This window comes from Lynx canadensis, chromosome B3 (genome assembly GCF_007474595.2).
Source record: "Lynx canadensis isolate LIC74 chromosome B3, mLynCan4.pri.v2, whole genome shotgun sequence".
In the NCBI taxonomy this organism is placed as follows: domain Eukaryota; kingdom Metazoa; phylum Chordata; class Mammalia; order Carnivora; family Felidae; genus Lynx; species Lynx canadensis.
Window position 1 is genome coordinate 39,609,981 of NC_044308.2, and position 246,223 is coordinate 39,856,203.

Consider the following 246,223-nt stretch of genomic DNA (forward strand, 5'->3'; position numbering starts at 1 on the left):
TTCACCAGTTAGCCACAAAGTTCATTTTGTCTTTAGCATTCCAGGCTCCATAGGGAGTCACGGAGTTTCCAGGGGGCTTCTGATTCCAAAGTGTGAACCCATCTCTGATTGCAAATGTGGAGTTTGAGGGACTGGAACAATGTCATTGTTTATGATGTGGCTGGCAGTTCCATTCCTGGCCGCAATTTATACTGATATTTAATACAAGATATAACCTGAAAAAAAAAATACAAAACATAAAAACCATTAGTTGAATTGGGGGGTGAATGAAAAGAAATTGTTTATTTTCTTTTAATGTTTATTTTGAGAGAGACAGACAGATCACGAGCAGGGGAGGGGCATAGAGAGAGGGAGTCACAGAACCCAAAGCAGGCTCCAGGCTCTGAGCTGTCAGCACAGAGCCCGACATGGGGCTCGAACTCCCAAACCATGAGCTCATAACCTGAGCCGAAGTCAGACACTTAACCAGCTGAGCCACACAACACCCTTTTTTTTTTTTTTTTTTTTTTTTTTTTTTTAAGAGCGAGAGCTCAAGTGAGGGAGGGGCAGAGAGAATGGGAGGGACAGAATTCCAATCCTGAGCTCAGTGCACTCCACTTGGGCTCCATCTCATCCTGGTGAGATCATGACCTGAGCCGAAATCAATAGACGCTTAACAGGTCTGAGCCACCCAGGTGCCCTAATTGTAATTTTTCAATTGAAATTTTGATTTGTTCTTGCCTTCTTTCTGACTCTAAAGGGAAAGTTTACAACACTAGGTTACACGTGATGTAACATTAGGTTGATATTCTTCATTAGATTGGGCAGATTCCCTTCAATTTCTACTATGTTAAGATTAATATTTATGTTTATATGAATATATGTATAATGAATGAGTATTCAACTTTATAAAATACTTTTTCTGGATTCATGAGATTTTTATTAAACGGTTTTCTCTGATCTCTGCCAGTGGAGATCTGCGTTGAGACTGTTAATTCAGGAACACCTGAGTGGCTCAGTCAGTTAAGTGTTTTTGGCTCAGATCATGAGCTTGGGGCCTCCTTGGGATTCTCTCTCTCCCTCTATCTCTGCCCCCCCCCCGCCCCCCACATGAACTCTCTCTCAAATAAACTTTAAAATTAAAAAGAGATTGTTAAATCATCCTTACCTGTTCTTTATTTTATTTTATTTTTTTAAAGTTCATTTTGAGGAAAACAGTATGAGCAGGGACACAGAAGGAGAGAGAGAGAGAGAGAGAGAGAGAGAGAATCCCAGGCAGGCTCTGCACTGTCAACAACAGAACCTGACCTGGGGGTCAAAGTCACGAAATGCTGAGATCGTGATCTGAGCCAAAACCGAGAGACACTCAACCCACTGAGCCGCCCCCTTACCGCACCCCTCTACCTGTTCTTATGGATTGATTTTTGGTTCATATTTGTTGTGGCCGGATCCCAGGGGCCACAGCTACAAGTGGCAAGTGTGAGCACAGGAGCAACACCTCACGCTTACCGATCTTGCAGCGGAGAGACACTCTCCTGCGGAGGTGGACAAAGCCTCTAGAGTCTCAGCTCTTGTCCCCAAATTTACCTACTTTCTAGGACTGCTTGCTCATTCTGCTGCAGCCTCTCTATCGGCCACAAAGGGGCGCTGCTTCTCTTTAGTGTTCAGTTCCTGCCACAAGACCCATCAGCTAAAAGTCAGGGAGCCCAAACTTTTATGGTTCCTAAACGAATTTTGGAAATATTTATTCCTCGTGCACATTTTAAAGATCACATGTATAGCTTTCGTAAAGTAACTTACAACAGCATACATTTAAATAGATGCAAAGAAAAAATATTTTGTGCATTGTAAGTAGTGATGCTGTAAACTGTTATGTGACCGTAAAATGCAAGAAGTGTAAGGTAATACCCAAGAGATTTAATACTTAACTCTCTCCTCAAACTTGCTTTTCCCTCTTTCATTTCACCAAGAATTAAGTACAAACATTCCTTATAACTGGAAATGCTCTATTGAATACTGAACTATATTTTAGGACAAAATAAGCACAATAGCTGAAACGCGAAACACCCCACTAATTGCTAATGTTTCTACTAAAATTAGTAACCTTTATTTTTATTTATTTTTTTTTAATTTTTTTTCAACGTTTATTTATTTTTGGGACAGAGAGAGACAGAGCATGAACGGGGGAAGCGGCAGAGAGAGAGGGGGACACAGCATCGGAAACAGGCTCCAGGCTCTGAGCCATCAGCCCAGAGCCCGACGCAGGGCTCGAACTCACGGACGGCGAGACCGTGCCGTAGCTGAAGTCGGACGCTTAACCGACTGCGCCACCCAGGCGCCCCTAAATTTAGTAACCTTTAAATGTTATGGACACAAACCACACCTAGCAAACAATAACGGCTACGCAATACTCCTAAGGAGCTCAAAATGAATGCATAACACTTCTCAAAAAGCCTTCTTTTTAAACCACACATGTAGTCCTGTTAATTACAGGACCTCGAAAAATTGGTTTAAAACTCAGAGTTATTCCTCTCCACGGAAATCTTTAGTAAAAGGCGAAAGATTTATACGACTTGAAGAGAAACCAGAGTATACCAAACCGTTTTCCTAACTCATTTCCCGAGTAAATATAACCCCTAGTACGCAAAGGGTAGCTACTTATCACAAGCGTTAGTCATTGCAAAAATTTATTCAAGGAATTCTGAAAATAATAGGCTCACACTTAGAAAAGTTGCATAATGAATAAGTTTATTTTACTTGTAAACAATTATACTGTTTGCGGTGTATTATGGGTATGCAAATGAACCTGTGTAATCGCCCTTTAGACTCCGGAAATTTAAGTATTCAAATCGGTGCTCTGGGGCCACTTTTAAGGGGCAAAGCGGAGACTCAGCTGCCTGACGTCTCAATTTCGTCCTGGTCAACTGGAGACATTCTGATTTTCTCTATTCCTAAATTGGAGCTTTGCGTATGATTTGTTTCAAATAAAAGAATTTTCTGATAGCTGCGGAGAGGGGGCAAGCCTTGAGGACAGCAAAGTAATGGTTAATGCAAAATTCAGGGTAGTGTTCACCTGCTGTCGGAAGCGAGGGCTGTGACTGGGGAAAGGCCTATAGACGGTTTCAAAGGTGTCAGCAATATCCTTTTTCTTAAACTGGGAAGGAAGCATCAAAGTCTCATTTCATTATTTGTTTATGTTCATATATCGTGTAACATCATGTGTCATAGTCATGAACGTTATAAATCTTCCCCTTCAGTGAGACTTACTTTTATGTCTTTCAATATAGTTTTATAATTTTACTATAGAGATTTTGTTAGATTTGCTTTACTCTTTTTTTTTTTTTTTTTAAGTTTATTTATTTGTGTTGAGAGAGAGAGGAAAAGCAAAAGTGGTGGAGGGGCGAGAGAGAATCCTAAGCGCAGAACCTGCAGAGCCCTCTTGGGGCTTGAACTCAGGAACCTGGAGATCATGACCTGAGCCGAAATTGAGAGACCGAGGCTTAACGACTGAGCCACCCAGGTGCTCCAAGATTTACTTTACTCCTAATATCTTGTACGTTTTGTGATTAGTATAGATTTTTTAAGTTGCATTTTTTTTTTAATGTTTATTTATTTTTGAGACAGTGAAAGAGTGCATGAGCAGGGGAGGGGTGGGCAGAAGATCTGAAGCAGGCTCCACCTGGACAGCAGAGAGCTTGATGCAGGGCTCAAACTCCGGAACCTGTGAGACCTTGACTTGAGCTGAAGTTGGTTGCTTACTGACTGAGCCACCCAGGCGCCCCTTAAATCGCAATTTATAATTGTTTATTGTTGGTATATAGTAACGCAATTGACTTTTTTTTTTTTCAACGGGATAGAAGTTTATTGAATACTCCACAAAGGATGGGTGGACAGGACCGCAGAGAAGAGGCTGCGTGCCACAACTGACTTTTACTTATTGCTCTTGCATTCGGTGACCTTAAACTCTTGTTCTAATGATCGTAGATTCTAGTGGATGTTGTATGTAGACAAGTATATCATCTGAAAGTGACAACTTTGTTTTTCCCTCATAAATCTATACATTTTATTATTTCTTGTTCTTGTTTTATTTAACTGGGAACTCTAATAGAGGAGGCACTGAACCGAAGCAATGACAGTGAGTGTCTTTTTCCCATTCTGGTCATGGCTTTCATTGGACCACTATTAAATGCGAACTTTGATGTTAGACAGGTGGGGCTTCATGGGCAAGCAGTCTATACACTTGCTCTTTGCTCATAAAGCCCAGCTCTACGGTTGCCTTCATGAAATTCTTAGTAATTTTGAACAGGGTCTGTATTTTCATTTTGTACTGGGCCTCAAAAGGTTTCTGGTAGAAACTCTTCTAATTAAGCTAGTTCCATTCTATTCCTAGTTTGCTGTGATTTTTTTTTTCTTGTAGTATAGGTTAGTATTGAGATAATCATAACTTTTCTCTTTTAATCTATTAATGTGGAAAATTACATTCACAGATATTCTATGATAAATCATCCCTGCAGTCATAACCTAAACTCTATTTGACACTCATGTATTTTTAAATAGACTTTATTGTTTAGAAAAAATTTAAATTTACAGAAAAGATGGGAAGATATTGCAGAAAGTTCTGCATATCCCACACCCATTTGCCCCATCACTAATATGTTATTATTAGTATGGTCCACTTGTTACAATTAATGATCCTGCATTATATGTCGTTGTCATGTCTTCTTAGGTTCCTCTGGGCTTTAAGTTTCTTGGACTTTCCTTGTTTTGATTACCTTGATATTTTTGAGGCATACAGGTAAGATATTTTGTAGAATGTCCCTCTACTGGGACTGGTCTGATGGTTTTCTCACAATTAGACTGGGGTAATGTGTTTTTGAGAGGAAGACTACATAGATATGTTGCCATTTTCACCACCTCATTTCAAGGGTACATATATCAACATGACTTATCACTATTGATATGGTGATATTAATCACCTCCAGAGAGGAGAGGAAGCTGGAGGTTGAATCAATCACCAATGGCCAATGATTTAATTAATCATGCCTAAGTAATGAAGCCTTCATAAAAATTAAAAAAGGATGAGGTTCAGAGAGCTTTGGGTTGGTGAAAACATGGAGATACAGGGAAAGCAGTGTACCCAGAGAGAATACAGAAGCTTTGCATCCCTTCCCATATACCTTGACCTATGTATCTCTTCCATCTGACAGTTACTGAGTCATACGCTTTTATAATAAACAGTGATGTAGTAAGTAAACTGTTTTCCCGAATTCTGTGAGTCACTCTAGCAAATGAATTAAATCTGAGGAGGCGGGGTCATGAGAATCTCCAATTTGTAGCTGGTCTGTCAGAGGCACAGATGACAACCTGGATTTGCCATTGCAACAAAGAATTATGAGACAAGCAAAGAAAAAGCGAAAGTATGACCCATACACTGGGGAAAAAAGCAGTCAACAAAAAACTGCCTATGAAAGCAATCAGATGTTGAGTTTAACAGACAAAGCCTTGAAAGTAGCTATTATAAATATGTTTAAGGAAGTAGAGGAAGATATGAGGACAATGTCACATCAAATAGAGAATACCAATAAAGGGATAAAAATTATTTCAAAACAAACAAATGGAGGGGTACCTGGGTGGCTCATCAGTTGAGCATCTGATCTTGATTTTGGCTAAGGTCATGATCCCAGGGTCATGGGATGGAGCCCCATGTTGGGCTGCATGCTGAGTGTGGAGCCTGCTTGATATTCTCTCTCTCTCTTTCCCCCTCTGCCCCTCTCCCCTACTTGCACTCTCTCTCTCTCTCTCTCTCTCTCTCTCTCTCTCTTTAAAATGAAAAGTAAATTTAACTTAGTTTTAAAATTAAAAATAAATTAAAAATTAAAAAATTTTAAATTAAAAATTAAAATTAAAAAAATAAAAATTAATAAAAACAAATGGAAATGCTAGAGTTGAAAAGTATAGAAATTGGAATAAAAAATTCACCACAGGGATTAATAGTAGATGTTAACTAGCAGAAGAAAGAGCTAGCAAACCTGAAAATAGATCAATAGAGATTATGTAATCCAAAGAACATAGAAGAAAACAATGAAGAACAATTACAGAGCCTCAGAGAAATAGGGGACACCATTAAACACATCAATGTACATGTGATGGGAATACCAGAAGGAGAGAAGAGAGAAAGGAGCAGAAAAAATATTTGAAGAAATGATAGCTGAAAACTTCCCAAATAATAGAAAAACAATCATTTACATATACAGGAAGCCCAATGAATCCCATGTAGAATGCATTCAAAGAGATCCCCCAATAGACATATCATGGTAAAAATGCCAAAAGCCAGGGCTCCTGGGTGGCTCAGTTGCTTAAGCATCTGACTCTTGATTTTTGCTCAGGTCACAGTCTTGCAGTTTGTGAGCTCAAGCCCTGAGCTGGACTCTGTGCTAACAGCATGGAGCCTGCTTGGGATTCTCTCTCCCTCTCCCTAGAGTCTCAGTCTGTCTCTCAATCTCTCTCTCAAAATAAATTAATAAACATTTAAAAAAAGATTTAAAAAATGCCAAAAGCCAAAGACAAGGAAGAAATCTTGAAAGCAGCAAGAGAAAAATAAGTCCTCACTTACAACAGAACCCAAATAAAATTGACAGCTGACTTCTCATCAGCAGCAATAGAGGCCAGAAGGCAGTAGGATGACATGTTCAAAGTGCTCAAAGAAAAAAGCTGCCAACCAGAATCCTATATCCAACAAAACTATCTTTTAAAAATGAAAGCAGGGGCACTGTGTGGCTCAGTCGGTTAAGTAGCCAACCTCAGCTCAGGTCATGATCTTACAGTCCATGAGTTCAAGCCCCATTTTGGGTTCTGTGCTGACAGCTCAGAGCCCGGGGCCTGCTTCAGATTCTGTGTCTCCCTCTTTCTTTGCCGCTCCCCTCCTCATGCTCTCTCTCTCAAAAAAAAAAAAAAAAAAAAAAATTAATTAATTAATAAATAAACATTAAAAACGAAGGCAAATTTGCAGATGAACAAAAACTGAGAGAATTTGTTGCTAGCAAACCTGCCTTACAAGACATACTAAAGGAAGTTCATCAGGCTGAAAGCAAGTGACCTCAGATAGTAATGGGAGTCCACACAAGAAGCCAAAAAACACTCAAAATTATAAAAGACAGAACACATGCAGTTTTGTTGTCCTTCTTTCCCTTAACTAACTTAAAAGGCAATTATGTAAAACAATATGTATATGATGTATTGTTGGGCCTATAAAATGGAAATGTAAAATATTTGCCAATAAGAGCACATAGAGTTTGTGAGGGAGCAAAGCTGTATTGGACTAAAGAAATGTCTCCATACCACCCAAAGCAATCTACATATTCAATGCAATCCCTATCAAAGTAACACCAGCATTCTTCACAGAGCTAGAACAAATAATCCTAAAATTTGTATGGAACCAGAACAGACCCCAAATAGCCAAAGCAATCTTGAAAAAGAAAACCAAAGCAGGAGGCATCACAATCCCAGACTTCAAGCTATACTGCAAAGCTGTAATCATCAAGACAGTATGATACTGGCACAAGAGCAGACACTCAAATCAATGGAATAGACTAGAGAACCCAGAAATGGACCCACAAACATATGGCCAACTAATCTTTGACAAAGCAGGAAAGAATATCCAATGGAATCAAGACAGTCTCTTCAGCAAGTGGTGCTGGGAAAACTGGACAGCAACATGCAGAAGAATGAACCTGGACCACTTTCTTACACCGTACACAAAAATAAACGCAAAATGGATGAAAGACCTAAATGTAAAATAGGAAGCCATCAAAATTCTCGAGGAGAAAGCAGGCAAAAACCTCTTTGATCTTGCCTGCAGCAACTTCTTACTCAACACGTCTCTGGAGGTAAGGGAAACAAAAGCAAAAATGAACTACTGGGACCTCATCAAAATAAAAAGCTTCTGCACAGCGAAGGAAACAATCAGCAAAACTAAAAGGCAGCTGACAGAATGGGAGAAGATATTTGCAAACGACATATCAGATAAAGGGTTAGTATCCAAAATCTATAAAGAACTTATCAAACTCAACACCCAAAAAACAAATAATCCAGTGAAGAAATGGGCAAAAGACATGAATAGACACTTCTCCAAGGAAGACATCCAGATGGCCAACCGGCACATGAAAAAATGCTCAACATCACTCATCATCAGGGAAATACAAATCAAAAACACAATGAGATACTACCTTACACCTGTCAGAATGGCTAACATGAACAACTCAGGCAACAACAGATGTTGGCGAGGATGCAGAGAAAAAGGATCTCTTTTGTATTGTTGGTGGGAATGCAAGCTGGTGCAGTCACTCTGGAAAACAATATGGAGGTTCCTCAAAAAACTAAACATAGAACTACCCTATGACCCAGCAATTACACTACTAGGCATTTATCCACAGGATACAGGTGTGCTGTTTCAAAGGGACACATGCACCCCCATGTTTATAGCAGCACTATCAACAATAGCCAAAGTATGGAAAGAGCCCAAATGTCCATCGATGGATGAATGGATAAAGAAAATGTGGTATATATATACAATGGAGTATTACTCGGCAATCAAAAAGAATGAAACCTTGCCATTTGCAACTACATGGATGGAACTAGAGGGTATTGTGCTAAGTGAAATTAGTCAGAGAAAGACAAAAATTATATGACTTCACTCATATGAGGACTTTAAGAGACAAAACAGATGAACATAACGGAAGGGAAACAAAAATAATATAAAAACAGGGAGGGGGACAAAACAGAAGAGACTCATAAATATGGAGAACAAACTGAGGGTTACTGGAGGGGTTGTGGAAGGGGGGATGGGCTAAATGGGTAAGGGGCATTAAGGAATCTACTCCTGAAATCATTGTTTCACTATATGCTAACTAATTTGGATGTACATTTTAAAAAATAAAAAATAAAATTAAAAAAAAAAAGAAGAAATGTCTCCAGATGGTGACTCAAATCCAGAAGAATATATAAATACAACCAGAAATGATAAATAAGAGTGTTAATATAACAAAAGTTATACTTACTCTCTTTTCTTCTCTCCCCCTCTCTCTCTGCTCCTCCCCTGTTCATGCTCTGTCTCTCTGTCTCAAAAATAAATAAACGTTAAAAAAAAAATCACTAGAGGATTTAAAATGCTAAATCATAAAATATTCATTTAATGCAAAACAAGTCAGTAAAAGTATGAATAGAGGAACATAAAAGATCTGAGACATATAGAAAACAAAAAGTATAATATATGTTTAAGTATATCAATGAAAACATTAAATGTGAATGTATTAAAGAATTCAACCAAAAGGCAGAGATTGTCAGACTTGATTTAGAACAAACAAAGAAACAAACAAGATCCATATATATGCTGTCTACAGGAGACACACTAGATTCAAAGATACAAGTAGATTGGATATTAAAGGCTGGAAAAAGATATATCATTCAAACAGCAAACAAAAGAAAGCTGGAATGCTTATCCTAATATCAGACAAAATAGAGTTTAAAACAAAAAATGTTACTAGAGATAAAGAGAGACATTTTATAATTTTAAAGAGGCTGATCCATCAGGAAGATATAACAATTATGAACATATAGCACCCACCAATAAGAGAGCACCAAAATACATGTAGCAAAATTTAACAAAAATTAATGGACAATTCCACAATAATAGAGACCTAAATATTCCACTTTCAATATTAGATAGGACAACTAGATACACAATCAATAAGAAAATATAAGATTTGAAAATATTATAAACCACTGAGACCTCACAGACATCTATGGAACACTTGACCCAACAACAGCAGAATATACATTTTTTTTCTCAGGTGCTCATGGAACATTCTCCAGGATAGGCATATGGTAGGCCATAAGACAAAGCTCAATAACTTAAAAGGATAGAAGTAATACAAAATACGTTCTCTGACCACAATGAAATGAAATGTGGTTCCCTGACCACAAAGAAAGAAATTTGTGAAACTCAAAAACAGTCAGAAATTAAATGACACACTCCTAAATAACCAATGTGGCAAAAAAGAAATCAAAAGAGAAATTATAAAACACTTGAGATTAATGAAAATGAAGACACAACATATAAAAACTCATGGGATGCAGCTGTAGTGCTGTGCTTAGAGGAAATTTTATAAATTCATAACTTACAAATTTTCTCAAAGAGTGCTTAGAGGAAAATTTATAGGTGTAAATGCTTACATTAAGAAAGAAGAAAGTTCTCAAAACAATAAACTAAACTTTCACCTTAACACATTCAAAAAAAAAGAGTAAACTAAACCGAAACAAGCAGAGTGAAGGAAATAAAAAAGATTGGAGCAGAACTTAATGAAATACAGACTATTAAATGATAGAGCAAACAATGAAACCAAAAGCTGGTTGGCTGATAACACCAACAAAAGTAATAAACCTTAGTGCTTCTGGGTGGCTCAGTTAGTTAAGCATCTGACTCTTGATTTTGGCTCAGGTCATGATCTCAGGGTCATGAGGGGCCTTCTCTCTCTGCCCCTCCCCTGTTCTCTCTCTCTCTCTCTCTCTCTCTCTCTGTCAAAAAAAAAAAAAGTGACAAACCTCTAGCTAGATTGAGTAAGAAAAAAGAAGACTCAAATATTTAAAATCAGGGGCACCTGGGTGGCTCAGTGGGTTGAGCGCCCCACTTCAGTCATGATCTTGCCATGATCTCTCCGTTTGTGGCTTGGGGCCCCACATCGGGCTTGCTGCTGTCAGCCTGCCAGTGTAGAGTCCGCTTTGGATCCTCTGTCCCACTCTCTCTGCCCCTCCCCCAATTGCGCTCTCCCAAAAATAAATATATAAATAAAATAAAATCAGGGGCATCTGGGGGCTGCTGGGTGGTGCAGTCAGTTAAGCGTCCTACTCTTGTTATTGGCTCAGGTCATGATCTCACGGTTTGTGGTTTGTGAGTTCAAGCCTTATATCAGGCCCTGTGCTGATGGTGCAGAGCCTGCTTGGGATTCTGTCTCTCCTTCTCTTAGTCCCTCCCCTGGTTGTGCACACATGCGCATGCTCTCTCTCGCTCTCTCTCTCAACATAAATAAATAAACATTGAAAAAAAATTTTAAGAGTAGGTCAAATGAGAGACACTATGATTCTGTAGACAGATGCTAAAAAAGATTTAAAATAATTTTTTAATGAAAAAAAATCAGGGGCACCTGGCTGGCTCAGTTGGTGGAGCATGTGACTCTTTATCTTGGGGTCATAAGTTTGAGCCCCATATTGGGTGTAGTGATTACTTTAAAAAAATCTTTAAAAAAATCTAAAATCAGAAATGAATGAAAGGACATTACTACTTACCTTGCAGAAAGAAAAACAATTATAGAGGAATACTATGAGCAATTGTATTCCAATAAATTAGAAAACTTAGGTGAAATAGATAAGTTCTTAAAGACTATCAAAACTGATACAAGAAGAACAGATGTTTTGAATAGGCTGATCACAAGTGAAGAGATTGAATTGGTAAAAACAAAACAAAACAAGGACACCTGGGTGGGTTAATCAGTTAAACTTCTGACTCTTGGTTTCATCTCAGGTCTGATCTCACAGTTTGTGGGTTCCAGCCCTGCGTCAGGATTCTCTCTTTGCCTCTCTCTCTCTCTCTCTCTCTCTCTCTCTCAAAGTAAATAAATAAACGTTAAAAAACAAAACAAAACAAAAAAACTACCTACAAAAAAAAGCCCAGCCTCATCTGGCTTTACTGCTGAATTCTACCAAACATTTATTAATTAACAAGAATTAATACCAGTTCTTCACCATCTTCCAAAAAATAGGAGTGACTACTTCCCAACTCATTCTATGAGGCCAGATTTATCTTGATATCAAAACCAGAGACATCACAAGAAAACTACAGACCAATATTTTTATGAATATGGATGCAAGAGTCCTCAATAAAATACTAGCAAACCAAATCCAGCAACATATCAAAAGAATCATATACCATAAGTATGTGGGATTTAACCCCACAAATGCAAGGTTGGTTCAACCATCTGAAAATCACTGTAATACACTGTATCAATAGAATAAAAAACAAACATCACATGATCATCCCAGTAGAGGTGGAAAAAGTACCTGACAAAATTCAGCACTCTTACAGTGAGAAAAACACTCAACAACGTAGGAATAGAACTTCCTCAACCTGGCAAAGGACAGGTCTGAAAAACTCACAGCTAACATCATACTAAAAAAAAAAAAGCATGTATGCTTTTCTGGTAAGATCAAGAACAAGACAAGATATATGCTGTCACTACTTCCATTCAACACTGTATTGGAAGTTCTAGTCAGGGCAAGATAAATAAATAAAAAGTATCTGCATTGGAAAGAAAGAAGGAAAATTATCTCTATTCACAGATGACATGATCTTATATATAGATAACTTTAAAATGTACAAAAAAAAACCCTGTTAGAACTGGTGAACACATTCACTAAATTTGGAGGATACAGGATTGATATACAAAAAGCAATTATATTTCTATACACTGGTAATGAACAATCTAAAAATGAAATCAAGAGGGGCGCCTGGCTGGCTCAGTTGGTGGAGCATGCTACTCTTAATCTTAGGCTGATGAGTTTAAGTCCCATGTTGGGCATGGAGTCTACTTAAAAAAAAATGAAATTAAGAAATGATTCCATTCACAATGGCATGAAAAAGAATTAAATATGTAGGAATAAATTTAATTGAATTAAAGACTTCTAAGGTTTTTTTTTAATTTTTTTAAATGTTTTTATTTATTTTTGAGACAGAGAGAAACAGAGCATGAGCAGGGGAGGGGCAGAGAGAGAGGGAGACACAGAATCCAAAGCAGGCTCCAGGCTCTGAGCTGTCAGCACAGAGCCCGACGCAGGGCTCAAACTCACAGACTGTGAGATCATGACCTGAGCTGAAGTCGGACGCCCAACTGACTGAGCCACCCAGGTGCCCCAAGACTTCTAAGTTTTTAAAAATATTTTATTTATTTTGAGAGCAAGAGAGACAGAGCACAAGCAGGGTAGGGGTAGAGAGAGAGGGAGGCGCAGAATCTGAAGTAGGTTCCAGGCTCTGAGCTGTCGGCACAGAGCCAGATGCAGGGCTGGAGCCCATGAAATATGAGATCATGACCTGAGCTGAAGTTGGACGCTTAACCGACTGAGCCACCCAGGCATCCCAAGAAGCACAAGACTTCTATTAACAAAACTACAAAACATTGTTGAAAAAAAATTTTTTAAAGATCTAGATAAATGGAAAAACACCCCTAAGTACATAGGGTTTCCTTTGAATGTGACAAAAATGTTTTAAATTGATTGCAGTGATGGTTATACATATCTGTGACTATATTAAAAACTATTGAGTTTTACACTTTAAATGGGTGAATTGTGTGGGCTGTAGATTATATTTCAGTAAAGCTGTTTTTAAAAAACATGAAAAGGAAATAAACAGGGGTGCCTGGCTGGGTCAGTTGGAAGAACATGGGACTCTTGATCTCAGGGTCCTGAGTTTGAGCCCCATATTGGGGTAGAGATCACTAAAAATAAATCAACTTTAAAAAAAAAGGAAGCAAACACAATGGCATGGAACTAGATAGATCAACTTGCTCTGTAGAATGCCCAGATCCCGAGAATTGCATCTTCAGAGGGTTTCCCAAACCCTGTTGCGATGTGGGTGTTTTACTATGATTTTCATTTCATGTGAGAAAACATATCCAGAAAGCACATTTCATGTTTTTATTCAACAAACAATCCTTGAGGCCAAGGAGTTGGCCTTGTCTAAGGGGTCACAGTGAAGAAGAGGCGGAATGAAGGAGGGTTCCCAGGTCTCCTGCCCCACTGCTACCAGCTCTGCCTTTCTGGGCCTGAGCTTCAGCAGCCATGTTAATTCCTGGGTCCATAAGGTCCTGGGGGTACTAGGGGTCTTGTCTGAGGACATAAGGGTCTAAAACAGTTTTCCATGTGTCTGGACCAGTCCGGTCTTCGCAGCAACCAGAGGTTTGATATGGACTCCTGGGAGCAGCCAGCGCTCATTGCCTGACCTGGGAAGCCATGTGGTGTCTGGGAGTCCGGTATTGTTCTTCCTCCCGAAGTCATAGATACAGTGCAAAGTCATGGACCACCTCTTCCCTGAACCCAGAGTCCTGCTCATCCTGGACAGGGAAGGAGGGGAAGCGCTTCTCTCAGAGGATGCTGGCGTATGGGAGTTGGAGACCGGCTTTGTGGTCTAGGAATTAGCAATTACTTGTGCTTAGATTTCCACGTGACCATGAGGCCAAACTGGGGTTTTCTCTATTGGGGTTGTGAATCGGGAATCTAGTCCCTTCCTTCCTGCAGTTAGGTCAATTTCCCCTCTGGCTTCCCCCATTACTTTCTTTGCCAGGCTGTCTTTCTGACAAGACCCCAAAGGAAAATCTTGCCACACCTTATGGGAGAGGCCAGAGACAAGCAATGCAGTGAATTCTGGAGGCTGAAAAGCCGAGGAAAGGTCTTTTGGTTTTCAGACTTGGATGTGAATTCCAGATTCACCCCCATCTGGCTGTGCGTAAGCAGTGCAGCACTTTAAGACGTAGTAGCTCTGGGTGTTAAATGGCGCTGCCAGTTTTGGAGGGAAACGATTCAGGAGGCCTAGGTCGTTAGCAATTCCCCAGGCGAGACAAACAGGCTCAGTCCACGAAGCTTGAACAAAGGTAAATCCAAGGGCGGGTCAAAGGGCGCCCGGGCTAGTCCCCACCAAGGGCTTCTGTGAGGATAGCACGCAGGGGCGTAGGCGACTCCACCGGGGCCGCACACCTTGAGTCTGGGGACCCTTCGGGTCTCGCGGGGCTACACACCCGGCACCCGCGAGGAGGAGGGCGCGGGAAGGGGCGGGCCTTCGGCTGGGCTGGGAGGAGCGCGGAGCAGCGTGGGGAGCGTGGCAGCTAGGGGTTGTAGGCCGGGGCGCGCAGCCCAGCGTCCGCCCCGGAGTCCAACCCGCAGGCAGGGCACCACGAGCGGACGTGCACGGCAGGCGGAACGCAGGCGGCGCCGGGGGCAGCCGGGCGAGCGCCGGAGCTTCGGAGGCGCCGTACTGGAGGCGGAACAGGAAGGCACGGGCGGCACCGCAGCTTCGCCCGGAGCGGAGGGGGGGGGGGTCTTCCTCGGCTTCCCCCTGGGGGTGTTCCCCCTCCCCCCGCCCCAGGCTCCTGCAGAGGACACGTGTCAGCACGTTCCCGCCGTTGTCGTCTCATCCCGTGTCATAGCCCCTCCCCCAGGCCTGGGACACCCCCCTCCGGGCCGCATTATCCCCAGGCCCAGCCCCCTAGGCTGACCTGCGGGCCCAGCCGGTCCCTCTACTCGACTGGCGGGTCTCCTCGGGCAGCGAGCATCCCCGCCCGGCCCCCCGCCGAAGACACTCGTCAGCACGTTCTTACCCCGGTCATCTCTTCCCTCGGCCTAGCTCCACCCCGGGCCTGGGAACCCTGGTCTCCTCTGGCCCATTGTCCCTGGGCCCAGCTCCGCGCTGACCGCAGGCTCGGCCCTAGCCCGTGACCCGCGCGTCTCCCCCGGCAACGCGCCGCCACCCGGATGCAGCCAGCAGGCTGGGCGGCCGTCAGGGAGGCGGTGGGCCGCGACATGCTGGCCGCTGACCTCCGTTGCAGCCTCTTCGCCTCGGCGCTGCAGAGCTACAAGCGCGACTCGGTGCTGCGGCCCTTCCCTACGTCCTATGCCCGCCACGACTGCAAGGACTTTGAGGCCCTGGTGAGTGTGCTTCCCTCCACCCCTTCCCGTTCTGTCCTCTGCATTCCCAGGCCACGTGGCCTGGGGACCCGTATTAGTAAACATACCAGCCCCCAGACTTAACGTTCCTAGCCAGGCCTTAGGGAAGGTTTCCATGAACTCAGAATACTCACCCATACCCTAATATCGACACACTTGGTGTCTGCCTTGTTCATGACAAGTGACTCCCAGGAGTGAAGTGAAGAATTCAGTAGTTGCATAGGCCTCCACAAAATTTCCTAGCATGGCCAACAGCAGGGTGTTGATCTGAATCAGATGGTTCTGCTAAATCAGAACTTATCCATCCCTTTGCCAATAATCAGATACCAAAAATCACTAAAGATACCCAGACTTCAAATGAGGTTATATATGGGCAGTACTTTTATAAACTGTAACATACAGTACACATGTAAGCTGTTACTCTCCTATGAATCATAAGGCACTTAATTTCTTACAAAGTTCACTTAAAGGTCAGCATTCCAGATATCAGTTGTATTTGTAACTCAAATATTTGGAATTACCTAGAAAAATATAATTTACCAAAATTGATTCTATAAGAAAAAGAAAATCAAAATAACCTATAATCATTAAAGACATTGAATTAGTAAAGATTTTCCCTTAAAGAAAACTCCAGGCCTAGCTGGTTTCCTTGGTGCATTCTACCAAGCAATGAGGGACTGTTTCCAGTTTAACTTTGTGTAAAATTCTTCCAGAGTATTGAAAAAGAAGCTAGTATAACCTTGATTTAAATCTGATAGGGGCGCCTGGGTGGCGCAGTCGGTTAAGCGTCCGACTTCAGCCAGGTCACGATCTCGCGGTCCGTGAGTTCGAGCCCCGCGTCGGGCTCTGGGCTGATGGCTCAGAGCCTGGAGCCTGTTTCCGATTCTGTGTCTCCCTCTCTCTCTGCCCCTCCCCCATTCATGCTCTGTCTCTCGCTGTCCCAAAAATAAATAAACGTTGAAAAAAAAAAATTTAAATCTGATAAATACAAGAAAAGAAAATCATAGGCCAATGTCACTCAGGAGTATAAATGTAGAAATCCTCTATAAAGTATTATGATCCTGAATCTAGCAGTGTATAAAAAGAATTCTTCATTAACAGAGTGGATTTCTCCCAGAAATCAAAATTAGTTAAACATTAAAAAGAAATCAATGGGGGTGCCTCCGTGGCTCAGTTGGTTAAGCATCCGACTTCTGCTCAGGTCATGATCTCGCGGTTTGTCAGCTTGAGCCCTGCATCAGGCTCTCTGCTGTCAGTAGAGCCAACTTCAGATCCTCTGTCCCCTTTGCCCCCTGCCCCTCTCCCACTCTCACACACTCAAAAATAAACAAACTTTTAAAAAGTCAATGAATGTTATGAACTATGATAAAGATTAAGGGAGATGTTTAGAATTTTCTCTGATGAGGTGGTCAGGGTTGGGTTCCCTCTTTGCTATCACTCCCAGGAGGTCTAGGGACAAAGACCCAGCCTCTTGTCCATTGCAGCCCAGGCTGGGGATGTGTTAAGGACACCACAGTGCACAGGTATTTCAGAGTACAGGAGTAGGAGTTTGGAGAAAGATAAGCCAACTGACTTCCCCCATGGTTTATTCTGAAAATTCAGATATTCAATTTTGTGAGTTTCTGATACCAGAACCTTGGGGATGAAACTTCCTTCACTTTTGTCAGTAGATGATATGCCTTCTGTGGGCCAGGTGCTAAGGATGCAGAATTAAAGACTCAAGGAGAGGTTAACAAGGTGTTCAGCTGTACTGTGGGGTAAGCTCTCTATATATAATATGGGAGTCCAGAGCCAGAATCCCAGTCCTTGATAGTGGACTGGAGTCAGGCAGCATTAAGTAGAGGCAGTGGCTGATGGCATGATGAGTCCCTAGGGACATGGAGGATTTGAAGGAGCAGAGAAGAGGAAAGGGGTATTCTAGAAGGAGTATCAGGATGGGCAGAAAGCCAGGTGCTCATCGAGAAGGACAAGTCTGTACTTCAGTGTGGTTCTCGTGGGGGAACACAAAGAGATGAGGTAGACTGGAGTAAAGAGGACTGAGCATGTCTTACCAAGATGTGTTGATTTTATTCTTGGACAGGGGAGGGTATTGGTGAGATCCAGGATGCATTTCTGAAAGACCCCTGGGGTGGCAGGGTGAAAGGAGGATCTGTTCAGGATGGGTAGACAGAGGAGGAGAGATTGGGGTCAGAGGAACCAAACTCACTAGAGATGGTGCCCCACAATGCATCTTGTTAATTTTTACCAAGAAACATCCAAGTGGACTAGAATGTTCTGTGTGCTCTTTTCCTGTCTTCTTGGCAAAAAGAATAAGGTTTGTTTGATGAATATGGGATGAATGCAAAGGGAGCTTTGTAATTGTTTGGATTTCTTCACACTCTATAAAAATTTGTTTATTTAAAGAGTATTCGTTTATGTTTTTTTATTTTTTTTTTTAATTTTTTTTTTCAACGTTTATTTATTTTTGGGACAGAGAGAGACAGACCATGAACGGGGGAGGGGCAGAGAGAGAGGGAGACACAGAATCGGAAACAGGCTCCAGGCTCTGAGCCATCAGCCCAGAGCCTGACGCGGGGCTCAAACCCACGGACCGTGAGATCGTGATCTGGCTGAAGTCGGATGCTTAACCGACTGCGCCACCCAGGCGCCCCTATTTATGTTTTTTTAAAGTTTTTTTCATGTTTATTTATTTTTGAGAGAGTGAAAGAGAGAGACAGAGTGCAAGCAGGGGAGGGGCAGAGAAAGAGGGAGACACAGAATCCGAAGCAGGCTCCAGGCTCTGAGCTGTCAGCACAGAGCCCCATGCGCAGCTTGAACTCGTGGACGTGAGATCATGACCTGAGCCGAAGTTGGACTCAACCAACTGAGCTACCCAGGTGCCCCTACTTATGTGATTTCTACACCCACTGTGGGATTCAAACTCATGGCCCTAAGATCAAGAGTTGTACTCTTTGAGCCAGCCAGGGGCCCATAAAATTTAATTTTGCAAATAGTGGTTGGATATATTTTTGTTATAAAAAATACAAATGATACCAATAAAGGAAAAGTGCCCCTGATAGAGCCCACCCGATTTCACATCCCTCCCCATAGGTATCTGTGCCCTCAGTTTAAGGCACTTCCTTCCTTCTTCGCATACCTGTAAGTCCCTTGGGAGAGCATTGGCAATTCAGGTAGCCCCAAATAGCCACTCCTTTATAGTGACAGACTGTCCAGCCATGGGGCACACTGTGCCACTTCTAGACAGTGCACCCTTTCTCTTGAGGGCCACTGGAGAAACATGGACAGATTCTTACCACCTTGTTCTGTCGCCATATTTCTTATATGGGCACCATTGTTAGGGAAACTAGCCCAGGCTGAACAGCTTCTTGGCTGTCTGTAGGCATGGTTTTAATGAGCAGTTTCTCAGGAGAAAGCCACTCACCAGGCAGGGCCTGGCATGTCGATGGCTGGGGGCATGCACACCTTCTTAAATAAGTATACTTTAGGTTTCGTTTTGCCACGTGTTACATGAATTACAGGAAAGCTGCAGAGAACTTGGCATCTGGACCTGTATCTGACCCAAAGATTAGCTTTTTAAAATTATTAAGTAAACTCTACCCCCCCAACACGGGGCTGGAACTCACGATCCCGAGACCAAGAGCCACAGGCTCCACCGACCTGCTGAGCCAGCCAGGCACCCCTCAAAGGTTAGTTTTTAAAGAAAATGGAATCAGGTCCAGAGTTGTCCTTCTGGATTATATTGTGGTTAGCTGAAGAAGGAAGGTAGGGAGCTGTTAAAAAGTCTCTTATTGTTAGCTGAAGCACTTGGGAACATTTTCATTTCATTTCATTTTCATTGTATCATTTTCAGCCACTTTTAATTCATTTTCTCAGCACTATGAGGTGTCATTACACACCTATCACACATGTGTTGCAGTTTCCAAAATTTAGGACTCTGGCTGAATTACTTTATTGGCTGTTGCTTTCCTGGGAACATCCCTTGCTGAACCAAGCTTTGGCTTTAGGAATGGCTCTGGCCTTATTTCATCACAGCACCCAAATTGTCTCTTACCTCTCATGCCTTATTTGGAGGACATTTCTATTCTTTTTTTTTTTTTTTTTTAATGTTTATTTATTTTTGAGAGAGAGAGAGAGCACAAGCAGGGGAGGGGCAGAGAGAGAGAGAGAGACAGACAGACAGACAGATACACACACACACACACACAGGAATCCAAAGCAGGCTCCAGGCCCTGAGCTGTCAGTACAGAGCCTGACACAGGGCTTGAACCAACAAACCTGGGCTCGAACCCACAGTCTGTGAGATCATGCCCTTCAGCCACCCAGGTGCTCCAGGACATTTCTGTTCTGAGTCAGCTGTTTGATTTTGCACTGGGAGTTCTTTGTATTCCCAGGTCCTGGCCTGAGAGGTGCTTATCAGATATTTGAGGAATCAAATTAGGTATGTGCTGGTTGCCTCCGGCTGAGGGTTTCTGACTTTGTTCCTTGGGAAAAGGGTTGGCTAAGTTCTTATCAGGTCAGAGCATTTCTAAGATTCTTGGGATGTCCTGTAGCCATGACCATTGGCTCCCAAACTTCAGGTTGAGCTATCCTGGGCACAGTTCATGTTCCTGAGTCACTTGACACAGAATCTTGTCATTGGTGTCACAACTGGTTTTTGTTTTGTTTTTCCCCGGTAAATATCATGCCCTGGTTCACCATTAACCTGAAGACCCTTTCTGAGGGTAGGAGGTCAGGGGGAATGGCTCCTTTGTATCAATTCCAGACCCTTGCCACCCAATGTGTGCTTGAGGACCAGCAACATCAGCATCACTTGGAAGCTAGTTAGAAGTGCAGAATGTTGGGCCCCACCCCAGACCTACCCAATCAATACCTACATTTTAACAAGATTCTTGGTTCATTCCCTTTTAGCACCTCCACCCACATCTAGTAATTATGACCTCTGGCATCTTCCTAGACAAGGATCTTTTTTTTTTTTTTCCAGATGTTTTTCTTTCCTGCTGTCAGCCCTTCTGCTTAATAACTAAACCTGAGTATTCCCACCTTTTCCTAGTGATAAGAATCACCTACGGCAGCTTCTGTAAACACAGATTGTTAGGCCTCCTCATCAGGAGATTATGATATGGTTGCAGAGTGCCCACTGGGCTGCCCTGTCACTTCCTCACTCAAAGCAAAGACATGAGTTGTCTCTTTCCAGGGTCATTGGCCCTCCCTTTCCTCCACTCGTCTCCTCCTGGTTCCCTGCCCTTGTCCTCTCTGTTACCCAAACCACCTATTTCCTGAGACACTTCCTTTCTCAAACCCCTGCCACCACCCAGCACGGCCCACTGTTCAAGCCCTGCCCAGGCTCCTCAGCCCCTGCTCCAACTAAATACTTCTTTATTTGTCACAGCAGAGGCTGCAAAAGTGTGGTCTGTGGGATGACAGGCTTTATTTGTTCTTCCGACCTTTTAGAAATTGGGAAATTAAAAAAAAAAAGAAAAAGAACAAGCAGGAGTTTGGTGATTTCTTTTTAAAAGAAAAACATCTGAGGCTCCATAGCCTGGATAGAAGTCACCCTTCGGCAGAACCCAGCTGCAGCTGGGTGTTGGTGGCTGGGCCCCTTGTTAAGCCAGGGGGTTCCAGTTCAACACTGTCCTCACCTCTCTTTCCTAGACTCCCCCCATGCTCATTTGCATCATCCCTCTGGCTCTGGTGCTTTTAAGTCTGGGACTACCTTTTGCCTGTCTACCATGCTTTGTACCACTGGGAGTGCCCTCTGCTCTGTCTCTCGGAATCCTCCCCACCACTCCCATCCCAGCCACTCCGTAAACCCTCCCCTCTGCCTTCTCCCCTAAACCCCCAGAAATGCCTTCTTTCCTCGTGAACTCTCATTCTCCTCAGTCAAGGTTTTGTTAAGTGCCTTCTGCTGTCAAGCACTGTGGTTTGTCACTCTTGTCTGCATGGAGGGTTTTCCACCTCCTGACCCTGCTCCGTTCTACAAGTTACATACACCTTTCTCCGTCCCTTTGACAGGGCTTAGGCTCAGCCAGTAGCTGTCTTGGTTGTATTAGCTTCCCAAGCAGCCTCTTAAAGTTCTGCTGGAATTGCTCTTTTGGGCTAAAATAGTCCATTATAAATTTCTCCATTGAAGGGCGCCTGGCCGGCCCAGTCAGTGGAGCATGTGACTCTTGATCTCAGTGTTGTGGGTTTGAGCCCCATGCTGGGTATAGAGATTACTTAAAATCTTTAAAATACATACATACATACATTTATTTCTCCATTGATTTGGTAGGAGAGACTCCCAGAGAACAGGCTCTGGAGTCAGCCTGCCTGGCTCATGTCTCTGCCCTGCCGTTGAATGAATAGCTGTGCAACGCTGAGCATGGTGCTTACGTTCTCCAAACCTATTTCCTCCCTCCTTTAAAACAGGATGTCGTGATATAAAGAATTGGGGCACCTGGGTGGCTCAGTTGAGTGTCCAACCTTGGCTCGGGTCATGATCTCGCAGTTGGCGAGTTCAAGCCCTGCATCGGGTTCTCTGCTGTGAGCATGGAGCCTGCTTCGGATCCTCTGTCTCCCTCTCTTTCTCTGCCTTCCCCGCTCACTTTCTCTGTCTCTCTCAAAATAAATAAACTTAGGGGCGCCTGGGTGGCGCAGTCGGTTAAGCGTCCGACTTCAGCCAGGTCACGATCTCGCGGTCCGTGAGTTCGAGCCCCGCGTCGGGCTCTGGGCTGATGGCTCAGAGCCTGGAGCCTGTTTCCGATTCTGTGTCTCCCTCTCTCTCTGCCCCTCCCCCGTTCATGCTCTGTCTCTCTCTGTCCCAAAAATAAATAAACGTTGAAAAAAAATAAAAAGTTTAAAAAAATAAATAAACTTAAAAAAAAAAGCAGGCTGTTGTGAGGATAAAATGAGATGATGCATGCACAGCATCTAGCCCAATGCCTGGTTCATGATAAGACCTTAATACATAGCAGCTGTTACTCCCTTGTTCTGAACTTCATGCCAGCTTCTAGGCCAGTTGCAGGGGGTCCAGCAGGATACATAAGATGTGGCTGGCCCTCAGGAAGTGTTTGTCCCAACCAGATTTGAGGTGGCCCCAGAGAATCAAGTACCAGCATGGGATTCTGCATGGAGCGGTGGGGAGCACAGAAGTCGTGGGTGGTCAGGGACAGGGGAGGTGACTTTGAGCTGGCCTTGAAGATGTGAAATGTCACACTAGGCAGCTGCAGAAGCACAGAGGAAAGACATAGGGCAGTTGATGAACAGCATGGGGGCAGCAGGTGGGAAGTTTGTGGTGAGAGGTGTTAGGCAGAGAGGCTAGCCAGACCAGATGCAGAAGGGTCTTGTTAAGGGAAGTGTTGTTAGATTTATCAAACTAAGGATAAGCCACCTAGTTACATTTGAATTTCAGATAAGTAACAGATAATTTTGAAAGTGCAATTATGCCTTCAGTATTGTACACGTTATACTTTTACTAAAAAAATTGATTTTGTTGTTTATCTGAAATTCACATTTAACTGAGCAGACTGTATTTTATCGGGCAACTCTACTTATATGGCTCATTCCTCAAAGGCCCTGCTAAAATGCAGACAGGTTTTGGTCATAAGAGGAAGACTCCTGTTAACTTGTTGGAGCAGGTTTATTTTTCAGAGTAGCTTGAAAAGTGAAATGGGACATACGGGAGGTCAGTTGAGGGATTAAAGAGTGGACAAAGTGGGCAGGACACACAGGGGCCCTATCTGGGCAGGTAGCAGTGAGAGGGTGTGGGTTCTGGAAGAGATGTTGCTCCAGGGGGAGGCCAAGGTCCAGCTCAGAGCCAGGAGGGATGTCTCCCACTTTCCCAGACTGAACCCATAAAAGGGGCCTGGCTTAGCTGACTGTTCTTTTGCTGCTCCCTGTGTTCTGGACTATTGGCAAGGGCTGTGGCTCACAGGTGGGATTTGAGAACAGGAGTGATGGGGACAGTAATCGTGGGAAGGAGGGCTGAGCTCTGGCTCTGGGATAACAAGTGTGGATCAGGAGTAGAAAAGAAGGTCAGAGGAGGCCACAGGCTGCTGAGGGGTGTCCTCTGGATTGTGCAGGTAGCAGGCTGTGGGGATGGCCCCCGGAGGGTACTATCAGTGGCTCTCTATTGCCTATAGAACAAAGCCCCGAATCCGCAAGGTGGGTCAGGGCCAGACTGATGTTACCTTCTCACTCCTGTTCCTTCTGGAGACCCCTCCCCCATACTCTAGGCTCCAGCCACATGGAACTCCCTGCAGCTAACCAGGACAACAGTTCTCGCACTCCTACTAACACGAGAGCACTTAATACCCTCCTACTGCTCTAACGCCGTGTTTGTTTAACCTGGTTAACCTTCACAGGGATCTCGTGAAGAGGCTACTAATACAATCCAAATTGTACGTTTGAGAAAACTGAGACACACACAGGATTCAAGGTCTGACAGTTCATAGGAGAGGTCAAATGACTCACCCAGGTCACACACCAATAGGGGTTTAAGAGCCCAGGTTTAGACCCAGGCTGCCTGGGACAAGAGCCTGCACACTTCACCAAGTCACCATCCATCTCCCTGACTACACACCGTGCTTTCCTGCTTCTGCTCCTTTGCATTTGAAGCCCAGGTCACAGGGCACCTCCTCTGTGAAGCTTTCCTGACAACCCCTTATTCCTCCAGCCCTCACTTAGCAAAAGTCCTGCCTGGTCCCCTTAGTAGTTAGTATACATCTTTGTTATGACAATGAATAGATTTCAGTCATAATTCTTTACCTTTCTGACTCCCCCACTGTGGAGCATCAATACTCATGGAGCATTTACACACCCACACATCCACGGTTGTTAACTGGATCCTCACTGATGCTCCACAAGGCATATAGAGATTGTTGTATTAGAAGTCTGAGGGGCGCCTGAGTGGCGCAGTCGGTTAAGCGTCCGACTTCAGCCAGGTCACGATCTCGCGGTCCGTGAGTTCGAGCCCCGCGTCGGGCTCTGGGCTGATGGCTCAGAGCCTGGAGCCTGTTTCCGATGCTGTGTCTCCCTCTCTCTCTGCCCCTCCCCCGTTCATGCTCTGTCTCTCTCTGTCCCAAAAAATAAATAAACGTTGAAAAAAAAAATTAAAAAAAAAAATTAAAAAAAAAAAAGTCTGAGGCTAGTGATTGATTCTTTGGAAACAGAGACAGGAATAAAGCAATCCTGAAATGTTTCTGATTTTCTACAACAGATTAAGAAACAAAATCCTCAAGGTCAGCAACAGCCAGCTTTCTAGACAAATGGAGAAGAAAAGAAATGGACATGTTTAGATCTACTACTTTCTTTCATCTTCTTGGCAACCTGACATGGAAGCAGCGGGGATTCTGTGTTAGAGGAGATTGAGGTACAGCCTCAGGTCCTGAGGTCCAGTGCTTTGCCTACAGACCAGGAATTCAAACCCAGATCTGTCTGCTCTTTCCTCTACACCCAGGAAAGAGAATTAGAAAAACACAAGATAGGGGCACCTGGGTGGCTCAGTCAGTTGAGCGTCCAACTTTGGCTCATGTCATGATCTCACAGTTCTGAGTTCAAGCCCCATGTCAGGCTCTGTGCTGACAGCTCAGAGCCTGGAGCCTGCTTCCGATTCTATGTCTCCCTCTCTCTCTCTGCCCCTCCCCCACTTATGCTCTGTCTCTCTCTCTTTCTCTGTCAAAAATAAATAAATATTAAAAAAAAAAAAAGAAAGAAAGAACAAGGAAAACACAAGATAGTCATCGGCCTCCAGGAGTCTTAGCCATACAGGGGAGGGATTATTGGGACTGAGGAGTTTCGGGTTTAGAGGAGAGAGGGGTTCCCGGGTTAGTAGAGGTGGAGGAAGGAGCATCCCAGGGAACTGAATGAGCAAAGCTTGGAGGTGGTACAACCCAAGCTATGTTCACTCAACATTAGTCTGTAGTGTTTTAAATGCCATGCTGGAGAGATTTGGCTCCTAGTGAGCTGTTATTTCTGAGCAAAAGCCATAGAACTTTGTAGCTTTCTGTAAATCCAGGTCCCCTGTCCCTTATAAGAAATCCTGGCATCAGATGTGTTTCTCAATTGAGATTCTGCCCAATTTTACAAAGGTAATAATGTGTTGCACCCACACAACTAAACTTCCTGACTCTGTTCACATGGGGCACCAGCCTAAACAGGACGGTTGTTGGACACAATGACACTCGCTGCAGGGCAGCGTCGGCATTCTGTTCTTGCTTAAGTCCCCATAGCAGCCCACGCAGAGGTCCAGGAGCTTGTCTTTGCCTCCTGAGAGTGACAGCTGAGGTGTAAGGAGGGGGGTGGGGGAGTGCCTACCTAAATGAAGCTCCGTGTTCCACAGGGGCTGAGCTCTCTTGTAAGAACACCATAGACACAGCTGCCAGAGTCCTCACAAAAAGTCACCACACTCAGGGAAACCCAAAGCCGTGGATTGCCCACTCATAGTTTCTTCCAGTCCAGGTCCAGTTTACCATCCTGGGTCATTTTTACCATAAGGAGTGTTGCCTGGTTATGTATGTAGTTGACATACTACTTCCATCTGGTCTCCGGGAGACAGGTTGACGGGAGGTTAACTGATGCTGAAGGGAAGAGGCCTTGATAGCCCTTTATCCACACTTGTATATACCATGTATTTGGTGACTCCTCCAGCAAGGTGGTATTCCATAATCAGACATTGATATTCCTGCAGCAAAATGTATCACATCAATAGAAATAGGAAGTGGGATAAGTACAGATTAAGGGCACCTGGGTGGCTCAGTAGGTTAAGTGTTCGACTTCGGCTTAGGTCGTGATCTTGCGGTTCATTGGTTCGAGTCCTGCATCGGGCTCTGTGCTGACAGCTCAGAGCCTGGAGCCTGGAGCCTGCTTTGGATTCTGTGTCCTCTCTCTGCCCCTCCATGCTCACGCTCTGTCTATTAAAATAAATAAACTCGGGGCGCCTGGGTGGCGCAGTCGGTTAAGCGTCCGACTTCAGCCAGGTCACGATCTCGCGGTCCGTGAGTTCGAGCCCCGCGTCAGGCTCTGGGCTGATGGCTTGGAGCCTGGAGCCTGTTTCCGATTCTGTGTCTCCCTCTCTCTCTGCCCCTCCCCCGTTCATGCTCTGTCTCTCTCTGTCCCAAAAATAAATAAAAAACGTTGAAAAAAAAATTTAAAATAAATAAACTCTGTCTATTAAAACAAAGATTTTTAAAAAATCTTTAAAAAAAGATTTTAAAAATAAAGACTAGTGAACCTCACATCATCTCAGGTCAGGTTTTATAGCAAATGAGTTACAAAACAATGTTTCAGGGTTCAGAGCTTTTAGAGTTTGGTATTTGGAAAAGGAATCCACACCTGTACCTTTCTTCTTAAATTCCTTGAAACATGAAAGGAGTGCAATTCTATGCTTTACCACCAGAGGGCCCCCTAGTTATCATTTGGTTCCAGATCCTTGCTAATGGAGATTTTTCCTCTCTTCAGCTTGCAGATGCCAGCAAGCTACCCAACCTGAAAGAACTTCTCCAGTCCTCCGGAGACAAAGACAAACGTGCCAGGGATCTGGTGAGCTGGATTTTATCCTCAAAGGTCCTGACAATCCACAGTGCAGGGAAGTCAGAGGTGAGACTTTGGTCTGTAGGACAGCACATTCCTAGAGCTAAAGGGCTCTGGGACCTCCTTGTGCACCAGAATGGCCTGGGAAGCTTGTTGAAAATGCAGATTCCTGGACCTTGCCCTGAGAGATGCTGATTCTGTGTCTGCAGTGGTGTCAGGAACTTGCACACTGGCAGTGCAAACCTGTGTTCCCCCCTCTTACTGTGAACCTGGTGCAGGTTACTGGGTGCATTTCATTAACTCAGTTTCCTCATCTATAAAATGGGAACAATAATAGTATACTTCCACAGGGAACTAGCTGTGAGAATTGAATGACTTTTCACATTTAGAAGAATGCCTTAAGGCATTCTGCTAAGGGCTCAGTAAATGTTGGGTATCACAAGCACCCCAGGTAAATCCAGTAAGGGTGCACCCTTGACCACACCTTAAGAAACATTGGCCTCATCCAGTTGTTAGGAAACAGAGAGGCAGAACCAGAAGTAATGGAAAACTTTAGGCTCTGGGATCAAATCCCACTTCCATCCATTATTGAGTCTCCTTTTCCCTATTTATAAATTGTGAATATTAATAGCTAACTCAGAAGGGAGCTATGATAGAATGTATGCCACCCCCAGTACAGTTTCTGGCACAGATCAGACATTCTGTAATTCGGTTTCCCTTGCCTGGCCAGGATCTCCCAGGGACAGGCTGGGATGGCAGGGACCTGAGTGTAGGAAGGCAGATCCCTGATCTGGTGCTCTTTTCTCTGAGCAGCAGCAGGGGTTTATCTGTACTGGTCTTTACTTAATTTTATTTTAAGAACATTTAATTTTACAAGCTCCTGCTCAAGACAGAAATCCTCTTTAAGTGGCATAGAATTTGGTACCTTGGATTCTGGTGTCTAGGGATGTCCATCTCTGTTGGTAAATGGTAAATAACACACAGAGCCCCACAGTGGGAGTCAGGAGATCCCTATTCAAGTCCAGGCTGGGTTGCTAACTGCTAGATGATCCCTGGGTTTCACTTTTGTCATCTGCTAAATTTAGATTTATTCATTCTTCATGTGGGTATTAAGCACCTGCTAGATGTTGGCTGCTGTAGGTAAAGTAGATAAGGCAGTGTGACTCCTTCACTTTTCATTATGGACCAGTTAAGTTCCATTAAAATATGGAGTGTTGGCGCCATATGGAGTGAGGGTTTTCAGCCTTTTATCATGTCCAAGTAAGGACGTGAGGCTGCCATGTATCATCACTTTATAAAAGGATGTTTTAATATAAAAAAGGAGGATGTTCTCAAAAAAAGGACAATTCTTCCAAAGAAAGGATGGCAACCTTACAGCAGTATAAATGTATCTGTTACATTGTCCTTATTTTTCTCATTTAAACACAACCCAGAGAAAACTTTGCCACAGATTGGCTTTGGTCTATGACTTACTGTTTAGAAATCACTGAAAAGATGTCATCTCTGCCTTGAAAAGGATTATTGCCTTTTAGGAAGAGCTCACTCTTCTGTATCAATAGGTTTTGTGGCATGACAAATCTTTCCAAAAACCTTGATTAAAACAACCTTGATTGTTTCTCATGATTCTGTGAGTGAGTTGGATTGTTCTTCTGGGTGGGGCAGGATGATCTAGTGTCTCAGTCTTCAGTTGGTATCTTCCGCTGGGGTGGCTGCTGTGGTTGGGGCCCTCCTCTGCGAGACTGTCACCCTCCTGAAGGCTAGCAGGGCTCATTCACATGGCAGTGAAGCGTTCCCAGCAGCAGATGGTTAAGGGCGAGCCCTTTCAAAGTCTGTTTGCTATATATTTGCCAGGGTCCCATTGGTCAAAGCAAGTCACATGGCCAAGCCCAGATTCAAGGTGGCACAGAGGTGCCACATCTTGATGGAGTCCGGGAATTCTACCTGCAGACTCACATTACAGAGGGGTGATAGACAAGGATGAGTGGAAAGGTTGTGGCCATTTTTGCAACTGATCACACCTTTCTACCTCCTGAGACTATTGTAAAGACAGAGTGCAGGAAAGGGATGTGACAGTGTTATGAAAACTAGGGGTGGTGTCTAGTTCAAAGGAGCAGTTTGTGCTTCTTGGCCTAGTGTGGGGAAAAACATTATGATAGGAAAGTAATCTTGAACTAGAAGCTCTAAGCTTATTTATAAATTGTTGTCTTTATTCTCATGAAACTAGTTCTCATGAGCAGACCCCAAAGGAATTAAGCCCAAAGCTTTAGGAGGCCATTTTGGCAGCACAACTTAACAGCTTCCCCAATAAAATTGCGACTTCCTACATGTTTTCAAGTTCGAAAAGATCCAAAAGCTGACCGGTGCCCCTCACACGCCTGTCCCCGTGCCGGACTTCCTGTTTGAAATTGAGTACTCCAACCCAGCGAACGCCAAATTTTATGAGACCAAAGGAGAACGAGACCTAATCTACGCCTTCCACGGGAGTCGCCTCGAAAACTTCCATTCCATCATCCACAATGGGCTGCATTGCCACCTGAACAAGGTGGGGCCTAAGCCTAATGACATGAGGGTCAGAACCCTGGGGAGTTGCCTGGGGGAGGCTGGGGGGGATAGGTTCACTGAGGCCACACTCAGGTGTGGTCTGCAGACCAGCACCTGGGAGCCTGTGAAAATGCAGAATCTTGAGCCCACCCTAGACCTTCTGAATTAGAACCTGCATTTTAACAAGATCTCTGTGTGATTCCTGTACTGATTACAGTTTAAGAACTATGGATTTAAAGATGGTTCCCAACCTTGGCTGCCCATTTAGAATCACTTGGGAAGCTTTTAAAAATCCCAATGCTTGGCTGTATCCCAGAAGAATTCAGTCAGAATCTCTGGTGTGGGGCCCAGATAACAGTATGCTTTAAAAGCCAGGGGATCCCACGGGGCACCTGTGGCTCAGGCAGTGAAGCATCCAGCTCTTGATTTCAGCTCAGGTCATGATCTCACAGCTCATGAGATCAAGCCCTTCATCATGTTCTGTGCTGACAGCATGGACCCTGCTTGGGATTCTCTTTCCCTCTATGCCCTTCCCTTTCTCGTGCTCTGTCTCTCAAAATAAATAAATAAACATGAAGAAAATAAATAAAAGCCAGGTAATCCCAGTATGTCGCCAACCCTCCCTGTTCAGCATGGTCCCTCGCCCAGCTGCGCCACATCACCCAAGAGCTTGTTGGACATACACATCTCAGGCAGACCCCAGACCACCTGATCAGAGATGACTTTAACAAGCTCACCAGGTGATTTGTCTGAAGTTTGAGAAGCACTTGCCTAGGGGACAGTCCAACAGAATCAGTCCTTAGAAATATTGAGGGATGCTCCAAGGAGAGGTCCTTTCCTCCCTTTTTTTTGGAGTCAAAACAGTGTCACTCACCCTTCTCTGCTGGCATTTATTTTGGCTCTTAGTAAGGTATAGGAAGACAAGTACATTTAGGAGCCAGAAAGACCACCTTAGCCACTCTGTGTCCTGGGAAATTACTTAACCTCTCTGAGCCTCAGTGTCCTCATCTGTAAAATAGGACGTTATCACCCACAGTCTCGTGTGCTGAGAGGATTCAAATAGTTCATATATGCAAAGGGTTCTTCCCGTTACTAGACTCTAAGAAAGCAATGACTGCTTTTATAGGTGGATGGAGAGGGAATCTAGGCTAGTGGCAGGGCTGCAGCCTTTCCCTAGTCATGCCAACATCTGCCTCGTCTGAGGGGTTGGCTCCATGGCCATGGGCTCCGTTGTGGCTGATGCAGCCCTGAGGCTAGAGAGACTTCCAACACTGCTGTAGCTGATTAGTGTGCAGTTGGGTTTTTTGTACGATGACAGGCCTGTTTATACTGGCTCTCGGCCTATTATTATGGCCAGGCTACTGGAATCTGGGGGGGTCTCTGCTTCACAGCATAACTGGCCTTGGAGGAGTTGCCTGAAGATTACACCAGACCTTCTCTTCAGTGTCCAGGGAGTTTGCTGCTTAGAGACATCTTGTCGGAGTCCTTTGGTAAAGCGGATGCTCTTTTGGCTGCTTCTGTCTGGGTTTTCAGTGAGGGGCTTGCTTGAGGGAGCCTACTTGCCAGTTGAAGCTGTGAGATTGTTTTCTTGGTACAGATACCCCAGCTTTCCCACTCTGGTGCGCCTCTGCTTACAGCAGTCTCGCTCAAGGCTCTTGAGTCTATGGAGTCTAGTCTGTGTATATATGGCAGCTATAGCTTAGAATGGGTGTAGAGTCAGATCAGACAACACCCAGGGTCCTTGGAGAAGGTCTGTGTCAGCTTTTGAGACATGGGGACACTGCCTAACTTGGCAAGGGGCTTCCCAAAGGTAAAGCAAAGGCTTGTTTCATTTCCCCTAAGCTTCACCTAACCAGCTTAGAATTGTAGAAGCCCGGTGCCACTGAATAGGACATTTCTCAGTTCCCAAGCATAGGCTGTTCAGAGAGCAGTTTGAGTTCACTTAACAGATCCTAATACTGCAGCCAAAAGATAGCAATTGAATTTCAAGTTGAATTTCAAATTCCATCCATTGATAACAGCTACCTGAAATGTTGTGTTGAGAAGGATTCTGAGTCAGTATGAATGAGTGCCATGATTGATATTTTTATGCTGGCCATCATGGTTGATTATAGACCCTTGGCCATGGTCTACCGTGGGCAAAAGATGTGTCTGCTCTGCCTGCTGTAGTCTCAACTTGTAGGTATGTCTCCTGATATCATTCCCTCTCATCTGACATGCTCCTTCATGGAGGACATCAAGTTAGCACCTACCACTAGGGACCTGCCTCCTAGATTTTGGACATCTCCTTGGTTGACACCAACACAGAGTAAAACTTACCATGTCCCTAACATAGGCCTGCCCTATTTGGTTACAGTGTCTTGTCTGAGAGTTTCATTTCTTTTTCAAGTAGCGACTTAGATTACTTCCATCCTCAGGTGTGATCCCCCTCACTGTGCATAAGTGTGTGACTTTGCTTCCGCAAGGCCATTGGTGTAACCATGCTAAATGCATTCACGTAACAGGAATTGCTAATACATTATAATATAAACGCCCACCCCTCCGATGTGTCAGGTGTCCTGCTCAATGCTTTATGTACATTATCTCATTGAATCATCCTCAACCTCATAGAGGAGATACTAACATCACCATTTTACAGATGTAGAAACTGAGACCGAGAGAGTTTATGTAACTTGCCAGCTTGTTGGAGGTATAGTCAGGATTCAAACTCAGGTCTGTTTGGACTCTTATACCTATGTTTTTCTCACTCAACCTTGACCATAGGAACTGCTAGTTTTCTAGGCTAGGTGGGCACATCCACAGTTAGTTAAACTGTCATCAGATAGGAATGGGTTTACTAATAACTCTGTGATGATGTCATAGAATAATTTGATATTATATGCCTTTTACTGGGGATAAAGAGGCTTGAGAATTTTGTATTTACAACTCTGTTGAAGAATGACCTGTGTCAGCTTGCTGTGCCAATTTTACATTCACCCAGCCTTGTTTCTTTTCTGTTGACCTCTGCCATTCCAGACATCCTTGTTTGGGGAAGGGACCTACCTCACCAGTGACTTGAGCCTGGCCCTCATTTATAGCCCCCATGGCCTTGGATGGCAGCGCAGCCTCCTTGGCCCCATCCTCAGCTGTGTGGCTGTGTGTGAAGTCATTGATCATCCAGATGTCAAGTGCCAAATGAAGAAGAAGGGTGAGTGAGGACTTGGCCTGGACCTAGGCTGCAGGCCTCTGAGTGTGTAGGCTCTTGTCGTTGACCCATCTATTGGGTGGAGCACCCATTGCATGCAGAGGGATGGGCTGGGTCCAAAGCAATGTGGGACAGGGGCTTGCCTTCAAGGAGTGAACAGTCTCCTTGGGGATTGAGCACTTACTACAAGGTGGTGGGCACAGAGTGCCATGTGAGGAGGCTGATGAGGTCCACAAGGGCAGCTCACAGGAAGGTGCAATCAAACATAGTAGGTCCAAGTACTCAGGGGAAACTTTGGGGAGAGGTAAGATTTTTTTTAATGTTTATTTATTTTTGAGAGACAGGGGGGAAGGGCAGAGAGAGAGGGAGACACAGAATCTGAAGCAGGCTCTAGGCTCTGAGCTGTCAGCACAGAGCCTGACACAGGGCTGGAACCCACGAACGGCAAGATCATGACCTGAGCTAAAGTCAGACACTTAACCAACTGAGCCACCCAGGTGCCCCAGGAGGAAGTGAGATTTGACGGATAAAAGGGAGCGTGTGAGGCCAGAGTGTGGGCTCCTTGAAGGCGGAAAGTGAGTTTTAGTCACTCTTGGGCACCTGATACCTGCAGAGAGCCTGAAACCTACTTGACATTTCAGTAGGTATTCACTAAACTGAAGCTAAAGACGTGGATCCAGACCCTGTCCTCCAGGCTACTCTGGTATGTCCTGAGCCCCCAGAGGATGTGAGAGGCAACTGAGGCCACAGAGAGTAAATCCTGGACTCTCTGGGGGAGTGGATGACTCGCTAGAGCTCAGTCCACTCCTCCGATATGTCTCTTAGAGTCTGTGCCTTGTGCACCCTGCTGTTTTGCCCGCAAAGGCAGAAGAGTAGCAGAACTGTTATTCTAGTCTCCAGAACTGGCCTGTTGGTTCCACTGAGAAAAGGAGAATTGAGGAAACTGTCTGTTCCTGGCCTCTAATGTAAAACAACTGGAATCCTGAGGAATGGCCCATGTCTGACACTACCCTTCCACACCAGGCAGCATGAATATTTGCATTTATAATTCTTAGGAAGTTAGCAAACTGTGACATCAACATCAAAACAAAACCTTGAAGAGTCTACTGTTGCACACAGCTTTGGCTTTGTTTGTTTGTTTTTACAAAGCTTCATCATATTATTAAAAGGAAAGTTTTAGGGTTTTTTTGTTTTGTTTTGTTTTTTAAACAAATCTTGGTACAAAGGGTGGAACATAAGAGTTCTAAGAAGCTCAAAAATCCGGAATGATTAATTTAAAATGCCTAAGAGACTTGTTTTGGGTCAAGCCCTGTACCTAGGCCCAGATAATTTTTTTGTTATGGTCATCAGTCCGCTTCTTCCCTCTGCTTGTCCAATGCAGGTTTTCCCCCCCTTGTCTCCCTTTTATCTTCCTGTTCCTTTTTCCCCTCGTCCAGCTTGTCAGACTCTCCTGTATTTTAGTGCTGCTTCACATACAGCACATATACAGCTGAGGCCATTCCTCACCCTGCTGGGGCTTCCCCACCCTCATGACCAGGAGGCTTGACTTACTTCTATTTGTAATTTGCTTTTTTTATTATTGTATTTCCCCCCGGTGAAGTTGTACTTTATTCTCCTTATTCAGATTCTAAGGAGATAGATCGCAGGAGAGCAAGAATCAAACATAGTGAAGGTGGAGACATCCCTCCAAAGTACTTTGTGGTCACCAATAACCAGCTCCTGCGAGTGAAGTACCTGCTGGTGTACTCACAGAAGCAGCCCAAGAGGTAAGGAGGACGGGCCCTGCTAGAGGTCCAGGAGAACATCTAAATGCTGAGAGTATTGTGTCCCTAGTTATCAGCATCCCTTGCCCCCAGCCTTAGACCTCAGCTATGTGTAAAATATATAAAACACTGTGCTGCACACGGTGAGGGGTGAGGAAGACAGGTGGAATAAGATGTGGTCCTGGCCCTGAGAGGAGTGTGTTCTAGTGAAGAAGACAGAGAGATTTGTAAATACAAATAACATGAGGGACCGAACGAAGCCAAATTGGCTGCTCTAGACCATGAGGCCCCTTAGCCACCCAGGCTCCTGATTGTAGTCGGAAATGCACTGATTTAGGTTAAGCCAAGAGGCAGGGTGGTGCCTGGGTGCTGACTGGGAATATGTGCCACTCTGCTTGGTCACTTCCTGCGGTGACTGCTGCTCTCTGGACCTGAGATGCTTCATCTTTATGTCCAAGATGAGGGTGTTGGACTCAACAGCAGACAAGACCTGTCAGCTCCTCAGAACCGTGGTGGATTCCACATCCCATCTCAGCAGTGTGATGGTGGGTGGCAGGGTTCCCCGGGATCGAGGGTCACTTTGAGATCCTGTCACATTGTTGGGGTCTCTGGCAGAGCTTCTGATGGGGACGAGCAGCAGATGAGCAGCTAAGGGGGTCACTTGTAATCCTCCCCACTCCTGGCTGTATACACCAGTGTTTCCATGCTTCAAGATTTCATAAACCAGTAAAATCCTCACTCCATCCCCCACATTGGAGAGATTTGCATAGGGTTCCTGAGTCTGAGGAACATTATCCTCTGGTTTAAAGTCATCTGGCTTTTTCTACTTGAAAATTCCATTCCTTTCCCACTTCTCCCTGGAGTGTCTCTTCAGTACACACTTGGACGGTTTAGATCATCTCCCAGTAGGCCAGAGAGGATTTCCCCAGCTCGGACTGATATCTGTACATGTCTAAAAGTGAAAAGATTTCTGCTAAATTACCTGCCACCTGCTGCCATCTGGGCAGACACCCTGAGCACAGTCATTCTTCTAGATACCAAAGTCTTGCCTAAGAAAAGATGGGTCACAAAAGGCACCAGAGGAGCTATGAAAGAGAAGATCAGGATGAGCTCATTGCATAGCTGTCTTTGTACATTTAGAAGATGTTCTGGTGAAAGATGTGTCGGTGCCAGGGCAAATAGCCCCAGATTTTTTTGAGCGAAGGAGCATGCACGAAGCTTTGTTTCATGGCTCACCCAGAGGATGAGATTCATCATTTCATCATCTTTGAGCCAGAAGTTGTTGCATACACTTAAAAAAAAAATGTTTTTCTCTTCTTGCCAACATCACTTTTTCCCCCCCTTAAGCAGGGCTTCAAGCCAGCTGTCCTGGTTTTCCAGCCATTGGTTTACGGTCATGATATCCCTGTATCTGCTGCTGCTGCTCATTGTGAGTGCCATCAACTCCTCAGCTTTCCAACACTTCTGGAATCGTGCAAAGAGATAATCTCTCTGGTGTGGGGGCCACCTTGACCATGTGCCTTATGACAACCTGTTCTGTACCTCCCATGCGCCGCGTCCAACCAGGTGGAGTCTGGGGGCCAGTTGGGGACTACAGGACAATTTTCATATGCCATAAATGTATTGATTGCCTTTGATGATGCTCTGAGCCACACTCCGCTCAGTGGGGACCACGAATCTCTCGCTCTGGGGCTTCAGGGGAGTCCTCCTGTCTGCTCCTTCCTAAACAGTCCTAGGGAGTTGGTTTTTCTGCCAGGGCCAAAGGAAAAAGTCCTGCTGCATTTAAAAACACAGTGTCCAAGCTGTCAGTGGGGTGTTTACAGTCACTCCTGGCAGACGTTGGCCCTTTCTCTAATGCCTTCTGGAAGGCAGAATATGTGTAGTGGGGACTATAAATCACTAGGCGGTTGCCTTGTTTTGACCTGAGACACCCAAGAGGAACAGTCATGTTTCTCATAAAAATTGGTGGGATCGTTTTGAATTCCATCAGCCTTTGTATGTGAGTGCAAAACCTTTTCACAGTTTTCTCAGATCAACAAACAGCCTTCTGCTACAGCTGTAACCCCCCTGCTCCAACCATGGACGAGCAAGGAAGGAGCCAGAGACCTGATAAAAAAGACAAATTTAACAGCAACTCAAGTCTTTTTCTAAAAATTACCAACTGCTGATTGTAGTTGAAATGGAAACACATGTTTGTTTTCTGTTTTGTTTTGCTTTTTTAAGTAGCTCTTTGACAAATTCATCTTTGGGAGCTGAGTAAAAGGAGAAGATTTCGAGAGCACTCTTTGGTCAGTGCCCATAGTCTCTTTCCTGGCCATGTGTTAGAGAAAGGGATTTGAGTTGCAGGCCTGCCACCTGTTCTTGTTCTCACGAAGCTGCCTTGATTGTGGCCTCCCAGCCACAAGTGCCACGCTGCAGGACCTCAGGACACGGGCCTGCCTCAGTCTGCCGCCAGTGTGCATGGACTGAGCCTCCCTTGGAGGGCTCACAGGTCGTCGGGACCCAACCTGGGCTTTAAAAGTGGGGAGGAAGCCTCTGGCTGCTCAGGGAGCTGCAGATCTCCTTGCTGCGTTCTCTGTCCTTCCTTCCTGCCCTGTTTCAGCCATCATGGAGCCCCATCTGATTTGAGGGGTAGATCTCTGTAAAGAAGGTAGAAAGTCATTTTTCTATAATCTGTGAAGTTGTGAACAAGCCACTATCATGGTTTTTACATTGAATATTGGAAGATTTCAGAGATAATAAAGGTATTTTCCTAATTACCAAGTGGCCTTTGTGACTGCTTTCAGTCTCAGCGGGAGTCTGCCATGTATGCCTTGTTGCTAAAAATCTTATCCTCTCTTCCTTTGTTCAAGGTAGCAGTTTTCTGGACACCATATATCACCTGGATATCTAGTAGGTATTAGATTGCTAGTCATTGATTTAACAAATACGAGCACCTACCGTGTGCCAGGCACTAGAAATAGGAGCAGGATCAAGGTAAAAGTGTCCCTGCCCTCCTGGAGCTGCCAGTCTGGCAAGGTCGGGAGCTGGACAAGCATTCTCAGGAGTGGGGTTGGATTATAAAGGAGTTTTGGAAAATACTTGGCAAGAAGTCTTAACATAGTCTGGGGTCAGAAAATACGGAAGTGACACATGTACACCTGCAAAGCACCTACGTGTGCAAATTTCTTTTTTTCTTTTCTTTTTTTTTTTTTCTACCTTTCTCTGTTTTTTTTTTAGTAGGCTTCACACCCAGTGTGGAGCCCAACTCAAGACTTGAACTCACAACCCTGAGATCAAGACCTGAGCTGAGATCCAGAGTCAGACACTTAACTGACTGAGCCACCCAGGTGCCCCTGATCTATTTAATCCTGACAACAGATAAGAAACGGAAGTGCCAGAGAATTTTGTAGCTTGCTCAAAGCTATGTGGCTGGGAAGCAGCACAGAGCTGGGAGCTGCACATGGCAGGTTTCAGTGTTAATCTCACAACCACCATCCTCTGCAGCACCCCTGGGCTCCTAGAAAAGGTGATATTTAACTGAAGCCCGAAAGAACCACCAGTATCAGGCCAACAAGTGGAGGGAGAGTGTTTCAGGCACTGGGAAAAGCACATGTAAGGACCTAGAGTTCTTGCTGGAGGAGTTAAAAGCAGGAAGGTCATAAAGGAAGAGGCTGTGGTGAGAAATGGGGCGGAAGAGGTGGGCACGGGCCAGATCATGCAAGACCCTCAAAGCTGTGGGCCAGGGAGCGCCATTAGGTTTTAAGCATGGAAATGATATGATCAGATTTGGTTTCCAGGAAGCTCATTCTGGCTGGTGGTTGCAGAATAGATTTAGCATTATTTTGAGGATTAAAAGAACTGACACAGTCGGGCTCAGCACAGAGCAAATAGCTGACATGTTTCAGCTGCTATTATTAGTTTTTAGTGGCCCAGCAGAGGGAAATGAGCATGCACAGGACACCTAGCAGCAATGTCCAGGGAAATAGGAGGAAACCAAGACAGCAAAGTGTCATGGAAGCCAAAAAGGCAATCTTGATGAGCAGTGTCAAATGGTGCCGAGCAGTTGGGATTATACCTGGGAAGTATCCATTGGATTTACTGAGTTGGAGATCATTAGCGAACTTGCTGGGAGCAGTTTCAAGTAGCATTCAGCAACAGGGGATGCGGACAAAGTCCAACTGCACAGATGTGAAATGTGCAGTTTCCAGAAATTCTCGGGCAATATTTATTTAAAACCTAGTCCCCACTCTTTTTCCCTGAGGTTTCTGCCCCCACCCCACCCCCAAAGAGTCAATGCAATACCTGATGTGAGCATGGGGCAAACAATGAGCATGGTGGGAACTTGAGGATGGATGAAGAATGGTCCTATCCTCCAGGTGCTCCTAGGCTAATGGAGAGCCATTGGACAGGTACATTTTGATGTGACAAAATGAGTGAGCAGAGAGTAGGTCAGGACTACATTATGACTTTCATGGGCACTTTTGCCTTCCTGGACTCCTTAATAAATACTTAAAATTATATTTTATGATTGTGTTGGTATAAAGATGAATATATTACTATTAAATACTAAAATGTTTGCTTCCACTTACAAGCTTGTTTTTTCCTCCTGATTTTTAAAATTTTAGTTTTAATTAATTTTTAAATGTTTATTTTTGAGAGAGAGTGAGAGAGCACGAGCAGGAGAGGGGAAGAAAGAGGGAGGGACAGAGGATCCGAAGTGGGCTCTGTGCTGAGAGCAGAGAGGCTGATGCAGGGCTCGAACTCAGAAACTGTGAAATCATGACCTGAGCCAAAGTTGGATGCTTAACTGACTGAACCACCAAGGCACCCCTTTTTTTAATTAAAAAAAATTTTTTTAGAGAGAGAGTGCAAGTGGGGGAGAGGGGCAGAGGGAGAGAGAGACAGAATCTCAAGCAGACTCCACACTCAGCATGGAGCCCAACACAGGGCTTGATCCCATGACACTGGGATCATGACCTGAGCCCAAATCAAGAGTTAGATGCTCAACCAACTGAGCCACCCAGGCATGCTTCCTTCTGCTTTTAAAGGAAATTAAAACATTTTTGTAATGTGGATTCTATGCCCTGTGCCTATGATGCCTTATGGATGGGTCCACCCTGGACTAGGGTAATGGGCGATAGCGTGAGATCTCTGGGTAGCTAGGAATGGAGAGGCGGGAAGGAGACAAACTCTAAAGACTCACAGTTCTATTTAGCACCAACCTGACATCTGAAACAGACCCCAGAGGCCAGCCATCTCCAGGAAAGGGCAAATTTGAGTGCTGGAGTTTGGAGGCCCAAGGGGATCATGCTGCAGACATTTTTTCATGGAGAAAGAAGAAGCAGTCTCCTTGCTGACACACCCCCTCTGGGCCAAGAGCTTCCCCAGGCCACTGATGGCAGAGGAGACCAGACGGTTCAGTTGGAGCCACCTCACATCAGAGCTGCAGCTGCCTTGGTCTTGTGAAAGCAAACCCATCAACCCTCTATCACTAATGCTACTGTCAGTGAGGACAATTTGGGCAGGGGTGACAAGAAGACCTTCCACAAGTTAGGTCACTGCTTCTGCAAAGTGCCAAGAATCCAATGAGCTGTCAGTTTTCCCCACAAAGGGAAGGGGTTTTACTCTGTGGGCTTTTGGATAAATGTACCTGTGTATGTGAGAGAAACATGGAATAGGAATGTGATTCACTATTATTTCTGATTAATTCATTTCATTAAATACTGATTGCTTACAAAATCAGAGCTGGTAGGGAGTTTGTGACTTAAAGAGCCCAACTCAGATCTTTTTCTTTAGAACATGGCCCCATGCATCCGAGCCCAATCCTGCTGCTAAGCCTGGAGGTTGTGTTTGTGTTGGCCTGGAATCAGCTGCACTCACCCTCCCCATTGCCATGGTGATTCTTGGGATGGTGGGGGGAGCTGGGTTCAGCTCCTCTCTCTCTCTCTCTCTCTCTCTCTCTCTCTCTCTCTCTCTCTCTCTCTCTGTCACACACACACACACACACACACACACACACACACACACACACCCTCCTTAAGCCCCCTCCACAGCCTCCACCCATCTCTCCTCGCTCCCCTCCTTTCCACCCGGCCCCACCTCGTGAGTTTTCCATCTCTTGGCCTTTGTTTGTTTTTGCTTTTGTCAGTCTCCCTCCTCTGGATGGGTTTCTGTTTGTTTCCAAACTGTCTGGGGCTGTGTACCAGGGAGACAGTGTCCTGGGCTGCCTCTAGCCCTGATCTGGTTAGAATAAGCCCCTCTTCTTTGCATGATCTCCAACCTGACATTTGGAACATCCAAAACAAATCATGACATTGCGAGATAGAAACCACCATCTCCACCCACTTCTGTTGGCACTCCTGTCCACCTGGAAAAGGTTTTAGAAAATTTCCAGTGTTCTCCACATCGTGCAGCCCTGGGAAGGGGAAGCAGCACTTTTTGAATACCTATTGAATACCAGCCACTGGGCTAGGCTTTTTGCTTGTGTTAAAAATCTGGTGTGCAGGTGATGTTTCCAGCATTGAGATTCAACTGCAGGCTGTCAGAGGGAGCAGGGCCTGGGCTGTCTTGGCATACCCAGTATCTAAAAGATGATGGAGACTCAGGAAAAGTCTGCTGAGTGAATAAATGGATGAAAGGATTCAAGAAACTTCCCTGCCACAGCAGAGAGTAATGACTGAATGTCAGCAAAGGTGATCAAAATTATACTTGAAGAAAAAACACAGTGGCAAGGCTGTGCAGATGGGCGAGGGTTTCAGGGATGGTTGTGGACACTGGTTGCCTGATTTCAGAGTCCCATTTGCTCTGCACCTTTTGGGAACAGTAGGGGGTAGGCAGGACAAAGCCTTTTGTTTCACTGAAAAGGCTCAGAGTAAAAATGCACCTAGTCCTGAGAAAGGTTAAACTACTGATTTGATGCCGCTTCATACACACATATAAGTGACTGATGACAAAGTCTTTCCTAAGAAAATGGGATTTAGAAATGAGTTGGGAAGAGTGGTAGTAGAGAGAAAGCAACCAGGGGAGATTCAAAGGCCAGAGGAGACTTGTGGGGGTCAGGAGAGAAAGGGAAGGCTGAGGCCCCTGGAGTCAACCCTCTTTCAGTGCCCATTTAGCCAAGGGAAGTCCTTGGTGAAAATAGCTTACGGTGCTGATAGGGCCTTCCAGCCCTCACAGCATTGGTCAGTTCAGTCAAGCTGCCCACCAGTGTGGACAGGAAGGGAAAAGGCCAGTCCGAATTCCTGGGAAGTATGGATTACAGATTGGTTAAAGATGTAGGTTTACTGTTCTTGGGCAAGTATAGCCTATCCCAAATGGGCCCTATAACACATTGCCTGTCAGAGATCTGTAGGGATTTAAAACTAGCACATCAATTATATATTTTTTTAAACTTAAAAAAACTTTTTAATGTTTTATTTATTTTTGAGAGGCAGAGAGAGAGCGTGAGCTGGGGAGGGGCAGAGAGAGAGGGAGACACAGGATGGGAAGCAGCCTCCAGGCTCTGAGCTGTCAGCACAGAGGCCCTCATGAGGCTCGAACTCATGAACCACAAGATCATGACCTGAGCCGAAGTCGGACACTTAACCAACTGGGCCACCCAGGTGCTCCATCCATTACATTTTTAAAGGGCTTGGGAGTGCTTGAAAAGTATTTATCTGCTTAGTTCTTTGACCATTGATTTCCTTTGGAAGACACCTGTTCTTTTGTGGTCCATCGTTCACATCACCCTCCTGGTACCATGCCCCAGCTTCCTGCTGGGAAACCAACCTCTTTTCCATTTTCACTGGATCTGGGTAAAGGTGACTGCTCCTTCTACCCACACACCCTAGGCAGGGAGTAGTGGCACAGGCCTGAGCCAATCAGCAAGCTGCATTTCTCTGGCCTTAGTGATTGGTTCATATACCAACATGTGACCCCCAAGAAATCTATAAGAAGATTTTTGCAGGGGCTGCTGGGAAAGAGACATTTGCCTCCCACCCCCATTCTGTCAGTGTGAGAGGCTGGTCCTGGTGTTGCCCGGCCTTGAATCTTGCTGCCACGGGAAGCCTCCTACTGACACCAACACAGTGGAAGGCAGAGCCAAGAGAGGAAGAGAAACTAAATCCTGATGATGTTGTTTGGGTACTCAGTTTGGTTGTGCCTAAAGCCAGACTTTTCACTGTGTAACCAACCAATAGACTCCTTTTTATTTAAGAGTTTAAATTGGAACTTGTGGGAGATACAGTGAGGAGGGGTCCTTAACTGATACTCTTTGCCATCCTGGAATTTCATTATTTTTGGTATAAACTCTTTATTAAATATATAGAAAGATGAATTCCAAACAAATGAGTCAGGATTGATGAATTTTTCCTGACCTCCTTAGACAAGGCACTCAAACCTATGCAAAATGAGAGATGGGCAAAACACACCAAAAAACCCCACAAAAAACAAAAAACACCTAAAACAAAACAAAAAAAAAAACCCCACCATGTTCTGGGACCTTCTAGAGCCTTGGCATCAAAATGCCTCCTTGGGTCAACTTGGACTCTTCTACAGAGTGCTAGGGAACCCCAAAGCACTCTGAGATCTGGGAGCAGCAATAGGTAGAGATGTGACCGGGCACGTGTTATAAGCTACACCAGAGAGGCCTGGCCCTCAGGAATACCAGAGGTGAGGTCTGCACCAATAGAAAGAATGGGAGAGAAAGGCACTACCATTTATCAAGTGCCTCCTGCATGGTGGGCCTATTGAAAGAATTCTCTCATTTAATCTTCAAAATGTCCTTGTGAGATGGATACTGTAATCTTTATTTTACAGAAGAATCAGGCCTGGAGAGGTGACTTGCCCAAGGTGAGAAGGCCTGGAAGAGGCAGCGCCAAAGCTGACTCTGGAGCTGGAATAATAAGAAAGGCAGGCAAGTACAAGGCGGAAGCTAGAGGGACTGCCTGAGCAGAAAGGATCTGGGCTGGTAGCACAGGGAGGTTGGAACGGGTCTGGGGGATGCAAAATGACCTCCCTTCCTAGGCTAAGGCCGTTAGCTCTGCCAGGTCTCATAAGCAGGGGGCACCTGGGATCCTGGGAGTCGGACTGTAGGAAGTCTCTCCTGATGGCGGCACGATTAAAAGGCTGGGTTCAGCCCCATTCACCTTTCTGCCCTGTCACTGCAGATCCAGGAGGTGAGCTCAGAGGCACATGGCATGGAATGTGGGGCAGGGAGGAGTGGCCCCTCCCTTCCACCTCTGCTGGCTTCTCAGAGCTCAGGCCATCAGCCTGCTCTGATTAAGCTGACTTCTTGGAGTCCTCAAATCCAGGGGTTGCCAGCGGCCAAATCCCCCTGATTGTCTGGGATGTTCCCGACAGCAGAGAATAAACAGTCTCTCCTGTCCAGCCAGCTGTGCTGAGCAGCATTCCTGTCTCTTGGCCCACCCGACTGGGTGGGGCTGCAGCACTGTGTCCACCTCCAGCAGAGGCCTAGGGAACCTGGCGAGAGGGTGGAAAGGGAGAGGAGAGGTCACCGTTTCCAGGCCACACAGGACATTGACTCCTGCCTGAGTCCCCATTTTGCCTCAGCGTGAGGCACCTCTGTTTCAAGCCACTGCCTGGCACAAGCTCTGTGCATGTAATAATGACTCTGTGACTTAAGAGGAGGCCCACACCAGGCCACTGCCTCCTGGGATTGGAGCCCCTCACCCTTATCCAGAGACTGCCTGGGGAATTAGAGACTCCTATCTCATTCTGACTACATCTGAAGGCATCACACCCAAAGGGGTCATTTTATGGAGGTGGACACAGCGAGTCAGCAGAAGTGGGACTAGACGCTGGACCTTTCATTGCTGTCCATCACCTTGGAATGCTGTGGATGCTGGGGCTAAAAGTGACACAGGGGCTCTGAGTGAGAGGGGCGGCCCATGTTTTTGGAGAGGAGCAGAGGTGTTTTCATCCTACGCCTGTTTTGGAGATCAGGCTTGTGGCCGAGCCATTTCCTGAGGAAGTAAGTCCTCTGGAAAAGCGCTGTTCACCAGCCCCTCCTAAATCATGCTTTTGGAAGCAGAGCTGGGGCAGCAGGACCTGTGTGGGGCTCTGTCTCTGTCTAGAGGCCAGCACACAGCCTAGGCTTGGCAGGCTACGGGTGGTGGCTGGGGACGGGGGGCAGAGTCCTTGGCAAGGGGGAGCACCCCCCAGCACACACCATCTGCTTCTCTGCCACAGGACTCTGGCCTGGGATTGTGGAGGAGGAGAGAGTAGCCTTTCTCAGCCAGTCTGCAAAAGGAATTCCTCTAGGAGCCCCTTCTGGCCGCAGACAGAAGTGGGAGGGAGGCAGACAGTGTGGGAGCCCAGGGCAGCCAGGGGGTCTCTGTGGACAGGTGTCTCACTCCCAGACGTCTTAGGCCTACAGCGTTGTCTTTGTCTAGCTGCGTGTATCAGTGTGAGTTTATGTGACTGTTCTGTTGTTTACATGTCTGGGCAGCTGCATTTCTGGTTGGAGCTGGGTTCCTCAGTGGGAAAAGCATGTTTGCCAGCATATCGATGAGTCCCTATCTCTGTGTAAGCTCATGTGTGTGGGTATCTTCAAGGGAACATGTGGGCCTCTGAATAGTGAGTGGGTCTGCATGTGCCTGCAAGTTTCTGTGGGAGTGTGCATACGAATATTTAGGTTATTTTGTTATAAACACGTACCAGGCTTTCTAGATGTAAGTTTATTAGGTATGTGCATCTCTGGGAGTGGGGTGATATACTTGTCAATAATGTGTTGGTGAGTGCCTGAAAGTGTAATATGCCTGTTTGTTTATATCTGTGCAGAAGCATTCCGATCATTCAATTCATTCACTAATGATTTTCTCATTTACTAACAGACATCTTTAAAGTGCTTGTTCGGTGAGCACTGTGCACTGGGAACTAGGGAGGTATCCAGGGCAGCTCCTAATGTTTAAGACCAGGGCAAGATGTACATTTGTATGTCTAAATATATTTTATAGTTTGTTTTTTTTTTTTTTTTTTTTTTTTTTGAGAGACAGCGCAGAGGAGGGGCAGAGAGAGGGAGAGGGAAGAGAGAGAATCCCAGGCAGGCTCCGTGCTGTTAGCCTGGAGCCTGATGCAGGGCTCAGACTCATGAACCGTGAGATCATGACCTGAGCCAAAACCAAGAGTCGCACGCTTAACCCACTGAGCCACCCAGGCGCCCCAGTACATCTAAATATTTAAATGTTATAAGTCAAACACAAACAACTGCTAATAAAATACTTAATCCCAATAAGCAGAGGGCTGGGTTTGATTTTGGATTCTTGACTCCTCTGACTTCTGTGCTGGAATTCAGCAATGCAGAATAGTGGCCCCAGCCTCTTTTTCCCCATCCGGCTCCGTCCCCTATCTTGAGTGGCCTTGCAAGCATGTATTACTCCTAAAGTGTCCAAACTCCATGAATACACCCCACAAACAGCTGCCCTTTGGCCACCTTTTGGGCTCCGGGGTATGCACACTACTGACAAAGTCTGCCCAAATGGTTCTGAGCAGGAAATAAGGGGTCTCATGTACCTGATTTATAATCTAGAATGGGGGGAATGGGCTCCCATGGATCCATCCTCTTGGGCCCGGTTACTTCTCAGTGTGTGGAATGGAGTGTGGCCAGAGTAGAGCAAGAGCATGGCCATCTACAGGTGAGCCCAGGGTAAGGGCCCTTTCTGCCTGCTTCCTCATGGAACTTGGCAATCTGGAAAGGAACCACCGCAGACAGATGAGAACAATACAATACATGGATATAAGTACCCATGTGTGTATCTTTGCCTGTGTGTCTATGCCTCTTCATGTCTGCTTGTGTGGATGTCTATATGTCTGTTTGTTTCTCTGTTCATCTTTGTCTGTCTCCTAGAGGGCAGAGCCCACAGCTTTTCTACTACCCTTGTCTTGCCTGGTTGAACTTAGGACTATGAGACAGGCTAGGGTGGCTGGAGAGACACTGATCTGAGTTTGAGCCACTGTCCTATGGTCAATTAAGACTCACTCTGTAGGTTGCCTGGATGGCTCAGTCACTTAAGTGTGTGTCTGTCTGTCTCTCTCTTTTATAGCTATTTATTTTGAGAGAGAGAGAGAGAGTGCATATGAGCAGCAGAGGGACAGAGAGAGGGGGAGAGAGAATCCCAAGCAGGCTCCACACTGTCAGCACAGAGCATGATGCAGGGCTCAATCTCACGACCTGTGAGGTCATAATCTGAGCCAAATTAAGAGTCAGATGCTCAGCCAACTGAGCCACCCAGGCAACACTAACTCTTGATTTCAGCTCAGGTCTTTATTTCAGGGTCATGAGTTCAAGCCTTGGCGTTGGGCTCCACACTGGGCATGAAGCCTACTTAAAGAAAAATAAACAAGTAAACAAAATAAAAAGACTCACTCTGTGATCTGGCCTCATTTTCCTCATCTGCAGAACGGAGGGACTGTATTAGCACATCTTTAACTTACAGGTCTTGCTTGGTTTACAGAAGAAATGTGATTGATTTCCTAAGTTAATTACTTTCTAGAAGTCAAATGGAAGAATGCATAATTGTAGAATCTGTGGGATCAGACAGAACTGGGTTTGAATCCCAGCTCTGCTGTATACAAGCTGTGTCTCTTTAGACTTATTTAATCTCCCTCAGAGTTTTGAGGATTGAATAAGATATGTGTGTAAAGTGTTGAGTACCATGTCAGGCTTACAGTAGATATTCAATAAATATTAGCTTCTGTCCTCATCAAGGGTCTTTTCCAGCTTCCTTACTTTATAAATTCTGGTCACTAGACATGTTGACTAATTGAAATTATTGAACCGTATGTTTTAGGGAGTTTCTGGCCTGGTTGGGGGGCAGGGACAGTTGCGTAAGAAAATCAGTACCTTCCAGAAGCTGCCAATTCAGATCTGTGTGTTGAGACATTCCCTCTATCCCATTCTCCAATGTGGACCCTTGACATTTCCTCAGTCTTTGGTAAAGCACTATGAAATGCAGGTTCAATGCCCTCTTCTGACCTGATTCTGCCACTGAGCCCCTCCCTGGTGCCATAGGATGCTGAGCTAAGTAGGATCAAGCCACAGGGCAGAGCTGGGTCAGGTAAGGCCTCAGATTCCCTGACATGTCTGGGCCTGCCTGACCAGCCCCAATAGTGGGCAGATACCAGCTAGGCAGAGAGCACCTGTCTCTCATGATTGATACTCTTGGGAGGGCATCGCTCTGCTGCTGGCGCAGATAGATCCTGAAGCACTGGGGAGACTGAGGACCCCTTTCCTCTCAGGGCCCCCCGGAATGGCTAAGTTCCAGCAGGAACAACAGGAAGAGAATTGGGAGGGACAAGTGACAGTACCTCTCAGCCAGGGCTGGTGGGGGTGGGAATCCCCTCGATCCCGTCTTGGGAATCCCCTGGAGCCTGTGAAAACTGGCGGCTTTGGGGCTCTCCTGAAATATCCCTGACCCGAAGGGAATGAGGGAGAGGTCTAGGGCCTAGCCAGGGTTGCTGAGTTGAGAAATGCTTTGAGTATGAGCTCAGGGTGGCTGAGGCCATGAGGGAGGCCATGAAGGAGAGGGTCTGCTCTTGAGGTCATGCCGGCCATCCCTCTGATCCCCTGCACACATGAGTGACTGAGAATTGGTTTGATGATCTCACAGCTCCAGGGATTACTGGGGAGGTGGGAGAAACTTAACCTCTGAAAGGTCCTTAGGGGGTCATTGTGATCTCTCCCCACCACCTCTGGGCTGCTCCATTTGGGGCTAGAACTGGGAATTTTCCTCTTGAAAAAAACTGGAAGCAAGGGAGCAAATGGTGGGTTGAGGCCAAAATAATATGTTTAAGGAAATTTCTGCTTCATGCTGGCTAGGACAGGGAATGTCTGGTCAATGAGCTGCTGACAGCCAGGGTCCCTGTAAGTAAACATACCGCCTCTGATGGCGGCCCTGAGCTCATTTCCCTTAGCAGTGTGTGAGGAGGGTGATGTCACCAGAGCAGAGCCTCCTGGTCATGGAGCTGGTCGGTGAGCAGGAGTGAGTCTCAGTGATTGCTGGCGGCCTGGGTGCCACTGCCTAGTTATTGTAAGCAGCTGCTTCCCACACAAGCAGGTCTGATAGCGTCCTACACGTACTCATGCATGATGGGACTCGAGCCACACCCATAACTCATAGCCGGGACATTCTTCAAGAAACTTGGGATTAACTATGAAGTCTCTAGCTTCCATGCAAGGTCTCTTCCTCAACCAGAGAGCTGGGCCTTCTCTGGTCTATGAAGAGGGGTACCTAGGATGGGTTCGGTTGCAAGGAGTGGCCCCTAGAGGTACAGGCCCATGTCCTGCCCCTGTAGAGAGCAGGCAGTGACAACGTGCATCATAGCCTGTCTCCTGGGGCCAGGCAGCCAGGTCCAGTGGGGCAGTTTCCATGAGCAGAGGACCCAGGTCAGGGGAGGTTGGGAGGTAGGGTGGGGAAGAAGATACAAAGCCCTCTCTGTGTCTCTTGTACAGGCTCTTCCTGAGCATGTCAGTCACTAGGTGAGGTTTTTATGAGGTTTGGAAGGCCTGTAACAGAACTGCTGAGGAGCAGCTGCCAGAGGCTGGACCAGGCTCTGCAGCCTTCCCCTGTCTACCCTGTTCTATCCCATTTCACATCCTGGCTGGGCAGTAGGGAACAGTGAGTCTCCAAGTAGACAGGTGGGCCAAAAGCTTCTTGGGGATAGACCTCAGCTTTTCACTTCTTTGTGTCCCTCAGAATCCTGGGCTGACTTCCAGGGGGGGCTCATCAGTCACACAGACCCACTCCATAGGGCAACCAGCCCACTCAGTGCCTGCCTGACCTACTCCAGGCTGAGCAAAAACCTCAGACTGATAGGCAGGCTCACAGAAGACTTACTGCCTTCCTCATTGCCTGACTGACAATAGGCCAAACCACTAAGTAAGTCTACTTATTTAAAAAATAGTAATTGAACACCTCACTTGTGCCAGATCTTGTGTTGGGTGCTGAGGATGAGCAGTGAACAAGACAGACAAGATCCCTGCTCTTAGGGAGCTGACAATAAGCAAAGAAAACACTGACAGGATGTGATACATATATTATGGATGGAAACAAGATTCTGTGTGAGAGAGTATCCAGCAGGCCCTACCCTGAAAATAATATTCAGGGAAGACCTCCTTGACATGTAATCTGAGACCTGAGGGATGAGAATAAGGAGCCTATGGAAGAGCTTTCCAGATAGAGGGAACAGCAATGCCAAGGCCTTGAGCTAGGGAAGAGTTTGACATAATCTTGGAATTAACCAGAAGACCAATGTGACTGAAACATGGTGAGTGAGGGGAAGGTACCGTGTAGATGAGGTTGGGGAGGAGGGCAGGAACAGACCAGACAGGGCCTTGCAAGCCACAGCAAGGATGTAGATGTGAGGGGGAAACACTGAGGGCTTTTTATTTATTTATTTATTTATTTATTTATTTATTTATTTATTTATTTATTTATTATTGAGAGAGAGAATGGGAGGGGCAGAGAGAGAGAGAGAGAGAGAGAGAGAGAGAGAGAGAGAGAATATCCCAAGCAGGCTCTGCACTGTCAGCACAGAGCCCAATGTGGGGCTCAATCTCACAAACTACAAGATCATGACCTGAGCTGAAATCAAGAGTCAGATGCTTAACCAACTGAGCCATCCAGGTGCCCCAACACTGAGGGCTTTAAGCAAAAGTGTGACACAAGTTCAAGAAGAAATAGATAACCTGAATAACCGTATAACCAATAAAGAAATTAAATTTATCATTAAAATTTTTCCCATAAAGAAAACTTCAGGCCTGGATGCCTTCACTGGTGAATTCTACCAAACATTTAAGGCAGAAAAAAATACCAATTTTATATAAAATCTTCCAGAAAAGTGAAGAGGAATGAACACTTCCCAATTCATTCTATGAGGCCAGCATTACTCTGATACCAACATCAGACAAAACATTCCCAGAAAAGAAAACTACAGACTAATATCCTTTATGAACACAAGTGCAAAATAAATAAATAAATAAAAATTCTAGCAAAGTAAATCCACCAATGCATAAAAAGATAATTCATCAGTTAAGTGGGATTTATTGAGAAATGCCAGGTTGAAGAAATATTTGAAAATCAATTAATGTTGGGGTGCCTGGTGGCTTAGTCAGTTGAATGTCTGACTTGATTTTGGCTCAGGTCATGATCTCACAGTTTGTGAGACCGAGCCCTGCATGGGCCTCTGTGCTGACATCATGGAGCCTGCTTGGGATTCTCTCTCCCCCTCTCTCTCTTCCCCTCCCTCACAGAATTCTCTCTCTAAATAAACATGAAGAAAAGAAGAAGCTGGGAGTCCTTAGGAGCTGGGATAGTCATCTGGGTAAGAGATGCTAGTGGCTGTGGTGGCAGTGGAAATGGAGGAGAAGGGACAGATCTCATTTGAGATCTAAACAACAAGACTTGCTATCAGTTGTGTATAAGGCATGAGGGAAATGGAGAAATCCAGGATGGCTACCACATTTCTACCTAGAGCACTAAGTGGCTGAGGATGCTTGGCCAGGAGAATCTGTGGGTGGGGAAGTGGAAGGGTAGAGAACAAGAGTTATCTTTTCATCTACCTGTGAAGATGTTTTGGGCTCCACGAGAAGGGTCTGGGAGGAGATAAAATGTGGAGAGTTTTAGCAAATAAGTGGTATTTTGATGCCAAGTGAATGGATGAGGTCACAAAGAGAGAGAATAGTCAAAGAAAGCTCTAAGGACTGAGCCTGGGGCATTCCAGCATTTGGAAGTTCCCTGAAGGAGCCAGTAAATCCCATCAGGAAGGAACAACTAAAGAAGTACCCAACCATATTCATTTCCTATGGCTGCTGTAATGAATTACCACAAACTGTGGCTTTAAACTGGCAGAAATGTATTCTTCCACAGTTTTGGAGGCCAGAAGTTCAAAAACCAGATCCCTGGGCTGAAATCAAGGTGTCAGTAGGGCCACACTCCTTCTGGAGGCTCTAGGGGACAATCCGTTCCTTGACTCTTCCAGCTTCTGGCAGATGTTGGCATTCTTTGGCTTGTAGCCATACCACTCGAATCTCTGTCTCCATGGTCACATTACTTCCTCCTCTTCTGTCCATTTCAAATATCTCTTTGCCTCATTCTTATAAGGACATTGGTCATAGGATTTATGATCCACAGATAAGGATAATATCCTAATCTCAAGATCCTGAACTTAATTACATTCATAAAGACCCTTTTTCCAAGTAAGGTAATAGTCACAGGTTCTGGGGATTAGGATGCGGACATATCTTTTGGGGACTACTCTTCAATCTGCTATACCAACTAACTGACAGACTAAAGGAGTGACTAATTAAGAATGCAAAATGGCAGAACTTCCTGTACCTTAGAAGAGGGACTGAGGAAGCCAAGTATAGGGTATCGGAGCCCAGCCTAGAGGTATACGATGTAGGCCACTGCTGGCTTCAGCATGTGCATGGGAGTCTCATGGAGAGGGGAGGTATTGCAGACAAGAGTCTCGCAGCCCTCCCAGTCCTGACTCAGCATCTGGCGGGGCCATCCACACAGCAGCCAAAGTGAGCTTTAGGATGCAGATCTGCCCACATCACTCGCCAGTGAATGACCCCCAACAGCTTTCTGCACCTTTAAGGCCAAAGGCCGATATCCTCACCTAGCCTACAAAGTCCAGGCGCCTGGTCTCAGCCCACCTCTGCAGCCCTGTCTCATACCTCTCTCCTCTGCTATCTGCCTCCAGATATACTGGCTGCCTCTTAGGTCACCTTTCCTCCTGTCCCAGGGCCAGTGGCTGTTGGTCTCTTTGTCTGAAAGGCCCTTCTTTAACATGCTTCACAGAGTTAGCATCCACTAATGTTTCAGATTTCAACCCAGATGTCTTTTCCTTGGGGAAGTCTTCCTTGGGTCCCTGGTCCATGTCATACAATGTGTGATATAATTTCTCATAGTTCCCTCTGTTCATCTTTCATAGCACTATCAAAGTTTACAGTTTTTATACATATTTGTAATATTATTTTATTAGTGTGTATCTCTACCATTAGACTGTAAGTACCATAAAGTTAGGGTTTGTGACTTACCGTTATCCCAAGTGCCTTGTCTAGTGCTTGGCATACAGAAGGGGTATATAATAGTTTTAAAACATGTCTGCAAATTTTTTGACACTCTTCCACCAAGAGATAGAGCCTAATTGACCTTCCTTTAAATATGAGCTGGTCTAATGACTTGCATGTAATTAACAGAATGTGGCAGAAGTGATGCTGTGTGACATCTAAGGCTAGGCCATAAAAAGTAATATGGTTTCCTCCTGGACTGCTCTGCTTAGATATTCCCTTTTAGAACCTAGCTTCCATGCTATGAAGATACCCAGGCCACATAGAGAGGCCCAATGTAGGTGTTCAAGCCCCACTGAAAACCCTAGCCTACAGCCAGCATCAACTGTGAGATGTGTACCGAACAAGGTTTTGAGATGATTCTAGCCTTAGTCTCCATCAGACTGCAACCACATGAGAGACCCTGAGCAAGAGTTACCTAGTGATCCCAGTTAGTCCTGGAACCATGAGAGATAAAAATGAATGATTGTGGGGTGCCTGGATGGCTTAGTCGGTTAAGTGTCAGACATTGGCTCAGGTCATAATCTCACAGTTTGTGTGTTTGAGCCCTGTGTTGGGCCTGTGCTGACAGCTCAGAGCCTGGAGCCTGCTTCAGATTCTGTGTCTCCCTGTCTCTCTGCCCCTCCCTGGCTCACAGTCTGTCTCTCTCTCCCTCAAAAATAAATAAACATTTTTAAAAATTTTAAAAAGAACAAATTAAGATGTTGATTAACTTTAGGTCAGACAAATAAAATATGCATGTTAAAATGTCTAGTATAACCATTAAACCTAGCAAAAAGTATAATTTGCAAACTAGTAAAGAGAAAAATGGAATAAGGGAAAACAAGAAAAGAAAGAAAGAATAGAAAAGGAAACCTAGGGGCGCCTGGGTGGCACAGTCGGTTAAGCGTCCGACTTCAGCCAGGTCCCGATCTCACAGTCTGTGAGTTCGAGCCCGCGTCGGGCTCTGGGCTGATGGCCCAGAGCCTGGAGCCTGTTTCCGATTCTGTGTCTCCCTCTCTCTCTGCCCCTCCCCTGTTCATGCTCTGTCTCTCTCTGTCCCAAAAATAAATAAATGTTGAAAAAAAAAATTAAAAAAAAAAAGAAAAGGAAACCTAGAAAATAAAAAATAATAGGTTAGAATACATACATAATACCAATAAATAACACATAAATGTATATGTGTGTATGTATCAGTGTTTTTTTTTTTTAACTTCAAAATATTTTATTCTCTCTAGCTTTTAATTTGCTGGAGATAGGAATTTTTCTAACTATTTTCTTTTTTTTTTCAATATATGAAATTTATTGTCAAATTGTTTCCATACAACACCCAGTGCTCATCCCAAAAGGTGCCCTCCTCATACCCATCACCCACCCTCCTCTCCCTCCCACCCTCCATCAACCCTCAGTTTGTTCCTCAGTTTTAAGAGTCTCTTATGCTTTGGCTCTCTCCCACTCTAACCTCTTTTTTTTTTTTTTCTTCCCCTCCCCCATGGGTTTCTGTTAAGTTGTATCAGTGTTTTAATAAATGTAAATGGACTTTAGGCTTCAGTTAAAAGAAAAAATATTGCCAAACTAGACCAGGTAATGAGTCTAGTTATAAGCTATTCATAAAGTCACATTTAAAACATAAGAACACAGAAAGTTTAAAAGGATGGAAAAATCTTTCAATAGTAACCAAAGGAAGCTGATATATTTATTTAATCTTAGTCCAAGTAGACTTTAAGACAAAAAGCATTATGAGAAACAAAAGGGTCACTTCATAATGATAAAAGGTTCAATTCATCAAAAAGAATAATCTTAAATTTATATACATCTAGAGGTGCCTGACTGGCTCAGTGAGTAGAACGTGTGACTCTTGATCTTGGGGTTGTAAGTTTGAGCCCCATGTCGGGGGTAGAGATTACTTAAATAAATAAATAAACTTAAAAAATGCATATATACCTAATAACTTCAAAATAGATAAAGCAAAAGGAGAAAGCAAGGAAAGCAAAATAAAAACGGACAAATTCACAACACAGTGGAAGATGTTAATCCCTCTCAGTAACTGACAGATAAAGTCAGCAATTAGTAAGGATTAGGAAATTTAGGTCCATAGATGAGAAGTGACACACTTTCCTTCATCCTTCTACAGTCCTCGAGTGCCTGCCACATCCCACATACCACATTACATGCTTTGCCAGTAATCCTGAGAGACAAAAGGTGTTTTTACTTTTACTAGGTAGGAAATTTAGTTCCATTTCATAAATTAGGAGGCTGAGGCTCAGCGAGATTAAATAATTTGGTAATTAAATAATTTGGGGTAAGATACTCTTCCTCAGAAATCTTAAATGTCAAACCCACACCCAGCATAGCCTTCCTACTGGTGGACAACCTTAATCCCTCCACACTTCCTTCTTGGCTTCTTTAACTTCCTGGAGACCTCTTGTCCCAGTCTTTGTGTCCCCTCCCATCATACTTGCTTCTTCCCCCTCCTGGATCCCTGGAGGGTGATTTCAATCTCTGAAGCTTCTCTTTCTAAAACCACCAAGAACCTACTAATTACCAAGTCCAGGATCTATTTTTCAGATTTTTTACAATCTAGACTCCTCCATTTATATCCTAAGGCCTCAATATAAATGGAGCTACATGAATAAAAATGAAACAATAAGCACCCAAATTCTACCTGTTCTTTGCATCCACCTGCTGAGGTGAGGTGGATAAAGACCCCCCTGGAGTCCCTGAAAAACTACCCATCTATTTCTGAGAGTCCTCAGGCTTCACTCCTATGGGCTCACAACAAACTGTTCCAGTAGGGCTCCCCCTATCTTTCCCTGCTTTGATTGAGGCAAAGAGCACTTGAGAGGCCAAAGCTGTGAGGAATACCACTGTGGAGGGGGGAATGCTTCTCTCTGCTTTGAGAATCCTCCATAACAGCTTGCTACTTGAAATCTTTACTCCATAAAAGAGAGGTATATGCAAAATGATCTCCAAAGGCCAAAGGAGCCATTAGTTTGACAAGAAACAATTTATTAAAGAGACATATGGACAGAAGCCTATGTCTTGGGCAACCAAAAGATGAGTAGATGTCCACAACTCTGTCTCCCATAAGACCTGCTTTTAGCCTAGAGGCTGGGGAGTACATGCTCTGGGACCACCAGGAGGAGAATTTTTGAAAATAGGTGTCTGTCATATTCATATCTCCAGAGCATATTGAGGACATTATGCCCTGAGGGTGTACTTAAGGGTGTGGATAAACTAAAAGAAAGAATATGTTTGTGGGGTTGTGCTCAAGAAGGCTTCAGATCGTAGAGCGACCATCATGGTGGATTTGTCCAAGATGGTGTCAGTCTGGTTCGCACACCCTACATTTTTTTCATTATGCTGTGTTCCTCCACAGGACTCAGACATGAATGCAGACTTAGAAGTGAACTCAGATTCTTCACCCTCCCACACTCCCCTGCCTCTCCCAAGCTGTAAGGTATTTTCCTTGGGTCAAGTTCATAATACCAGAGTTCTTCCCTCAGTGAAGCAGACCCTGCTGCTTGGCTCCCTAATGGCCATTCCCTCTTCTGTCTTCCTAACAGCCCCCAACCTCTTTCAGGTATTCACTCTCCTCTAAGAACTATTTTAGGGAAAGTAGTTCAGGGCCTGGGCCTATAAGGAGGGTCACTGTTAGTTTATTGTCATTAAAGCAGTCCCAGTGTCTCTTGCTAGTGATTGTTTCAAGCATGGTCTTCTTTTTTTTAATTCTTTTTAATTGTTTATTTTAGAGAGAGAGAGAGAGAGAGAGAGAGAGAGAGAGAGAGAGAGAATCTCAAGCAGATTCTATGGCCAGCAAGGAGCTGGACATAGGGCTTGATCCTACGACCCTGGGATCAGGACCTGGGCCAAAATAAAGAATTGGATGCTCAACCGACTGAGCCATGCAGGTGCCACAAGCATGGACTTATTAAATGTTGTCCCATTTCCATGAGGCTGAAAAACTGAAGCTCAAGTTCACGAAGTTCAATGTATTCAAGGTAAAAGCTGATTTCATTACTTTTCATTCATTGCCCTCTGAATTCTAGCTTTTGTCTCTTTCTGGCCTGAACATTGCTTACTTTACCGTCAGTTCATAAGTGTGTTTAATAAGATTTTTTTCAAAAAGAAAAAAGATTTTTTTTTCCTTTATCTAGAATTTGGGGGTGTTTAGGAGGTTTATGAGGTTTAGTTGGGTACCTAGGCACTATACAATCAGAAGTGTTCCCCATTTCCTAGTCTATAAAATTATGTGGTTGTACTAGATCAGTGATTCCTGAATTTTTTGGAATATGAACTATACATGCCCAAATCCCCTCAAATTCCCTTTACCAGCCTTGTGCCTCCAACCCTTCATTAAGCGTTCAAGGATTGCCCTTGGGAGCTGGAGACTTCTTTTCCCTTAGGAGAGCTGAAAGTGCCCGGCAGTTTATGACCCACACAAAACTGCAGGGCACCTGGCCCATAGCCAATGACCCACTTCCATGAGAGTACAAAAGCCTAGCTACTTTGTCTTGAGTAGGAAAAAACTTGAAGGTGCAATTAATGCCCCCGAGTTCCCTAAGCATCAGGCTGAGTGTGGTTTCACACAAAATTACACTCTTCCCTGGTTTCGTCCCCTTTCCCTACTATCCTGCTTCCTTTTCTACCTTACTGGCTTCTCCTGGGAACATTTCTTTACTAAATCACTTACACATGAATCTTCACTTCAGGATTTGCTTCTGGGAGAATTTGACCTATAGTGTGGTTCCTTTGAGAATCTGATAAATGTCATGGACCTTGTCCCCAGAAAAATACATTTACACATACTCAAAATTCTATATATCTTTTTGCCCCATGGACTCAAGATTAGGAACTATAGACAAAAATGACCTCTAGGGTGCCTCCAGAGCTAACTTTGCCATGTTTCCTGCCCTGTGTGGGTTTGAGGAGTTTAGCTTTGAGATTCTAAACTGGGGCCTCGGGTACCTAACTAACTGGCTTGGTCAACCAAGCATGAAACTCTTGATCTCGGGGTCATGAGTTTGAGCCCATGTTGGGTGTAGAGATTACTTAAACAAACTTTAATAAATCAAAAAGGGCTTCCAGGAATGTGGGATCCAATATCCTTTTAGTAAATTCCTTTTCTGCTTAAACTAGCTAGCATTGGTTTCTGTTGCTCTCAACTAAGAATCTTGACAGAGACCCTGCCACGTGCTTCATCTCCCAGCAGCTCCTGACACACCATGCTGGTTTTGCTCATATTGTCTTCTCTGCCTGGAGTGCCCTTCCTCTTCCTTTTCATCCAACTGTATTCATATTTCAAGTCAACTCTGACAACACCTCCTCTAGGGAGCCTTCCCTGAGATCTGTTTATGGGTCCATCACTCCTTTTCTGGGTAAGTTCCTCAAAGATAGGGACTAGGCTTCGTTTTTGTTAGTAACCACAGCACATAGCTCAGGGCCTGCTACATAGTAGAAGCTGAAACTATTTTTAGGATGAATGCGTGAATACAGGTAATTTATGGTGGAGGCATGGTTTAATCCAGTTCTTTTGGCTTCAAAGTCTGTGTATTTTCTACCTTAGGTATCAGGAGGCAGGGCAGACTTGTTGAGACTGAAGTTTTTTCCAGCTCAGTCGTTCCCTGTTGCCCCTGACCTTGCTGAGGCTGTAGATGCTTCTCTGGATGCCATAGCATAGTCCAAAAGGCCTGGTGCCTCCCTGTGCCCACCCTTAATGTGCCCTCAGTTGGAAAACAAAAGTGGGCAGGATGACACTCCCTAAGGTGGTGGTTGTGGTTGCTGCTATTCCTGGACTCCCTGCTGGTGGGGCCCAGTCTGGCAGCTCTGCTGTCCCCTCCTCCTTCCTGCCTGCCATGCTGTGCCCCACCACACCCCCTTCATCTCCCTCCCTCTCCTTTCCTACCCTGGCCAGGAGCTGGGGACACAGGACAGCGAGTAAACCTCAGAAGAACCACTTCTCCAGCGAGTGCCTGAGGAAAACCAGCCACCTCTCCTGTGACCCCAGTCCCCAGGCCTGTTCACTGCCCTGTTGTAGAACCTCAGGCCTAGCTAGGCTGTGGGCTCTGGCCTCTGCTGGGGGCCTGGACTTTGGCTGAAGCTCCTCAGGCAGGGGCTGTGCTGCCCCCCTGGGGAGAACCTGTTCTCTCCTCCTGTGTCCAAGACCAGACTAACTCTGGGATATGCAGCTAAGGGGTGGCCTGGGGGGTGGGTCACTGTGAGAAGATGTGCTGCTCCCCACTTGCTTTCCCTGAGGGGCCCAGCTCTCCAGCTGTTTTCTTCCTCTGGGCTGTGGAACCTTCTGCGGGTGAAGAAAGCAGATGTCACTCTCCCCACCGGGCCCCTGAACATCCTCTCCTCCCCAGTATGGGGCACTGCCTCTCTCCCAGTTAATTCTGTAGTGACAGCTGCCCTTTACCCCAATATGCAGTGAGAGGTGACGGGAGCAGGGTCACCTCCACCTCACGGTCCCACTCTTGGGTTCAGGGCCTGTGTCTGGGAGGGAGCCACAGGCCTGAGTCCCTCTGGGGTGGACCTGGCCCACCCAGCAGAGGGGTCACTAGGGCAGGTCTGTGGGGCTCCAGCATGGGACCGGGCTGGTGGCTCAGAGGCATCTGTCTGTGGGCAGGGTGGACTTGGAAAGGCACAGAGTAAACCTGCAGGACTCCTCACCTGCCTTTTCAAAGTGCTTTTCCCTTTACTCTGTCAGGGGATTTCAGGCATCCATGGGATTGCATGTTCGAGAAAATGGGTGGTGTGGTGCCCTTGCTCATCAAAGTAGCAGTTGTACCTGTAACGAGTCCCCAGGACAGTGCTTTCCCATCCAAGCAAGTGGTTCCCAGCTGTGGCTGGAGTGAATCACCGAGAGCTTTTAAAAAATACTGATGTCCAGGCTGCACCCATATCCTTAAATCAGCATCTCTGATGGGCATGGGCCGGGTGTGTTTTAAAGCTCCCTGCATGACCCAAATGTGCAGCATTCAAGCCTCACAAGGACCCTGAAAGACGGGCACTGTCGTCATCCTCACTGTGCAGAGGCGCCAATAGGGCTCAGCAAGGTAAAGACAACTAGAAGGGATGGGGCTGGAGTCCCACATAGAACCAAGAAGGTGTCCCCCTGCTTGCTGTGGATCCAGGCTTCCTGTGGGACCATGAGGCCTCAGACTGGCCAGGGAGCTTGTCTCCTTTGGCTGGGAAGACATTTCTGCCACCTCTTTCTCAAAGCACTGGGCTGGGGCTCCCCCGAGCCCAGAATGCAGTGGGTCACCTCCACTCACCAGCCCTGGGTTCCTTTCACTGGAAAGGCGTGCCCTTTGGTGAGGGGAAGGATGCATTTTTGAGGTGAAATATTGTATAACAGCCAGGAACAGAAAATATTAAAAGCCCACTGGCGCCAACAAGGTTCACAGCAGGGCCAGAAAGTGCAGAAAAGAGGAGGAACGCTTCCTGTGGTGAGGGCCCTAAAACTGGTGGGATCAGCCGAGCACCCACACCCTGTATCCCAGGCTGTCTCCATTTTCACAGTTAGAGCAGGCCTCTCCTGGGCCAGAGGAAGGTCTTGGGGTGGTGACTCCAAGGGGAAAGCTCTATGGGTATATTAGGTTTGTTTTACCTCACACTCCAAAGCGGGTGGTAACATAGGGGTATGGGGCCACTGAGGACAGAATGTCCTACTGGGAGTCAGTGAGGTGAGGTCACCCCAGTCCACACACAGGTTCTGAACATTCCAGATGCTGGGATGCCAAGGGAATGAGACACGGTCCCTATCCTCTAGAGATTTCACTACAGAGATGGGGCAAGCAAGAAAACAGCATTGGTAGAATGTGATGAATGTTCTACTGGAAAAGTGCTCAGGGCACAGGTCTTGTAGAAAACAGCAGAAGGGCAGTTAGCTCAGTGTGGGGCTATGAGGAGAGGTTCTTGGAGGAAGTGGTACTTGACTGAGTCTTGCTATAAATAGATACTGTGAGAATGTGCACAAAGCTTGTGAGTGGGTACATGCCCTTAGGAGCCTATCTCTGGGAGCTTGGAAAAAGAGACACAGAGACACAAGCAAATGGATCACTGCCCCCTTGGAGACCCCTACCATCTCTCCCTTTCCCATGGCTGATCACAAACACACTTGTAGTCACAACTGCACATAAACACACACATGCACAAGGTAGTGGAGAAAGTTCCAGAATTCTTCTCAGTGAGAGAGTTCCTCCTGTAAAGAAAGGCCTCACTGGGAACTTGAGGTAGAAGATGAGGCCACTGGTGGCTGGACATCTGCAGTGATGGGCTTCAGAGGCTGGAGGAGCTGCTCTGCTGAAACCAGGGAGAAGAGTCTGGAGGGAGGTGGAAGGAACAGTGGTGGAAGGGGGAAGAGCTTTAGAGTTCTTCAGATCCTCTCATTTTACTGTGAAGGAAACTAAGGTCCAGAGAAGGAGATGAAATGCCTCAAGTTACACTGCACTTGGGGATCAGAGCTGACTACAAGCATATACACATCATGACATACCCAGTCAGCTTTGCACACTCCCATATGGCCACTCTCATTGCAGGCACACAGAGTTATGCACACAGCTATTCCATAGCAGGTGATGTCCCCTGAGTTGCTGCCATTTACATTTCAGGCAGCTCTGATCTCTCATTAAGCTAGAGCAGTTGGGTCATGTCTGCCTGCCCACTCTCCTCCACCAGCTCCAGCCCTCATGCATTATGAAGCCCATAGTGGGAAGCAGAGCATTCAGGAACCTGGGATCCTGCAGCCTATGGGTCTGCTGTGAGTATTCCCTGGAAGGTCCATCAAGCAGACAGGTTCATCCTATAACTGACTCAGAGCTGCCCAGGCATCAGGGTCACAGCTGGACCTGCATCCCCAAAAGGAGGAAGTCTCCAGTATCTCAAGGCAGAGCCAGAGGCCTCATCCTACCCAGAAGAGGGACTGAAGTCCCCTAGCCTTATTTTTAAAGTAACCTCTACGCACAACAGGGGGCTCAAACCCATGGCTCCCTGAGATCAAGAGTCTCATGCTCTAAACCGACTGAGCCAGCCAGGCACCCCAGCAGAAGCTTTATATATCTTGCACAGTGTAACTTTCTCCTTCGAACTGATTATGATCAAGCTAAAATGAAAATCAACAGCAACTTTGACAGGTAAAAGCAACCAGAAAGATAAAGGCAAGCTGATGCCTTCTCAGGGCATTCTCTTTCATGGAGGCTGATTAGTTGAGTGCAGATGATTCAAAACCTCTCTGATCAAGGAGCCTCCGGGGGTATATGAGTGTCATCGGAGAAGAGAGGCAGTTCTGGACCCAGATTGTGCTTGACAGTCATAGCAATTTCCTGGTGCAGGTCTCAGCAGACTCGTCTAAGTCCTCGGGAGAGTAGAGGGGCTGTAAGTTAAAGCTAAAAGAGCTGTTCATTGAAAAGTCTGTGTTTTATTCAGGCATAAGCAGTTCTCTTTTGGGATCAGGTAAGGCATTCATCCCTGCTATGCTACTGACTTTTGTGTAAGAAAGCTCTAGAGTGCTGGCATCAATGCCTCAAAGAGCCATAGCGTTTAAAAACCATATAGGGGCCTGGTCAAGAGAAGGAAAGTCTTTTTCAACAAACAGTGCTGGAATAATTGGACATTCACATACAAAAAAAAAAAAATGAAATTTGACCTATGTTTTGCACTATTTGCAAAAACTAGTTAAAAACGAACCATAGATAAAACCCCAAATGACAAAAACCCTAGAGAAAACATAGGAAAAATCTTGTGACTGTAGGTTAGGCAAAAATTTCTTAGATCCAACACCAAAAGCCACAGTCCATAAATTTAAAAAATTGATAAATTGAACTTCATCAAAATTGAGAACTTCTGCTTGTCAAAAGACTGTTAGAAAATGAAAGCAAGCTACAGATTTGGAAAAAATTTTTAAGGTAAGTATCTGATAAAGACTTAAGTCCAGAATATATACTCAGTATGGGGTTTCCCCTCCTATCTGAAAGAGGAGCATTCCCATTAAAACTGTCCATTCGCTGAAATGATGTGAAATGAATTTTACATTAATTTATATGGAAAAAAATTTGAGCCTTCCCAACCAAAAACTAACCTTTCTCAGGCTTTTCTGATACCCTTAGGACACATCTTGCTGGCAAAAGCACAAAATAAATTGAGATAAAGCACAGATGCTTACAGACACAGTTCAAAGCTGTGGCAGCTGGATGCTGAGTGTAGTTTCCCAGGGAAGGAGCTTGGCTGCATCACTCTCGCTGCTCATGTGCCCCCGCCTCTATGATGGCTCACTAACAGATGCTGAACACTGTTTTTGCTTTCACTGACATTTTTGGTAAAACTGAATATCATCTTCAGATTTCACTCGGTTAGTGAAAATAGGCACTAATGCAGGTCTTTTTTATAAATGTGAAGTGTAAGGTGAATTTTTGAGAGCTGGGGATATCTGTAATTAAGACAAACAATCAAATACAAAGCAGGAAAATATCTGAATGGGAACTTCACCAAAAAAGACCTATGCATGACAAATAAGAATATAAAAAGATGCTCAACATCATTGGTCACCCAGAAATGCAAATTAAAACTACAATGAAATCACACTACAACATCCTATTAGAAGGGCTAAAAGCAAACATGAAACTTTGATAGAATCAAGTGTGATGAGGAATACTGGGCAACTGAGACTCTCCTACATTGCTGGTAGGATCGTAAATGGTATAAATCACTCTGGAAAACAGTTTGAAAGTTTCTTGTAAGATTAAACATACACTTTCTTATAACCTGGCAATCCCACTCTTAGTATTTACCCAAAGAAATGAGAAATGTGTACACAAAAATCTGTACACCAGGGTGCCTAGATGGCTTAATCAGTTAAGCATGTCCAAGCCTTGATTTCATGATCTCATGGGTTCATGAGATTGAGCCCTGCATTGGGCTCTGTGCTCAGAGCCTGGAGCCTGCTTCGGAGTCTGTGCCTCCCTCTCTCTCTGCCTCCTACCCTGTTGATGCTCTGTCTCTCTCTGTCTCAAAAATGAATGAACCTTAAAAAAGAAGTGAATAAAATGTGAAAGAAAACTGTTTAAAAAATAAGTACACAAATATTATAGCTAAACTGTAACTGCTAACAAGTGAAACACAATCCACCCATTCTTCAAGTGGTGAATTGATAGATAAACCCATGTAGCCATACAATGGAATACTACTTGGCAATAAAAAGGAAGATGCTATTGGCACATTCAGCAACATGGATGAGTACACTAAAGAAAGAAAGAAACTTAAAAAGCTATATCAAGGATTCCACTTATGGACATTCTTGAAAAGACAAAACTACAGGGAAAAGAAAACAAACCAGTGATTGTCAGCAGCTGAAGATGGAGGGAGGCGTTCACTACAAAGGGAATTTCTGAGGTGATGGAAATATTTTATATCTTGATATGATGGTGGTTACCTGATTGCTTGCGTTTTGGCAAAAATCACAGAATGGTGTATTCAAAATGGTGAATTTTATAGTATAAATTATGTTTCAATCTTTTTAATTTCTTCTTTCCCTTTTTTTTGCCTTCCTTGTCACTGACCAGAACATCTATCCTCGAAGCTCTGGCTCTCCTGAGGGGAAAGTGTCCCAATTCAGCCACCCTGAATGCTGCTTGCCTTCTGGGAACAAAAGGTTAGCCCACAAAGAATGCTCTCTGGGGGCCCATGTGTCTGTCTCTCTCCCTCTGTCCCACCCTGTCTGGCTAAAACTGTTAACCAAAGCCTTTCTAACCTCCATTTCCCCTTCTTCCCTCCTGTTAACCCTGGCATCTGAGTCCCAAATCTTCACAGCCTAGGTGTTGTGTAGGCGAAAGAGTCTTCTTGGAAAGAGGGAGGCTCCTCACACTCAATTCTCCATACGCTACTAACCTGTACAACAGCTGTGTGTCCTGGAAACTTCCAGCCAGGGAGGGCTTCCACCTAGCATCCATCTCACCTCATCCCTGAGCAAGAACGCCCCCGTCTTTGCTGATGGCTCTTTGGACTGCTAGCATCTTGGTCAGAGCTGAGGTCATACCACACCAGAGCCACCAGGCCCCTCTTGAGGGAGTCAATGAAAAGAAGCCTTGGGTCATAGGTAGACCAATGGGCTGAGCTTCACAAACAACCAGGGCAAAACACATTATGATGAGTGTGACAAGTCAGGGGAGGGGTGTTGTAACACTTGTGAGAGGACTACCCTAGTAAGTTTGTGCACCCCCTAATCCTTCACAAAATCATGAATGTAGATGTTTCTGAGAAATCCTGGAGGCACTGTGGGGACACTATGATGTCCACATATAGAGTATGAACTCACTGCTTCAGGCAGTAAATGCTACAACATCACTGGATGTGAGCAAACGGACTCACCATGGCAAGCTTGGTGAACATCACGGGGACATAGTGGAAATCTCATAGTCAGTCATGAAAATGGGGCATGAACATATTGTGGTAAGCATGGTGAACACCAGAGGCACTGCTTGTGAACATAAGGCTGTGACTGGTGAATACTATGGGACAGTGAGCCGCCATGTTTGGAGCTGGAGGGCATTCTGTGGTGACTGCAGTAAACACATTATACAAGGTGGAGTCCTCTAATGGACATGTTCTGGGGTAATCTGCTGGGCCCATAGACCATTCTGAGGGAATCTGCTCCCCATCTAAAACCTGCACAAAGTAAAACAAGGTGCTGGACAGATTTCTTTCTTTCTTCTTCTTTTCTTTCTTTTTCTTTCTTTCTTTCTTTCTTTCTTTCTTTCTTAGCGTATTTATTTATTATGTGAGAGAAGAGAGAGTGAGTGAGTAGAGGAGGGGAGGGGGCAGAGATGGGGAAAAGACAGAATCCCCAAGCAGACCCACACCATCAGTGAGGAGCCTGACATGGGGCTTGAACTCACGAACTGTGAGGATCATGACCTGAGCCGCGATCAAGAGTCAGACGCTTAACAGCTGAGCCACCCAGGGGCCCCCTGGGTTTTTTCCTTTTTCTTCCATTTTCTAAGCTGGAGTTATTATGGTTGTTCAGTTTTGCTCAGCTCTTCTGGGGTGTGTTGATTGTGATTACCCAGGTGAGAAGGAGTCATACATGGGTAAGATTGTAACTAAACAAATGGAGGGTAAACTCTCCAGGTTGATAGCTGTGAAAGTGGTGTCTTGATATCAAGACTCAACTCCTGAGGTCTCCTGGGTGGCTCAGTTGGTTAAGCAACCAACTTCAGCTCAGGTCATAATCTCACGGTTTAGTGAGTTCAAGCCCCGTGTCGGGCTCTGTGCTGACAGCTTGGAGCCTGGAGCCTGCTTCAGATTCTGTGTCTCCCTGTCTCTCTCTGCCCTTCTTCCCCAACTTGCACTCTGTCTTTCTCTGTCTCTCAAAATGAATAAAAAACATTTTTAAGAATTAAAAAAAAAAAGACTCAACTCCTGATATCAAAGTTAATAGTTAGACATTTTTGATCATTCCTCCTAGGATAGGAATGCTTGTATTCATGTTGTGCTTTTAGTAGGTACATGTTATTTTTTTCTTCCCAGCATCCATTCTTCCTACTTCCAATGAAGCACCACACTTTTCCTTTGGGAAAAATCAGTCCATGTGATTCTAGTGTGGATGATATACCCCTGGCTCAAGAAGTGAGCTTATCAGAGCTTTCCATCCCATGGTTACAGGGTTTTGGGTCAGGAATGGGTCAAGGAGAGCCGTTCTGAGAGCTTCTGCTAGAACAATTCAGGAAGAGACATTTTCTTTCCACTGGAGATTGAGATGTGCTAAGAGGGAGCCTGAAGCTTCTGGAAGATATGACATGGAAACAGCTTCTATTCCAGTTACTACTGTTGTGTAACAAACTACCCCAAATCTTAGTGGCTTAAATGGCAATTAAGGATGAGAGACCACATCCTTAATGTGGTGTCTCATCCTTTTTTTTAATGTTTATTTATTTATTTCGAGAAAGAGAGAACACACTCATGAGCTAGGCAGGGGCAGAGAGAGAGAGGGAGAGAGAGAATCGCAATCAGGCTCTGAGCTGTCAGCAAGAAGCCCATTGCAGGGTTCAGTCTCATGAACCATGAGATCATGACCTGAGCTTAAATCAAGACCTGGGCACTCAACTGACTGAGAACCCAGGTACCCTGTTGTCTCTCATAGGACTTGAGTGCGTAATTGTGCTTTTTGTGACATCAGTTGAGGACACTCATGACACTCACCTGTAATGAGCTGGTCTGGTCTGTCCAAGATAGCTATACTCACGTTTAGTGCCTTGGTGGGACTACTGACTAGGACACTACAGCGAGGCCTCTCCAAGATGGTGTCTCAGGGTAGTTAGACTTCTTACATGGCAGCTGGCTTTCCCCAGAGTGAGTTGTCCCAAGAGTTCCAAGTGGAAGCTGCATGAACTTTTGTGACTGGCCTTAGAAGTCCACTTCATTTGGGGAGCCTGGGTGGCTCAGTTCGTTGACCGTGCTGACTTCTGCTCAGGTCATGATCTCAAGGTTCATCAGTTCAAGCCCTACATCAGTTTGCTGCTATCAGTGCAGAGCCCACTTCAGATTCTCTGTTCCCTTCTCTCTCTGCCCCTCCCCCACTCACACCTCTCTCTGTCTCAAAATAATAAACATTTTAAAAAAGAAAAAAAAAAAAGAAGTCAACTTCATTCTTGGTTAGAAGCAAGTCATAGACCAGCTTAGATTCAAGGGATGGAAACAGGATTTTATCTCACTCTCTTTTTACGTTTACTTATTTATTTTGAGAGAGAGAGAGAGCATGTGTGCAAGTTGGGGAGGGGCAAGAGAGAGTGGGAAAAGAGAGAAGCCCAAACAGGCCCTGTGCTGACAGCACAGGGTTTGATCCCACAAACTGTGAGATCATGACCTGAGCTGAAATTGAGTCAGATGCTTAACCAACTGAGCCACTCAGGCACCCCATGATTCTATCTCTTAATGGTAGATAGCACAGTCATACTGTACAAGAACATGTGCAATGGAAGCTATTGTTGTAGCCATCTTTGGAAAGTACAGACTGCCACACCCTCCTTGAGAATAAATCCATCTCAGAGGAAGCTGTTGAGATATGAAAAGAGAACAGCCCGGATGTTGTCTGAGTACCTGGATCCAATTTGCCCTAGGACTTCAGTTAGAGAGCCATCAGATTCCTTTTCTCCTTAAACCAATCTGAGTTGTGCTTTCGTCTCTTGCAATGGAAAGAACTTTACTCTTAGTGTACCAGTTATCTGTTGCAGTGTAACAGACCCAACCCAAAACTCAGTGGTTTATTTAATATTTTGTTATTTCTCATGATTCTGTGGGTTGGCTGCCCCATTCCTCTTCTAGTCCTATTTGGGCTCACTCATGCAACTGCTGGGGTGGAAAGTTCAAGATGGCCTCATTCACATATATAGCTGTTGGCTAGGAGCCTCAGTTCTCCTTCCATGTGCTATCTCATCCTCCCATAGGATAGACTGACTTCCTTACAGGGTGATCTCAGGACAATGTTCCAAGGGAGTGAAGGTAGCAAGGTCTCTTGAGGCCTAACCTCCAGAATTTGTACAGGCATCAGTTTCTCAAAGTCCTTTGCTCAAGCAAGTTACAAAAGCCAGTCCAGGTCAAAGGAAGAGAAAATAGAATCCACCTCATAATGGGGGAATTACAGGACTTTGTGGCCATGGTGTGATAGACAGCTGTATCATGTTAGATGGGAAACATTAGAATTAGTGTATGTATAGGAACTAGGGTGTGTGTGCCAGGCAGGCAGAGTCAGACTATTCTAGGCATGTTCTCATTGAGGAGACATAGTTTGGAATGTGATTTCCATGGTGGCTGCTCTGAGCTGAGGGCCTCTCACTGGTTTCCAGGGGCAACTTGAGTTAAGACCTACTGTGTCTGGGTGACTTCACCTTTCAGAGCCTCGGTTTTTCCTCTGTAAAATGGGTGTGATTGTCACAGATCTGCTGTGAGGCTGAGGATGACGACAGTGAATGTGCTTTATAAATTACAGTGCCAACCCCCTGTGACTGAACATTATCCTGAGAAGGAATAATCAAGGTGGGCCTGGGTGGCCAAAGATGGCAGGAGGGAAGAGATTGAGATGGGGCTTTGAAAGATGGGGATGTTCACACGGGTAGGGAGGAAGGGCTGGATTTCAAGATGGGACGCGGAGGAATAAAAGTATAAAGGCACAGAGGTAGAACAGTGACAGACTGAACACAGGATAGGGAGGACAACAATGAGGTCAGAGAGTGAGCTCTTCCACTGCCCTGGACTCTGGGTTTTTGGGCTCCCAAGTATTGGATGAGCAGCCCCTGGTGGTCACTCAGAGCTGAAGTCCTCTGGTCCCCAGGAATGAGCAGCAGCCTATCCCTACCCAGGTCTGCACAGCCTCCTCAGGCCACAGGTGGACAATAACAGGAACATGGGAGAGGAGGTCAGAAAGAATGTTAGAGGCAGAGCACCTTTTTCTGGAGCCATGAGGATCACATCAGACCCCCCCCCCCACACACACACACACAAGTGTTCCCAAGCTCCTTTACCCTCAGCAGGGTGGGAACTGTGGCCATAGGCTTAGGTCACAGGTGGCCTGGCTACACTGGGCCACCTTGATCCCCTGGACAGCGGTTGGAGTGGTTGATGGGTTTCCAGTGTGTTCCAGGGAGGGGCTTGGAGCTGCTGCAGACTAGCCTGGCCTGCAGAAGCCCCAGGTGGCCACTTGTGGCTGGGGCTAACCTATCCAGGCCAGGCCTTGACTGTCCAGACCTGTGGCCACCTCCCAAGCGCTGCCTATCCTAGGGTCCTGACTGAGGAGAACAGACTCTTCTTCCTCAAAGGAATCCTGGGAGGGGTGGTAGGGGTAGACTCACATTCCCTCCAGTCTATCCCTGCACAGCTCACAGCTCAGTCCCACTTGTGACAGGAAAGGATCCTTTGATGGGGGGCGGGGGTAGGAGGTTGCAAGGCAGGGAGGGAGGAGATGGGTTGAAGGAACACAAATGGCAGGGTTGGAATTGGAACCCAGGGACTCTAGCTCACAGTCCCTCAGTCCTGTGCCAACCATGGCAACACCCATGGCCATTTGGGGCTAGGGAAGTGGGGGCCCCACTATGAGCTCTGGCCCAAGCAAGGAGACCCAGGCAGGATTTGTGGCCTAAAGGGCTCCTCTTTGCCAAACCCTTACCCCATAGGGTACCCTGCCTCCTACTACAGAAAAAGAAGAGAGGGGTGCAGTTGGGAGGCTGGGGAAGTCCCTTTCACACACCCTTGGGTCCATAAAGTGGAGGCCTTGGAAAACAACTGATTATCCTGCCCTTGACCTCTGGTCCTCTGGTTTACCCCCACCTCCTGGATCCTTGCTGGATCCTGGTATCCTCCTGGATACCTTGCTCTCTTTATCCAGCCTCAGTGGTCAGTTTGCTTCTCTGGCCTCCCTCCTGATCTCTGGCCAGACTTCTTACAGCTGTCTTGCCTTCCTTTTCTCCTCCATACAATGTTTGTTGTCAACATCTTATCAAACCTTGCCAGCACTGGCGGGGGCCTCAGAGCTTGCTCTGTCCAAATTTTTGTGGCACAGGTGGAGACACCGAGGCCCAGGGTCACTTGGGTCATTGCTTGTCCAAGGTCACACATCAGAATTAGCAACAAGCCAGTACTAAGGCTTTTGACTCCTAAGTTCCTATTTTCTCTTATCCTTTGATCTGGCTATTATGGTTCAGTCTTTGTCTGTCCTCAGACTAGTAGAGCTCTTACGAGATTTACTCAGTTCAGATTTTGCCTTCAAGTCATGCATGAAGCTGCTTCATGGTTTGGCTCTGATAACAAATTGGACGAGACTGCGACTGGCTACAGAATCTATGAGCCAACGGCTAGGAGCTGGGAGGGAGACCAGGCTCCAGGAGACAAAGCAAACCAGATCTGGGCCTTAGATCAGCTTTGGGGCCATTGCTGCTCAACGTCTTTCCTCTATACCCGCCCTCCCCCTCAACAGTCCATGTCCAGGGTGATGATCAGAGAGGCATAGTTCCTAAATCCCTGCTTACACACATACACACACACTCAAAGAGAAAGACACAGACACATACAAGCACAGCTCTCTGGATGAGGGTCTGACTGCTCACTGTGGGATCATTACCACATGAGGCTTCTTCCTCTGAGTGCAGGAACATGTCTCCTCCCTTGTGTTCTCCCAGTGCCCAACCTAAAGCCTCCCATGAATAGGAACTTAAAGAGGGTGTATGGGAAGAGTGAGCTGACACTGGTACTGGAGGCCATGAGGCCAGGCCTCCATCTCTAGGCCCTGGAATGGGGCAGGAAGCCCAGCCCAGGCTGGATGAGCCCGGCACACAAAGTGGGTCCTAGCAGGTCTTGCTGTGGTTCCTAGTATACCCCTCCCCATCTTCTGCCTCCAACTGGGACTCTGATGTGGTCCATGGACCAGCAGCATCACTATCACCTGGGAGGTTTTAGAAATACACTCACAGGCCTCACCTCAGATCACAAACTCGGTGTGGGGCCCAGCAATTAGCCCTCCAGGGAATTCTAAGGCATGATAAAGCTGTAGAACCGCTGCCTGTGACAATAGGCAGACTCCTGCTGGCAGGGAGGCTGCTGAAGTCCAGAAACACGGGCAGCTGCTTACGCCACCTACAGGTAAGTCTGGTCATGTGCTGGAGGGCCCCATAACTGAAGGCAGACACATGCACACGCGCACAAACATGAGCATCTGGCAAGGTCTCAGAGTCTATCTGCAGTGGCTCTGGGGTCCAGTGGACATAGACAGGCACCCAGGTGGAAGTAGGTAGGGGCAGGGAAGAACTGTTCTCACCAGGTGACATCCTATGTCCCATAATTCCTTTGTCCTTTTCCCTTGAGGGGGTCAGAGAAGCTGAGTAGTCACCCAGCTCAGACCAGGCACCCTCAGTTGAGAGAGCAGATGATCTGTATGCCTAAGAGAGTTTGGAGTATGTGCTAACACCAGCAAAGTTCTTTCTCTGCATGCGGGCCAGGGCCAGGGGAATGTGGGGATCAGCAAGCAAAGCTTAGGCAAAAGCACACCCCCCTGAGCTATGAAATGCTGTCCAGATGTAGAACAGCCCTTGGCCCCTTCCCAGGGTTGCTCCCAGTGCCCACCTTACCTCCTCTTGCGTCTTTCTGCTCTGGCCTGTGGAGCCCCAAGCAGCTCCCCACCTGGCCCCTCCCCAGGCCCTGCAAGTGAAATCCCAGCCTCTGGGGAGCTCCTCCGGGGGATGTGGGGAGGGGATGGGGAGGCTGAGCTTCCCCATGCTCAGATCTGGTTTCTTTGCGCTTCCTCTGGCGCACTGCCACAGGCTGAGCCACCAGCTGTGCTATATAAGGCCTGGCGGCTAGACGCTGGAGAGAGGAAGACTTGAACCCCCCAGCTGAGGAGTTCTGCTCAGGCCCCGGTAAGCTCCACTCCCATTTTCCTCACGCTATGCTTGCACCCCACAGCCCCACTCAGCTCTTCCCGCCCTCCCCCGACCACCCTGCATCTCCCCCAGGGAAGGTCCCCCCACTTCCCCCCACCCGTTTCTGCCTTGAAGTTCTCTCTTTTCTCCCATTGGTCCAAAGTCGTCCCCCTCCTTCACCTGAGGTCGGGGGCTCTCAAATGGTCCCAGTCAGGGTCTGTTCCTCTGGGTGCCTGCTTTTTCTTGTGGTCAGCCAGTCTGCTTTGTCCGAGAGTTCTGAGGAGCATGGAATGAGGAGCCTAACTAACAGAGTATGCTGAGGAAACTTCTGAGGGCTGCCAGATGGGAAATGATTTTTCCACAAGGTGCCTCAGCCACCTTGGCCTCCCAGACAGTCCTAGAACAGTCTTCAACTGAATGCTGAGCAGCATTCAACTCCCTGCTCAGAGCCTAGGAGCCTGGGGTAAGACACACAGTGGGGATCTTGGGGACCCCATGCCTCTGTCTCTTGGCTGAGAAACAGGTGGGAGAGGGGGTTAGCAGGCTTAGAGCTAGAGGATCCGCAATGTGGGACAGCCAAGTGCTTTTGGATCTTTTGTTCTGGAAAGCAGGAATCTCCCCTTTCCCACCACACCCTGGACTTTGGTCATTAAAGGGAGCCACTTCTGAATCTCCAGGAACTGGTCAGATTCTGGGTTGGCCAGAACTCTGGGGAGAGATAAAATGAGTTGGAAGGAGCCTGGGCCACACCCCGTGGATATTTGCCCTTATTGCAGTGCCTGCTTTCTTCTCCCCGCTCCTAGAGCCCCTAACCCATCCTTAGCAGTTATTGGGGAGCCCTGGCTTCTCACAGTGTGTTCCCCTCTGCTCTCCTTCGGTGAGCTCCTGGCTGTGTAACTCCCAGCCAGGCCCAACAAGCAGGCCAGAAATGTGTTTCAGCTGCAGCCTGTGCACATCTGGGAATGTGTTCATGGAGGTCGTGTGTCTGAAGCATCTGCGCCCTCCAGCTTGCCTGTCCTGTGAGGGGTCACTGTAGTCAGGGCTGGGCTGCACAGTCTTAACGTACTCCCTTTGTGCAAGAGTGTGAGCCCCACCAAAGGTAGCAAAACATGCCCCCAAGCCCAGGTCTTGGAAGTGATGAATGAGTCACCCAGAGGCTGCTGGGAGCAAGCCTGGGGCCCTCGTCATTGGCAAGGCACCTCCTCACCCCTGCTCTCCCTCATGCCCCATCTTGATACAGGGTCCTGGCGCCTGGTCCCAGGATCTGAATCCAGGTCTGCCATATTTGAACTCAAATTCTGAGCCTCTGCACCTCTCAAGCTGCCCAGATTCACAACTTGGGCAGGTGTTACCTCCCACAAGACTATTCTGTCTACCTTCCACCCTGGATAGGTCAAGAAATAGTTCTGTTCTAGCCGTAAGAGATGACACAGAAATGTGGAGCTTGATAAGCATTTTTTTTCTTTGCAGGTGACTGTATCTGAGAAACTTCCCAGGGGACTACGTTCCAAGGAGGACCTAACTTTGAAGCACTCTCACCCATCTCCTCACCCATATTCCCCACAGGGCCTGAGGGAAAGATGGTGGGGACCAAGGCCTGGGTGTTCTTCTTCCTGCTCCTGGAAGTTACCTCCGTGTTGGGTACGGGCTAAGTATCTGCTCTCTCCCAAGCCTCTGCTTCCCATTGTGAAGTCATATCTGGTCTGGGACATAACTGTTTATCTGCCATAAGCCTCAGCAAGGGCCTTAAGACCTCAGGCTGGTTTATAGACTTATTAATAATTTATACATGCTTGTTTCCCCCAAAGAATTTGAGATAGTTCCCAATATTAAAACTCACAGAACAGAATCTTTTAAATGAGGAGAGGGATTAGCTGTCACTCAAAGGGAGGGAAAAAGATAAAAGGGTTATCACTGCTGAGTGCTAAATTTAGCTCTGAGATTCCTGGCAGTCAAAGCAAAAGGGAATCAAATAGGGATCACTGGGGCCTCAGAAGCAGGTTTTGGGAGTTGGTCTGGTTTTAGTTTCATAAAAATTCTTCTGGCATGAAGCTCAATTTCATTTAGACCCCTGCAGCCAAACTTTCACAGACACCAGCAACCCCACCCTCTGGTGACATGGAGTTCTTTTTTTTGATTTATTTATTTTTTTACTGTTATTTAGTTTTGAGGACGAGGAGAGGGAGAGGACAGAGCGCAAGCAGGAGAGGGGCAGCAGAGAGAGAATCCAAAGCAGGCTCCAGGCTCTGAGCTGTCATCACAGAGCCAACGCAGGGCTCAGACTCACGAACTGTGAGATCATGACCTGGGCCAAAGTCAGATGCTTAACCCACTGAGCCAACCAGGCACCCTGACACTGAGTTCTTGAAGGGACAGATAGAGGGAATTTGCCTGGTGCATCTAGCATCAGGGCTCCCAGCACTGCCCTGTGTGTTCTCTCCCATCTCCCCCTTCCTCTCTTGATTTCTAGCCACATACTCAAGTAAGGCAAAAAATGTTCAAAACCCTCTTGTAAAGCTGCATGCACTGCAGCCTTTGTGAGTACCTGTGTGGGAACAAAGGCTGTCTCCGCATCTTGCCGAAACTGTGTGTACTACCTCCCACCTTGCTCTTTCCACCCTGACGGCTTCTGTTTGTGAAGATGATTAACATTCAGCCATCTGAGGGGAAATCAGATTAGTTTGATTAAAAGTGCTCCTATCACCCCAATTAAGCAGCATAGAGAATTCTGATTTGGCTCCTCACATGAGAAGTTAATTGCCTTTTTTTTTTTTTTTAATTTTTTTTTTTTAACGTTTTTTTTATTTATTTTTGAGACAGGGAGAGACAGAGCATGAGCAGGGGAGGGGCAGAGAGAGAGCGAGACACAGAATCTGAAACGGGCTCCAGGCTCTGAGCTGTCAGCACAGAGCCCGACGCGGGGCTCGAACTCACGGACCACGAGATCGTGACCTGAGCCGGAAGTCAGCCGCTCAACCGACTGAGCCACCCAGGCGCCCCGTTAATTGCCTTTTAAAGCTGGTGCTTGCCTTCTGTTTCTCCTCCTTCCCCTTCTGGAGACCCCAGATGGGGTGGAACTGGAAGTTGCTCATGGCCTGAAGACCCTCGACCCATCCTTAAGAGTTTGCTAACACTATTTGGGCAAACCCTTGCTAAGCATTGTCCTAAGTGGATTTTATGAATGAGTCTTATTTAATCTCCACAATCCTCTGAGGCAAGAACTATTATTATCTTCATTTTATGATGAGGGAACAGGGGTTCAAATGAGTTAAGCATCTGGCTCAAGGTCAAGCAGGAAGTGGCAGAGCCTCTGGAGCTCACACTTCTCAAGCTCTGTATAGTTCAGAGATGTTTACTCGTCTTACCTCATGAAATTCTCATGCCAGCTGGACCATCACTCTCCGAGATGGGAACTAATATCTCCATTTTACAGATGAGGAAAATAAGGCTCCATTCTGCCAAAAAGGACAGGTCCAGATCGTAATGGTAGGAGTCCCTTGCCCCGCTGGCTGCTTAGCAGCATCCCAATGATCCACTTCTAGAACAAGAGCAAAAAGACAGCCATCATTTGCTGAGCATACACTATCGTGCCAGGTCTCTTTATATTCATTATCACCCCGAATATGCATCAGAACCCTATGATGTAGCAGCTGTTAATGCAGCCCTGTGTTATGGGAAACACAACTAGAAGACTAAAGCTTTTGTGAGGTTGCATAGCAGTTAGTGGCAGGGTGGAGATTTGAACCCATGTCAGCATTCATGCTCCATCCACCACATCACTTGCTTCTCTGCATCTTGTAGCAGGACCCTGCTGGGCCCTTGTAACTAACAGTCCTGGCCTCTTCTTTCCCTCAGGGAGGCAGATGATGCTCACTCAGTCGGTAAGAAGAGTCCAGCCTGGGAAGAGGATCTCCAGCCTCTTTGCCAAGCCTGGCGACTCCTTGGAAAGTGAGTTGTGGCTGGAGCAGGGAGGATCAAGAGAGGGGGTCTTTACTGAGCTTGCTGGGAAGATCTTTGAAGCCAGGGCACAATGTCATGGTTTCCATGGAACCCACTTTATAAGATGTTTGGCCTACATCTCTGTTCAGGCAGAGAGACCTAGTATATAGGAGGATAGCTTAAAATGTGAAGCTGCCTGACATATTCAGGAATGCTATAGAGCTTGCTGGGGCCAGAGCATAGGCTGGAGGGGAGACAGGGGGGAGATGAGGATGGAGAGATAAGAGCTGGGAGGGCCAGTTCACCAGCACCCTGAATGCCTGGCTAAGGGAATTTAAGCCTGGGGAGTGGTGTGATCCAAGCCACCTGGAGAAAGCTCACCCTGACTGCAGTGTTGGGGAGGGGTGGGGATGAGTGGAGGGGGAACTTGGAGGTAGAGAGACCAGGTTGGGAGTTGCTAACATGGTATAGCCAGGCTGCTGGAGATGTTAATGGAGTGGCAGGTGCAGAAGGTTAAAAGACTGGAGAGATAGATACAATAGGGCCTGAGGACTTATTGGGGGTGGATGAGAGATATCATGAGTGCATTTCCAGGAGTTAAGCAGGAAGTAGGATGGAGCTCACCTGGGCCTCTGGGGCCTGGCTCCTCTCTGACCTGCCTCTCTCTCTCAGGTCCTGGTGAGTGGACAACGTGGTTCAACATTGACCACCCAGGCGGGCAGGGTGACTATGAGCGGCTGGATGCCATTCGCTTCTACTATGGGGACCGTGTGTGTGCTCGGCCCCTGCGGCTAGAGGCTCGGACCACTGACTGGATGCCTGCAGGCAGCACTGGCCAGGTGGTCCATGGCAGTCCCCGTGAGGGCTTCTGGTGTCTCAACAGGGAGCAGAGGCCCGGCCAGAATTGCTCCAATTATACCGTGCGCTTCCTCTGCCCCCCAGGTGAGCCTGGACAGTCCCCCACCCACAACCTCCCAGCAGCCTCGGCACAGGGAGAGGCCACGACTGGCATGTGGCCATGGGAACTGGATATCACACACACGCACAGGCTTCAGCTCCCTCAGAATACGCATTAGGGTCAGAGAGCCATAATCTTCCCTAGAGTGTTCTGTGGTAATGGATACTTCCCATTCAGCCCACTTATTGAATGTGTGTGGCAAGGTGGTGAAGACCACAGGCTCTGGAGTTGCGTTTCATGGGTTAGAATCTTGGGTCTACCATCTGAACTGTGTTCCTTAGGCAAATTTTCTGAAGCTCTCTGAGACTCAGGTTTTCCACCAATAGAACAGGGGTAATATTAGTAATTATTAGTAAATCTTGATGTGGGATTTTATGAGGATTAAATAAGATAATGAATGTAGAGGGTTTAACCCAGGTGAACGTTCACTAAGTGTTAGTTCTATTATAACTCCTATTGTGCCAGACACTGGGCTGGTTATCTACTAGTGACAACTGACCTGTGAGGAATCTCCATTTTTGGCAAGTTTACCCGGATTCAGAGAGGTAGGTAGCTTCTCACGATTACACAGCTAATAGGTAGAGAGCTGGGATTTGAACCCATGTCTGTGTTTGCAGAGTCCAAGAGTTCATGCTCCACATCCTCCCTCTCCACACAGGATTATACAGAGCCATCTGCAAGGTGCCCACTTCTCAGATAGCCCACCTCCCTTCCTGGGACTCTGCCAGTGCACACAGCCTAACCCTGCAGGCCTAAGTGGGAGTGATGGTCATCCAGAGTGGAAGCCCAGGATGGGCAAGGTCTCCTAGACAAGGTCTGAGGTCCCCATTCTTGCACACAGGCCTCAGAGCAGAAGTGAGGAGGGAACTTGATATCTGAGTCACTGAGGTCCCAGGCCCTGGCTTCCAGGGACTTCACAGGGAGTGCGTCCATAGGAACATATGGCTGTTTCCACACTGGTGGAGAGGGAAAATGGTGGTGCTATCCCTGTACATCCTAGGACTGCATACTTCAAGTCCAGTGCTTGGCCAAAAGTCCCTCTCAGAGCCATGCCTAGTCATATGTACCTTTGTGCAAATTAGAGACACCATTTCCTCAAGACTCTTGACTTCCATCTGTTGGAAAAGTCACTGCAGTAAATATAAATATCAATGACATGTATGATATAAGCAGAGCCGCTGTCTCTCTGAGAAAAACAGCCTCAGGGTCAGACTTCCTGACAGAGTCCCTTGGGAGGTAAGTCAGACCGTCTGCTGATCCTGCTTTGCAGGGTCCCTGCGCAGAGACACAGAGCGCATCTGGAGCCCATGGTCTCCCTGGAGCAAGTGTTCTGCTGCTTGTGGTCACACTGGAGTCCAGACCCGAATACGCACCTGCCTGGCGGAGACAGTGTCATTGTGCACTGAGGCCTCTGAGGAGGGCCGGCTCTGCATGGACCAGGCCTGTACAGGTACTGCTCTAGCTCCTGGTACTAGAAAGACATGCCACTGAGGCTAAAGTAGTCTAGGAGGACAGGTCAGAGGGTCAGACTGAAACAGATTCATTCATTCACTCAAGTATTAAATGAGTATCTATATAATGTACTCTGTAGGGGGATGCAGGGGATAATGTGGGAGCACAGCACAGGGTCAATTATAGCTTAGGAAAACCAAGGATGGCTTCCTGGAGGAGGTGTCCTGGGCTAAGTCTTGAAGGATGAGTAGAAATTAGTCACTCAGGCTGATACGGAAAGGTAACAAAGACCGAAGGAGAAGGGGAAGCATATGTGAGTCCACAGGCTGATATGTGCCTGAAGGAGGGCCAGAGTCCATATAAGCCCTCCTGATGTGGCCCCTTCTTTTATAGCCTGTGATATGACCTGCCCCATGGGCCAGGTGAATGCCGACTGCGATGCCTGCATGTGCCAGGACTTCATGCTACACGGAACTGTCTCCCTACCTGGGGGTGCCCCAGCATCAGGGGCCACTGTCTACCTGCTGACCAAGACACCTAAGCCACTGACCAAGACAGACAGCAGTGGGAGGTTCCGAGTCCCTGGCGTGTGCCCTGATGGCAAAAGCATTCTGAAGATCACAAAGGCCAAGTTTGCCCCCATCATGCTCACGATGCCCAAGACCAGCCTAAAGGCAGCCACTGTCAATGCAGAGTTCATGAGGGCAGGTACTGTTCTCCAGGGAAGGGCTGGACGGGAAGACTGGACTTTTTTTTTTTTTTAACATTTATTTATTTTTGAGAGACAGAGAGAGACAGAGCATGAGTGGGGGAGGGGCAGAGAGGGAGACACAGAATCTGAAGCAGGCTCCAGGCTCCAAGCTGTCAGCACAGAGCCTGATGCGAGACTTGAACTCACAAAATGTGAGATCATGACCTGAGCCGAAGTCAGATGCTTAACCGACTGAGCCACCCAGGCACCCTGGACTTTTAAATAAAGGGATCGTAGTGCTAAGATCTGGCTTCCCAGCGTACAGAGTAAAATTCCAAATCCTTACCATGACCCACAAGGATCTACATCATCTGGCTCCCCCACTACTTCTCTGCTCTTCTTCCATTATTCTCCCTTCCACCCCCACAGAGTTATTCTACTCCAGCCCTGCCTCAGGGCCTTTGCACTTGCTATATACTCTGCTTGGAGAATTGTTCCCACAGATGTTGACATGGCTTGCTCCCTCAAATGTATGAGTTCTTCCCTGGCCACGTTATCTAAAGATGGCCAGAATATTCTGCTGGAGGCAGCAGAATGGGAGTATTGCACTATTCAAAACAGCCAGCTCTGTCCCAACAGAAGTGCTTGGGAAGCTTGGTTCACACGAGGTCCCCTTGATTCTTTACTGCCCCACCCAAATGCTGCTTGAAAGGCCACAGAAGCTGGTCCTAGGCCAAGGGGGTGGACTCCATTCTGGACCAGTTCCCTTAAGAGGAGCTGGGGGGTGGGAGTAGGGATAAAGTCATACAATTTTAACACATGACAAAGAACTTGAGGGGCGAGGCTCTAGACAGTCAGCCACAAAGAAAAAAACCAAATCACCATGTCTTGTCTTCTCTCCAGAGACTCCATACATCGTGATGAACCCGAGACAAAGGCACGGAGAGCTGGGCAGAGCGTGTCCTTGTGCTGTAAGGCCACAGGGAAGCCCAGTCCAGACAAGTATTTCTGGTGAGTGTTTCTGCCAGCTACCTTACCCAGTTTTTTCTTGGAAACCAGATCTTTCTTGCATTGGGTCTGGACTTATTAATTGTAATAATAATGAATAGAATAGAGTTATTAGTAAGGCCCTGGCACAGAGCCCATAAATCGGCATTTGCAAGTGGGAGCCAGCAAGGTTGAGGCCTCCCGGACAACCAGGAAGCCCTGTCGTTACCCTCTTGAAGCTGGGATCCCCACAGAGCAGCTCTGGACTCAGGGTTCTGACTTGCATATCCTTGGGACACAGAACAAAGTTCCCCAGCCTTGCTTCCCTTGACCAAAGCACACAAGGTCAGAGTCCCCAGTGGCTGTGAGTCCCTTATACCCTTCACAGATATTTTACAGCCATTATCTTGTCTGATGCTCCCAACAGTTGTGTGAAGTCAGCTAGGGATCACCATCCCCATTTTAAGACCAGGAGGTTGAAGCTCTGAGAGATGAGATGAATTGTCCAAGGATCCACAGCCAGTTAGTAGTGAGGCTGGGACTCAGAATCAAGTCTCTTGGCTCCCAGGTCAGTCAGTACTCTTGGATGAGCTGAGTCATCTACAGAGCCCCATCCATCATCTGTCTCCCTGACTGCTTGCTCCTGGCACTCTCCCCAGGGATACATGCCCTCCCACTGTCCCCTCAGGCTTCCCCTCTCCATTCCTTGCAGGTACCACAATGACACGCTGCTGGACCCATCCCTCTACAAGCATGAGAGCAAGCTGGTGCTGAGGAACCTGCGGCAAGACCAGGCTGGCGAGTACTTTTGCAAGGCCCAGAGTGATGCTGGGGCTATGAAGTCCCAGATTGCCCAGCTGATTGTCATAGGTAAGCCTGTCAGCATCCCTGAGTCTGGCATGGGGCGGGGGAGCACCCCAGTGGGCATATCTGGGCAGTAATAGCCTGGGCTTTTCTGCGTTGAGCACAGTGCTCTGTCCTCAAGGACATAAAGATGTCACAGGCCTGAATCCTACCTTCATAGAGCTGCCAGTTCAGGAAGGGTGAAGAAATATAAATAAGACACAAGTAAGTAAAGATAGAAAAATGCCCTGAAACAGGAGATAAAAGGCCATGGATTCTAGAGATGAGACACAGAGATATTCCAGTGTGAGTGATCATGGGTGACTGCTTGAGGGGGCAGCTTTACGTGAGCTAAGGTTTACAGGAAAGGGTGACCTGACTAGAGCCAGCTTTAAGAAGTGATCTTGAGGGGGAGAGACTCCAGGCCAAGGCCAATTGAGAACCTGTACTTGCAAAGTGGAAGCAGGGTGGGGAGGAAGATATCTTAATAATTAGCCTAAACAAGACCAAACAAAAGGCAGAAAAGAGAAAGTTATTGGAAGGACTCTGCAATATATCACAGACTCCAAGAAGGTTGAGCAACAGACCTCAGGCAGACAGGACACAGGGCATTTGGACCTCTGCAGAGGAAGTGTGGAGCCCCCTCTGCAGTGGTTCCCGATCCATAATATCAATGCTCCCACTTATTACAATTAACTTTAACACTGCTTTACCATTCTGAAGTTAAATTGATAATAACTATACATAATTTCCAAATATATATGTACATGGCCCTAACTATAACATAAGGGTGAAATAAAATAACTTTATAGAAAAAAGTATGTATTTCATTGTGTAAATGTTTTGGCATAAGGACATGAGAAGGCTAACCAAGTGGTCAGACACTTGCACTTCAATCCAGTCACCATGAATGTGACAGCTACAAATCCTGATGGAGCCAGAGGTATCATTTTGGTGCTTCACATTCCTTGGCTAATGTCGCTGCAGGTACATGGTTTTTCTGAACCAAGGAAAAGTTCTTGGTATTGTTCCAAGCTAAACAAGGTATGATCTTAGCTTGATTTATATGGTAGTTACAGTTTTTAAAAATTCAACATATAGTTAAAGCCACATACAAAATTGTAGGCTCTGATCATTTTAAACAGGCTTTCTACCTACATGAATGTCTGCTGGGATATGTGAACATCATGCAGGATGCAGAAAAATTCTTTTTTTTTTTAATGTTTTTATTTATTTTTGAGAGAAAAAGAGAAAGAGAGTGAGAACAAGCGAGGGAGGGGCAGAGACAGAGGTAGACACGGAACTTCAGAGGAACTGAAGCAGTTCCAGGCTCTGAGCTGTCAGCACAGAGTCCAACACAGGGCTCGAACTCATGAACCGGGAGATCATGACTTGAGCTGAAGTCAGAGGCTTAACCAACTGAGCCACCCAGGTGCCAGAAAAATTCTTAATGCAGAACAGTGCCAAGCATTACAGGACACAGAGCAACAATGCCCCCCACCCCTGACGAAATGCCAGTAGCACTCCCAATTTTAGTCGTAACTCAAAACAATCTCACAAATTTTCAAGACCCCTTATTGAGAACCATGACTCTGATGGTCTCAGCAACCAGCTCTGTTTCCCCATGTATAAAATGGGATTATAATAGCGATTCCAGGGTGGTTGGGTTGCTCAGTCTGTTAAGCGTCCAACTTCAGCTCAGGTCATGATCTCATGGTCCCTGAATTTTAGCCCCTCATCAGGCTCTGTGCTGACAGCTCAGAGTCTGGAGCCTGCTTTGGATTCCGTGTCTCCCTCTCTGCCCCTCCCCTGCTCACGCTCTGTCTTTCTCTCTCTCTCAAAAATAAACATTGAAAAAAATAATAGCTATTCCATCTCCCTCAGAAAAATTCAGGAGAATCGGGAGCATGGATATGCAAGCCAAACCATATGGTTTGAAAACCATAAGGCACTGCAGAGAGGTGAGGTAAGGATACCCTTTGTGTAGGACGTGAACTTACTTTTAATATTCATACCATTTCCCTCCACAGCCCCTTATGAGACTCCTTGCAACCCCACTCCTGAGAGCTACCTTATCCGGCTGCCCCATGATTGCTTCCAGAATGCCACAAACTCCTTCTATTATGACGTGGGCCATTGTCCTATCAAGACCTGTGCAGGGCAGCAGGATAATGGGATCAGGTGCCGGGATGCTGTGGAGAACTGCTGTGGCATCTCCAAAACACAGGAGAGGGAGATCCAGTGCAGTGGGTACACGCTGCCCACCAAGGTGGCCACGGAGTGCAGCTGCCAGCGGTGTACAGAGACTCGGAGTATCGTGCGTGGCCGTGTCAGTGCTGCTGACAATGGGGAACCCATGCGCTTTGGCCATGTGTACATAGGGAGCAACCGTGTGAGCATGACTGGCTACAAGGGCACTTTTACCCTCCATGTCCCCCAGGACACTGAGAGGCTGGTGCTCACATTTGTGGACAGGTTCCAGAAATTTGTCAACACCACTAAAGTGCTGCCCTTCAACAAGAAGGGGAGTACGGTATTCCATGAGATCAAGGTGCTTCGGAAGAAAGAGCCCATCACCTTGGAGGCCATGGACACCAACATTATCCCCCTAGGGGAGGTGGCTGGTGAAGACCCTATGGGAGAGTTGGAGATCCCATCCAAGAGTTTCTACAGGAAGAACGGGGAGCCCTACACAGGGAAAGTAAAGGCCAGTGTGACCTTCCTGGATCCCCGGAATATTTCCACAGCCACAACTGCCCAGAGTGATCTGAACTTCATCAATGATGAAGGAGACACCTTCCCCCTTCGGACATATGGTATGTTCTCTGTGGACTTCACGGATGAGGCCACCTCAGAGTCACTTAATGTTGGCAAGGTGAAGGTCCACCTTGACTCAACCCAGATCAAGATGCCAGAGCACGTGCCCACAATGAAACTCTGGTCGCTCAATCCAGATACAGGGTTGTGGGAGGAGGAAGGTGACTTCAAATTTGAAAGTCAAAAGCGGAGCAAAAGGGAAGAGAGAACCTTCCTGGTGGGAAACATGGAGATCCGTGAAAGGAGACTCTTTAATCTGGATGTCCCAGAAAGCAGGAGGTGCTTTATCAAGGTTAGGGCCTACCGGAGTGAGCGGTTCTTGCCCAGTGAGCAGATCCAGGGGGTTGTCGTCTCTGTGATCAACCTGGAGCCCAGGGCTGGCTTCTCATCCAACCCCAGGGCCTGGGGCCGCTTTGACAGTGTCATCACAGGCCCCAACGGGGCCTGTGTGCCTGCCTTCTGTGATGACCAGTCCCCCGATGCCTATTCCGCCTATGTCTTGGCAAGCCTGGCTGGGGAAGAACTGGAAGCAGTGCAATCTTCTCCTAAATTCAACCCCAATGCTATTGGTGTCCCTCAGCCCTATCTCAATAAGCTCAAGTACCGTCGGACAGACCATGAGGACCCACGGGTTAAGAAGACAGCTTTTCAGATCAGCATGGCCAAGCCAAGGCCCAACTCAGCTGAGGAGAGCAATGGGCCCATCTATGCTTTTGAGAACCTCCGGGCATGTGAGGAGGCACCACCCAGTGCACCCCACTTCCGGTTCTATCAGATTGAGGGGGATCGGTATGACTACAACACTGTCCCCTTCAACGAGGATGACCCTATGAGCTGGACTGAAGACTACCTGGCATGGTGGCCCAAGCCAATGGAGTTCAGGGCCTGCTACATCAAGGTGAAGATTGTGGGGCCAGTGGAAGTGAATGTGCGCTCCCGCAACATGGGGGGCACTCACCGGCAGACAGTGGGAAAGTTGTACGGAATCCGGGATGTGAAGAGCACACGGGACAGGGACCAACCCAATGTCTCATCTGCCTGTTTAGAGTTCAAGTGCAGTGGCATGCTCTATGACCAGGACCGTGTGGACCGTACACTGGTGAAGGTCATCCCTCAGGGCAGTTGCCATCGAGCCAGCGTAAACTCCATGCTTCATGAGTACCTGGTCAACCACCTACCACTAGCAGTCAACAATGACACCAGTGAATACACCATGCTGGCACCCCTAGATCCACTGGGCCACAACTATGGCATCTATACCGTCACTGATCAGGACCCTCGCACTGCCAAGGAGATTGCACTTGGCCGGTGCTTTGATGGCACATCCGATGGCTCCTCCAGAGTCATGAAGAGCAATGTGGGAGTGGCCCTCACTTTTAACTGTGCAGAGAGGCAGGTGGGCCGCCAGAGTGCCTTCCAGTACCTCCAAAGCACCCCCGTCCGCACCCCTGCCGCAAACACTGTCAGAGGAAGAGTGCCCTCAAGGAGACAGCAACGGGCAAGTAGGGGTAGCCAGAGCTGGCGTGAAGGGGCCGCCTCTCTGAGGTTTCTTGGGGTTGCTCAGTAGCCTTTGAGCAACTAAGTTTTATGGTACTTCTCTTCCCCCACCCCATGCAACAGCCATTGTGAGACTGATGCATAAACTGTCACTTGGTTAATTTAAGCACATCTGTTCTGGTGCAGTTTGCTTGTTTTGGTTTCTTCATGCCTTTATTTACTGTCTTTATTCCATGATACTGATTTGCACAGAGCCCCAAAAATGGCAAAATAAAGTCCTTTTGTCCTGTTCTTTAAAAGAAACACAAGAAAATGACCAGTGGTAAAGTCTGTGCCCATCAATGAAAATGTACTTCCTTTTCTTTTTGCGGGGTTTTGCTCACTTCTACAATAATGATAATCTGATGTTAAAGATCAACTAACCAATATAAGGCATATTTCTTGGCCTTGGTCTATAGGATGTAAGCAAGGCCTCCATCACAGTTCATGCATATAAACGGTGGTGAAATAAAGAAATAAACTACAATATTTTTACTTGAATTTGGAACTCTGCATTTCCCTTTACATCTACTTTTGTTCTTGCTAGAAGCCCAGAGTACCCCAGAGCAACTGTCAATAAATGCACATTTTGTACTTGTTTTTCAGGCCCCTGTCCTGTCTCTTAACTATTAAAGTGAGCCAGCTGCTCAGAGGGACAGAGGAGACTCTGGAAAGTGGTCACAAGGTGGCATGAGGCACAGCTCACCCCCCACCCCCACCTCCTGTTACAGGGTTGAGTAACTAGGCATACGCTCCAGCGGTCAAGTTTGTTCTCATGGATCATATTTTCCACTTGCAGAGAAGAACAAAGATTCCTGGAGTTGTGAGTATGTTCTGGGCTCCTGAGCAAAGCTAAAAATATGTCCCATTTTTTTTTTTCTTTCTTTCTTTCCAATACTGGGGAGCTTATACAATGGCTTGGCCCAGGGTCTGGCAAGCTGGCCGAGTGCTCCTTCAGCAACCCCCCATAGCCTGCTGCCTTCTCCAGCTGTGCTGGCTGATCTCACTCAGAAATGATGGGCTTTTTTTTTTTTTTTTTTTTTTAATTCCAAGCTCTTCTAAAGACGCCCACCTTTTCCAGATACCACATCTCTGTTGTGTCCCTTGAGTAAAACAACTAGTCCAAATGGACAGGGCTTTGTTATTGGAAAAAGTATTTGGTTTAAAATAGTAAACCAGAGGCCAGTGGGTGGCACCAGAGTAATCTTGGAGGCATCTAGAGTCAGGGCGGTGGAACATGGGATTGGGTAAGATGTAGACTGCCCCTCTCCCAACCCCTCCAGAATCTGTCCAGAGGACAGAAAAGAGGCCCTGGAGCCTGGGGGAAGAGAGGGCATCATTTATAATCAAGATAAAAAGCTTTCTTTGATTTCCTGGAGTTGCAGCTCCTCTTGGTCACCTCTGGCCTGGACTGGACGTTTATACTCTTGGAAGAGTATCTGCCCAGCTCCCAAGGGTTTGCTTCATAATCAATTAGAAATTTCTCTGGCTGAGGACCCCATTCTCATGAACTCCAAGAAAGTGAGTGAATGCAGGTCTGGGGCCTAGTGGCCTTGTGATTATTCCTTGACCTGCTTCCAGACTACACTTCCCAGGGAGCAGCCATCATTGACTATTTGGGAAGCTTGACTGTCCTTGCTGAGGGGTCACTCTTTAGCTAACTGCAGAACAGATGCCTCCCTGCTTCAGGAGTGAGTGCATGGTGCTTCAACCTGACAACCCAGGTCCCTTCAAACTCACAAAGAGGAGGTGCTAGGAAAAGTGAGCTGATTGGGCTCTCACCCCATGCCCTTCCTTTTCTGTTTTCCACTGAGGTGCTGAATAAATGGACTTCAACAGGTGGTAAGTGGTACCTGATGTTTTTCTTCACTCACCAAATATTTACTGAGTGCCTACTGTATGCCAAACCATGTGTGCAAGCAGAGAGGCTTTCGTGTGTATATAAAATATGCTACACATGGTGGCACCAGACTTGGAGGTCTTGTGGTCAGACTTGGTGGTCAGAGGAGGTTTCTTGGAGGAGGTGACATCTAATTTGAATGATAGCTAGGAGCTGGTTTGCTGAAGATATGGCTGTCAGGCTCAATGGCACAAGCAGAAACAGCTTATGCAAAAACGGGTAGAGGCTGAGAAGGGATGGCAGATAACTCTCTTTCAGACAAGGAAACACTATCAAGTTGAACTCATGTTACCTAATTTCTAAGCATCTTGCTTCTAAAGACAGATGTGCTCCCTGCTAGCAGTGTGACTTTGGTTTCCCCAAGACTTCATTTTCCTCATCTATAAATGAAAGAGTTGGTTGTATACTTAAAATATGATGTTATATGTCAACTATATCTCAAAAATGAATGAATGAATGAATGAATGAACGAATGAATTTTTTTAATGAAGGAGTTGATCTAGATTAGAAACTAAACCATCTCTAAAGTCTTTTCCATGATTTTCAGTGAGACTAAGAGAACAGTTTCTTGGATGCCTCTGCTTCATCAAACTGCTGATGATTCATCGGGTGTTTCCTTCCCCTGTGGAGACTCTACACACTGGGTGGACAGAACATTCGTTTTAGAAAAGCCCTGGGGTTTCACTCTCAGCCTGCTGTACACAGGCTGATCAGCCAGTTACCAAGAATGAACTGTATAAGGATGCATACCAGATGGCAAGGAGAAAGGGCATAATCAGATAGGCTGCTTTTGTTTCCAAGCATGGACATTTTCCAGGCAGAGTGCTCTCTAGAGTTTAGACAGCTTTAGCAGCTGAGGTGATAGAGGAAAATATCACCAAGATGTCAGGACAAGAACGGTTTGGAAAGATTGAGAGGACTTAAGCCAATTTGGAGGAGGAACAGGGAAGGTGGGAGTTTCAGGCAAAGGGACAGCTAGAGCTGAGGAGCAGAGGTGGGACTGCACGCTGAAGGCTTTTGTTACAAGTAACAGGGGGTGCCATGTTAGCAGACATCATGAAGGATGGAATCGGGCACTGCAAAGCCATCAGAATCCAGGTCATCACTCTCTCTGGCTTTGATTCTCTTTTATTCTCTCAGTGGTTTTTGCTCTCTCTCAATCTCTAACTCAGTCTTGTTGTACATGCTTTTTGTCTCAGATTTTCTTTGTTTCTAGCTCTCTGTCTTAGCTTTCCAGGTCCCTCTGGCCAGTCTATTTCTCAGCCTTTCCCTGTCATAGTGTGGTCTCTACTCTGCAGGATCCCTTAGTTTCTCTTTGCAGATCAGGTTTCTCTGCTCCCCAGGGTTCATAGGAGAGGTGGTCATCTCCTCAAGCCAAAGAAGAGCTCTGCTCTAAGCCCGGATTCCTTGAAGAGAGCAACTGATTGGCCCAGTTTGAATCAGCACTCCATCTCTGGTCCAATCAACGTGGCCATAATGGGGGGTGGGGGCATTAAAGGGCAGTCCTATTATACAGTGATGGTTGCTGGGGGAGGTGGCAGAAATTCAAGAAAAGGAATCCTGATGAGTTGTGGAGACACCCCAAAAGGTGAATACTTCAGCGGGATAGTGAGCAGATAGTGGGTTTACTGGGAGCTTAGGATTTTTCATTTCCAAACATCAGGGGATTTTAAATACATTGAATAAGATCTGTGTGGTACCTGTTTTTTGAAATCTGTAGAATCTTTTCTCGTGACCTAGTACTTGGTCAGTTTTGGTAGTTTCTTTGTGCAGCTGGGAGAAAACAAAGTGTATTCTCTAATCATTGGGTGCCGGGCTCTACATAGAACCATTAACTCAAACTTGTTAATTGTTCAGTTCAGTTAATAAGGCATGTGTTGAAATCTTCTACTAGATGGTGCATGTAATTTGTCCTTGTGATTAAATTTCAGCTTTATATATTTTGAAGCTCTTTTAATGGATGCATATTAAGTATTGAATCTTTGTGCTTTCTTGCAAGTTTAATTTTTATCATTATGTAGTTACGTTCTTTGTTCCTATCATGCTTTTTTGTCTTAAAGCCTGTTTTGTCTAATAATATAGCTCCCAACTTTCTTTGGATTAGTAGTTGCTCATATCTTTTACTTTTAACCTTCTGTATCCTTTTATTTATTTTTATTTTTTAATGCTTATTTATTTTTGAGAGAGACAGACAGGTGCAAGCGGGGAGGGACAGACAGAGAGGGAGACACAGAATCTGAAGTAGGCTCCAGGCTCTGAGCTGTCAGCACAGTCAGACACCAGGCTCGAACTCAAGAGCTGCAAGATCATGACTTGAGCTGAACTGACTGAGCCACCCAGGCACCCCTCTGTATCCTTTAAAAGATGTGTTTCTTGTAAGCAGCATTATAGCTGGATTTTAGTTTGTTTTAGTAAATCTAAAAATCTGTATATAACTGGTGAGTTTATTAAATACATATGGTGATTATAGTTATGTTTAGATATGATTTTACCATCTTACTTGATGGTTTCTTTCTAAATCACTTTTTCTCTTATTGTTAGCTTTTGGATTGAGTAATATTTTTCTTATTCTATTTCTTTTCCTTACACTAATTTAGAAGTTTTACACTTTTGTTATTCTTTTAGTGCTTTCTCTTGAATTTTTATTATATATGGTGATTGTAACAAAGTCAAAGTTAGTTGTATCTTCAGCCCTTAAACTATTTTAGTATTTTTGCTGCTCAAAATAAGCATTTATTATTTTGTACAATGTTTGTTTAGGTTTATCTGTTTATCACCTCAGACCTTGTTTTAAGGCCATTTTTCTTCTTCCTGAAGAATACCTTTTAGAAATAATTTTAGGGAAGGCCTATTGTTGGTAGAACAATAAGGTTTTTAAAATTAAAATAGAATCCACATACAATAAATTCACAGTTCAATGGATTTTAGTGTATTCACAAAGTTGTTTTGTTTTAATGTTTGAGAGAGAGAGCACGCATGAGTGGGGGAGAGGCACAGAGAGAGGAAGAGAGAATCCCAAGCAAGTTCCGCGCTATCAGTCTAGAGCCCAGCGTGAGGCTCAGTCACACATTACCTGAGCCAAAACCAAGAGTTGGACACTCAACAGAGTCACCCAGGTGCCCCTACTGTATTTACAAAGTTGTAAAACCACCATCACTTTCTAATTCCAGAACATTTTTATCCCAGAAAGAAACCCCATACCTATTAGCAATCATTCCCTATCCCGCCTCCACTGAGCACCTGGCAAACCACGTTGTCTTTGTGAATTAGCCTATTCTGGACATTTCATATAAATGCAACCATACAGTATGTGGTCTTTTATGTCTGCCTTCTTTCACTTAGCATAATGTTTTCAAGTGTCATCCATGTCCCAGCATGTATTGATATTTTGTTACTTTTTATGGTGGAATAGTATTCCATTGTATGGACATACCACATTTATCTATCAGTTGATGAGTGTGTCTACTTTTTGCCTATTTTAAATAATGTTGGCATGAACATTCATATACAAATTTTTGTGTGAAAATATCTTTTCAGTTCTCACAGGTATATACCCAGGAGGGGAATTGTTAGGTCATGTAGTAACTATGTTTAACTTTTGTCAAATTATTTTCCATGGCAGCTGCCTCATTTTATAGTCTGACCAGCAAGGGTATTCTCATTTCTCCACATCCCTGCTAGCGTTTGGTATTTTCTGTTCTTTTAATTTTTTAATTCTTATTTATTTCTGAGAGAGATAGAGTGTGAGTGGGGGAGGGGGAGAGAAGGAGACACAGAATCTGAAGCAGGCTCCAGACTCCAAGCTGACAGCACAGAGCCCAATGTGGGGCTCAAACCCACGAACTGCAAGATCATGACCTGAGGCAAGTTGCTCAACCAACTGAGCCACCCAGGTCCCCCTTTTTCTACTTTTTTAAGTGATAGTCATCTAGTGAGTATGAAATATATCATTATGATTTTGATTTGTTATTTCCCTAATGGCTAGTGATGTTGAGAATCTTTTCATATACTTACTGGTCATTTCTATATCTTTGAAGAAATGTCTGTTCAAATCCTTTGCCTATTTTCTTAATCTGTTTGGGTTGCTATAACAAAAATACCAAAGACTGGGAGGCCTATAAGTAACAGAGATGTATTTCTTATTGTTCTGGCAGCTGTGAAGTTCAAAATTAAGGTGCCAACAGATTTGGTATCTGGTCAAAGTCTGCTTCCTGGTTCACAAATGTGTGGTGCTAGGGACAAATTTATATAAGGGTCCTAATTCCATTAATGAGGTCCCTACCCTCATGTCCTAATCACCTCCCAAAGACCCTATCTCTTACTGTCATCATATTGGGGATTAGGTTTCAACATACAAATTTTGGGGGCACACATTCAGTCTATAGCACCTATTTTTAAAATTTGGTTATCTTTTTATTGTTGAGTACTAAATACTAGACCCTTATCAATACTTGATTTGCAAATATTTTTTCCCATTCTGTGGCTTGTTCAGTTTCTTAACAGGGTCCTTTGAAGCACAGAAGTTTTTAATTGTGTTGAAGTCTTATTTACTTATTTTTGGTTGCTTATGCTTTTGGTGTCATATCTAAGAAATTGTGGCCTAACCCAAGGTCATGAAGTTACATCTATATTTTCTTCTAAAAGTTTTATAGTTTTAGTATTTACATTTAGGTCTTTGAATCATTTTGAGTTAATTTATGAATAGATATTTAGATATAGATCTAGACAGAGATGATATATAGATCCGACTTCATTTGTATATAGATATCCAGTTGACCCAGCACCATTTGGTGAAAAGATTCTTCTTTCCCACTGAATGGGTTTGGCACTCTTGTTGAAAATAAATTAACTGTAAATGTGAGAGTTTATTTCTAGACCCTTAATTCTATTCTATTGCTGTGTATATCTACTCTTATGACAGTACAAATCTGTCTTGGTTACTGCAGCTTTGTAGAAAGTATTTAATCCAGGAAGTATGAGTCCAACTTTGTTCTACCAAGTTTTTATTATCTGAAATGTCATTTTGTCCTAATGCTTGAAGATATTTTGCCACTGTACAAATACTAATTTAATTGATCCATATTATTTTATTTTATTTTTTAATGTTTTTTTTTTTACTTTTTGAGACAGAGACAGAGCACAAGCTGGGGAGGGGCAGAGAGAGAGGGAGACACAGAATCTGAAGCAGGCTCCAGGCTCCGAACTGTCAGCACAGAGCCTGATGCGGGGCTCAAACCCACCAACTGCAAGATCATGACCCGAGCCGAAGTCGGACACTTAACCGAAAGAGTCACCCAGGCGCCCCTCCTGAACTTATTATTGATTCTTTAAAATACTCATATAAATTTTCATTCTATGCAGTAACATAAGAGTTGGCATATATGTTCTTAGAGAATTTTCTTTTTGTAAGCCCACCAATGCAATAAAAAATGTGTTTCATCTAAGACAATCTAATAGTGAGTCCTGCAGAGCATAGGGCAGTGGTTAAATGCATGGCGCTAGAACCAGGCCATCTGTGTTCAAATATTGCTTCTTTTATTAGCAATGCAATATTGGAAATTTATTTAACCTCTGTATGTTTTAGCTTCCTCAACTATAAACTTGAGGAAATAATACATACCTTATGTAGCTATTATGAGGATTAGTTGAACATATACATGAACATAGTATATATTAGTTACTGGCATATATAGTAACCACTATATAAATGTTTGCTGTTACTACTATGCACCCACAGCTCGAAATGAAAAAGACTGAAAATGTGTTCAGATTTAACAAGGTGATGCTTCATTTTTGTGGTATTGGAGGAGATTCATTTGTTCTACAGAAGTAGTTTTCCAGAAAATTCAATTTTATTACCTCTCTTTAAGCTCCAAATTTTAACATTTTGATATATTTTGAGTAGAAATCTTCAAAAAAAATGTTTAATGTTTATTTACTTTTGAGAGAGAGAGAGAGAGAGAGTACAAGCGGGGGAGGGCAGAGAGAGGGAGACACAGAATCTGAAGCAGGCTCCAGACTCCGAGCTGTCAGCACAGAACCCAAGGCAGGTCTCAAACCCACGAACCATGAGATCATGACCTGAGCTGAAGCCAGACCCTTAACCGACTGAGCCACCCAGGCACCCCTTGAGCAGAGATCTTTGTAAGAAAGCATATATTCTATCTTTTTAAAAACAGAAATAACACAATTGAATCTTTCTTGATGTATCAGGAGTGTAATTATGAATGCCAATTATTATGGTAGTACAATAAAATGGCATCCAGGGCTGATATGATATATAAGAAATTTGACCAATACCAGATAAATTCAGACTATATACTCTTCTTGTTAAGTTCTTGCTTCCATTTTTCTGTTTCCTTCTTTTTTGTCAGACTCTTAGAAAACTCTTTGGTTGTGATTAATTCACTTGCTTCAAGTGCCTCTCCCCTTTGTAACGTACTCACTTGTGGGACAGAGATACATATGACCAAGTCAATATTTAAAATGAATAAAACAGACTCAGGCTCCTGGGTGGCTCAGTCGGTTGAGTGTCCGACTCCGGCTCAGGTCATGATCTCGCGGTCTGCGAGTTTGAGCCCTGTGTTGGGCTCTGTGCTGACAGCTCAGAGCCTGGAACCTGTTTCGGATGCTGTCTCCATCTTCTCTCTGCCCCTCCCCTGCTCATGCTCTGTCTCTCTCTCTCTCTCTCAAAAATAAACAAACAAAAACAAATGTTAAAAAAAAAAAGAATAAACAGACTCAAAGTGAAATCCTGAATGCCTGGGTATGAGCAAAGCACGTGAACTTTGATGTGCCAGCTTTGCAACATTTATTTTGGTGACTCAAAGCCTTTTTTCCTCATTTCCTCAGTATTGACTAATTTACCAATTACTAATTTACTACTTTACACACAAAGCCTAGTGGTTGCTTGTGTATAAATAAATACTGCTTGAAAATAATAAATGATTACAATTGTTACTGAAGTAAATATCACTTTTATTATCTAATATTATGCCTAATGTATGTTAATTGCAAACTGAAAAGGACTTATAAACCAAGGGTCTACTTCCTCTTTCACCTCTCTCTTTCAGTTTTTCCTTTTTTCCCCCAAGTCTTTATTTAAATTGTCTTTGATTTTTCATTTGAAATCAAGCAAGCTCCTTACAACACTGAGGTATAATGGAGTAGGGTGAGGTCATCAACAAACTGGCTAAGAAACACAACTAAAAGGTTTTTTACAGTCATAAAAGGAAAGCCCTAAATTACAGTATTGCACAGTAAAAAAGATCTTTATTATTTATTAAGTACCTACTGTGTACTACAGGTCAAAGAATCATTTATTCCTCACATTTAACCCAGGAAGTCAAGAGCATCCAATTTATAGTTGAAAAAACAAAACAAAACAAAAAAAAAAACAGGCTTATAAAGCTCAGTAACTTGCCAGAAGTCACACAGCTGGTAAGTAACCCAGCTGGAATCACCAGTCCTTCTCCCTCTGACATCTTTGCCCTTTAGAAAATACTAAACAAGGATTTCTTGGCACTGTCTTCACGATTTGGTACACCAAAAGTTCCAAAAGATTAGCTTTAAGAACACTCCCCTCACCCTCACCCCTTCTACCCTATAGATTCAGAGGGAAACTTTGGTGAGTTAGTGCCACCTGCTGACCATCTTCCTGAACATCAGGATAAAGGACTGTCCTCTAATCAAGGACAAAAGGGGCCTTGTGCTATCTGAAGTCATTACCGGCCGGCCCCCAAGGGCAGGCCCAGGAGAATGGTGAGCACCCTCCTATAGACCCCTGGGTCTCCCTACAATATCAAGGCTGGGCAGCTGCTCCCTGAGGGGAAAAATGGTAGCAACTGGAGAGAACCTAAAAAAGAGACAATATGAAATAAAGGCACAGGTTTCTACCACCACAGTGCAAGTACACTTTATTCATTTCTGCAAATAAACCTTAGCATCTCATGATTCTAGCAATAAAAATAGATTTCTGAGGGGTGCCTGGGTGGCTCAGTCAGTTAAGCGTCCAACTTCAGCTTAGGTCATGATCTCACAATTTATTAGTTCAAGCCCCGCATTGGGCTCTCTGCTGTCAGCACGGAGCTCACTTTGGATCCTCAGTGACTCTCTCTCTCTGCCCCTCCTCCACTCATTTTCTCTCAAAATAAATAAATAAACTTAAAAAAATCTTGAAAAAAGATAGATTCCTGAGCCCCACTACAGACTATTTTATCAAAACCTTTAGGGGAGGAGCCTACATATATTTTAACAAATACCCAGGTCATTCTTAAGAGAAGGAAGGATGGGGGATCACTGCCTTCATGGAATGGCGGCTTTTTAGTCCCTGATGTGAGATATCTCTGGGTAGGGAGGGGAGACTCTGCAGACCCCTTAAATCTTATCAGATTTTGTAAGAGGATACAGGCAAGTAATGGAAATACTCGTGGAGATTAGGGTGAGAGTCCTGGTTCTGCTGTGACCTTGGACAAGTGTTTTTAAACCCTCTATGTCTTAATTTTCTCAGCTGCCAAGACCAGAATGCAGATAATAACAATACCTTACTGTGTTGCTATGAAAATCAGATGAGAAAGTAGGTGGGAAGTAACTTTGTAGAGTTCTACACAATGTTGTTAGTATTATTTTGAGTCTCAAACTACCTACAAGCATAAACCCCACTTTATTTTTTGTCCTTATTTTTTTTAATATAATTGTTGAGTTCTTGTTACCTGCCTGGTAGTATCAATGTCTGCTAATCTGAAGGATCAGTGTCCAGCCACGTAAAAGAAATGTCTTTATTCAGGGGCACCTTGGTGGCTCAGTCGGTTAAGCATCCAACTTCAACTCACATCATGATCTCACAGTTCATGAGTTCGAACCCCGCATCAGGCTCTGTGCTGACAGCCTGGAGTCTGCTTGGATTCTATGTCTCCCTTTCTCTCTGCCCCTCCCCTGCTCGTGCTCTCTCTCTCTCTCTAAAATAAACATTAGCCAAAGTATGGAAAGAGCCCAAATGTCCATTGATGGATGAATGGATAAAGAAGATGTGGTATATATATACAATGGAGTATTACTTGGCAATCAAAAAGAATGAAATCTTGCCATTTGCAACTACGTGGATGGAATTAGAGTATTACGCTAAGCGAAATTAGTCAGAGAAAGACAGATATCATAGGGCTTCACTCATATGACGACTTTAAGACACAGAACAGATGAACACAAGGTAAGGGAAGCAAAAGTAATATAAAAACAGGGAGGGGAACAAAACATAAGAGACTCTTTAATATTAAGAACAAACAGAGGGTTACTGGAAGGGTTGTGGGAGGGGAGATGGGCTAAATGAGTAAGGGGCATTAAGGAATCTACTCCTGAAATCATTGTTGCACTATATGCTAACGAATTTGGATGTATATTTAAAAAATAAAAATAAAATAAACATTAAAAAAATTAAAAAGAAATGTCTTTATTCGGAAGATACAGTGATTCCCAAAAGGATCACGGCTCTCTCAGAGGCTGTACCAGAATCTCTGGTGGAGAAGGTGAGATTTTGATGTTTATCAAAAAGAGTCTTTGGTTTAAGAAGCGATGACTGAGGAACACAGTTTTAAAATCAGAAGACTTGGGGCACCTGGGTGGCTTGGTGGGTTAGGCAACTCTGGATTTCTGCTCGGGTCACGGTTCATAGGATCAGACCATGCGTCAGGCTTGGGTTCTACAGAGCCTGCTTGGGAGTTTTCTCTCCCTGCCTCTCTCAGCCCCTCCACCCACTCATGCTTGCTTTCTCTCCCTTTCTCTGAAAATAAACTTAAAAATAAAATGAAATCAGGAGACTTGGACTCTATTTCTCTCTCTGTTTAGACTCATTATGTGACGTCGGATGAGTCCCTGACTTTTTATAGGCCTGTTTCCTCATCTGAAAAATCCAGTGCTAAATTGGATGACTCCTGACTCTAACCTATAAAAATCTTTTTCACTTAGCAACTCATAATGTTCAAAGTCCTGGCAGGTAGGATCAAATATAAAAGAGAAAAAAAGAATTTTATATAAAATGCAGACATAAAAAGTTATGTGCTTTCAGCTATGTAGGTTATAAAAGGTAAATAACTCAGGATAAGGAGTCAGCTACTTGAATGAAACTATTTGAGCTGGAAAATTGCACTTTCTTTTTTAAGTATCATTAACCTGTCAGAAAAGAGTTGAAAGTAGATGTGATATGGAAGTATTTTGTTCCAAAAAGCTGGTAAGATGTGACTATGCAATATCACATTCCTAGTTGAGGATCCATTTTATCACAGGGAAAGTCTCACTCTGTGCTTCCAAATCCAGAATGTGGAGGAATGACCTGAGAGTAACCTGAGCAGGGGTTGTCCACATAGTGCCAAGTGAGAGAGGAGGTCTTAATGTGCCTCTGGAGCCTCATTGCTCTTTGCCCAGACAGCTATGTCCACTCCATCTTTTAGCTACCTGGCCACACCTTGGAGCAAGAACACTGTCCCAACATGTGAATTTCAGGTCAGGGAATGTACACTTATAAAATGGAATACGCTCCTTTATCAAACAGCAAAGTAGTTCCTAAAGAATGGTCCTTTACGTTTGAACCCTTTCCCAAATAGATGTTATTTTATTTAAATTTGACAACCTTCTGTGCTCCAATACCAAATGGGAAGTTTTGGTGTATCCCCATGGTACAAGTTCCTCAATCTAAACACTGCTGTAAGACTTACACCATTAAAGAGCCTAGCACAAATTTAGTGTCCCAATCCATGCTTGTTGGGAGCTGTTCCTAATAATCCAGGTATGTTCTATCCCACTGAGCACCGAATTGGGATGATGCACCAAAACTACCAAATTCATGTTGTCCGTGTGATGAAAATATCACCAGTCTGGTGCCAAAGCCATATGACCCTTGTTCACATTGCTGAGAAAAAGTTAAACTGAGTTGGGTACAGCTCTCTTTGTTTTGCACTTTCTAGGGCAAAGTCTATGTGCTGCTAATCAGGCATCTCCTAGGAATTCCTTCTGGGACACTCATCAGTTGGATTAACCATTGTATAAATTTGCATTTGTATCCATTAACACCTCTTTGTCAACTATAATTTGCTCTGATTATATGTAGGATTTTCTAAAAACACCACCCCAGGTTTCTGCCAAGCAAAAGCACTGTTGGAAGAGGAGTATTTAGTCAAGTACTTACTGATTTTCTACTGTGTATTTAGCCCAAGTATATAATGAAATACCTGCCTTCAAAGAGCTCCAAGTCCAGTTGGGAATACAGGCTAAACACAAAACATCAATCCATAAATAAAATTAAATGCTTCATCATTCTGGTAATAATATAAGGATATATGACACAACAACGTAAGGATATTCCTGTCATACCAGTAGCATATGTTTTTGATTTACATGCTTACTGTCTATCTTATCTTTCCCCCACTAGAATGGAAGCTCCATGAGAGAAACATTTTCTTTGATTCAATGCTATTTCCTCAGTGCCTGGCATATAATTGGTGTTCAATAAATATTTGTTGAATTCAAATTTCTCAAGAGTCAGAGAAAGGAAAGCCTCAGGTAAACCTGAGCTATGCTTTTATTCAGCTTGCAATCTATAGGCTTTAACTTTTTTCCCCCCATTTATTTATTTATTTTTACATATTTTTTTAATTTGAGAGAGAGAGAGCACGAGTAGGTGAGAGGGGCAGAGGGAGAGAATCTTGAGCAGGCTGCATGTTCAGCACGGAGCCTGAAGCAGGGCTTGATCCCACAACCCTGGGATCATGACCTGAGCCAAAATCAAGAGTAGGATGCTCAACTGAGTCACCTAGGTGCCCCTTGCAATCTATAGGTTTTTTTTATTAAAAGCTTATTTATTTATTTGGAGAAAGAGCATGTGCAAGTGGGTGAGGGGCAGAGAGAGAGAAAAAGAGAATCCCAAGCAGGCTCTGCACTGTCAGTGTGGAGCCTGATGCAGGGCTCGAACTCAGGAACCATGAGATCAAGACCTAAGCTGAAATTGGATGCTTAACCAACTGAGCCACCTGGGCACCCAACCTATGGGTTTTAGGAACAACTTCTTTATTTGTATAAGAAGGAAATTGCATATAATTGAAATATAAGTGGGGTGGGATGAAAGGAATTTAAATTGGGTGTTAGGGTCAATGTGACCTAGTTAGCTCCTTGCTAAAAGAGCTTTGTACTAGAATCAATGGTTTTTGAACACTGTTATTTATTTATTTATTTATTTATTTATTTATTTAATATGAAATTTATTGTCAAATTGGTTTCCCGAACACGGTTTTAAAGCAGAACAATTCTGGGGGCGCCTGAGTGGCTCAGTCGGTTAAGCGTCTGACTTCGCTCAGGTCAGGATCTCACAGTTCGTGGGTTTAAGCCCCGCGACGGGCTTTGCTGATGGCCTGCTTCGGGTTCTGTGTGTATTCTCTCTCTGCCCCTCCCCTGTTCACACTCTGTCTCTCAAAAATGAATAAATGTAAAAAAAAAAAAAAAAATTAAGCATAATAATTCTGTCTTCGAACAAAACCCCAATAAATGAAATAGATAAAAACAGAGCCGCTCTGATTGATGTAGGGGTAGCATGGAGAAGGAGACAAAAGAGGTCCACCCTTTTAAAAGTCACCTCACCCCCACCACAGAGCTATGGCTTCTGAGGGATTTTAGGAACACAGTTTGAAAATACTGGATTGAGGAAATTTTAGAGTCTCTCCTCTCTTGAAATTCTATTAATAGAGGCAGCTAAGGAATACCTGCGCTACCATCTGGTCTCTACCACTTTAAGTTGAAAAGATAACAGGAGTCAACTCCCTGCGAGAGAAAAACACAGAACACGTGTGGCCTGGGCCAAGGCCAACGCCCCTCCTCATGGCCAGACCCAGGGAACCAGATGCTACATTTCTCTGATCCAAGAATAATGAGGGCTAGATAACTTGTGTGACTGGACTTGTCCCTTTTCTCCCTGCCCCCCACCCCCCTCCCTTCACCTAAGCTCAGAACTAAAGGCATCCAAGCGCACATGGCAATTTTCCTGAGCTTTGGAGTTACCAAAAATCTTAGCAAATATTCACAAAATCTTACAAAGTAAATAGTCTGGTGCCAACCAAAATGTAGAGTCAGATTCATTTGTCACCATCCTCCACCTTGTACACCTGCTTCAGCTGTCCGGAGAGGAATCAGCCCTGCAGACGCTCAAAGGTTAACAGAAAACTATTTACTAGGGTGTGATCAGCTTAAGTCCTTAAGGGAACCGACAAAGGATCACTAAGCATCCAGGGACTAATAACAGCTGGAAGAGTTACCACTTGGTTTGAGAGAACAAGGAAAGAGAGCTGTCTGCCAACAGCTCTTGTTCGGGGAACTAAGTAAAAATACCTCTTCCACGTTGTAAGTGAGGAAACTAAGAAGATAAGGTAGAGAAGATGTGGAATCGCCGGTGGAAGAAACTTTTTCAATTTGAAGCGTCCAGCAGCAGCCAAAGGATTTTAAGGAGTCCGGCGGCCAACTAAGCCACCAACAGGTCTCATTATGACCTTCCCCGCCACAAACCGAAAGTTGCCAGGAGTTGGGACTACAACTCCCGGCACGCATCTCCCGCATCTGTAGCACTTTTCGATGATAGGATAAGGGGCTTCCGGAAGCATTGCATGTCGGGAATTGTAGTTATCCCAGTGGGGGTCGGCCGTACGCCGTAGCGTGCTCATTGGCGCCCAGGTTACCGCCCCCCTCCCCTCTCCGCTCTTCGGCGTATCACCCACGTATACGCAGAGCGCGCCCACACCCCCTCCCTAGGCCTAGGACGCAGGCGCGCGCACGCTCCCCGGGCTCGGTAGGCGGAGGGGGTGAGGGTAAGAGAAGGCGGGGGAGGGAGGGAGGGGGGTTAAGTGTCTACAGAGTAGACGGCAGTCGGGAACCGAGAGCGCGAAGGCCTGGCTCCCAGGCGGTGAACTCTGCACTGAGTCTGGGGGCCGGCGGGAGGGTCCGGAGCCAAGTCAGCGCGCCCTGCGAATAGGAGTCGGGCCGCTGAGACCGGAGGGCAGCAGGGGGCAAAGCCCCAGCCTAGGCCCAGCGGAGATGTCCGGCTGCGGCGCTTGTAGTTGCGGCGCCGCCGCCGCGCGGCTCATCACCTCCTCGCTCGCCTCCGCGCAGAGAGGTAACGAAGTAGTCCCTCACGTGAGCCAATGGCCCAGGAGTGTACCGGCCGGGGGTGGGGATCTCGGGGAGGGCAAGAGGTGTACCCTGCCTTGAGGGTGTGATGGGATGCGCGGCGTTTCTCCTGGCACCCCCCCCCCCCACTTTAGGATGGGGTTCTGCCAACCTCTGGAGCATCTGTTTCTTCAAATTTGAAGTAGACCCCTTCTGCTCGCCCGCCCGCGCGCGTTCAGGCCTCTTGACTTTGGAGCCGGAATGTGGCCACTTAGCAGAAAGCCTGGAAGAGGCACAAAATGCTCCTTTCGTTAAAAAGTGCCCCACACCCTACTCAGGTCCGCCGGGCACTGCCGCCTTCCCTACCTTCGGCTTTTCCTCCCGAGCCGGGTCGGGTTCCTTTCCGGCCTGTCGGGGGCTCCCGGAAGGGCCCGGGAGAGGGGCTGCTACTGTTGAAGCCCCCCTTCAGGGCGCCGAGCCAGCTGTCCCAGACGCAGGCCGCGAGAGACCCACGGTGTCACTGTCATTGTGCGGCCGCTTCCACCGGGGCATAAGCGGGGCTCATGGCCCTCCTGGAGCCGGGAAAACCTCGCGGCCCGCAGGGAAGCGGCCGGGGTGGAGAAATTCTCGTAGAAGTTGTTTTTGAAGTACTTCAATGTCTCGGTTGGTCGTTTGCCGGTTTTCCCAACTTGACTGAGATAGTTTTAAGGATGGCGCTTGTTTACCTTTGCTTTGTTTATCAGGAGCTGTGAAAGAGTGTCATACCAGTCAAGGGATTCCGGAACAGAAACCATTTTCCTCTTCCCCCAAATCTATGAGTGTCAGACTACAGGCTGGATTCTGTTATTTTATTTTGACTTGTCAACTAAATAAATAAAAAAAGCCCCCCTTTTCCTGTATTTTAGGTTAATTATAAAAGCTCCTACCGTATACTTAAGGTATCTCTTTCGACAGTTTATTTCACAAAGAGGGATGAAATGAAGTAATGTGGGCAGAAGCATTTATAAAGTGATACTTAAATGTAAAGGAGTGAATTTAATCTCAAGACATTGTTAAACCTGAACTCCAGGAATTTGAGTTGGAAACATGTGAAAGTGACATTGAAATTCACTTATTTGACGTCTTTTTTTGAGGGCCTAATGTGTGCTGGGCCCTGTTTTGGTGCTGGAGATAGAGTGAGTAAGTCCTCAACTGCAAGTGTAAATCTACTGGAGCACACAAAGAATAATATCATTTCTAGGAGTTGGGTAAAAGGTGTGTGTTCTCTTTGGGCAGAGAAGGCTTCTTTGACACAGTTCTTCATCTGTTTCAATCAATTTTCCGGTAAAACTATGAATCATAGGCGGTGTGTGGTGATTTAAAATTTTAATGAATCATTAGGTGAAGCAACAGAAATTAATGGCTTATTTAGGTATTATTATTTGTTACTATAAGTTTGCCATAAGTTTTCAGAAGTGATCAAACCATTTTTACTGTAAAGGAGTAAATTAAGCTTAAAATACGGGACATAACCTCATATCATTATAGAAGTTAATATTTTTACATGACAGTGAAACAGCTTGGTTTTCACATCAATTTAAGACTGTCTTAAGGCTTCATTACACAAAATGTTTCTTTTCCGTAGTAGAAACTCTAAGATTATACACTAGTCTTCAATATAGAGATTTTTTTAAGGACTTAAAAAACTCCGGAAAGGTTATTTTTATTTAGGATTCTTGAAAAGAGGAAAAGGGGCAAAAGAGAAAAATCAGAATTGAACTTCAGTTAGTTTATTATTCTTATAAACATAAAGTTAAGAATTTCAAAAATATCCATAAACAAAAAATTTAATCAAAATAGTCTCAACAAGAAATTATACAATGAAGTAAGAATAAAAAGATTTCAGAGCTCTCTTGAAATATAATGCTGTTCTCTATCTCTGTTTGTCATGTTAGACTTTAACATTTTTAAATGGATGGCCCCTGGGTGGCTCAGTCCCTTAAGTGTACAACTCTTGATTTTGGCTTAGGTCATGATCTTGAGATGGAGCCCTGAGTTGGACTCTGTGCTGAAGCCCTGACAGCTTGGAACCTGCTTGGGATTCTCTCTTTACCTCTCTCTCTGCCCCTTCCCCGCTTGCTCATGTGCAGTCTCTCTCAAAAATAAACATTTTTTAAAAAAGTAAAATTTTTATTTTTTCTTTTTTAAAATACAGAATCTTTTTTTTAATGTTTATTTATTTTGAGAGAGAGGGAGCATGAGCACGCGCAGGGGAGGGGCAGAGAGGGAGAGAAACAGGATCCTAAGTGGGCTCTGCTCTGACAGCGGAGAGCCTGATGCGGGGCTTGAACTCACGAACCAAGAGAGCATGACCTTAGCCAAAGTCAGACACTTAACTGACTGAGCCACCTAGGCCCCCATAAATAAAAATTTTAAATGGTAGTTTGAAGAAAAATTTGGTAAATTGTCATACTAGATACTGGATCTGTTTTCTTTTCCTGGTGGGCTATGTGTATCCTATTTAATGTGTTTTTTCACACTATGCTCTTTGAATGAAACTTGTAGTAAAGGAGAAATTTTAAATATTTTTTTTCTACCCAAATTGCTGGTATTTTTCAATTTGTTATCTATTTTTGTACATATGTACATACGTATTTTAAATGTGCTTTGCATACAGAACAATTAACATTCTAAATATGTGCATTCAGGAATGCTTGATTCCATTAACTAAACTCAGAATGACAGTACTTGGTCTGAATTTGGCTGTGAGAATTGTGGAATCACCTGTAATTTCCTTGATTTTTGGCTCCTTTAAGTTCATGTCCAGTGAAAGGGTGTCACCTCATGAGGGTGTAAATGTGAAGATGCTCAAACATGTTGGTGCCCATCATAATTTTCATGATAGTTGCATAATGTGCCTATCTTAACAGGTTTTAGCTAGATTTTAAGTCTCGTTATTTAAATACAATACAAATTAGAATAAATGTTAGAGAATCTTTATTTCTGGAATCGCAAACTATTTCTTGATAAACATTTCTCTTTTCTTGGCATATTCCTCTTCAGACCAGCAGACTAGCCTTGCTGAAAACCCATGAAACATTTTTAAACTTGAGGAAAGCTATTATAGGAGTGATGGTATTTTTCTTTATTAAGAAGTATTCAGAATTCAGGAAACAATAACGGGCATAAATTGAATTTTTAAGACTAATAAAAGCAGTAAGCATCTACTAAGTTGATTGGCATTGTTTGTTTTTGTTGAAATTTTTTTCCAAATTTTGTTAGAGGTCTTTAGAGGCTAGGTGGTTAAGCAAGGATTTAACTTGATTTGCCATTTCATCAATTGTTATACACTTAAATATTGTCACTAGAGAGAGATGATAATTTAAAATTTTTCATTAATTTCTAAAATTTAAAGATTAGTTTATCTTTTAAGCTGAATCATTTATGTTTTTAGAGAAAGCTTGGTTTAAGATTGAATATAGAAATTCAAATATTTAAAAGTTGAATAAATTACTCTGCTAGTTCTTAATAGCTCTAAAATCAAGGTACCTTATTCTGCTGTTTCTTTTTAAAGCAGATCTAAAACTCAAAGTTTTATCCGTATGACAAAAGCTTTGTAAATGGTTTAGCTTTTAACTGTCTTCTCTTGTTGCTGCCAAGTATTCTTTCGAAATATACTTTTGAGAAATACTTCCCTTTTTGGCTTTTGTAGGGGTTCTTCACCTGAAGTTCACAGGCCTCCAGAGTGTCCAGGGATAGAATTCAGAAGTTCTTGTAACTTTATTTTCACTAATCACTAACTGAAATGTAGCATTTCCTTCAATTTTGAACGTAGGCAACAACCCACAGTAGTATTAGCAGTATCTATGAATTTGTTACCAATCAAAATCACAAATATTTTTGTGTCATGCTACAGTTGTTCATATCTCAAAAAATCGTTTATACTTTTTACTACTTTGAAATCATGGTAGTTATTTAAAAAGCTTTTAAATCTTATTTAATTATGTTAATTAAAAAGCATATTTTATTTTATTTTTTATTTTATTATTATTTTTTTCCATCATAAGTGTACTCTTTAACCCCCAACACCTATTTCACCAATCCTCTCACCCACCTCCCCTCTAGTAACCATCAGTTTTGTTCTCTATATTTAAGAGTCTGTTTCTTTGTTTCTCTCTCTCTCTTTCTTTTTCCTTTGCTCATTTGTTTCTTAAATTCCACTTGAGTGAAATCATATGGTGTGATCTGACTGACTTATTTTGCTTAGCTTAATACTCTCTAGGTTTTTTTTTATTTGTTTGTTTTGTTTTTAACATTTATTTTGAGAGAGAGAGCGAGTGAGTGAGCAAGAGGGCAAGGGACAGGGAGAGAAGGAGAGAGAATCCCAAGCAGGCTCTGTGCTGTCAACACAGAGCCCAATACAGGGCTCAAGCCATGAGATCATGACCTGAGCCAAAATCTAGAGTCAGATGCTTAACCCACTGAGCCACCTGGTGCCCTAATACTTTCTAGTTCTATCCATGTCTTTGCAAATGGCAAGATTTCATTCTTCTTTATGGTTGAATGAGTGGTGTGTGTGTGTGTATCATCTCTTCTTTATCCATTCATCTATCAATAAACACTTGGACTGCTCCCATAGTTTGGTAAATAATATTGCAATAAACATAGGGGTGTATCCTTTTGAATTAGTGACTTTGTATTATTTGGGTAAATACCCAGTAGTACTGGGTACTGGATCATAGGGTAGTTCTATTTTTAATGTTGTGAGGAACATCATACTGTTTTCCACAGTAGCTGCACTTGCTTGCATTCCCACGAACAATGCAATAGGGTTCCTTTTGTTCCACATCCTTGCCAATGCTTGTTGTTTTTTATGTTGTTGATTTTAGCTAATCTGACAGGTGTGAGGTGATATCTCATTGTAGTTTTGATCTGTATTTTCCTAAAGATGACTGATGTTGAACATCTTAGCATTTGCCTGTTGGTCATCTGGATGTCTTCTTTGGAGAAATGTCTGTCCAAGTCTTCTGCCCATTTTTTAATTGGATTGGTTTTGGGGTGTTTAGTTGTATTAGTTCTTTATATATTTTGGATACTAACCCTTTATTGGATATATCATTTGCAAATGTTGTCTCCCATTCAGTGGGTTGCCATTGACTGTTTCCTTTGCTGTGCAGAAACTTTTTATTTTGTTGTAGACCCAATAGTTTATTTTTTGCTTTTGTTTTCCTTGCCTCAGGAGACCTATCTAGAAAAATATTGCTATGGCTGATGTCTGAGAAATTACTGCTTGTGCTGTCTTCAAGGATTTTTTTATGATTTCAGGTTTCACATTTAGGTCTTTAATCCATTTTGAGTTTATTTTTGTGTGTGGTGAAAGAAAGTGATCCAGTTTCATTCTTTTGCATGTGGCTGTCCAGTTTTCCCAACACCCTTTGGGATGTTGACAGTTGAAGAGACTTTTTCCCATTGTGTATTCATTCCTGCTTTGTTGAAGATTAATCAACCATGTAATTTTGGGTTTATTTCTAGGTTTTTCTTTCTGTTTTATTGACCTATGTGTCTATTTTTATGCCCATACCATACTGTTTTAATTACTGCGGCTTTGTAATATAACTTGAAGTCTGGAATTGTGATCTTTCCAGTTTTCTTTTTAAAGATTGCTTTAGGTATTTGAGGTCTTTGGTGGTTTCATACAAATTTTAGGATTATTTGTTCTAGTTACTTGAAAAATGCTGTTGGTATTTTGATAGGGATTGCATTAAATCTGTAGATTGCTTTGGATAGTATGGACATTTTAACAATATTTGTCTTCCAGCCCATGAACATGGAATGTCTTTCCATATCTTTGCATCGTCTTGAATTTCTTTCTTTCGTTTTATAGTTTTCAGCATACAGGTCTTTCTTTCACCTCTTTAGTTAAGTTTATTCCTAGATATTTTATTGTTTATGGTGCAATTGTAAATGAGATTGTTTCCTTAATTTCTCTTCCTGTTGTTTCATTTTTTTGGTGTATATGGAATGCAACAGATTTCTGTACATTGCTTTGTATCCTGTGACTTTACTGAATTCATTTATCAGTTCTGGTAGTTTTACGGTGGAATCTTTAGGGTTTTCTACATGTACTATACATGTCATCTACAAGTAGAGTTTTACTTCTTTTTTACCAACATGGATGCCTTTTTTTCTTTATTTTGTCTAATCGCTGTGGCTAGGACTTCCAGTACTATGTTAAATAAAAGTGGTGACAGTGGACATCCTTATCTTCCCCCTGACCTCAGAGGAAAAGCTCTCCGTTTTCCACCAATTAAGTATGATGTTGGCAAGAAGCATATTTTAAAAATATTTTGATAACTACTTCAATACAGTTGGTTTCCTTTGTTATGTATTTTATTCTATACATTTATAAACATTCTGAGAAGGGGTCCATCCGTACCCTTCACCAGACTCCCAAAGGGGTTCATGGCATAAAAAGGATTTAAAAATCCTGGTTAGGTTGTTACAGTGATTTCTGTGAAGATTTTATAGGATTGGTGAGTGACTAATCATTTACACTGCTCAATACAGTAGTTTAAAAAGTGTGGTCCCAGACCAACATCATCAGTATAACCTGGCATTTTGTTAGAAATGCATTCTTGGTGGGGGTGGGGGGCACCTGGGTGGCTCGGTGGATGGAGCTTCTGACTCTTGATTTTGCCTCAAGTCATGCTCCTAGGGTCATGGGATTGAGCCCTGTGTCAGACTCTTCACTGAGCATGGAGCCTGCTTAAGATTCTCTCTCTCTCTTTTTCTCTCTCTCTGTCTCTTTTTCTCTTTGTTTTCCCCTCCCTCTCCCTTAGCTGCTTCCCTGCCCCCACTAAAAGAAAATAATTTATCCTGCTTTAAAAAAAAAGAAAAGAAATGCATTCTTGGGGGCAACCTGGATGGCTCAGTCAGTTAGTTAAGTGTCCAACTTTGTCTCAGTTCATGATCTCACAGTTTGTGAGTTTGAGCCTGGCATTAAACTCTGCTTAGAGCTCGGAGCCTGGAGCCTGTTTTGGATTCTGGCTCTCTGGCTCTGTCTCTCTGTCTCTCTCTCTGTCCCTCCCCTGCTTGTGCACAGTGCACTCTGTCTCTCACTCTTGCTCTCGCTCTCTCAAAAATAAACAAAACAAAAAAAGAAATGCTTTATTGGATCCCACCTGCAACCTTCTGAGTCAGAACCAGGGAATACCCCTTGCAATCCGTGCTATGCATAGAATGTTAAAACTGCATCACAGCCAGCCAAAAAATTCTCAAATTTAGAAATTTAAATGACATGAACATGTTTTTCAGACAGTATTTTTTTATGGTAACTGTATGATTGCATTGGTTTTATATGTTACTTGGTAAGTTATTTAAGTGAAGGACTTATTTTTCTTTCTATTCAGAATAAGTAGACTTTGAAAGGTTCTTGTTCGTAATTTTTATTTCTCTTAAATTTTTGAAGATAATTTATTTTCAGCTTATTTTCTAATAATATTAGCTATGATAAATTGTTAAACACAATTTTAAAAGATGTATTTTAATTTTTTTTTTAACGTTTATTTATTTTTGAGACAGAGAGAGACAGAGCATGAACGGGGGAGGGGCAGAGAGAGAGGGAGACACAGAATCGGAAGCAGGCTCCAGGCTCTGAGCCATCAGCCCAGAGCCCGACGCGGGGCTCAAACCCATGGACCAGGAGATCGTGACCTGAGCTGAAGTCAGACGCTTAACCGACTGAGCCACCCAGGCGCCCCAAAAGATGTATTTTATTGTAAATGGGAATTAATACACTGTGTGTGATACTTGAAGGTTAAGTTTTATTCTAAACATCCAAGTACATAGTCTGATATAAAGCTTGTTGTAACTGTAGTTTTTTTTGTGAATACGTTGTAATGGTTTGATTAAAAAGTTATACTTGTTACATAGATTATAGTAAATTATTTTATTATGCTACCATTCATTTTAATTTATGGATGTTTTAAAACGTATGCAAAATGGAACAAGGGACACCCAAATACCCATCACCTAGTCTTAACATCCATTAAATTTCGTATTTTTTTATTTAGAGAAAGACAGAAATGGTGTGAGTGGGGATGGGCAGAGAGAGAGAGGGAGACAGAGAATCTCACAAACTGTGAGATCACGACCAAAGAGTTGGATGCTTAACTGACTGAGGTCACCCAGGCACCTCAAGTTTCTCTATTCTTCATTTCATCTATCACTTTCCCCCATTACTTTTCTAGATTTGCTTTTTAGGTTGACTTATTAAACCATATTATGTTTAATCACATTATGTCCTTTGAAAATCATTAATGTTTGGCTTAAAATTCATGAACTACTTTAAATCTCATTCTAATGAGAGTAATAGCTATCATTTACTGCAAAAAAATGGCAAATGTTATGCTTGAGAAAGTTTGAAATGTCTTGAAAACATCACTTAGAAGAAAAACATCAAATGTATTTTAATATTGATATTCATTAATTAAGCATTAATTGATCAGCACTAATTAGCTTAATTAGCATTCAGCAGCATTTTACAGTCTATGGATTAGGGACTAGATTCCTTTTTTAGTGTTTGTGAATTTGTGTAGAGATGAGAAACTTTGTATCTTTCTTGTTAAGTTTGATGTTTTTATTTTTGTTAGAAACTAGTTCTAACAGTGTACACAAATGTTTTGGAAAACTGGAGTTAATAAAGTCAGTCAGTTATATAACTAAACAATTGCTTTTGAGTTGTTAAAAGGATGTAATTTTAAGCCAATTTTTGTGTTTGGATATAGTACATGCATATGTGCATGATCTCTTAAAAGCCCTAACTTGTAAAGAAATAAGAATTTAAAGCCTGGGTTGAGAATTTTGCAGGGAACAAAATGAGGGAGATAAAATCAGTTTCTTAAATTTATTTAAGTATTAACTTAATCCCCTTCCCCCTTTTTGTTATCACCTCCTAATGGCTGTGATAAACTGCTGGGAAACTTCCTTCTTTGGCGATTCATTATAATTCACTAATGTATGTTAACTTACGCAGGGTTCTGAGTAGCCCTACAATATTCAGTACTGAATCTGTGGAATTTTGTTTGATCTAAGATCATTTGATTTTCTTGTGTAGGGAACACTCTTTTAAAGACCAACTTGGGAAATGCTGCCTTACATTATGGCTCTTTTGCCATTGACTATAGTTTATTTAGGAGTTTATTTTGTATTTATATGAGAAAAAAAAAACAGGGTTCAGCCAACAGTGATCTTTTGATGGACCAAGTCTGGCCACACCCATTTGTTTACATATTGTTTGTTTGTTTTCATGTTACAGACAGAGTAGTTGGAACTGAGACTAGATGGCCCAGAAAGCTGAAAATATTTACCATCCCGGTGCTTTACAGAAAAAGTTTGCCACATAAGTCAGGGGTTAACCTATATCCTTTTTAATAATCTTAACTTCAAATATGGTAAGGGGCGCCTGGGTGGCTCATTCAGTTGAGCATCCAACTCTTGATTTCAGTTCAGGTCATGATCTCACACTTTGTGAGTTCAAGCCCCACATCAGGCTTTGCACTGACAGTGTGGAGCCTGCTTGGGATTCTCTCTCCTCTCTCTGTCCCTCCCCTGCTCACGCTCTTTCTCCCTCAAAATAAATAAATAAATAAACATTAAAAATTTAAAAAAATATATGGTAAAGGTTAAAATGTTTGAAAGCAAGATAGTGGTTATAGTGTTTACTAAAATTTTTTATAGGATTGAAATGTTTCATTAAAACACATGTGTTTATGTCAATTGCTTATTCTCATTGATAGAAATAATAAAAGAAGAATTAGAATATAGGGTGTAAATGGCCTTTTTCCCCTACAGATTAGGCAGATGTTGAACTGCTCATCTCTCACACTTTCAAAGAGCCACTCATTGCAATAACCCAAATGGTCTTTCCTCACTATCAAAGGACAGGCCCAGAAAGAAACATCTTTATTTACCAGAGGCCCAGGTCTGGCCTATTTTTTTTTTTTTTAATGTTTTTTTCAATGTTTATTTTTGGGACAGAGAGAGACAGAGCATGAACGGGGGAGGGGCAGAGAGAGAGGGAGACACAGAATTGGAAACAGGCTCCAGGCTCTGAGCCATCAGCCCAGAGCCTGATGCGGGGCTCGAACCCACGGACCGCGAGATCGTGACCTGGCTGAAGCCGGACGCCTAACCGACTGCACCACCCAGGCGCCCCAGGTCTGGCCTATTTTTAAAGGGGCTTTGCCTCTGATGGTGTCAACATTTACCATTTTGTTACTACCTCTGTGAAAACTAGTTTTTTCAACCTCCTTTATACTTAAGGAATTTTTGTTTTCAGGGGATTTACTGAAGGCATGTTAATGTTTGATATGTAGACTAATAAATCTCATTGTATTTCTAGGTATATCTTGTGGTCGCATTCATATACCTGTTTTAGGAAGGCTCGGGACCTTTGAAACTCAGATTCTACGAAGAGCTCCCTTTAGAACCTTTACGGAAACACCAGCATACTTTGCATCAAAAGACGGGATAAGTAAAGATGGCTCTGGAGATGGAAATAAGGTATCTTATCTTTATTGGAATATATATATATATTTTTTGAGTTCCTTCCTTCAAACAATTAAATGTAATAATAGTTTTCTCTATTCCATTGGTTTATATGTTTTCTGTAGGAAATGTGAAATATATAAAATCAGGTGAAGAATTTTATGTAATTTTATTTTGTGTTTTAGTTTCAACCATAAATTAGTTATATAAGTATTGCACTTAGCATTAACTAAAATTTCTAACACTCCAAAGTATTAAGAAGCTTCATTAAATCTATTCAGTCTGTAGGATTAAATTGGAATAGCCGTCTTTTTTCACAACTCTAAACAATTCATGATAGTATAAACCCCACCTCATTCTCTACCTAAAAATTTTGGATATCTCTACAACTTAATGTTGGGCTACTCTGTAGCTAGCAAGTAGATGATCAGTGATTGTATTGGATCAAGGAATTATTATCAATTTTTTTCATTATGTGAATTTCACTAACACTTGAGCTAATGTTATATATAAGACAAAATGCTAGGTGCTTTGATATCCACACTTAATCCTAACAATGACTCTCCATAGTAGGTGAAATTATCCCCATTTTAGAGATTGAAGAAAGTTATGAATCACTACTTGTCATGATAGTAGCTCCTGATACAGTTTCACTGAAATGTATTTTACCTGTAGTAACTTTTTTTCCTAGTGTTGATTCAGTCATGGAAAGAAAGTTGTTTATTATATATGCTGGCTCATACCATGTAAAGCAGGACTACAGATAAATACATGTGTTTACCAGTACTGGTTTTGTTTTTGTGGTAAATGGATCTTTTGATACCAGTAGTAGTAGAGTTATAAATAATACTAATAATTCCACTTTAGAAATTATAAAAATTATAAGATTAATTACAAGCTAACATGCTTATATTTAACTTACCTATAAATTGGTTGCCTGAAAGTAATAATTGACGCTCTTTTTTTCTCCTGTATGAACATTAGAAATCAGCGAGTGAGGGAAACAGTAAAAAATCAGGCTCTGGGAGTTCAGGGAAAGGTGGAAACCAGCTGCGTTGTCCTAAATGTGGCGACTTGTGCACTCATGTAGAGACCTTCGTGTGTAAGTATTACTTCCTCTGTTGTTTTTCTTCCTTACCTTTTCTACAAATCACAAATTGCATAGAAATGTGTAAATTACGTAAACCAGAGTTATGTTCTACCTGAACTTAACATGATTCTCCCTTATGTTCACCAGATACTAAAAATCCCCATAACTGGTAATACTTTGCAATGTGGTATAAGAAATAATTTAAGAAAACTATTTATTTCTTTATTTTCCATGTGTGTGTTTATTTCAAATTTGGATTTTGTGAGTGTTCAAATTTGAGCTATAGGAGAACCAAGGCGTATTTATTCTGTTATTACTCTATTCTTCAAATACCTGTTGAGCATCTCATATAGCTGGAGAGGTCGGTCATTCAAATATTAAGGTGTTTTCCCTCGCTGAGGAACCAGAGGAACTAAACCCTTAATTCTATAAAGTGTGTGATAATTATTAATGATTCAGACACTGAGAGAAGGAAGAAATCAACAGTCCCACTTTTGCTGTTAGTGTCAGCAGTAACTCTCTGAAATACAAAGATGCTACTACAGATCTTTTGTTTCATGAATCAAACAACTCATTTCCTACATGATTAGAGGTAATGGTAATTCAAGAGTAAATTATGTTACACTATCATGTCAGCCTTTCTGTATAGTCAAACTGAAAAGGTCATTGGTGAGGTTTGTCAGAAGTTTCAGTTTCTGATGATTAGCTGCAGAGGATTCTCTATATGCTATCCCAAATATTGAGATCTCAGTTACAGTTTTATGTTTATTATTAATACTAATTGGCCACTGTATGAGAAAGTACTATATGTAGCATGTTTTTACAATTTTTGGAAAGACTTTTAAAGTCGTTCCATTCTATAGGTGGAATGTTTGAGATTCTCTTCGTGGTTTTGTCTCATAAGAGATCAAAGAGAGGAATCGGTCTGAATGAATACTAATTTGGTTGCAACATAAAATGAAAGTGGTAGAACTAGATGATAAAACTTCTAAATAACATTTGCTATTAACAAATCTGGTATGAAGCGATAAAATTCTTTTAGAGAGTCTGAGAATTGCTCAGTTCATAATGGCAATGTCCTATTGGCATACATTTTTAATCAAGAATTTTCTTTTTTTTTCCAGAGAGAGATTTCAATCTTTGTAGACTTAAAGAATAATTTCTTAGAGTAGAAAAGGAAAGAAACTAATATTTAATAAATGCCAGTATATATAATTTTATTCTCACAATCTTACTTTTGTCAGGAGAGAGCATATCCTCATTTTCTTAGCTTAATGAAGAAGCTAAGATTTTGGCAAGTGTAAGTAACTCATCCAGGGTCACAGAGCAGTGAAGATTTGCTATTCAGAAGTTCCTATTCCATACATTTTTACCAACTGGAATTCTCTAAGGATAGATGAAATTTATTTTTCTTCTACACAGTGTTTTCAAAACTTGCCAGGTTGTATTAATCATTGAGGGTGGTTGGTTGTGGTTTTTTTGAGAGAAAGAATCCTAAGTAGGCTCCTCACTGTCAATGCAAAGCCCAATGTGAGGCTTAATCTCACAAACCTGAGATCATGACCTGAGCTGAAATCAAGAGTCAGATGCTTAGCTTAACTGAGCCAGCTGGGCACTGAGCCCCCCAGGCACCCCAAGGTGGTTCTTGAACATACAGATTCTCTCCTTCCCTGGAGATAAGATTCTGTAGATGTTGGGTGGTATCCTAGAATATGTATGTTTAACAATGAGACCAAGTGTGGAAAACACAATTTTTAATATTATCTAATCAACTTAGGGCTGAAGTGGTTTCCTTTGAGAATTCTAATTGGGGAGAGGGGACGTGGAAGTAGAGAATAGGGAAGAAAAGAGTAAAAGAAGAGTAGATCCTTATAAATAATTTAGTAAGCAAATATCTGTTGAGACTGACACTGCCAGGCTCAGAAAATAAACAGAGATGAACATGACACTCTTATCCTCTGGAACTTTACTCCATAGGAGTGGTAGGCCCTCAACAGTGAGATGAGGCCCTCCTCTCTTGGTTTTATTCACCCATAGTACAAGTCTCTTCAGAATGCATCTCTTTTGGATGCTGAGGATCTTCTGTGTCTACTCACTGAAAATTGGAGAGTTTTGTTGAATCTTGGGCCATTCATTTTGTTTGCATCTGCATTTATTTAGTTATTGGTTCATAAACATCTTTTTATGTGCTTTTTGGTCACTTGTAGTTCTTTTGTGAATGGCCTGTTTAGATTTTTTTTTTTTTGAAGTTTATTTATTATTGAGAGTCAGAGCATGAGCATGGGAGGGGCAGAGAGAGGAGGAGACACAGAATCTGAAGCAGGCCCCAGGCTCTGAGCTGTCAGCACAGAGCCCGACACAAGCACTCAAACCCACAAACCGTGAGATCATGACCCGAGCCCAAGTTGGACGCTCAACCGACTGAGCCACCCAGGCACCCCATGAATGGCATGTTTAGATAACTATCTACTTTTTTTGGTCATTTTTAATTATTTTTAATTACCTGAGGAATGTATGTGTGTATCCCCCTTTATAAGAAAAAAGGTAGAACTTTGTAGGTAAAAGTTAAAGATACATTTCTGTAATATATCTTCATCAAACATGTAACTTTTAAAAAGCATAAATGGTATCAAATTGTTCATATTTTTACCAATTTTTTTTCGCCTCAGCAATTTAAAAAAAATTTTTTTTAATGTTTATTTCTGAGACAGAGATAGAGCTTGAGTGGGGGAGGGGCAGAGAGAGAGGGAGACACAGAATCCGAAGCAGGCTCCAGGCTCTAAGCTGTCAGCGCAAAGCCCGACACGGGGCTCGAACTCACAAACCGTGAGATCATGACCTGAGCTGAAGTCGGTCACTCAACTGACTGAGCCACCCAGGTGCCCCTCGCCTCAGCAATTTTTTTAGAGTTGTATGCTGATATATACAGGTCTAGTCCTTTCCTTTTAAGGTGTACATTTCAGGGGTTTTTAGTATATTCATCAAGTTTTAGATCTGTCACTACTATCTAATTCCAGAACGTTTTTGTCACCCCAAAGAGAAGCCCCATCCCCCTTAAGTAGTCACTTTCTACCCCTTTCCCTCCCCTCCCTGGCAACCATAAACCTACTTGCTGTCTTTATGGATTTGTCTATTCCAGGTATTTCATATAAATAGAATTATACAATATGTGGCATTTTATGTCTGGCTTCTTTTGCCTTCATCTTTCAGGTTTCCAGGGTTCATCTGTGTTCTATTATATATCAGTATTTCATTGCTTTTTGTGGCTGATAGTATTCCTTGTATATCCACTCATCATTGATGGACATTTGAACTGTTGCTGCTTGTTGACTACTATGAATAATGCTACTGTGAACATTTGTATACCAGTTTTTGTGTGTACATGTTTTTACTTTTCTTGGGTATATGCTTAGGAGTAGAATTGCTGAGTGAAATGGTAAGTTTGTGTTTAATTTTTTAAGAAACTACCAAACTTTACATCAGCTATAGAATAACCTATGTTATTCTGTCCATTTGACAACCTGACTAGCAATGTATGAGGGTTCTGATTTCTCAACATGTTCTTTAACACTGCTCTTTTTTATTGTAACCATCATAGAGATATGAAGTGGCATCTCATTGTGGTTTCGATTTGCATTTCTCTAATGATGTTAAGCATTTTTTTCATGGGCTTATTGGCCATTTGTGTATCTTCTTGTAGAAAAGACTGTTTAAATCCTTTGTCCATTTTTAAATTGGGTTATCTTTTTTGTTGTTAAGTTACAAAGAGTTCTTTATATATTCTGAATACTAGACCTTTATCCAGATGTATGATTTGTGAACATATTCTTTCATTCTATGGGTAGTTCTTTCCTATAAATACCGTATAGCAGGAGTCAACAAACTTTTACTATGAAAGGCCAAATAGTAAATATTTTAGGCTTTGTGGGCCCTGTAGTCAGTGTTGCAACTCTTCTCCTTTGCTGTTATGGGGAGAAAGCAATCATAGACAATGTAAACAAATGAGGATCGCTGTGTTCCTATAAAACTTTGTATGAAGACACTGAAATTTGAATTTGATATAACTTTTATTGTCATTTTTTCCCAAAGTGTAAGAACTATTAGCTCATGGACCTGTCTGTATATATTCCATCTCACATGTATATGTAGGGATTTTTATGTTCTCTTACTGTGGTATTATTCTTGTTTGACTTTGTGGAAATAAAATACCATTTTTATAGATAGCATTATGAATGCATAGAAAGTCATCAGGAATTGAAGTAAGAATAATATCTAAGAAATATTTTATTATAAGGACAAATGTATATTGTTCTTCAGTTTTCTTTTGCCTATTTAAATAATAACTTGTCAAATGTGAATAGTCTCCCCACTTTTTTTTATTTTAGTTGTTTTTATTTTTATGTATATAATACGTTTTGAAGGCTTACTGTACTTACATGTCTTAATACAGTAGGAATTAAACTTTTCTGTTTGGTTTGGAGATTTAATGTTGGGCCCTGAAACATGTTCGAAATCATGAAGAACTTTCATTTCAACAAATACGAGAGAGTTTTTACTGAGGTAATCTATTGTTGGCATATAATACAAGCATGTTTACTGGGATTAGTATTCTGTATGTAAAAGAATATAGTATACTTGTAGTAATCATTTAAAGGAAAGTTTATTCCCTGACAATTCAACAAAATTAGATTTTGCCACTTGTCTGTATGAGTAAAAAATAAGCATTGCAGTGCTTGTATTTTTTTTTCTGAGACAGCATTTTAATAAATAAAATTAACCTGGGTATACATTAAACATGTTCCATCGTCAAATTGGTATTGTGATATTCAAATAGAATGTAAATAACTCATCTGTGGTAAGCAAAGAGGAATGAGATTTGTTGGTGTTTAGTCTCTTTCCCTTTGACCTAATTTCTTTAGAGAAATATTTTGTTCTTATGTTCTCAGGCCAGATTTTCCTGTCAAACAGCCTGAACTAGATCAGAGGATTCTCTGCCCTTTAATCCTTGCCCTGTTTACCATCAGTAACAATTGTAAGATGAAGCTTCATTTTAGAGTAAAGGCCATTGACTATCTTTCCCAGTGGTGGGGAATGGTGATAATGTATTGGGGCTTGTGTAAACCAAAGGTACTTGGAATAGTTTGGTCTTTTTCTTGAGGTAAGCATTTATAGGTATAGGTGATTAATACAAAGAAAACATGGATGATCTCTTTTCTAGTTTAAAATTTGCTGCTAGAGTTTATCCAGACGTATTTTTGATTGGCCTTGTGTTTAAGAATAGACAAATAAGCATTAGATTGAATTAATAATTAGATTTATTTTTGAAATATGGAATTGTCTGGGGTTTTTTTAATATAGATTATTTTGTGAGATTTAGGTGTGCTTACCAGTACAGTTTTTCTTGTAATCTATGAATAGGTAGTTACACTATTCCCATAAGAGAGATTCTCATAGATTTAAATATTCTTCTTTGCAGTTTTTCTAGTTAGATTACACAAAGGTTAATACAAAAATGTATTACCCAGACCTACCAACCTGTAACTAATTCCTGTGTATCTTTTGTTCTGTATCTGTTAGTAATCTGTGTGAGTGTCTCTTCTGTGCTGCTTTCCAGGTACCTTTACCATTAGTAGGGGTAGGCTTAGAGAAGGTTAAGAGTTTATGTCCATATACATATATCCTACAGCTGTGTTTTAAAAGGAGATAAAAAAAATCCACTTTGGTTTAACATAGGTTATTCTATAGCTGATGCATTGGAATTGAGACACTTTTTTTACCCTCATTTTTAATTGTTATTTTATTGTTTTCAAAAGCTGTATGATTATCTATAAGTCAATATGAGTGAGAATGTTATTTTGTTAGTTTCTTAGTGGTTTTTAGGCTAAAGAAATAAGAACTAGTGGAGTTGTTAAAGATAAAAATTAGGAAGGCATGAAACAATTTTATGTTTACCAAATCATGGTTTTAAAAATGCTCATAGGTTTGAAAGGAACCTAAAGAATATACTTTTTTTTTCCCTTTTTCTAGGTGATTGGAGTTGATTTCTTTTATTATTATTTTTTAAATATTTATTTATGAGAGAGAGAGCACAAGGGGGTGGGCAGAGAGAGGGAGGGAGACAGAATCCAAAGCGGGTTCCAGGCTCTGAGCTGTCAGCACAGAGCCCGACTTGGGGCTCGAACTCACAAACTGCGAGATCATGACCTGAGCCAAAGTTGGATGCTTAACTGACTGAACCACCCAGGCACTCCTGATTTCTCTCTTTTAACTTCTGTGTATATTTGAAGTTTTTCATAAGGAAATGTTGAAAAAATAGAATAATTTACTTGTGCTTTACTTTTTTTTTCACAGTTTTTCATTCAAGTATTTCAATAAAATAAGTGATTAATATTTTTATAGTGGTTGTTTTTAAAATTAAATTTAATGAATGGGAAGTTGAAAGAATGTCAACCAATCTTTTCTCTTAATGAAGTATATCACAAAATGAAAGAACCTAGTGGAAATGAACAAAATGTGGTTTAATGAACTCATTTATCTGTATCATCTATCTTAGATGTAAACTAGGTTGTTTGTTGTGTCTAGTGAAGGAACTACAAACCTACTTTTTGTCAAGTGTATAGTTTTCATTTACAGTGAGTTTTTAATGTTAAATGCTATTTGAATTATTTATTTTTCTCTGCTGACCTTTCCTTTTACAGCATCCACCCGCTTTGTGAAGTGTGAAAAATGTCATCATTTTTTTGTTGTGCTATCTGAAGCAGACTCCAAGAAAAGCATAATTAAAGAACCTGAATCAGCAGCAGAAGCTGTAAAATTGGCTTTCCAACAGAAACCACCTCCTCCCCCCAAGAAGGTATAGGTCTTAGCTCAGTCCTATAAGCACTTTGTCTTGAAAACATTTCATTGCTCCCCTCTCCCAGTTGACATTGGATCTTAATGCTAGTACCTAAACAAGTATTAAGTTCTTAATATAGACTATATGTGGCTAAATTCTTATTGATATTTGGTACTTGGAATTTATGTTTGGAGTCCCAATGCTATTTTCCCATGTTATGATTACTGCATTCAGTAGCAATGAAATAGAGTTGGATGATTGTTAAAATGGTGTTCATACTAAATTAATCTAAAATGATACCCAGGGGTGTCTGGATGGCTCAGTTGGTTAAGCGTCCCACTCTAGATCTCAGCTCAAGTCTTGATCTCAGGGTCATGAGTTCAAGCTCTGCATTGGGCTCTGCACTGGGCATGAAGCCTACTTAGAAAAATAAAAAAATAATATCCATAAAATTGAGCAGCTATGGATTTCTTTTTCTTAGTTGGGGCCCCTTATTAACACCAGGCTGCAATTTCTCCCCATAAATTAGTCTATTGTCTGGTAAAACAGCCTCAGTGTAACAATGGAAGCAAAATTTTCTCACAACTAGTGTATCAGGGCTGTCCTATATAGCACTGTGGCTTTTGTGGTGTGGGCTCCTTCCAGGAGTCTCAGACAGACTGTGATCTGGCCATATGAAACATGGCAGAATGTATTACCAGCTACATTGGGTACTTGGTCTGTTCTTTCTGAGAACAGGGAGCCCGGCCCTGGGGCTATGTGCCCTCTGTTCTGCATGTCTCAAATGTTTGCACACTTAGATTATTTCTCACCCCCTGCTTCATTGTAGCTTTCTTATGCTGTTAAGACACCAGTCCATTTATTTCCATTGTGCTGTGGCAGATTTAATAATTCATAGATATAATTTGTGAGGAATCAAGATTTTTTTAAGTTTATTTGTTTAGAGAGAGAGAGAAACAGAGCTAGGGAGGGGCAGATATAGAGGGATAGAGAATCCCCAAGCAGGCTCTGCACTAACAGTGCACGGGGCTTGAAGTCTTGAACAGCGAGATCATGACCTGAGCTGAAACCAAGAGTCAGATGCTTAACCGACTGAACCACCCACGAGCCCCAGAAATCAAGAAGATTTTAAAAAAACATAATAAAAAGCATATGGTCAACAACTAAAGAATTTATCATGTAAATATAGTGTAATGGTAAATATAGCTATTAACCTTTGTATATATACTCCATTAGGTTGTCTAGACTTTAGACATTAAAGTTCTAGAAAATAGGTAACTTAACTATTTTCAGGAGTTAGTGAATATTAACAGTTATTATTATTTTTTTTTAAGTTTATTTTTTGAGAGAAAGAGCAAGCAGGGGAGGGAGAGAGGATCTGAAGTGGGCTCCATGCTGACAGCAGAGAGCCTGATGCAGGGCTCGAACTTACTAACGCGAGATCATGACCTGAGCTGAAGTTGGACACTTAACCAGCTGAGCCAGCCAGGCACCCTAACAGTTAATTTCTGTTTAGTAAAAGCTGAAGGAATTTACCCCAGGTTCCATGCTGTTAGCAATATCCAAGTCTCAAACAGAGCTTTAGTTTCTAAGAATAAGGTTTTTTAGATTACCATGTAGATAAATGAGTAGCTTTAAAGTTAATGTCTGAGAAAAAACCTAAATATTTGTGAATATTCGAACATATAGCTGCTGGTAATGGCTTTAATTATATAATGCCTAGTTTTTAAAAGAGTAGATTTATAATATGTTATCTTTCTGAAGAATATCATTCATGTGATTGAGGGAGGTATAGAAAGGATTTATTTTGGGGCACCTGAGTGGCTCAGTTGGTTAAGCGCCTGGCTTTTGATTTCAGCTCAGGTCATGATCTCATGGGTTGATGGAATTGAGCTCCACCTCAGGCTCTGCGCTGACAGTGCGGAGCCTGTTTGGGATTCTCTGTCTCCCTCCCTCTCTGCCCTTCCCCTGCTCACACACACACACACACACACACACACACACTCTGTCTCTTTCAAAATAAATAAATAAATAAATAAATAAATAAATAAATAAATAAATAAATAAATTTGTTTAATGATTTACATTAATGATGATATCTTTAAACTCCTGGTGGCATATGTAGGTATTCCAAGTGACTTTAATAATTAACTTTTAAAAATTAGGATTAATGACATTATATATAGAACAGAAACCAGCAGAGCATTATATGAGTACAGTGATACTTTGTTAAGCTAAAGAACAAATGAATTGTGTTTTTGTCCACATAGGTTTGGGGCTTCTGAATCATTGCTGCATAAGTATCATACCCTTGGCATTTTGTTTTTGATGGGTCTTTGTTCAGATTTAAAACTGTGAGCAAATATGCTCACTGTATAACTTCTTAATGTGTGTATGTGTTTATTTTTATGATAGCTCATATTAAATTATTCATAACCAATCATTTTTCAGATTTATAACTACCTCGACAAGTATGTTGTTGGCCAATCATTTGCTAAGAAGGTGCTTTCAGTTGCTGTGTACAATCATTATAAGAGAATATATAACAATATCCCAGCTAATCTGAGACAGCAAGCAGAGGTTGAGAAGCAGACATCATTAACACCTAGAGGTTAGTGTTTTGATAACTGACTAAAATAGAGTGTACATACTTAGAGGTAATCTTTATTTGCAACTCCTTGCTTTTGTCCTAAAATTCTTTTAGTATTTCATAAAACTTTGTTTTCAGTTATATGTGCATGGGTTCTGAGTCACAGAGTGAAATGTATTTCTTATCAAGGGTCTCAGTGAAAAATGTTTGAAAGTAACTGGAGTAGAGATTGAGACATAATCTTTGAATTATAGACTTCACCACAATTGGTTCCCTATTACCAGATCATGTGCCTCAGTCAGAGATGTATGAAGATAGATGATAACTGTCACACAACATATCCAGCATTCTTTCCTGTTTAGACCCCAGCTACAGAGTATATGTAAGATTAAGGGCAAATTTGTATAATGCCTATTAATGATAGATTCTAATATTACTGATATACTATATAATTTAAATTTACTGTAGACAATAATGTGTGTTATATTAATAGGATGATATTATTTAAAAAACTATGAATAGAGTAAAATGCAAGTTTTTTAAAGTTTTTTTTTTGTTTTTAATTGTCCAGGTAGCCCTGATTTCTTATTTAGGCCTATAATATACCGTTTTACATTCTTTTAGTCATCATTTTACAATTTGAGGGAGTTCTAAATACTTATATTTAAAAAACTATATAATATCCTTTGATTACTTTTGGTAGCTATTAAATATATAACTTACTGGCTCATTGAAGACAACTTGTTCACTTGTTGAATTTACTGTAAATAGTTGTGTGGTAGTATCAGTTACTTTATTTTTAGAAAGTATAAGTCATAATAACTAATGGAAGACCCAGAGCCTTCATTTTTATAAAGTCCAAATAGCATTATCTAGTCATGACACAAAACGATTTTTTCTGGTTCTTTCAGTCAGCAAATCAGTAGTTAAGGTGTTCGAAGTATAGGGAAAACAGATGGTTATATGGTATTTATGATATGAGCAGTTTAAACTTTTGTTGAAGATTTAAATTATTGCTTCTGTTTTCTTAAATACCAAGTTAGTACTTGACAAATGTGGATATTAGCAACTGGACAGCCATCGTTAACATGTTTGGGTTTTTAATGTTTTTAATATAGACAGGATGTAACATAGATTTTTTCATAATGTGAAAAGCTACAAAGCATTAATGAACACATTCTTTATGTATATTTAGAAGAGGGCAAGAAGGGAGATATCCCTCATTTGTTCCTCCAAACTAAACAAATATACATTTTCATGTTGTCATTTTATCCTCTTTCTTAGAATTAGAAATAAGAAGACGGGAGGATGAGTACAGATTTACAAGTAAGTGACCTCTCCTCAGGTCCTCCTCTGTAATCATTCTTCCTTTTGAGATTTATCTCAGTGAAGGATGTCAGCAGTAGTGATGGTAGATATATATTAGCTTGTGTATTACCAAGAAAGATATTGTATATTATCTAAACATGCTTATCATACATGGTATATATAACTTTGGAACAGTTTTTCATAGCTAGCATGTGTACTTTATATATGTTGGGTTACTTCACATATTCAATTTTTATCTTTTCTGTTGTGATATTTCTTAAAGTATAATGTTAGAGAAATAAAAAATATATAGTTCTTCTCTATAAATATATACCTATATGCATATTACCAGGAGTTGTGTTTTTTATTTTTTTTTTTTAATTTTTTTTTTTAAATTTTTTTAAATGTTTATTTATTTTGGGGACAGAGAGAGACAGAGCATGAATGGGGGAGGGGCAGAGAGAGAGGGAGATACAGAATCGGAAGCAGGCCCCAGACTCCGAGCCATCAGCCCAGAGCCTGACGCGGGGCTCGAACTCATGGACCGCGAGATCGTGACCTGAGCTGAAGTCGGACGCTTAACCGACTGAGCCACCCAGGCGCCCCAGGAGTTGTGTTTTTTAAAATCTGTAGCTTGCTATTTTATATCTTTCCCCCCCCATACAAGCAGAGTTGGCCTGCTTACGTGTGACAGAAATTTTGGGGGAGACAGATTATCTTCCAGATTCCCTTTGCCAGAAACCACACTTTTTATTTTTGGTGTTTATGAAACTTGGTATAGCCTTGCAAATTATGACTAAGCCCCAACTCAGTGTTTCCAGCCCTGAATTGTCCCTGTAAGCATCAGATAGTCTGATGGAGGGTGCGGAAGGACCTGATATTCTAAGGATAGTGGCCATTCTGTTGTCTTGCACGTATTTTTTTGGATGTGGATATGTAGTGCTGCACAGATGGTAAAGGCTCACAAAAAGAGAGGCACCTAGCTGGCTCAGTTGGAGGAGCATGCGACTCTTGGTCTCGGGGTCATGAGTTCGAGCCCCATATTGGATGGAGTGATTGCTTAAGTAAATAAAATATTTTAAAAATTCACGTTGCATTTTGTTTCAGTAATTAAAATAACAAAATAAAACAGATAAGCCACTATGAACACATTTTACCTATAAGTTTGGTACTTTTATATTTGCCTTTGAACCAAGCTATATTATGTATCTACTGTTTGAAGTATACTGTATATACTGGATGAACCATGAGGATATAACTAGTTTACCAATTCTGGCATGAGATCTAGTGCGTGTAATAAAATTGTACTATTTCTAGTTATTCTTAAATTGTATGGAAATAATAAGTATATCATGCATGGTAAGATTAAATACAATGCAGTAGAATTAGATTATATATAAGAATGTAAGATCTAAATAATAAACTTTAAGTCCATGTATAATTTTTATTTTCTAAACCAAAAATATAATCAAATATGCTGTCAGTGCTATATTCATAAATTTGGACAGATAATTTGTGAAGCTAGTATGAATTAAATTAGTAAAAGAAAGTCTATAATGAATATTTTGAAAGAAATACATTGTAGTGATTTAATGAAATTTAAATGTTAACAAGTAACACTATCTAAGAACCTAGGTAAAAGCAATTCATAATTATAATGACAGATTGACTTGGAAAGTAATATTTTGAAAACTTAAATAGAATTTATTTTCATGTATAGTTTCCACTTGTTATATGTGGGGTTATAGGTTCTAAAGTTAGGACATTAGACCTAAAATGACACATAATCAAAATATTCTTTAAAGTTTCTTTTGGAAATCACATGTCAGATATACTACTCTCAATAAGACTGATAGATTTTGTCTCCATCATTGGAACATAATGTTTTTCTTAAGTTGAGCACCAGATGAAACAGTTGGCTTTCATTAAGGGCTATGTTATACAAGTAACTTAAACACTAGGAAAATAGCAATACTGATAGCAAATTCTCTTATAACATTTATAAAACTCTGCCAGGTACAGTTCTAAGTGTTTTACATATTTTAACTGATTTAATCTTCCTAACACCTATGAGACAGAAACTATTATTTTCACCTCCATTTTATAGATAAGAAAAGTGAACTACGGAAATTTTAAGGAATTTGCCCAGGGCCATATGGCTAATGAACTCCATGCAACTAACCATACACTAGTCTGCTCACTGATTGTAGAGAGCTGCTTCATGCATTGAGAGAGATGCAGAAAAACAAACTAAATGAAAGGAGAGTTATTTCAAGTTTACTCTGGAGCATAATTTCATGAAATGGAATGACAAACATCATGTACTATTTAAATTATTCCTCTCTTTTAAATTTAACTTAAATCATGTGTAAATCAAATATATTTATCCTGAAGTGCCTGGGTGGCTTGATTTCAGCTCAGGTCATGATTTCGCAGTTTTGAAAGCCCCATGTCGGGCTCTGTGCACTGACCGCACAGAGTCTGCTTGGGATTCTCTCTCTCCCTCTCTCTCTGCCCCTCTCCTGCTCCCACTGTCTCTCTCAAAATAAATAATTTTTTTAAAAACTTAAACACATTTACTCTGTGACTCTACTGTAGTTAATATGCTTCTTGCACTTCTGTTCAAATTTTTGTTCACCTAATAATTTTTACCCCATTGGGCCAACCTACACTCGAGCAAAAGCCTCTTCCTATATTGTGACAATTCCTAACTAGATTTTGCTGAAATAAAAAGAGAAATTTTCTTTTACTGGGGACAACTAGCTAACTAACTAAACTCATGTAAGAGACAGCATTTTTTTTCCTGATATGGATTATAATGAGGCACAGCATTGTGAATTATTCGCTAATAACCATCAAATGTAGCACAATTTAAAATGTTTATTGAAAGCCTATTTTTTTTAAACTTTATCTTTATTTATTTTGAGGAAGATATAGAGAACAGGCGAGGGAAGGGCGGAGAGATAAGTAGACAGAATCCCAAGCCGGCTCTATGCTGTTAGTGCAGAGTCGGGTGTCGGGCTTGAATTCACGAACCATGAGATCGTGACCTGAGCTGAAATCAAGACTCAGATGCGTAACTGACTGGGCCACTCAGGCACCCCTTGAATGCCTATTTTTGATGATTAGAATAAGCATTTATTATTTTTTTTAATGTTTATTTATTTTTGAGAGAGGGAGAGTGTGAGTGGGGGAGGGGCAGAGAGAGAGGGAGACCAAGGATCTGAAGCTGTCTGTGCTGACAGCAGAGAGCCCAATGTGGGGCTCAAACTCACGAACCATGAGATCATGACCTGAGTTGAAGTTGGACGCTTAACCAACTGAGCCACCCAGGTGCCCCAGGATAACCATTTACTTTAAGTGTGACCCTAAGATAATTTGAAAGTGCCAGCCAGATGGAATAGGACCATAATAATAGTTATGTTAACTGAACATCTATATATTGGTTTGATTAAAACAGTAATGCATTGGAAAGTACTGATATTCTTAATCCATTTATTAGAAACAACCTAAAAACAAATCCAGAAAATATAAACAAGTAGGATATGAGCACAGATTCCTCAAATGCTGATGATGAGGAGCAGTATGGATATTTACAAATCTGGATAACTGAAAAGACTATTGGAATTCTTTCCTTCAGCCCAGAGAGTAAGAACAAAGTTGTTCTGTTTTTAGGCACCCAATTGATAAACTGATAGTTCACCAGCCATACCATTCCCATTTAGTTAAGCATTGTGTGTCTTATAAAGGGACTGGAAAGATCCATTCAAGATCCTATAAAATCAAAATTCAGATAGAACCAGGGATAGTGAGTCTTACTGTATTTGGTTCCTCTGGTAGACTCACAGAATCATTTTTTAGATGTGAAAGAGACTATAGAAGTCATATATCTTGATAATTTCATTTAATAGGTAAGGAAGCAGGCCCAGTAAAGTTAAGTTATTTGCCATGGACCTAAAGCCACACAGTGATAGAAAAGGACTAGAACCCAGGTTCCCTATTTCTCTGTTTTAATCTTGGTTGTCTTACTGTGTTCACTGTGTTCAATGTGTCTTGCTTTTTCTATAGTCCTTCATTTGTAATGAAAAAATCTATATATATTTGTCTTTTAAAGTGCCTCCAAATGAATTGCATTTTATTCTTATACCTTCCAACCATGTGTTTGAAATTGATAGGGCAGGTATTATTGCCATTTTCTAGGTTAGGAAACAAAAACACAAAGTTTATATGACTAGCCTAGGATCACAGATCTTTTTAGACACAATGGAAAGACCAAAGCTAAAGCTTTGTGATTGTCAGCACTGTTCTCCTTCCTTTACACTGCCTTCCCTTAAGTTAAAGGGATTTACATAAATAAGGAGGGTAAAAAGAATCCATTTATTTTACTTAAGGTTCCCTGAATAATCATATGTTTTACATTTGTGACTAGATAATTTGAGGTTTTCTTCCTTTTTAGGTAAGACAGAATATCAGAATATTTGTTTTTCTAAATATGTGATTGGTCTTAGATTTAGGGTTTTATTGGGTATTTTTTCAAGTAAGATCAAATGAAGCTCTAATAATTTCTTTGTCATTCTTTCAGAATTGCTTCAGATTGCTGGAATTAGTCCACATGGTAATGCTCTAGGAGCATCAATGCAGCAACAGGTAAATCAACAAATACCTCAGGAAAAACGAGGAGGTGAAGTATTGGATTCTTCCCATGATGACATAAAACTTGAAAAGAGTAATATTTTGCTGCTTGGACCAACCGGGTCAGGTAAATAACTTCCTGAAAAAATTACTCATTAAAAAAAAAAAAGAATATAAATGATTCTGCAAGCTGTGTCTTATGATTGGGGGATTCTGGCTCTTGGGAAGAAATCTAAGGGCCAGTCCTTTGGATACATTATCAGTATCTGTGCATAGACTTCAGGCTGAATTTGAGGAATTGGCAATGCCCTTTAGCCCAATCCCTAACATCTTAATAGGAGTAATAAAAATAACATACCATTAAATCTGAACAATAGTAGAGAAAAGATGTATAAGTAATTTTTTATTATATACTATTTAGATTTAATACATTTTACATTTTTGTAGAGAAATTGTATATCAACATATTTTTCGTAAACTTTTAGTTGCTATTTCTATTTGTAGGTAAAACTCTGCTGGCACAAACTCTAGCTAAATGCCTTGATGTTCCTTTTGCTATCTGTGACTGTACAACTTTGACTCAAGCTGGATATGTAGGCGAAGACATTGAATCTGTGATTGCCAAGCTGCTCCAAGATGCCAATTATAATGTAGAAAAAGCACAGCAAGGTATGTTTTCAGTATAGTTTGTCTATCCCCAGATGTAGACTATTGGGAAAGCATTAAGAGATCCTATAATTCTTGTTTTGAGTTGAGGAATAAAACTTTGTAATTGTGTAAAGGTAGCTATGTTAAACATTTTCTAGCATACTAAGGGCCACAAAGTTTGCTTTTGCCTTATTGTCATAAGATGGCTACTAGGGTGAAAACAGGCCAGATTATTATTCCATTAGATCCTTAATGCTATCATTATTTTTCCTGTTCTGACTTCGCTCTAGACTCCTGATCCTGGGGTGGGTTAGGAGGACAAGGACAAGGGCAAGAGAGTGTAGGATGAATCTAGAAACAGATTAGCTTGTTGACCTACAGGATGTCCTAGATGCTGCATTTCTCCTTTCCCCATCTATCATCTGTCCTTATTTACATGAAGAGCTTGACAAGTTCTTGTCCAAATTCCTTTAAGACAAGAGTATAGGTGGGAAAGAGTAAAAAGTTTTGCTAGTACCAGCACTGTATATACCTCCTGCTTCAAGACTATACCTTTATCTCAGCCTCGTAGAATAAAGAACCTGAAAACATTAGTGGGGTAGATAAATAATGTCAGAATTGTTATCATACCCTAGTGATGCTCTATGAAATAAATTATAAAACATTTACACAATGATGAATGGGAGATCAGGCAGTGTATTTTTATAAAATTAAGCTTTGTATATATTTGCTCTCTAGCTACTTAGTCTTTTAAAACTGAGGTTATCTTGTGTATATCATTTTCATATTATAAATAGAATCCTCCTTAAATTATAGGAATTGTCTTTCTGGATGAAGTAGATAAGATTGGCAGTGTGCCAGGCATTCATCAGTTACGGGATGTAGGTGGAGAAGGCGTTCAGCAAGTAAGCAGTTGAATATTTTGTTCAAGCCCACTAAAAGGAAGGGAATACATCAACCTCCCAAATATTGTACGTTTGGTTTCGCATTCAATTAGATTCTGTTTTGTTTATTTCTTCCACCCCAAACTCCACATACCATTTTAAAGTAGTTCAGAAAGCTGTTGGTGATTTTAAGTACCAAATTACCTTTCTTAGGAAATTAAAATTATTTTAAAGAATAGAAAAAAATGACATTTGATTTTTGTTGGTTTTATTCTTTAGAGGCCCAGTTAAACATTTCTAGATGACTCTTGAAAGTTCTGGTTCTAATTAGACATAAATGAAGTATGTACGTGTATCTTACTCTTTTCACTTGACAATAGGATAAAATAGATAAAATAGTGTTTCATTTCATGGAGAGTCATAAGTGAAGTCTTAATGATCTATTTGCAACTTGACTTTTTATTGGTAACTAATTATGACATAAACTGTAGGGTAAGGAAAATTGCTTTCATTTTTATTTTGACCAAGACAAAAAGGTCACACTTACAAAATGTGCTAGATAATTTTTTTATAAAAGCCTCCCAAAATATAGGTAGTCTCAAAGTTTAATACTAGGAGTAGAAAAGAATTTTAATTTCTATGAAAGACAAATCAACTATTTTCAAATTTTCAATGTTCCTACCATGGTTGCCTACCATCTTACAGAGTCATAATCCTGTATTTAGGTCAGAATTCTATCTTTACCATCAAAAGCAGCTTTTTAAGTTGACTATTTCCTGAGTGCATCAGGAGTCTGTAACTATTCCAAATAAATTTACAAATTGTTAGTGTGATAGTGCATTTGATTTTCATGTTAGTTGTAGCAATGTGGGAGTTTTCTTTAATTATGCTCATTGACCATAACCACATTATTTTCCCCTTTAAATCTCATTATCTAAAGTACAATAAATAATACACTTACACAATGATGTTATAAATCATTTATTCTTTATTTAGGGGTTATTAAAACTACTAGAAGGCACGATAGTTAATGTTCCAGAAAAGAATTCCCGCAAATTACGTGGAGAAACAGTACAAGTTGATACAACAAACATCCTGTTTGTTGCATCTGGTGCTTTCAATGGCTTAGACAGAATCATCAGCAGGAGGAAAAATGAAAAGGTAAGTTTTTCTGAAGGGTTATTAGGATGGAGCACTTCTTCATATCTGCAAGGTACATGCCTAGTAACTATTTGTTGATTGATTACCATAAAATGTAATGTCAACATAGTGTCAAGCAGCCCAAAACACACCAGTATTTTCCATGTTTTTGTGTTTTACATAATTGGTAACCACAAATGATTTCTTTTATATAACATAATGTTCTACCTAAATGAATATATCATAGATCAACTGTGCTACATTGCTTGCTTTAAGTCTCCTTGGCTTTGTACCCACTAGTGTAAGTAGTAGTTTAGTAGCAGTAAAAAAATAATGCTGCTGATGGGATGGTTGCCTGTGGTGGCTCTTTGGATAGCCTAGATAAGAAAAAACTCACATACGATACTAACCGAACCATGTAATGCTGTTATTCCTCAGTATCAGGCCTTATTCAACATGGATAAGGTTAGATTTTAATTTTTCATGTTAATTTGTTTTTGCTTTTGAAATTCTGCTTAGACTGACAAATTGGAAGAAATCATTTCGTTGTGTGTACATGAGAGAGAAAGAGGGAGGGAAATAACTTTATATTTAAAATTCTGGGGGTGCCTGTCTGGCTCAGTCACTAGAGCATGAGACTTTTGATCTTCGAGACGTGAGTTTATGCTCCATGTTGGGTGTAGAGTGTACTTTAAAAAAACAAAGAACATGTTCTGATAATTATAATTAGCTATTCCAAAAAGAATTTGAAACTTGGAACATGTAGAAAAGAACAGTTAAAAGTAATGTCCAAAAAGAGATCAGAAACATGTAGAAGGAAGGTTTAGGTTGTAGGTCATTTGAACTTCTTAACAAAAAGTAGGGAGACATCCTGGGCTCTAGTTCTTATTATCTGAAAGAGGAAGTGTATGAGGTCTTCAGGAGAGACCGAGATTGAAAACGAGTTTGTCAGGGTGCCTGAGAGGCTCACTCAGTTGAGTTTCCAACTCTTGATCTCAGCTCAGGTGTTGACCTCGGGGGTGTGGGGGGGAAAAAAAAGAGTTTGTCACATAGATCTTTATGAAAAAGAGAGAGATGTAAGACAGTCATCAGTAGTGATTTTACAGAGGATTAAATACATCCATGTGGCTATTTTTATCAACTCTTACTGAAAGCCAGGGGTACAATATTAAATACTGCACCTATATTCCAACCATATCAGACTGCTTGCATTCCTAACTTTTATTCCTCTTGCCTTTGTTCATGCCTTCCCCTACCTCAATCAAGTTGGCAAATATATGTTCATCTTTTAAGACTCAGTCTGTTAAGATGATCTTGATAACAGATGATCAGTCTGTTATCAAGTCTGATAAACTGGTCAGGCAGTTTATCTGTGAAGGCTTTCTTGATCATCTTCTACCCTCCCTCCCTGCTATGTGCCTCTTTTCCTACTTCCACTGCTACAGTCCTGTACAGTTCTGTGATACTTTTAACGCCTTCATGTGTTCTCATTCTGAATAAGCCCCTTTAGGATAATGGCTGTCTTCAGGTTTGTATTTCCAGTGTTTTATAATGTTTTGTAAATTATATATATGTAACTGTAAATTATATATATTATATAATATATAAATTATAAATATTAATATTTATACTTAATATATTAAATTTAATATATTTAATATTTATTTAATAAGTTAAAATTAATACTTAATATTAAATAAATTTAATATATATTAAAATATATATTTATATAAATTATAAATTATATATTATATAATTAAACATATAACATAAAATATTATATATATAATAACATAACATAAAATAAATGTGTGTATGTGTTTTTATATATGTTTATATATATATAATAAAACTTATATATATAGTATTGAATGGAAGGTGTTTTGTTTTTTTTTTTTTTCTGATACACTACTGTCCATTTGGAGAGTCAGAGGAGTGGATTTTTTTTTTTTTAAGTTTATTTATTTTGAAAGAGCGAGTGACTGAGGGAGGCACAGAAAGAAGGAACAAGAGAGAATCCCAAGCGGGCTCCACACTGCCAGGGCAGAGCCCAGTGTAGGGCTCAGACTCACAAACAGTGAGATCACGACCTGAGGTGAAACCAAGAGTCAGTCGGACATTTAACTGACTGAGCCACTCAGGAGCCCCAAGGAATAGATTTTTAACTTAGGCTGACCATGTGCTTCTCTTATACTTCTGACAAAAGCTGTATGAAATACCAAAATGTCAAAACATTCTGACGGTTGCCTGGAGTATAGTTCTTTTTTTAAATTTTTTTTTTTTCTTTTAAATGTTTTTATTTATTTTTGGGACAGAGAGAGACAGAGCATGAACGGGGGAGGGGCAGAGAGAGAGGGAGACACAGAATCGGAAACAGGCTCCAGGCTCCGAGCCATCAGCCCAGAGCCTGACGCGGGGCTCGAACTCACGGACCGCGAGATCGTGACCTGGCTGAAGTCGGACGCTTAACCGACTGCGCCACCCAGGCGCCCCTTTTTTTTTTTTAATTTTTTTTTCAATGTTTTTATTTATTTTTGGGACAGAGAGAGACAGAGCATGAACGGGGGAGGGGCAGAGAGAGAGGGAGACACAGAATCGGAAACAGGAGTTCTTTTATACTGACTGAAGCAAGATCCATACACCTTAGATACCCAGCTTTTTTTTTTTTTTTTAAACAATGGGTGTTTTTTATTTTTGTTTTTAGATTTTATTTTTATAAGTAATCACTATAGCCAGTGTGGGGTTTGAACTCACAGTCTGAGATCAAGTCACATGCTCCACCAACTGAGCCAGCGAGGTACCCCGATACCCAGCTTTTTGCAGCAAAGTAGTATTCTTGTTTGATGTCATTCTTATATGTTTTTTATAAAATCAGAGTTATTCTCATAGGTTGATGTATGCTGCAACCTCAGATCATGATTTTAATAGAATGCTTAGCAGTGACTTAAGACACTTGTGCATAATTTCCTCATAAGGCTGCTTGTTCCTTAGTCACTACTACTACTTGTTTACGCTATTACAAAATTAACTTTGGTTACAAAGTAATTACTATCTCCGTTTTTATAGTTCTTACACATTTTATTACTTTTTAATTAAAATTTTTTTACATTTATTAATTTTTGAGAGAGAGAGAGTGAGCAGGGGAGGGGCAGAGAGAGAGGGAGACACAGAATCTGAATCAGGCTCCAGGCTCTGAGCTGCCAGCAGAGAGCCCGACCTGAGGCTCAAACTCATGAACCGTGAGATCATGACCTGAGCTAAAGTCAGACGCTTAAGCCACCCAGGCATCCCTTAATCTTTTATTTTTTAGGGAGAGCATATAAGCAGCAGGGAGGGGGCGGGGGGGGGGAGAGAGAGAGAGTGCAAGCAAACGGGAGGAACAGAGAGAGAGAGAGAGAGGGAGACAAAGAATCCAAAGCAGGCTCCAGGCTCTGAGCTGTCATCACAGAGCCCGACACGGGGCTCAAACTCATGAACTGCGAGATCATGACCTGAGCAGAAGTCGAACGCTTAATCAACTGAGCCACCAGGCACCCCTAGAATTCATTCTTTGAGAGTTGGTTATTAAATGGTGGTTTAGTTCTCAATTCTGAAGACAGATAGGCCTGAGTTCAAATCCTGGATTTACCACTTACCGCAAGGAGAGCTTGGTCAAGGTACTTAACCTCTCCAAGCTCATTTTCTTTACTTATAAAATGTGAATGATAATAGAACTTTCTTCTATTACAAAGGTCATGTGAGAAATATATGTAGAGTACTTAGTACAATGCAATTTCATTCTACTATTTATAATACCTGTCTTTTCTTGGCAGTATCTTGGATTTGGAACGCCATCTAATTTGGGAAAAGGCAGAAGGGCTGCAGCTGCTGCAGACCTTGCCAATCGAAGTGGAGAATCAAATACTCACCAAGACATTGAAGAAAAAGATCGATTATTACGTCATGTTGAAGCCAGAGATCTCATTGAATTTGGCATGATTCCCGAGTTTGTGGGACGGTTGCCTGTGGTAGTTCCTTTGCATAGCCTGGATGAGAAAACACTTGTACAAATACTAACTGAGCCACGTAATGCTGTTATTCCTCAGTACCAGGCCTTATTCAGCATGGATAAGGTTAGATTTTTATTTTTCATACTTAGTTAATTTATGGGTTTTTGCTGTTGGAACTCTGCATAAATTAGCTCAACAAAAAGCAAAAGCAGTCCTCCTTATCCAGAATACCAGCCTATACCTGGTATTTCTATACCTCACTAAATGTGGATCTAAGTATTGGGAAAGGCAGCGTGTTACATTAAACATTTAGGAGTTGGCTTTATTTTTTTTTCTTAATTAAAATTGTTAATGAAGCTTAAAGCCTAAGTATACATATATAGAGAGAGAATTTATACCAGTAGCCTACCCCCTACCCCTCAAGCCATACACACAGGATTGTCCTTTCAGCCTTAAAATTCTAAATGCTTTTTTTACAACATACTGTGTATATTTTTATATACTTTTGTCTAAAGTTCTATCACCTTCCACATCTACTTCTGTGTAACCAGACATCCAATCCCACATCCCCACAATTCCGATCACATAGCTTATGTTTTGGGTTTTATGAATTTAGGGTCTTTAAATATCAGTTTCTTTCTCTTCATTCCACTGCCATTACCTCATGTCAAGCTCCTTTATCATTCTTTACATTGACCTATGCATTTGGCTCCTAATTGGCCTCCCTGTCTCAAGTCTTTTTCTGACCACCACCACCACCAAAATATCATTATCTTCCTTTTTTTACTTCCAGAATGCATCATTTTTATATTATTGAACATAGTGCCCAGCAAATAGATATTCTTAATAAATATCTAGTGAATGAATAAATACAACGCTAGTTATTTTAGTCCTCTCCTTAAATCCTTCAGTGGTCCCCTTGCCTCATTTTAACGTTCCCACACTGGTGCTCCCTTAGCACCATTTGCATATGCTGTGCTATAAATGCTAGTTTGCTTATTTGTCACCACCCAGTAGAACTTAAGTTCCTTGATGGCAAAAATGGTAATTCATCATTTAGTCTCTAATATGTAGACACATAGGCGTCCAATAAATGTTGAATAAAGTCCTAGAAAGTCCATGTTAATCTAGAAAACATCTTCAAAGACTAATGACAAATTTGTGATTCAGAATACTATTGCCTTCTCATAGGTTAATTGAGAGAAACAAGTGCTTGAAGGTGAGGTTCTAAGGCACTATGAGAGAGAATTGCCTTGCTTAAATATTGCATTTTCTGGAAGTAGAAATTAGTAACCAAAATTTGTTTAATACCAAAATTTTGTGAAGTCTGATGTTCCAAAAGGATTTTGATTTATGTTTTTTGGGTATGTTAATAAATTTAGTATCAGTAATTTGAACTCTGTTTTGAAATTTGTGGTAATTTAGACAGACTTGTCTAAAGTTTTGCCTTTGTGTTCTGTAGGATGAGAGGGTGGTTAGTAACACTCTATAAAATGAATGATGAGTAGAATATTTTCTAAGAAGAAAGTGATAGTCAAAAAATGCTTTAGTCTGAAAAGGGATAGGGTCAGTCTTTATCTGTAAAGTTAGGGCACTAGTCCCTTTTTGTTCTACAAAGACTAGGAATGATGGTAGGTAGTAATAGTTAATAGATCAAATGCTCTATAGCTATCTTAGGAAAATATCATCAAGTATTATCTAAGTTCTGATTTCTTTTTATGTATTTGTAGTGTGAATTGAATGTTACTGAGGATGCTTTGAAAGCTATTGCCAGATTGGCACTAGAACGAAAAACAGGTGCACGAGGCCTTCGGTCCATAATGGTAAGTTGGCATTATTATACAAAACGAGATTATTTCTTGGTCTGGGTTTTGCAAATATTAAGCCTCCATGTTACTTCTTTGGAAGCATATCCAGAGAATTGGCCTGATGTTGTTTCTTATGGGTTTTTTTTTTTTTTGTCTCAGTAGATTATATTTTTTGTTATTATAAAAAAGGAACTTTAAAGCATTTGCAATAAAGGATGCACACATAGTACCATTAATGAAATAGAGAAAATCTAGGAAGGAGAATTTAGAAAATTTTACTCTGGCCTTTTGACTAAATTCCCCAGAGTACCTTCTCAGACCCACTGAAATCCTCATTCTTTTCTGTTTATTTATTTGAAATTAAATTGCAGATATCATGATATTTTACCCCTAAATTCTGTCATATGATAGCAACTCACTATTTTTTATTTTGTTACAAATTCTAGTGACCCAGCCTATTTTCTGCCATCATCCACTTTATTATTTTAAGAATTTCACTCCTAATTACTTCTCTCATCTCAATAGGACTTTTTTATTGGAGCTACACATGTATCACAGACAGTCTGAGATTATATTCTCTAATGAAGGCCTGGACTTCAGGTGTTACTGATTAAGGACAGATTTATAAACATGCAAACTAGAAGAGTAGGTGATATAGTTAACATTTTTAAAGAAATTTTATGGGGACACCTGGGTGGCTTAGTCGGTTAAACATCCGACTTTGGCTCAGGTAATCATCTCATGGTTTGTGGGTTCGAGCCCTGCATTGGGCTGTGCATGGACAGTGCATTGCCTACTTGGGATTCCCTCTGTCTGCCCCTGCCCTGCTCTCTGTCTCTCTTTCTCGATCTCAAAAAAAAGAAAGAAAGAAACCTTATATACTTTTTTAAAGATCTACTGTATTTTCCTTAAATCTACTGCAACCCTTAAAACAAGTGGTTATTTGAAGTCATAGTTCAAAATTGAAAAGTTTGATAGAGATGGTTTAGGATTAAATCATTTTCATAGTAAGGATTACCAGTTGACTTCTTTGGTAATGCCAGGAATGCTGAGGAACATCTGAATCCAGAAGTGTAGTCTTTTTATATGTGCGTGGTGACCTAAATAGGCAGAACTACAGATAAATAGCTTTCCCTTATAAAATGAATTCTCTCTGAATTTAGTCAGCAGCTGCTTTAATATGAAGAATGTGAAAGCTTTTACAGTGATAATTTTTCAACATTCAGTTCCTGGTGCATAATAGGGATTCAGTAATATTTGTTGAGTTAATGAATTTGATTGGTGGTCTATGGAATATAAGTATTTTCTGTGTAACCTCAGTTTTCCATGTAATTTATCACTTTTTATCTCTTTAGGAAAAGCTGTTACTAGAACCAATGTTTGAAGTTCCTAATTCTGATATCGTATGTGTGGAGGTTGATAAAGAAGTAGTAGAAGGGAAAAAGGAACCAGGATATATCCGGTAAAGTGTATTGTCAAGCTAGACCAAATCTAAAAGTTAAAATCAGCTCTTCATTGCTATGGTTTATTGGTCTGTCACAAAAATTGTATACTTATATTCATAAGGGAAGTAATAATCTCAAATTTTCTATAGAAAAAATGTTCTAATTTTGGTTTATAGAATAATAGTATTTTGTGAGTCTTAAATTTGATCTTTTTTTTTTTTTTTAATTTTATTTTTAACGTTTATTTATTTTTGAGACAGAGAGAGACAGAGCATGAACGGGGAAGGGGCAGAGAGAGAGGGAGACACAGAATCGGAAGCAGGCTCCAGGCTCTGAGCCATCAGCCTAGAGCCCAACGCGGGGCTCGAACTCACGGACCGTGAGATCGTGACCTGAGCTGAAGTTGGAGGCTTAACCGACTGAGCTACCCAGGCGCCCCATGAAATTTGATCTTTAAAATTAGCCTGTACTTTATGTGGCATCTGGGTGGCTCAGTCAGTTGAGCGTCCGACTTCAGCTAAGGTCATGATCTCGCGGTCTGTGAGTTCAAGCCCCGCGTCAGGCTCTGTGCTGACAGCTCAGAGCCTAGAACCTGCTTCGGATTCTGTGTCTCCCTCTCTCTCTGCCCCTCCCCCACTCATGCTCTGTCTCTCTCTATCTCAGAAATAAATAAACATTAAAAAAAATTTTTTTTAAATTAGCCTGCACTTTTTTCCTGTAAGTAACAAGTATAAGAGACATAAAAGTCATCCAAATGAAGAGATTTAAATGAACTTTGCTGCTAATTCTGCCATTTATGAGTGACTTGTTTCATGTCTTTCACAAATTTTTCTGTTGTATCACGTCAGTTGACAGATTTGACACATTTTTCGCTGCTTCATTTATTTATCCCAGGGGTCAGCAGAGTTTCTTATAGAGGGCTAGATGAATACCACAGGGATGTACAAGTCTGTATTGCAGTTACTCACCACTGCCTTCATAGCATAATCATAAATGAATGAGCATGTCTGTGTTCCATTAAACCTTTATTTACAAAAACAGCTGATGAGCTTTATTTGGCCTGCAGGCTGTACTTTACTGACCTGACCTATTCAATAAATATTTCTTGTACAGTGCTTGACAGTAATGTTACATACCAAAAATTAGATCTCTGTTTTAACTAAGTCACAAGGTATGTTATGTTTTATGTTTGCATATCTTCTAAGATAATTTAGGAGGAAATTGTTAGTTATTCAGAGACAGTCTTTTATTGGTTGATAACAATATAGAAAGAAGTTGTGGTGGTCTGATCATAATTTTAAATTGAGGCAAATCAGATTTGGTCAGAAGCTGTAGCTTTCTTTCCTATAGATATATGCTAAATGTCAAGCATTTGAGTTGAAATACTAGATTCTACTTTTTTTTCTGGAGAAATGGATTTTTTAAGACTTCACAGTTAAAGCCTTGTCAACTTATTTCAGGAATAAATTTGTTAGGGAAAATATTGGGAAATTACTTGCAACTCTTGGCTATGTGATCTAAATGTTTCCCAAATTTCACCACTAAGCAATCTGAATATTAAAAGTGCTCTTGGGGGGCGCCTGGGTGGCGCAGTCGGTTAAGCGTCCGACTTCAGCCAGGTCACGATCTCGCGGTCCGGGAGTTCAAGCCCCGCGTCAGGCTCTGGGCTGATGGCTCAGAGCCTGGAGCCTGTTTCCGATTCTGTGTCTCCCTCTCTCTCTGCCCCTCCCCCGTTCATGCTCTGTCTCTCTCTGTCCCAAAAATAAATAAACGTTGAAAAAAAAATTTAAAAAAAATAAAATAAAAAAATAAAAGTGCTCTTAATATCTTACTTTTTTTGTGTGTTGTTTTTAGCTAGGTGGGTTAATACATTATTTTGAGTCTAGAAATCATGTTTATTTAAATCCTAATTTAAATTTAATTTTATTTTAATTTAAATAAATTTGTTTTAAACAATTTATTTAAAAATTTTTTAAAAACCTAATTTTTATTTTTAAAAAACCTGATGACTTTTTATTATAGGGCTCCAACAAAGGAATCCTCTGAAGAAGAATATGACTCTGGAGTTGAAGAAGAAGGATGGCCTCGCCAAGCAGATGCAGCAAACAGCTAAACTGTCAGACTTCCGTCCTGTATATAAAACTTTTCCTTCTTTTGTTTAGGATCGTAAATGTCTCTACAGTCTGACATTAAAAGCATTGGATCTATCTTGGATATCATACATGGTCAGAAGCCTTTAGGATAAAAATGAGATCATGTACATTATGTAACATCACATTGATTTAATACAAAGGACATTGTGTGGACTTTAATGATACAACGTTCAGAGATAAAATGTACATTATTTTGGTTCAGTTTTTTAAAAATATGCTTTAACAAAATTCTTAGGAGTCCTTTTAAGCAATGCAGGTGTTGCAATAACTGTGGATTTTACAATAATGTTACTCTACAAATGGGAAAATAAATTCTTTAAAATTGAAGATCAAGATACCATTTTTTAGTTTATCCTTTTTCTACCCATATTTGTTTCCTGAAAATATTGGAATTTTATTCATCTTGAAAATTGGAACAGGTAGTTTCCAAGTAGTTAAAAATTTCATGGAAAAAGTACCCTAAAGAACTATATTTTGCTGATTTGTTTTGCTATGTTCTTGGTCTTATCTGCTAATGCATGATACCAACTTTCCAATTGGTACTATAAAAAGGGCCATTATTCCCTTGCTGACTTGTCTGATTTATTTACCATCTTTGATCCATTTTAGTACTATGAGTGTGCAGATAGAATTGAAGTCTGCCTTAAATCTTCAGGAAAAGACCATCTAATTCTAAAAGTAGCATGCAGCATCAGTCATAGTAACAGCCATGTGTTAAACTAAATAAAATACCCTAATATTGTGCACTTACCAAATTACTCAGCTAGTTTTGTTTTGTTTTGTTCTTTGATCCTAGGTATCTAATTCCTTGTCTTCATAGAACATTAAAGAAAATCTATGCTTTGCTGTCAGAAATGAATGTGTTCACATTAAAATATAAGTTCTTAACCTTCTTTATATAACAAAACTAAACAGTGGGGAAAATTTGGAGGGACTTAACAATGGAAGTTACTTCATTTGATTCTATAAATATTAAAATATTTGGGTATCTTTTAAGGTTGATGATGCAAATTTCTATGCTATTCATTCAGTTCAACCTCATTTGAAAGTATTTAAATCAGAGTACGTTTAAATATTTGTCTTCATTATTTGGTTTATAGACACTTGAGTTTTCCTCTTACCCCCTTTTTCTTAGGAAAAGAACCTCAGCAGATTCTAAATCCTGTTGATGAAAAGTTGGGCTTTCTATGATGTAATAAGAGATGTGAGATATCTATTTATGGCTGGGTAGGACCAGAAATGCACTTTTGCAGAATGTTTAAACCTGTTTGCTATAATATGGAACAGAAACAGGTATCCTTCTTAGTCTCTCTAGCAATGGTTAAAGTTTTTCTCAGGAAGTCTTTCATATTATAACTGTTCACTATCTTTTTCTTATAGCATCATCATTTTCCTTTTTGTAGAGTGAAAATTGGAGTAGCTACTAAATATATTAAGGGTAATCCTCCAGAAATGGACTGGGAGACATTTTAGTCACAACAACTTAGATTTGGTTTTGGAAGTTGTTAACAAAGCATAATTGATGTTTTTAAATCAAACAAACTGAGTATAACTACGATTTGTACTTGAAACTTATGTTTTGGCATTTGAATAAAACAGAAGTACTAAATGAAAGCGAGTGTGGTGGTGGTATGTCCACATGTAGTGCCATGTTTTATTATTTTTTAAATGTTTATATATTTTGAGAGAGAGTAAGTGAGCACAAGCAGGGGAGGAGCAGAGAGAGAGGCAGAGAGAGAATCCCAAGGGGCTCTGCACTATCAGCGCAGAGCCCAATGTGGGGCTCTAACTCACTGTCCATGAGGTCATGACCTGATCCAGCTTAACTGACTGAGTTACCCAGGTGCCCTGTAGTGCCATTTTTAAAAGGACACAGATAAGAGCTGCATTATTCTAGTGATTGGTTAATCATTGGCACCTTCATATCCCTCTAATAAATTCCACAAAGTTGCAGATTTCACAAAGTCTGTTATTAAAGTTTATATTAAGCATTTATTCAAAATCCTCCCTTGAATGTCCTGCCTAGGCCCCACATTAGACTAGACCAAGTTTTTCAAGAAGATTACTAGTCTACTAGGGGATGCAAACAAAAACATCAGGGCATCATAATAGAAATGAGGTAGGTCTGGGTGTGGTGACACAAAAGGTGGTGATGGCCCAGACGGATCTGGACCATCAAGTAGGAATTTGCCAGAAAGAAATAATGAAAATTAAATCAAAATCTCAATAAATGTGAAACAACTAGGGAGCTTTAGGAGTTGAGAAATCCCAAGCTTATTTTTCACATGTCTTTTCAAGTATACCGTTAAGTTCCACTAAGGTGAAGACTGCATATTTTGTTAACTATAATCAGCACCAACCATAATGTCCCATATATTTGGTGCTCCATACACTTTAAAACAATAGAATATCTTGTATGCCAGGGGCACCTGGCTGGCTCAGTCGGTTGAGCATCTGACTTCGGTTCAGGTCATGATCTTGCGGTTTGTGAGTTCGAGCCCCGCATCAGGTTCTGTGCTGACATCTCAGAGCCTAGAGACTGCTTCCAATTCTGTGTCTCCAAATTTTTTTTAGAAGAATATCTTGTATGCCAGGTTAAGTTGTAATTTTATACAGAAAGTAGTAGGCATTATTAAAAGAGTATTAACCAGGAGAATTAGGCATTGTTAGATGTGTGTTTTATAGATTGTTGGGAAGGGAAGGCTCTGAGGAAAATGGAGGGAAACAGGACCAGAGGCCTAGTTGTGGACATTCCTCCAGCACTTGCCCCTCTATTTCTAACCTCATCACTTTCCTCCTGTTTTTCAGATCAGCTCTCATCATAATAAACAGAACTCCTATGAATTCACATCCACTCCACAATAAAAATTGGTCTTGCTGTTTCTAGTTCCCTTTCAGGCTTTGGTTCTGGGCAAGATGACCAGCTTTTGGAAGGTTTTGCACAGACAAATGACATAACCTGACTTAAGTTTTAAAAGACCACTCAGGTTGCAGTATAAGTGAACAGACTATAGAGGAACAAGGATGAAATCAGACACACTCAGGCCTATTTAAAGAAGATAATGGGGCGCCTGGGTGGCTCAGTTGGTTGGGTATCTGACTTTGGCTCAGGTCATGATCTCAACATTCCGTGAGTTCGAGCCCCACGTCGGGCTCTGTGCTGACAGCTTGGAGCCTGCTTCAGATTCTGTGTCTCCCTCTCTCTCTGCCCCTACCCTGCTCATGTTCTGTCTCTCTCTTTCTTAAAAATAAATAAACATAAAAATATTAAAAATATGTATATATATAATGGGTTGGACTAAGGTGATAGCAGTGGAAATGGAAGAACAGATTGGGTAGGTGTTTGCAAATCTGTCTGATAAAAAGTGGTAATCCTATGTTCTTCAATGGGAGAACTCATTATAAAGATGTCTATTAACCCTATATTTATAAATTTAATATTGCAATAAAATGCCAAAAATGTTTTAAATTTCTAAAATTTATGGAAAAGTAAACAAGAATGATAAGCAAAATGATAGTGTGCACTCATATAGTGCTTACTCTGTGTTACTCTGCATGCATTTAATGCAACAGCTCTATGAAGTAGATGCTATTATCAACCCTTCTTATAAACTGAAGCCCTGACTGGGTAAGTAGCTTTTCCAAGGTGACATAACTAGTAAATAACAGGATTTAACCTCAGGTAAACTGGTTCCAGAACCTCTCCATTTAACCACACTGAAAGAAGAATGAAGAGGGGCTGCCTCTTCTATTAAAAAAAATTATATATATATATAGAGAGAGAGAGAGAGAATACAAATATGTATATTACATAGACACATATATATACCTTATGCTATACATATATTATAAAGTTTTAAAAGCTTAAGTGTGTAACAGTGCATGAATGAACGGACCAATGGAAAAACCAGAAATATATATGCAAATTTAGAATTCGAAAAGAATGAAGCCAAATACATATGGGAATTTAGTACTGGAAAAGGTGATACTTCAAATTAATGAGAAAAAGAATATTTAGTAAATGATATTGACAACTGAGTATCTAGAAAATATAAGTTATAACTTACCTAATACAGTTTTAGATAAAAATAGGAGTCTTTAGGGGCGCCTAGGTGGCTCAGTTGGTTAAGCATCCGACTCTTGATCTCAACTCAGGTCTTGATCTTGGGGTCATGAGTTCAAGCCTCACATTGGGCTCTGCACTAGGTGTGAAGTCCACTTAAAAAAAATTGAAGCGTTTAAGTATTTTGTACAGTATTACAAAAAATGATACAAGTAAAATATAGAACATTATAAAAAAATCTCAGAAATATAAGAAGTCTCTTAGAAGGTGGGGTTAGGCATTGATCTGTTCTCATGGTATAGATCTGGACTCTTACCCAACGGGTCATCTATTATTGCTTTGAATAGTGAAGATCTAATCATGTGATGCTGGAGCAATTGGACATCCAAAGGGGTGGAGGTGGAGAACCTCAACTTAAGTTTCACACCTTATACAAAAATTAACTCAGGGGGTGCCTGGGTGGCTCAGTCAGTTAAGCATCTGACTCCTGATTTCGGCTCCAGTCATGATCCCAAGGTTGTGGGATCGAGCCTTACATCCGTACTCAGTGTGGAACCTGCTTAAGATTCTCTCTCTCTCTCCCTCTGCTCCTCTCCTCAATATATATATATTAGAAATATTGTTTAATTAACTCAAAACGGATCACAGACTTACATACTTACATGTAAACCTATAAAACTTTTAGAAAAAGCACACGAGAAAAATTTCAGGATGTAGAGCTAAGAATTCTTTATCTGACTCCAAAAGAATGATCCATAAAAGAAAAAAACTGGTAAGTTGGACTTCATTAAAATTAAGGACTAAGTTCTATTTTAAAAAAAAAGCAAATCCTGTTAAGGGGATTAAAAGACAAGCTGTAAACTGGGAGAAAATATTTGTAAGCCACATATCAAAGGACTTGTATCTAGAACACATACATAAAGAACTCTTAAATATCAACAGTAAGAAAAACAATCCAATTAGAAAGTGGACAAAAGATATGATCAGACATTTCAATGAAAACGATATACAGATGGCAAATAAGCATATGAAAAGATGTCCAACACTAGCCATTAAGGAAGTACAAAAATAAAAACTAGTAACACAAATGGTAGTGAGAATGCAAAGAAACTGGATCACCCCATATTGCTGGTGGACTGTAAAATGGTGCAGCCATTCTGGAAATAATTTGTCAATTTCTTTAAAAACTAAACATGCAACTGGGGCACCTGGATGGCTCAAGTCAGTTAAGTGTCTGAGTCTTGATTTCAGCTCAGGTCATCATCTCACTGTTCATGAGATGGAGCTCTGAGTTGAGCTCTGTGCCTACTGCGCAGAGCCTGCTTAGGCTTCTCTCTCTCCTCTCTCTGTCCCTCCCCTGGCTGGCGCGCGCGCGCGCTCTCTCTCTCTCTCTCTCTCTCTCACACACACACACACACACACACACACACACACACACACTGTCTCCCAAAATAAATAAACTTTTAAAACAATAATAATAAAAAAACTAAACATGCAATTGCCGTATGACCCCGCAGTTGCACTCCTGGGCACTTATCCCAAGATTTTCATTTAACATAAAAACCTGTATACAAATGTTTATAGCAGCTTTATTCATGATAACTCCAAAGTGGAAACAACCCAGGTATCCTTCAATAGGTGAATGATTTTTTTTTAAATTTTTTTTTTCAACGTTTATTTATTTTTTGGGGGACAGAGAGAGACAGCATGAACGGGGGAGGGGCAGAGAGAGAGGGAGACACAGAATCGGAAACAAGCTCCAGGCTCTGAGCCATCAGCCCAGAGCCTGACACGGGGCTCGAACTCACGGGCCGCGAGATCGTGACCTGGCTGAAGTCGGACGCTTAACTGACTGCGCCACCCAGGCGCCCCAGGTGAATGATTTTAAAAGTGGTTTCATTTTAGCACCTGGCCGACTCAGTTGGGAGGAGCTTGTGACGCTTGATCTTGGGCACATGAGTTAGAACCCCACATTAGGCATAGAGATTACTTAAATACATAAAAACTAAAAAAAAAGTGATTTCATTTTATTCATACCTTTTTTGTACACTTTTATTAAAAAGGAACACTATTGATACAACACCCTGAATAAATCTCCAGAAAATTATGCTGAGTGAAAGCAGAGAATTCCAAAAGGTTGTGTAATGCATGATTCCATTTACATGACATTCTTGAAAGGACAAAGTTATATGAACAGGTTAGTGGTTGCCAGGGGGTGTGGTTATAAAAGGGGAAATGAAGGATCCTGGAAGCTATGGAAAGGAAATGTTCTGTATCTTGACTATATCAATATCAATATCTGGGTTGTAATATTGTACTACAGTTTTGGAAGGTATTACCATTGGTAGGAACTGGGATGAAGAGTACACATGATCTCCCTCTATTATTTCTTACAACTGCACACGAATCTACAATTATCTCAAAATAGTTTAATTTTAAATATCTAATTGATGGGGTTTTGGGGTGATGGTGGGATTCTGAGCCAACAGCCAAGAAGGAATTCTTGAAGACATCTTTGGTGCAAAAAGGTGTTTTTACTAAACACGGGACAGGACCTGTGGACAGAAAGAGCTGCACTGGGATTGTGACGGGTAACTGATTATATACCCTCATGTTGGGAGTGGGGTTAGGGGCAGCGTAAGTCTCTAAGAAATTTTGGAGACAAGGATTCCAGGACCTTGAGGGGCTAGCTGTTGTTAGGAAAATGGCATTTATTACCGTTTAGTAAAAACGGTATTTATCTGTTATGAGACCCTTCAGATGTATATCAGGGGACCACAAGCTTGGAATATGATTCCCAGCATATACCTTGGGGGAGTTGAGATAAAGGAAGTTTCCAAAGGTAAGGGAATTTTTCATTTGCCTTAGTTTCCCACATCACCATGGCAAGCACTTAAACCCCTTTCCACCTTGGGCAGGGCAAGTAGGTGGTGGTGGTGCTAGTTTGTATTTTGCCCTCAGCTGTGTTATGTTCCCTCATCATTAATCATGTGGCATGGTCTTTCCTTCCCCTCCAGTGGTTTTCCATTGTTCTTAAGATATGAGATCCTAGAATGCTAAAATCTGTCCTCCTCCCAGGACTGCCAGCTCCCTTCAGGCTTTCTGTGTTCCATCTGAGAAGGAGAACAAAGGAAAAAGGAAATGTAGATAAAATTAAATTTCCTTACAACTTGCAGCCCTTTGACATAGTTGAGACACGCAGATTATGACATTCCTCCAGGAACTCTCAACTGTCTTAATACTTTACTAGAGGCAAAAAGCAACCTTAGCTTAACAATAACCAGACCTGCAGGACACTGCAAGTCCTCGTTAACATATGAAAGTCCTTTTGGAGGGGCACCTGGCTGGTTCAGTTGGTTGAGCCTCCGACGTCAGCTCAGGCCACGATCTTGCATTGGGCTCACTGCTGTCACTCCTGAAGGACTGTCTCTACCCCACCCTCCAACTTAAAAGTATATAACCAATTGCTCTTCACAATTCCAGTATAGATCTTTCAGCCCACGGTCCTGTCCCATGCTTTAATGAAACCACCTTTTTTGCACTGAAAACATCTGAAGAATTCTTTCTTGATCGTTCGCTCTGGGACGCCAACATCACATCACATCCATAACTGGCATTCTTTCAGTTCCCCGGCTTGACCTTCTGGGGAGTTTTTGCAAATGCTGTTCCTGATGGGGTTTTGGAGTGATGGTGGGGTCTGAAGCCCACAGCCAAGAAAGAATTCTTGAGATGTCTTTGATACAAAAAGGTGATTTTTTTAAAGCACGGGGACAGGACCCATGCGCAGAAAGAGCTGCCTGGACCGTGAGGCAAGAGTGGTTATATACTTAGGAGTTGGTGGAGGTAAAGTCAATGGGAAGTTTCCAAAGTTATATGCTAAAGGCTCACAGGATTCTGGAGGCTTAACTACTGTCAAGCTAAGGTTGTTTTCCTCTCTAACAAAAAACATTAATCAGACAGTTGGGAGTTCCTGGAGAAATGTTACACTCTGCCTGCCTCAAGTATTTGTCAATGGGATGCAGATTATAAAGGAAATTTAATTTTATCTACCATTTCCTTCTGCCTTTATTTCCCAAGTCACGATAAAGGCTCAAATCCTAGGACAACCTCCCTAACTTCTTTGACTAAGTCAAAACCTCTTTTAAGTTCTTCTTACCCAGTGTTTTCCTCTTTGGTTGTACTTCCGTTTACTGCTGCACCTTTGCATTTGTTTGCACGATTACTTGATTAACGTGTTTTTGTTACTAGGCAGGTAGTTCTACGAGGAGAAGACCTGTAGCTGTTAAATTGTTCGCAAAACAGCTAGCTCGGCAAGACGAACGCTTACTCATATTTAGGAATTGACGAACTGAAGGAATGCCAACCTACTGGCGAGGCTCTCTGGGCCGGAAGCGTTCTATAGGCGTCGCGCGCGTAGTACGTCACTTCCCCCTACCCCCTCTACAGGAACCACTCAAATTCCTGTCACTTCTGTGACTCCCTTCGTCGTGGACATGGCTCTGCCGCCCTTTTTCGCCCCAGGTCGCCCAGGCCCGCCGCCCCCGCAGCCGCCGCCTCCCGCTCCCTTCGGCTGTCCGCCACCGCCGCTGCCCTCCCCAGCTTTCCCGCCGCCTCTTCCCCAGCGGCCCGGCCCCTTTCCGGGGGCCTCCGCCCCCTTCCTCCAGCCCCCGCTGGCTCTGCAGCCCCGGGCCCCCGGGGAAGCCTCTCGCGGCGGTGGCGGCGGCGGCGTCTACTACCCGGTGCCGCCACCGCCGCTGCCTCCGCCGCCGCCCCAGTGCCGGCCCTTCCCGGGGACTGACGCTGGTGAGCGGCCACGGCCGCCGCCGCCAGGCCCGGGGCCGCCGTGGAGCCCCCGTTGGCCTGAGGCGCCGCCGCCGTCCGACGTACTCGGGGACGCGGCCTTGCAGCGCCTGCGCGACCGGCAGTGGCTAGAGGCGGTGTTCGGAACCCCGCGGCGGGCGGGCTGCCCACTCCCTCCACGCGCGCCCGCCGGGCCCAGCCTGGGAGAAGTGCGCGCGCGGTTGCGCGGGGCTCTGCGCCTGGTGCGACGGCTGCGCGACCTGGGCCAGGCCCTGCGCGAGGCCGAGGCTGACGGCGCGGCCTGGGTACTGTTGCATGCCCAGGCTGCGCCGTTGCGCGCCGAACTGGCCGAGAGACTACAGCTGCTGACCCAGGCCGCCTATGTGGGTGAGGCGCGGCGGAGGCTGGAGAGGGTCCGGCGCCGCCGGCTTCGGCTTCGCGAGAGGGCTCGGGAACGCGAGGCCGAGCGGGAGGCGGAGGCCGCGCGAGCAGCGGAGCGCGAGCAGGAGATTGACCTCTGGAGGGTCAAGTGCGTGCAGGAGGTGGAGGAGAAGAAGCGGGTAAGAGCGACAGATGTGCGGAGGCTGGGGGTAGTTCGAGTCTGGAACCTGAAGGGCCGTGAGGTTTTGCGCTGTCGTTTCCTACAGCTAAGCCTTTTTACTCAGCCGTAAATTAAAAAGATAGCCAGCATTTCCGACATCGTATCTCTATACTGATTGCCTGTTAATGTTGTATAATACAAAACACAAATGCTCCAGGTGCACCGCGAGTTCTGTAAACACAAAGTATAGGATTACACAATGGCGTTGCAGGGATGACGGACGCCCTGCCTCCAATTACAACGTTCTGTCCGCTTACTAACATTAAAGGCAAACAAGAATCTGTGTCCTTGCTTCTTGTACTGGTCTGGCTGATTTTAAGAATACAAAATCTAGAACACGTGGGGCCTTGACGCAAGGAACATATACTCTAATTGACTGATGGGGCTATAGTGATGACTTCTGCAGGATCCCTTTGTTTAGGAGTTTTAAACCAGGTATTTCCAACCCCCGCCCTCCCCCCCCCCTTAAACAATGGTGTTTTTGAGCACTTGCCAAATACTAGATGCTGCTCTAAATTCCTTGCATATACCAGATCTTTAATCCTTGTAACAACCCTGAAAGGTAAGCCATTTTACAGATTAGGAAATTGAGGCCTAGAGAAGTTAACTTGCCAACAATCACACAACTGGTTCCTAGCTGTTTTGCTCCTGATTTGAGCCCAGATTGGCTGATTCCAAAGCCTCTTGATCTTAAGCTCTTAAGTAGGGGCCAGAGTGAAACTGGAAATTGGTCAGATAGTTGTTTAAGGCATTCTCATTACTTCTGAGTGCCTGTAGGTGCTTCCCCTGTCCCTTCACTCTACAACTAGTTAGTATTTTCTCCTTCTCATACTCCTTGTGTCTGTTACTGCCTAGATTCTGATATAACTTCTTCCAGAAATGTAGTGATGGCAAACTTTGTCTTCACACCTCCAGGAATATCAGTACTTTTAAGGAGAATACTTGGAGGCAACACTGTAATTTAAGGAGTTTGTATCAGTTTCACAGACATTTAATAAGAACCCATTATGTGCCAGACCCACTGCTGGGTGCTGGTGATAGAGACGATTAGGATATAGTGCTTGTCCTTGAGGGGCTTAGAGCCTCATGGGGACCATGTCTATACAGATGGTATGTGTTAGGGTTTCAACTGTAAGTGCTATTGGAACCCAGAGAAGGAATATCCAATCTGTTGGGAAACAGGGTAAGGGAAGGCTTTGTGGATGAGATAGGGGACCTCTGACCTGAGTCTTGAAGGAAATGTCAAAGCCAAGTGAAAGCAACAGGTGCAGTTCCAGGCAGAGAGAGTAGTACAAGCAGAAGAAGGAAACTGTATGATGTGGTGGTATTGGTGGAATTACAGGCACTTACTTGATATACGGGTTGAGAGCTTTAGGCAAAAGGATCTTTCTTACCACCCACAATGTGCGGGTTGGAGACAGGGTCCTGTGAGTGGTGGTTTAAAGAACCAGAGTTATTTCGTCTACTTGTGAACCAACTTAAGAGTAGGATAGGGTCTTATGAAATCTTGCCGTTTGCAACTACGTAGATGGAACTGGAGGGTATTATGCTAAGTGAAATTAGAGAAAGACAAAAATCATATGACTTCACTCATATGAGGACTTTAAGAAACAAAACAGATGAACATAAGGGAAGGGAAACAAAAATAATATAAAAACAGGGAGGGGGACAAAACAGAAGAGACTCATAAATATGGAGAACAAACTGAGGGTTGCTGGAGGGGTTGAGGGAGAGGGGATGGGCTAAATGGATAAGGGGTACTAAGGAATCTACTCCTGAAATCATTGTTGCACTATATGCTAACTAATTTGGATGTAAATTAAAAAAAATAAAAAACAAAATTAAAATAAATAAAGATGGTAATGGTGTATATTTAAAAAAAAAAAACAAAACAAAAACGAGTAGGATCGGGTCTTCCGTGTTGGAAAGGCTGTCGTGTCACAAGATCCTTGGCACTTTAGAACACTGGAGTGCAACTTATGTGTGTTGTGGGTCACTGACAGAATTGTAGAGTCCTGGGCCTTTCCGACCCCATTCCTTATCTTCCATTCTAATCTAAGTCTTTGGGTCCAGGAATCTGCACTTCTAACAAGAGAGCCCCCACTTAAAGCAAGTTGGATGCAGATGTTCCTTGGACTGTACTTGGAGAAATTCTGAGGAAAAAACAAAGATGAGCTCCCACATGGAAGCTGCAGAGAAGATTAACCCCTTGGCTGGACCAGTGTGGAGAGCCGTTGTGTATAGCCCAGGAAATTGGGATGTAGATCCTATAGAAATTCTTATCCCTGAGACTGCCTAATCCTCTGAAATCTCACTGCTGGGCAGCTGTTCTCTGCTTTGAGGTTGTTCCTAATACTAGGTTTCATAGACTCTCTTTCTTTTCCAGGAGCAGGAACTTAAAGCTGCTGCTGATGGTGTCTTATCTGAAGTGAGGAAAAAACAAGCAGACACCAAAAGAATGGTGGACATTCTTCGGGCCTTGGAGAAATTGAGGAAACTCAGGAAAGAGGCAGCAGCAAGGAAGGGTAACCATGGCTTTGCATCTCTACTTGGATTTATTCATCTCATGCCCCACTCCTTCCCTTTCTTTATCCTAGTGCCCTCCCTCCCCCAAATTTTTGAAGGAAAATGTTTGATATTTAATTATTTTCACCCAGTAAGGTAACAAAGTTTGTCAGTAGTACCTCAGAACCTTTGAAGCAGGAAGCCTCAGAAATTGTTCATATCTTGATTGACAGGGTTGAAAAGACAGGCAGGTGTGGGAACCCACTGCACTACCTTTCCCTTGATTCATCATCCCCTCCTCCCCCGCCCCCAGGCATTCCTGGCCACTTTTCTGAGTGAGGTTGGCATGGCTAGTCACCTTTGCCCATGTGCCAAGGCAGAAGCTGTCCTATATTTACTGTTTACTTTACTTTGCTTTAGAAGGTGTTGAAAACTTGGCATGCTCCTTTGGATATATTTCAAACCTGAAACATTGATATTTTTAAAGTTATGAATGGTTGGATAGGGCAGGGAGCACCTTGCAGAGTGTACATGAATGTTTTCAGCTTACATGACTGTCACTTTTGGATCAGAAAATCTCATTGGTTTCCTCTTGCCTCTAGAGGGAGCACTGGTTTTCTAGAAGTTCCCTAGTTGTGCTTTGAACATTTGCCTATCTTGATCTTTGCTTTTGCCAGTCTATTTGTGTGGAGGGCGTTTAGTCCCATCTTTGCCATTTTAAGTTCTCACTGTTCTTCAAAACTAAATACAGATGCAGCATCCTCCATCCTTACCAGAAATGGGCTGAGGTGACCTGCTCCTTCTCACTTGTACCTGGTTTGGACCACATACTGCCTTATTTAGTAGGCTATAGGCCGTTAATATTCACCAAGGATATTTGAGAGTACGCAAATTAGCAAGTACCATGGTAGCAAATTATTTCCCCTGTGTGGCTTAAAATATAAATGAAAACTGTGAGTCAGACCCTTCGTAATTAAGTTTCATTGGGTTGTGATCATTATGTATTCAGCCAAGCTCATTTACTAGCTAAGTGATAAGTTTCTGCATGCCAGCCTTTAGAGCGGTTGATTCAGATTCAGGCCTCAGATGACCCTCATAGCACATTCATGAGTCAAAGGGGAGTTTGCATCTACTGTGTCTAGCCTTACCTCTTTTTTACGAGAATGAAAACCTGAGGGCTATTATTTAATATTCCCCTACCCTATGTCCTCTGTGAGGTGAGTGGTCAGTAAACTTTTGCCAAGTGAATTTACTAGCATAATTTCTCACTTTTAGTCTTCCTCACTTTCATCCAAAAGAAGGAGGAAATTTTAGAGGAATTGTGATGTATAAAAATAAGCAGCCTCTGTGGAGTTAATGGGCTTGGGCGTAAAATGATTTGGTAACAAGCAGCTAGTTGCGTTATATACTTAATACTTCTCTCTCAAGGTGCATATACCTCCAACTAAGTACTGAGAGAATGAGGTTGGATATGTAAGTAAGCAGGGCTACATTGCAAAATGTCTTATGGGCCAGACTAGACTTCTCACCTATGCTTAAAGGTGAGAGGAACCATGAAAGGTTTTAAGCAGAAAGTGAAATGACAACAATGATTGGTGGGCAGAGCAGAGAAACGTTTGCAGCATCTAGGAAGGAGGGAGGAAAGGAGAGAGACTAAGAAGGCTGTTATAGTCTGGGCACAGATAATATGGGAGTGTGAACTATGGGTCATTAAGAAATGAATAAAGTTTCGAGGGAGAATACACGTGTATAAATAAATAACTTGGGGAACTCAGCAGTAGTAGGAGGAATATACTTGGTGTTGACAAGTTCAGTTTGGGACCTGTTGAGTTTGAGGTGCCTGTTCATCAGCATGTAGCCACAAGTAGGAATAACCTTAAAAGAGTTGTGTGGCCTGAGATGAGGCCAAAAAGACAAAATCCTAGGGAATGTAAAAATCAAGATGGATAAACAGGTGGCCACAAGAGAGGTCAGAGAGATAGGAGAAAAAGGTAGGTCCTCTGCCTCCTTCTGGAAAGTGGCAAATACTCAGAAAGATTGTGTAATCTCAGGCAGGTTACTTAAACTTCTCTTTGCCTTGATTTCTTCATCTGTAAGAAGGACGTTTCTAAAGATTAAGAGACATCCATGGGAGGGGTGCCTGAGTGGCTCAGTAGGTTAAGCGTCCCACTTCGGGTCAGGTCGTGATCTCACAGTTTGTGAGTTTGAGCCCCGCATCGGGGCTCCGTGCTGACAGCTTAGAGCCTGGAGCCTGCTTCGGATTCTGTGTCTCCCTCTCTCTCTGCTCCTCCCCTGCTCATGCTCTGTCTCTCTGTCTCTCTCCTTCAAAAATAAATAAAAACGTTAAAAAAAAAAAAAAAAAAGAAAAGAAACATCCATGGGAATTAGTACCCAATAGATGATCAGTGACTTATGCTAGGTGCATTTTTTCAGTGAAATGGTATGGGTTGAAGCCAGACTAGACTACATTAAAGAGGGAATAAGAGATTAAGAAAAGCAAACAGTGACTTCAACTTATTAAAAGTTTGCCTGTGGTGCTCACTTGGTTCAGTTGGTTGAGCATCCTACTCTTGATTTTGGCTCAGGTCATGATTCCAGGGTTATTGGATCAAGCCCCGAGTCAGGCTCTGTGCTGACAGCTTGGAGCCTGGATCCTGCTTCAGATCTGTGTCTCCCTCTCTCTCTGCCCCTAACCCACTCGCGTTCTGTTTCTGTCTCTCTCAAAAGTAAATAAACATTAAAATAAAGTTTAAAAAAAGAAAAAAAGGTTTGCCTCTGAAGAAAGGAGTGAGCAGTTGCCTGGTTGGCTCAGTCAGTTAAGCATCTGACTTGAGCTTTAGGTCATGATCTCATGGTTAGTGAGCCCGAGCCCCACCATGGGTGAGCCCTGCTTCTTTCTCTTTCTCTCTCTCTCTCTCTCTCTCTCTCTCTCTTCCTCTCTCTCTGCCCCTCATGGGATTCTTTCTCTCTCTCGCTCCTCCCTTGCTCATTTGCACTTTCAAAAAAAAAAATGAAGAAAGGAGTGAGCAAGATCAATATATGTGGAGTGGTAGTGTGGAGGGGCGGGGTGGTACCCTTAGGGTTGTGGGGAAAATTTGAACATGTATAATTGCGGAATGAGTAGAGGGAGAGGGTCAGAGAGACGCAGGAAGGATAGTTGATGGCTCAACGTCCTGTAGAAGGTAGGAAGACTCCAATCCCAGGTGGAGGGATTAACTTAAGTGTAGAAGGATCTGTCTCCACTGGAATGAAAATGAAGGAGGGGGCGCCTGGGTGGCTCAGTCGGTTAAGCGTCCGACTTCAGCTCAGGTCATGGTCTCGTGGTTTGTGAGTTCGAGCCCTGCATTGGGCTCTGTGCTGACAGCTCAGAGCCTGGAGCCTGCTTCAGATTCTGTGTCTCTCCATCTGTCCGCCCCTCCCATACTCATGCTCTGTTTCTCTGTCAATAATAAATAAACGTTAAAAAAAAAAAAGAAAATGAAGGAGACAAGGAGGGGTAGTAATGCAGATGAGTGAAATCGGGGGCCGAAAGTTAAGAGATGTCCTGCCTGCTAGCCTGTGTTCTCTAAGATAGGCTGGATGGTTTGCTGAGAGGCAATAGAAGAGAAAGGCTTTAGGAGAGCAGTGAAGGTTTGAAATAACTGCTGTGAAGAATGAGTGGGAGCCAACTAGAAACCCATGGGAGTTTGGTTGTAGGCAGGTGCTGTGGGCCCAGCTGATGTAGTTCTATACTGGCACTAGGCCACAATATCAGTACTCACAGGAGTATTCTGCAGCTGGCAGGTGAGCACAGAGCACAGGGTTGTTAGGGTTTTGCTTTATGGGTGACCACAAGTTTTGATGAAGACCAGTAGAAAAGCGAGTAGATTTGGATACGTTCATTTGGAACTTTTAGTGAGGCTGACAAGAGTCTCTGGGAAGGTAGAAAGTCCTCGTTTGGGAAGAAAAGAATTGTGCTTAAGACAGAGGTAGCAGGGTTTTTTGATCATTCCAAGGCTCAAAGACTGGACAAAGCCCTAAGGTGTGGGTGGCTGAAGGGGAAAAAAGGAGAAGGTGCTGGTATGTAGGAACTGCAGGAACTGGATGAGTGAGTGGTGGAGGTGGAAGGAACTAACTAGACTGTGTCAGTACATGGGGCCAAGAGGAAGACTGGGTGAGGATTGCCGTTTCTGAGGGAGTAAGTCATGGTGATCAGAAGTAATCAGTGAAAGGGTGAGGGATGTGTGGGTTCGTGGTTCAGGCCTAGCAGCCTGAGATGGGAACAGGCCACTGCTCCTCATGGGATCTGTAGGCACTTTGGGGCTGATGCAGTGTCTGTAATTTCACCATACTGGCAGATTTTAGTACTGTCTGGCCCTTTACAGAAAAATTTGCCAGTTCCTGGTTTAGGTAAAGAAATTAAACAAAATCATGAAATTATTATGAAACAACGTAGTGACAGCTTGAACTTCTCCATGCGTAAGAATTTTGTGTGTATTTGGAAAATATTTGGCAACTTAGTAAAAGATGGATTTGAGTTGTAGAGTTTCCTTAGTTGGGAATGAGTGCCAGCCATGAGAAAATGATCTGGAGAAATGTTAGCCATGGAGGTGAGGCTAGGAGAGCTAATTCCATAACCACTTAGTTGCAGTGGTTGAGGGAGAAAAGAAGCAGACCTCCAAAGGCCTTGATCAACTCTTTTAGGAAGCAGTTTATTACCACATTTAGGCAGTCTTGAAAGTACTCATGAACATTTCTTCTCTTGAGAATTTATCATATAGAAATAATCGATAGAAGGAAAAAAGTAACGTGCCCAGGAGTATTGATTGTAACAGTATATGCTGACAGGACATTTGGAACAGCCTAAGTGTCCAGAAGTAGGGAGCTTGTTAAGTAAATTATGGTACATTGAATTGATGAAACAGGATAGAGCCATTAAACAAATAATTATAAAGATTGGAAAAGAATGTAGAGAATTGACCTGGAGCTGTAGAAGTTACACATACTATGTTGAACTATGTGAAGTTGATAATGTATGGACAAAAATGACTGCAGAATCAATGGGGGAAATAAAAATGGTTTATTATGTTAGTGGGATTTGAATTTTTTTCTTCCTGGTATCCGGTATTGTTAAAATGCTCCCATAATAAATACATTTGCAAGGACTAACAGGATGGACTGCACCCATGTCACTCTAGGATGAATCACCTAGCAGCTCCAGCAGCTTTTATGTCACAGAGCCAAGTGGCTAGTGAGTGCACAACTGCAGTCTACTCAAGTATTCATTAAATTTTAAGGTATTTTCCTTAAAAAATAAATATAAATATAAAAAATATTTTACCTTATGGAATTTTATGAAAAATTTCACACATGCACAAAAATAGAACACCTAAATAAAATACCCATAATCAACTATGATGCCCCTGTCACACATAACGAAATTAGTAGTAATTCTTTGGTATCACCTACTAACTAGTCTATAATCAAATTTTCACAGTTGTGGTTCTAGCTGTGTTGGCCATCCTTTTAGCTGACTTCACAGTTAAATCAGGGCGACTAACCATCCCAGGTTTCCCAGGACACTGGGCTCTCAGTACTAAAACTGGGCAAACTGAAATATTTGGTCATCCTACACTAAGCAGCAGACTGTGAGGTTAGTAGGTTGGTTACATGTATTTCTTCCTCACTATCCAAGTGTCTTCTCCTAGAACTTCAGATTCAGTCAGAAGGTAAATTGTTTATTACTTGCTCTGGGAGCCTGTGCTGTGAGAATATCACAATGAAGAAGTGTAAGAGTTTCTCTATAGTGAGCTCTCTGTCCAACCAAAGGATCAAAACCATTAGAAATAAAATCAAAGGTTAAGTGGTATGATCCAAAGAGAGGACTTAGAGAAAGTCAGGGTGAGGTCAGATTAATTGGAGACTCAAGATCAAATTGAGCCTTGAAGATTGGTTAGAATTTATAAACTAAGCAAATTCATAACGTAAGTAGGACTTTGTGTCTGCTCAGTAGAACACATGTTGGGGGTAAAAAGTTGTATCTAAAATGCTGTTTGGATCTCTTCCTAGGGGTCTGTCCTCCAGCCTCAGCAGATGAGACTTTTGAGCATCATCTTCAGCGACTAAGAAAACTCATTAAAAAACGCTCTGAATTATACGAAGCTGAAGAGAGAGCCCTCAGGGTTATGTTGGAAGGAGAACAAGAAGAAGAGAGGAAAAGAGAATTTGAAAAGAAACAGAGGAAAGAAAAAGAGAAAATTTTACTTCAGAAGCGTGAAATTGAGTCCAAGTTATTTGGGGATCCACGTAAGTTCTTTTGTAACCAGTGGAGAAAAGGAAGATGCTAGATTGGCAGCTCTTTCCCTAATGGATGATCTCAAACTAAGGTGGTAGGCAGCAAATGAAACCTTTGAGACTTAAAATTCTGAACTGTGTACTGGAAATCATGGATAAAGATGAAACATTTGATCGCATTGTTGTACTGTCATAGTCATAGGTTCAGTCAGCTTGCCTCTAGGTATGAGACATGATGATGTGGTAATGTGCCTTTTCTTTTTCAGATGAGTTCCCACTTGCACACCTCCTGCAACCCTTCCGACAGTATTACCTCCAAGCTGAGCACTCCCTGCCAGCACTCATCCAGATAAGGTCAGAGGGGCACTCTCCATGCCACCTTCCCCTTAGATAGCAAGAAGCACTTACAGTGTTTATTTTGTTGAGGTGTATTGCTTTTTCTTTTTTTAGGTTCCGTACAGGTTTATATAAAGTTTTTAATTCTAAGGATGCCACATAAATCTTGTTTAGTCCTCAGTCCTTGAGAAATAAATGACTCTTTTAACAGGTGAAGAAACTGAAACTCAGGTTGTGACTTGCCCTTTGTATTATCTCATGCTGTAGTTGTTACATTGACTTAAAGCATCGGCTTCCTTTTCCTAATTCTCTTCTGCTGCTAAATAGACCAAGGGAGAGAAACCCTCCCTATCTACTTGCCTGTGGAGACTGATTAAGTCCCAAACTGACTTGTGAGTTCTTACAGGTCGAAGCCAAGAGAGCTAGGAACAGGGGGTCTCATCTTAACCTGCAGTTATTAATGAGCTGGGTAGAGTTTTCAACTCTTCTGGGTCTCACTTTCCTCACCTATAAAATGAAAATGGTAGACTGGAATGTGGCCTTCAAACTTCAGCAGTAGTGCTCTTCCCAAAGGTAGTCTTTTGAGAAATCCATTTGTAAAACAGTTTGAATGAATGGGTTGCGTAGGTGTAGACAGTTTAAATCTGTTATTGATTGGAAGCACTTTGTTGTTTCTAGATTCCCCAGAACATCTGCTTGGGGCCTAGTGGTCCTCAAAGCCTGGTTTGACAATCACTGAACTAAGTGATCTATCAGGTTCCTTCCAAACCTCTAATGATGGTTATTAGCGTACCAAGTTTGTGTTCTGGGAAAAGTATATTTCTGGTTAATATAGAAGTTTTAGCTTTTATTTATTTATTGAGAGCAGGGGAGGGGCAGACTGGGGTTGGGGGCCAGTGGGGGAGAGGTGTACGGGGAGAGAGAATCCCTAGCAGGATCTGCACTGTCAGTGCAGAGACCGACGTGGAGCTCTATCCCACAGACTGTGAGATCATGACCTGAGCTGATATCAAGAGTCAGACGCTTAACTGACTGAGCCACCTAGGCACCCCCAAGTTGTAGCTTTTAAATATAAGTACAGTTGATTCTCATTATTCACAGTAGTTATGTTCTATAAAAGCTGCAGTGTTGAATTAGGGAATGCCAAATTCTGTTCCTAAAGGAAATACAGGGTTTGGTTCCTGTGAGCCTCGGACCACAACATTTTCATGAACCAATCAATATATAACATTGTTTTATGTGTATTTCTTTTAAAAAACACTTTGTTTAATATATATTGTCGATTCATTAACACTGAACTCATACTTAACAGCATTATAACTCCTGCCTCAACATAGCTTTTCTAATATACATGTACTCTCTGTAAGGCATATTCCAGCCTTCTCATTCTAGCTAGTACTGCAACAGTATACTTAGGGGCCATCTTAAATAGCAAAATAACCAATAAAAGCACATATATGTGAAAAATGCAGTACTAAATACACTGCAAAAAGGACACTTTACAATATGAGGCTGAAAACAGTGTCACCTTATTTGACTTCAGTGAAGACAGTGTCATCTTATTTGACTTCAGTGGGAATGTACCTGTCAGTGACTTAGATTTTTCATGGCTCTGCATGTTGGCAAGTGACCATGAAAGCACCACAAGTAACGATTATGAAGTTACACATAAATTTTAGTGAATAGGCAAATTTGCGATTATGGAACCTGCAAATAATGAGGATCAACTGTATATTTATTATTGGGTTACCCATAAGATCATAAGTTGTTTGCAGTTTTTTCCCCCTTTATGTGTACATTTAAGAAATACTGTCCTTTGCATAATGCCTAGAAATCAAATTCTTGAGTGGACTGGTACATCAGTCATTTGAAAGCTAAGTCCTGAAATAGAGTATTTAGTTGCTGAACATCTTGCTTGGAATAAAACAAATAAACAGTTGTTCTACAATGTTCTTATTAAGGCATGATTGGGATCAGTACCTGGTGCCATCTGATCATCCCAAAGGCAACTCCGTTCCCCAAGGATGGGTCCTTCCCCCGCTCCCCAGCAACGACATCTGGGCAACAGCCATTAAGCTGCATTAGTAAAGATGCTCCAGAAGTGTGGTCCGGCCAAGGCTCTTTCCAGCTCTAAATACTAGTGATGCCACCATCTTCTCGTGCTGTAGACTAAACCACAACCTCTAAACTCCATGTGGCATTGTTCCACCCAGAAGTTACGTTTTCCTTGAGTGCTCTGTCCTGGCCAGAGATGCCTCTTGAATCAGGAGATTAATATGTTTCTTCAGGAAAGGACCTAGGTGAACTGGGGTTATTACCACAGAAAGTGACCTTGGTTCACCGAATTTGCCTCTGTTTTGAAGGGGCTTGGTTCAGAGTGACTTGTTAATTTACTCTTTAACTTCTTGTGTGGTGATGGGTAAGTACACTGCATACACTCAACACAAATGTGCATTGGGTAGACTTAGTCCTTCCCCCAGTACTGAGTGTGAAGGCAAGCTTTGATGTAAAACCTCTTTACCCTCCTTACCCAAAGAACCCTCTCACTTCTAGGAGGAAAGGTCAGAAATGCTTTATCTATGGTTTTATGAATCCCACTTTTGGTGCAGCTTGAGAGGCTCCAGACTGGGCTGCCAGAAAAGCTCATGGCCTAGTCTGGTAGTCACGTGGAGAACTTGGAAAACCTGTATCCATATTGGATCGTGTTTTAATGGATAATGGCTGCATCTTCCCATGTTAGAAGGATCCTAACAAAAACACCTGTTATTTAAGTTCCTGAAGATCTAGTTGTTCAGAATCCCCAATGATAGAAATTTATCTTAACCTCCCTCAGTCACATTGTAGGGGCCGGTATGTATAGCTGTGGAATTTTCTTAGGAACTCAAACTTTCAAAAACAGCCATGTAGTTAAAGCTGGGAGGAAAGCAGATAAAAATAATAAAATTTATTTTTTTATATTCATTAATAAATGCTATTGTGCCTGGGAATGATCAATCATAACATGTCAGGGTTTTTGTTTTGTTTTGTTTTACTCTTTGTCATTTATTGTGTTATTTATATTTCCGAAAAGCTAAATAAATATCATTTTTATTTTTTAGTTTGAGCCTTTGCCCCCAAATTTGTTGCCTACCAAATCACTACACACACTTTAACATGAATGAAACACATTTTCACTCCAAAATGCAAACTTGTCAAATAGACATTTGCTAGGAGAAGGTGAATCTCCAGCACCAAACTTTGTGGAATCCAACTCTGGATAAGCAGGAAAGGACAACAACCTTGGAAATGATTGCATGTAGTTGGAAATTCTGGGGTGCAAGATGCTAACACCTTTGTTCTTTTTCTGTTTAATCTGCATTGTTAAATTTATATATTATGCGCTTCAGAGTTAACAGATAGGATATGAAGGCCAGCGCTCCAAAGTGTGTGTCTAAGCTCATATACCTTAAAATCTGTTGTGATTAGCCTCACATAACCCCCATAGGCCTGTGTGCCCTTTTATAAATCCCCACCATTTGCTGTCTGATGAGATGTAGGAAGAGTAGAAATAAAAGATGAATTGTATGATGTGTTCAGTGTGCAGGCAGCCTTGTCACTAAGACATCTGCATTGATGGGGGCATGAGTGTGAAGCAGGGATTCAGGAAAATAGGCAGCAGAACCCAAGAGGAAGGGATTTAACCTCAGGTGGAAAAAAGCCTTCCCTCTTTCATTCAGCTTCTGCAAAGTTTTAATAAAGTAAACATTATTTTTATTGTTTGGCTTTGTTTTGTAAGTTTTTCCTCGTTTATCACCTTGCATGGTGGTGGTGGCAACAGCCACTGGTACTTGATGGGTTTAGAAAGACATAGAGTAGTGCCTGATGAATTGTACTTCTGAGAATATGGACAGTGTCATTGTAATCTTTTCCCCCCAAAAATCTTCTTTTATTGTAGAAATTTTCAAGCATCCGAAAGTAAAGAGAATAGTATAATTTTTTCCGTATATCCATCATCTGGCTTCAGATAATTGTCAACTTACAGCAAATCTTGTTTCATCTGCAACCCACTACTCTATAGACTATTTTGAAGCAAATCTCAGACATCATATTAATTATTTCAGTATGTAGGGCTCCACTCTGGGCATAGAGTCTACTTAAAAAAATTTTTTTCAGTATGTGGCTCTAAAAGATATTTTTAAAATGTAACCATAGTGGCATTATTGCACTGAAAGAAATGAATGACTTTTTTTTTTCTTTTTTTTTTTTTTAAATTTTTTTTTTTTTTCAACGTTTTTTATTTATTTTTGGGACAGAGAGAGACAGAGCATGAACGGGGGAGGGGCAGAGAGAGAGGGAGACACAGAATCGGAAACAGGCTCCAGGCTCTGAGCCATCAGCCCAGAGCCTGATGCGGGGCTCGAACTCACGGACCGCGAGATCATGACCTGGCTGAAGTCGGACGCTTAGCCGACTGCGCCACCCAGGCGCCCCATGACTTCTTGATATCATCAAATTCCCAGTGTTCAGATTTCCTTATCTCATAAATGTGTATTTTACACTTGGCTCAAATTAAGATCTAGATGCAGTCTATACACTGTTGTTGGTTGATATGTTTCTTAAGTTTCTGATAATCCATAGGTCTTTCTTGCTTCCTCCTGTATACTCTTGTACTCTATCTCCCTTGAGATTTATTACTTGAAGAAATTTTTTTCCTGAAGTTTCCAGTCTGAATTTTGCTTATTGCATCCTTGTGATAGCATGTTCCTCTGTTTCCATATCTCCTATAATTTAGTGGTTAGAGCTGCATTGCCCAGTGTGGTAGATATGTATCGCTATTGGGCACTTGAAAGAGTTTGAAATGGAGTTTGAATTGAGTTGAATAATTACACCTATGGATCACGTTTCTATTGGACAGCACTGATTAAGAGTGCACACATTTTTTGACCACATACAGATTGGAGTTTTCTGAAGAATATATTATACACCTGGTGTGTACTCCATTCAGGACTAAAGTCTAGTTGTCTATTTTTGTGATCTCAGCAGCCACTGGTAATCAAGACCTAAAGTCATTCCTTTGGAGTTGCAAAATAGTGATAGTTTAATTCTGCCTTTCTTTCTTTAGTTATTAGCGGGAATACTTCTAAAAGGGGAAACATCCCCTCATCAACCATTTGGTTACTGCAGGGTACAATTGGTACAGGAAAGGCAAATACGTATTTTTTTTATTTACTAGTTTTCAAATTAATGAGCTGGTTCCCTAGAATCCTCCAAAGGTAACAAGTGAGTTTTATTTTGAAGTATCATTATGAACTCAGATCTAACCATAATTGTCTTTCAAGCCATTGTTATTATTTATCAATTGTCTCATCTTTGGCCACTGGGAGCCTTTTTTTTTTTCAATTTTTTTTTTTTTAATGTTTGTTTATTTTTGAGACAGAGACAGAGCATGAACGAGGGAGGGTCAGAGAGAGAGGGAGACACAGAATCTGAAGCAGGCTCCAGGCTCTGAGCTGTCAGCACAGAGCCTGACGCGGGGCTCGAACTCACAGACTGTGAGATCATGACCTGAGCCGAAGTCGGCCGCCCAACCGACTGAGCCACCCAGGCGCTCCTGCTGGGAGCCTTTTTAACTCAGTTTCTGAATTCCCTTTCAATTCCAATATTCCATTACAAATTTGTTTTACATATTGCCTATTCCAAACCTGGAAACAGTCATTTATCTAATGATAAATTAGTGGAAAAGGTATTTATAGGCCATAATCTGCATGATAGGGGTGGTCATTGTTATTGCTGCTTGTTTGTTGGTTTTTATGCTTTTCAGTCAGAACTAGAAATTACAGTTCCCTTGAGCCATCAGCCTTTTTCTAAATCATGCCTTTTTTATACCTATATTCTTTTTTTTAAATGTTTATTTAATTTTGAGAGAAAGAGAGAAAGAATCCTAAGCAGGCTCCAAGCTGCCAGTGTAGAGCCTGATGCAGGGCTTGAACCCACGAACCACGAGGTAATGACCTAGGCCGAAACCAAGAGTCGACGCTTAACCCACTGAGCCACCCAGGCACCCCTGTACCTATGTTCTTTTTATATTGAACATAAATTAATGAAAATAGAGAAATAAACTCATTCAAAGATGAACCAGAAATGTGTTGATTCATCATGTCCTGTATATACAAGAATATTGTTTATCTTATTTCCCAAAAGAGGAGACCCTGGGTTGGGAGATACTCTAACAAAAAGCATTTATTTTAAGAAATTAGGTAAATACAAGAAAGATTAAAAAATGAAATAGATTAGTTGTATGTTAAATACTAAGTGTTCTTAGTGGCTGAGTTTATGACGTCAACGAATTTGCTACAAGCCAATGAACTTAATCACTCTAAACCCATTCATGTTCCTATGTCCATGTGACTTGGGCAAGAGTGTATCAAGAAGCTTAGACAGCATTATACCATCTGCTGTAGCAATTCACTTCTACATATTTTGTCCACAGGGGAGCTATCCTGGGAATCACAAGGTATGTACAAAGTATGTCTTGTTCCATTCAAATAATATAGAATATATAGAAGGAATGTGAGTGCTGTGAAGTATTAGCAGTGATTATTTTAGGGACTAGTGACTACATGAGGCATTTCCAACTAAATCTGTTTTTTTTCTTTTAATGCTATAACCAATAAACTATTCCTGTATAATTGTTAACTTTTTTTTTTGTAAAGTGTAATTACTACATGCAACGGGCTCAAACTCATGACCCCAAGATCAAGAGTCATGTGCTCTTCCGACGAGTCAGGTGCCCCTGTTAACTTTTGGGTGTACCCATACAGTAGTTCCTGACTTAGCACGTCTGGCTATCTATGAAGATTTTGTTTCCAATGCAGGTTCTGTTTGCCTTTTGGAATAAACTGAGTTTCTCACAGTCTCTGAAGCAAGGATCGAAGTCTTTGAGGCAGTTGGTGCTAGAGCACATAACTATACAGAGCAGTAGGCACCTCTCAACTTAATTAACTCATGCTTGCCAGAATATGGATTCTAGGACTTGAACTGTGTTCTTAGAAAATGGTTTTTACCATTTGCCAGGAATGATACTAAGTGCTAGAGATGTGAAAGGGAGCAAAAAGACAGGATTCTTGCCCTCCTGGAATTAGATCTAGAGTAGAAAAGCTTAAGAATACAGATAATTAGTTGTGATATGTGCTACAAAGAAAAAGTGATTAGTCATCATTTATATTTTCCATTGTTCAAATATTTATTAAATGCCTGTTGAAACTCAGATTAATTTGCTAATTATAAGGGCTATAATGGTGAGGGGGATAGGTTAATATCCAATTAATGGATCCAGCAATCAAAAAATGTACTGAGTGCTTTGAAGGAAAGGTAAATGGTTCTATGAAATTAGGCCCTTTTTTTTTTCCTTTTTAATGTTCATCTATTTTGAGAGACAGAGTGCAAGTGGGGGAGGGGCAGAAAGAGGGAGACACGGAATCCAAAGGAGGCTCCAGGCTCCAGGCTCCTAGCTGTCCGCACAGAACCCCCCGACACAGGGCTCAAACCCACAAACTGCAAGATCATGACCTGAGCCAAGGTAGGATGCTTAACTAACTGAGCCACCCAGGCGCCCCCAGGCCCTTTAAAGTCTTAAAAGCCACTGTACTGGGTAGATCTACCCAAGTTTGGGGGGGGGGTGGATCAGGAAAAGCTTTTTTTTTTTTTTTTAATTTAAATTTTAATTAGTTAACATACTGGCTTCAAGAGTAGAATTCAGTGATCACTTACAACACCCAGTGTTCATCACAAATGCCCTCCTTAGTGTCCATCACCCATCTAGCCCATTTCTCACCCACCTCCCTCCATCAACCCAGAGTTTGTTCCCTATCATTATGAGGGTCTTGTGGTTTGTTTCCCTCTCTTCTCTTTTTCCTCCCCTTCCCAAATGTTCATCTGGGTTTTTTTCTTAAATCCCATATATGAGTGAAATTATGTGGTATTTGTCTTTCTCTGATTGACTTGTTTAGCTTAACATAATAACATTCTAGCCTCATCCACATCATTGCAAATGGCAAGATTTCTTTCTTTTTGATGGCTGAGTAATATTCCAGTGTGTGTGTGTGTGTGTGTGTGTGTGTGTGTGTGTGTGCGCGCGCGCGCGTGCGCGTACCACTTCTTTTTTATCCGTTCATCAGTTGATGGACATTTGAGCTCTCTCCATAGTTTGGCTATTGATGTTACTATAAGCATCAGGGTACATGTACCCCTTCAAATCAGTATTTTTGTATCCTTTGGGTAAATACCTAGTAGTGCAATTGCTGAATTATAGTGTACTTCTATTTTTAGTTTTTGGAGGAACCTCCATGCTCTTCTCCAGAGTAGCTGCACCAGTTTGCCTTCCTACCAACAGTGCAAGACAGTTCCCCTTTTTCTGCATCCTTGCCAACAACTGTTGTTTCTTGTGTTGTTAATTTTAGCCATTTTGACAGGTGTGGTGGTGGTATCTCATTGTGGTTTTTATTTGTATTTCCTTGATGATGGGTGATGTTGAGCATCTTTCCATGTTTCTGTTAGCCATCTGAATGACTTCTTTGGAAAAGTGTCTATTCATGTCTTCTGCCCATTTCTTAATTGGGTTATTTGTTTTTTGGGTGTTGAGTTTGATAAGTTCTTTATAGATTTTGGATACTAACCCTTTATCAGATATGTCGTTTGCAAATATCTTCTCCCATTCTGTAGGCTGCCTTTTGTTGATTGTTTCCTTCACTATGCAAAAGTTTTAATCCTGATGAAGTCCTAATAGTTCATGTTTACTTCTGTCTCCCTTGCCTTCAGCGACAAGGTAAGGGAGACAAAACTTCTAGTAAGAAGTTGCTCTGGCTGAGGTCAAAAAGATTGCTGCCAGTGTTCTCTAGGATTTTGATGGTTTCCAGTCTCACATTTAGGTCTTTGATCCATTTTGAATTGATTTTTGTGTATGGTGTAAGAAAGTGGTCCAGTTTCATTCTTCTACATGTAGCTGTCCAGTTTCACAACAGCATTTGTTGAAGAGTCTAGGAAAAGCTTTTCTGAGGAGATGATGTTTCAGCTAAGCTATGAGGCATAAACAGCTATTCACTAGTGCAGAGGAGACACGGAAGAAGAATGTGGCAAGAATTTGGAATAGAATATGCAAAGGCCCTGTGTTGGGCTAAGAGACCAAGGCAATTGAAAACTAGCATGGCTAGAGTAAGACAAGAGGGAAGGGGGTAGGGGCCAGACACTGCAAAGCTTTGGAAGCCCTTGTCAGGAGTTTGATTTTTATTCTGAGAGAGCTGGGAACCATTTGGGGCTTCTAAGCAGGGGATTGGCTTAGTTTGCTGTTTTGAAATGATCACTTTTGTCCCAGTGTGTGAAACAATTACAATGATAGGGCATAAGAGGATATGTTGGACACAGTTGTCCAAGTGAGAGATAATGGGGGCTTGGACTCCCATGTGAGCAGTGGAGGTAGCGTGAAATGGGTGGATTTCAGAGATTTAAGAGAGGAAACTTGGCAGGGATATGAGATGAGTGGTCGTGAGGGAGAAGAGAGTGTCAGGCATGAGTCCTCAGTTTGTATATCTTAGACATTCCTTGAGACAAGAAATTCTGGGGAGGAGGAAAAGTTTGGGGGAGGGGAAATCAGGAGTTCACTTTAGATATGTAGAGTTTGAGGCACCCTTGAGAAATCTTGGAGGAGATGCCTTGTAGGCAGTGGTATTTATGAATTTGATCTCTGAGAAGAAGTGCAGAATTTAATATGAGTCGTTGGCACATAGATTATTGATGCTGTGGGCAAGGATGAAGTCATTTAGAGTATAGTGGAGACCTTTATAAAAAATAATACTTACGTCAGTGCCTGGGCTCCAGGTAGACCAATTACTACAACCCCCACTTGCCCTGCCTCTCACCCCTAGGCTCAGATGCAGCCAGACAGGCACAGACCCATGGAGAGGTCCTGGATTATAGCCTGCTGAAGCATGCACAGACTGGCCTTCCCAATATCCCCACTTCCCCATCCTCACCCCACCCCACCCCTTCAGATTCATCAAAGCTTTCTCCACTGCCTACTGAATGGAGTCAGTATTCCGTTTTCAGGGCCCTCGCCAGCTCTACCCTAATCTACCCCTTCAGTCTTAATGCAGGCTGCTTCCCAGCACAAACTATCTGAGTCATATGCTTTGTCCCCGCCCCCTCCTCCCCCCACCTCTCTCTGCCCTGCCTCTGCTCCCTGACTCAAGCTGTTCCCTCCCTGGAGTTATGCTCTCCACTCTACCTTTAACCTGCTCACAGGCTGTTCCCATACTCTTCAGGATCCAGGTCAGGGTCCTGTCAGGGTCCTTCCTAAAGCTTGCCCAACTCGCATAAGGACTAGAATACTTTCTTTCCATTGAAGAATATCATCATTTAATGATCTGTACTGTTTATTTTATACTTAGCAGGGATGACTGTCATTCTAGAGTGTGCTCTAACTAGATCATGTCTTATACTGTAGCCCTTCCTATTCCTATTTCCAGAATTCTCAAATTCTTAAATTATTCCAGAAACAAGTGTAGAACTGAGTAGAGAATATCTATTAGGATGCAGATGCTGGGTCAGAAGTGAGAGAGGAGGAGGGTGGCCCTGTACCTGCTCAGTAGACAGGCGGTTCACACGTGGGTCTCAACAAAGCTGTGGCCTTTACCCACAGCTCAGAATTCTAATGAAAGCTGAAAATGTGGATGATAAATCAGAGAATGCCAAAACTTGCTAACTTTCTTATGTCCCTTACAACTCCTTACGCCTCAGAGGTCCCCTGATGGAACAGGCTGATGGGGCAGATAACTTACTGATCACAATGGGACTTGTCTGATCCTGTAGCATGAAGAGCCGCTCCCAGTGCGCTGGGAGACTGTCTCCTGGCATGGGGTGGAGAAACATTTGGAGTCTTACATACAGTAGACAGAGACTAGAGTGGGCAGGCAGTGGAGATGAGGGAATTAAAGGATTTGCCCATCTGGCCTCATTTGACCTCTCTGCACTCAGATTACTTACTCTGTCTCTTCTCATGATCTCCTGTGGGCATGGGGATGACCCCAGTGACCCCTCGCAACAGGGGTTTGCAACATCCTAGTAGGGATGACATTGTAGTAAGCCAGAGATACTCCCTGGTGCAGTCCCTGGTAAACCCTGATTGTTTGCAAAATGCCAGACTGTGGTCAGGAGTCTAGATTTAAGTATATATTATAGGCAGTCTCAAGAGCTTGAATTCTTTGTGAGTTTCATTTTGTTAAGAGAACAGAATCTTTAGTTTAAAATACGTAACAAATAAAATCCCTTGCTGTTGTGAATATTATTAAACTAACAGATACTATACTTGATCTCAGCCAAAAGGAACAGAAGCTATGTATGAATTAATTTTTCTTAGATTTCAGCTTTAGTAGTAGATACTGTTGACTAATACTAATTTAACTTTCTCAATAGTGCATGAGAGTTCATTCTCATCAACACTTGATATTGTCAGGCTTTTTAAATTTTAACCATTTGTGTGTGTGTGTGTGTGTGTGTGTGTGTGTGTGTGTGTGTGTGTTGGTATCTCATTGTTTTGTTTTGCATTTTCCCAATGGCTAATGAGGTTAGACAACTTTGATGTTTATTTGGATATACTCTTTTATGAAGTACCTGTTAACATCTCTTGCCCATTTTTGAATTAGGTCTTTTTCTTACTGCTTTGTAGTTCTTTGTACTTACTGGATACAAGTCCTTGGTCAGATACATGTGCTGCAAATATCTTCTCCCACTTTGATTTGTGTTTTTTATTTTTTGTTTGTGTGGTTCTGTTTTGTTGTTTTACTGTCTTAATGGTATCTTCCAATGAATGGAAGCCAGTTTGTCAGTGTTTTCCTTTATGGTTAGTTTTTTGCAACCTGCCTAAGAAATGTTTACCTATTCTAAAGTCATGAATACATTCTCCTATTTTATCTTCAAGCTTCATTTTACCTTTCTCATTTAGATCTGTAGTCTACCTGGAATTGATTTGTGTGTGTGATGTGAGGTAGAGGCCAGGATTTTTTTCTAGGTGGACATCCAATTGATCCAGAACCATTTACTGAAAAGACTTTTATTTTCCTTATGCTCTCTGCAGGGCCAATTTTGTCGTAAGTTAAGGATCCATATAAATATGGATCTGTTTCTGGACTTTCTGTTCTGTTTTATTGGACTCTTTGTAAGTCCTCATGTTAGTACCACACTGTCTTAATTCCTGTAACTTTAAAGTAAGTGTTGATATAGTATAAATCTTCCAACAGTGCTGTTTCTTCTTCAAGATTGTCTTGGCTTTTCTTAGTCTTTTGCCTTTCATTTAAATTTCAGAGTTAGTTTGCCAATTTATCCCGCAAAAACAAGATGGAATTTGACATGTGGGGTCGACAAATCAATTCAGGGAGAATTAATATGTTTATGACATTGAGTCTACATGAACATGGCATGTTCCTCCAATAAATATTTTATAGTTTTTCACATAGAGGTCTTATATATCTTGTGTTAGGTTGAGTCCTAGAAGGTTGGTTGATAATATTACATGATATCTTATTTAAAATCTCACTCTCTAATGACATTTTTAAAAGACAATATTTTCATGGTTTGTTGTTTGTATAGAGAGATATAGTTGATTTTCATATATTGACCTTGTATCCAATGACCTTGCTAAATTAACTTACTAATTCTAAGAGTTTTATTTATAGATTCCTTTGGATTTTCTACATATAATTATATCATCTACAAATAATGGTAGTTTAATTTCTTTTTTTCCAATCCTTATACTTTTATTTTTTTCTTTTCTCTTTTTACACAGGCTAGTATCTCCAGTGCAATGCTGAACAGAAGAGATAATGGGGACATCCTTGTCTCAATCTTGGGGATATCTTTCAGTATTTCACTATTAAGTGGCCTGTTTGCTTTAGATGTTTTAGTGATATTCTTGATTATGCTAAGGGAATTACTTTCTATTCCTAAGTTATTAAATGGGCTTGTTTTTTCCTAAAATCATGAACGGGCATTGATTTTATCAAGTGCTTTTTCTGCATCTACAGATATAGATAATCTAGATAGAACTTAAAATTTTTATTCTATTGACATTTATTTTTACTCCCAGTGATTGATTTTGGAATATTAAGACAATCTCTCATTCCTGAAATAAACTCAACCCAGCAATGTTGTATTTTTCTATCCAAAATTATTTTTATTGAGATTTTTGCAGTTATGTTCATGAGAGATTGACCTTAATTTTGTCAGATTTGGTATCAGGATGGTGCGGAAATAAAAATGAGTCAGGAAGTATTTCTTTTCTGGAAGTGTTTGTAATTTGACATTTTCCTTAAATGTTTGGATGAAAACTCTTGATAACATGCTTCAGCACTAGTGTCATAGGCCACATTTTGGGAAACAATTGTCTAGGGCAAGACTTAAACATGAAATAGTCAATTCTTGTCAGTTTGAATGCTCTTGTTTTTGTTCATTTCCTCCCAATGCAGCACCAGCCACTTTACTTTTTCCTTCCCAGCTGTGTGGGGCTCAGCTAAGTCACCACACGGGAGAGTGGTAAGGCCATTTGAGACCAAGCCTGGTTCTCAGGACTACACTCTCTCCCTGCCACCAGGCAGCCTGCCCCAGTCCTGCTCAGCCATCTCTACACTCCTCTGACAGAATGAATGCCCTTGATGATGTCCCCTTCAAAGTGCCCAATGGCTTTGTGATAGGCACAGAGCCCCTTCCTGGGCCAGAGCTCAGCGTCCCAGCTTGCAGGGAGCTTCTGCTGGGTTCTATGGTAAGTATATCTCTCTGTCCATCTATCTCCTTGTCTCTGGGTCTATAGATCTGATGCTGAGACTTGGGCTTGGTTTCTTGATTTTATTTTATTTTAATTTTTTTAAGAAAGGAGCTACAAAGCCTTTAAAAAATTTTTTTTATGTTTTCTTATTTTATATTTGAGAGAAAGAGAGACAGAGCACTAGCAGGGGAGGGGCAGAGAGATGGAGACAGAATCTGAAGCAGGCTCCAGGCTCTGAGTCATCAGCACAGAGCCCAACACAGGACTTGAACTCACGAACCATACATGAGATCACGACCTGAGCTGAAGTTGGATGCTCAATCGACTGAGTCACTCAGGTGTCCCAAAGCCTTTTTTTTTTTTTTAATATTTATTTATTTTTGAGAGAGAGAGAGACAGACAGAGTGTGAGCAGGGTAGAGGCAGAGTGAGAGGGAGACACAGAATCTGAAGATGGCTCCAGGCTCTGAACTGTCAGCATAGGGCCTGATGGGGGCTTGAACTCACAAACCGTGAGACCATGACCTGAGCTGAAATCAGGAGTCGGACTCTTAACCGACTGAGCCACCCAGGTGCGCCTTGTTCCTTGATTTTAAAGGGCAACAAGGCCATTTCTGTTATATTCTAGAGAGTTTTGGAAATAACCCAAGAGGAAAGGTGTTTCATCATGAAGTCTGGTGGCTTGTGATGGGGATTATTCAGTGAGTCTTATTTTAAGCTTAGGATAACTGGAAGCCTGCCTATATGAAGCAACTGAGAGTCATTGCGAGGATACTCCAATTGCTCCCTTCTCCGTCAGCCTCCTGGCACGTCTAAAATTCTACCATTTAGGATCACTCTTATGAGCTAAGACACTATCTCCAGAATCCCCTGTTAAAATGCAGACAGTTACAGGGAACCAATTAGAAGGGATTACTATTCCATAGCCCCAAAACACATCAGCCCTGGAGGCACCCTCGAAACACCCCATGCCCCACAGCTTACACACTGGGATGTGTACCCAGTGTATGTGGTGGTATCACATACCCTCAAGATAAACATGATTATTTAACTTCTGGGAGAGTCAAGTTTACTTGAAGATTTAGGGGGAGATCTATTGCATTTGTATTATAACACAGGTGTATCATGAGCTAGAACACAAAATTCACATGAATTTATAAAATGAAAAACAAGATTGCAAAGAACTGTGGAACTGATGTGGAGCCTCTCAGACTCTTGTATGTTCGTTCTCCACTGTCTGCAGAGGGCTTTGTAAAAAATTCTGAGGATCCCGGGGCGCCTGGGTGGCGCAGTCGGTTAAGCGTCCGACTTCAGCCAGGTCACGATCTTGCGGTCCGTGAGTTCGAGCCCTGCGTCAGGCTCTGGGCTGATGGCTCAGAGCCTGGAGCCTGTTTCCGATTCTGTGTCTCCGTCTCTCTCTGCCCCTCCCCCGTTCATGCTCTGTCTCTCTCTGTCCCCCCAAAAATAAATAAACGTTGAAAAAAAATTAAAAAAAAAATTCTGAGTATCTGGGTCATCCCTCACTCATTTTGCACATGGGAAACCTGAGGTCCAAAGAAGGGAAATGACTCGTCTGAAGTTAGTGGCCATGGCAAGACTAAAACTCAGGTCTTGATTCCAAATCATTTCATATTAGCTAAGAGCAGGATTGTAATGTAAGAGACACTGGACATGGATTGTTCCAAGGTTAAAAAAAAAAAAAAAACAGGTTGTAGGAAGTCAGGTGCAGAGAGTCCAGTCCACAAAAGAGAAAGGGGCTCTAGTGGCCTGGGGGCACAGGAGCAAGAGACTCAGTGTGGTTTTTGTTTTATCTGCAGAACCTGAGGTCACACTGAGGCTCCTTAGGACCAAGGTCTCCAGAATGGAAAGAAGCTCTGTAGAGCCCAGAGCACATGTCCAGGGGCCCATCCTCTGTAGGGCAGGAGCTCTCGCTTTCTCCAGGCAGCTTGTGCTATGGGTTCTTGCCCTGAGTCAAAGTCGGCCTCTATGGTTGGGAGTAGAAATTTGTTTTACTGGAGGTGGATCATCACAGCTTTTCCTTACATGCTGAGCTCAGGCCAAGCTGGGAAGAGGCTTTTCTGAAAGCTACTTCTCTTAGAAGCAGAACTGGCACCTTTCTGCCAAGTCCACATCTGGTGTCCTAGCCAAGGTGCTGACCCTGGCTCTGCCCCCCTCCTCTCAGCAAGGGTATCTGCACTCCCTTGAGCCATTTCCCTTCCTGGGCCTCCATTTCTTTTACTGCTGGGCCAATCTAACAGAGAAGCATGAGACTCCAAGTATGATTTACAGCTTCTCCTGGTAAGTCCTCTGAGTTCACTGGGCTGTATTCCCAGTATTTGGAACTTGGAATACATTTTCCCATAACAATAATGTTATAGATAGAGGTTAGATTACTTGTGAAAAAATAATAACCACAGCTACTATAACTGAGCACCTGCTGTACACTGGGCCTGTGCTTAGGTGCTCTTTATACATTCACTCTTTTTTCTTTCTCATATTTATGATAACCCTTTTAGCAGGTATGTGTTCCCACCCCATAGCACAGGAAGCCAAAGCTCCCATCCAAGTGATGCACAGGGTTATGTTGCCTGTGTGTGACACACCCAGACTCCAACATGTGTCTGTCAGACCCCAAAAGCCCATGTCCACTCATCCATCTGGCTGCCCTCTCCCTTCCTTCTACATTCAGAGCCTTGGCAAGTCTGTGTTTTGTTGTTTCAGAGTTTCCCTTTAATGAGAGTTCATCACTGTTAAAAAATTTTTTAGAGAAAAAGTACATTCACATAGTTTAAAAATGAAAAAAAAATCTATAAAATGGTAGAGAGCAAGTGTTGACAAACATTTTCTGTAAAAGGCCAGATAGTAAAAAACTGGGGCAATTAAACTCTGTTGTAGGGAAAGAGTTATAGTTTTGGAAAGGGGTGGGTGGGAATGGTTGTGTTCCAATCACACTTTATTTATAAAAGCTAGGTGAGGGGTCAGTTTGGCCCACAGGCCGCTAGAATATCTTGGGAGAGTGAAAAGCCTCCCACTGACACCTCATCCACCCAGTTTCCCAGCTCCACCCCCTCACTGGAGAGAGCTGTTACTCATTTTCTATGTATTCTTCCAGGGATTCTTTCTGTGTATATGCACAAATAAGTACAGCTATTGCCTCCCTTTTTACACCAAAGGTACCATTTTTTTTAATGTTTATTTGTTTTTGAGAGAGAGCGAGCGAGCACGCAGAGCAGGGGAGGGGCAGAGAGAGAGAGAGAGAGAGGGACAGAGGATCTGAAGCAGGCCCTGTGCTGACAGCAGAGAGCTCCATGTGGGGTTCGAACTCACGAGATTATGACCTGAGTCAAAGTTGGACATTTAACTGACTAAGCCACCCAGGCGCCCCACAAAGGTAGCATTTTATACATACACTGCTCTTCTTGACTTTTTTTTAACGTAATATGTTTTAAGATCTTTCTATATCAGTACACGGAAAGCTTCTTCAGTTTTATTTTTTGCTGTATAGCATTGTGCATTATATGGATACATCCTACTTTATTGAATGGGTGCCCTCTTGATGATCACTTGGGTTCTTCCCAGTCTTTTCCAATTATAAACAATGTTACATGGAATGACTATATGCAAATGTCCTTTTGAATTTTTGTAAGTATTTTTCCAAATTGCCCTCCATAGGGGTCACTGATTTACATCCCAGGCAGCATTCTACAAGAGGCCTGTACCTCCCACACTCTCCCACAGAATGTCCTCAGACTTTGGATCTTTGCTGAGGGCTAGGCGGATGGTATCTCAGGGTAGTTTTAATTTGCCTTTCTCTTGTCAAGAGTGAGGTTGAGCAACTGCTCGGGTGTTTAAAAGCCATCTGTATGGCTCTTTTCTGTGGACCATCCATATCTTTTGTTCATGTTAAGCTGTTGGTCTTTTTCCAGTCTATATCTAGCACTCACTATATTAGTAAATGTAGCCCTTTGTCTGTGATGTGAGTGCTGTTTTCCCCTAGTTTGTCATTCGTTTTTGACTTCGCCTATTGTATCTTTGCCATGCAGATTTTGCACATGTGTGTATCTGTACTTTTATGGCTTTTGGATTTTGATTTACAGTGAGAAAGGTTCCCCCACTTGATCTTATCAAGGATTTCTTTCCTGTTTTCTCCTAGTATTTTTATGGTTTCATACATATATTTAATGTTTGATCCTTTTGGAAATCATCCTTGTATAAGAGTGAGAATTTCTTCCAGCTAGCTAACACCATTTATGTTTGTTTTTTGTTTTTGTTTTTAGCTAACACCATTTATTAGTTCGTCCCTCTATTTCCCATTGCTTGAGATGCCACCTTTATTATTTACTAAAGCCCCACAGATATCAAAGTCTCTTTCTGGACTTCCTATTCTTTACCTGCATCCGTGGAGGCCGAATTTGCTATTCACTTGTCGTTGATACTCATCCACCCCATTGCTAGCTAAAACTGAGGGTGAGAGTCGGGTGGTGATGGATGCCTGGGATTAAGAATCGGAAGCTGCCCAGACCTGGCAAGTTTTTGGCTGAATAGGTTCCCGGAAGGCCAGGGAGTAGGAGTGCGCCCTCTGGCCCCGGTTTGGGTCCCAGAGCCTCACGTCGCCGTCTACTTGCAGCACGACTTCAGCCTGGAGAGGAGGGCGCTCTTCTGGGTGGAGGCTGTCCTCCGGGGACCCTGCCCGTTCCAATGCGACGCCCCGGGAACGGCGTCAGCGCCTCCCGCCTGGCTGTTGCTGGTCAGTCCCGACCGCGAGCCGGTGCCGATGCCTGCCGCAGACACGGGCCCTGAGGCTGGACCCCAGCAGCGGCTTGAGGAGGAGGTGGAGGAGGAAGAAAACCAGGACGAGGACCACGACGAAGAAGAAGCCGCCTCCGCCAGCGAGGAAGAGCCACGTCCCTGCAGCCCCCAGCCCGGCTCCCCTGCGAGCCCCGCCCCCCCTGCGAGTCCCGGCCCGGGCCATCCACGGTGCTCGCTGGACGTGCTGCGCGGCATGAGGTCGGAGCTGGCCGGAGCGCGGCGGCGGCTCTCCGAGGGCAGGCTGGCTGCCCGCCCCCGCGCCCTCCTGCACCGCATCCGCCACCGGGCGCTGAGCCTCTGCCCCAGCCCGGCACCGAGTCAGTGCCCCGTGCCGCCCCCGGGCCCCGCGCCCCCACTCTCCAGCACCCCCGCGCCGCCCCCGCGGCCCTCCACGGCCGGCGCCATGCCCCCGCTGCGGAGTCACAAGCCCACGGTCGCGGTAAGGAACCTTCTAGCTCCGCCAAGCCCGCAGGCCAATAGTCTGGGTTCCTAGCCTGATTCGCAGCCCTAGTCTCCTCCTCTCTGCTCTCCTCCTCCTTACCTTTAACTGTTCTCATCTGGCCACGTACTATGCTGTCCTTCCTGTGGCCCTGGGCCTAGAATATTCCCTGCTCAGAGGTCCCCATTCCCTATTTCCCGCTGTTTTGCTTCTATTAGGGCACATGCCACAATAATTGTAATCATCCAGTACCTGTCCATCTCTTAGGGCAGTGATTGGATGGCATCCATTTTTGTTGCCAGGGCACCAAGCTGCAGACTTGGCCAGTAGGGGGTGCTCAGTGAACGTCTGTTGAAGTAATGAATGTGACTCAAATCTAGGGCTTCCCACAGAGCAAGGGCTTCCTGTAGGATGGATGAGCTGGCGACTCAAAGAATACTCACTGAGCAGTTATTTGCTGCTGGGCCCCGAGTTTAAAGAGAGAAGGTCAAAACCACAGGACAAGGAGAGTTGGCCAAAGGGGTGTGGGACAAGACAGCACTGAATAGTGAGAGGGATCAGGTGTTGAGAGGAAGTGACAGTTTTTGCAGACTGGGAGGCTTTGGGACAGAGGATGTGCACCTGCAAGAAAGGGGAGCAGAAGTGAATTTAAAGTAAAACCCAGGTGACTGGGTGGCTCAGTCATTTAAGCATCTGACTTCAGCTCAGGTCATGATCTCGTCGTTTGTGAGTTCAAGCCCAAATTGGGCTCTGCACTGACAGTGTGAAGCCTGCTTGGGATTTTTTCTCTCCCTCTCTGTCTGCTTCTGTCGCACTTGATCTTTCTTTCTCTCTCTCAAAATAAGTACACTTAAAAAAAAAAAAAGTAAAATCAGTGAAACTTAAGCCTCAGACCCCTCACTTTGCCTCTCCCAAGGCCTTATACCTAATTTTATCTTCACAATTGTGTGCCTTGAGAGATCCAAATTATGTAAGTACCAAACTCCATAAAACGTGGATCTGGAGCAGATGGAATGGGTCAGGACTGATAGCCAAAGGTGGCAGTTGGGCACAGCTTTCTGCCCCCCAGCTGCCCTGCAGTCAGGCCAGGAGATGCAACAGAATAAGGCCCAGCTGAAGTTTAAATCCAAAAGACAGACTAGAGGTCTGGCTTTTCCCACTCACTGGTGTGTGACCTTTGGTAAGTCACTGAACTGCTCTGAGCTATCCCTGTTCTACCTGTGAAGTGGGCCACTTGACCCCGCACAGTTGCGTAGAACAAACTCAGAGAAGAGGCTCTGTAAATTGGACAGATCACACCACATCAAGGGCCAGATGGTGATGCCAGGATGGCTCTTCCTGGTGCACATTAAACTTAACTCTAGCAACAACCCTGTTGGGTGGGGGAGGATTGGGGCACATGTTCTGTACAGGAGAAAATTGAGGCAGAGAGCAGCTAAGAATTATTTTTTTAAATATTTTACTTATTTTTGAGAGAAAGAAAGACAGTGTGAGTGGGGGAGAGGCAGAGAGAGAGGGAGACACAGAATCTGAAGCAGGCTCCAGGCTCTGAGCTGTCAGCACAGAGCCTGGCATGGGGCTTGAACTCACGGACCACGAGATCATGACCTGAGCTGAAGTCAGACACTTAACTGACTGAGCCACCCAGGTGCCCCACTAAGAATCTTTTTTAAGGTCAAAAGAATAGACTCAGATCCTAAGATTTTGATGTTTTCCAGTTAAAACTGGGGGTAAAGCAGACCCTAGAGTAAGTTTCCCTGGCAGGGAACCCCTTGAAAAGATAGGAATGGGTGGGGAATTCATGTCACACATACACACTCTGCCCCAAGAGCCAGGGCAGCAGCTAGGCTTCACTTGGGGAGAAGGGATCAAGGTAGTTTGTTCAGAGTTGGCAGACGGGTGCTTCTTGACAGGGAATGGGTAAGGGGTGATGCTGGCCAAACTGACTGATATGCCTTCCAGCCACTCTCCTTACTCTAGGGTCTGTGTGGGTCCTCTCAGCACAGCTGTGCCCAGTCCCTGCCCTGTTCCATGCCCTGCCAAGCCCCAGTCCAGCTACACTGAAGAAGGAGGAGGATCCACCTCTGCTCCCCACTCACTAAGGCGTGGAGTAAAGAATCCTGAATTTGATTTTGAGTAGGGCTCAGCTCCCAAATGTGTGTTGCTTACTCAGTCATTAACTTCTCTGAACCTTGATTTCAGTATCTGTAAAATGGGATAATAGGATGGACCTATGATATTTCTCTTGTGGAAATATTATCATTTACTGGCCTGTCAGTAAAAATGTCCTGCCCAGCCAGGTGTCACTTCCAGTAACTGACACATCCAACCTGTCTGTATTTCAGTCTCTCAGCCCGTATACCTGCCTGCCACCTCTTGGGGGGGTGTCTCAGAGTCTCAGCACCTGTAGAGCACACCCTGCTTCTGCTGACCTGCTGTCTGCCCTGAGCCAGGAGGAGCAAGATCTCATCGGGCCAGTGGTTGCCCTGGGGTATCCCCTGCACAGGGCTATCGGGGCTCTGCAGAAGACAGGGCGACAGAGCCTGAGCCAGGTAGGTGCACGGGGCCCAGAGCTGGGGGAGCTGGGGGTCTGGAGCCAGGGGAGGGGCCAAGTGGTTTTTATCTTTAACATGAAAAAGTTTTTTCTCCTCTTTAGAAGCAGAACTTTAGCCTGGCATTAATTGTTGAGGGTTATGAGCAAGTTTCTAGACCCTAAGGCTATTTTCTCCATAAGAGTTTATCAGGAATCCCTGTGCCCAGAGAGTTTTAATATTCTATTCCTGTCCCAGTCTCTGCCCCAAGCACAGGGGGCTGGAGCTCTGGGCAACCAATAATCTTTCCAGAGATCCCCAAGAGAACTTTCTGCAGAGAGAGATGTTTTATATCTGTGTTGTCTAATACAGTAGACACTAGCTGTATGTGGCTATTTGAAATATGGACAGTGTGACTAAAAAACGAATTTTTTTACTTAATTATAATTAATTTAAATTTAAATACCCACATGTAGCTGCTGGCTACCATATTGGAAGGCACAGCTCTAACCACTTCCTTCAATGAACAGTTTATCTGTATTCATATCCATCTCTTTCTCTTTTGATCTACCCATCCATCCATCTAATCAACAGCATTTACTGGGAACTTCCTAGGTGTTTAGATGCAGTGGGGAGCTATGGGGAAAACTCCCTCTTGATGGAAGGGCCTGCAAAGAATTTATGGCCATTCTTAATCGACCACAGGAGGTTCTAGTGATCAGGAAAGTCTTCATGGAGGTGGCACGTCTTCAGCTAGACTTCAAGGATGAATAAGCTCTGAATTTGAAGGAAAGAGAAGGGATGATATTCCAAGCAGGAGAAACAGTACGAGCAAAGGGGTGGAGAGACAGCAAGGAAGGGTTTGGGAGGCCCTGATCCCACCAGTCTTGCTGGAGTGCAGGGTACATGATGCAGGCTGGTAGGAGATAAGACAGGGAAAGGGAGGGGCGCCTGGGTGGCTCAGTTGGTTAAGCAACCAACTTCGGCTCAGGTCGTGATCTCACGGTTTGTGAGTTCCAGCCCTGAGTCAGGCGCTGTGCTGGCAGCTCAGAGCCTGGAGCCTGCTTCTGATTCTGTGTGTCTCTCTCTGCCCCTCCCCTGCTCATGCTCTGTCTCTCTCTGTCTCAGAAATAAATAAACATTAAAAAAGATTTTAAAAAAAAAAGACAGGGAAAGGGAGTTGAGGGCAGATTGAGGGTGCCTTGAAGACTGGGCTGAGAAGTTTATAAATGACCCACTAACAATAGGAAGGCATGGAAGGATTGTGAGTTGGGGCAGGAGGTAGCATTGAATGCCACTGCCCGAACCTCCCTTCTCCCACCTGAATGTAACATCCTACTTCACGTTGTTTCTGACACATGGGAACTCTTTTGATTGGAAAGCTGAGCTGAAGGTATCAAAAGGTCCCATGGCAGTTGGCACTTAGTTGTCTCTGTGCCCCCCCACCATCAGAGGGCTTGGGCACTCTCTCCACAGTCATGTAGATGACTGCTATGTGCTGGGTCCCTGAGGTCTGGAGCTGCCTGCTCTTGGATAAGAAGTGACAAAAGGAGAGTAACTCTCAGACTGGAGCTGAAGCAGGATGTGCTGCTGCCAGGTTGAGGAGGTGGGCGAATGCCCCTGGCCCCCTTCCCTGCCCATTCCTGCTTCCGCTCTCCTCTGGCTTCATTGGTCTGTGCCTTGTCCTGGAGGAAGACTTGCAACATGGTGACCCCCGTGTGGTTAACATGGAGGCTGCTGACATTTCTTGAACACCTTCTTTGTGCCAGTCCCTCAATCAGAGAATATTCAATTAGGCCTTCTCAATTCCGCACAGTTGCCACCACTGTCCCCACTTTGCAGATGAGGAAATTGAGGCCAGGGAGGTTCATATAAACAATCAGTGGCAGAACTGGCATTGAGGCCAGGCTGGTTTGACTCTGAATCTTTGCTGCATGCTTCTTTTCTCTCATTTCTTGTGGGAGAACCTTCCAGGGAAGCATCCCAGGCTGATATGAAATTTAAAAGTAGATCTAAAGTTGCCCCCACCTTCAGCTGCTGCTGAAAGCCAGGACCTTGGCCAAGAAACTGGCCAGGAGGACTATGAAGGACCAGGCCCATGGTGCGGGTCTGCACATTAGTTGGAGCCAGCACAGGGCACTGGCCTCCCTGTGGGTGGGCTGGAAGAATCACACTATATCAGGAACATTGTGTTTCCAGATATGTACTGACCACCTGCCTGGCCAGCCGGATCTCTGGGTGGTCTTCTTCCCTGGTGGTCAGTCAGGAGCCAAGCCCTGAGGTGTGGGCCTGAAGGACTACTGGATGACTTCATCTGTCCTCCCGCACCAAGTTAATATTCCCCGCTGTTCTGTGAAGTTCCGCCATTAACTGAGCAGCTCCTTTGGGTTCAGATTCCTTCTCACCTTAAAGGATATATACTATAGTAAACCTCTTTGGCCAGAAATTAATGACAGATGGTCCAGGAGGGACGTTATGGAGACAGAGCTCTTAGAAGAGCCAGGGAGAAAAGAGGAGATACAAAAGATAAGCTTTGTCCATGATTGCTTCGTTCCTTCCACAAGGATGGATGTGCCCACTGACTGCTTATAGGACAGCATGGGCAGTGTGTGTGAGCATCCATAGGCCAGGCACCTTGCTATGGGACTCCAGGCACCTAAGGGCCCCTCTTTGAGTCTCACTTTCCCTATTCACAGAAGGGAGGGACTTACAGTCCCGTCCTGGGGTGTGAAAGTGACATCCTTACCCACCCTGGGTCCTGAGGCAGACCTGGTGGCTTCTACAGTCTTATAGGCCCAAAAGCTGACCAACCAGCAGAATCTTTACAAATGTAGATCTACAGGACCTACTCTGGAGGATCCCAGTCAGTGAATCCAGAGTGGGGCCAATGGCCTATCATTTTAAAGATCTGAAGGTGGTTCTGATATGCAGCCTGGCAAGGAGTCTACTGGTATGGATTGAGGTCAGCCGTCCCTTGAGTCAGTGGTTCTCAGCCTTGGCTGTACATTAGAATTACCTGGAAAGCTATAAAGATCCCAGGGCCCTGAAGTGCCTGGGTAGCTCAATCAGTTTAGTGTCGGACTTTGGCTCAGATCACGATCTCACGGTTTGTGGGTTCAAGCCCCATGTCAGGCTCTACACTGATAGTGTGGAGCCTGCTTGGGATTCTCTCCCCTACCCCCTCTCTCTGTCCCTCCCCTCCTCACACTCTCTGTCTCAAAATAAATAAACTTAAAAAAAAAATCCCAGTGCCCAGACTGCCCCCTAGACTGGTTATATCAGAGCCTCTGGAGGCAAGCATCAGTGGTTTATGGGTAAAGTTCCCAGGCAGCTACAGTCAGCACCAAGGCCAAGAACCTTTGCTGTGGGTGAACCAAGAGGCAAAGGGCACATCCATCACCTGCTCTTGACATACTCCTGTTTCCACCTTTGGAAATCCTGTCTACTTTTCAATGCAGCTCAAAGCCCCTCCTCTAGCAGTTGAAGCCCCTCTGCTAGCAGCTGGGCCCCTGATGGACAAGGCTGAGAGGTCAGGTGATCTAGGCTGTAGTCCTGGGTCCCTGGGCAAGCTGTCCACCCTGCTTGGACCTGTTTCTTCAATTGTGCTAGGAAGGCTTGGCTCGGTGGTTTACAAAACATGCTCAGAGCAAGGTCTAGGTGTCCTGAGGCAGGAGCATTGGACTCCTGACTCCCCTGCTCCTGCCCCCAGTTCTCCCAGAGCAGCTCCAACCTTCCTATTATTGTTGAAGCCTCCTGATGCTTGGACAGTTCAGAAGCTAAAACAGTTTGAAAACCATTAATCTGTATGATCCATGCTTTCTGCCCAGATCTGAAGGTCTGCAGAAACCCAACCTGTTTCTTTTCCACTTATACCTGTAATTCTTGTGGTCTGCGGCCTTCACTTGGCATCAACTCTCTATAAATCTTGCTTTGATTTGCCTGGCACTCATGATTTCCCGTATCTGGTTCATCTCCCCCACTAAGCTGTGAGCTCCCTGGAGGTGGTTCTTAGTTCATTTTATAAACACAGCATACATTTATTTAGCTCCTTCTGCCTGCCATGCTGGGTGCTCTGGGAACGCAGCAGTGAACAAGACTGATACAACCCTTCCCTCATGGAGCGAGAAGTCAGCAGATGAGAATGTTGAGGAAGATAGTAGAACAGCTACAGAGCTGTATGTGCTCGGATAGGGGAAGCATGGGTGCTGTGGGAGCAGCAGGCAAGGCACCCAGTGGAGACTGGGGGCAGAGGCTTCCCAGGGAAGAGGAGTGAGACTGACCTTGGCGGAGGGAGTTAGATATGCAGAGGCCTGAGGGTGCTGAGGGAGTCCAGGCCACTGATGGGCAGGGACAGGCCTTTGAGCTCTGGTAAGGAGGCAGTACTTCATCCTGAGGGCAAAAGCAACTTGTGGTGACTGAACACGGAGTGACTTGAACAGGTTTTCAGGCCTGTGGGATCTTCCTCTGTCCTCCCTTTCCCGGCACTGGGGCTCACATGGTCCTGGATGGCAGACACATATGTATCCAGGGACGGGGGTGCTCACAGGTGTGGAGGGTGAGGAGGCTGCTTTCACATGGGTGGGTGCTTACCAGGGAGGGTGAACAGACCGGGATGGGTGTTGGGGAGACGCCTGTGTTTCAGGCCAGTCCCACTCCCTGCTTAGGTTCTGGGAACCCTCTAGCTCATCCTGATAGCCCTTTCCCTGGATTACAGCCCCCAGTTTGGGACAGTTGGTCAGAACTTGCTGCCCACCCGTCCCTAGGTCCCCAGAGGAGGCCTTTGTCCCTCTTTTATTGGCTCACAGGGTCTCTGGGGCCATTTCATGTATGGTGGGTCGACTGGTCAGCCTGGTCTGAGCTCAGGCCTCACCGAGGTCCCCAAGGTTCCTCTTAATCTGTTCCATCGGCTGACTGTGCCACTCCTCTAACCACACCCCTTTCCTCTTTCTGGCCCAGTTTCTCAGCTACCTTAGCGCCTGTGATCGGCTGCTGCGGCAAGGCTATGAGGAGGGCCTGGTGGAGGAGGCCATGGAGATGTTCCAGTTCTCCGAGAGCCAGGTCAGCAGGGCCACCTGCCCAGGCCCAGGGGAAGGGGAGGGGAAGGATGTGGGTGTACACACGAGCCTAGCATACAGGGGCACACCAGTACCAGAGGCACAGCCTGGGGGCCATCAGGAGCTAGCCTGCTTGCTCAGCCCTGGGGAGAGGGAGACAGCCCAGGGAGGCAGAGGGAGGCAGGAAGGGAGGGAAACAGGAGGCACGGCTTTTGTGTCATGTAGCTGAATCAATACACAAATATTATAGAGTGCCTGGTCTGTCAGATACCCAGAGGAGCCAAGCGCAGCACAAAGATGCTTAAACTCTGCTTGGGGAGTTTGCTGCCTACCTGGAAACCCAGAATGCAGGCACCCGGGGGCCCAGTAGTACATTCTGAGTGGCCAATGTATATGAACTGTCCACAGTGTGCTGTTGGCCTAGGCTCTGCCGGGCAGCTCTTCACAGGGGCTGAGGGAAGGACAGAGGGATGGGAGAAATGCTGAGGAGGAGGGAGGGAGGATAAGCAGAGACTTTTCAAGCATTGGGATGAGAGGAGGAAGGAAGGCAGAGGCTGCACTGTGTGAAACCTCGGCAGGGTTTGGGGCCTGGGCAGAGACCCCAAGCTGTGCATCCTCTGGGCACCCGTATGCAGCCTCCTTCTTTCTGTCCGAGTACCAGAGCACAGAGAGTCAGGAATGGGCCATAGTGAGGGAGTAAAGCCAGGATGGAGCCAGTGGCCAAGCCAGGGCCTCCTTCCTTGGCACAGGAACGGAGGTCCACGCCCATGTCAGCCAGAGGTACAGGCAAAATGTAGGTGCTGCCCAGGATCAGGCTTACCTGGCTTGGGGAGTCCTTAGCTTTCTGGGAGTAGATACAGTGGGCACCAGGAAGGGGGCTCCACAGGGAGATGGCTGGCCTGGCAGAGTCCCCAGCACTCTCTCTGCTTCCACTTCCTCAGGCAGGGGAATTCCTGCGCCTCTGGGAACAGTTCAGTGACATGGGCTTCCAGCAGGACCGGATCAAGGAAGTACTGCTGGTCCATGGCAACCGCCGTGAGCAAGCCCTGGAGGAGCTGGTGGCCTGTGCCCAGTGACCTCGGCGCTTTCCACAATGCCTGTGCATCCCTCAACCTGTGCCAGACCTGGCAATCCATTCCAGCTCTGTTATTAAGACTATATAAGAGGGGCGCCTGGCTGGCTTAGTTGGAGCATGTGTCTCTTGGTCTCAGGGTTGTAAGTTCAAGCCCCACTTTGGATATAGAGATTACTAAAAAAAAAAAAAAAAGTAAGTAAACTTACAAAAAAAAAAAAAAAGACTACATAAGAATAACAGTGAGGTGTGCTCATTGTAAAAATGTAAATAATGCCAAAGGTGGAGGTAAATATTGTAGGGGAGGCCAAACTTTACCCATTTAGGTTTTCAGCTGGGGCTCTTGAACAAAAAGATTAAGAAGAGAAAAACAGTTTATTAATGCATGTGGCACACATCATGTGGGAGAAACCTCAGTAAAAAAGTAACTCAAAGCAGCAGTTACAGCTCTGGCTTCTATAGCGTTTTCAACAAAGACAGTAAATTTGTAGAGAAATACAGGACAAAGGAAACCGGTTTTAGGCTTCCAGGGATGGCATGCTGTGGGGAGGGTAAATATGTGGAAATAAACTAAGGAGTAGGAGTATTTGCAGATCCCTCTGGAGCATCACTGGGCTGATAAAAATCTATTTCCAGAAAAGGGGAACTTATACCTTAGAATTAGGCAAAATTGGGGGGTGGGGAGGCGAGGAAGGGTAGGGAGGGCCTTTTTCCTGCATTTGTTGCTCTTTTTTTTAATGTTTATTTTTGAGAGAGAGAGAGAAAGAGCATGCGAGCGTGAGCAGGGGAGGGGGAGGGGCAGAGAGAGAGGGAGACAGAATCCAAAGCAGGCTCCAGTCTCTGAGCTGTCAGCACAGAGCCCGACATAGGTTCGAACTCACGAACCCTGAGATCATGACCTGAGCCGGAGTCAGACGCTTAACTGACTGAGCCCCCACAAGCGCTCCTGCATTTGCTGCTTCTTAATTACCTTCAACTCAAAATAATTTTTATGTCAAAGAGGCATATTTTGGGGTGATATTCTGGTCTCCTTCAATACTAAAACAATCAGCTGAGAGTTGAAAGTGTTTGCTTCTGGGGAGGGATAGAGGGCGGAGCATGGACAAGGAACTGTGTTTTTTCATACAAGCCTTGTAAAACTACCTGTTTTGGACTCTCTGTGTGCATTAGTAATTTTGATTTTAAGAATACTAAAACAGGGGCACCTGGGTGGCTCAGTTGGTTGAGCATCCGACTTTCGATCTCAGCTCAGGTCTTGATCTCAGAGTTGTGAGTTTGGATCCTGCACTGGGCTCCATGCTGGGTGTGGAGCCTACTTAAATAAATAAATAAATAAATAAATAAATAAATAAATAAATATAAATAAATACATGGTGAGCAGTTCTTTTTGGTCCTGTGGGCTCCTGGTCATAGTGTGGAAAGAACATCTAACTGGTTCAGAAGACCTAATTCTTATTTTGTTTCTGCTAATGACTGGCTCAAGGCCTCTTTGGGCCTTAGTTTCCCTGGGAAAAGTGGAGAGGCTGGACATGGCTACTATCCATAAAAATCCCCTGGAGAGTGTGTTAAAGAGTCACAGGCCCTACTCCTGGGTGATTTGATTTAAAAAGTCCAGTTTGGCAGCCCCAGGAATCTGTTTTGTTTTTGTAAGAAACTCTCCAGGGTTGTTTTTTGGGTTTTTTTTTTTATCTTTTTTTTTTTTTTTTAATTGCTTTTGTTGTTGTTGACCTCCTGCACCCATTTCTTCCAGCCACTAATCTGTTCTCTGTATCTCCAAGCTTGGTTTTTGTTCTTATGGTTTTCTTTTTCAGATTCCATATATAAGAGAAATCATTGTGGTATTTGTCTTTCTCTGTCTGACTTATTTCACTTAGCATAACACCCTTGAGGTCCATCCATGTTGTCTCAAATGGCAAGATTTCATTCCATTTATGGCTGGATAATATTCCATTGTATATATACACCACAGTTCCTTTATCCGTTCATCCATGTATGGACAGTTAGGTTGTTTCCATATCTTGGTTATTGTAAATAATGCTGCAGTGAACATGGGGTGCATCTATCGTTTTGAGTTAGTGTTTTTGTTTTCTTTAAATAAATACCCAGAAGTAGAACTTCTGCATCATATGGTAGATCTATTTTTAATTTTTTGAGGAGCCTCCCTAGTGTTTCCCATAGTGACTACACCAGTTGCGTTCCCATGAATAGCGCACAAGGGTTCCTTTTTTTCCACATCCTCACCAACACTTGTTATTTCGTATCATTTTGTAAATAACCATCCTAACTGTTGTGAGATGACATCTCATTGTGGTTTTGATTTGCATTTCCCTGATAATTAGTGATGTTGAGCATCTTTTCATGTACCTGTTAGCCATCTGTATGTCTTCTTTGAAAAGATGTCTATTCAGATCTTCTGCCCATTTTTAAATAGAAAAAAAAATTGTTGTTGTTGAGTTATAGGAGTTCTTTACATGGTTTGGACATTAGCCCATTATCACATATATGATTCACAAATATTTCTCCCATTCATTAGTTGCCTTTTCATTTTGTTGATGGTTTCTTTTGCTGTGCAGAATCGTTTTCTTTTCCACTTGTTCATTTTTGCTTTTATTGCTTTTGCTTTTGATGTCAGATTAAAAAAATCATCACCAAGACCTATGTCAAGGAACTTACTGCCTATGTTGTCTTCTAGGAGTTTTATGGTTTCAGGTCTTACATTCTAGTCTTTAACCCATTTTCATTTAATTTTTATGTATGGTATAAGATGATGGCTGAGTTTTATTCTTTTGCATGTGTCTGTCCTGTTTCCCCAGCCCCATTTATTGAAGAGACTATCCTTTCCCCATTGTATATTCTTGCCTCCCTTGTTGTAAATTAATTAGCCATATATGTATGGATTTATTTCTGGGTTCTCTGCTCTGTTGCATTGATCCATGTGTCTGTTTTTACACCAGTACCTCTGAGGATTCTTATTCAATATAATGGGCCCATGGGCAGTGTGTGTGACCCTCAGGGCCAGCAGATCTAGGCCTTCTTCTGCTCTGACAATCTGGCAGTCTTTCCTCATTTGTGGAGCAGACAGGTTGGGACCAGAATTATCTCCAGTCACCCAGGCCTACCCTCTGGAGGACCCCAGGCATTGAGGGGACCAGTTGTGGGAACTGTTCCATGATGAGGCAGCAGAGGTCAGAAGCCAAGACACTAGCGCCCCCGCCCTTCCCAACTGGCCCTGTGCAAAGACCTGCAGCAGTTACCAGAGAATCAAGACCTCTCAGACATCTCCACCCAGCAAGCAGGACTGGACCTGGAGCAGAGGTCCGTAAAAAAACAAAATCTTCCATGCTTCTCATGGCTTCAACCCAGACACCTTGTTGGAATGTGTAGTGAGGACTTCTGCAGTCCTATACAGGCCTAAACAACGTCTGGGACCAGAACCCAGGACTCCTCAGGTCTATCCAGCCCCTGGGTGCTTTCCACTAAGCCTCAATGCCTGCCAACTTGAAATCACATTAAAAATATTCTTTGGCCTTAAAACTTGCTTTGAGTAACTTGCGGGCAATGCAAAACTATTTGAGAACGTTGGCAAGACGGCATAAAGTTGGTCAAAAACAAAACTGCACTTGAAAAGAATAAAATTCAAGTTCAATTTCTAAAAAAGCAGTGTTAAATCCAAACCCATTTGTATTCTGTTTGTTCTTAAAGATTTTTTAAGTAATCTCTACATCTAGCATAGGGCTCAAACCCACAACCCTGAGACTGAGAGTCACATGCTCCATTGACTGAGCCAGCTAGGTGCCCCTCAAAGCTATGTGTGTTTTGATTAAGGTAGTCTGGCCTCGGCCTGCCACCTTATTAAGTGCCCTTGATTAGAAGCGGCCAATTGGTAGGCTCCTCACTCATGTTGCACGTCCTTCGGCCATGCCACTCCTCCCATCCTTCGCCCACCTGCACAAAACTTCCCACTCCTAGGAAACTACTGCCTGATTTAAAATGGGGCATCAATCTGACCCCTGATTTCAGCTCAGGTCATGATCTCTCAGTTAGTGAGTTTGAACCCTATATCAGGCTCTGTGCTGATGGTGTGAGGCCTGCTTGGGATTTTCTCTCTCTCCCTCCCTCTCTTCCCCTCTCTGCTCACACCCTGTCTCTCAAAATAAATAAATAAACTTAAAAAAACAAAACTACTTTGTTAAAAAAATAAATAAAATGGGGGCATCAATCGGCACATTATAAATTTAAAATGTTTTTAGGAGGTGGGATAGTGTAGTAGTTAAAGGCATGGGTTCTGAAGCTGAAGGCATAGATCTGAGCTGAAACTGTAGCCTTATCACTAACTAGCTGTGTCACCTCTAGAAAGTCCCATATCCTCTCTGTACCTCAGTTCCTTATCTATCAAATATGGATTCTGAAACTTCCCAGTTGGGATGACTGAATGAGACAGCACACAGGCAGCTTGTGGCATGGTATCTAGTAGCTATTTACTGGTTTATACATATTTATACCCTGCCGTGGTTCTGTAATCACTGCTACCTTTACTCTGATCATCCTCCTCATCACTGTTATGGTCAACAAATCTCTAGCATTTATAATAGAACTCAGAAAACCTGGGAGAACGCCTCCAACCCCACCCATGACTCAGCCTCTCTGGTCAGCAGGGTGTAAGGAAGCCACAGCAGAGGATTCTGGGAGTACCACCTGAGAGGGTAATCTCTACAGCTAATACTAAGGGTCAGGTGACTGTATTGGTGGCCCCTTGAAACAGCAGCAGATGACACACTTTGCTACCTGAAGGCAGGATCTTAACAAGATGACTCTTGGAGAGGGGGCCAGGAGGATGGCGGAGCCAGGGCACTGGGTGGCAACCAAGGTCTGGCCTGGAGAAGCAGAATGAAGCAAATTCTACCTTATTTCTTGCTGTCACTTCTTTCCCCTCTACTCTGCCTCCTGTGTTCCCACCATGTTCCCTCAGAGCTCAGTGCCAGCAGATTGAAGAAGGCCTCCTGACTCTGGGAGTTTGGGGGTGGGGGGAGGTAGTGTCTCATAGACTATTTCTGGCTGAACTCTCAAGTTCTTTGCTCCCTTTCCGGGGGAGGGGGGGGGGAGGTGTGCGTATACTGCCCTCTAGCTGACCCTTCTGCCTCCTTCTTATAAGGACCTTTTGTGATTACATCGGACCCACCTGGATAATCTAGGATAATCTCCCATCCTGAACCCTTAACTTAATCACATCTCCAAAGTCCTTTTTACCATGTAAGGTAACATAATTCCAAGGATTAGGACATGGATGTCTTCAGGGGACCATTATTCAATGTACCACAGAGGGGCAATGCTTAACCCAAAATAATATGTGACTAATGGTGGAATTTCAAGCAGTCACATAAAGGAGTTTTGTTGTGTTTTGCATTACTCTTCATACAAGGGACGTTTCTATTTTGGAACAGAACGACTACAGAGCAGGCCTTACCCAGAGGCCAGGGTCTCAGGCAAGGCTGGGTGCTCACCAGGCTCAAGCTGACAGCTGGCTCCACTCTTCTCCCACCTCTGGTAGGAGCCTCTGGGGGCTCTTGCTTCAACTTGAGTCAGCCTTCTGCAGCTGACAACAGTCTCCTGCCTGGCACCAGGAACAGCACCAGCTGAGGGGCTGCCAGAGCCTCCTCTCAGCCCCTGACCTTTCCACTCTGGGGACGGTGGAGGGGGTACACCCTCAGGTGAGAGCTGGCCTCCAACGATCAAGTGGAGAAGTCAGGATCCTCCCCTTCCTGGACCCTCCTTCTCTCTCAGCCCCCTTCCCTCCACACTTCCTCCCAGTCCCTCCCCAGGCTGACCTCTAGCTGCCCTGTCCTCTTATCTGGTGATTAGAGAATTCCTTTGGTGGCCCCTGCAGGGAGCACTCAGCCTGTTAAAAGAGGATTTAGGGAGAGATCAATGCTTAACTCATGAGTAGTGGCTCTTAAGTGATGGTTTTTAGGCCCAGTAAAAGCTGGCAACTGGAAGGGGTGACCCTCCCGTCTCTTCATCTCATTTGACTATCAATTCTGTCTGTTGTAAAACTCACTGCAAGGAGCATCTGAGGCTCTAGGGAGCTCTGGAAATGAGCTAATGGGGGATGGGGAGAGGTTTCCAGAGCACCCCCCTCCTCCCCAGCATGGGACCTCCCAGTACATACCTCTCCTCACTCTCCATTCTCAGGGCCAGGGCTTTGTTCCCAGACATGCTGGGGTCAGAGGAAAGCTTTAAGAATCAGGACTCTCCCAGAAACTCTCTCTGGTACGCACACACCCACTGGCCTCAGGGAGGAGTTGTGGGACATATATGGCTGCGTGCTAGGGACAAGGGTAGTCCTGAGTGGGGCAAGAACTGATCACTCAGTCCTATTCCAGAGAGGACCCATTCAACTACCAAATCTTTTAAGCGTCTCCCATGAATTCAGCCCTGCACTAGTCCCTCTAAGAAGACACAGCCCCTGTTTCTAGGTGCTACACTCAGCTGGTATAGCCAAAACTACCACCAAAGAACCATTCACTTACTAATTCTTCCACCCAACAAACCTTTATTGCATACCAGCTGGGTGTCAGGCCTTGCTGGACCCACAATTAGGAAAAGGTGGGAAGAAGAATGAGAAATGGCCCGGCCTGGGGCAGGCAGGTCACCAGTGCTAGGTTGGCCAGCGTGGGTCAGCATGGCAGCTGGCTGAGAGCAGGTCTGCGCCTGTGCTGGTGACGATGGCAGTGGAGGCAGAAGCACAGGCAGGCTTTGGGCCAATGAGGGCGCTGGAGGTCGCACTTTGCCAGCTCCCCCTGTAGACCTGGGTCCTAGCCAGCACCCCTGCTGGCTCTGCTCCCAACTCAGCAGTGGGGCACTCACCCCTGTCCCTGCCTCTCTCCCTCTCCTGGCGAGTGGCCCTGCCTCCTGCCCATTCTCTTCCTGAACCTGTCCTTATAAGGCCACCCACTCAGGAGACGTGTGTGTTGTCTGTCCTCTGGGAAGTTGCCCACACAGCGTCATCGGCTGTTTTACTGTTCAAGATTTTTAATCTATGATTTTATTTATTTATTTATTTATTTATTTATTTATTGTCATTAAAGGAATGTTTTAAGGCTTTGCAGAGACATTAACTGGGTGTTGGGTGAAGGCAGAAGGATGGAAGCCTGGGGCCCAGGACCCAGGATAGACTGGCCCCAGGGCATGGCTTAATCACAGATTCTGAATACCCTCAGCAGTCAAATAATCCCATGAACCTCAGCAGGCCCTGTGCTGAGCACAAGGAAGAGAGGGAGGATGGCGATCAGAGGGGGACATCAGGGACTCCACCATGAGGACAGAAAATCCATAAGCCACCAATTCTGGTGCAGCGAGGGCAGCCTCCAGGCAGAGGTGAGACCCCATGCTGCAGGAGCTTTGTGCCTGGCTGGGAGATCTAGGAAGGGGGCACAATTGAGCCAGGCCTGGCAGGTTGGGCAGGAGTTCTTCACGTAGAGAAGCAGAGGAAGGACATTCCAGTCTGCAGTCACCCAAGCGCAGGACAACCTGGGGCCGGAGGGGAATGGTGAACTCGTCAGTGTGCCTGGACCATTGTGGCTGGCCCTTAAGGAGTCTGGGCTTGGTGCTGCCGCCAGGGAGCAACAGTCAACACAGTGGAGCCAACAAGGATGATGGAAGAGAGACCTTAGCAGTCACTACAGTTTTCTGGACACCCACCTACTCCGTTCCCTTCTACCTATTCCATTCTATTCCAAGGTCACTCCCAATTTTAAGTGACACCAGTGAACATGGAGGAATTTCCTCCCCCAGCTGTGGGCCATCTTAGTGTGTCATCAGTCAAGATGCCCTGTCCTCCCCTGACCAGGGCATGGGCATGTGCCACCCACACAGCACCAGGCTGACTCTTCTGTGTAACCTTGGTATCTTGAGCATACTCATTCTGGCTGCAGCCTCGGAGGGCTGTAGACAGTTCCTGCTGCAGTGGACCCTTGCCACTGCTCGGCTCCTATCCTTTCCCAGACAGGTACTCTGGCCTTCCCGGGAAGCCTGGAGCTGCCCCAAGTCCTTCCAACAGAATCCTGTTCTCCTTAACTTAGCCAAAGATGATTGCTCTTGCTGACAGCCACAGCACCCTGATGGATGCAGTGAGAGAACACGAGTAAAGGCAACAGCCAAATGGGGTAGGGAGTGTGTCCTATCACTTCTGGAACCTAGAGAAAGGTCTAAGACTGTAAAGTGGGATGAGGGAAAGGTGGTTGGAGGCTTGCAAGCCCTGGTTCTCACTGAAGGGACTTCTCTCCATCAGGGAGCCTACCTTGTGGTCCTATAACTGCCAAAGGGGCTGCCTCCTTCATTCCTCTGTGAAGCCCTGGGCGCAGGGACTAAACCTGGTTTGTCTCTCTGACCCTGGTGCCTGCCACAACCGGTGGTTAGAGAATGTGCTCCGAAGTGTTTGCTGAATGAAGAGGAAGGAAGGAAGGGAAGGAGGAAAACCCACGAAAGTTAGCCCACTGAAGGGTGGCCCATACTCAAAGGTAACTGACTTCCACAGAGGTTTCACCAAATTGCCAGGTGAAAGACTCACCAGAAAGTATTAAGGAAAGCTGTGGGTACCTGGGATAACACCATCAGTGAAGTGATTTCAAGGGACAAAGGCAGCCAGTCCCCATTTCTTAAGTGCCCTGCCTCTCAGAGCCTGGAGGGACCACATGCGGGGCCTGGTGGCTACTGGGAGGGGCCTGGTGTTAATTGGCACAAGGCCTCCTAGTACCTCAGGGAAGGGATAGAGGGCCCAGTTGACTCATGACCCCTGGATGTGCTCTTTTGGAGAGAATGTGGCCCCTTTTAGATTGGCAGCAGAGCTGAGCAGAGACAAGCATGGGTCACCGTCCCACAGGCCAGAAGCAGCGACCACACTCTGTGTGGTGGACCAGGCTGAGCTCTGAGGAGAAGGGCAGGTGCTGCAGGTCGAGGAAGGACCACCTCTGTCTCTATGATGAGGGCCTCTGCTCTCTCCATCCCAACCCCAGGCTAGGTGGAGACAGGTGACCAAGGAGATGGCCTAGCAGCGGTTCAGGGCTGTTTTCCAGGTTTCTAGGTCACTACTTCTGAAGCTAAATGTTGGGCGTTCCCCCAAGGACTCAGGGCTTTCAGTTACTGGGACCAAGAATATAGGGCTGATACTTTTCAGTATGTGGTGAGAGGACTCACATGCCTGCCCCTCCACCTTACCTGGGCCTATGTCCCTAAGACAGTGCAGGGTCAAGGGGTTATATTCTGGAGACAATGCCTAATCAAGAGGAATGGTGGCAGATACCTTCAAGGCCAAAGCCCCACTCTGGCAATCTCAACCACACCATATAGTCATTAATTACCTTCTCCATCTGGAGTCAGAGCGACTACTACTGGCAGGACAACCCACTGCCCTCGCCTAAGGGCACAGGGCTTTCTGGTTTACCGGCACTTGCTGTGGGCCTCACACTGTCCTAAGCTCCTTCTGTGTACTATCTCACTCACCTCCCAACAGCCCTCACTGACAGATGCCACCTGAGGCTCCAAGAGGTTAACAGCTGCCCTAGGTCATGTGGTCAGAAAGTGCTAGAGTTAGAATCCAGAAGGTCTGAGCTAGCTGCTGGAGTATTCTGGCTCCCCTCACCATGGGCCTGGCACACACATGCCCTCACCTGACCACACGACAAACATGTTCACAGATAGGCTATCATCTTCAGTGACAGATAGAATGGAGGGCTCAGAAAGGTAATGCAACCAGGCCAACATTACTCAGCAAAATGGATGGCAGCGAAGGTCTCCAGGGCCCCCCCTTATGTGTCCTGTAGGATCCCTTCGTTAAACCTGGTAAAGGTCAGGTCTGTCCAGGGCTGCAGGGAACCAGGCCTTACCTAGAGGCCGGGGCTGCAGAACTGCCTGGTCCCTGGCTTGGGGCAGGACAGCAGAAGCTGTGCTCCCTGAAGCTCATGCATCTGGTCCTGTTTCCGTTCCCAGCCACTCCTCAGAGAGCCTCTAAAGGTCACTTTTTTCCCCTCAAATTCAAGTGGCTCGGGAGGCAAAGGCCCTAGCTTCCGGACACAGAGGCACCACCCCTTCTGGTAAGATGTTCTTCTGGTTCCCATCACTGTGTAATCAGGCCAAGGCACTGAGATGGACATTTTCCAGTATCCTTTGCTGTGCCCAAACCTAGCCACTCAGTGATAGATGCCTGGAGAGACCAGGGCCAGAGGGGACAGGGCATGTATCTCAGCAGGAAAGGATGGCACACTCAAATTGGGTCATCAGAGGCTCTTTGCAAGGGCTGGAAGGCTACTACAGGAACAGTGCAAGACTAATGACAGAGAGGCCCTCACCACTCCTGGGCCTGGAAAGTGAGTGGGAGAGGAGCTGTAACTTAGGCCACTGAAGGGAGATCAGTGTGAGGCAGCCCTGCAGGGAGGGGGCTGAGAACAAAGTCCCCTGACTTCCCATCTTCCCCACCCCTCACCTTCTGCTGGTGCCTCTCTTCTGAACTGGAGTCAAGGGAGTCCAGTGATTTACCCCCCAAGGGCAGCCTCCTGGGGTGAGGAGCAGGAGAAGAGGAGAGTGGACCTGGAAGGGCAGATGGGATCCGTGCAGCAGAGGGCAGGGTGAGGGGCTTGGCACTGGAACTCAGGAAACATGTTATCTAGTTTCCATATTTACCACCTCAAACACCTGCTGTGTCTCCCCACTTCCTACAGAATAAGGACCAAGTTAGCCTGGCATTCAAGGCTGTTTACACTCAGATTCCAACCTACCTCCCTAATGGGAAGGCTAGTGGTGCCTCACATAAATTATCTGTACAACGACTCTGTATACGGTTAAGTCTTTTTTTTTTTTTAATTTTTTTCAACGTTTTTTATTTATTTTTGGGACAGAGAGAGACAGAGAATGAACGGGGGAGGAGCATAGAGAGAGGGAGACACAGAATCGGAAACAGGCTCCAGGCTCTGAGCCATCAGCCCAGAGCCCGACGCGGGGCTCGAACTCACAGACCGCGAGATCGTGACCTGGCTGAAGTCAGACGCTTAACCGACTGCGTCACCCAGGCGCCCCAGTATACGGTTAAGTCTTATAATCACAAACATTTCATAAAGAAACCAAGTTTGCCCAGGTGACACAGCTGGCAAGTGATGGAGCTGGAGTATGAACCCAGGTCCCCTGATGCCAAAGCTGATGCTTACTGATCATGCCATCCTGTCTCCTCACTGAGTGATAAATGCACAGACTACAGGACAGTACTTGGCTCGTCCAAAGCCTGCCTGCCTCATGAAGAGAGTCCTGATAAAGGGAGGGGGTGGAGAAAGGGATGTGGAAGGTGAGCATAACACATGGTGGCCTGTAGGTTCTCACATCACTCTTACCAACCCTCCGGGGCAGGAACTGTCCTCCCTGTTTGGAGCTGAGACACATTCATTTTAGCAACATGAAGGTACTTAGCTGTGGTCACAGGGCAGTTACTGTCAGAGCGGGGTTGACTCCAAGATGAGCTGGCTGCCTGGCAGACACAGCTGGCCCTCTGCTGAGCCTGCAAGATCCTCAGTCCCTTCTTTCCACCCCCACCCCACTAGCAAGCTCCCTTTCTGAGCACCTGCACTTCCTTCTGCTAATCAGGACTGGGGGTGGGGGGGTTAGGTGCATCTACAGAAAGCCCCTGTTAGAATGAAAATGTTACTGAAAAGCAAAGCACACTGGGCCACGCTCAGGATTATCAAAATTAGTGTGTGTGTGTGAGAGATTTGAAGGGCACAGGTGCCCAGATGCCACATTAGAGTTCAATTCTTTCGTCTCTGTCCACTGAATGAAAGCGGAGGGCTGAAAGAATGGGACGCCGGAAGGGCGAGACTTAACTAGAAAAATAAGGATGGAGGTTTGGAATCAGGGAGGGCAGGCCTTTTCGGTCATTTGGGGGGACCTCCCACAGGTGTCCTGCAGGCAGCACAGAGATGCAGCATAGTGTGATGGGAAGAGGATTCTGGAGATGTGGGTTTTAGCTCAGGGTGGTCCCCTGCGTTGCTGTATGTCTCCGGGCTGGTTACTTCCCCCCAACCCTGACTTCCCTTTCCTCCCTGTAAAAAGAGACAGAATACCCTTGCACGAGATGTTTATACCCTGGCCCAAGACCCTGCAGCCCCACGGTAAAGAAGGCTCCCTTTACCTTGTGTTAGTTGCTGAGAAACCAGAGAGAGGGGTTCCACCTTTCCATGCTTCCCACTCCAGCTGGGGCTGAATCATGTGGGTTGCAGAGGACACCACGTGGATGATTCCTTAAAGACCCCTCCACGGGGGTCCCATGTTCTGTGCCCAGGATCAGGTGCTCAGAGGAGGACTCTGAGCTGACATCTGTTTCTCCCATCAGCACAGTTAGCTTGCCCCTATTCCTGGCAAATGACAGCAACCTGAAGCAAAGCAATTAGGGTGAAAATGAGACCCAGCTGCTTGGGGCCAAAGGAAAATAAATGGGCAGCCCTGTGCGTATTCCAGGATTCCACTGCCGAGAGGAGCGATTCCTCACAGGATGATTAGCACTTCCAACTCCAGTCTCCTCCCCTCTACTGAAGGCAGAGAAGTGAAGGCAGAGCTGCTGTTGTTCTCAGATCCCACTCTCCCCTGGAAGTACAGTGAACCCCACAGCGCATCACCTCCCCATGAAAGCCTCCCCTGGTCGCCTGCCCTGCCCCTGCCAGAAATGAGACTCCTCTCCTCTGAAATCTGACAGCCTCTATGAATTTTTCCTCTGATTGATCAGTTCATTCATTCATTCTTTTGACATTCATTGAGCACCATTCATTCATTAAATAATTAAGCCCCTACTATGTTCTAGTCACTGTTCTGGGTCCTGGTGATAGAGCAGTGAAAATCTCTGCCTTTGTGGAGCTCAAGTTTTAGTAGGAGGAAACAGACACTAAAGAAGTAAGTTTAGCATGGTAGACGATGCTAGATGCTATGGAGGAAAATAGGAGAAGGGAGTAGAACAGCAGAGAAGGGGGAAGTAGATTTATGGCGGGGGGGGGGCAGGGGGCGCTCAGGAAAGTCCTCAGAATGAAAGTGATATCTGAGCAAAGGCCTGTAGGAGGTAAGCAGTCATTCAGGGGCTAAGTGGGGGAGGTATGACTGACACAGGTACCTGTGCAAAGGCCCTGAGGTTGGAATGTGCTCAATGTGTTTGAAGCAATGTGGCCTGGGGGAGAGTGGTAAGAGATGAAGTGAGGGAGGAAATGGGGCAGGGGATTCTGAAAGGACTTGGGCTTTCACTCGAGTGAAATGAAGAACCACCCAAGGGACTGAATGGAGAAATAACAAGGTCTGGCTGGCATTTCATTAGTATGGCTCAGGCTGACACATGAGCAGACTGAAGGGAAGCAGGCCCTGGGTGGAGGGTGGGAAGTTCCGGCTTCTCCTTCTGCCTCTGTGAGGCAGGCTATATAACCAAAACAGGATAGTTTCCAGGGAAAGGAAAGCTTGGGGTGCAAGGCTTCCAGAGTCTGGGTCAAGGAGAAAGTGTGTGGCGGATTGGAGAAAGATCCAAAGAATTGGGCTGCAGGGCTGTCATGGAGGCTCAGGAAAATGTTCCTTACTGCATTAAACTGTGTGTGTGTGTGTGTGTGTGTGTGTGTGTGTGTGTGCGCGCGCGCGCGCGCCCACAGATCTCTCTGGGAGGACAGACTTCTCAAGAGTGGGTTTCCAAGCTGGGACAGAGAGATTTTTTTAAACCCTGCCATCTGGGTTTAGTAACCCCTAGGTGTCTATGTATATTTGCCCACCTGTACCTGGTTTGGCCTCCCAAACACCTTCACATGTGGTCAAGTCTAGGTGCCAGGGTATAAGAGGCTGAGAATCCCAAGTCCTTGCTCTTCCACTTGACTGGCTGTGTGACTTTGGGTGACTCATTTGAGCTTTCAGGCGGTTTGCTCACCTGCACACAGACATGGTGAGTACCCTTGCAGTGGGTGGTGGGAGGAATGACAGAGCCTGACCTATAAGGTCAGAGAAGGGGGGCTGCATTATGAAAACCTCTCCACACCTTGTGAAAGGGAGGGACAATCTGTGAAAGTGCAAACAGCCCTCAGAGCCTTAACAAGTCATTAGTACCCTCAGGAAGCAGGCTCTTAGAATACCAGCTAGATCCTAAGGCAAGATAACCCAGGAAAGTTAATTTTCCTATGACAGGCAGAGGGAAAGGGCATTTAGAGGAGCAGGTAAATCCCAATAAGAGGTGGTGCAGAGAGAAGGGTAACAGGGAGAAGAGTGCTAAGGAGACTGGCAGAAACACTTTGTCCATCTCAGAATGTCCATGAAGGAGGGAAGCAGCTACAGACAACAAACATGTGACCTTGGGTTCAAAGCTGGGCTCTGCTACTTCCTAGTTGTGCCTCTTCTAATCACGTGACCTTTGAGTGTTTGGATTTTTTTTTTTTTAATCTTCAAGAGTAGGGGTTTTGCCAAGCTGTGTACCACTTAAAATTCTTACAGAGCTTAAATAAACCAACTGTAGGAAAGCTCACAGTGAACACTGCCATTATCATGCACAAAAGACATCTCAGAAAGGGCTGTTCTGAACCAAGGAATACCACCACCCCAGGAATACCACCCCACCCTGTGGACAGGTTCACACAGCGAGCTGCAAAAGCTGACAAACACAAAGCTCTGTGGTTTGAGAGGACAGGTGAGGTGTTCAGCACTGGTCGGGAGGAGTAAGGAGAGTGCTCTAAACTGTTAAGAGAAATTATCCATAACTTAGGAATAGGTAGGGGCACCTGGATGGCTCAGCCAGTTAAGCATCCTACTCTTGATTTCAATTCAGGTCATGATCTCATGGTTTGTGGGTTTGAGCCCGCATTGGGCTCTGTGCTGACAGGGTGGAGCCTGCTTGCAATTTTCTCTCCCTCTCTCTCTCCTCACCCCTGCTCATGCTTTCTCAAAAAATAAACATTAAAAAAAGAGAGAAATAGGCAAAAGGACTATATATCTTTTCAATGTCATTGTGGGGCAGAGTTGAACAGTTAAGCATTATTTAATTCTCTCGGGAAAAATTAAATACCTCTGTTTTACAATTTACTATTGATTAGAGTCCTGATTTTGCAAAGCTACGTGCTAACTAGTAGCTGCATGTATAAATAGGTATATGCGTGTATATGAAGTCCAGTACAGAACCACCAAAGTTACAGTTTTATTGCCCTGGAAGACACTAACCAGCTTCACCTCTTATTGTAGCAAAAGTACTTCAATATGTCTTTTCCAACTAAAGACACAAATCTCAAGTGGTCCTCTGAACCACTCTTTTGGTTCTCTTGTTAATGGGTTAAATAAACCTTTGACATGTGATAAAAATTATACTTTGACAGAATCAAAAAGTGAGAGAAGGTATCCAACTCCCACAATGAGGTAGGACTGGAGAGGGAAGACGGATGTGAAAGTACTTTGCGCGTTATTCACAGGATGCAAAAATCAGGATTTATTGTTGTGATTCATCAGATTAGGCTATTCCAGGGCAAGCAGGTCCTGGGCTTCTGAGGGCAGCATTCTCCAGGGCCTGGGACATAGGTCAGGGAAAAAGGCAGCTAGAGCAGCCCTAATGCTAGGCTCCATGCTGACACTGCATTCTAGGCTTGTGATGAGGTTAGGATCTCCTATCGGTCTCAGGTCCAAGAGGATGGAGACCGTTCGGGACACCCAGAGAAGTCTGCCCAAGGGCATGGAGAAGCTGGAGGACATCTGACCAGAAATCAGGGTAGGAATATTCTAAAGAAGGCACAAGAGTCCTCATCCAACACCAGGTTCCTAAGGAGTACAGCCTCTACAGCCTGAGGTTCTTTCAGGACCTCATTATTTGATTCTGTAGGTGGGAAAGTGCTCAGGTCAGTTGACAGCACAATAGGATCTCTGCACTTGCCATCTGCACACGTGCATGGCTTCACACATAGAATGATGTCAGTCAGGGGTCCAATGAGCAATGCAGGTAGCCAAGGTCAGGAACAGCCAACCCTGCACAGAGGAGGTGGGAACAGAGCCAAAAGAAGGGTGAGGGGTGGAGAGGAAAGGCATTCCAGGCCCAGAGAATGGCAGGAGCAGAGGCTAGAGGAGAATGAACCTGCAGCAGGTGGAGGAGGGATACAACTGAGGGAGATGTGACAGTGAGACCCGGCCAGGACTGGGCTCCTACCTTGAGTAACCTACAGTCATGGAAGTTAATAATCCACTGCCCGAAGGGTGATGGTAAATAAGTAAGTGGGCAAGGGGCTTGCAAATGAGCTCTCCCCTGCCAGTCCACATCCTGTAAGGGGGTGTGGGGAACCCTACCACCCCTCCACATCTCACTCCAGGTTTAACTCAGTTATTGTCTCTGCAAGCCATCCCAGCCTCGCCTCCTCCCCAAATGCCTCCATCCACAGCTGTTCCACCTTAAAGGCTGGGCTCTCAGAGCCTCTTGCCACCTGCCCCAGCTTTCCCCCATCTCCTCTTCTGAGCTCTGTCTGCACCTTCTGAGCCTCCCCTGCAGCAGCTAATTATCCTGCCTGTCTTCTCCATACACTTTGTATACGATCCTCCTTCCTGCAGTTACCTATCTTTCCTCTCCTTATTTTCCCTTTGCCCGGATTTCTTCAATATTTTGTTTTATTCCATTGTGAAGGTTTTTGTTTTGCCTGTTGCCTTTAGCCCTCGTGGATCAAGACAAGTGTGTGTAAACCTTTTGTTGTCTTGGATTAGACTCTAGGGCTTTGTGGACCCCTCTGGCAACTACAGCTACATTAAGCCTAACACTGCTGGGCACACAGTAGGTGCCTAATTTTTGCCTACTGACTGGCAGTTCGATTAACATCATCTAACTCACTCCTAGCCATTCTCAATTATTGGCCCATTCACATACAAGCCTGAATTACTGAAATCCTACCCCCTCACTGGCATTGTGACCCACCATCTCTCAGCAGAACCCAAGTAATTTGAGGGCTCAGACCCTGGCGTCGCCCTAACTCTTTGAATTTCTTGGACATGTTCATATCACCAGAATGCCCAAGACCTGGATATCTCAACCAGGGAGACAGAAGTTCCACACAGCTCCAAAGGCCGGCTTTATAGACTCTGCCATGGCTCAGCGAAGACTCCGGGATATCCCCTCCTAAGACCAGCCCAGGGTCACAGTTCTGGTGTCGTTGAGGCCACAGGCCCCGGGGCTCCAGGAGGCAGCCTAAGAAGAAAGGTCTGCAAGGAGCCGGGCCTTGGGAAACCGGCCTTCTCCCTGAGCAACCTCCAGGTGCCACCCTCGATGGCATAGAGCAGCGTAAACATGCGGTTGACCGTATAGACTGTATCGCCGCGCACCACCGCTGTGAAGAGAGCTCCCTTGCTGTTGACAAACTGGCCAGGCAGCGCCGTCCACTGGCCCGTGGCCAAGTTGAAGCAGTCGATGGCGCAGTGTAGGAAGTCGTCGGAAGGTCCATTGCGCACCACATAGAGGCTGTCGCGGTGGGCCACCATGCAGTGGCCGTAGCTCTGCGGGCGCCGCAGCTCGGCCACCGGCAGCCACGTGTCGGCCCGCACAGTGTACTCCACTATGGCCGTGGTGTCAGCCGGCCTCCATAGACACACGAAGAGGCGGCCACACGCCTGGGCGCAGGGCACGCCGGCAGCCGGCTGCGGCAGGTCGGCTACGAAGCTCCAGCAACCCGCAGCGGGGTCGTAGCGCTCCACAGAGCTCATGGGCATCCTCTGGAACTCGCCGCCTATGGCGTAGAGGCGGCCATCGAAGCCAGCCAGCGCCGTGTCGTAGCGCGGCTGGTGCGGGCTGGGGAATTCGCGCCACGTGCCGCTGGCCGGGTCATAGCAGAAGCCCAGTTCCACCACCTCCTTGCTGGCGCCCCTCACGCCACCCACGATATACAGCTTGTTGCCCAGCGTGGCTACACCCGCCAGCAACGTGCTGGCCTCCAGGGGCAGCGCGGCCAGCGTGCGCCACGCGTCTTCCTCCTCGTCTAGGTAGCACAGCGTGCGCGACGCGTCCTCCAGGAAGCCGGGCGCCGGCGTGTGCGTGCTCACGGCCACGTAGCTGCTGGGCCGCAGCGCCGCTACGTAGGCGCGCGCCTCGGGCAGCGCCAGCTCGGCCGCCAGGTCGTGCGCGCCGTCGCGGATGAAGAGCGCGGCGCTGTGGAATACGTCGTGCAGGCCGAAGACGGCGGCCGCGTCGCACAGCAGCGCGCAGTTGTCCGACGTGAGGCTGTGCTCCAGAAAGCGCGCCAGCGCGGGCGCCTGCAGGAAGGCGGCGCACTCCACGGCCTGCAGCAGCTCGTCGGCGGCCGCCAGCGCCGGCCGCTCGCCGCGCAGCACCTGCAGCATGGTGTGGAAGCCGCCAGCGCTCAGCGCGCCCAGGCGCACTTCGGCCGCGCGCGTCTCCCGCATGCCGGAGCGGAAAAGGCCACGGAAGAAGCCGCAGTGCTCCACCAGCAGGGCCCGCTCGGCCTGGAAGAGCTGGCCGCCCACCCACACTTGCACCGGGGGGGCCTCTGGGGCCCGCGGCATGGCGAGCCGGTCGGGCGGGGGGCCGCCGCGGGGGCCTGGATTCAGCGGCCACCGACTCTGGGGCTCCCCCAGAGCGGAAAAAAACTTCCCGGGGGATATAAATATCTCCCTGGCTAAAGATAGTATGGCTCATGTGATGTGGTGGCCGGCAGGCTGGATGGCTGCGGGCCGGAGGGCATCTGGGAGTCCTGCAGGGTCACTCACTTCCGTGTGGGAAATAGAAACAATAGTGACTACATATGGAGCACCTAATGCATGCGGGGCACTGTGAGAGCTGCTTACAAAGATACCCCCTTTTAACCTGTACTAAAGCGACTGTATGCTCCTGTGCAAGTACCCCAACTCGGCCTTGTTTCCTCAGAGTGTGACCAATAAGAACATCTACCAATTGGGATAATATCTGTAAGATGTTTAAAATGAGGCTGAGAGAATTTACATGACTTGTTCAAGGTCATTCAGCTGGGAAGAAGCAAGGACAGGATTAACATCTAGCCCACCCCACTGGGTTGGTGGGTAGCTAAGTTTCTTGGACGCTGGAGGGAGAGGCAGCAGAGATAAAGCAAATAGAGTGGACCGGACTGGGGTCGGGAGCAGGTTCTAATTTAGCCTGAACCTCTGCCCCTGGCTCTGGGCTGGTTCAGTCTCCTTTTCAGCCTTGATTTCATTCTTTGTAAAAAATGGGAGGGTAGCAGTTGAGCGTCCTTCAAACCTCTGAATGTGGAAGTACTCCTTGACTTGACTAGGAATAGGGAGCTGATGTCTGCTCCCCACTCGTCCCTCTGTTGCTGTGTAGCTCTGGACCTTGGGAAAAGGTAAGTGGGGCTGATGAGAGGATCGTAAGTATATAGATGGGAAGGGGAAGGGTTCTTGAAATAATATTAGTTAACAATTTGCATAGTATGTCAGGCACTTTGGTAAGCCATTCGACTCCTGTCATTCCTGCAGTAATCCTATGAATAGATACTCTCATTTTTCCTCATTTGATAGATGTTATCCATGTATTGCTCACAGAAACACTATGAGTCTCTATTTCATGGATGAAGAGACTATGGCACCAAGAGTTTAGTCACATGCCCAAGGTCACATGGCAAGAGAGTGGCAGAGCTAGGACTGGCTTGCAAACAATCTGACCATAGAGAGTGTTCCCCTGACTACTGTGCTCTGCTGCCCTTCTGTGCTACAAATGCTGGGTATTCACCTCTTGACAGGAGGTCACAATTGGAAGAAACTTCAGGCTCCTATGGTTTAACCCCTTCATTTACAGTGGAGGACCAAAAAGGGAATTGGCCTGGGTCCTGTAGCTTGGAACGGACAGCCCTAAGCCTCCTGCTGCTCACTGCAGGGCATTTTCCCCACTGCAAGAAACTTCCTTGAGTGACCAGCTAAGACTTTGGGTTCCAAAATGTCAGGTGGAAGAGAGCTTAGAGACTATTTTCTTCTGCCACCTTACTTTACAGGTGGGGAAACTGAGGCCCAGACCTGTGTAGGATGGTATCTGCCATTCAGGACATGTTCAACTCCAGGCTTTCTTTAGGAAGATGGAGTGGCTCACAGTGACAAAGCCAGAGTTGGGAGGGGGCAGGGGAACTTCTCTCACCGCTAGGACACACACACATGCACAGATCCTCACGTATGAATCTGCAGGCCAATACAAATGTGCCTCTTCTGCCAGGGAACTCCCACCCAGTTCAGTCAATCAAAGCAGGGCAGGGATACGGGGACCACTTGTGTGAGCCTGGGAAGCCAAAGGCCTGGAGGAGGCAGCCAGAAATATCCAGGACGCTCTGCCCCAGGGACCAGACAGGAAGAGTAGGAGGAGATAGAGGGGGTGGGCAGGAGTCCTCACAAATACTATCCCAGGCCCTCTGCCAGCCTCCCTCCTTCCCTGAAGCCAGACATTGGCTGAAAGCCTGACAGTCGCCCTCCTGGAGGAAAGTGGACTCGGCAGTGCCCAGTCCTGATTCTGTCCTTGCTGGTGGCCTCAGGGGTGGGGAGAAGGTATCCAGCTGTTCCCATTTCACAGATGAGGAGAGGAAGGCCTATAGATGGCTTGGGCTTTTCCTTGTTATGAACGAAGATGTGGGACAGGGTTGAACCCTGTCCACTGACCCCAGGCCCCAGCCCAGTACTAGCCTTTTCTTAGAGGAGGGAAACAGCTGCCTCCTGCCAGGCCCAACCTAAGGGACAGGGGGACACAGTTCTCCCAAATGGCCTATTCCAGGCACCTGGTAACTGGCAGATAGAGACACTGGCTGGCCTTCCTCCTGAGAGGAGTGGAAGGAGAGCAACTCTTCCTGGCTGAAGCTGGCTCCCAGTCCCAGTTTTTCACTAGTCCTGCTCTGGCTTCAGTGGGTTGGGGCACTGTGTACACACCCAGCTCTGGCTTCAGCAGCCAGGCAGTGGGGAGGGGGTCACCCAAGGGGGGGTTCATGGCTCTAAGACTGGCCTGAGGATAGCCATTTGGCCCTCCTCCCAAGGCCCCAGTGGGGTGTTGTCTGCAGCTGGTGAGAGTTTCCTCTACCAGACAGTGAGCATCCCTCTGGGACTCGGAGAGGACGAGGAACTATCCTGGCTGTAGGCAGCCCACAGAGTTCCCAGGCCCTGCCCGACCTCACACCAACCTCTCTCTCCACTTTGCACCCCCATACTGTGTGAGGTTCAGGGTGGGGGCAAGGAAAGGGGGAATCTGTCTGTGTCAGACTCTGAGCCTTTCTAGAGCACTCACCTAGCCTTGTTCATCTCTCTATCCACAATACCTGGCACCAGGTCTGTTAAGTGGACTCCTGGGCCCTAAACCAAGTGGGAGTCCCCAGTGTGATGGAAGAGACACAACCCCATTCCCCAAAGTGCCTGCAGTCTCATAAAGGAGACATAGCCACAAGACGCCCTGAGCCTGATGGTGGACCCCTGGCCTTGCCACCCATGGCAGTGTTTCTGCACACAGGGTAGCGAAGCACTTGCCTGGGCCTGAGGAAGAGCAGTGGACTAGGAGGCAGGATTCTTGCCAGGTTCTAATGCCAGTACCACCACTGACTTGCAAAAGCTACCCAATCTCTCTGGGCCTTAGTTCTTCATCTGTGAAATGGAGCTTGGATCTGACTTCTAAGGTTCTGTTTAGCTTTGACATCTGAATTTATCACTGAACGACCACAGAAGTGTTTGTCATATTGTGCTTCCAGGGAATACAGTGACGTCACAAAGGGGTCCCAAAAGCTTAGTTTTATGTGGAATGGCTCCTGGGAGGTGAGTGGCAAGGGTAGGACCTGGCATCTGGAAATCTTCACAGGCCCTACCTGTCTAGACCTGTACATGTCCTACTCATTCTCTCCAGAAACATTTATCGAACACATGCTCCAGGTCCACTGCTGGGCAGGGTCATTTTGAGCACTTGAGGGCCCCTTATAGGAGCCTCAAAGATTGGGTGTAGGGGATAAGGAGGGTCGGGCTACTTTGTCCTGGCAGAATAACCTGTCTCTTGACTTTCAGTGTCTGAACTTCTGTTTGCTAAACAGTTGTGGCTTCTTGGTAGATGGGTGAGAAGAATGTGCTATTAATGTCAGGGGAGTGGAGAAAACTATCTTTTGCTTTTGTGGGCCATGGGCCAAGCTCTGGGTTGGGACACTTTCATGTTATCTCATCTAATCCTTAATATTATCCCTATTTTAAAGATGAGAAACTGAAGCCTGGGAGGGCAAAGTAGTTGATTCCATGGTCTGACAGTAAATGGCTCATTCCAAAGGCCTTTCCAGTCCAGAAGTGCAACTGGCACTTCTGGGTGGACAAGCAGCCTACAGATGAGGAGACTGAGGATGGGGAAAGGGGCTGGTTGCAGTTGTGAGGCTGGCACTTTTATTCCCAAGCCTCATACCAGAGGCAGACTTTGGGCACTTAGCAGTCACAGCTGAGGGCTGAGTAACCAGCTGGCAACTTGTTCAAATAGTCTCTGACCTAGATGAGAGTTAAGGGTCATCTCATCCCATCTTGCAAGTCATGATGGAGTCTCCTTACCACACCTCCTGGAAGTGGTCACCCCCTTGGTTGCCTTCAATATTGGGGGGCTCACTTCCTCTAAAGACAGCCCCTTCTAACTACAGCTCAGATGGTTAGCGTTCACACACCAACCTGGAACCTGCCTCCTTACAGTGCCCATCTACTGGTTGGTCTGCATTTTAAAGGAAAGTAACTTGCCCAGCATCACAGGCAGGGACCTAACAGAACCCAGGTTTACACCTAGTTGGATCTGCAGGGGTCCACAGCTTACCCTCCAGCAGTTCGCCAATGAGATTGGTTCTCTTCCCATAGACCCCTCCAGAACCAGTCTGTCCTCTCAAGACTGGGGCCAGCCCAGGGAAGTGGCTGGAACTTGGCTCCCACTTTTTCTCCACCTACAACTCAAAGGAAAACCCTTGGGCATTAGCTCTGTGAGTGATTTTGGCCCGAGGGTGTAATCTAAACAAATTTTTCCCAACACCTTTCAGTCTTAACACAGCTGGTTTACCATTATCTCCTACAAATACAATTAGGCTGAGTCAGTATTCATGTCCTATTCTGGGAAAGAATTTTCCTTCCTGGTTGAGAAGTTATTACCATCAGGCTCTGACCCCAGACTGCCTTCTGATCTGGCTTTCCATGATTTCTTTTCACATGGGTGGGTAGATTAACTGGGGGAAAGAGAGGGAATTGGGGATGTGGGGTTGGAGGGAGAAGGGCTGCAGTGAGAGGTCTCGGACTCCTATGCCCTTTCCCCACTCTAGCCTGGGGTATATTTCTAAAGAGAGGCTCCACCTGGTTCTAGAAAGTACTCAGACCTAGAACGGAGGGCTGATGCTGTCACTCTCAGGCTTGAATCACATAATGGGATTTTGGATTTATTTTCCCCATTCTTTAGTATATAGATGGGAACACCAATGCTCATAGAAGTGAGGTGACTTGCCCAAGGTCACCTAGTGAAAGAGCTGGCATTAGATTCCCTATGTAGGCCCTTTGCTCTGTCTCCATCATGATCAGATTTATCCTGGGTCCCAAAAGAAATGTCAGGTGACCCCTACCAGGCTCATCCATCAATCCTAGAATCATTATAGGCATGAGAGGGTACCAGGTTTTAGGATAAGTAAAATGCTCCGTTTACACACTAGGCCACAAACACATGCAACTCATTAACTCCCATCAGGAGTTAATGTAATCCATCGTAATCCAGGATGGGTTAGGTTTCTTGAAGCTGGATACATATTGACCATGAAATGTTAGTAAAGAAGTCTCTTCCCCTTCTCAGGAGTCAGGGTTCTGCCTGGAGTTTGCAGTGATGCCTGAGAGTCCCCACACCGAAAGGCAGGGTAATGTAGTTGGGGAAGTTGTGTGCCAAAGGCTGAGCTGGCTGTGACTGTGACCTAGAGAAAGGGCAAGGCTGGGAATTGAACCGGGCAGGCTTCCCGGAGGAGGAGGCGGGGCCAGCTGCGTAGAACAAAGGAAGGAGTGGATTTTTTTGCAGGTGGAACGAGATTGCACGGAGGTTCAGACTAGGCTGGAAACATCCTTCCCCTCACTCCGCCTACCCCAGCCTCTCTCTCTCCGGTCCTGGACCTTGCCTGCAGGGTCCCGGGGAGCTCCAAGTGGCGACAGCGCTGTCTTCCGGGCGAAGCCTTGCTGTGGGCTGTACGGCCGGCCAGAGCTCCCTCCCAGCGGGGGGCTCCCGCAGCCCTTACAAGGAGTTTGGCGGCTCTCCGGGCGGCCCCGCCCGCCAGCCTCCACGGGCCCCTCCTCCCGCCCGGCTGGGCCGGGCCGCGGGAACGCAGCCCTCTCCGCTCTCGACGCCGGGCCCGGCGCGGACATCGACGGGCCCGAGCCCGCGAGTGTGAAAGGAGCCGGCGACTAGCTCCCAAGGGCCCCAACAGGCGGGCACGCGGCTCGGGGCCCTTCGGCAGAGGACTCGTGACCTTCTCAGCAGGGTCGCCATGTCCTCGGTGTTCGGGAAACCCCGCGTGGGCAGCGGGTCGCAGAGCGCGCCTCTCGAGGTCAACCTGGCCATCCTGGGACGCCGCGGCGCTGGCAAGTCCGGTGAGTTGGGTAGCGGGACGGAAGATAAGGAGTTAGGGGAAGATCCGAGAGACGGGGAGCAGGTGTGGACGCTGTGGACTTGGTTGCAGGCAGGCTCTCCCACTGGCTTTGGGGCTTCCTGCGCCCAGGTGGGTTGAGTGAGACACCGCGATTTTCTTCTTTGCCTCAGTTTTTCTGTTGCTTGTTTCTCTACTATGTTCTCAGCTCCTCCATCTCTCATCTGTCTTCTGTTCCTTGCCTGTCCTTTCCCTTTGTGTCTCGGACACCAGTTGTCTTTCCTCTCTGCTTGTATCTGTGTCTCACGGTCCTCTGCTGATCTCTCCCTTGCTGTTCACTGCTTTCCATCTCCTCTCCCTGGGGCGAGCAGTCGGCCCTGGTGACTAGCACTGCAAGGACATGTTAGGGGCTGATCTCTAGCTCAGGCCCCTAGGAGCTTAGTTACAGCCTTGCTATTCTTCAATTTAGTCTGGGGATGAAGGGAGGTGGTAGAGGTCACTGGCTATTGGGATTTTCCAGGGAGGGGCCACCCCAATTCAATGGATTCTGGAACAAAGTGTGCATTCTTATCAAACGTAATTTTCAAGTTAGACCCCTCTCTTGACTTTCTGGAAACCCCTTAGACTACTATCCCAGGTGTCTGGGCCTTGTTCTTGATGAACCTAGATTTTGGGTTGCCACTGAGATCATTTCTGCCAACACCGAACTCTGGCTTAAACACTCCTGGCAGCTCTCACCCAAGTGAAGCCCAGGTGGGTGGGTGTCCCTGTAGGCAGAGACCCAGAAAAAGGTTTCGTTCCTCTGTCCTGCCACTTCACAGTCCCAGGCAGCTAAAGGTGGGAGGGCTGTTTTCCAGTTACAGCCATTAGTGACTGGCCAACAAGGGCTCAGTTCGCTATGTTTCTTTCCCCAGAGTGTTCTTTGAGACTCGCTGGGATCCTACTCTCCACTTTTGAAACCAGCCCCCCAACTCAGAGAGGGGACTCTGAATCATGTTTTCCTACAGAAAAGATTTGCCCTTTTCCCTTTGAAAATCAAATTGTAGTTCTGTCTTTGGTATAGTTTAGCCAGTGACTACATGAATGAAGGAATTTAAATTTTAAAGTATGTGTATTCCCTGGGTATTAGTTTGCAGAATGACACTGTAAGGAATCTTGGGAAAGAATTTTAAGGATTTTCTTTAAAATCTCACATTTCTTTTTAAGAGTCCGGCACAATAGTTGGCTGGCCCTGGGGCTTTATGTCACTAAATTCTGAACAAAATCAAAGTTCTATTAATGAAGTACACTTGGGGAGAACTTCATTTTAGGTTTTCCATTCTTTGGGACATCCATGATGAGTGTGGAGGCCCTAGTTGGAGCCAAGACTTGAGATACAGAGGACCAAGGGCTAGAATGTGTTTACTTGAGACATGGGTGTTCATACTCACCCTGGGGATCACAGACTGATCAACTCAGCTCTTAGTCTTTGGTGTATAGCCAAAACTGGAATAAAAGCCCCATATTTCAGAATTTTCATGACTTGACCAGGGTGGGGGATGTCTAGATAACTGGTTGAGTGGGTCCTGGACCCCTCAGTTTGAGTCTTTAAAAACACCTGTTAGGCTTGCCTCTCGTGGTTTTTCTTGCCATAAAAAAAAAAAAAAAAAAAAGCCAGGATGCAACTAGGGGGACATGGTTCCTTATATTTCTGGTTTCTTCTGAGCTTCTTGAACCAACTCCCCAGCTTCTAGACCCATTCCCCCAAAGAGCTGAGCTTAGTGTCAGCCAGGAGTCACAGAGGCTAGATAAGTCCTCCCTAAAATGAGAGGGGCAACCTCTGGGAACCAGCAGCCAAAGACAGCAGGGGATGACTGAGCCAGCTTCTTTCTGTTTCCTGCAGCTCTGACCGTGAAGTTTCTGACCAGGAGGTTTATCAGCGAATATGACCCCAATTTGGGTAAGGAACCACTCCTCCCCATCCTCCTACTGTGTCCCACTTGGATCCCCCCTACCCCTGCCCCCATGCACCCACCTACACTGTGGTGGGCCCAGACCTGACCGGGATTGAACATCTGGGGGCAGAGGGGAGGAACCACCCAGGATGACTCAGCCCGTGGGACAAAATGTTTTACATGCCAGAAATACATCCTTCCACAGCCCACCCCAGACAGTTTGGGGGTTGGCTTAATTAGGAAAACTGAGATAGGCTGATTTGTCCTAAATTATGAGGTATGTTGAGACTTAAAAAAAATCAAACATAACAGGACGTCTGCAACCATTAAGTGTTGGTCTTCAAGATGGCCACTCAGTATACTTTTCCAGAAAAGCTGGACAAAGCATTTGAGAAACTATCTAGTGCTACTGGTTGCTGACCCATTTTTGAACCACACAAGAAAACTCATCTTGTTTTATAGCCATATCATGGTATATTGGAAAAAAGGATGCTCTGGTATCAGTCAGAGCTAAGTTTGAACCCTAGCTCTGCCATTTACTGGCTGTACAGCCTTGAAGCAGTCACCTAATCTCTCTGAGCTTCTGTTTCCTCATCTGAAAAGTGGGCATAGGGGCGCCTGGGTGGCGCAGTCGGTTAAGCGTCCGACTTCAGCCAGGTCACGATCTCGCGGTCCGTGAGTTCGAGCCCCGCGTCAGGCTCTGGGCTGATGGCTCGGAGCCTGGAGCCTGTTTCCGATTCTGTGTCTCCCTCTCTCTCTGCCCCTCCCCCGTTCATGCTCTGTCTCTCTCTGTCGCCAAAAAAAAAAAAAAAAAAAACGTTGAAAAGTGGGCATAAACATGCCTATCTCAGAAAATAACTGTGAGGATTGAAGAAATGACACGTTAGCCTAGTATTTGACTCACAGTAGGCACAATGCATATTCGTTTTTCCTGCCCTTTTCCTTAACGTTTACATTAATTTTTTTAATTTTTTTTTTTAACGTTTATTTTTGAGACAGAGAGAGACAGAGCACGAACAGGGGAGGGGCAGAGAGAGAGGGAGACACAGAATCTGAAACAGGCTCCAGGCTCTGAGCTGTCAGCACAGAGCCCGACGCGGGGCTCAAACTCACGGACCGTGAGATCATGACCTGAGCCCAAGTCGGACGCTTAACCGACCAAGCCACCCAGGCGCCCCATTAACGTTTACATTTATAACATTTGTTTTTTGTAAACTGTTCACTGAAAAAAATGGTGTGTCTGGATACTCTTAGCCTTTTGAAAATGGGGGGTTGCAGTCTTGGATTCTTTTTCACTCATTCCACTGATAAGAATGAAATGAAGCATTTGTGGGACCCTGAGGGCTCTCCAGGGAATCCCAGGGCTGTTGGGCATAGGCTGGAAACCGCAGTACAGCAGGGCGTGCAGCAGGGCCCTGAGGGAATGTGCTGTAACACCTGAAGGAAAGAGCCCCTTAGCCCCTTGGTGCCCTCAGTTCACAATGGAATATTGAATCCCAGTGTCGGAGCAGGAAGGGACCCCAGGGCTATTTAGTCTATTGGTTTCTAGAATTTTTCCCCTAAGTAGCAGAATCCCTTCTTCCAAGGTGATCTTAAATAGAACCCCAAGATGTCAAAGAGAAAGCAGAGGGGGTCCCCTGGTTAAGTCAAGAGTACAGGGCAGGCGACTCACTGATAGTCCCTAAGGGATTTGTTTTCTCAAAGCTTGGTTTGACTACCTGCGCTATGACACAGCCCCTCAGTGGAACAGTGGAAGAATTAGGCCCAGGGAGCTGAGGCTTCTGGGCCAAGGTCACACAGCAGGTCTGAGGGGTCTTTTTCTTTTAATGTTTATTTATTTTGGGAGAGAGGGCAAGCAGGGGAGGAGCAGAGAGAGAAGGAGAGAGAGAATCCCAAGCAGGCTCCATGCTGTCAGCGCAAAGCTGGACACAGAGCTTGAACTCACAAACCGTGAGATCATGACCTGAGCTGAAATCAAGAGTTGGAAGCTTAGCCAGCTGAGCCACCCAGGCGCCTCTTGAGGGGAGCCTTCTTGATTAGCAGAGGTCAATGCCCATGGGGGTGGGAAACAGGATGTAATTGTGTGATGGTCAGGGGAGTGTTGAGAGAGGCCAGAACATGGAAGCAGAAGCAGTGGGGGAATTGAAGACAGGGAGGAGGTGGGAAGGAAAGCCATACAAGCAGGGGGTGTTTGGGAAGGGAAAATGAGGATTTCCAAGGGCGGTTCCTCAAAACACAGATCCTGCCTAGCTCAGATATTACATGGGGAATACTTAGGCTAAAAAACATTAGCTGTTTATCTGAAATTCAAATTTAATTGGTCATCCTATATTTTATCTGGCATCCAGCCTCCAGTTTCTTCATCCCTGCCCCCAATTCATACCTTTCCTGCCGGGTCTCGCCAGAGCCTACTACAGTGGTGGTTTGGGCTTCCTGATTGAGTAATTTTGGAGTTCTGACCTGATAGTGGAATGTGTGGTCACACTGTCTGGGGGCGGGGAGGGGGGAGCAGGGCAGCCCTCCACAGTGGTCAGTCACCCCAGCCTTAGGTCTCTCTCCCTGGCCTGAGAGCCTGTCAGCTGGAGAGATGGCCAGATGCTCCCCTTCAGCCATTCTGGAAGACCAGTCCCACTCCTCCTTGGGATTCCGCCCTAGCATCTAAACATTGCAGCCACTATCCCATGACTGCCTGCAGCAACAGTGGACTCTAGGACCAGAGCCTTTCTTTCTGTGGAGAAAGACCAAGGAGACCAAGGAGAGAGTTAGCCATCAGGACATGTAAAACAACTCTTGCTCCTTTTCAGAGGTCTTCCTTGAACCCAAAGTGAGCTTCTCAAGCATGGAAACCTGTGTTACTCATTTCCGTTTCTAGCATGGAGTGCAGTACTGGGCATGACATATGTACTCTTAAACATGAGATTGAATTTTGGTTTTAGGTTTAGCTTTTAAAGAAGAGCTATGACTATTATCCCCATTTTACAGGTAAAGAAACTGAGGCAGAGAGGGCTCAGTGATTTCCCTATGGAGAACCTCAGGTACAAAGGAAGATGAGTATCACTCCAGTGCGTCTTCACTTAGGATGGCCTTATGTTCTAGAGGGCCTGGAACCAGAGGTCTGCATAGCACTAGGCTCTGGTTTCCCCATCTGGAAGATGGGACCAATAGCTTGTACTCTGTCTGCATAAGGGTTGTGGCTGGGAATGGTGCACCTGGGTGGCTCAGTCGGTTAAGCATCTGACTTGGCTCGGGTCATGATCTCATGGTTTGTGGGTTCGAGCTCCGCGTTGGGTTCTGTGCTGACAGTGCAGAGCCTGAAGCCTGTTTCAGATTCTGTGTCTCCCTCTCTCTCTCGGCCCTCCCTCCCTTGCTCATGCCCTGCCTGTGTCTCTCTCAAAACTAAATAAACATTAAAAAAAAATTTTTTTTAAAGCGTTGTGGCTAGGATTGCTGGTAGGAGCTGAGAGAACCAGTGCCTGTGGAAAGGCTGTGCCTGTGCTGAGCACTCCAGGAAGGGCAGGGGTCCCCAGGAGGGAGTCCTCTCAAGGAGGAGCTGGGGAGCACCTTGCCTGGCTTTCTCGGGGCAGAATGACAGCTTCTCACCTCTCTTGCCCTCATCCTGCTCCAGCAAAGACGCAGGCACCATTTCTGAGGCATCATCCTACATGCACTCTGACCAGAGCTCCCTTTGGCACCTTTATTATTATTATTTTTTAATGTTTTTATTTATTTTTGAAGGAGAGAGAGACAGAGCACGAGCCAGGGAGGAGCAGAAAGAGAGGGAGACATAGAATTTGAAGCAGGCTCCGGGCTCTGAGCTGCCAGCACAGAGCCCGACGCAGGGCTCGAACTCACGAGCTGTGAGATCATGACCTGAGCTGAAGTCGGACGCTCAACCGACTAAGCCACCCAGGCGCCCCTCCTTTGGCACCTTTAAAAAGACTATTACTGGGGCGCCTGGGTGGCTCAGTCGGTTAAGCGGCCGACTTCGGCTCAGGTCATGATCTCGCGGTCCGTCAGTTTGAGCCCCGCATCGGGCTCTGTGCTGACAGCTCAGAGCCCAGAGCCTGTTTCAGGTTCTGTGTCTCCCTCTCTCTCTGACCCTTCCCCGTTCATGCTCTGTCTCTCTCTGTCTCAAAAATAAACGTTAAAAAAATTAAAAAACAAAAATAAAAAAAATAAAAAGACTATTACTGTAAATGAGGGGAAAATAGTTTGGGAAAAGAAGCTTCTCTCAGCATGAAAGTCCCCAGAATGTTATTTAGAACTAGGAATTATGAAACCCATGTGATTAAGGACCCCAGAATGCTCTGGAGAGCAGGACTTGGTGATGGGAAGATAGGACAATACTGTGACTTGGAAAGGACCCCCTACCTCACCTGCCATGGGGGAGGAAGCCAGATAAGATGACATCTGAGGCTTCTCCAAGCTCACCCATACATGTTCCTCCTCCTCAGCTGGCCTGGGAGCTTCTGCTCTTCCCCTGTGCTCTGCCCAGAGTTGGACGATCAGCTGGTCCCCTGAGCAGAGGGTGATGGGCGGCCCCATGCCTAGATGGGGAGGCAGCCCAGCCTAGAAGGCCTGAGTTCACATTCCTTCTACTGATGGAGTGCTGTGTGGCAGTGGGCAAGGTCCCTCCTCCTCTGGGCTTCATCTCTCTCTAGTGGTGCTAACAGTAACTTTGAAAGGCTATTATGCTGTGAGGAACCACAGGAGACCAACGCCAGGCTAAGATTTTCCCCTAGACTGGGCAGGACTCAGTGACTGTTTGGGGAGGGGGGGTGTGGCACAACTAAAAGGGGTGCATCAGACAACTTTGGCAGGAAAATAAAGAAAAATCTGAACAAGATGTAGGCATCTAGGGGCAGCTCTTCTTGCACTAAATATAGTTAAACATTTGGGGCATATTTTCCATTAGATTTTTTTTTTTGTCTTTGAATAAGAGTAGCTATTTATCCAAGTCCCCAAACAGGCTGGGGATGGGAGCTGTCTGTGATTCCTGCTGGCTGCTAGTGGACCTGGCATGTGTCCAGGCCTGGCTTGACTGCCAGTGGCCCTCAGAGAAAAGTGGTGGTGAATTCAGCCAGGGTTGGGGAGGTGGAGGAAAGCAGAGAGGGCCCCAGTTCTGCCCAGGGGTTCTTCTTGGGGTCACTTGGGGCACCCAGGGAAACATGATGGCCAAGTGGACTCATACACATGGGCCAGTGGCACAGGGGAAGGTTGGAGATAGAAAGAATGTCAATATGACAATGAGGTCCTCTTTGCATGCCAGGCCATCTGCTGCTTTCTCAGGTTTGAGGGTGTGAGATGCAAAAAAAAAAAAAAAGAAAGAAAGAAAGAAAAAAAGTTCATGAAATCCAAATAAAGTCAGTAGTTTAGTTCATAGTATGGTACCAATATCAATTTCCTGGTTTTGATCATTTTACTACGGTTATGTAAGGTGTTAACCTTGTGGGGAGCAGAGGGAAGGGCACACAGGAACTCTCTGTACTATTTTGCAATTTCCACACAAGTCTAAAATTATTTCAAAAGAAAAAGAAAAAAAATATATCAGCTAGGAATGTGAACCTGCCCTGTCAGCTTTGGAGCACCACAGTCCCCTGTCTTTTACCAGACATGTATGATGGGCCAGGCCCCATGCCTGGGGGCCCATTCAGTCCTCACACAGCCCTATGAAATGCAGGAACAAGCATTTAGCACAATGCCTGGCACAGAGTAAAATCTGAAAAATGTTTAGCCAATGTTATCATGTTATCCCATTTTAAAGTGAGGAAACAGAGCCTCAAAGAACTGCTTCAAAGACTTGGCCAAGTCACATAGCTAAAAGGTAGCTGAAGTTGGGTTTGATTCCACATTTCCAACCTAAAACGTTTGACTATGCTAGAGTCCTCTGCTATTATTTTGATGAGGAATATTTGTAAAACCTTCTTGGGACTTCTGGACACACACACACACACACACACACACACACATACGTTGTGTGCTTTTCTTTTCCCATCTCTTGTACCACTGAGTGCAGGAGGATTGTCCTTGGGAGCTTCCTGGGGGCCAGGTATTGTGGTCAGAGGGAAGAGAATGCAGAAGCTTGGGGTTTGGAGGGGATAGGCTGGCAGTGTAGCTCCAGAGGTCTCTGCTGCTAAACAAGACCATGGGCCACACACTTGATCCTGTAGGCTTGGTGGCCAGACCCAGAACACAATCCCAACTCCTATGGCATGTTCTGTGAGTGACCTCTTATGATCTGACCCCTGACAGGTAGAGCAGCCTCTCCTTGATGGGAGGTTCTGTGTTCTCCGTTTGGGTGCCAGCCAAGGCCTCCCCAGTTGTCCCAGCTCAGCTGGCTCCGGAATAGATCCCCCAGGGTCTAGCACAGGGAGGTGGGGACTCAGACACAGTCACCCACTGAGCAGCCTGCACTGCCTCTGACCTGGCTGACCATCTGTTGCAGAGGACACCTACAGCTCCGAAGAGACAGTGGACCACCAGCCTGTCCACCTGAGGGTTATGGATACTGCAGACCCGGTAACAGTACCCCCATTACCCCTGGAGAGCTGAGAGTCCATGCAGCCTCCTGGGAAGTCCTGGTCCCAGAGTGGATGCCTCAGATGGGAATGTGTAAACTTTTTAAGCTCTAGTTTGCTGTGTGACCCTGAATGAGGTGCTGACCTCTCCATTCCGGAATCTCTTCGTTTGCCAAGTGAGAAGGGATGGGATGGGGCCTGGGGAGACCTCATGGTTGCTGGCATCAACTCAGAGATCCTCTCTTCTGGGACTTGATGCTCACATACACATGGAGACAGGTGCTTACAAGTGTTTACACAGAGACCCTCTTCGGCCCAGGTCCCCTCAGTACACACATTTTCCCTATGTTCTCACCATCCCCTGCCAGGACTGGATACCAGTTATTCTCAAAAGCCAAGGGACACCATCAACCTGACGCAAAACCAGCAGTGCCCAGGGATAGCCAGGTCTCTGTAGCAGCCATGCCAGAGTCTTGGCTCTGTGCCTCAGAGGCCAAGGTCTCCAAGTCTCTGACTGGGTGGTGGGAGTGAGGCTTACGAGACAATGTCTCCTTTCACACCAAGCCAAATCCACACTCAAGTGCCTCTTTAAAAAGGGCTCTGTTGGGAACAATATACAAAGACCCAGAGAGTGGGGAGGTGGGTGGGCAGCTCAGGTAAAGGCCTTTGCCCCCACCGAGGCTTCCCTCCTTCACCCCAGGATACCCCCAGGAACTGTGAGCGCTACCTGAACTGGGCCCACGCCTTCCTGGTGGTATACAGCATGGACAGCCGCCAGAGTTTTGAGGACAGCAGCAGCTACCTGGAGCTGCTTGCTTTGCACGCCAAGGAGACACAGCGCAGCTCCCCTGCCCTCTTGCTGGGCAACAAGCTGGACATGGCCCAGTACAGGTGAGCACAGACAGTTTGTCCTCCTCTCTGGAGTTCACTTTCCTCATTTGTAAAGGCTGGGTGTCATCATTGGGGATTGTTTGGCTAAATTTGAATAATCCCCTCAAATTTAGGTTAAAGGTAAGTGGTCTTCCAGACAGGCAAGGGCAGGAAGGGAGGAGCTTCTGGCCCACACAGGGGTTGGACCCTGAAAGTTAGAAGAGATGCCACCCCTTCCATCCTCATGGGGCTTTGTGGTCTTTCTCGGCCTCACCCTTCTTGCCTGTCTCTAGGACATTCCATCCTCACTCTCCATAGCTTGTTGATTATTCAGTGCCCAATTCCAGGTCTGAGAAGAAAGGCTGTGATTGGCTCCTGTAATCAGGTTTCTGCTCTGGTCCAACCAGCTCTAGCCTCACCCAAGCATGGCCCCAGGCTCACTCCCACAGTTGGCTGTGCTGAGGGCAGGTTCTCTTAGACTGAGTTGGACTTGAATCAGAGGTCACAGACTGGGCCAGAGGGCAGATTACCAGCAAATACAGCAGCGTTTTGCTTGGCGAGCACAGAGTTTTAAAAGACCTAGAATTGGAATGCTTTGAGGAGGGGCATGTTCTCTCCAGCTGACCACAGGCCTTACCACTCCCCATGGCTTACCTCCACCCTCCCTATACATTTGAGCTGCTTGCCTGGCCCCTGAAAGCATGATGCTTACACTTGATGAGTGACCCCACTGGCCTTCTTCAACACTGACATTTGTCCTATGTGGCCAGCCCACCTTTGAAGTATGGCACCTTCCACCCATTTTCCACCTGTCCCTCCCTGTGCATGACTAGTACCCTGCTTCCCCAAGCCTCAAAGGCCCATTCTGGTATTAGCAGGGAGGGGACTTAGGTGCAGAACAAATCAGATGGGCAGCGGGACAGGGGGTGCAGTCTCATGAAGAGGGGCCACGGTAGGAGCCTTTACTGGCCATTCAGCCCTCAGACCAAGACAAATTTCATCTCAGGAAATGAAGGAAGTTGTGTGATCTTAAAACCAAAAGGTGATCTTTGAGGAATTATAGAGCTCACAGTGCCTGCCAGAGGGGTCAGAAGACTGAATTGTGGTAAGTTGTCTTCAGTATGAGGAAAAAATTTAGACAACTGTTTTGATCCTGATCTTTGCCAAAGGGATTGTCTAAAAATGGTTTGGTAGCAAATAACAAAGATTATGGGACTCAAGCAGTTTCAGTTCCCTAAGAAAAGTCATGACAGTTATCTTCATTTCCTTCTTTGATCAAGTCCTGAGGTTAGTGGGTCAGGATTTGATGAGCAGTAAAACTTCTAGCTGAGCATTGGTGTGTCTCCCATAATTGTCTTGCAGCTAGAAGGTAAAACATAGGTTAGAGCAGTGGTTCCTGAACCACTGATAAAATTGTCACCAGGCTGCAACAAAATAAGAGGATAATATTACATACCTGTGTCACCCATTCACAAAAACATGTATACATGTACGGAGTGCTGCATATTCTAAAAATTCACGTTTCAAGCCTCCAGAGTGACAAATCTGTAGATTCAAGCCCATCATAAAAGCAAATAATACCAAGTATTCCTTCAAAAAGGTTTCTTAGGAAACAGTGAGCTTCCAGACAGGACATCAGCCATGGATGGGGAGTCTAGATGCTTTGCCTCTGGCCCTTTTTATCCCAGTTACTCTCTGTCTGATCCTCCCCTGGGCAACTAGCCCTCTCCCAATCCCCCTCCCCCTGCCAATTGAACTTTGGCTCAGGAACCTCTTCCCACCAATACCCACCTGTCTCATGGGCTCTGCCACTGTCCTTGGGAATGGTGGATGGGGTGATCAGCAGTGCAGGGTGACCACCAAGATCCAGCCAATGGAACCTTGGCCTCAAGACCTCAGGTACCCCCTACCCCTTCCTTCTTCTGGACATCTGACCTACCCAAGAGCCAATTGTTTTCCTCTCACCTTTAGTCCATGGCTTTCAGGTCCAAAACTTCCAGGACCTCCCCAGTTAAGTATTTGATCCCACCGTCACAAAAGAGGAGTATAGGACGAAGCTGACAATGGGTGCTGTTCCCTCTCTCCTTTTCTCCCTCCTTGTAATGAAATGCCACCCTTGCTCTCTCTTGCCTCTCCCCTGGACAGGCAGGCAAAACTCCCCATGGGCCCTGAGAGCTCTGCTGACCACAGGCATCCTGAGTCACCTCACCCACCCTGCCTCTGTGGGTCACACCCTTCAGTCCAAACCACTGCCTTTCTCTAGAGTCAGTCCCACAGACCTGGGCTGAGGGTGGCTCATTTCCTGACCAAGAACCCATGCTGGCATAGACACAGGGCTGGGAATGACCATCTTCCTCGGTGCACAAACAGGGTCTAACCAGTAAGCTTCTCCCTTGCCTACAGCTTTGTTTCTAAATTCTGGCTTTGGTGAGGTCAGCCATCATTCATTGAGCACTGACTCTGTGCCAGGTACTACACTAGGCACACAATACAAGTGGTTTTTCTTAATTCTTTTAACAACCCTGAGAGGTAGAGGTCACTATCCTGTTGTACAGATGAGATGACTCCAGCTCACCAAGCTGGTGAGTGGGGAGCCGAGTGCAGGCCCAGGCCTGCCCCACTTGAATGCGTGCTCCTGACCCTGCCTCACCCTGCTTCCCCACCAGGCAGGTCACCAAGGCAGAGGGTGCAGCCTTGGCTGGCAAGTTTGGGTGCCTGTTTTTCGAGGTCTCTGCCTGCCTAGACTTTGAGCATGTGCAACATGTCTTCCACGAGGCCGTGCGGGAGGCACGGCGGGAACTGGAGAAGAATTCCCTGCCCCGGCCCCTCTTCATCTCCGAGGAGAGGGCCCTGCCACACCAGGCTCCGCTCACTGCCCGGCATGGGCTGGCCAGCTGTACCTTCAACACACTTTCCACCGTCAGTCTGAAGGAGATACCTGCCGTGGCCCAGGCCAAGCTGGTCACTGTGAAGGCATCCCGGGCCCAGAGCAAGCGCAAGGCACCTACCCTGACCCTGTTGAAGGGCTTCAAGATCTTCTGAGGGCACCCCTAAGGATCCCAGACTTAGGGGCTGTGCAGGGCTGCAGGATAGGGGCTGACTTCTCACCACTGGCTTTCCTTCTGATGGAACAATAACCCTCGCCCTCTGGCGGACAGTTGATCCCTCTTCCAGCACCAAGTAATTTCCCTGACACCCAGTTTACTGTGTGAGCTGGAGGGACAGGCAGAATGCTGCTCTTAGTCCCTCCAGGCCTTGGTTTCCCCCACCCTGAAGGGAAGTAGCCACAAGACAACACGGAGACCTAGGTCTGGCTGAAGTGGAAGGAAATTGGAGTGTCCATCATGGTGCCATCACCCCTTCCTGCTCCAGCAACAGCCAGGCCAGATGTGGCCCCTAGTGGACAGCTCTGGATGGATGGTCACCACCAGTAGGCCCTGCGTACAAGGAGGCCGGAGAACATTCTACAGGAGCAGACTTGAAGTCCTGGCACCACCTAGTGGACGGAAAGGGCAGAGCGGCTACAAGTTTTGGGTGGCCTGAGCCTGGCGCTCCTGTTGTCTTCTGATTTCACAGAAGCCCCAAGCACCAAGCCCCACAGTTTATCCAAGTAAAATCTAGTTTAAATAATCCTATGGGACAGCCTGTGAGAAGCAAAATTCCCAGGAAGGGCTGTTTCTGGTACTTTGCCTCTCAATGAGGATAGAAGGTTGGGGGCTCTAGGTTGCCTAGGGTAGTGAGCATCCAGTGTTTTAGTCACCAGGAAGCAGACCCGCCTTGTTTTCCCATCTTAAATTAAGGATTCTCTCCACGGACCCTCAGGACCAGCTTCCTGAAGCTTAATGATCGAAGCTGCAGAAAAAAGTCATTCTCTCTAGTGACCATCACACAGGATCCAGAGAGCCTGTAACTGGCAGTATCAGACATCCGGTGGGCACCGTTAGCCTGTCCCAGGCTCGTAGGCAGAAACACAGTAGAGCAGTTTGTAGTCTGGTCCAGCAAGACCCAGTACCTTTGGCAATGGGTCTGAATGTTCAAAGTCCACTTTTGAAAGATAGAACCTAAAGCATTTTTGGCCACCATAGCTTATACCATAACACTGTGGCTCAGATGTGGGATCAGGACAGCACTCTTGGGATTCCATTGTTAGCACAGGGAGCTCTATAGTTTTCTAACTCTGTTTACCTCAGGGCCCCTAGCCCAAAGGAAATCTCTCGTAGACCCTCAGCAGGTAAGCAGGTAAAAGAAATGGTTCTGGTAGGAGGAAGGGGTGGCAAGGGGATTCTGAGCCCAGAATCCTGCTCTTGGCAATTCCAGGAGCTTGGATTAAGAACAACGGCTCTAGAGGTACCTGGGTGGTTCAGTCAGTTAAGCATCGGCCTTCGGCTCAGGTTATGATCTCGCGGTTTGTGAGTTCGAGCCTCACGCCAGGCTCTGTGCTGACAGCTTAGAGCCTGAAGCCAGCTTCAGATTCTGTGTCTCTTCTCTCCCTATCCCTTCCCTGCTTGTGCTCACGCTCTTGCTCTCTCTCTCTCTCTCTCTGAGAAAAAAAAAATTTTTTTTTCATATAAAAAAAAAAAGAAAGAACAACAACTCTAATCCAGCCTTCAGCCCCATTATGTAGATGGAGAGGTTGAGGTCAGAGAGAGGCTATGAACTCCTCAAAACCATACTAGAAGTCGTAGCCTGGCTTCCTGACCCACAGGCCGGCTATGGATTTTGCGATTTTGCTCCAAGCCCCTTGTGTTGAACCACCCCCATTGGAACCAACTGCATTTCCAAACGCCCACTTCAGATGCATTTTAATAAAAAAGGAGGGTTTTTTTTTCATAACAATATTTTGATTGCAGTTCGTTCACTGAATCTGCTGACAACATGGGGCAGTGCTCTGGACCCCTCTTAGCTCTCAGATTCTTGTGGGTCTGGAAGGAGAACCAGTGGCACCTTTCTCCCTTTTAACTCAGTTTCCACCTGGGCCAAATTTTGCTTTTCTGAGAGCAAAGTCTCTCTTAGCATGTTCAGGTTGTTGTCCTCTCTGGCTCCGGCCTCAGCCAAGTCTTGGACTTCCAGAGTTGTTGTTTCCGGTTTGTTTTTCCTCAGTATCTTTTGATTTCTGGGAGGAGAGAACATGCTGTTGAATCGGGGTTCCCTGAGCTGGGGGACTGAGGGGCTGGGGCAAGACTAGGTCTCGCAAGTGGACTAGCGAGGTGGAAAATCCAGTGGGCAGTTCTGGGAACTGCTGGGGGAGAAAGCCAAGATAGCATGATGTTCTTTTGGCAGAGAAACAGTTTATACTCACCGGTGCATCATCTCCCCAGATCCTCATTGCCACCATGAGCTCAACTATTATTGCTACAGGCTCCCCTTCAAGGTGACATGTGGCTCAAAAAGGTCAAAAAAGCACATACCTTAGACATGCATTTAAGTCTCCTGACTCTGGGTTCCGTGTTCTTTTCGCCAACCCACACATTTTCTATCCCAGGACTTCATTCTACTTAGTGCAGGTCCTTGTTACCCCACACCCCATCTCCACCCTCATCCCACCCCATCCTCAGACAAACTACTTTAGGGAAATTCCTAAATAATCTTCCTGCTTCTAGGTCCTTGCTTTTCCAAACCAGCCCCCATGCACCAGTCATGTTTCTAAAACCGCAGCGTGCACACATCACGCCTTAACTCAAGTATCTTTAGTGGCTCCCGACTGCCCATGTCCTTAACCTGGCGTTCAAGACCCAGCCTTCCTTCCGGTAACTCCCCTAAATGACATCTCCCTGAAAGTAGTTTTACTCAAGGTACCCCTAGACTTCCTGGCCAGAGTAGAGGGACCGAGCTGTGGTAAGAGCTGACTGCCCAGAGAATCTGCTTGGGCCCCAGGAGGAATAGCTCATTGTCTGCCTTTCCCATGGACGGCCACTTTGCTCCCGAGTTGACCTTGTTGAGGGCAATGCCTCCTGACAGGGTAAGAAAGGCAAGGTCACCTTTTTAGAAGCTATATCCCTTTGGTTCCTCTTATGTCCTGCATCCAGACTAACCTTGCTAAAACATAAGACTTTCATGTCCCTGTTCAAAGCTATTCCCTGGCTCCCCAGTGCCCATGAGCTAGAACCTGAATACCTTGGCATGGCCCCCAGGACCCATACATTCTGGGTCCTTCCCCCTTCTTGTCCTCCCTCTATCCCCATCCCACTTCACATGCCACAGCCACATGGCTGGGCCCTCCTCCTCCAGCATGTCAAGCTTGATATCTGCTGTCCCTCAGTCTGGAAAGCTTCCTTGGCCCACCCTCCCTCTATCTCTTTGCCCTGAAGGCCCCAGATCCCACTACTGTGCTCCCACTGTACTCTGTATGTCCCGTACTGAGCACCTGTCACTCTGAACTACACTTGTCCCTCTACCAAACTGTAAATTCTATAAGGCAGGGGCTGAATCCCTCTTGCCCGTGACTGTGGCTCCCACTCTCAGAACAGAGCTTGGCACTGAGCAGGTGCTCAGCTCTTACCTGAAGAATGAGTAGTGAATGAGGCCACAGCAATTCATAAGTACTAGTTCTCAGTGTGAACAAAGGGCACTGGGTTTGTTTTTTGTTTTTTACTTTATAGTAGAACTATGAAGAAAATTCATGCATAATATAAAAGCATAGAAGGAAGAGCACAGAAGCTAGGCCAACACTTCCTTAGATCCTCAATTACCTTATTCTGTACAATGGAAATAAATAACTTGTGCCTGCCCTACCTTACAGAGCTGTCTTGAGGGTCAAATGAGAGAATGTGAAGATACTTTTCAAATTGTAAAACATGATACAGATATGAGGGAAGGGTTCTCATTATTTTTGTTTGAAAGTTACTGATAGTGGTGACTGGTGGGTATATAGTAATTGTTGAAAGAAAAATGGAAGGGAGGGAGGGAGGGAGGGAGGAAGATGTGTGAACCAAGCATTTATTGAATCATTTCTAGAACCCAACACTGCCAGTCGCTTGGGGAAACACAATTGAGTCAGATGTGGTCTGTGTCCTCAAGGAGCTCTCAAAAGTCAGCCCTGGAAGTTTATCATCCAGGGAATTTAGCAAAATGCCAATGACCACCCCAGACCCTTTGTATCAGAATCTCTTACTCACTTGTGAGAGTGGCAGAGCTGGGATTTGAACCCAGACCTGTGTGACTCCAGAACCAGAGATCCTGACCTCTGCTTGCTGGCCAGGGACAGGGGGTAGTTTTTCAACAGCTTTGTGTTGTCACAGGACCCCAAAGGCTGCATTTTGCTGTCCCAAAGGGTGGCTAGCCAAGCCCCTATGTGACCCCTCCCTAGATTTCCCCACCTCCCCAGAGACCACCCCTAGGCCAGCTCCTCACCTGTTTGCCTGGATGCTCTTTCTCAGGAGGACAATGCTTATCACAATCACCACACCCACCAGGGCAAAGATGGAATAATTCCAAGGAGATGCTGGGGAAGGACACACAGAATGGAGCCTTGAGGAGAGGCTGGGTGCCCCTCAGGCCCACCAACAGTTGGGGCTTGGGCTCAGCCTCAGCTCACAGCACTAAACGTCCTCTGCTGTAAGGCCGGGTGTTGTAGAGAGACCCCTGCCCTGCAGGAACTCAGTTGTGGGGGAGAGAGACTGGGAGGCATGATTTCTGCTCTACAGAAGCCCTAATCTAAAGAGGGACAGCACGGCAGTTGAATAATCGTGTGGAAAGCGGGGTGTGGGTGGACATAAACTTCACACTCTTCAGAGTTGTGCCAGAGGCCAGCCCTGTGCAGTGCGAGGAAAGGAAGGAAGGAAAGGAGGCTGGGGGTGGGAAGGAAGGGATGGCTGTAAAACTGTTCCACAACTGCCGAAAGAGAACACCTGAAGTGGCTAATCTGAATTTGGATAATAAGATCTGTCCACACAGTGCCAAAGTGAGGCAGAGTCCAGCCTCAAAGCTATTGCATTAGCTGTTCCCCTGCCAGGAATGTTCTTCCCACACATAATCTGCGTGGCTAATCATTTCATCTCCTATAAGCCTTTATGCAAACAAGAGCATCTTAGTGAGGCCTTCCTTGACCATAGTACCTACACTTCTATTCCCTTTCTGTGCTTAGTTTTTCTCCTTATTACTCATCACCAACATACTATGCATTTTACTTGTGTGTCTGGTTTCTTTTCTCTTTCATTAGAATGTATGCTCTATGAGGGCATGGACATTTGTGCTTTATTCACTGCTGTAACCTCAGTGCTGAGAACAGTGCCTGCTGCACAGAAGGAACTTAATAAATACTTGTGAACGATTGAATAAATGAGTGAATGAATGACCACACCCCAAGGAGAGGAGGGTGCGGGTAGGCCAGACCCCTTGGGGAATTAAGACCCCTCAGCCTCGGTCCCCACCTTGGAGGACATGTGCAGCCTGAAGGATGAGGCTGTGTCAGGGGGCTTCAGCCAGATTCCACTCTGTGTTGAGGACAGACCCCCACCCCCCACCAGTCCCCCACCACTTACCATCTTCTACTCGAAAAAACCAAAGCATTTCTTCCAGCAGTTCCTGAGGCACCACGGTGCCAGCTGGAGCTTGGATGACCCCGTCATTGTGGTCCATGCCCCTGTTCACGGTTGGGATACGTTTCTGACAATGAAATCCTTAGGCCCCTTTGTTCCCAAGCTGCCCACCTGGCCTCCTAGGTTCTGGCCCTTGAGCAAAGCCCTGAAGACCCCTGGAAACAAAGCAGAGAGCATGGATGGATACCCCACCCCAGTTTGACCTCCCTTACTACCCTAACCCAGCTCTCCTCTGGCGCAGAGTTACTGGACCAAGACTGCCTCAGGGCAGGTAGGGTCTGGAGAGGCAGAAACCATTGAAGTGGGTGACACTCAAATATTTATTGAGACTCATCGTGTGATGAGGAGCACTGACCTGGGAGTAAGGAGGATTGAGTCGCTGGCAGGCTGTGGGACCCTTGTAAGGGACATTTCTCATTTTTGCCTGCCCAGCATCCCCATCCAGCTTCTGCAGCCCAACGCACTAGGTCACCCGGGTTTCTTAGCAAATTGTCCCACCTCTCACCATTGATGCCATGTAATAGCCTATCACAGGCTCCTGTCTCCCCACAAAGCCTGGGCCTATCAGCCTCTCTTCTGGAGACCTGAGACACAGAGCTGAGAATAGGAAAAAGTGCCAGAGAAAGGTAGTCGCCAGCTCCTGCTACTGAAAGCTGGGCTCTCCTCTTTCTCCATCACCATTCCTAGGCCAGATTGGTCAGTCCTCAGCAAACCTCTGATAACTTTTTTTTTCTTTCTCTTTTTTCTTTTTCTTTTTTGGACATGTTGTCAGAATTGTTTTTCTGCCATTTGCAACAGAAAAAACTGAACTCATGCTCCCTGGATAAACCCCTTCCTTAATATGAGCCTGTTTCCATTCCCACAAAACAAAACAGGTTAAGCTAATTGTGTTTACCAAACCTCAGTCAGTCTCAAAACAGTCACACATCGTGCTTGACATATTCTTGTACTACCTGTGCTATTACTACTTCTTACAAAAATTCCCACTCTCCAGATTAAAATAAGAAATAAGTGCAATTAACTTTGTTTAATCCAACATATTTTGTTTAATCCAACATATCCCCAAAAGTACCATTTCAATGTAATCAATATAAAAATGGTTGAGATATTTTGCATTTTTTTGTACCAGGTCTTTGAAATTGGGTGTAAATTTTACACTTATTGCATGTCTCAGTTCTGACTAGACACATGAGGCTTCTGTATGATACATCCCAGGTCTGTGCCCAGGCTGGGGCCCGGCTGTGGCAGCTGATTCTCCCAGCTGTTCTGGGCTCCTGACAGGAGGCCTCAGGCCATGGGAAGTGAGCCTTGATCTAAGACCAAGGGGCTGGCCCCTCATCTGGCTCTGCCTCTAGTTAATTTGTCTAGGCAAATCCCTGGGTCCTCTGAAGAACAAAAAAGGAAATAATAAAAATACAGGTAGAAATCAATGAAATCAAGGCAGGGGGGAATTGACAAGATGAACAAAACCAAAAACCTGTTTTTTAAAAATATATTTATAAATATCTCTGGCAAGATTGATCCAGAAAAAGAGAAAATATACAAATAGAACCAAAGTTAGACCAGAGATTTAAATATATAGAAATGTGTTTTGAACCTGGGGCACCTGGCATCTAACTCTTGATTTTGGCTCAGGTCATGGTCTCATGGTTCATGAGTTCAAGCCCTGTGTGGGGGTCTGTGCTGACAGTGCAGAGCCTGCTTGGGATTCTCTCTCTCCCTCTCCCTCTCCCCCTCCCCTGTTCTCTCACTCTCTCTCAAATAATTTTTTTAAATGTATTTTGAACTATATACTAATAAACTTGACAAACCAGAAATGGATGAATTTCTAGAAAAATAGAAAATGTCAAAACTAGACAAGATACTTGAAACTCTCAGAAAAATAAAGTCCAGGTTTAGATGGCTTTAATTGTGAGTTCTAATAAACTCTCAATAAGCAGATAATTCTTACTTTAAATAAGTTGTCCCCCAAAATGAACAGCACCAATTGGATTGTTCTTTTAACACTGGTTTCAAAACTACATGAAGACCATGCAAAAAGAAAAGATGATAGGCCCACTCACTTATGAAAGTAGATGAAAAAATCCTAAATAAAGTACTAATTGCTCAAATTCAACAATGTATTAAGAAAATCATTACCAAGGAAGCTTAATACCAGGAATGGAAGGACAGTTTGACATTAGAAGCTTGTATGATATAACTTTTATGTGGATTCTAAAAAAAAGACTTAGGGGCACCTGGGTGACTCAGTCAGTTAAGTGCCTGACTCTTGGTTTTGGCTCAGGTCATGATCTCATGGTTTGTGAGATCGAGCACCGGGTTGGGCTCCATGCTAGGCATGGAGCCTGCCTGGGATTCTCTCTCTCCCTCTCTCTCTCTCTCTTTGCCCCATCTTGCTCATGTTCTCTCTCTCTCTCTCAAAATAAAGAACTTAAAAAAATGAATAAAAATAAAAATAAAAAATAAAAAAAATTTAAAAAGTCAAACTTGTAAAAAATGGAGGGAAATGGTAGTTGCCAGGAAATGTTGGGGGAGAGATAAGCTTTATATTATTTAAGGGTACAAACTTGCAACTAGTAGTACATAAGCCATAGTAATCTAATGCATAAAATAGACAATAATATTATGCTATAATTATGTAATGTGATAAATACAATTACAAAGACAATCATATTACAATATATAAATGTATCAAACTAATGTACACATGAAATTTACACAATATTATATGTAATATAGATTCAATTAAATACATGAATACATAAATAAAGTGTAAAATTTGATAGGAAAGATGTAAAACTCATAATTCTCAGATGACAAGATCATCTACTTAGAAAGACACACAATTAGAACTAATAGAAGCATTTACTAAAGTTGCTATATACAAGTTCAATAGCATTTCTCACAATATTAGTGAAATTGGAAAATTCAATAAAAATGAGACGCCACTCATAATAGCATCAAAGCCATAAAGCATCTAGATAAACTTTTCCAAGCATAGAAAAGACCTCTATGAAGAAAATTAAAACTGTAGGACAAAAAAAAAGTTGGTCTGAATAAATGGAGAGACATCTATGATTTTGGAAAGGATAAATATATTATGAGCATGTCAATTATCCCCAAGTTAATCTATTAATCCAATACAATTTCAATCAAAATTCTAGTTGGACTTTTTGAGGATCTTGATAAACTTATTCTAACATTTATATGGAAAAAGTAAACATATAAAAGTAGCTAAGTCAATCTTAAAAAAAAAAAAGAGGAGAGACTGACCCCACTAGAGGTTGAGACATAGTGATAAAAAATGTGGTTTTGGGGTACCCGGGTGGCTCAGTCACATGAATGTCTGACTCTTGATTTTGGCTAAGGTCATGATCCAAGGGTTGTGGAATGGAACCGGCATCAGGCCCCGAGCTAAGCCTGGAGCCTGCTTAAGATTCTCTTTCTCTCTCTCCCTCTGTCCCTCTCCCCTACTCACGTGCTCTCTCAATCTCTCTCTAAACAAATTTTTAAAATATGGTTTTGACACAAGACCAAATCACTATACCAATGGATCAGAACAGAGATTTCATAAAGACCTATGTACACGTGGGAACTGGACACACTAACCAGTAGGTAAAGGAGGAATTGTTCAGTGGATGATGTCAGGGAAACTAGCTACTGATGAAGAAAAGGAAGACGAGGTGCACATCTAACAAACAGCAAACTGAAGTAGACTCCAAAATTAAAGACCTAATTGGAAGAGGAAAAAATATAAGTTAATAGAAGCAAGGTAGGACTTCTTAAAAGCTCAAATCTTCAATAACAAAAAACTGATGGATTTGATTATATCAAAAATAAGATTATCCGTTCAATGAAGAATACCCTCAATAAAGTAACAAGCACATTTCCAGTTGGGATAAGATATTGATGACGTTTAAAATCAAGAAAAGACTGATATCTAGAGTATACAAAGAATTCTTGCAAATTAACAAGAAAAAGATAGGAACCGTAATAAAAGATAAAGGATATAAACAGGCAACTTACAAAATCAGAAACCCAAAGGCTAGCAAGCATATGAAAAAGTGATCAATCTTTTGGTAATCAAAAGAATGAAAATTAAAACAAAAATGAAATAGCACTTGACATCTATCTGATGGACATAGTTTAAATGGTAGATAATGCTGTGTGTTGGTAGAGCCCTGGGACTATAGCCTTAGGCACTAACAGAGGGCATGTAGACAGGCCGCCATCTAGAGCAAATCAGCCAAAGTGTACACGACTCACGACACAGCAGTTCTGCTCCTGAGCATGTATATTTCCCAAAGAAATTATCCCCAACAGATAAGGGGGCATGCCATACCACTTATGAAAATTCAAAATATATGCACACAAAACTACACGTTTTACAAAACACATTTTTAAAAAAAGATACACATTACACATATTAGGATAGTTATCTCTGGGGGAAGAGGAAAAAGGGGGCAGGAATGGAAATAAAAGTAAAGAAGTAAAACAGAAGAGTTTTGAACAGACCCACGGTGAAAACGTCATGGGGCTAACCAAAAACAAACACAAAAAGAGAACAGAGGGTCTCGGAGGCAATCTCAAGCGCCCCTCTTCTGATACGGCTTTCTGCAATAGCTTTGGACGCTCAGTCAGGAACATCCAAAGATAGCTGGATGGCAAACAGCCAACTAGAAAAACAAAGTACTAGTAAAAGGATTGACATCAGAGTTTTTTTCCAACTCTAAATGCTCTGCGAGAAATAAAGAAGCATCTACATCTTTTGAGGGGAAATATTTTGACACAAATATAATACTAAGCAAGTTTGGGGCACCTGGGTGTCTCAGTAGGTTAAGCGTCTGACTTCAGCTCAGGTCATGATCTCATGGTTCATGGGTTCGAGCCCCACGTTGGGCTCAGTGCTGACAGCTCAGAGCCTGGAGCCTGCTTTGCATTCTGCCCCTCCCCTGCTCGTTCTCTGTCTCTATCTCTCAAAAATAAATAAACTTATAAAAATTTTTTTTAAATACTGAGCTAAGTTTTTCATATATGAATGATCATTTGCATGTCAAGATAGAGATGGAAGTCAAGGAGAAAGAAAGTGTTTTATTTTATTTTATTTTATTTTATTTTATTATTTAAAAAAATTTTAAGTAGGCTCCATGCCCAACGTGGAGTCCAATGTGGGGCTTGAACTCGTGACCCTAAGATCAAACCTGAGATGACAGTGAGCCACCCAGGTGCCCCCAAGAAAGATCTTTTTTAGACTTTCCTGGACTTGGAAGCTTACTACCTACTTACTCATTACTTACTGAACATCTGTTGAATAAGGAAAAGACAAAGTTACAGGAATGGCTAATGTATGATTTGCTGTTCCAGCTCCAGCTATCTGTCCAGAGCACTTGCTAAGAAGGGTTGTGATTTTCTGTCCAGTCTCAGATGCAGGAGGGTCTGGATTAACTAGCAACATTGGCCATAGGCTCCTGTCACATATGCAGACCCTCCCAGACCCACAGATAAAAGAGCGTGAAGGTCAAGATAGCCAACACTGACTCTTTCTGGGGAAGTGGATGGGGCCTGGATATGTGTGGTGTTCACTTTGAACATTTCTGTACTGTATACGTTTCTCATGAGTACACACTACCTTCATGCAAACAATACATGTAATTATATATTTTTTAATGTATGTATTTTGTATGTATATTTTAAGTATATATTTAGCATACTTGTATTTTTTTAGTGTTTGTATATATTCTATCTTTTGAGACAACAGCTCCAATTTTGGATGTTTAATTAATGGAACTAATAAGATGTCAGTTCTTCCCAGCTTGATCTATGGATTCAGTGCAATATCAATCCAAGATCCCAGCAAGTTATTTTATGGATATGGACAAACTGATTGTAAAGTTTATATGGAGAGGAAGACCCAGAGTTAGTCAACATAACACTGAAGGAGAAGAGAAACATCAGAGGACTGATGCTACCTGACTTCAAGACTTACTATAAAGCCACAGTGGACAAGACAGTGGTGTACAAATCTGCATGTGGGCTGATGTCCACAGGGGAATGTGTGCTTTAAATATGTATAATATTGTTATAATAAACATACGCCAACAAACAAACAATGACAACATGAATACAAGCCTAGAACTGAGAGCCAGCCCTCCCTGCTTGTGTTAGAGGCCACAGGAACAAAGGACATGTTTCCTTCAGAGCGCTTATCCAGTTTCCTTCTAGAATAGGCATCGTATTAATATACCTGCTTTAAAAAAATTATTAACTAGGGGCACCTGGGTGGCTCAGTCACTTAAGCGTCCGACTTCAGCTCAGGTCATGATCCCACAGCTCGTGGGTTCGAGCCCCACATCGGGCTCTGTGCTGACAGCTCAGAGCCTGGAGCCTGCTTCGGATTCTGTGTCTCCCTCTTTCTCTGCCCCTCCCCCACTCATGCTTTGTCTCTGTCTCTCTCAAAAATAAATAAACATTAAAAAAAATTTTTTTAATTATTAACTAAACTTCATGATTTATTTGGCTTTCATTTTTCTGTGAATGTCTTTTTTCCTATTCCAGGGTCCCATCCAGGATATCCCATTGCATTTAGTTATGTCTCCTTAGGCCCCTCTGGGAGATTCCTGTGTTTTACACAGGGCTTAACCATCTGCCATGGGACCATGATTCCTGCCAAAGAGCCCAAGCCACCCATCCCCATGGGAGGTTGATGACACTCACCTGGGATCTGACTTCTGGGCCTGCCTTGATCTGCTGCTGGGATCAGCGTTGGTTTCTATGTCCTCCCCTTATCAGAGCACTGGATGGTCTCTGCGCCTGAGCACCCGTCACAGCCGTCAGCTGGGGGAACAGTGCTGTTGAGCCTGTGGCAGTGGGGCCCAGCTGGTAGCTCTGCCCTTAGCACACGCCCAGGCCTGGAACCTCCTCTGTCACTCCAGGGTGAATGACCTCATGAATGAGTGGCCTTAGATGACAAACAGGCTCCGCCTGGCTTTCACGATCTGCAAGAGCCAGCAGCTCCATACTTTCCTTCCTATATGTTGATCTGAAGTAAAGAGAAAACATGTGGACTGTCTTGCCAGCCCAGGCAATGGGCTGGGGAAGACCCTCAGTCTGGGGGTTCCATTACTGCAGGCGGATATGTGGTATACCCGCCCCAGGCCTCTGTTTCCTGCTAGTATCAATATTTAACCACAGAGCTGGGAGCCAAGCCTGGCCTTTTATAGCCTGTGCTTTCTCACAGTGAAGGTCATGGTCTTGTGTAAATTCCCTACAAGAAGTTGTAAAATAAGACCTTTGGAGGGCTAAGTGTTGGGGGAGGCAAGGCAAGTGACCCAGAGAGGAGGAATTCCACAGACTAGGTTGAACAGCATCAAGCGGGAAGGACTTGGTGGGGAAGCAGAGCAAGGCCAGACCCATTTGATTTTTTTTTTTTATGTTTAGTTTTGTGAGAGAGTGAGCTGGGGAGGGACAGAGAGGGAGACACAGAATCTGAAGCAGGCTCCAGGCTCTGAGCTGTCAGCACAGAGCCTGATGCAGGGCTCGGACTCACAAACTGTGAGGTCATGACCTGAGCCGAAGTCAGACATTTAACCGACTGAGCCACCCAGGTGCCCCCAGATCCATTTGATTCTGATTGTCAGTGGGCTCTGGGCTTTCCCACCCACTGGCTTCTTGCATCTCCAACAGTCTTTGGAGTTGGCTCAGCAAGGAGTTCCCATTTCACAAATGAGCAAACAAATTGAGTGAGGTCAGGTGACAGGTCCAAGTTCCTCTCTAAGTTAATACTGGTTAACGATGTGGATGACGGCGTGATGCAGAGAAAAGGAGACCCACTAGGAGAACCTAGTCCTACACGGAACCCCAGCTCCTCATCATTTCCTAACTCATTCATTCTTTCAATAAATACTACTTGAGCACCTCCTGCATGGATACATGGATACAAAGACACTGCTCTCCTGGAGCTCTCTCTTTAGGGGAGGGATGGACAAGCAATAAAAAAGTAAACAAAAACAAGATCATTTCAGCTGGTGACAATTTCTGTGAATAATTTAAACAACAAAATGATATATAGAGAGATTGGGTGGGGGAAATGTGATGCCTATATGACTATGCTAAAAACCGAATGCCAAGGCCCATGCAAAGATTTGGGACAGCAGGTGCAAAGGCACTGAAGAAATAATGAGCATAATGAGTTTGAGGAAAAAAATGGGGGAGGGGGTAAAGGAGTTGAGAGATAGTGATAAGGGGAAGTGACCAGAGATAAAGTTAGAAGCAGATTATGCAGAGCTTTGTGAAACAGGATGGGTTTGGGTGAGATGAGAAATCACTAGACAGGAAGTAACATGGTCTGACTGACATTTATCTAAGATCACTTGGCCTGCTGGGTGGAGAATGGATTGTAAAAGAGCAAAAGAGGAACTAGAAGACTGTTGCATTCATCCCGGCAAGAGACAGCAGTGGTTTGGATCAGGATAGTGACCATGGAGACAATAAGAAGTGCTCTGATTCAGCGTGCATTTTGAGGAGAAAGGCAGATGATAGTTTTCATGAGAGAGGAACTCAACACTAATTCTCTTAAGCACAGAAGGAATTCAAAAGGAATTTATTGGCTCATATAACTGGGAAAGGCAGGGTGGAGCTGACCTTAGGGATAGCTGGAACCAAGAGCCTGAAGATCCTTCGCTCTTTCTCTCTTCAGCTCTCTCCCTGCTTCTTTCTGGATATCAGGCTCCTTGTTCCCACAGGATAGTCATCTCCAAGAACCTGGACCAGGCTGCAGGAAATCCAGGTTCATATCTTTATGGATGGAAGGGAAGGAAGTCCCTTTTCTCAGATCCAGTTTGGCAGTTCCTGAAAAAGGGCTCTGTTTGTCCTGGCCCTGATCATATATCCATGTTTTGGATCAGTTGTTATGGCCGGGAGTTGAGGTACCTTGGATGGCTCAAATCTCATGCCCATCGCATAACCATGGCTGTGAGCTGGATAGCTACTCCAGTCTGGGTCCCTGGAGTGACTCATTGACCTCAATCTTCCACTATCCTCCCTGTCTTGGAGGAATGTCACGGGGGCCTTAAGAAATAAAGCATTGCCAGAACTCAGAAGTCTTCTTGTGTCCACTTCTTGTCACTATCCCCCACAAAGGCAACCACTATTCTGACTTCTAATACCATAGATTAGTTTGGCTTAGTTTTATACTTTATGTAAATTGAATCAATCAAGTATGCAATCTTTTGTGTCTGGCTTCTTTGGCTCAGCATTAAACTTATAGCATTCATCCATGTTATTGTGTATAGTTGTGGTTCATTCATTCTTATCTACATAGTATTCCATTGTGTGACTATGTCACAGTATTTTTTATCTATGGATCTTGTTTTCAGAAGAAAAATTTCAACCCATCTACTTCTTTCCATTGTCTTGAATACAGATAAAATGGTGAATAGGACATTTAAGGACAGAGGTCATTATATTACAACCTATGAGCCAAATTTGACCTGCGGCTTATTTTTGTAAATAAAGTTTTATTGGAACATGGCCATGCCATTTGCTTACATAATGTCTATGGCTGCTTTCACACTACATTAGCAGAATCAAGCAGTTGTGACAATGATTGTATACCCTGCAAAGCCTAAATGTTTACTCTTTGGCCCTTTACAGAGAAAGTTTGTGGACCCAGGCAATGAGATAAAGGAATCTGGCTCCCTGAATGACCTCATGGAGCAGAGCAGCCTACCTTCCCTGGACCAACTGACTACCTCTGGAGTGTTCTATGTGAGAGAAGTAAACTTTGACATGATTCGAGGTCGAGGCACTGTGCTTGGGATCTCTTCACTACAAAAATCTAGCTAGTACTGTAACTAATACATACATTATTTGTGGCTAATAACTGCTGAATAAGTGAATACCATAGCATTAGAAGAACTAAGTTCTAATCCTGTTCATCCTTGCTACAACCAGCCATGCACCCCTGAGCTTGTCATGTGGACCTCTTTTTTCTTATCAAACTGTATAAGCTTCAAAAAGAAGTAAAAAAGAAAGGTATTTTAGAAATTGTTATCAAGAGGAGCCAATTATGTGATGACAAAACACAGGCCCTTTAAACTCAGGAGATTTTCCCCTGGCTCAACCAGTTAGCTTTTCTGTTTTAAAACAAAAACAAAACAAAGAAAAAGAGGGGCCCCCGGGTGGCTCAGTTGGTTGAGCATCAGACTCTTGATACTTTAAAAAAAAAAATGTTAAAAAAAAAACCCACCATGAAAAAGGACTTTTTTCCTAATAACAACGGGTGGTGAAAATAGAAAAATACACACTGAGTTGTCCAGGGTCTTGACTCCTCCGCTCAGGGCACTTTAATCTCAGCCCAGGGTTAAGGTACCAGGTAGGGTCCTGCCCTGCTCCAGGGTCTAAGGATAAGCATCTTCCTGCCCTCAGTCTCCTGCTTCTCACACTGAAGATATGATGCCCTCGAGGCTGACAGCCAGCAGAAGCATCAAGGTGGTGGAGACTGCTCTGTATTTCCAGGTCAGCCTGTTCTGCTCCTTGGAGTGGGCCATCTATCATCAGCTGATGCCAGGAAGGGCAGACAAGCCCTTGTTTGTTTTTACCTCCATTTTCATAAGCATCACATACTCAGAAGCCAATTGAATAATTCAGTTCAAACAATAATTCTGGAAAGTCCCCAATAGCAGCACGTTCTCTTCTCAGTAAAGAAAACTTAATGGAACATAAAATGAAATCTAGGGGCATCTGGGTGGTTCAGTTGGTTAAGCGATGGACTCTTGATTTTGGCTCAGGTCATGATCTCACAGTGGTGAGATCAAGCCCTGCTCTGGGCATTGAGCCTGCTTAGGATTCTCTCTCCCTCTGATCCTCTCCCACTTATACACAAGCACTCTCTAAATAAATAAATAAATAGCAAGCAAAGGAAATCTAAAAGTAGTGATGTAAGGAAATGACAACACATGGGAGCTGAGATGGATGGATAAGGATGAAATGTTCAAGATCTGGGAAGGGGTTAAATTATGATACCAACAGAACCACATATTTCTTCTAGGGGCCAATTTTTATATTAAACCTGGAGGAAGGAAACATATAGTAGAATCAGTGGGGCATTTTTTGAAAAGGTAGAGCAATTAATTCCAAAATTACTGGTGCTTAAGCACTGACTTGATGCCTCCATCTGCAAGATGGTGGTTGAGAAGAGAGATGGGTATCCAAAGGGAAGCCATCTTTATGCTGAAGTAAAATGATATAAGAGAGCAAATTCTTTTTCAGCAGATCCATAACTTGCTGGAAGCATTTCAGGAACATTTGCAAAGTATTGGAAGTTTGGGCAGACTGGTGTATAGCAATGGAACAAAGTATGTACTTTCTCCAAGAGAGGACATTCTGCAGCCACCACTTTCATCTTAGCTATAAGCATTTGAAACTTTCTATGTTGCTGACCCTTCTTTATAATCCTCACTTTTCTGTCTTTGACCTTTTGCTCCTGGTTACAGTCTAACCAGTTATCTCCTTCAGTTCCTGACTAAATCAAAGTCCAAGAGTAAGCAGAATAAAATCAGTCTCTCAGCCTTTCATTTTAATTATATGGGACATGTGAAGTTTAATCATTCCTGTAGACAGCCCTGTAGGAATAGCTTCGTTTGAAAATGAATTGCTAAATAATGTGAGGAATGAGTAACCATTTGGTAAGAAAGCCTTGTATATTAATCTGTCTGAATTTTGTTATCACCTTTCACAAGCAAGTATTCTTTCAGGGGAACTACATAGCATACAGTTGGCACCAGCATTAAAGGAAACACTTTTTTTTTTTAATGTTTATTTATTTATTTTTGAGAGAGAGAGAAAGAGTGCATGTGTGCTCATGAGCAGGGGAGGGGCAGAAAGAGAAGCAGAGAGAATCCCAAGCAGGCTCTGCCTGTAGGTGCAGAGCCCAATGCAGGGCTCCAACTCACAAACCATGCATGAGGTCATGACCTGAGCTGAGATCAAGAGTCAGATGCTTAACCGACTGAGCCACCCAGGTGCCCCAAAGAAAACATTTCTGACACTTTAGTTAGGACCATTTAAAGTTTTATTACAATCTTGCTATAAGGGGAAAGGCCTCTGGCACTCCTAGTTTACAAATTCACCTTTGGTAAATGGTTAGATAATCATTGTTAGACTAGATTTTTAAAAGGAGAAGAATGTTTGATTGAAAAGGTCACTAAGACTCTTAACTGGTGTCAGTTGGGTGGGTGGGTGACCGTTTTCTAGAACAAGTCTTAATTGTCTTAAATTTAGCAGAAAATTTTCTAAGCATTTTTTTTTTTTTACCAGGAATCATAATTTCTTTCCAGAAGGAAGTTGTGAATTAAATCATTAAAAAGGGAGAAAAGTTCTTTCCTCAACCAGGTTTGGGACAATTTTTCTTTTTCTTTTTTTTTTTTTTATTATGAAATTTGTTGTCAAATTGGTTTCCATACGACACCCAGTGCTCGTGCCAACAGGTGCCCTCAATACCCATCACCCACCCATCCCTCCCTCCCACCCCCCATAAACCCTCAGTTGACAATTTTTCTTTTAAAGCCTCTCCTTTTGTCTCAGATTATTTTTAAAGATATGTCTTGGTAAAAAAAAAAAAAGAGCTGTCTCTATGTTAATTACATTTCTTACCTAGTTGATCACTTTTTACATCTTTTAAAATTTATCTATTTATTTTGAAAGAGAGAGAGAGAGAGAGAGAGAGAGCACGCGCACACAAGCTGGGGAGGGGCAGAGAGAAGATCCCAAGCAGGTTCCGTGTTGTCCACCCAGAGACCCATGTGTGGCTGGAACCCATAAACTGTGAGATCATGACCTGAGCTGAAATCAAGAGTCAGACACTTAACTGACTGAGCCACCCAGGTACCCCTGCATTTTCTTAAAAATGGAGGCAAGTAGGCATACAAAACATACACAATCATCGTTGCCAGAAGTATTCATGATCACATTAATATTATTCCTTTCAACCAGCTTTGCATATTCGGGAAGAGTTTCTAAATGAGTATTGTATGATGATTCATTCTGGTGGTAACAATTTCATGCAGTTTACGAGCCTGAATTATTTAAGTGTTATTCTATGTATCATGTTTTATTTATTTATTTATTTTTTTAAGTTTATTTTTAAAAGAGAGACAGAGAGAGCGAGCAAGGAAGGGGCAGAGAGAGAAGGAGAGGGAGTCCGAAGCAGGCTCAGCATTGTCAGCACAGAGCCCAATGTGGGGCTCAAACTCATGAACTTTGAGATCATGACCTGAGTGGAAACCAACAGTTGGATGATTAACCGACTGAGCCATCCAGGTGGCCCCTCTATGTGCCATGTTTTAATTCACAGATCCAAAAGAGGCATCAATAAATGCACAAAGACCTTGCTGAATGGTGAGCCAAATTAGAACCATAAGATTAGAAGCAGAAAATTAACTCTTCCCTGTAAATTTTATAAGGCCTTGGGGGCAAGTTTCCATTCTTTCCATGGTGCCAGAAATGCTTTCTACTGACCTTATCAGTGTGTTTGCTCTGAGGCCAGAAAACAAGTACCATCTAATCACCTCACCAGGTTTGGTCATCAGTTTCCAAATCTCTTCTCTAGCTCCCTAAAGTTTGTCAGTGTTTCTGGCCTGCCCAGAAATGGCAGCCTTTACTACCTGTAAGGTTATGAATCCATAAGCCATTTCCTTGGAAGACTTTGTGGTGTCATTTGTGTATATGAAATGAGGAATCACTTATCATTCTGTTTGTTTGCTTATCATTGTTTGCAGATTTTATATCTCCAAAAACTTCATGGAAGTTAATGGGTTCTTTTAATAGTCTACATTTTGGAAGTTACAACAAAAAATTTCTGTCATCTATACAAAGGAAAAATAAAAATGTATTTCACTACCTCACACTGACTCACGACTATATATACACACGGTCAGGCATGTGATCAGTGTACTAAGTTGCATTATTAATACCCTATTATATATAAGCGTCCCAATTATTTAATTAATTTTGATATACCTATTACATGTGTATTTTAAATAAGTCTACTAAATATACCTCATTAAGTGTACTAATATGCCTCATTACATATATATTTTAAATAAGTGTACTAGGGGCACCTGGGTGGCTCAGTTGGTTGAGCGTCTGACTTCTGCTCAGATCATGATCTCACACAGTTTGTGAATTCGAGCCCCGAGTCGGGTTCTTTGCTGACTGCTCGGAGCCTAGAGCCTGCTTTCGGTTCTGTGTCTCCCTCTGTCTCTGCCCCTCCCCTGCTCGTGCTCTGTCTCTCTCAGAAATAAAATAAACATTAAAAAGATTTAAATATAAATAAATAAATAAGTGTACTAAATAATGATAGGTACAATATTGTTTAAAGCTTTAAATTTTGGTTTAAAAAATGAAATTATCTTTGTGAAGTATATGTTAAGACAATTTTACTGCATTAATTTTATTCTTGTAACTTGAATATGAGGCAAAAAGTACATTTCATACATACAAGAGTATCTGAAAACAACTTTTAAACAGGTTTATTGATTTTTTACATAGCATAGCATGATTTTTTATATAGCATACAATTTATTGATAATTTATATAACATACAATTCACTCATTTAAAGTGTACTTTAGGGGTGCCTGGGGGGCTCAGTCGGTTAAGCCTTCGACGATTTGTTTTTAATGTTTGTTTGTTTTCATTTTTAACGTTTTTATTCATTTTTGAGAGCCAGACCGAGAGACAGAGTGCTAGCAGGGGAGGGGCAGAGAGAGGGAGACACAGAATCTGAAGCAGGCTCCAGGCTCTGAGCTGTCAGCACAGAGCTCGATATGGGGCTCAAATCCACAAACTGTGAGATCATGACTTGAGCTGAAGTCGGATGCTCAACCTGAGCCACCCAGGTGCCCCAAGCCTCTGACTATTGATTTCAGCTCAGGTCATGATCTCTGGTGAGATTAAGCCCTGCATTGGGCTTTGTGCTGACAGTGCAGAGCCTCCTTGGGATTCTCTCTCTCTGTTTCTCTCACATAACAAATAAATAAACTTAAAAAAGAAAAGAAAAGAAAGTGTACCTCAATGGCTTTTAGTATGTTCAGAGTCATGTAGCCATTACCAACAATTAATTTCAGAGCGTTTTCATCCACCCCAAAAGGAACATTGTGCCAATGGCAGGCACCCCTCATTTCAACCAACACCCACCCCTACCCTACTTTCTGTCTCTATAAATTTGCCTGTTCTGGACATTTCATGTAGATGGAACCCTACATTTATTTGGTCTTTGTGACTGGTTGTAAAATATATTGTGCAATCTCCAAGTATTTGTATTGTCTCAAGCTACTTCTTTTAATTACTTAATTTTTTTTCAGATAACCAAAAATTCATTTATTAAGTATTTTAGATTAATATGTCTAGCTCTTAAAGTCAATTGGTTACCTTGGAATTATGATTTAAATTGACATTAACTACTAAGTGAATAGCTGTTGGTATTAAATACACAAGCTAAATATTACTCAGGTAATGCAAGCAACGTAATTCTGTGGTTCCACATGGTTTACAACATTGCCTGGGGTTTACATACTATACTTGTTATTATAATTAAATTTAGCTGAGACCCCATGGTTATATCTACATAGTCTTATATTTTTAGCGTTAACAATTTCAATGGCTGTAAAACAAGCACAGTGTAAGGAATTTGGAAATTTCAATTAATTAGGCTTATCAGAATATAAATCCAATCCTTACATGAGCTAAAATGGCTTTTTTGGCACTTTACTCGTATTGTTATAAAATCAGAGTCTTTTTAAAAATTGGAGTATACTATACACATAGAATCCATAAGTCACAAATGCATACCTTGATAAATTTTCACAACTGTGCAATCAGCTCCCAGACCAAGAAATGGAGTGTGACAAGCCACCTAGGAGCCCTCCTGGGCTCCCTTCCAATCACTGCTACCAAACTCCCTACAAGGATAACAACTGTCTTGACTCTAACACCGTGGATTAGTGTGTGTTTTGAACCTTATGTAAGTGGAACCACACAGAATATATACCCTTTTGTGTCTGGCTTCTTTGACTCAGTGTTATGTTGGTGACATCTATCCATGTTGTTGCACGTAGGGATAGCTGGTTCATTCCCATTGCCGTATGGTATTCCAATTTTTGACAAGTCCATAAATTGTTTATCCATTCGATTGCTTCCAGTTTGGGGCTATTATGAAGAGTCCAGCTATAACATTTGTGAATTTGTCTTTTGGTGAGCATGTATACACTAGGAGTGGAGTTGCTGGTCACAGCATATGCATATTTTCAGCCTTAGTAGACACTGCTAAATGATCTTCCAGAGTAGCTCTCCCACCGATAGTGTATGAGAATTCCAGTTGCTCTACATCAGTGCCAAAATTTGGTATTATCTTTTTTGGTTTTGGCCATTCTGATAGTCATGTGTTTATATCTCATTGTAGTTTCAATATGCATTTCCTTGCTGACTAATATGCTTATTGACCCTTGGGATATCCTCTTTTGTGGGGCGTCCAGCTCTTTTTCCCACTGGGTTACCTGCCTTTTAAAATCGATCTATGGAAATTCTTTAATATTCTGAATACAAGCCCTTTTCTAGATATATGCAATGGATTTCTTTTAAACCATATTTAACACCTATTTAAAACATATTTAACTTGTCCAAGTACTTACCATAATCAAGAGTTTTGTTTGTTTTTTTAAGTAGAGCACAAGTGGGGGAGATGGACAGAGAGAAAGAGAATCTTAAGCCAGCTCCATGCTCAGCACAGAGCCAGACGTGAGGCTCGATCCCATAACCCTGGGATCATGAGCTGAGCCAAAATCAAGAGTCAGACGCTTAATCAACTGAGCCACCCTGGCGCCTCACCATAATCAAGAGTATTAAGTGAAACTATAATTTTGTATAATCTGTTCTATTTGTTTATCAAGTATTGATACAACTTTTAAGATGTTGGTTTAAAAGTCATATACAGGGGCGCCTGGGTGGCGCAGTCGGTTAAGCGTCCGACTTCAGCCAGGTCACG

General features: G+C 44.1%; 8 protein-coding genes, 1 long non-coding RNA gene and 1 other non-coding gene across 17 annotated transcripts; 6 read left to right on the forward strand and 4 right to left on the reverse strand.

Moving 5' to 3' along the window:
• Positions 1-2,455: 2,455 nt before the first annotated feature.
• On the reverse strand, positions 2,456-2,572 carry LOC115517308. The gene has a single exon (XR_003969773.1). It is a non-coding gene; the product is annotated as a U5 spliceosomal RNA (small nuclear RNA).
• A 12,318-nt stretch (positions 2,573-14,890) lies between these two features.
• On the forward strand, positions 14,891-43,649 carry PARP16 (poly(ADP-ribose) polymerase family member 16). 4 transcript variants are annotated; one of them, XM_032593618.1, is made up of 6 exons: positions 14,891-15,723; positions 27,178-27,315; positions 29,585-29,791; positions 32,806-32,977; positions 34,599-34,740; positions 43,516-43,649. In XM_032593618.1, exons 1-6 carry the CDS (start codon positions 15,550-15,552, stop codon positions 43,550-43,552), a joined length of 870 nt encoding a protein of 289 aa, XP_032449509.1. In that variant the 5' UTR covers positions 14,891-15,549; the 3' UTR covers positions 43,553-43,649. The 4 variants fall into 4 exon arrangements, with proteins under 4 accessions (XP_032449509.1, XP_030173771.1, XP_030173773.1 ...); XM_030317911.1 differs by lacking the exon at positions 43,516-43,649 and adding an exon at positions 36,085-37,496 and having other exon boundaries at positions 14,893-15,723; XM_030317913.1 differs by lacking the exon at positions 43,516-43,649 and adding an exon at positions 36,085-37,496 and having other exon boundaries at positions 14,893-15,723; positions 27,178-27,258.
• On the reverse strand, positions 36,939-100,818 carry LOC115515800. 2 transcript variants are annotated; one of them, XR_004343779.1, is made up of 3 exons: positions 100,660-100,818; positions 75,537-75,709; positions 36,939-37,376 (listed from the first exon to the last, which is right to left on the reverse strand). It is a non-coding gene; the product is annotated as an uncharacterized LOC115515800 (long non-coding RNA). The 2 variants fall into 2 exon arrangements; XR_003969413.1 differs by lacking the exon at positions 36,939-37,376 and adding an exon at positions 66,987-67,269.
• LOC115515796 (cartilage intermediate layer protein) lies at positions 63,800-85,895 on the forward strand. The gene is given in 11 exon segments (XM_032593617.1): positions 63,800-64,421; positions 72,073-72,168; positions 73,642-73,812; positions 76,027-76,119; positions 76,783-77,052; positions 78,339-78,518; positions 78,914-79,228; positions 80,115-80,138; positions 80,141-80,222; positions 80,911-81,068; positions 83,072-85,895. Coding segments are annotated over 9 exon segments (3,537 nt in total). The 5' UTR covers positions 63,800-64,421; positions 72,073-72,168; positions 73,642-73,751; the 3' UTR covers positions 85,426-85,895.
• Positions 100,819-101,133: 315 nt separating the features above from the next.
• Positions 101,134-142,093, forward strand: CLPX (caseinolytic mitochondrial matrix peptidase chaperone subunit X). Its single transcript, XM_030317910.2, has 14 exons — positions 101,134-101,437; positions 111,812-111,972; positions 112,942-113,059; positions 119,746-119,900; positions 122,334-122,493; positions 123,757-123,798; positions 128,363-128,539; positions 128,917-129,081; positions 129,877-129,965; positions 130,941-131,105; positions 134,897-135,196; positions 136,804-136,896; positions 138,237-138,343; positions 140,349-142,093. Exons 1-14 carry the CDS (start codon positions 101,359-101,361, stop codon positions 140,437-140,439), a joined length of 1,902 nt encoding a protein of 633 aa, XP_030173770.1. The 5' UTR covers positions 101,134-101,358; the 3' UTR covers positions 140,440-142,093.
• A 6,912-nt stretch (positions 142,094-149,005) lies between these two features.
• Positions 149,006-162,811, forward strand: PDCD7 (programmed cell death 7). The gene is made up of 5 exons (XM_030317915.1): positions 149,006-149,902; positions 152,330-152,468; positions 158,497-158,733; positions 158,988-159,075; positions 161,019-162,811. Exons 1-5 carry the CDS (start codon positions 149,036-149,038, stop codon positions 161,140-161,142), a joined length of 1,455 nt encoding a protein of 484 aa, XP_030173775.1. The 5' UTR covers positions 149,006-149,035; the 3' UTR covers positions 161,143-162,811.
• A 9,874-nt stretch (positions 162,812-172,685) lies between these two features.
• UBAP1L (ubiquitin associated protein 1 like) lies at positions 172,686-186,914 on the forward strand. The gene is made up of 5 exons (XM_030317916.2): positions 172,686-172,843; positions 177,473-178,093; positions 180,439-180,645; positions 185,581-185,682; positions 186,620-186,914. The coding sequence occupies exons 1-5, from the start codon at positions 172,724-172,726 to the stop codon at positions 186,752-186,754; spliced, it is 1,185 nt and encodes a 394-aa protein (XP_030173776.1). The 5' UTR covers positions 172,686-172,723; the 3' UTR covers positions 186,755-186,914.
• A 15,284-nt stretch (positions 186,915-202,198) lies between these two features.
• Positions 202,199-205,275, reverse strand: KBTBD13 (kelch repeat and BTB domain containing 13). Its single transcript, XM_030317917.1, has one exon. It carries the CDS (start codon positions 205,273-205,275, stop codon positions 203,896-203,898), a length of 1,380 nt encoding a protein of 459 aa, XP_030173777.1. The 3' UTR covers positions 202,199-203,895.
• A 5,805-nt stretch (positions 205,276-211,080) lies between these two features.
• Positions 211,081-228,921, forward strand: RASL12 (RAS like family 12). The gene is made up of 5 exons (XM_030317918.2): positions 211,081-211,329; positions 213,208-213,264; positions 219,705-219,778; positions 220,478-220,668; positions 223,314-228,921. The coding sequence occupies exons 1-5, from the start codon at positions 211,227-211,229 to the stop codon at positions 223,687-223,689; spliced, it is 801 nt and encodes a 266-aa protein (XP_030173778.1). The 5' UTR covers positions 211,081-211,226; the 3' UTR covers positions 223,690-228,921.
• SLC51B (solute carrier family 51 subunit beta) lies at positions 225,486-236,279 on the reverse strand. Of its 4 annotated transcripts, XM_030317923.1 has the most exons (5): positions 235,899-236,278; positions 232,794-232,916; positions 229,128-229,339; positions 227,998-228,088; positions 225,486-225,760 (listed from the first exon to the last, which is right to left on the reverse strand). In XM_030317923.1, the coding sequence occupies exons 3-5, from the start codon at positions 229,222-229,224 to the stop codon at positions 225,547-225,549; spliced, it is 402 nt and encodes a 133-aa protein (XP_030173783.1). In that variant the 5' UTR covers positions 229,225-229,339; positions 232,794-232,916; positions 235,899-236,278; the 3' UTR covers positions 225,486-225,546. The 4 variants fall into 4 exon arrangements, with proteins under 4 accessions (XP_030173783.1, XP_030173784.1, XP_030173780.1 ...); XM_030317924.1 differs by lacking the exon at positions 232,794-232,916 and having other exon boundaries at positions 229,128-229,228; positions 235,899-236,279; XM_030317920.1 differs by lacking the exon at positions 232,794-232,916.
• Positions 236,280-246,223: the final 9,944 nt, after the last annotated feature.

What these genes read in the sequence shown, in the direction of transcription:
- PARP16 (XM_030317911.1), top strand. Translation starts at nt 15,550, where the DNA reads ATGCAGCCAGCAGGCTGGGCGGCCGTCAGGGAGGCGGTGGGCCGCGAC. An exon ending in ACAGTGCAGGGAAGTCAGAG is followed by an intron (nt 27,316 to 29,584) that starts GTGAGACTTTGG and finishes CATGTTTTCAAG; the next exon opens with TTCGAAAAGATCCAAAAGCT. An exon ending in GTGCCAAATGAAGAAGAAGG is followed by an intron (nt 32,978 to 34,598) that starts GTGAGTGAGGAC and finishes CTCCTTATTCAG; the next exon opens with ATTCTAAGGAGATAGATCGC.
- KBTBD13 (XM_030317917.1), bottom strand. Translation starts at nt 205,275, where the DNA reads ATGCCGCGGGCCCCAGAGGCCCCCCCGGTGCAAGTGTGGGTGGGCGGC.
- PDCD7 (XM_030317915.1), top strand. Translation starts at nt 149,036, where the DNA reads ATGGCTCTGCCGCCCTTTTTCGCCCCAGGTCGCCCAGGCCCGCCGCCC. An exon ending in AGGTGGAGGAGAAGAAGCGG is followed by an intron (nt 149,903 to 152,329) that starts GTAAGAGCGACA and finishes TTTCTTTTCCAG; the next exon opens with GAGCAGGAACTTAAAGCTGC. An exon ending in CCAGCACTCATCCAGATAAG is followed by an intron (nt 159,076 to 161,018) that starts GTCAGAGGGGCA and finishes GTTCTTATTAAG; the next exon opens with GCATGATTGGGATCAGTACC.
- CLPX (XM_030317910.2), top strand. Translation starts at nt 101,359, where the DNA reads ATGTCCGGCTGCGGCGCTTGTAGTTGCGGCGCCGCCGCCGCGCGGCTC. An exon ending in TCATGTAGAGACCTTCGTGT is followed by an intron (nt 113,060 to 119,745) that starts GTAAGTATTACT and finishes TTCCTTTTACAG; the next exon opens with CATCCACCCGCTTTGTGAAG. An exon ending in GCAGGAGGAAAAATGAAAAG is followed by an intron (nt 131,106 to 134,896) that starts GTAAGTTTTTCT and finishes TTTTCTTGGCAG; the next exon opens with TATCTTGGATTTGGAACGCC.
- RASL12 (XM_030317918.2), top strand. Translation starts at nt 211,227, where the DNA reads ATGTCCTCGGTGTTCGGGAAACCCCGCGTGGGCAGCGGGTCGCAGAGC. An exon ending in CGAATATGACCCCAATTTGG is followed by an intron (nt 213,265 to 219,704) that starts GTAAGGAACCAC and finishes CATCTGTTGCAG; the next exon opens with AGGACACCTACAGCTCCGAA. An exon ending in CTGGACATGGCCCAGTACAG is followed by an intron (nt 220,669 to 223,313) that starts GTGAGCACAGAC and finishes CTTCCCCACCAG; the next exon opens with GCAGGTCACCAAGGCAGAGG.
- SLC51B (XM_030317924.1), bottom strand. Translation starts at nt 229,224, where the DNA reads ATGGACCACAATGACGGGGTCATCCAAGCTCCAGCTGGCACCGTGGTG. An exon ending in GTTTTTTCGAGTAGAAGATG is followed by an intron (nt 228,089 to 229,127) that starts GTAAGTGGTGGG and finishes GTCCTTCCCCAG; the next exon opens with CATCTCCTTGGAATTATTCC. An exon ending in AAGAGCATCCAGGCAAACAG is followed by an intron (nt 225,761 to 227,997) that starts GTGAGGAGCTGG and finishes CTCTCCTCCCAG; the next exon opens with AAATCAAAAGATACTGAGGA.
- UBAP1L (XM_030317916.2), top strand. Translation starts at nt 172,724, where the DNA reads ATGAATGCCCTTGATGATGTCCCCTTCAAAGTGCCCAATGGCTTTGTG. An exon ending in GTCACAAGCCCACGGTCGCG is followed by an intron (nt 178,094 to 180,438) that starts GTAAGGAACCTT and finishes TCTGTATTTCAG; the next exon opens with TCTCTCAGCCCGTATACCTG. An exon ending in TCCAGTTCTCCGAGAGCCAG is followed by an intron (nt 185,683 to 186,619) that starts GTCAGCAGGGCC and finishes CCACTTCCTCAG; the next exon opens with GCAGGGGAATTCCTGCGCCT.